Raw genomic sequence first — 288,358 nt, forward strand, 5'->3', positions numbered from 1 at the left:
ATAAATCATAAAAACTGTGCCAAAAACTTCCTCATAGAAAGTTAGGCTGTATCGCTATGTGAGCGTTGCTCTACATGTGACCATTTTATCTGGCACTTCTTTCATTGCAAGTTCATGACTTTTTCCTGCTGTTGACTCACCTAAATTTGGCATCAACAGCTGTAGGTGAGTTGACAGCATGCTAGTATTTCTCAGGATATCAAGCAGACCTTAGAAAGAGAGCTGAGTTGCCCTGTGTGGTGATTGTTTGGAAAGACCTCCATCAATCTTGTTCGTCTTGTTTTTTAGACACATAGTTTGTGGAGGTCTGACATGCATGTATCATCGCGGAGGTGAGCACAGCCTTCTCCTTTGACAAGAGAATGCAAAACTTGTGCCTGCAGTGGATCTATCACAAAGGGTTTAATCTGACTGATGATATGAGGAAAACCTCTACAAGTTCTCTTTTAGATGAGGTTCCACTCTCAACAAACACAAATATCTGTCTAACCTCACATCATTAGTAGCTTAGCTCTCCATCCAAAGCTTTAATCTTGCTACTCCCTTCCAGATGCTTCTTTTCTCTCCTAACCCATCCTTTTCTTTTCCTTGCTATCAGCTACAGTCTCAGTGCTCACCAACTCTCCTGACAGAAAAAACTGGATTTGTGGTTCTGACAGGCGCCTATCATCACCTTTGTTTATTTAATCTCCATCCTGCTCTCAGAACCCCTCGCTGTCCCTCTCACCTCTCACCTTCTCTCCAAGGATTCGATCTTTGACTCCTTTAGGGAGGTCTGATTTTTTAGAAGGGCCTTTCCAGGCCAAGTAACTCAGAAAAAAGAGACCCCAGAAAAACAAAAAGCAGGACCGCACATGTACACACACTCAGAAAATGAACACACATGTGCTGAAGCATGCAAGCCCTCCCACAGGATTTACAAGGTTGGGGCAGAACAAACAAGCTTGTTTAGGTCCTGAGGTACTGGCCAGCAGTTCTGTAAGGCTCAAAGAAACCTGTCCTTGCAGTGAAAATGATTATTGCAGATCAAACATGAGTGTTTGAAACAGACTGAATCGGAAGTGTCTTCTTTGTCAACAATGCTTAAGTAAATCAAAACATATTCTTCAGGTCACTACCACGTAATTACCTCACAGTTTCATGAATGCATCTTTTTATGTAGAATCTAAAGTGGTAATGTCTAGCTGTTGTAAGGCTGGTAGGGTATGTCAATAATTTTTGCACTTGTCCAAAAAGCTGAAGCATAGATCACTGACTTTCTGCACAGTCAGCTGCTAAAGAGCTCCAAAGGTCATGTTATCTTCAGATCAGCCCAAGTACAGCACTCAGAGAGCTTCATAGAATGGGTTTCCATGTCAGAGCAGCTCCATCCAAGTAACACATCACCAAGTGTAATGCAAAGCATCGATGCAGTGGTGTAAAGCACGCCATCACTGGACTCTAAAGCACTGGAGACACCTTCTGTGGAGTGATGAATCACACTTTTCCATCTGGCAATCTGATGGACCAGTCTGGGTTTGGAGGTTGCCAGGACAACGGTACATCTGGGACTGCATTGTGCTGAGTGTGAAATTTGGTGGAGGAGGAATTATGGTGTGGGCTTGTTCTTCAGGACTTGGACTTGGTCCCTTTGTTCCAATGAAAGGAACTCTGAATGCTTCAGGATACCAGAACATTTTGGACAATTCCATGCTCCCAACCTTGTGGGAACACTTTGGAGCGGCCCCTTCCTCTTCCAACATGACTGTACACCAGAGCACAAAGCAAGGTCCATGAAGACATGGAGGACAGAGTCTGGTGTGGATGAACTGGACTGGTCTGCACAGAGTCCTGACCTGAAGCCCATAGAACACCTTTGGGATGAATTAGAGCAGAGACTGAGATCCAGGCCTTCTCCACCAACATCAGTGTGTGACCTCATCAATGCTGTTTGGAAGAATGGTCACAAATTCCTTGAAACACTCCTCAACCTTGTGGACAGACTTCCTAGAAGAGTTGAAGCTGTAATAGCTGCAAAAGGTGGACCAGGATCATATTGAACTCTATGGGTTAGGAATGGATGGGACTTCAGTTCATATGTGAGTCAAGGCAGGGGAGCCGACACTTTTGGTTATATAGTGTATTTGCTCTGGTAATACATCACAAAGAATGAATGACAAATTGGGGTAAAGTAAATGTTAATAAAACAGAACACATAAAAACTCAATTTCAAAACACAAAAAGTTATTTTATCCTGTGTGCCTCAGAAGTCATTCTCAGCTTTCGCTCTTTCTCTGCAGACTTGTAGTTTGATAAAGTTCTTCATTTTGAAAAATCCACTTTTGGGCAAATTAAGCTTCATAATATGTTTTGTACATGACCCTCACTTTCAATATATCATTAGTAAACAAACAAGCAACCAAAAATGTCCTGATTCTTTCCAGAAAAGACCAACTGCATCAACTGATACCTTTTATCCTCTAAATATGGTAGACTTCACTGCCAAAAATACATTTCTTGAGCCTCTCAGTAACAACAGAAAGTTGCAGTGTTACTGCGTCTGAGCTATATGGCCGACATTCTAACGAGTTTGACTGAGACAACTAGCTGTTGTTCTAGCTTGTCCTTGCTTGGTGTAGAACAGTGATCTCCAACCCGTGCTAACAGGGCTCAAGAGAAAAGGGACTTGGCTTGTATCATTTATGCTTTACTGTCAGACTCCAAAGTAAATTTGAGCTTGTGACATAAATAATAAAAATAATTGTTAAATACAATTGCCATCCATAGAAAGAATACATCTTTGCAACTAGATCCTTATTTCTGAAGTCATAGTCTGCCCAGTCTCTTCTAATTATTTAAATACACTTAATTACACTTTTAACCAAACAAATAAGAACAACTTTGTAAAAGCATAAACGTTAAATTGCTGCCGAATGTTTAGTGAAGTTTAGAGTTGTTATTCTAGATAGAAAATCCTTTCAATCATCAAAATAGTAACCATCAAATCAGCACTAACATGTAACAGCAGCAATGCCTCCGACTTCTTTGTTTTTGACATGAAAGTCAGCTCTTGGACTGCACTCTTGAAGGCAGAGCTTTTCCCAATCAGACCGAAAGCAACCCCGATCCACAGTTCATGCAAGGCCAGATGAGAATTCCAAACAACCAATGCCGAATTCCAAACAACCGGCATCTGCAGTGGAAACGTGAGGGGCGGATGGTCGCAGACATCTGCAAACATTCCAACAAAGCTTGGGACAAACAAGTGTGAGGAGAGTAATGCAAGTGGCTTGTGGCTGCAGAGCAGTCCTGGGGAACAATACATAAAAATAAAGTTAAGTGCATGATGCTCCTTGGTAGTAAACACAAAGACATTTGCGTAACTATTGACTACAGACTCTGACACACTGATATTAAGCAGCAGTAAATCAGCTGGTATGTGGTTTAAATCGTCTAAGTCACTGTGGTTGGAGTCCCGTAGGTTCTGTGGGTTATTCTCACAGGAATCCGATTCCTAGTACTGAATGTGGGGACATAACACACACCCACAAAATGACCACCCACGACCACAGAGTACTCTGTCATGACACTGAATATTTAGGCACGACCATGAGCCTTGGCGAGCTGCATGCATGCTTGGAGAGCTACTTTCTGATTTTCCTGCCACTTGTCTTGCATGCTAACCTGCTGCGGAAATCTGAGTAAAAGGTAGCTGGTGTCACCGATCTGAAACTCAACTCACTAACCAGCGTCAGTCTGTCTGTGAGACATGGAAAAGTTTGGCTGCGTTTCTGGTTCCTGAAGTAACTGGACTTATGGTGAATCTTTGTTCCCCTGTGTTCTGGTTGACATATTTGCATATCTTTAGTCACATGATATATTTCATATGGATGTAAAACATTTTAAGATACACTTTTTTTAATGGATTTGGTGCAGTCTCACTCTAGTTCACACAAATGTTTTGTTTTTCTTTCTTTTTGGCTTGGTGCCACTGTCTTAAGAACAAGACGGTTTTTCGCAGAAAGAGTGGAAATGGGATTGAAGATTAAATTAATACCTCTTCCCTCTGTATCTCACACAACAAATGTGCAGGTATTAAAATTTCAAGCCCACAACCATTTGATTTTCTAGTTTTTTTAAGGGGTAAACTTGAAGAAATGTCTTTGTTTTTTTCTGTCAGGATGGTTCACTCAGTCTGCATTATTGAGAAATAAAAGGAACTCTCCAAATGTTGGCAAATAGCAGAAATGATACAAGGAGTGGAAACTAAAAGGGTCTGAATACTTTCCATACCCACTGCACATCAGATCTTTATCAAAGTACTTTTATTTCTTTGAATAATTCTTAAGACTTTGTGTACTTTAAAATAAATAAAAATATTTGTTTTATTATGACATCCAGTTTTAAATAATGACACCTCTTTGGGTTCTCATAGAATGTGAAGTGGTGTTTCTGCCACAGACTGGAGCAAACCACACTACAGAAGTGACTCCGAACAGAGAGGAGAAGGAAGCAGTCAACCATCAAGGAAGGGAAACAGAGAGAGGATGTGCCCCCGCCAGTCACCTGGCTCAGCCATTAAATCTGCTCACAGTGCCAGAAACTATGCGACTGCCTTCAATGGTCTTCTCTATAAATAACCTCCTCTATGTGCCTTTTGTTCCTGGAAGGACTTTCCCATGCTTCACAAAGGGAAGACTACCCTTTCGGCTCTCTTCCTCACTGGCTGTGGGTCTGTCTATCTTCAGGTGAAGTCCAGGAATTGGGGAGATTCATGAGATGCTGTGGAGGCAGGCAGGAGTTCTGCTTGGATGGTGATGGCTGCTCATCAGATCTGTGCCATGGTGGCTTTGGTTGAAAACTCCTCTTCCAGACTTTCGCACATCAAGTGCTCATTTGCATTCAGGCTTCCACATGTAGCGGTGTAAGCGGCATTAAATAGCTGTTCTTAACAGCTTGCTGAGTTTGCAACCACTGTTGTAGTCCTAAAGGCAGCCGTGGAAGAACATGTTCATGAGGTTCATGCTCTTACTGCTGTTTGCTCAGTCGCACTGAACTAACTAACTAACTAACTAACTAACTAACTAACTAACTAACTAACTAACTAACTAACTAACTAACTAACTAACTAACTAACTAACTAACTAACTAACTAACTGTTGGCTTGAACTACTTGGTTCAGAGCACATGGCTCCTGAACTGACTGTAATGATGATATTATCCACTAGATGGGGTGTAGTGGCCTTGCAGAATGCTGTTCAGTGATTAATACTGTTGTGAGAAGATGCTATTGTGACTCATAACATTTATGTCAACGTTTGTGTACAGTAACAAGAAACCAGTGTGCTGTTCCTGACTCTGTTGAAGCAGGCACTATGGAAGCTTCGTAAGGAGTAATCTGTCAACCTAAAACTGTTTTGTGGTGATTCAGACATTTTTAAAGAACGGCAATTATTCCCACATTTATTATAAATTTCTCTTTCACCACCTCCTCTGCCCGTCTGTCCCTGACTACAGCTCAGAGAACAGCCCTCAAACTCTTTCTCCTGGGCCAACTCTGTTTTTTCTAAGGATCTTGTGTTGTTGTCTGTGTTGTGTAAGTAGATGTAGACTTTGTCTAACCAGATCCTGAGTTCTCAGAGGTTTGTAAATACTCTTTAGATTTCCAGTCTGTCTCTTTTAGACTCTGCAGTGGTGTGTGTGTGTGTGGGGGGGTCTGGTTGTGAGAATCCGTCAACAACTGTTAAAAGCTCCAATGTCAAAGAATGTAGTTGTTGTATTTGTTTAATCATGGTGTCCGTGTGTATGTGTGGCTATGCGTTCTTCAGATGCATTTTTTTGGTCACACTGTGGCTGTAAATTCCGGCCTTGATGTACACTCAGATGATAGACAGTCCTTGGATTCTGTGAACTCCCTGTATTTCCCCTTTTCCTAATCAGCGGTTTTCCCAATTAGTGGTTTTTAAGCTGTCAGACTGAAGACAGGATCCCATTAGCCACCACAATCGATCTGAAGAGCCGTATTCATCTCAGCTCAAAGCTCTGTGAGAACTTTCATTTGGTCCATCCCACAAAAACCCTGGGCTGCATTGAGGCCTTAGTTTATGGACTCATAAATGCTGCTGTTCTCAAAATGAGGAACACTCAAATGAGTCACACGAGAAATGGACCAGACTGTCAAAGATATAGATCTCCTAACCACAACAATAAATCACCAAAAATGTAGTTTCTAAAAGTGTTGCTCATTTTTCATGTCAATAAATAAAAGCAGCACTAGCATTGTTCTTTTTCCACAAAATGTGCCTCAGACACGACAACATTTGGATCGTTTGCTAAAGAAATGCTAAAGAACTATGCTGATGTAGATCGGTATATTTTAGTGCTAATTATTATACAGTATATTGTTTTTTCAATATTCCCATGGTGGGATCAATTAAAGTTTAGTGAGAAAATGTTTGTTTGGATCTATATTTCTCTGCTTTACCACAGGCAATCAGGCATCACACATAACATGGATTAAATCTCCTTTTAAGAAACATCCTTTAAAAACAAAATGCGAGAAACGGTTCTTTCATTATCTGATTTAAAGCAAACATTGTGCAGTTTGTCATAAAGTCTGGGTTACTTTTGGGAATCAGTAAGTATCTTTGATGACATCCAGCACAAAAACATATTTTTTGTACTAGCTATTGTTGTTTGCATGGTTTCCAGGAAATCAAAGAAATCAGTGTCTTATGCAAAGCCTCTCTTTTATTGTGTTGCAACCAGTGCTAATAAATCATGAAGTGAAGTTAGCTGCGACAGGCTGAACGACCTGTCCAGGATGTCCCCTGACTTCGCCCACGAGTGGCCGGGATAGGCTCCAGCAGCCCCGTGACCCAGAAAGGGAATAAACGGTTTAGAAGATGAATGAATGAATGATGAATCAGCACATTTTTCAAAAAAATCTTGAGACATCCTCATGAAACGTCAATTTCTTACTGATCCTTGTACATCAAACCCAACACCAATGTCCTTGTTGCCGCTGAAAAGTTGCTAAAATCCTAACAACTTGGGTTAAGTTTCATCCTGCTGATGGTGGTCATACATCTCATGCTTTGCCGTTTCCAGTCTGGATATTTGCATAATCTTAAAGGTTACAGACCAGTGTGTTTACATAACTCTACCTTGTGTTTCCTTCATAATCCAGACTTTTTCGGTAAACTCTATTTCTTGCAGAAACATGGCTCACACCAAACCCTAAATGTGGGTGCATTCAGCAGCTAGTCATTCTTAAACCATGGATTGTTTAAGTCTGTCAATCATTCTGTACCATTTCTGTTATTATATTGTTCAATACATTTCTTTTTGGGAACAACTCTCTTCAGAGTACGCATTTCTGTATTTTGGGAGTTACGGTCTGAGTTTATCCCAAGTGCACGAGATGTCCATGATCCAGAGCGTAACTGCCAAACATTTTAAACTGTGTCATAAATAAAAATTGACTTGCATTCCTAATGGGCTGCACATTGGTGTAGTGGTTAGCACTCTCGCTTCAAAGCAAAAAGGCCCCGCATGGATTCCAGCAGGTACCTCTCTGTGTGGAGTTGGCATGTTCTCTTCATGTATGTGTGGCTTTTCTCCGGGCACTCCAGCTTCCTCCCACTGTCCAAAAGTATGCCTCACAGGTCATCTGCTATCTCTGGATTGCCCCTAGTTGTGAGTGTGTGTGATTGTGTGGCCCAGCAACAGACTGGTGACCTGTGCAGGGTGTGCCCCACCTTTAACCAACAGTAGCTGGGTCATGGGGTCGCTGGACTGTGAACTCCTGACCCTTCTCTGAGTGTTTGCATGATTGGAGAATCTATAACCTACCTGCCTCACTTTATACTTGACAGAATTTCAATCTTTTCTTTGTTTTCAATTTTCGATCTCTCTATAGATTGTGTTTTTAAGTGTGACTTGACAAACCTAAAAGGTTTGGAGTTTTGTGAGTTCAGGAGACGCCACACCCCGGATCTATCTCATTCTCTGTCTCCCTGTTTTCCTGGGGAAATGGGATTGTTTAAATGGGGGGGGGGAGATAAGCTGAGTGGACGAGGTGAGTGAAGGCTTTTTGTTCAACATGTGACGCACCCAGCTCCTTTCCTGACTGCACCCATCAAAGATGGGGGGAGGGGGGGCACAGGTCAAGTTGTCTCCTAATTTTTGCCCCTGACTGGTTGCCCTTCCTCAGTCTGGACAGACGATATGAGCGCCGACTGTTGTGACTGACTGAAGGCTGGCAGACACACCACAGGCTTACAGTCACTTACACTGATACACTTATCTTCAGGGAGGTTGATGGTTCCACGGCATTTATCTGACCTCCTAACTCTTGCTTTATCTCTGTGATACTTTCTCCTCATCATTCATGTCACCTTCTCTCACCTCCTCTCCTGTTCATTATTGTTCTTTAAAGTCCAGGAAGTCCACAGGAAAGTCGAATTTCCTCTCAGACCAAAGGGAGTTCCTTCATAAATAATAATGACCGGATGAGAATTTTCCATCTAGCTCCAGAAAGAAAGACTAAAAGCAGAATTAGACCTGATACATTTACAGTGGGAGGACGATGCTTCATAACAGGGTGTTTACAGATGGAACACAGCAAACACAGTTAATGTTCCTGTGTCTTTGGTCCTTTAAGGTTGTCCATTGTTGATGTGTTTAGGGTACATTCCTAATCCTAATGGCTTGGTTGGACGTGCAAGAACTGTCCTAAAAGATTTTCTTTATTTAGTAAGGATCAAACATACACCAACATGAAGGTTTGGCTTTTACTGTGTTGTAAAACTCTTTTTCATCAAACTGTAATTCTCTAATATTTATCTACTAAATGACTAAAGAATGGAACAGAAGCTTTTATTTCTCTAAGTAAGTAAGTAAGATTTTTAAAGCACAGTGGCTCAAATTTACATTTGAATCTTAAAAGAAGAAGAACAGCAGCCTTTGAGGATGCAGAAGAGTTGTCGTGGGACAGGAGATACTCAATTATTAACCCAATCAAAATGTAAAAAAAAGATTGATGAGTGAAAATCCAAAGTAGAGGGGAGTGTTTAGGATAAGTTATCAGAGAGGAAGAAATGCTCAAGATACAATAATGAACACAATAAACAACACATTCATGTGGTGACACTAAAGTAACAAGTCGTGGCATCTATGTCTACTTGACCAAGAACAGATTTTCTGTCATTCACACCAGGAGAGTCCAGGAGCTGGGCAGGGATGCCAAAACTGTTCCGACTCCATTTGCTTCTGCTTTCTTTTGCAGTTTAGTGGATCAAAGATCATGCAATTGCAACAGCTGCTCAGTTTTGTGTGAAACAAGTTCAGACCAGAAAGAAAAGAGGCAAAACAAGAAAGGAAGCTTGTACTACTGGTTATTAGAGAACATGTGATGAAATTGTGAGTTTACCCACAATGCATTTGTGATTCCTGCTTTAGGTTTGTGCAGTGTGTTGCTGTTTCTTTTTTGTTTTTTGTCCCTTAAAGCAATGACTCTTTTTGGTTCATTTATGCTCTTTTCTTTCGCTTGTATAGTTCATATGCATTCACATTCAGGGAGAATAAGACTGAGGGTCTTCTGAAAGTGACCTTCAAGTCTGGTTTGGGCTCTGTGAGCTTTCACACAGCGAAGCAACGCAGACGATCAGAGGAAACATTCTGGTGTGCACCCTAATTCATTCAGACATCATGAGCTGGCACTACTAAAGTCACAACATACAGAGCAGAGCAGATACTGACACTGTACATTTTGTTGTTCTAATTACACTAAACAAAAATATAAACGCAACACTTTTGTTATTGCTCCCATTTTTTATGGTATGAACTCAAAGATATGAAACATTTTCCACATACACAAAATAACCAGTTCTCTGAAATATTGTTCACAAATCTGTCTAAATCTGTGATAGTGAGCACATCTCCTTTGCCAAGACAATCCATCTCGCAGGTGTGCCATATCAAGATGCTGATTAGACAGCATGATTATTGCACAGGTGTGCCTTAGACTGGCCACAAGAAAAGGCCACTCTGAAATCTTCAGTTGTATCACACAGCACAATGCCACAGATGTCCAAGTTTTGAAGGAGCGTGCAATTGGCATGCTGATAGCAGGAATGTCCACCAGAGCTGTTGCTAGGGAATTGAATGTCCATTTCTCTACCATAAGCCGTCTCCAAAGGCGTTTCCGAGAATTTGGCAGCACATCCAACCGGCCTCACAACCGCAGACCACGTGTAACCACACCAGGCCAAGACCTCCACATCCAGCATTTCCACCTCCAAGATCGTCTGAGACCAGCCACTCGGACAGCTGCTGAAACAATCGGTTTGCATAACCACAGAATTTCTGCACAAACTGTCAGAAACCGTCTCAGGGAAGCTCATCTGCATGCTCGTCGTCCTCATCGAGGTTTCAACTTCACTCCAGTTCGTCGTCGTAACCGACTTGAGTGGGCAAATGCTCACATGCGATGGCGTCTGGCACGTTGGAGAGGTGTTCTCTTCACGGATAAATTCCGATTTACACTGTTCAGGGCAGATGGCAGACAGCGTGTGTGGCGTCGTGTGGGTGAGCGGTTTTCTGATGTCAATGTTGTGGATCGAGTAGCCCATGGTGGTGGGGTTATGGTATGGGCAGGCATATGTTATGGGCAAAGAACACAGGTGCATTTCATTGATGGCATTTTGAATGCACAGAGATACCGTGACGAGATCCTGGGGCCCATTGTTGTGCAGTACATCCAACAACATCACCTCATGTTGCAGCATGATAATGCACGGCCCCATGTTGCAAGGATCTGTACACAATTCTTGGAAGCTGAAAAACATCCCAGTTCTTGCATGGCCAGCATACTCACCGGACATGTCACCCATTGAGCATGTGTGGGATGCTCTGGATCGGCGTATACGACAGCGTGTTCCAGTTCCTGCCAATGTCCAGCAACTTCGCACAGCCATTGAAGAAGAGTGGACCAACATTCCACAGGCCACAATAGACAACCTGATCAACTCTATGCGAAGGAGATGTGTCGCACTTCATGAGGCAAATGATTGGAGAGAAAAAATGGGAGCAATAACAAAAGTGTTGCGTTTATATTTTTGGTCAGTGTAGTTTGATGGCGTAATTCAATAAAACTATTGTTCTTCTGTTTGATTCTGACCATTTTATTTCCTTGCATATATTCTGCGCACTTCATCTGATTTCTGCCATTCAAGTATCAAAATGTTTTTTAAGTTACAGACATTATTGCTGTCTTTGCAACTTTTGATTCTTCTGCAATTCAACAAAGTTGCTGCAACTTTTGCCATAGAAACACATGGAAAAGGCTCTTCTGCGAATTCAAACTTTTCCGCAATCTAAACGTCTGCCTATTTTATACTATTTAAAAAAGATAATTGACGTTTACAATTTGCTGAAAAACCACAACACATTAACTTCATTACACATCTGTGGAATAAATTCAGTTTGCATGAGTATTTTTAACTAGATTAGCATTTAACCTCCATATTACCATCATGCTAACTTTTGGTGCTAATTTCGACAATCCTTTACATTTTAAGGCTAATTTTTTATGTAACTGTTATATTTTAATTATAGTATCTCATTTAGCTAATGTGGCATCTACTCAGGTTTTTTAAGCTAATTTAGCAAATATGCTAGCTCAGTTGGCTAATTTAGCATCTACTAAGGTTTTATCTTTATAGGGAGGTCAGTCCTACTCTAGTTTAATCCACAAACAAAATACTGCTTCTCCTGACAGCTACCACAAACAGACACCTTTTTCTTTTAAATGACACCAGATTTTCTTGACTTTTACTTCAGAAATAGAAGAATTCTCCAGAGTTTGCTCACCTTCAGTATGCCTGAGCACATATGATGTCATTTTCTAGAGAAAAAGTCCTGTTACCAAAATTTTCCCGAAAGCTGTGGGCCTCCAGAGATCAGAGCCAATTTAAATATATGCAAACAAACAATTTTTAAGAGACCAGCAGAACATACACAATGTTTTAACATGGTACAAAGCAGGGGTTCTGCAGGGACACAAAAGCCTGGTCCTAGATCCGATCACATGCTAACCAGCAAGTACGTGTCATTCGTGGGATTGATTTGTGGTTGTTTAGGTTATATTGTGTATATCTTCCCTCTGCCTCCAGCTGATGGCCACCCATCTGTATTAAATGTCTCCCACCTTGTCTTCATCTCTGCTTCCCTTTTCCATCACACTGCCTGTCTTTATCCACTCAGGAATGTGTGATATGTGGATCAGCAGACGGGGTGTGTAATATTACCGCTGAGCTCAGGGGGCAGAGGTGGTGGTGAAAAACAACCCCTCTGCCAACTCCACTCATGCAACCTTCGTCACCTTCTTTTCAGGCCATCTCACACCAAACTCACTTCTATGACCTTTAACCCCTGCGCTAGAAGTGGCACTTGAATCGAAAACTCCCAATAGGAAATGGTGTCTTTCCCTGTGTTTGCTTTGCAATGGGAGCTCCGGAGTGACCTGAGGTTTACCTGGTGGGTAGTAGAAGTAATATTTAGCTCTAAAGTCATAGAAACTTGATGGTAAACTCTGGACTTCATGCTTTCCCTTTTATTGTACCTTTTTCTTCTGTTAAGTCACCAGTCTCAAAGTCAGATGCACTGCTGGAAAGCTGCATGATTTGCCTGAGTAAACAAACATATTCATTTCCACTTATGAAGAACTTATAGGATTATAGAGGTAATAGAATTTGCCAACAGGTTCATACCAAGAGATTTTCAAAATTGAAAGTGGATATATTATTATTCCCAGGAAGGTTGTGAGGAGCAGAGCTGAGGAAAGATAAAAATAAGGTCAGATGGAGGTAGAGAAGCCTAATGCGGAGCATGTAAGCATTATGCAACTCCCTGTTTGTTGGTTTGCTGGTCAGCAAAAAACAAAAACAGACTTTCTTTGAAAGTTTCAGACATAGACACTGCAGATGTTACCATGTAGGCCTTGCTGTCCCAAACTAAGAGGCGAAAGCAGAACACTTTCTGAGTTTGCAGCATTGGAAATGAAGAAGTGAAAGGAGCAGAGGGCAGCTGGAGCAGCTCAGCATGTGTTTTCAATCTATTATCACTCACCTCAAAAACTCACATCACATATTTTACCCGTACATAGACAGAGGGAGATGATGTTTCGTGAGAGTGTCTGTGCACAGGGGGGAGAAAACTACTTCAGACCCATCTTAGGTTCTCTCCTTTGTTTTGGGAACGGTAACTGCACTTCTGTGCTGATTGTCTCACAAAAATAGAGGTTTGAAAAATATGCACAACCTAAAAACACAAATGTTGTAGGTGAAGAAAGTGAGCACTTCAGCTGTTGGCTTAGAGTGAAGACCAACTGATGAGTGACGTGAAGAATCAGCACTCAGCGTACCTGACGATGACGTAGATCTTCTTTAGTTATATAAAAAGAAGTGAAGCTTTGGCACAATGTCGATGTTATTACTACAAAGATGGTGTCATGGTGCCTCTGTCAGACTCCTCCCCCTCCAGCTCTGCTCTGCTCCTGATCACCGCCAGCTGTCGTCACTCAGCTCATCACCCTCTGCTGCTCAAAAGGAGACCCAGCTCCAGTATTCAACGCCAGTTCGTTGCCCCTTATGGAAAACCACTTCACGAGTGAGTCAGTTGGATCCTCTGCCAAGCCTCTTGGAAAACCTGAAGACCTCTCGGCCTACTCTAACCGCGCTAACACCTCGAGCCCCGCCACAAGCCACTGTCCAGTCCGGACCTCTTCTAATCAAAGCCTAAACCGTCCTGGAAGTAATAAATTATTTCTTACCTGCCACTTACCTGTCTTTATTCTGGGTTCCAGCATCTTGGTTCGCCACGCTCTGAGAATCATGACAGATGGCTTTGATGGAAAAATACTAAAGGTGGTCTGATAACTTCCATCGAGGTATAAATCTGTATGAAACTAAAAAGTCCAGGTATGTACAAACACTTTTTCATCATCAGATATACTTTTGAAACAACCAAGACAAAATGATTTACCACCTCATATACAAACACAAATTACACATTTGTTCATAAAGATATTGAGAATTATCTTTACACGTACAATGATTCAGTGATTCATGTACAATGATATAAAATAATAAAGCTAAGTTAAAGTCCCATTAGTTGTTACAAACCAAGATGTGGGAAATTCTCGCTGATTTGAACATCCGTGCTTTGGCTCGCCATATGCTCCAGGACTGATTTTTTGATAGTTTTTAAATGTCTTAATTGTCTTGCGCCTTCTTATTTTCTTCTTATGTTTCCTATTTTGTAAAATATTTGCCTTTGCAGATCTTTGCAGACCGGTGCTGGTCAGCTAACCATTCCCACTGTAAAGACCAAAATCGATGCAGAGTCATTGATTCTTTAGCTTTGCCCTCATTAATGGACCGGCCCAGCAGAAGACCGGAGGATTGCAAAGAGCCTGGATAATTTAAAAAAAAGCCTTAAAACTCATCTCTTTAACTTGGCTTTTAATTCATTTGAGCTTTTAATCATGTCTGTGGTGTTTCATCTCTGCCAAATATTGAACGAGCGCAAAGACAACAGAGCGGGCGTATTCAGGAACTGAGTGAGGAACCTTACAACCGCGCAGGCGCTATTCTAACCGAGCGACCACACATTTTACAACTGCACGCCTGCAATCCTAACTGAGCGGTGATCCTTCGTGCTCACTTCGCTCCTGCGTACTGGCTGGGTTTGTGCAGAGTGTTAAGGGGGCGTTTTTTGTAACTTTGGGGGCAGTAACCTTTCTGGTTGATCTGATTGGCCAAAATTTGCATTTCAAATGCAGCAAGTCAGCGGGGCCGGACTTTGATTTTCAGAGCAGGGGGGGTTAACAGGCGGCTCTTGAGCTGCATGCGGCTCTCTGACTTTTATCATATTTTCTATATACAGTACTTTCACAACTATGAGGTGAACATAAAAGTCCTACATTTTCTCCAAAATGTACGGAGCGGCCCTAATGTGTTGTTGTGTGACTTTGGTAAAGAGGACCTAGAAGACAACAGAATGAGAATGGTAGGAGAGAGGTGAGGACGTGAAAGAAGACACCCCCCCCCCCCATAGTACAAAGGTGCAGATGTGTGCATAATGCAGAACAGCTTTGGAAACACTGAAAATGCAAAGAGACACGAATATGAAGCACAGTTTAAACTGAAAGCTGTCAGCTACACGGAGGAACATAGGAATCCATCAGTTGCCAGAGAATTCAAGATGAATGAATCCATGGTTCGCAAGTGAGGAAGCTGGAAAACAAACTCAGACAAGACAAGAAGACGCAGCAGCAGCTGAGTTTCTTCGGGAAAAAGGCGAGGTTGCCTTTGTTGGAAGATCGACTCGAGGCCGAGTGCAGCAACTTCCAGCAGATGACAATGAAAAGTTGCCCATCCTCCGCTCCTTTTACTGAGAGGCAGCGCCGGCGTGTTACGCCACACTTTTGGACTGTAGGACTTAAGTTTGGACTGACGCGTCTGCTTGCACTGTTCTTTGGAGCCGCATGACAAAGAGACGGACTCTGACGATGAAGAAAGGGAAGCTGGCGTGTTTGATAGAAATTTAGCCCAGCTGTTCATTTCAGATACAGAAGATGAGGACTTTGATGGATTTTTGGTGCTGATTGATGACTGAAAAAAATAAATCACAACCAACTCAGTTTTGCGCTCGCTGGCTTTTTAAAATACACACCAGCATGCATGTTTTATTGGTATGTTTTAACGTTAAATACAGAAAAAAACACCCATAACTGAAACTGCACCCCTTAATCCAGTTGTATTGTAAGGAGAGGAGTGTTATGGTAAATAATATAGCTTTAATTGTGTCTGTGTGTGTGTCTGGCAGGTCAGTGTGTGGTGTGGCTCATTGACTATCAGTTAAAAACTTTGGCTCTTTGTGTTAATCTTGTTCGCCAGCCCTGTTTGTGTTGGAGGCTTTAATAGAAATAAAAAAAAGGCGGAGGTAACGTGAATTAAAAAGTTAACCAACGACCCAAGACCAAGGTGAGAAAGTGCAGCGGGTTTTTTTGTGCTGTAAGTTCTTCTCATGTGAAAATCACTGCATTTGTTATCTTTTTAATCCACGTTACAGCCGCCGTTTCTTTTCTAAAAGAAAGTCCTGCCCGGCTGCCTCGCCGGATTTGAAATGCAAATTTTGGCCAATCAGATCAATCAGAAAGGTTACTGCCCCCCAAGTGACAAAAACGCCCCCTTAACACTGCGGTTAACCCAGCGAGCGTGCAAAGGGGAAGTGAGTGCGCAGGATCACGGCTCAGTTAGGATTGCAGGCGTGCAGTTATAAAATGCTGGGTCACTTGGTTAGAATTGCGCGGTTGTAAGGTTCCTCACTCAGTTCCTGAATACACCGCTCTGTTGTCTTTACGCCCTTTCACTTTATGGCAGCTATGAAACACCATACATATCTGTGTGTGGAGGGGGGAGGTCTATCTATGAAATTAGTTTGTGTGTTTTCTTTTTGAAATTTTTTGTGTATACAGTGATCCCTTGCTATAACGCGGTTTACTTTTCACGGTTTCGCTACTTCACAAAGGATTTGCATCGTGCATTGTGTTCTGCATTCTGATTGGCTAAAAAGTCACTCTGCTTCTTCTCTACTTGTGCGACAACAACTGCCTATCACTATGTTCTTCTCCCGAACAAACACAGCTGCACCGCGGGCTTCAAAAGAAGAAAACACTGCAGAGCGGAGTCAGGATGCAGCGGCTCAGTCTGAAGAGCAGTGAAATACACCTGAGTCACTATTTGTCCCACTGTACTTGGTACTTTTTTCATTATCATTTTAAATTTTCTCCAGTTTAATCCAATTACTCTTGGGTCGCGGTGGGCAGGGCTAATCTCCGCGATTTGAAGCTTTCCGTTCACATTAGCCGCGGTTACATGGGCAGAATATCTTGATCGGATCAATGGTCGGGTTAAAATTCACCCGTGCACATGGGATCAGAAAACCTTTTTCCGATTAGAAGAAACGTTCCCATGGGTGACATTTTCGGTCGGAATAAATCATTTGGGCATGCGCAGTAGTGTCGAAATACAGGAAGCAAAATGTGTCCCGTTGTAAACAAACTTTTTTTTTTTTTTTTTTTAACTTGTCCTGTCCAACAGCTAGGCAAACAGATGAGAGCTGAGGGCCTCTTGTGTTGGACATATTTTATTTTAACAAGAGGGGTTATTCATCTTCAGACAAACCAAAGGTATGTCTGAATAAACCCCTTTTGTAATTGAGGCCAAAATTTATTAATTTCAATCGTGTTTGAAAATCTTTGGTGTTGGACCGGACGGAAAAGGAAAGAGGGGAAGAAGAGAGAGGGACGTTAGAGAGAGGGGGGGGTAGGAGGGTGATAATAGGAGGGGAAGGGGGGTAAGACCATGAAGCAGCATAGAGCAGACAGGTTTACTGGTTGTTTATCGTTACGGTACGGTTCAAATGTAGTACAAAAAGGGCGGGGCCTGTTCACACACACTCAAATATTATCAACACACCTGCTAGCCGCAAAAATGTCCACATGTCAACATGCACACAAAACAGATAGTGTTCACGAACGCATACCTATGCCTTTAAACCAACTAGTGTGAAATCTTTCATTCATTCAATCATGCAAACTATTAGTGCAAAGGTGAGCTAACACCTGTGCTCAGGTGAGTGTTTATGTTCTTCTAAAATGGATGGTGGAATGTGAAAAGAAGGAGGAGGAGCGCCCAGCCACCCCCACACCCAGACCCCCGCCGCAGCAGCAGCGGCAGCCGGAATTCCCCCAACGCCACACGGGAACAGGCAGGGAACAACCGCCCCCCGGGCGACCAAGACCGCCACCCAGGCCAGGGCCAGCCGGACCGCCGCGAGGCCCCCAGAGCCAGAGAGCAGGGAGGCGCAGAGGGAAAGAGAGCGCCGCCCCAGCCCAGCCAGGAAAGCAGCCCCCCGCCGTGCCGGAAGAGCCCAACGCAGGGCCCCACCGGAGAGGGACGCCCACAGCCCCAGACGAGCACCCCACCACCACCCAGGAGTTCCGGGCATCCCCCCGCCCCGACCCCAGGTATGAGCCAGGACCCCCCAAGGGAGACCCGCTCCGCACTCCAGGCAGCCACCCACCCGGCCCACGGTTGGTCCAGGTAGGAGCAAGGCAGGGGCCCGCCGCCCCCGCCCAGGAGGGGGGAACCCCGGGGAAAAAAGGGCGGCCCACAAGGGATGTTATAAATATGGCCCGACCAGGCTCGGCCATGTTGGAAGTTTGGCGGGGCCCAGCGCCCAGGGGCAAGGACCAGGACCCACCCCCCAGGGACACGAACACCCCCGGCTCAGGTGTAATATGAACCCCCCCACCGTGCGGAGAGAGCACCGCCGGGCCCAGGGAGCCGGCACCCAAGGGACACGGCCGCCATCGCCAAGGGGCCCGCACCCCCCACCAGGGAAGGGGTAGGGGACAGATGGACCCAGGTCCCACCTTCCTTGTAAAATGTGTGTGCGTGTATGGGTGTTTGAGAGGGTGTTTGTGTGCATGTGTGTGTGTTTATGTTTGAATGTATATATTGAAGGGGGAGGGGTGTGTGTACTAAGGGGGGTGCAGTTAAAATTGGCGAGTAGGGCACTAAGGGGACATCTCCTGATTACTCACAGTGATGTCCCCTCACCCTCCACACCAAGGGGCCCTAAATGTCTAAGGTGCGGTTAAAATTGGCGGGTAGGGTGCCAGGAGGACATCTGCTGCTTGCTTGCAGTGATGTCCAAGCACCCCCCCTACCAAGGACCCTACATGTCTAAGGTGCAAATAAAACCGAAAGAGGGGGGGCCCACTCCATACGGCAACCATAGGAGGGGGGCCACTCCCAAGTAGCCCCCCCCCAAGGCGCATCGCAGGCTAGACCCCCCACCCCCTCACCCTAATATGAGGTTATATAAGGAAGGGGGTAAGTTGGGGACAGCTGGTAGACTGTCCCCCGGTGGTCAAACAGCCGTCCCCCAGCCCACCCCCAGCAAAGGGGCCAGGGCCACCCAGCCCAGGGGCCCACCCCCGGAGGCGCCGACACCCCAGGCCCGGCACCACCCACCCCACACAGAGAGAGAGGAGCCAGAAAGCGTCGCCCCCCCCCGGAGCAAGCCCAGGCCCCCACCCCCAGACGCTGGCCCTAGAAGAGCTCTGGTCAGGCCTCGACGGGACCGAGGAGGCCAACCGGCCGAGGCAACCACCGATTGCCTCAGCGGAGACCCCGACCCGCTAGCCCCCCCGACCCGTACTAATAATGGGCCCCCCCTCCCCCCCAGAACGCCCCCCCACAGGACAGGGCCGACAAGCCCCCCACCCAACCCCACCCCAGACCCCGCAGCCGAAGCGGGTGACACCCAGAGCGACCGGGGGCCCCGAGAGGGTTGTCCCGTCCCGTCCCAGAGCCAGGGAAGGGCCGATCCCAGCCCCAGGTGCAGATGGGCAGCCCATCCGGCGCCGCTGGGCCCCCCCCACCCGAGCAGGGCCCCCCGCCAACCCCCCCCAGCACAGGCAAAGGGACCACCCCCCCAAGCCAAGCCAGACCACCACCCCACCCCCCCACCACGCACCCCCACACCCAAGCCCAGAGGACCACGCAGCGCCCCAGCCCGCCCCACCCAGGCACCGGACCCGACCAACGGAGACCTCCACCGCCCCCGCCAGGCACCGGAAGCCCCGACCCCCACCCCAAACCACGGCAGAAGGGCAAGGAGCAGCGACGACCAAGCCCCCCACCCCCTAAGTCATGGAGTCAACCACAGGAGACCAGAGAGACTGAATTCTTTCAAAGTTACTTGAGCTTTGGGCTGACATTTTTTCCAAGCTGATATGATCAAACAGCAGATTTCTGTGTTGACTTATGTTTATATTTTTCTTGTTTTTCCAATTTATTAAAATAGTTTTTTTGGCAATACAAAGAGTTATGAAAATGATAGATGCTAATCCTTCTTCTATATCGATGGCACTCATGTCACCAAGCACACAAAGTGACGGTGAGGCAGTGATTGAAACCTTAAGCCAGACTGATAAATCGGCACATACCTGCTGCCAGAGAGCCTGGACAGGAGTGCAGAACCACAGTGCGTGCATGTAGCTGTCGGGTAGATTATTATCACAGTGCTCGCAAATGTCTGAGTTACTGAGACCCATCTTGAACATCCTCTGTCCAGTGTAGTAAATTCTGTGAAGAGTTTTGAGATGGATTAGCTGCAGATTTGGACTTTTTGTCAGTTTAAAGGTGTTTAGACAAAGTTCTGACCAGAAGCTTTCATCTGTGCTGATGCTCAAATCTGCATCCCATTTTTTTGTTGGAAGGGCAATATTGTTATCTAAATTACATAAAAGTTTGTATATTTTGGAGAGAGTTCTATTCATTAAAAAATTAATCAGAGTGGTAACTACATCTGGTAGCCTTAAATCGTCGTCTTTAATTTTATACTTTTTAGTAATACTTGATTTAAGTTGCTGATATTCCAAGAAGTTATTTATTCCATGTTTGTCTTGAAGTTCTTGGGGGGTTATGAATCTTCTATCAATAATTACGTGCTGTAGTTGTTTTATGCCCCCTGCTTGCCAAGCTGGGAAGTGAATCATTTTTTTGTTAATAAGGATGTCCGGGTTGTTCCAGATGGGTGTCATTTTGCACGGTTGAATTGATGATTTTGATATTTTGAGAAATTCCCACCAGGCTGTTAAGGTGGCATTTATATTAATGCTTTTGAAACAATCCTGTTTTTTAACTGTTTGGCTAATAAATGGTAACTGTGACAGGTTGATCTTTCCACATAACGCCTGTTCCAAGTCTAACCATGAGTTGGTTTCTGGATTATTTTTTAACCATTTTAAGATGTATTGTAATCTATTTGCAAGAAAGTATTTGTGGAAGTTAGGTAATTCTAATCCTCCACAGTTTTTTGCAGATTTTAAAGTTTTTAGACTAATTCTTGCAGGTTTGTTGTTCCATAGAAAGCTTGATATGGATGAGTCTAATGTTTTGAACCATTTTAATGGCGGTTGTGTGGGAATCATTGAGAAGAGATAATTAACCTTGGGTAAGATTTTCATTTTAACCATGGCTACCTTGCCCATAAGGGACAAAGGCAGGTTGGTCCAGCGTGTTAGATCGTCCTGTATGCTTTTCAGTAATGGGGTGTGGTTTAGCTGCACCAGTTCTGATAGTTTGGGGGAAAAGTAGATACCCAGATATTTGATATTTCCTGTTTTAACTGGAATTGTGAGTCTTTGTTCCATATTCCTGTTGAGTGGTAATAAAACAGACTTATTCCAATTAATGGAATAGTCTGATATGGAGGAGAATTCATTTATGATCATTGCTGTTTCATTTACAGAATGTAAATTCCTTAAAAACAGTAATATGTCATCCGCATAAAGACTAATTTTATGATGGCTGTGTTTGGTTTTTATTCCTATAATGCTCTCATTCTGTCTTATTGCTGCAGCTAAAGGCTCAATGAATATAGCAAAAAGAGAAGGAGAGAGTGGGCAGCCCTGTCTGGTTCCTCTTCCAAGAAAAAACCTGTTTGAGGTCTGTTTATTAGTTCTAACTGATGCATTGGGGTTGTGATATAATATTTTGATCCAATTGATGAATGCTTCTCCAAAAACAAACTTCTGGAGGGCAGCAATAAGGAACTTCCAATTAACTCTGTCAAAGGCTTTTTCAGCATCCAGCGATAGTACCGTCATTTCCTGTTTTTTAATGGTGGCAAAGTCTATTATATTAACTAGTCTACGGACATTATCATCCGAGTGTCTGCCTTTGATGAATCCAGTCTGGTCGAAGTGAATTATGTGAGGAGTAATTTTTTCTATTCTCTGTGCTAGTGCTTTGCAGATAATTTTTACATCTGCATTGATTAGAGAAATAGGGCGATAGCTTGAAGGACTAGTGGGATCTTTGTCTGGTTTTAGAAGAAGAATTATGTTGGCTGAGTTCATGTTAGGTGGCATTGATTGGCTCTCATTAATAGATGTGACAGTTTTATAAAATGTTGGTGCCAGTTGTTCCCAGAATTCTTTATAAAACTCAGCAGTAAAGCCGTCAGGCCCTGGTGCTTTACCATTGGGCATAAGTAACAGAGCTTCATGAAGTTCAGACGGCGAGAGCGGAGAATCTAAGTTTGTGATTTGATCCTCATTTAGCCTGGGTAGGTTTACATTATTAAGAAATGAGTCAATACTTTGCTCTGACGGATTGATCTGCGGTGTGTACAGGTTTTTATAAAAGTTTTCAAATGCGTTATTAATTTTGACCGGGTCATGGGTGACATTTCCTGTTTGGTCCATAATAGAGGTGATTGATGATTTTTCTCTGTTAATTTTAAGCTGATTAGCCAGAAATTTGCCAGATTTATTAGAGTTTTCAAATCTTTCAAGTCGTAGCCTTTGTATTTGAAATTGTGTTTGTTTATTAATGATGTCATTTAACTGCAGCTTTAAATTTTTCAGATCTCTCAGAATGTGTTCCTGTGCAGAAGCAGCATAAGCAGTCTCCAGGGTTTTGATTTTATTTTCTAATTCTAATAAATCTGCTTTCTCTTTGCGTTTTTTGTGCGTTGAATAAGAAATGATTTTCCCTCTCATGACTGCCTTTGCTGTTTCCCAAAGAACGCACGGTGGGATGTCTGGAGTATTGTTGAAGTCTAAGAAGGTTGTCCACTCTTTTTAAAGAATTCAAGAAATTCCTGGTCCTTTAACAGAGACGTATTAAACCTCCAGGTTGTACCAGAGGGTGTGGATTTTTCCCTAGAAATGTTTACAGAGACTGGTGCATGATCACTGATAATAATTGGATGGATATTGGAGCTTTGAATATTTTTTAAAAGAGAGTTACTGATTAATAAATAGTCTAAACGGGAGTGTGAATAGTGAACTGGAGAAAAAAAGGTGAACCCTTTAGTGTTTGGGTGACATGAGCGCCACGCGTCGCAGAGACCCAGATCATTCATGTACTGCTTTAGAATACTTGCAGATCGCCATGTACGCTGATTTGCTGCTGTGCTGAGTCTGTCAAGTTCAGGGTCCAAAACAAGGTTGAAGTCTCCTCCTATAATGATTGTGGAGTCAGAGTGAACTGAGAGTGAGGTGAAGAATCTGTGAAAGAAGGAAGAGTCGTCAACATTAGGACCATAAATACTCACTATACAAAAGTCCTTATTCTGAATGGATATATTAATGATTACAAATCTGCCTTCTGGGTCAGTAACTGTATCCTTATGAGTAAAATTAAGATTTTTATTAATTAAAACAGCAACTCCTCGTTGTTTGGAGTTGTAACTGGCAGAGTATATAACTGGAAATTGTAAGCAGCACATAAGGTGATTCAAAGAATTTGATAAATGGGTCTCCTGCAGTAGAGCTATATCTGCTTTTAGACCATCCAGGTGATTTAACACTTTCAGTCTCTTTGGCTCAGAGCCAAGTCCACGCACATTCCAGCTAACGATGTTAAGACTGTTCATAACTGCTCTGACTGAAAAGGTGTAAAGCTAAGTAGTGCTTGTGTACCAGTCCGTGTGCGCGTGCCCGCATTGAGAAGCGCTGTGCGCGTGAACGTTTTCTGGCTATGTGAGCTGCGTGTCGCGTGCGTCCTATGAGAGCCTGTGTGAGGTGATTGCAGTATGTCGGCGTGTGTGTGCGGGATCGCATGTACACGCCCCTGTGTGCGCTTGTGTGTGCGCGCGCCCGTTCCGTGCATAAATAAATACTTACCGAGGATGAGTTGCTTCCAGGTGATTTACATATAATGAGGGGGGAGAGGGGGGGGGGAGAGTAAAGGAAAGAAAAAAAGAGATAGAAGGGAAAACGAAAACAACAACAAAACAACAATAGAAACATCAGTGGGACTGAAGTGACGAAGAAAAAAAAAAGACTGTTTTCCTGCGATCGAGGTGTGGATTATTGATGATCCGGTTTTCCATTCATTGAAGTAAGTTTAGCGGGTTTCTTCTGGGCAGCGCAGATGTTCTCAGCGCGGATCTGAAAGCCTTCAGCACAGCCAGGGGGTGATCTCCGGGTCCCGGAACAGCCGGCCGTCCACGTAAAGTTTGTCGACGGCCACAATCGCTCTCGAACCAGCAGCAAGATGCTTCCTCCTCAGCGGGAACAGGATCTTCCTTCTACGGAGGATTTCTGCCGGGAACTGATCATTCACGCTGTAATGCGTGCCTCTCAGTTCCCGTCCGCGGCCCTTCACCAACTCCTTCTGTTTGAAATGTTCGAATTTAGCCACAATAGGACGCGGGCGCTGGTGGTCGGACCTTCTTCCTCCGAGGCGGTGAACCCTGTGGAAGGAGATCTTCTGCACCTCCTCCTTGGGGAGCTTCAGGTGGACCTGTAAAAAGGATCTGACGGTGGCCTCGGGGTCTTCTCCTACCTCCTCTGGAACCCCCGCGACCACTAGATTGTCCCTCATGCTCCTCGACTGCAGATCCAGGAGGGTTTCCTTTATGGATCGGTTCTCCTCGGAGAGACGGGCGGTGTCATTGCTCAGGGTCTTCACGGTCTCTCTGAGGGCCTGGTTCTCCGCTGCGAGCTCCCGCACCTGCTGCTGGCTGAATTCCAGAGACTCCCGCAGACCTTGAAATTCTCTATGGAGGATCTCCAGCAAATTGAGGCGGCCATCAAAGCTGGAGAGCTTTTTGTCAATCGAATCCAGGATATCGCTCATTCCGCTGCCCGGAGAGGACACAGCCCCGGGAGAGTCCTCAGGCCGTTCACGCTTGGCGGAGGGGGTGGTGGTGGCGGTTCTGGGCTTCACCATGTTGCAGGTATTAAAACACTCGTCAATGAAATTCTCCAGGTCCTCCAGGCTGACAGAAGCTTAATACTCTTAACAGGTTGTGTTAGTTAGCAGGAAATATTTTAATATGGCGGAAAAATGAAACAAGATCGAAAATGTTTGTTCAAATGCTTACGCGCCGCCAAGTCGACTCACCACACTCGTCTCGCTGGGTCTCGCGATACTACAGCATCACCCGGCTATCTTCCGTAAACAAACCTTTGCTGTCACATATATTTATGCAGCAGCTCGGTAAAAGAGGCGATCTTCCAAACGGGCTTTTATTAATGTTATGAATATTATGAAGTGCCTGTTCGCTCATCATTTTATATTGAATCCATTTGGTCAGTGCTTTTTTTGTGGAAGAACGGAGCTGAAAAAGAATCCAGTGTGAATCCAGGACAGGCTAAGACGCGCTAACAACATTAGCCTTTTGATGGAAGCAAAATCCATGACCATGCGGGAAACGCTGCAATCTGCAGCTTGGCTGCACGTAAATGTCTGGGAATAAAATCAGCCTTTATTTTGTCGGGGCACAACTTTCAACGTAACAAAGCACCCTCCCCTCAAACACATTAATAAATGCGGCTGCTCTGCTCAGAGAGGTTCACTCGGTCCACTGGCACCGGAGCCCGAACGCAGAGCTCGGGTGCCGGGTCCAGACCTCAGTGGACACGCATCCCCCCCGCATCTCCCTCGTGAGGGGTGAAAGAGAGGGGAGAGCCAGCGGGGCGAGAGCGGAGCGGTGCTTTTCACAGGGCGTCCGCAGAGCAGCTGGTCGGTCCCGTATGAGCTCCAAAGCTTTCTCTCAGCGAAACACCGTCTATGCATGACGTAAACCAGAGCAGTAGTGACACACGATCGGAATGACCGTTTACATGCTCCACGATCGGATAAACGATCGGTATAACCCACCTATCTCCATCGGAAAGAAATTCTTATCCGAACGAGTCTGACCGGAGCAGAGTATTCTGAACGGCGCGTTTACATGACGTATTTTCTTTCCGATCAGGCGTTCATTCCGATTACTTTTGCCCATGTAAACCCGGCTAGTGATGATTGAAATTATTATTTGACAGTACAGTACAGAAGTTATTTGTTGAAAATAAATTTTCTAAAGTACCTTTATTTGTGAAACAAATGCTTGAGCCTGTAAAATGGTTTGTTCTTTCTTTTCAATGTATAACAGAGTTTTTAATTGTATAATAATTGAAAAAATAGAGAGGTTTCTACTTCACGGATTTTGCCTATCACGGGTTCTTTTGGAACGTAACCCCCGCGAAAAACAAGGGTTAACTGTACACCACTTTGTGTTCATATGTAGAAAAAGTGCTACATTAATAGAAACTGGTTGAGACGAGCTGTTGGACTTTGTACACATGTTGTACCAGAACCAGGATCTTGTCTGCTTGACAACACTCTATCTCCATCTTCTCTCAGAGAAACCCATCATCCCTTCATACTTACCCTCAACAGGGGCTTCTCAGAAACCGGAGAGCTGTGTTTCTCTTTCCTGCTCTATCTGCAATTCCTCCAATCCTTCTCCTCCCATCAACCATTCTCTCACTCAGTCAGAGTTCAATAAAGTAGGAGGGGCCCTTTAACTCAGAATAGGTGAAGAAATCTGTGAATTTTGTTGATAATAAAACAAAATGCAGATTTTGTGAATTTGCTGAACTCGAAAGTCTTTTTCTGGTGCCTGGATAAGTGGAGTGTTGTGTTCCTCATCAGTTGCACTTAAGCAGCAGCAAACTCGAGAGTGCAATGAAAGGAGATGGGAAGTTGTATCGATCTCAACCATTAAAAAATTACATTGCCTGCATCATGCTCTGCAGGGATGCGTCATTTTAAGGAGTGGCTCTGGTTGCTGGGTGGAGAGCTGCCGACGACTGAACACAGACACTGTTTTCCATTCCGTTATGAGTGACATGCCTGCTGAGTGAAAGATAAGAAAAAAACCCTCAACGGTCTCACTATATTGTGGATGCTACAGGCAGACTACATCATGTATGTTTGTTAAATAACAGACTCTCACACTTTCAGAGGAATGTGCCTTTGACAGCCCCTCCCACTATAATGAGGCCGTAAACAGAGGCATTAGCAGACCCAATTAAGAGGAAACCTCAGTCCCCGTCCCCCGTCCCCACATTCTCCAGCTGCTCTGTGGCAGCACGCAATGCTGACCGGAGACAATTAATGTAGGAATAGTTTAAGCCCAGTGGTTTTGCATGTCATCAATGGGATGTGTCCTTTGCACAAAGGAGTTCATTTTTAGAGCACAATCCTTGTATGGGAATCATCAAAGACCCTAAATGCATTGGAACATGCCACTCTGGGATTTTTGTTTTGGTTTAGCTTTAAACTTTGGTTGCAAATATGAGTGGAATTATTTATGGCATTGAAAACATCGTTTTTAGAGATCAACTTGAGCAGTCAAGCTACATTGTGTACATAAGCCTTTGCTTTTGTGGATGAGTTGACCTGTTTGGAACTGAGATTTCTGAGAACCTGACACAAATTTTTGTTTTAAGTGTTAGCTCAGAGATTTCAGGCAAAGTTTTCTTTATGTTAATGTGATCTGAAGCCCTGCGTGGCGATTTGGGGGACAGGCGCGGCGTAAAGGTCTGGTAGCAGCGGGATCTGAGCGACGCGATTTAGCTGATTTAGCGGGCCAGAGTTAAAAAATCTGAACTCTGCGGATATTGAAGCATCGCATTAACCAATCAGGGGCTCAACTTTGGGACGTGACATTTTTTAGTATCAGCGGGGAGAAAACACATCCAATACGGTATAGTGAATGGATCCGTAGTTCTCCTGAATTTCTATTCAGTTTCTTAACCCACTGTATCCGTTTTGGGGGAACAGGGTTTCCAGCTTCATGTCGCTGGACCCATGTGGCTGGAGCGATTATGCCGGCTCCCGGGAGGCAAACAGGCGGTCAGACAGAGAACCACTGCAGGATGGGGAGCCAGCCTAATCAAGCCTCTTGAACCTTATGATATCTTTCTTATTTCCATCGAGGAATTAATAAAAAGGGTCCCCTAATTTTATTCTTGCTTTTATTTTTGTCCTCTCAGTTTAAAGCGGGAGAGCCGTCATGGTACCCCTGGGAGTCCTCTCCCCCCTCCCTTCTCTGCCTCGTCTTCCTCTGATTGGATCCAGCTGCCGGCACTTCCCTCATCAACCCTGCTGTATTTAAGATGGCCTGCTTCCAGTAATCATCGCCAGTTCGTTGCCTACTATGGTGAAGTACCTGGTCTCATGCAAACCAGGTTCTCTTGTGAATCTCTCGTTTTTTATGAACTACTCACTCAAAGTTATCATTACTGTCTGCAGAACAAACCTCATCCATCAAGTGCCGACCTGGGTTCTTCTCATACTACTGCTCTCTCAAGACATGTCAACGCCAAGACCTCCAGCCACGCCAAATTGCTCCGCCACGCTCCGCACCAGCCCGCCTCATCCTCATTCACTTCGCCACAGAGACTGCACAACAGGTAAGAGAATAACTTACCAGCTGGGCCACTCCTTGTCTTAAACTCCTCCGGAGTTTGCCTCCACAGATCTCCTCGACCATTTCCAAGAACAATAAAATCCCTTTCTCTGCCAAACACTCGAGCGTGATCTTTCCGGGTTTCAGCGATTTGGTCTGTCCTCGTCATTGTCAGTCATGACAACAGCAAGCTTCAACCTTGGTCAGAGAGAGATGGAAACACCGCGGGGGCCACACAGCTCTTGCTGCGGGAGGGAAGTATAAACTCAAACATGGAAATGTGATTACTGATGTTTTTGTGGACTTCTTCAAAATAAATACTATAATAATACTATAAGTCGCCCTTTTTTTCATAGTTTGTCAAGGGGTGCGACTTATACTCCGCAGCGACTTATATTAGAAATAAATTGAAATAAATACATTGTTAACCCTCCTGTTATGTTCATTTGTGAGGAACAGAGATGATGTTCCTGGGTCAATTTGATGTATGAGGTATGTTAAGTGTTTAGAGTATGTTAAGTGACTCAGAGAATCAGCAAACCTTTTTTTACAGTAAGATCTTGACGGCTAAAAACATAATATTCTATTTTCCAATGATTTCATAGATTCAGAAATGCAATAAAAATGACAACTGTTTCTACAAATACAGGATGAAAACAGAGTATTAGTTGGACAATGATGCTTCATGAAAGGAATAAATAAATAAGTATGAGAAAGAATTACTGTGAAATTATGAGATAAACAGTCTGCTATGATTGTGTCATATGAGGTTGTGAAAGTTATTAGTTCTTGGTCTCAGATTTTGTCAAATAAATTTCCCATCAAAATGCAACTTATAGTCCAGTGCGACTTATCTGTGTTTTTTTCTACTTTATAATGCATTTTTGGGCTGGTGCGACTTATACTCCGGAGCGACTTATAGTCCGGAAAATACGGTAAACCTGATCTCCATAAATCATCTGTGTTTTCCATGCATTGTAAATGAGATAAGCACACACACCGCTTCGTGTAGTGATCAGGAGAGAAACATCCGCTGGTAGCTCCTCCCACATGCAGCTGGGGCGTCAACCTCAGGGAACACCTTTTGGACAGACAGCGAGCAGAAAATTCGATGCGTGGTGAAAGAGGGGCAGCCGATTCTAATTTGCCAGGCAAATCACTTTTGGTGTGAACGCAGCTTGACATTGTCTGGTGCAGTTGGCCAAGCTTGGAGTCTCCAGTGTACCTGAGGGGCAGTTTAATGCAAATCCTGGCATTTATTGTAAAAGTGCAATTTCTGTGTACTTGATTGTATTTATGGAAACTATTGGATTCACAGTTGAACAGGAAAATTCTTTTACATTGGTACATACAGTACAGAGCAAACGTTTGGACACACCTTCCCATTCATTTGAATGAGAAGGTGTGCCCAAACCTTTGGTCTGTACTTTATTTTAAGGTATTGCATCTCAAAACACGGTTACTTCCATTTCTGAAGTATACAATCTAATTCAAAAGTTCAGTTTTTTGTTTTGTGTTTCAAGTGTATCAGTTAAGATGTAGTGCTTGTTTCTCCCAGTTGATTCCTTTTTATAAGACTTGTTGCTGTATATTACAGTGAAACGATCCATTTCACTGTGATATTCAGACCAAAATCAACATGAGCAGAACAACTGCAAAGAGCCTTGTCTGGTTCTTCCAACAATAAGGCCAAAAAGAGGGTTTACCACATGTCACACACACGCATGAGCTCATAGACATTCAGCTCAGGTGAGCTGCTACTATCTTGTTTTATGGTAGCTGTAACTGAAGGGATGTGGCACTAAGTCATGGAAACAGTCTTAATGGAAATCACAGTCGTTTTTCACATCTGCAGACATGTTTTCTAAATGGTGCCTCTGTGCACACTGAGAGTCTAACATTCAAACACAAACTCTCTCTTTGCATCTTGGCTGACACTAGTTGACTTTCAGGTGACTGACTATGAGCGGTACATTTCCCAGCGCAGGGACCCACATCTGTCGCTGTGTCTCTGCCTGCAGGTAAAAGCCGGGGGAGCTCATACCGCCATAGATATCTGTCTGAGTGTGAATGAAGGATTGTAGGCTTGTAGCCACAGCTGCACCAAACAGGCAGGAGAAACAGGACGCTACCCAGCTGGACCTGAGCCCCGTCCTGGACACAGACCCTGAACTGTCAGCGTCAGCTGTCGGAGCTGTGGAAGCAGATACACGCCACTCTGTCTGCCCGTGCTCCCTGAGAGCAAGCGGATGCTTCAGAATAGATGCCCTTTCAGTCATGATGTGAAAATAAAGATGTGACTCACAGTAGCAGGAAGTCAGTGGCTAAATGCTCAACAGTATTAAGTCAAACACAGAGATACAGAAGATTGGGACCATAGCTAGAACATGTATCAACAGCAAAGACTGCTAAAGAGATGGAGGTGAGACGTAGTTGAGCCAATTCAAATCATGAGGTCTAATCAGAAGTTGGGTTTGGCAGGATCAGCCTTTTTATTTTACTTATATTTTAGCAACATCTATTGTTAAGTGAAACACATGAGAAATACATTTCACTTCTTCTTTATGTGACGTGGATATACATTTATGACCAGAAATGTACATATATGAGTGAATGGTGTATACTTGTATAGCGTTTTTCTACTATCCTCGAAGGCCCAAAGCGCTTTACAGTCACAGTCCCATTCACACACTGGCAGTGGCTCCGCTGCTGAACACTGGCGCCAAGTTGGCGTTCAGTGCCCAAGGACACTTCAAGACACAGGAGGGCAACGCGGGAATCAAACATCAATATTCCGTTCAGAGGTTGACTGCCTTACCTACAGATTAGTAAAACATCTAAAAACAACATCTTCCTAAAGAGTCTTAAACTGCCTAACACCTTTATTTTTCCACATAGAAAATGTAGGATCTCAGAGCGATGGGGGAAATAAGTGGTTGTTGCTCAAAGGTCCTAAGGAAGAAGCAGCTACAAATTTAAAACGTTAACATTGAAACCAAATCTTGTCACCATGCACGGTGTCCTCAAGTTCGGCCAAATGCTTGGAATAAATCAAAATATAAAATTAGCTGGCACTGAAAAACAGTAGATGCCCTTTTATAAAACCATTCTGATCTTCGGGTATTTTACACGGCAACACGTTCTCCAGACGGGATGCTATAACTTTGGTCAACACCTTTACAGCAGCATTAGGCAGAAATAAGAGTGGGTATATCCACACAATAACGGGTCCTTATCCTTCTAAGAAGACTTATCAAGGCTCCAGTCAGAGAAGGTGGGAGAAAACCCTGTACTAAGGAATCAATAAACATTTATAAAAGGGTGACAATTTATCTGCAAATGTTTAATAAAACTCTATTGTGAGTCTATCAGTACCAGATGATTTATTGGACTACATCCCTTTAGTTGACTTGCATACTTCTTTGGGGAAGAGCGGAGATTATGCCTGAACAATATATCGCAAATTCATCGTTATTGCAATATCAAATGATGCAATATTCATATCTCAAAAAATGGCAATAAATGGTGCCCTTAATTAAATGTGCTAAAACAATCTTATGGCAGCTTAAAGTTTTTAACGGATCAAATAAATGCATTTGACCAATCAGCTCCACAACTTCATGTTGTTGACCAATCAGATGGAGCCTTTTTCTGTTAGATGTTCGCCTCCACGTAGATGAGGGTCATTGGAGTATAGTTTTTAAACCGTTCCAGTGAAATGGAATTGATTTTTTTGGTTGTTTTGCTTTTTGTTCAAATACCGCAAATGATCTCGTCATCGCAATATTGATCTCTAATATTGCATATCGTGAGTTTTCCTCACATCGTTCAGCCCTAGCGGAGAGTCAAAATTGTTGACAGTATCAGAATCAGTACATGGATTTGGAAGAGTTTTGAGAAATTGTGTCGATACAGTGTTGTCACTAGGCTGTTCAGATTTTTCAAATTTAGAACAGAATAATTTGAAAGTGGAATTAACTTCTCAATGACATCATAAGTATTTTTAATGCTAGTTATGAAACGGGAGGTTCCCTGACGTTGCAACTGATGTGCTAGTAAACGACCAGCTTTGTCGCCATGTTCACAATACGTACTGCGAGTGCGCATTAACAAGCACTCAGCTCATTTTGCGGATGAGGGAATGCTTTGGGAATGGAGTGGGGTTTAAGGCATATCTTTGATCAATATCAGTAATTGCAGCTGTTAGTTCAGAGAGACGAGAGTGAAGTTTCTTATGAGCAAACGCTGTGTAACAAATGATTTCTCTCTTGGGGTAAGCCTTGAGTGTTTCCCATTATATGAAATAGAAACTCATCTGTTGAGTTTGAAATAAATCAACAAAAATCTTTATCTGCCTGCATTAGAGAGTTAGAAATCTCACAGTCAAAATTTGCAATACCCAAATCGTCGGCCAAAACTACACAATTATTGAGGGCTGTGTTAACAAGAAAGTAATCAATCCTAGAATGTGGCTTGTGCACAAGGGGAATAAAGAAAACGTTTTGACAGAAGGGTTATGAAATCTGCAGGGATCAACAAGACTCCTCCTTAAATCTGAACATACTGCAGATTGAGTCAGGTTTCAGGGATTGGAACAAAAATAAGGGTTGGGTCAAGAACACAATTTAAACGTTTCTTCACATTTCAGCATTTCCCTTTAGGGGTCGGTGCAGCAAATCAGCTTTCACTGATTCGCACAGGTGGTTTGGCAGAATTTTTTTGCACTGGTTGCCCTTCCAGTCACAACGCTGTAATTTTATCCAGGCTGGGGACCGGCACAGGGAGACCCAGACTTCGGCCCCCTTGTGGCAACATAGTTAGGCAGTAGTGCGAAAGGTGTTGCCGAAGGCCCCACACTGGATGAAGCTCATCTGTGCCCGGGAATCGAACCCTGATTACCAGTCCTACACTTAACTAACTGAGCCATCTAGTCACCAAGAAAGTGAATGTGAATCATTTGATTGATAAAGTGGACAGCTAATCTCTTACATGACCCATTGGATTAAAAACTGCTGCACATTTCTTGATTTAATTAAAAAACAAAAACTGCAATTGGACAGGAAAGGAGGAGTCGGAAGTTTGAGGCTCTGATGGGTTCAGCTATAAGTCAACAAACATACCAAAAAGGTTTTCCCCTAAAATACACAATTTTGATCTCCGTTAAGATGAAACAGCTGATTAAAAAAAAGTAAAGATGAAATAAACCAGTAGACATTTTAAAAAAGCTTCAGAAACCAGGATTGTGTGCAGTTTAATTTAGACCATAAAACATGAAATCCACTGTACATGCATTAAAAAAACCCTGAAGATTAACCAAGAGTCTTTAGCATAGAAAGTTGGACCAAAACGGTCAGACAGTGAATGATTGACAGATGGGACACAACATGGAGTCATGACAGATGCATCAGGAGGAGGAGTTGCCTTCGCTGGGCCCTCTGTTGCAGTCATCATAAACTACTGTTTTTCCTTTCTGCCCATGGTTCTGTTACCTGTTCAGCTGTGACCTCCCACACCAAATCTTCTTCTGCCTTCAACCTCCACTTTTCCCCATAGAGGTCAGCTTCAGGGTTCTGTTGTTTATCTTTTGAGCTCTGCCATCTTTCAGAAGTCATTCTGACAGTATCGGTAAAAAAACTTGCCATCTCTCATTACCGGCTGCTGAGTCAAATAAATCAAAAGGCATGCTGGGAAATGAGCAACACAAAATAACAAGTCGGCTGTGTAGTGAGGGGATTGCCGATGCACTGCTGACGTTTGTAATCTCAGCTGAGAAGGAAACCAGATGTTGAGATGGGGGGAGATGGGAGGCAGCGAGAGGAGTTAAAGGAGCAGATAGCAGATGATAGACGGTAGAGAGGAGAAACAACCCACAACCCCTGCACGCTGCCGTGTTTTGAATCTTGAATTTCTGCAGAAAGACAAGGACACTGAGGGAAACCAAACAACCCCACATGGTAAATCTGCACATTCTGCTATACTTTAAAAAAGCTGAAACCTAACAACCCCAAACGTCAGTCTTTGAAGAGTTGTTGGTACATTTCACTCCTTTTTTAGCCGAAGTTTGACTTTTTTCTTCCGTCTAAACGTTTGTTTACAACACCATAAGCGCCAGTGACACGCACTTTACAGTGTTGTTCCCGTACGGGTGTCCGGGCCGATGGAGGGTCATACAAAGGAGTGTCTGCACCTCAAGGAGAGCGCAGGTGTGTCTTTCAGTGAGGCCACTCGTATGGCCACTTTAACGGCGAAAATAGACCATACCGTTGTCATGTGTGTAGTAAGTGTATCGTGAAGTAGTTGTAAGGTTAATCCGAGTTGCACCCACCTCTGCCATACAGTTGATGCTGTCACGTTTTTGTCATAACACGGATGTACTGCCTCATTATGTAAAGTGCCCATAAAGATGTCCACACAAGCTACACTCTGATTGGCTGATTTCTAACAGTCCAGCTGCCTTCAAGGAACGTGCACTTATTAATTGAACAGAACAGGCTCCTCGTGCAGCAAGAAAAATCCAATCAACACACCTGCGTCTCACCTACTTTTCCGTACTTACACTCACATGTTGCATAAGCATTCACGACGACCTCTCACCCGCTGGTTGAAGAATAATTCATGAGCATTTTTGCTCTGCAGGCTCACCGAGTTTTCTAGACTTTGATATTTTTTGCGGGCCACGTGCCTGCCCCATAAAGGTTTGACCATTTTTTCACCCGCATACAGCCCGTATCCACCCGCAAGCACAGTTAGGACTATCTTCTTCCTGCTGCTTTTCTCCCCACCTCGCTATACGTGTAACAGACTTGATAGCTGACACCTAAAGACTACTGTGAGAACTGTTTTCTGTAATGTGGATTTGTTTGTAACACTTCACTTGTTCTTGTCATTTTCTGTTTTAAAGTTTTCCCTTTCAGTCCCACCAGGTTTAGGTTGCCAATGTAAGGTCACCTGCTTTGTTCACTTTTTGGTTTCTTCCTTGGTTTTGACTTGATTAAGTTTATTTCAAATAAATCTTTACGTTTTTGCCACCAAGCCTGGCCTCCTGCATATTGGATCCAACACCACCACTTCCTGTTTATTACAGCTAAAGATGTCTTTGTTCATAATATGAAAAAATTGACATTTCTATTAAAAATGATATCAAAAACAAATTCTGTTCAACACCTTGTTCAACAAAAACTTTAATTTTTGTTCCATCTCTCTTCCACCTCATCACAGCGCCAACTCAGCCTGACCCCTGCAACCAGCAGGGGTCAGGCTGAAAGGGTGGAACCTCTATGAACATTAAATGCCTGGGCCAATGATCTCCCCCATCCACTGAAGGACTTGGAAACAAAAACAAGCCCACAATTTTAATCCAGATTTTGAAGTCACTTCAAGAAGGGAATATAATTAAATCATTCTTTTACTTGTCTTCTGATGCTGTTTCATTGTTTGAGGTTGTCCGTCAAACTTTAAATAAGAATCTTGTCTAAAACCCAGGGGATAATGCAGAACGTCTAGAACAGCTGAAAACCCAAACATGTAGAAAACTCTTGTCAGAGCCTTAGACTGCCTGTAAAACAGATTGGAACGAAAGGAGGAAGAAAAGAAACAACAGCAACAGTTCTCTCAGGACGTTCATGTGCTGCTTGATGAGTCAAAATTATAACTAGCACTTTCAGAAAAAGTGGCAGTGGTGCAGAGGTAGAGCAGTCAGCCGCTGATCGGAAGATTGCAGATTTGGTTCGCGCCTTGCCCACCCATGTGTCGAGGTGTCATTTGGTGGTTATAGGTTGGCGCCAGTATTCTGCAGCGGAGTGTGTGAATGTGTGAGTGCATGGATGAATGGTACTATTTCATTTCATTTATTTATTTGTTCCTTTCATGAACATTCTTGATGTCCAATAAGTTTACATGTTTGTCTCACATATTGAACATTTTCATGATTAGAAAGGAGCAGAATTGAAGAACACAATTCTTATAATTGTCTGCTCCCTTTTAAACATTGCATCATATTTATATTTCTCACACCGTCACCTGTGCTCAGATTTCACCACATACAGTTCAAATAAACAGTAAATACATTCCATTCATTTAATCCATACATTCCAAACATTCCATTCAACAGTCAAGTTTGTACAAACTAATATGTTTAGCTTTATACATCCGTTTAAATTGAATAATATATTGACAACTTCTTAAGTGATTTGGGAATTCCACATTTTACCACTGCTATAGACAGACACTTTTGCTTTAGTGTTGTTTGAGTAATCTGTTGTTTGAAATCAAATTTTCTCCTATGATTTTCGTCTACTGTGGTAAAAATAAAAAGCTTTTGTAAGTCTTCAGGTAAATTTCTGTTTCTGGCTTTAAACATAACTAATACGGTCTGCAATTCAATTACATTTTTAAGTTTTAATAAACCTGACTTAATGAAAAGTTCATTTGTGTGATCTCTAAATTTAGCTTTGTGAATAATTTGAAAAGCCCTCTTCTGTAATAGAATTAAAGGCCTTACCGGTATATTAATTTCATATGTATTCCCCCACACTTCAATACAATATGTAAAATAAGCTAAAACCAAAGAGCATTATAACATGTGCATAAAATGACATGGTAAAATATATTTGGATTTGTTCAGAACAAAAATGCTCTTGGCTACTTTATTTTTTGCATAAAATATATGAGATTTCCATGTTAATTTGTCATCCAACATAATCCCTAAAAATTTAAATTCAGACACCTGTTCTAGGTTTATGTTGTAAATGGACAAAATCACTTCTTTTTTTTCTTTATTACCAAACACCATAAACTTTGTTTTTGTTAGATTCAAAGATAGTTTATTGTAGTCAAACCACATTTTGAGTTTTATCATTTCCTTTTCAATACCTTTAGCTAACGTCTTCTAACTTTAAAACCAAGTCCAGATGACATCCCCTAAACCTACTACAATGGAACCAACCTGGATGAATGAGAGTCTTCATAGACACTTTTAGCTAAGGTTTTCAGATTATGCCTGGTAAGTACTGTGGGCCTTCTAAGAAGGTAGTGAAGTGCTATATACAGTAAGTATGCGCCATTTACCATTTAATCATTCACTGAAGGCTTTCGTCTTGTCCTTGTTTACAAAAACAGAAAATCTGTTGTCAGGTATGAGGCTTGATGAGCATGAAGGACCCAAAATGCAGAGACGGATCCAAGGCCAGGGGTTTATTAACATAACAGAAAACGCTGCCGAGCAGGGAACCCAGAACAAAACTCACTGTGGGCTAACCAGGTAAACAGGGCAGAAGACGGTCAGGTAGATGACGGTATGGACCAGCACAAGAGGAAGGCAGAGACAAGACTTATCTACAAACAGAACTGACAGGACAGTAGTGAAAACGACAAGGAGAGATTGGGACCAGGGAAGTGAAACTCAAAACCATGACAAGCAGGACAACTTTCAAAATAAAACAGGAAACAGAACTCAAACATGACAGAAACAAAATGGAAGCCAAAAACTAAGGCAAAGAAACCCAAACCATGACATTTGTAGAGCTTTGACTTGAGATGAAGAGCAAAAAAGATGCAGTCAGCATCGAGCAGGTGTCCGACTGAAGAAGCCTGCTAACATTTACCAACAGGAATTTGCAATGTCTGTGCAGTTTTCAGGAATAACCTGCATGTCACTGTGTCAGTCTGTCTGTGACAGAGGTGTGTTTGCTTAAATGTAAAGGTCTTAGGTGCTGCGCACAACAGATGACAGAATAGCATGTCACGACATAACGGAGGAAAATGTCAGTTTGTTCGCAGACATTCCATCTGTTCAGCACAGCAGACATCACTGCCATTGTCTCCCAAGCAAGCCATAAAACATCCTCTGACACTTATTGTGCAGACTGTCAAAGAAGACATTATGCTTCTGCTGCCCAAGACAACCAACAAGCATATGGGGAAGGACACTCAACACCACTGAGACACGCCTATCTGTGTTTCTTTGGCAGTGACCCCCTTCTGTTGAAGGTGGGTTAATGTGTGGCAAAAGGAGTCTGACTGTTTCTTAATAGTGTAATGATTCTGCTCAGCCCAACAGCAGACATGTAGACTGTGCACTGGGATCAGGGTTAATTAAAGATTTGTGGTTTGGTTCCTGTTTCCTCTCCATTTCCTGTTATTCAGAAGTGTGAGTTGTGGCTGGTAAACCTGTTTATGAGTCATGGTTCAGACTAAGGTACCACACAAACTAAGTTAGAGCGTAACTGAAGTACAGACAAATGCAGATGAGAACAGTTTATTACACATCTTCTCATAAGTAGCATCTTTTAATGAGACCTATGGTACGGTAGACTTCACAGTTTCAGATATCCCTTATATTATATTATTATATATACAAATACTTCATGAAGGGGGACAATGAAGTCGGCATTTGCCCAACACAGTCAACTATATGTGAAGAAGAACGGCTTCTTCCTACCCCTACATTTAGCCCTACAAGTAGAGAGTTGTGGAAATTTAGTGTCTTCAAAAACGACTCGATGACATCATAAATAGCCACCGGTCATCTACATTAGAGCGTAGCTGCCAGGTCTTGGAAATTACACATCAGTTGTAAAAAGTCATTATTTACATTTAAATGTGAACTTCTGTGCTTCAGAGCACATCCACGTTATGAAATGCATTTCTCTTCTGAGGCATGGCGTGACACGGGTCACCCTACAGGCGTGAGGGATAGCCAGCCTTAACCCTAGTGCTATCCTGGGCACTTTACCATTGGGAGTTGGGTCATCTAGACCCACTAGACAGTGCTCTGAACCTTTTTTCTTCAATAATTTGTGATCTTCACTGGTGTCCATGGATTACATGAAATCTTTCCACCTTTATCCACCTTTGTCATGGTAGGGAGAACACGTCAATGTAAGGGTGGGGTCATCTAAGATAGCACAAGGGTTTAGGCTACCCCCTTAAACAAACAAAAAATAAACAAGTTCAGACACCACTACAGCTTTAAATGCCCCAATAATTGGAGCAACAGGGAGGAGCCAAAAGGTTGGGGAATCAATTTTGATTCGACCAAAGTTTAAGTTGCCAGAAGGGATCTCCTTGAAGTTCATTCTTTTTTTTGTTGTTTTTTTTTTTTTTTTTTTTTTTTTAACTTGTCCTGTCCAACGGCTGGGCAAACAGATGAGCGCTGAGGGCCTCTTGGGTTGGACATATTTTGATTTTAACAACAGGGGTTATGAATCTTCTGACAAACCAGAGGTATGTCTGAATAAACCCCTTTTGTAATCAAAGCCATTCTTTATTCATTTTAATCAAAATCTCTTGTGTTGGACCGGACGGAAAAGGAAAGGAGGGAAGAAGAGAGAGGGGGATAGGAGGGTGATTGTAGAGGGGGGGGTGAACCATGAAGCAGCATAAATCAACAAATTTCTGGATGTTTATCATTACGGTCAGGTTCAGATGGAATACAAATCTAGAAGGGGCGGGGCCTGTCCACACACACACTCAAATTTTCTAAATATACCTGTTGGCTCCAAAAATGTTCACATGCCAACATGTACAAAATACAAATACTGTTCCCACACGCATACTTATGCATTCAAACCAACTATTGTGAAACATTTCCTTCCGTCATGCAAACTATTTATGTAAAGGTGAGCTAACACCTATGCTCAAGTGAGTGTTCATGTTCTTCTAAAATGGATGATAGACTGTAAAATGAAGGAGGGAGAGTGCCATGTCATCCCCACACCAAGATGCAGCAGCAGCAGCAGCCAGAACCCCCCAACGCCCGCACGGCAGCAGGTGGAGAACAACCGCTCCCCAGGCGATCACATCTGCCACCTAGGCCAGGGCCAGCAGGACCGCCACGAGGGCCCCCAGAGCCAGAGAGCAGGGAGGCATGGGGGGATAGAGAGTGCAGCTCCGGCCCAACCAGGAGAGCAGCCCCCCGGCCGCGCCGGGAGGGCCCAATGCAGGGCCCCGCCCAAAAAGACTGCCCACAGCCCAAGACGAGCACTTCATCACCACCCAGGAGTTCTGGGCATCCCCCCGCCCCAACCCCAGTTACTAGCCAGGACCCTCCAAGGGAGACCCGCCCCACGCTCCAGGCAGCCACCCACCCGGCCCACGGCTGGTACAGGAAGGAGTAAGACGGGGACCAGCCATCCCCGCCCAGGAGGAGGACACCAAGGAGAAAAGGGGGCCCACAAGGGGTGTTTTAAACATGACCCAACCAGGCTCATCCACAGTTGGAAATTTGGCGAGGCCCAGCGATCAGGGGCAGGGACCAAAACCCACACCACAGGGACACGGCACCCCCAGGCTCAGATGTGATGTGATCCCCGGCTCTTGGACTCGCCAGAAAGCTCAGGGATCCCTCTCCCTGCGTGAAGAGAGGGCCACCGGGCCCAGGAAACCAGCACCCAGGGGACACGGCCGCCGTTGCCAAGGGCCCAGTACCCCCTACCAGGGATAGGGTAGGGGACAGATGGTCCTAGGTGTGAAATGCGTGTGTGTGTGTTTGTGAGGGTGTGTGTGTGCATATGTGTGTGTTTATGTTGGAATGTATATTTTGAGGAGTGAAGGGTGTGTGTACTAAGGGGGTGCAGTTAAAATTGGCGGGTAGGGCACTGAGGGGACATCTCCTGATTACTAACAGTGATGTCCCATCACCCTCCCCACCAAGGGGCCCTGAATGTCTACGGTGCAGTTAAAATTGGCGGGTAGGGCGCTAAAAGGACATCTGATGCTTCCTGACAGTGATGTCCAAGCACCCCCCCCTCCCCCCACCAAGGGCCCTACATGTCCAAGGTGCAAATAAAACCGAGAGGGGGGGGCCCATTCCATACAGCAACTGGAAGTTCATTCTTTAGTGCATTTCAGTTTTTCTTCTTAAAGTTGCTGGTTATTTCTTTTCCTGTGAAATTTCTGTTGCATTTGACTTGAAGTTTTACAGTAATCTTGTTTTTTATTCAACCAGTTTGGAACTTCAAAAAATCCTGCACAAAACAAATCAAATAAGCATTTCAATGAAAGCACGTTTCTCCGCTGGCGACCTTTGTTAACGAAAAGTCAAATGGAACTCAAACAAATGCAGAAACATTTGTACAAACAATAAATGTCCATACCTTAGACAAACTTGAATTAAGTAAAAAGAGTCAACTTTTTGTCTCATTGTCTAAAAGGAGGAAAAAATGTTTTGCTTTTTTTCATAAGAAGAAAAATGCAAGAAACGGGCAAATCACAAGTATCATAACAATTCAATTGTATTTTAAAGCCAAATCACTGTCCATGACCTGTTTACTCCTTAAATTCCTGCACACAAACATAATACTTTGTGAGTATGATAAACAGGCCAAACGTCTGGAGCTTGCACGCAGCCCGTTGTCGACCAGAGAATGCACCATCTGTGAGTGTTGACCTCATCTCTGGCTCCCTGCAGAATGACACATCAGATAGTAAACTGCTGGACTCCTGCTCAGAGGTTGACCTGTAAATCAAACTTCAGCTTTCGCTTTGTGGGAACAAAAAGCACAAGTTTCATGGAGGGATGAGTGAGAAATGGCTGTCTAATCTCCTTTACTTTTCTGCCTTTGCCCACTTTCCCTTTTCTTTTCTGGTTATACCAAAAGCTGACACTTGAAGCAAACCGTCACCTTGCATCTCATTTGATGGTTTGTGTGAGCATCTGGAAACAAGGATGTTAGTGTAGATTAACCCTTTTTATTGCCACAATAATCTAAACTAGATTCAAAAAGTGAAGCACCCACCACCTAAAACTCTTGTGTTGAAATTGGGTCTTGTAAAAAAGTTCTGAGCTACTAAATTCATGTGCTCTATTTCTGACCTGACCAATCCTCCGTTCGGGGCCAACATGACTGATGTCTTTTCCAGGCAGGGAGTTGCAGAGGTAAGTAAGATCAGGAGATTTAGGTTTACAATAAAGTCAAAGCCCTCTGCAAAATCCTGTGGTGGGAAACTGAGCTTAACAGGGTTAGTTTGGAAGAAAAAAGTTCTTTTTGGGCATGAAATGCATAGAGTGTAGGTACTCTAGATGATTGTCTGTAATGGATTAATCCCCTGCAGTTCTTTAGCCAAACATCTGTAAAGTTAATTGATGTGTACTACTCTGTTCTTTTGCCATTTTTTCTGCCTGCCTGCCTGAATCGATAAACAGAGAGATATACCCCCCCCCCCCCCTCGACACACACACACACACACACACACACATCCAGCTCAATATGCTGACATACTGTGACCTGTTCACCAGATAGTCTAATCCATCGTGGTCCACACAGTAGGTCATCAGGTGGGGGTTCACCATCAGTGAGAGGAGCTTCTGCCTGAGTAGAAGGAGCTTGATGGTGTTAAAAGCACAGATAACTAAAAAAAACAGCATCTTTGCAGTGTAGCACCCCACATCCAGGTAGGAGAGGGTCCGGTGGAGTAGGTAAGGCATGTCATCCTCCACTCCCACCTTGGCCTGGTAGGTGAACCGAAGACAGTCCTGCACCTGGGATCCCAGAAGCCCCAGGCTCAGGTTGTAAATCTGCTGAAGAGGGTTCCTCAGTTTATCAGCACAGGACTTTAGAACCTAAGGGCACACCTAAACAAACGAAATATTCTTTCTTAATGCTTTATTCTTTACATAGTTGCATGTTCTGACAACATAACCACACAAAAATAATAAATGGAAATTAAATTAATTAGCCTATGGAGTCTGGATGTGGAATCAATTAGGGTGGAAAAACACACTAGAGGCTGATCCAACTTGAATCTAATGTCTTTGAAACTAATCAAAATGAGGCTCGGCAGTGGGTGTGGCCTCCACGTGCCCATATGACTTCCCTGCAATAACTGGGTATGCTTCTGAGGAGATGGCAAGTGGTCTCCTGGGGGATCTCCTATAGTCCAAAGCATCCGCCAACTCCTGGATAGTCCATAGTGCAACCTGGCGTTGGTGGATGGATAAAGACATGATGTCCCAGATGTGCTCAGTTGGATTCAGGCCTGGGGAACGGGTGGGCTAGTCCATTACCTTAATACCTCCGTCAAGCATTAACTGCTGACACACTTCAGCCACATGAGGCCCAGCATTGTCTTGTATTAGGAGGAACCCAGGGCCACTCGCACCAGCAGAGAATCTGATCTGATCTCTGACCTAATGGCAATCAGACATCTGTGAAGAGTACAGGGCACCAGTCAGTGGCAAATGTACCACTTTTAGTGTTCTCTATCAAATGCCAAATGTCTTGCACAGTTTTGGGCTGTAAGCACAACTCCCACCTGTGAACATCTGACCCTCATACTACCCTCATGGAGTCAGTGTTTTTCTAACAGTTTGAGCAGACACCTGCACATTTGCTGCCTGCTGCAGGTCTTTTTGCAGGGCTCTGGCTGTGCTCCTCCTGTGTCTCCTTGCACAAAGGAGGAGGTAGTGGTCCTGATGCAGGGTATTTGCCCCACTACGGCCTCCTTCACATCTCCCAATGTACTGGCCTGTGTCCTAGTATCACCTCCATCCTCTGGAAACTACGCTGACCGACACAGTAACCCTTCTTGCCACAGCTCGCATTGATATGCTGTACTGGATGAGTTGCTCTGCCTGGGCCACTTGTGTGGATTGTACACACCGTCTCATGGTACTGCTGGAGTGACAACACTGTCAGCATTTAAAAGTCACCAAAACATCAGCCAGAAAACATGAGGAAGGAGAAGTTGTCTGTGGTTGCCACTTACAGAACCACTCCTTTATTGGAGGTGTCTTGCTGATCACCTATTGTTTTCACCTGTTGTCTATTCCACTTGCACAAAAACGCGTGAAGTTGATTGTCATTCAGTGTGCTTCCTCATTGGACAATTTAATTACACAGAAGTGTGATTGACTTGGAGTAACATTGAGTTGTTTAGGTGTTACCTTTATTTTTTCAACAGTGTATTTGGGGTCTTGTGGTTTTCCTTGGTGCTCGTTCCAGGTTGTCATTTTTTGTGGTATTCCAAGGCACTTGTAACTGTCCTGAATGTCTGCTATTGTTGTGGAAGTGAGACCCCCTCTGTGGGACTACTGTCTGACCTATTCGAGTGTTGTTCGTCAAACAAGTAAAGGAGGTGAAGGAATAGGGCATGTTTGAGTAAGTCAGGAAGTGTAAGGGTCATAATTACCCTTCTTTATGGCCATTTTTTCTATTAACAGTCTTGTTTCTGAATCTTAGTTCTGTGAAAAGTGAAAAAAGTCACAGTAAGGTATTGGCTGCTGGTAGAGTCATTGGTATAAAACCTAAAAAGAGATTTCTGGTTTTATACCGATTTATGAAATGAAAGTGGCATATTGGAACAGGAAAGAGGTCAATCCTTTCTTCCTGTCTGGATCAACTGACACAGCTTTGCTTCCACATTTTCTGTCTCTGGATTGAGGTTTTGTTTCAGAACCGGAGACAAAGGCGTGTGATGATCCGAGGCTTTAATCCTAATGTAGGCGGCATTAATCCTAATGCCGCCTACATTAGGATTAAAGCAACGTCTCTCAACTCTCTGCCGTCCCGCTTTTAATCACTGATATTGTAGATGTGGGTGAAATTGGGTTAATGCTTTTCAAAATCAAACCTTTTTTTGATTCTTTGAAGGGCTGCCTCATTTCCTGTTGGGCATCAGGATTTCCTGTTGCTGACTTTTGTCTTTTAACGGTTGTTGATCTAAAGTGAAAGTATTTATCCGTCTTTCTGCATTTTAGACTTCTGAGGCTGCCATGTGGAGCCCTTTTGGTGTGTTAGAGAAATATATAGCAGTGCATCCTTTGCACATAGTGTCCTCAACCCTGCTGTGTGCTGGGAAGCCTACAGAACAAACTGTGACTCGCTGCAAACACTTGATCGCTCAGTTTCTGCTCCGGTTTACCTCAGAGAAATGTCATGACCAGACACCTCCCTCCGGTCTGGCAGTGCTTCTCTGGTACTGTGGTCCCAACTTTCCTGGAGGAACTGCCCTCACAGTGCTTCAGCTCCATCGTTCTCATAAGTCCTCACTCGCAGAATTCAAAGTGAACAGGAGCAGCCTACAGTAAGATTCTTGTTACACTGTGTTGCTTTTTAGTTCATGTTTGCTAGTGGGTCATTTCTGACTGCAGCCACTTTAGGGTGGGAAAATCAAAAAAATGTGTCAGCCCTGCTGTGGATCACCAGCTGAGGGCCACTCTTATACCTATCCTACCAACCTGCTGCTATGCATAGTTTTTCACTGCAGTCACTTCTCAGTCCTCCGTGTGACACATCCTTTGCTTTCAGAGTACATTATTTTGGTTTGGTCATTCAGTATGTGGTGTGTACACACACATCTGTGTTCAGTTAGGATCTCCACTCTGAGCGGAATGGCAATTACACTGGAATCTCACATGAAGTCCAGCCAGCAGAGCAAAGGAGCGCATGGCTGCTGCTGACACACACCAGCTGTCAAACTGCTCAAGGCCACTGGAACATCCGAGCTGTTCTTTAGCTCCCTTATAGAACATGTTGGCTTCAAGTCTTATCTGTTGGATGTTTAAAAGTCCAAAACATTTGACCGTAGAAGGGAGTAAACAATTTGGCTTTTCTGAGACTTCTCACAGTTTTAAAAACCTTTTCTGAGACCCAGGGTGGAGAAACGTGTCGCTCTGCCAAGGAGTTTCTAATCCCTCCTCAGTTTGTCACAATTACAACATCAGCATCGCTCACTAAAAGCTTTTCTCCTGCCAGCAGGAAGTTGAAACTGAAGTTTTACAAAAGGCAGAGCATCAAGATGTAAACGGTGAGTAATGCCATCAGAGTGGATGAGTGGCCGTGCTGCACTGTGTGACTGAGAGCGGTAACTCTGTAAGGACCTTGGTCTTTTTCCTTTCGCCAGCTTTGCTCTGCAGCTGCCAAACAAGACCACAACACGGACCTCCTACGAACAGCACGGCCGACCCGGGACTGCCAGCTGTTCACCCAAACAGGGGCAGATTTAGACCCTGCACCAACACAATCAAGGTCAAATCCAAAAAACTCATCCATTATGTCTGTTCTTTGGGAACTGAATTTATTTGCGTTTTATCCACATTGAAATAAAAATTTTCTTCTTTAGAAAGTTTTGTGTAATTTTAGGATTAATTTTAAATTTTCTGGGGTTTTCCTCCGGCGTCTAGCCTCTGCAAAGTCCCCCTTAATTTAATTTTTTTCCGTTATTCATCAAGCTTCAAATCAGGTTTATGTCTGTTCAGTTCAGCTCCATACGAACAACACAGTCATAAAAATGTTGACATTAGTTAAAACATGTAAATGTTTTTTGCACCTGTAAAAAGGTGTTTTTTTAATTTATTTTGCTTTTGGGTCTAAAGAGAGAAGTGTGGCCACTGCAGCTCTGATATCATTAGCTTTCACTTTATTCATAGTTGGTCACAGAAGCTTATGTGTCCGTTCCCAGCTCTGTCTCTGTTCCATCTCAGTAATTATGGCCACATTCACACAACTCACACATTTACATTGTGTTTGTAAATGTGAAGTTCACCTTTATTTCAATGGATTTGTGTCTTGTGGCTTCTGTTCTCCTCATAGTCTGTCTTTACTATTTAGAAATGGTTTTAAATTAATGTATTCCTAAAATTTGACCATAAAAATGGACCAGATTGGCATTTCAAACAGGCTATTAGATGCATGATTGCTGGTCATTGCATCCTTCACTCCTAACCCTTTCTAGAGGTGAGATGCAGGGTCACTGAAGTGATCTCCATATTTCAACAAAAATCCATCCATTAAGCCAGTAAATATGCCAAACCACAAACATGTTTATGATGAGCTTTTTATTTATAAGCTTATTAAATGCAGCCAAGTACATTTAGCAGAAAAAAGTATAACTACTATTTCTTCTTTACAAAAAATGACAATGTAAAAATACTAATATTGCATTTCAGTACAATTGAAGGTTTATTCCTTCTAATGTAAATAACAGTTGTAGCTATTACAATCTACAATAGTTTTGTTATATTGATACAAAAATCTGTCAATCGATGCTTTTTTAAGCAGCACTTTTGCATTGAGCACAGATCTGGAGTCATAGTGGATTTATCTAAACATGATAAGAAAACAATCTTAAAAAAGTTAATTTTACTGATCTATACATTATTTATAAAAAAAAAAAAAAGAGTGGAAACAGTTTGTGAAATGATGGGACGGACGGCACGATGAAAGAGCTGTGCAACATGGCGGCACAGGTTCTTGGAGGAGGATTTCTGAGTAGGCTATAAATAAAAAGGACACGTGTGTGTGTGTGTGTGTGTGTGTGTGTGTGTGCTGCTTCACAGCTGATAGTGATTACACACTAAACATGCAAGATTAAAGATGCTCCATAGCATAAACATTTAAGATCCACAGTTTTTCTAACATTTACCTGTTAGTTTGCTTCCTCACAGACAATGACACACACACACACAAGCGCGCACCCACACCGTTTATCAGGAGGGGGCTCCTGGGGTGAGACATGCACACATGCAGCCCCACTCAGGAGGTGTACAGGGACAGATGTACCCACACAAATGTAACACACTCACACACACAGACTAACATCCATCGCCAATGAGTGATGGGCGTGGGCACCTCCTGCCAGCAGAAAGAGCCCAAATAATCCCAAAAAATGTGCCAGCTTAGCTGTAAAGTGTCCCCTTCTCAGTGGTGACAGGCCACACCCCTTCACTTCGTCCACCTACAGCCTTCCTGTTTAGGAATCCTGACAGATGCTCTGACACCTGGAGGTCAGTGGCACAGCCCCACCTCTAAGGTGTGTGTGGGGAGGCGTAGAGCTCAGCCTTCCTTTTTCCACAGAGTCTTCTCCCCCTTCACCAAGTTTAACCTCAAAAACTGCAACTTCCCGGGTTTGGGCTGCTCTGAGGGTCCACTGACCAAAGGCTGACGTGCTGACCCCCACACAGGCATCTCAGCTGAGAGGACGCCGTTCTGTTTTAGAACTAGTGGAAATGAGAAGTGTGTGATCCTTTAGAAACCCAAACTGAAGGGAGATGATTGGAGAGTTGAAGCTTCTGTCTCTTGTCAGCACCATCAACCTCCCGTCAGTCAAACACCTCAGGCAGCAAGTGGTGATGAAGTGAAGTGAAAACAGTGCTAAAAGTTCTATCTTTCTGCTCTGTTAATATTTGTTTCTGCTCCTCCATGCAGTAACCCCCCCCCCCCCCCCTCCTTAGTTCAGGACATTGTTTGAGGTGATTCAAGGCCACAGAGTTTAGAGGAGGAGCATCCCTCTCCGGTCAGGCACAGAGTTGGTTTTGATTCTTTTAATCAGACTATTTTTTTCTTTTTATTGGCCTTTCTTTCGTTAGTGTTTTCCCTCTGTGTGGTTTATCCTTCCATCAGGCCCCCCCAGCTATGCCCGTCGATTCGTCACTTTTTGATTCTTTTTGTGCTTAGAAGGGCAGATGATGAAAGGCTCACAGGTTTAGAATAGTACAAATCAATCCTGGATAGTCAGGTTGGAATTTTGCTGTTCATCTCTTAAATCTGACACCCCCGTCTGCCTCCTTGGGCAGTGCAGAGGGAGGGGGGGGTGACGTTTAAAAAGCAGCTAGTCTCTTGTTGCTACATTCTACTGTCCGATGGGAGGTGAGCAGCTCCGTGATTGGCTCCTCAGACACAGGAAGGGCGTGGCCTTCCCTTACACCATGTTGTGGTGGTTGTTCCTCTCGATGATGTCGGATGAAGGGAGCAGCTCCTTCTTGATGGGGGAGGGCGGGGGCGTCACCACCTTCTCCCTGGGCTTGAAGAGGTCTGACACGTAATAAACCTGGGGAGGGGGGAGGGGGGGTACATAGTTAAAACAGAGCAGGAGTAAGCACTGATGGAAGACGAAGGGAAAACGACTTTCACGTGACCACAAAGAGCAGATCTGACCACCTTCAGTGACGATGAAAAGTTTAATTGTAGACGTTGAGATCAAATGAAAATGGTGGCATTACAACAAACATCATTTCCTCTTAAAGCGGTCTTGTTTTTCCCTTTTTGATTAATTGTCTCCCATGTAACCCTTGTGCTATCCTAGGCACTTTAACATTGGGAGTTGGGTCATCTAGACCCACTAGACAGTGCTCTGAACCTTTTTTCTTCAATGATTTGTGATCTTCACTGGTGTCCATGGATTACATGAAATCTTTCCACCTTTATCCACCTTTGTCATGGTAGGGAGAACACGTCAATGTAAGGGGGGGGGTCATCTAAGATAACACTTCTTCTTCTTCTTCCTCTTTCGGCTTCTCCCATCAGGGGTCGCCACAGCGAACAAGTCGCATGTTAAACTTGGCAATGTTTTACGCCGGATGCCCTTCCTGACGCAACCTTCTCAAACCGGGCTTGGGACCGGCACAGAGCTAGAGAAGGGAACAGGGAGCAGCCCGGAGTCGAACCCTGGTTTCATGGACGGAAGGCGCCGCAAACCAGCACGAGCTAAACCGGCTTACAAAAACCTTGTGAGAAAACAATTTGACCAGAACAATGTAGTCAACTGGGTAAAAAATGCTTGATTTGTAGAGGTAATAGTTGGGTTTGGTTGAAGATCACATATTTCAGAACAAACTAGCAGAAAAAATAAAGATGAACTGTTGGCATAATTCATTCCAAGTAACATATTAAGAATATTTCGCAGTCTATTCAAGATTATCTTAATGAGGCAACTTATCTGAACACTTTTTTTAAAGTTTTTACGTATCAGGAGAAGAGAACAAGCCTTTGACCTGCATGAACTCACTGATGCTTTCCAACAGACAAACTGTATGACGGGAACCCCTGAGGTACAGTGTTCTGAGTGATTAAGAAGGAATGCGTGAGTAAAAGGAGCCCGTTCAGCGTCATCACGGGCGGCAGGTCTAAACAGGCGTCTAATAAATGTGCTGCCTGTTCTGCTGTCTGTATGAAGAGATATGAGCTGACAACAGAACAAGTTTACATAAATGATGACGTCACCAGGAGAAAATACACCAATGATTTCCTACAGCCATTCCAAACCAGAAGGGATGAGTAATCTGGCGGAAGGAAGTGATGTAAGTTTGGCTCATAATCATTTATCAGACCTTGAAATCGTCTAAAATGGAATGATGTCAGGCTGGCACTGACGTGAAAACAGGGAAAGGAGAAGGCAGAAAAGCCAACGTGAAATGTCTTCTCGAGGTTTCTGGTAAACTCACACTTCAAACAGGAACACTGGGCATGAACGGAAACGTTTTCTCTCCGAATTGGACGACCAATTCTAAGAGAAATTGCTGAACAAAGAACAAAACCCAAACATTTCAGCCAAGAGCAGCTTGGTCAGAAGCAGGGGGGTGACAGAGGAAGAGCTGCTACTCAACACAAAACTCTGTCGCACAACCCACTGTGCATCCGGTCCTCTGAGAAGCTCATAACTACTATTCTTAGTGCTCAGGAAGAAGAAAAATTAATCTAAGGAAACATCAGCAAAGTTTGCCTAAATATTGGGGATGAAGTCAGAAACCTGACTACATGCTGCCAGGGACGGTAACTTGTTCTGACCTGCTCGTCAAAAACAGACCACAAAGTAGTCTAGTGGGTGGTGTGTAGGTGAATGAGTCCCCTTCAAATGGAGTCCCCCTTTTTTGTCAATCTGCAATTATCTTGTGTATCATGCACCCATGGGGAAAGCAGAAAGGATGTGAGGTCATATCTCTGGGTGTCACGCAAGCTCTTGTTGGGAAACACTCTGAGCTGGTTTCCCATCTGTGTCCAATCGTAGCTGACCTGGCTGCTGCATCGTCCAGCCCCCAACCTATCACCCCTGCACTGCCATGGCAGAGCGCTTATCGTGACCTTTCCGCTTCCTGCCCCTGACACACGCAATACAAAGCCTCCAGCCCCCATTGTTTCGGGTTGCAATCAGCACTTTCTCACTTTTAAATGACTAAAACTGAAACAAACCGCAAAAGCTTTGGTTTGTGTCTATTAAAATAACTGACATTTAACTAAATAGGTCAAAACTTTTTACGAAGGTGGTTAAAATTTTTTTTTTTTTTTTAACCACAAATATATGGTCTGTTTTCACATGAAATCTGGTGCTTATCAAATGTCCTAACACTACGGTGGACAAAAGTGTGACAATTTATATCTAAAATAAAATCTGACTGAAAAAAGTTCCACAAATCTATGCTTTACTGTGAACATGCAGAAATTCAGAGAAACCACCTTTCTGAAACAAACAGAGCAAAAGTAGAAATAGCACGTCAATTGTTCTGAAATAAATTTCAGTCAGACAACTCATGAAGTACAGAAGATTCATTTCCATATTTCTTTTAGTTTGGCATAAGGCTCCGTTCAGATACATAAAACAAAGATCTCCATAGAAACCCCCTAACTGAGATCACAGGTGGAAGCCAGGGAGGAGGGTGATGAACGCAGAGCTCACGGAAATGGAAGAAGAGGATTGGACCGCACACCTAAATCTTAAGTAGGATGCTGAACAGGTGACGTAATTAGACTGAACTGCCCACAGGGAGGAGTAACCAGGTAAACGCACTGCTTGAGTTGTCTGCCTGAAATACTCCCAGGGTCATTCCTTTTAGTCATCTGTGTAAATCAGTGAAAGCTGATTCGCTGTGGCAACCACTAACAACATATTGATGGAAAGCCATCCATCCATCCATCTTCCTCCGCTTATCCAGGACCGGGTCGTGGGGGCAGCAGTCTAAGTAAAAATGATCAGACTTCCCTCGCCCTGGCCACTTCCTCCAGCTCCTCTGGGGGGACCCCGAGGAGTTCCCAGGCCAGTTGAGAGACATAGTCTCTCCAGCGTGTCCTGGGTCTTCCCCCGGGGCCTCCGTCCAGTGGGACATGCCCAGAAAACCTCCCCAGGGAGGCGTCCAGGAGGAATCCAGACTAGACACCCGAGCCACTTCAACTGGCTCCTCTGGAGATGGAGGAAAAGCGGTTCTACTCTGAACTCTCTCCAGGTGACCGAGCTCCTCACCCTAAGGGAGCACCCAGCCACCCTACAGAGGAAGCTCTTTCCGCCGCTTGTATTCAGGACCTCGTTCTTTTGGTCATGACCCAGAACTCATGACCATAGGTGAGTATTGGAACAAAGATTTAACGGTAAATTGAGAGCTTTGCTTTCTGGCTTAGATCTCTCTTCACCCCGACGGACTGGTACAGTAACCGCATAACTACGGATGTTGCTCCGATCCGCCTGTCAATAGATCACTCCAGTCTTCCCTTACTCGTGAACAAGACCCCAATATATTCTAACCCCTTCACCTGGGGCAGGAATACTCCACCCACAGAGATGGCAAACTACCTTTCTCTGGTAAAGAACCATGGCCTAAGATTTAGCAGTGCTGACCCTCAACACTCAGCCGCAAATCGCCCAAATGCAGGCTGGAGGTCCTGGCTCAAGGAAGCCAACAGGACAACATCATCTGCAAAGAGCAGAGAAGAAATCCCATGGTCCCCAAGCCAGAGCCCCCAGAATTTCTAGCGCCTAGAAATTTCTTTCCAAAAGACTATGAAAAGAACCGGTGATAAAGGGCAGCCCTGCCGGAGTCCAACATGCACCGGGAACAGGTCTGACTTAATTCGACTAAGATAATTAAGCTCTTGCTCCTGTCATACAGAGACCGGACAGCCTTCAGTAAGGCTCCCCGGACCCCAGACTCCCAGAACACCCTCCACAGGATACTATGGTGGACGCGGTCAAAAGGCTTCTCCAAATCCACCAAACACATATGGACTGGATGAGCAAACTCCCACAATCCCTCCAGCCCCCTTAAAAAGGGTTTAGAGCTGGTCCACTGTTCCACGACCAGGACGGAAACCGCACTGTTGTTCCTGGATCTGAGGTTCAACTACCGGACGGACTCTTCCATCCAATACCCTGGCAACACATGAGCGGGCAGAGCGCGAACGGAACATGTGATCCTCTAATCAGAGGTTGGCCACTCTACCTCTGCACCACAACTGCTCTTATAATACAATTTCATTTCAGTTTTCGAAAACAGGTTACTGTTCACCAACAGCTCCTATAGGAAAGTGTAGATGTTAAAAAATAAAAAACATTTGGTCCTGATCATCTCAAAGTCAGAACTTGTGCTTGTGTAGGGCGGTTGACCTCTCATCGGAAGATTGCAGGTTTGATTCCCCCCTTGCCTACCCCTGCGTCGAAGTGCCTTTGGGCAAGACACTGAACCCCACCTTGCCTCTGGTGGAAGGTTGGCGCCAGTGTTCGACAGTGTGTGAATGGGTGAATGGGACTGTAAAGCGCTTTGGGCTTCGAGGAAGGTAGAAAAGCGCTACTCAAGCACATGCCATTTATCGTTGAGGAAAATCCAACCAGCAGCTGCTGCCTGAAGATCTAAAGATGTTTACACCGTGATTTAATCCTTCAGCCCAACACTTGTACCTCCTCTCTCCTGCCTCCACTCATCTGCTGTCAGGTCCTTTCTGCTCCGCGGCCTGCTGAGAGGCTGAAGCAGCCAAGCTAAGTGTTTACAGATGTGTTTCTCCAAAGACGGGGCAAATCAGAGGGGGTGTGAAGGATTGTAAAACTAACCGCATTGCCTGAGTTGGCATGGTTTGGTTGTGTGTTCCCATGTGTTTGTGAATAAAGTGATAGTGCTGTCTTCCTGTGAGCAGGAGACTGGAGGAAGAGCTGGTTTGATTCAGCTAACGCTTGTTTGAGGAAAGATTCCGACACCTTCCTGCCACTTTCATTCCGTCTGAACTGCAGGTTTTGCCATCAAGTTCACAACCTGAGCACATTTCTTGCTTAAATTTAGTGAGTTTACAAGACTAAGCTAGAAAATAGACTGAGCTACACCCAGCTGGTAGACTTTCAGTATGAAAGTCATTTGTTTTCCCTCCAGGAATCCCTAACAAACCCAGAGATTGGAGCGCATGGCCATGCTGTGTGTGATTCATGGTGTGCCTGTGTGAGCCAAGGCGCCACTTCCAAGCTCTTGCTTAATTCTGTGAAGCTAATTCTTTCCACATTCATGTTCCATATTTCTGCCAGAGGCAGCAGGGTTTTGCAGGAGCCCACTAAGCTGATGGAACCAGAGCGAGCGTGAAAGCAAACGAACTAATAAAGGGCCTCATTCCAGCATCAAAGCCTAAACTTTTTGGTCTGATTCACTGCTTTTCTCTTTATACGTCCCCACTTTTGCTCTTGACCCAGACTCCATTTTCCTTGGCTCCTTTCGTGCTTAGTGTAATGATGAAGTTACAAAATGATTTGGCTCTTGCTGTGATGACATGTCCCAAAAAAGTGAAGAAACTTTCAGAACATGCAGAGAAACACACTTCAAAATGAGCTCAGCTCCAAGCAATGTGTTGCTCATTAAGGAGTCAGATTCTCTTCATCTCCCCTTTGTTTTCTTAAAAACAAAAGAGAATGGAACAAGACTGGATTGGCCTCACTAACAAAACCCCCAGCATACGGTCACATTAGGGAATGCTTTAGATGTATCTTTAACTCACTATGCCGTAGGCCACCAGAGCTCCCTGCACGAAGCCAGCCAGCACATCCGTGGGGTGGTGCTTGTGGTCGGACACGCGCGACAAGCCAGTGTAGAAGGCCATCATCAACACAGTGAACTGCAGCAGCGGGCGCAGAAGTCGAGCCCCTCTCCATGTAAACCTGGACTGGATATAGAACTGCCGACACAGAGAGGAGGAATATTAATTAACAGCAATAGTGATGACTAGGATTCTGAAAAAAAAAGCATAATCCATACAGTCCTACTGAGGCCTTTTCAGCCTCATTGCTTCATTTATTAGTCAGAAACAGACAGCTGCTGATATTTGAGCTGCTCCTTGATGCCTGCACCTGCAGGAACTGTGTTTTGTGTTTCTGAGGATGTCTGGGCTGGACCACAGTTGGCAGGACCGGCAGAGCGCTGAAGAAACAGATGCAAACAGCTGACTGTCTGACTCAAGCACGACGGATTTATGTTTTTACATCTAGGCTGCAAAAACAGCACAGGCACATAGGCACACCAAGCACACACACACACTTACATCCACACACACACTCTCCAACATGCATGATCCAACCCTTAGTCGTAGTCAACTCTGTTGTGTTTTGGAGCAAACAGAAGATAAAACGGATGCAACCCCTCCACCGTACCATTTTCTGAGCCATGATAACGGCTTCAGGGGAACCAAAACAGGAATAATTCAATCCAAGGTCACTATCACTCACTAAGGCTGCAGCTTCTTACCCAGACTTGCTGTTTTTCCCCCTCAGCTTGGCATGCAGAGCGGAGAATGCCACCTGGGTTCTGCAGACAACCTGTGTTTCTGCCCCAGTAACACTCCTACTGTCTGAGACTCAAAATGTTGCTCCCATATAATCAAAAAACCATAGATAGCCAGACCCTGTAGATGTGGATCTCCTTCACGCTTCCTCTGCAGCAATCTATCACTGCTATTCTCCCAGCGGAAGCAGAGGAAATCATCCCATCCATTCTTTTTCGTTTTGATGTTTGCATGTGAGGTTTCAGGTAATGGGCAAGGGCCACCGTTGAGAACTGTTGTCAGACAGCCTGCAGTCAAGCATAACCTCCGGACCTCTTAGCTTTAAGAAAGCTTTGATGAAAAAAACAAAACAAGTTAACTTAGCCAAAACAAGGAGTCTCAGTGACATGCCTGTCAGTGTGACCTTATCTAGCTGGAGGGTAACACGTATGCTCTGATAACCCCGTTCAACCCTAATTCAGCAAAAGCTGCACAAGCAAACACGTGATAAGTGATTAGGACGGCTGTCAAAACTTCCCTCTGAGTCCGATTTTTGCTTTTGTGCTCCTTAAATGTGTTTCTAACAATTACATGTTGCAATAAAACGGAACAAAAGAAGCCTGGAATGTTCCCATGACAGGAGAAACAAGAGCAACACCAAGTCCCGTGGTTTTTTGGGGAATTCACAAGCATTCCAATGAGACTTTTGGGCTCTGTTTCTCCAGCTCTGAGTCAAAGTCCGTGTTAAACCAGAGAAATCGCAAACAAACACAACAATGTGACAAAGAAACAGAGAATAAGTTGCAGTTCCATGCCGTTCCTTCTTCTTTTCTTACACTTCAAAGCATAGCTGTGGTCCAGACCTTTTATATCACAAACACAAACTGTTATTGGCTTTATTTGCACAGAACACATTAGGTGAAATGCACAGCAGCTGCTTCCTGCTTGTGGGCTCTGCAAATGCTATCTGGTTTGTACTATTCATTGTGTGCCACTTTTTACCACATAATGTGCAGATTCAACCCTAAGACATGCATGGAAATACAATGCATCACCATCACAGACAGCTTTTAGCAGATGACACGAGGCTGTGGTCAGAGCGTGAGGCAGAAGCCTTTGTGTTCAGTATGCGTGTGGTAAAGGAAAAAGAAGCAGAGCAGTCAAGGCTGAGGGGGAAACCCAAGCATGAAAAGATCTACTGACATCTATGTTGTGGGGACAGTTTTTAATGAAGACAAAACAAAGACCTGATAGTGTTTTTACCGAGCCTTCATGGAGAATGACAAGTGGACAGCAGTTTGTGCACTGAAGTGGTTCATGGTACATTTAAAACCCTTTATTTTATTAAATTAATTACTGTTTGCTCTGAGGTTCACTGAGGATCTGTGGAAACAACCAACAAAAAGAAAGATCAGATATGTGTCCAGCCTTTCACTAAATACTTTATGTGAAAATAACTTTAAGATCCAGGTAGTGTTTCCTTGATATATTGTGGTTCGCCTTTCACAGCAGATTTTGCATGTTTTTGTGCTTGTTTTCTCAGTGCATTGTGTTCTGCCTCCTGATTGGCTGCTAACCGTTGTCAATCAATCTCCTCCGTGCTGTACAGATATTGTCAGCTCTCCAAACCCACAACAATCTTTAATCTAAACAGATCTTTGTTTTCATTTTATAATCCTGGAATTGTTTCTCTATTTTTTAACTTTAAGAGTTCAAACCAGGGAGACAAGTGTTAAAATGTTCATGTCTGTCTGAGAAAAGTGTAGAAAGTGTGTAGTGAGGAGTTTTACAGCCTTAAAACATCAGTAATCCTACTAATTATTTTTCCCCTGAAAAATAAGGCCCACAACCAACGAGGAAATACTGTAAATCTGATGGAACTGTACAAATCCGTAACTTTTTCCCATTTTTACACCCTTTTTCTCTTTTCCAGAGCTCGTCCCTGCATTAGCTTTTCTTCTACTGAGAAAAACAAAATGCATTTGACTCCTGTTTCTCCGAAGGAAACCCCTGATGTGGGTTTCATCCTTTTGTAATCCACTCCTTCATCTGCTATTGCTCCGTGTATCGAGAGCTGGCATCAGTTCTGAGTTTGCCACAAGTGGAACACTGCTCTCTGACTAGTGTGTCACCATGTGGTTTGGATGCAGAACATCTCCATTCATTCCCTGCATTTTCCCTTGCTCTTTTCCATCTTTTCCTCTGACCAGACTGGGGCTGCAGGTTCACCCAAAGGCTGGGAAATACCCACATGGCACTCTCACTGCTTGGCAGAGAACACAATACACCAGAATCCACTGTGAGAACCGAGTCCACCTTGCAGAAGGGCTAACCCAAAGCACCCACTCTTCTATGTAGCACAAAAGCGAGTGTGCTGTGCAGAGCAACAGAGGGCAGGAAATAAATGAGACACTACTCTTGAAATGATCTGTGAGACTATATTTAGAGGTGTTAAAGCTCACTGGGAGCTGGCTAGAACCCAGCCATGAAGCCGGCAGAGCGGTCTTGACCTTTCTCTTTTTGAGGTTTCCTCCACCAGTGAATCCCATAATCAGAGGCCGGCCCTTTTTCCTTAAGTCCCTCTACAATCTGTCAGCAATTGTCCAATGATTGTGTGTTTGCATGTTGGCAGGCGTGTAAAGACTACTTACAGCAAGGTAGAGCATGGTATACAGGGAAAAAGACGCATGTCCTGAGAAAAAGGATTTCCTGCAGGGAAAAAGAATTCCATAAGTAAAAATTCCAGCAGAACCTTTTACAGTTTAGTACTTGTGGTCACGAACCTGGCCTCTTGTACTTCGCTGTCTCTACCAGTGCAGGTGTAGTTGGTGATGTATCCAACCGAACAGTTGATGGTGGAGAAATCTGGCCTACACACATCCAAGAAGTGCGGTCTCATCCGACCCACTGACACTTTGGCGATGTCTGTGAATGACTGGCTCACGGCACAGCCAAAGAGAAACACACCTAACTGGAAGACGGGAGGAAAACACAAAGTTAGTAAGGCATAACCACCATTTCATTCATTTTTAGTGAAAGTGCAATAGTGTTTGTGCAATAATTATGCATATGTTAACACAGATTACAACAAATATTCAAAGCCTTTTTGTAGGTTTGCATTGTTGTTCCAAAGTCTACAGCGGATTTTTGAAGTTTTAAACTGTAACACTACAAAGACACAAATCCTTTGTGTTTTCAAGCTCTAGTTTTGTTTGGTTTCCTGTCTTTCTCCGTCTTTCTGGGTTGGAGTGAGGGTTGGATGTCCGTGGTTGGGTCATGCCTCCTGCACACCTGCAGCAGTGGAAAAGGTCGGCTCACTCACTGACCTACTGCCAGATCGTTGGCTTTCTATGGAACCTACTTTTGCCCTCTGCCCAGCTCAGCACTTCTAAAATCCTGAAAATCCCCTTTTTTCTGATGCTCTTTTGATCCACCAGACAGTCCACTACAATAAGTCTGAAGGCAGAACTAGCACACTGAAGTAAAAAGCAATGCATTGTATTTCTATTGTTTGCATTATCATCTTTTTCTGGGTTAAACAGAAAAAGCTCTGGTGAAGTTTGTAACAAACTCTTGTGAGAAGCAGAACTGACCTGTTTGTAGAGAGCTGCAACATAAGGATTGCCAACAAATGATTTGGTTCCCTCGTGAAGTTGATGAATCCTGAAGCATTCTCCGATAATAATCTATTAAAAAAAGGATTTCTCAGGTGAACAGGTCAAATCTGGAGCAACTTCCAGCTAACTGATGGTGCAGACAGGCAAATGTTTGAACATGCAGACAGCCAAAAAGAAGCAATTAGAAAAAAGCTTGATATGAGGACATTTTCAATCCAGGTCTGGCTTTAAGGTGGATGTGTGAAGCAGGGGAATGAGTGAGTTGTGCAAAGACAAACATTTACAATGAGCATGGCCTGCCTTTCCCTCAGGCACTGTGGATGGGAAGTGAGGTTGAAAAACCACAGTGCTGTGATGCAGACTGATGCAGCAACAGTGACGGCAACTGGTAAAGAAAAGCAAAAAAGCTATCGCCAATTGTCTAGACTGAGTATGTGAGTCAGGCTGACACAGATTGATGCACAGGACGTTTATGTGCATCATCATTTCCTTTCCATCCTAATTAAGATTGACATTAACTCAGGTGCCAGGTATTCTAGGTTGTGTTGGGCTCCTTGGAAAGACGGCTGCTCTAACCAGGTCCATGCCAAGCCCTCGTATTAGAGGACACAGCTTCTGCTTTTGTAAATAACATCAGAGGATGCCTTAAACCCAATATGCTGTACTTTAGGCAGCCTTTGTTGTTCAGCCAGATCAAAAAGAACGTTTGGACAGAGCTGTTATAAATGTTTCCTGCAAAATCTGCACGGAAAGAAGGGGGCTAATTGAGCCAATCAGCTGCTCCAAACAACTAGCATGGTGGGTGGTCGCCTGGCAGACCAGCAGCAAGAAGAAACAAATACTGCAGAGTTTAGGTCTGATTGAGTCAGCTATTGTCAGAACTGTTGTGATCAGAAAATTCCAGCTGCAGGAGGCTGGATCAACCTGCGGTCTTTGTCTTCTCTAGATGTTTCTTCTTCAAAGTGAGCTTATATGAGATCAGATTCTCTGGGATCAGGTGGATGTTTAATACGTTTAATGGAGTTGTCACTAAGTAGGCCGGAAAAATCTCGGTTTCTTTGCTGTGCAGACACCTCCCAAATAAGACCAGAGGGATTCTCCTGGCAATTAGAGGTCCAAAATGTTACCAAGTATGTATGCATGTGTGTAAATGCGTGCATGAGAGAGTGCACAACGCTGTAGCAGACACTACTGATGTAACACAGCTGTATTGGACACGCCATCAGTGCCGACACACGAGCATGTATAGGACCTAACAAACACAAGCACAGCTTCCTGGTTCTAACAGGCAGAGGAGCTTCCCTAGTGGGTTTATGTGGGTGTGCCCACCGAGCTGAGGGCACGGAGACGCCACTGAGGTGACGCTTCAGTCTGGGAGCTTAAGAGGGGGCTTAGCAATAGAGAGTCTGGGGGCTATAAAGATCACATGGCATTCATTGAAATGTGTTTCACTGTCATGTCTTTCTGCTAAACCTGACCTACTTTAATCTGCTGACACAAAGCCGGAGCCAGTCCTCTTTTGAGAACGTGTGCCCAGTTATTAGTCTGAAAGGTTTGTGCTGTTTCTAGTGTGACACCTCAGGCTATCGGCAGCAGCAAAGGAGATCAAAGTGGGAAGGAGGACCAGGACCTTGTAAACTCTCTTTGGTCCTAAGTGTTGATGTCTTTGCACACATACATTTTCTAATCTTAGGACAAACAAAATCTGTTAGGAGTGTGAATGAGAGAAGTGATCAGAACTGTCATGAAGTCGGGAGGGGACGACACAGAGCACATTAGGCAGGGAATGGGGGATGTTGTGAGACACAGTGTATGACAGGAGTTGACCGAAACTTTAAATGAGGTGCCGGTTAGGTGTCCAGGAGTCTGAGGAGAAGGAAGCAGCAAAGGCGTTACACTGATGGCAGAGACAGGTGTGGATTTAGACTTACAGAGAAGCTGACAATAAGAATGCCAGCCCCACAAAGCACGGCATCACTAATGGTGTCTCCCTCTTTTTGGGGGTAGCGGATGGACTCGTCCGAACAGTAAAACCCACGCTGGTACGGCTTAATGGTGCTAGTCTCAATGATCAGGAAAGGCAGGCTAGCTACAAAAGACACAAAGAGAGAGAGGACAGGGTGTGTGAGAAGAGAATGTGAAGACAAAAGCACCTGGTCAGTGACACAGACATTAACAGGAGAAAATAGCAGCCGCACAAAGAGCATGCTGGCATCCTGGGACATCGGAAACAAGTAGGGTTTGAGGACGTCATGTGTTGACGGCTTGGAGCGAAGGAGTGACATTTGTAGAGATACAAAAAAAACCCAGACGGGAACTTTTTGGTGTTTTCTCTAACATGGTCACTCCTCCGTTGCCACATCACAAACGTCAAACCCGAGCGGCCTTTCTGGCGAGGAGACTTACGGACACCACGGGCAGTGTCAACCCCACTATAAGGAGCACTGAGGAGGGTATGGTGCTGCTCTTGTAGGGGTACTTCAGACTGGAGTCACTGCAGTAAAGACCCCTCTGGTATGGATGAATAAAGCTGTGATGCAAAACCAGGGTCGGCAGCATGGCTACACACACACAAACACACACACACGCACACACATATGGATATTTGTATTAAGCAGTGCATACACTCTGTCCCATCTGTAGAAAGACCTCAAATAAAAAGGTGCTCCACCATATTAAATCCCCTTACCTGTTACCTGCAAGAAAGACACAGAATGACAAAAACGACAAATGACTGCTGTGCAAAGCTCTTTTCTCAGTAGAGCTTCTCCTGTTCTCAACAAAAAGCTGTAAAGCAGTAAGAACAAACTCGCTAAATGGAAGAAGTACAAAAGAAATACAGGAATGTCTGTTTTATGAATTACTGTTCAAATATGTCAAATATAAACAGACGGTTAAGAGCATGGCTGCAGCGTACAGATCTCCAAATCTATTCTTTCAATGTATGACCATGTACATTAAAGGAAATCCATCGTATCCCAATAACAATAAAACAAAGTCTTGGCCTGTGAGTCTCTAAGTATTAATGAGTGCTTTCAAAGAGCACTCATACCAAGAAAAACCAAATCAATTCCACCCAAGTCCAAAACATTTTTTACACAAGTATGTGCTCATAAACAGAGTGAGCTCAAGACATGAAGGCGTCGTGAATTGCTGCCTCAGACAAACCAACGTATACATTATGGGTCAGATGGCACAGAAACTCTTCCCACACTAAGTTCTTGTGGTTAGCTCACATCACACAGGCTTTGGCTAAAATTCAGCGATGTGCCGCTCATGAATGTTTCTAATGTGCTCAGAGGAGCACAGCTGTCGTCTCACCAGAGATGTGAGCTGAAGCTGATGTAACTCGTCTGTCCTGTAAAACACAGCGATTGACAGTAATGACTTGCATTCATTTTTAGAAAAGCACAAACCACATTTCCCATACAGGCTTGTGACACTTACACTCGCTGTTGTGAGGTTCACACAATTTTCACCAAAGTGTTGTCGAGAGCAATTGCATTCTTAATGTGGCTAAGGCTAAAAAAAAAGACAATAAATTCTGATTAAAAGAGGCATGTCTTCTGTTCTGTCTTTTGGATTCAGATAAACATGTTTCCACTTTGCATTAGAAACCCTTCTCCAGTACAGATGGACGTCATTTGCTTCCTCTTAGCGATGACTGACTGCATTCACATAAAGCCAGGCATTAGCCTCATAAGCAGCTATTGACTATAACGTACAATGCCCATCCAAAACCAGCAGAACTTGTGTGGAACTTTCAAAAAGAGCATTTCTTTTTAGGTTTTTGAATAATATTGCCAGTGAGCTGAACAGCTGCTATAGCAGTGTGTTGCACCAGCCGTAGACGTGCTGCTGCTGCCCTGGAACGGGCTTTCACATGCCTGACATACAGCCTGCAGTGCAGTTTTCCAATGCAGGTGTAATACCGATGACACACAAATTATGAAGAAAAGCTCAAAACTATTCACTTGTTCATATCTGCTATTGTTTCCTTCAAAGTTTTGCATGTCATCGTTTCCTTTCTGGCTTCCGTAGCAGGAATTTCAAATGCTAATTTGACCAGTGAAAAAGGTCAAATCCAACCAGAAGAAGAAGAAAAGCGCCATCCAATTGGTGCTCCGGGGCAAAACTGATTGGATAACAGCATGGGAAACTCTGGATCTGGCCGGCTTATTGACTGAAAAAGCAAAGGCAGATGAAGCGGCGGACCACCTATTGATGAATCATGAAAGCCTCTCAGTGTGCTCACAGCTTGGCCTTCAGATGCCAGGCGGTTTTGTTCTCCCCTCTGAAAATGGGCTGGTATGCGGGCATTCTCCTCATACCACAGCTAGCTCACAAAGTCCGTGACACAAAATCAAAATACGCTCTCGAAGGAACTATATGGCACATTGGAGGATTGGTTGCAAACAACAGCGAGGGGAATAGAGGCCCTTTTGAACCACCAGAATAAAGACAGAGTGACCCTAAGAAGGTTCCAGTGACCCAGAGAGCAGAGGGTAAAGACATGGGGGAGTGTCAGAAGAGGAAAAAGTAAAGAAGTGGGCTGGGTTGTTGGAAAAAGCCAGTGATGCATCACTGAATCAAAAAATAATCAAAAACTGTCATGAGGTCAGAAACACTTTGAAAGAGGGGGGACAAAAAAAAGTGGCTAGAGCTCTCCAAGTTTCAGTTCTGACTGAGGAAACGTCTCAACCTGTCAGTTTTGTTGTCGTGTTCCGCTTTGCCTCAGATCTTGTGTGTGTAATGAGCTTTGAGAGTGTATGAGGTACCGCTTTTGATTTTAAACTGCAAAAAATGAGTTTAAAGCCAAAAGTCCCTTTAATGGATAGAAAACAGGCTAGAAAGTAAAAAGGGTGAAAAAAATAAAAAACACAGCCAAAGTGGGAGGCTTGGTGAGTTTGGGAACCTTTCTATTTGTCTTATCAGATCTTATTATGCATTTCTCTCTTTCACGGGCTGTGAGGAGAAACAGTGTAAACCACTAAAGAGTACTTACTGTAGGTCAGAGAGAGGCTTTTCTCTGCCTGGCTGAATCAGTGTTTGTATTACAGAGGTCAGGGCAGGGACTCTGTGCACGCCTCAGTGCCATGCTCTTATTTTCCGTATGTAATCCCACAAACATGCCCACACTCTACTGCCTTCTGGAAACCAGTGTTCCTGTGTGTAATGTGTATGCAGGGATTCCTCTTGCAGGCTTGCATGTCACTCTGTAGTGAGTGTGACCAATCACATGTTTCTGTTGGGTCTTAGATTAGCTAACCAGCATCCATTTGATTGGCTTTGGGGTTAAATTTGGAATGGTGAGTTAGAGGTTCTATTAGCAGAACAGCTACAGCTAAGTCGTGTCTATTTCCCCCCACACAAGTGGAAAAAGCAGTTCCCCGCCCGATTACACCTGTTCCGCTGAGCAGAGATTGGCGACTACATTGCTAATGAAGACTTACTTAAAATCTCCTGATCTTTGCTTGAAATGATCCTTCCTGTTGTGAAAGAGATCCTTCTTAAGAGTCTCTCCACTCTCTTGTGCTTTTGATTCACTGTTGTCATTTTAAAAGGCCTTCAGGGTCAGAATGACAATGATTTTGGGATTAGAATGAATGAGTCTGCGTGTCAGCAGGAAGTGCGAGACGAAAGGGAGGCGTGACAGAGGAAGATGTTTTATGATGCGCTCTCACAGAGGACTTCTTCCCTGTCTCTGCAGAGATTGATGTGATCAACCCAGGGGAAAAAGGACTTGGAGAGTGCAGAGGCTAATCCGGACTTGGTCATTGGATCGTAAAGACTTCTGCTTTTCTAACATTCTCATCATAAAGCGGGATGTCCAACATGCTACCTGTCATGTAATAAAAAACATTTTATGCATCTGAGAACAAATTATTACCGTTTGGTGGAATTGTTGCTGATTTGACATGAAATGTTTTAGTCTGAGAAAAATATTGGACTTGGAAGAATGGCAGGTTTGAGCACAACTTTCCCTGACTGTAATGTGCCAACTGAGACGTTTGCAGAAGAAAATGTGAAGGAAAGTTTCTTTGGGTTTGAATTAGGACTTAAACTCTTTTAGTACATCGAATTATTTTGTAAAAAAAAAAAGTCTATTTTTATTGTAATTCTTTTATGAAAATTCTAGACCCTTTAAGCCAGAAAAATTCCAACAAACAGAGTCACTGAATGTGTAAGAAACAAAATCTAAAAGTGTTAAAAAAAAAAACTGAAAAAAGGAAACAAAGAAAGATGTTGGATTTCACAAATACCACAAAGTTTTAAAGCTGTTATTTACATGTAGTTTCATGAAAACTTGAGTTGTGAATAAATGGTGATGTGTTCCTTGATATGACTCCTACTTTGTCTGGGAATATGATCCAGAAATGAAAAAATGGATTTCTATTGATCCCAGCGCTCAAATGTGATTCTGCTATCAGTGTATATATCCTGAGGATCAATAAAGATGAACATCCATCCAAACCAGCTTTAATACTTCCTTCCACTCCCTTTCAAGCAATATTTATTAATATGTCTAATTATCCTAAGTTTGATTAGTTACTGTATGAATGTATAACTGATGATTATATTGCTTTTGTGTATTATTTCTACTTAATTGCTTGAAATAAACCATTTCAAATCAAAAATCAAATTGATACTTTTATGACAGGTGACTGCATATTTGAGGCTCTTGACAGACACTGGACGTAGTTTCAGGGCTAAGAGTTAGGGGTGATGGATGTGACTGTAATGTAGAGTTTGTAGAGGTAGGAATGGGCCTCTGTGGTGTTTCAGGGGAATGGCAGTGGTTCATGTCAGTCCTTGCAATCAAAAAAGGAACACCCACCCCCCTCCAAATACCTAATCCTATAATGATAATTTGGAGATCCTACATTCAGAAGCAATGAGGATGGACGCTGCTGCACATGTGTCAACTACAGAGGTGGCCTCGCGGTTTCCACGGGCCGCTGATGTGTCTCACACATGTAGAATGCTCAGATACACAAACAGACACACTAGAGTGGCTGAGGTCAGCAGGGTGGTGTGCAGAGAGGATCCCTGTCCTTTCTCCTCCCTCTGTGTGAATGGTGGGGGGTGCAGGGGTGGGGTGGGGGCACTCACAGAAGCATCTGCTTACTCAGATGGATTTTATTCACAGAAATAAATGCCTTTTACACACAAGCATCTGCTGCGATGCTCTCTAGGGGCACTTTTACTTGCAGGCACTTGTGTGGGCAGCCTCAGCACAGCACAGGCCTTTGAGTGAGGCCATCTCTGGTCCACACCACCGACTGAATCTGAGAACTGGAGCGAGTGAGTCTGACGTCGCCCATAGAAATCACTTTATTTCTGGCTCCAATCAAATGATGTCAATTTTTAGGATGCGGATGCTGCCATGTTGGAGCCGGACAACGTCAGTAAGCAGCGATTGGTCCGAGTCAGTCTGAGCCATCATTACTATGGCAACCACTTTTGCTAATCAGAGCTGAGCTTGTTGGAAGGCCACACCCCTACCACTTGCCTGGGGAGAATCTGTCAAACGTGTTGATCATTGGACGTGGGGACCAGCAGACTCCGCCTACTTTTCATGAGGCGTCTGATTGGTCAGTTGATAACTTGAGGAACTTGGACTCATGGACTGTAAAAATAACGGACAAATCGAATTGTGGGATCACCCATAGAAAAGGCCTTACCTCTGGCTCTCGTGAACTGAGGGGAAATCCCTCAACATTGCTTCCTGATGCGGGCGCCACCGTGTTAAAAACCACTCAACAGTGATTGGTCCGAGTCGCTCTGGGTCATCGTATCTATGGCAATAGCGACAATAGTTGCCAAAGATTCGATGACTCAGAGAGACTCGGACCAATCACTGTTGATTGGTTTCAACATGGCGGCGCCCGCATCAGGAAGCAATAGTACCTCCTATTTGGGAACACAAGAAGAGAGGGGTTAAGCTGTCTGTTGTTTTTACCGTCTATGCTTGGACTACAGAAAAAGATGTGGGAAAAAAATTAGAATTATTAAGAAAATGTTTAAAAAAATCTATCAGGGCAAGAATGGTTATTCTGACCAATAGAATGACAAACATCTGTTTGTTTCTCTATTGACGTCTATGGGATTTTGGCTTCTAGGAGCCAGCAGGTACTTCCTGTTTGGAACGCCTAGGGGAGGAGTCACTCAGTCCAGTTCTTAGTTACAGTCAATGGTCCACATTGAGGGAGCAGAAAAACAACAGGCAATTAAAAAGAAAGATGGATTACAGCTCAGAAAGAGAGAATCAGATTATGAGGGAAACTGAAGGGATAAGTGGAAACCTGATCAAACTGTTGTGTTATCTGGTGGTGTCTGCTTTGCCACAATACAGTTTTGGCTCCTTAAGACAAAAGAAGGCTGGGAACTCTTTGAAATGAGACTCCTCTATCTGGATAACTTCCCAACATCTCGCTCACTTCTGCATGCACTGGTGATTGTGCAAATCTGAAGACAATGCCCGTCAAAGTGGCCCTGCAGTGTGAATGCCGCCTGTGGTTTTGGCTCCTATTACGGCCGTCTCATTCAGCCCGGCCTCTGTGTGTAAACACGACAGGCCTCAGTCGCTACAGCCCAGATAAGGCCAGCAACAGAGAAGATGCTGAGCTGATTGAGTGAGCAGATAAGTGCTGCTTCATACACTGAAGAATGAGGCAACAACGTCCCAAACCACAGTAGGGTAATGAAGCAGCCGCGGGCACCCAGGGAGATGCCCGCCCACCTCTACCCCCTTTATTTCATCCTCCTCCTGTCTGCCACTGGTCTGTTGGTTCTCGTTAACGGAACAAAGAATGCTGAGACGCTTCAAAAGGGTCATTGTTCTCTACGTAACAGTGAAATCTAAATGACCCCCCCCAACCCCCCCTTTCCCTAGATGCACAGCGTATGTGCACTCACAAATACTGAGGATTATAGCGGGCGATGCGGTGCGAAAAAGCGACAGACAGGCAGGCCTGTGTGACAGCAGGGAGGCCCAAGGAAGGGACATAGAGATGTAATGAGGCCCCCCGTTCCACAGCATTGTTGTTGAAGGCTCGCCTGTCTAATCTGTGCACCCAAAACACACAGATGGAACGGTGGGACAAAAAGCTGGAAGCAACAGAAAACTTCCAATTTGTGTAACTGTGATGCACAGCCTGACATGCAGAACGTCATGAAAGACACTCCTACCCCACTGACTCAAACCTAAGCACAAAGACACATGCAGAAATGAATACTAACAAAAGGTGATTGCAGGGTCCTGCCCAGTAATCCAAAATGATTTATATAAGCAGTCTGAAGGTGTTTAGAAAGGAGATGTGTAATCATACACGAGCTAGGACAGAGACAGCAGAAACAGAGGCTTTACCGCTGCACAGCCGTCAGAGCGAGAAAGCTGTCCTTTTTCTTTACCGTGCAATTTGATGGATTCTCATGGGGAAGACGGGGGCAAAAAAAAAGAGCAGAACGTGTCTGGCCTGCATGGATTAGTTAGTCTGAGTCTTCAGCCTGCTCCCATAACTACATGGGACATCTGCACATGCACTCACACCCAAACATGAACCCACAGACGCCTGGCACATGTTAATGACAGCGCCCCGTCTGCATCACGGACTTCATGAAGCCCACCCCCAGCAGCAAGCCCCCACTTTCAGCTGCAGCAGCAGACAGCCACACTTAACAGTGACTGTTGAAAGTGGAACACACTAACACACATCTATACAAAGACACAGACGTTGCACGTTTTTCATTCTTGGTCAGAAGTTACAGCTGATAGTTTGCTGCTCTGACAGAGCATCCAATTACCTACAGAGACCTTGCCCCACCTTAGCCTGCAGCTACAGGATGCAACTCAACTCCCCAGTCAGGACAGCCACTAAAGCAGCATAACTGTATGTAATCCAGCTGGAAAACACAGCGGACAGGTCGGGTGCACCTTTAGATGTTTTGTCTTTAATGCACCACTCTATAGAGCTCATCAACGTCCTGCCGACTCATGACCCCCTCTTCAAATGTCACACAATGTCCCAATCCTGCACCCCTCCCTGCATGGAGCACCTTGTGTCAGGTGATCAACCTCCTGCTTCCTTTAAGCGAGCTTCACGGAGCAGATCTCTGCTGGAGAACCTTTTCTGTTGCTAAGGCTCTGCTCTCCATGAGGTTTCTGGGTTCTGACCACAGATCTACGTCTGTCCTCAACTATACTGGTGCTGGATCCATTAGTGAGATGGATTTGTGTTTCCCCTAATTTAGTGAAATGTTCTTGAGTGGAGGATTATAATTGCTTGTCTATTTCTCTCTTAGACATTAACCCCCTTTTTTTCTCCTTTCAGATACTTTTGTGTGGAGAAATGCCCTAAATTGTTACGCCTCTCTTTGGACAGCTCATGGACACAATAACTAGGAAGATATCTTCTCTTTGTGCGTTTCCAGAAGCGTTTTATTAAATTCTGTTGCACCGCACCTGAGCAGTGTGTTCTTCTGGTGTCCACTCATTCCACACCCTCACACAGGGCTCAAGAGGACCCACACCGGGACACCGAAGAACACGCTATAACAATTACAACTGCGATTGCTTTAAAAAGACTTTTACTCCCATCACTCATGATCACTGCCTGTCAGGAGGATCCTTGTTGGGTCGCCAGTGAGAATATTTGCTTTTCAATTAAAGGGTTTGTGCTAGAATCCCTCACACTTGTTGTTTGACTAGGATTCCCTTGTAGACGCTTGGCAAACATGAAAACTGCCTGGGACAGCGTGTCAAACATCTTCCATTCAGGGCTACATGGTGGTTAGCACTCTCTCGCCTCACAGCATGAAGCCTCTGGTTCAAATCTCAGCTGAGATCTTCGTGTGTGGAGTTTGTGTGTTTTCCTTGTGCTTGTGTGGGTTTTTCTCTGAGCTTTCCTGATCACCCCACCGTCTGAAAACACGTCATTAGGTTAATTGGTGACCTTAAATTGTGTGTTGTTATCTGTTACTGTGTAGCCCTGCAATGGACCATCCCTGCTGTACCCCAACAGAGACTGGGATGGCCCCCAGAATACACATGACCGCCAGAAGGGATAAAGTTGGATTAGATTTGTCTACATCTGCTTAACAAATTCATTGAACAATAAAGAGAGACTCATTTAGTTATTTTATTATAACTTATCTCTAACGCTCGTCTCCCTTAACAGCTGGAGCAGCTAGAACCATCTCAACGACAGCGGGAGTAAGATGGAAATGCATCACGGGGCAAAAAAAAAACAGGATTTCATTTCACAGTTACACCTACGTCTGACCGAACCCTACCTTTCCATTTCCCACCCTTTCCTGCGCTCCAGCGTGCGCACCCACACACACACACACACACACACACACACGCACACACCCACACACACGCACACACACACACACACACACACACACACGCACACACACACACACACACACAGTGTCCCCTGGTTCACTCCGACTCAGACCAGATGTCTCATAATTCTTTGACCAGATGAAGAATTTGGGACATTCTAGAAAATATTTGTTGAGCGGCTGAAGTGACCGAGGCTTGTGGAGGTTCTAGTCCTCCACTTGAATGAGCAGGCAGACTGCAAAGGCACAGGCAGAAGTAGGCAACAGTTTAATACACAAGCCTTACTCTGATGATGAAAAGCCAGCCGTGTGGCTTTTGCTCCAGGTGTCAATAATATAGATAACCTGACAAAGCGGTTAAATAGAAAACAGCTAGTCTACAGATTGTGTCTCACATGAATTGATGAGGCTTGGGGGGCCTTTAGGATGAACTACTGCAACTGAGTAGTCAAATAAAAAGAGACTCCATGCATCATAAACACAATCTCCTTTTGCACGGTGCAAACCTTTGTTCGAGTTTAGGGGAAACTGCTTTTAGAGGTTTGGTTTGCGGAGGGCCTGAGTGTCTGTGGCTTCACAAAGACCTTTCAGAGGAACTGGACAGTGTTTCAGGAACAGAGGAGTGCAATTCTGCAGCGTGCTGTCAAGTTTGTGTGTGGAGAGCTTGGTGTTTGTGTGAGCGTGTGTCTTATGGCTGCTAAAGCATCTCAGTGAGAGCAGAAGCTGAACTGAGGTGAAAGGAGCACATAATGTTTGTGGTCTGTGTGTGTTTGAGCATTACTGAGCTCCACATTCTGTTCATGTCTCTGTGCTATTAGTGCCTAAAGACGTGAAGCCTCAGGACATCAGACCTTTAGGGAGATGGTCGTGGATTGGGCCGTCCCCCTCTGAACCCCCCCATACGCCCACATTCATCCCCTCAGAATGCTCCAATACCACCCCCCCCTTCACTTCTCATTTGACCCCATTTGCCCACAATCCCGCTAAAGTGGGCCAACCAATAATCATCCAGCAGCCCAGCCAGGCTGTGTTTAGCATAACAAAGTGGAATCTGTGCCCGTTTGGACCTGTGTATTTACATGTATGGCGTGTGTTTACATCCAAATGTCTGCAGCATCAGAAGCGCAGACAGACGTGCAAACGGAAATTGGTTTATTCGCTCCACATGTGCTCAAAGCGCATCTGCATTTATAGGAGCCCAGCTGAGATGCAGCATCGCCGTCTGAGGTTCTTTAACGAGTAGACGTTGCCGCTGTCAGACAGATCCGCTTCCTCCTCACACCATTAAACTGAGTGTGGAGGCAATCTGCAACATTTGCCACAGCAGGGTCACAAAACCCAGTTCCCTCAGACAATTTTCCGTTTTTAAGGCCTCAGCTTCTCAACTTAGAGCTGCTGGTGTCACTCCCACCTGCTCCTCTAAAGCCCGGTCGGCCACAAATCCCACTTTTCAGCCCCTCTCTTCTAAATTGGAGAGGTATTTCCCCCCCCTGCCATGACACATGGGTAAGCTGTTATTCCACACATTCTCCTGGCCAGCCGGAGCTGGGAAGAGAGACAGCAGCCTGACGTGGAGCGCTCGGGGCAGCTGGTCAGGGGTTTGCTGCGTTCCGGGGCAGAGTGGGGAAAAAGTTCTGAACAAAGCAGATGGAGGAGAAAAGGAGAAAAAAAAGCGAGAAACACTTCAGCTCTAAACTGAAAGAGCCGAGCTAGAGTCACAAAACGGCCATCAAAGCCTCGCACACAAACACGCCGGATCGGACCGGGACGCCTGCAGAATAACAAGTCGGCCCAAACACAACTTCAGCTTTGACCGCCCCCTCTGCCCCCCCCCATCTCTATGTATGGGCAGCTCAGCCTGCAAGGCATTGGAGGTTAAAGGTCAGATGAGTGAGGTTATTGGGGCACATGAAGGGGCGTCTTGCTATTTTAGGGGCAGTAAAGGGGCAGGTTCCAACACTTGAAAACATTAGTGCTGAAGGCGTGCTGGCAGGCTGCAGGCAGCGCCGCACTGCTGTGACACTCCATCCGTGAGTGGAACATCTTATTTCAGGATGCCGTCTCAGCTGAGAAAACAGTCCAGTCCCGTCTCCTCTTCACACGGCGAACATGCAGCAGTTGAAATGCTTTTCAGAACAATCAGAAGAATGAATAAACGGATGAACATGGCAGCTGGAACCTGGGTGGGGACTGGACTCGTCTGCATGGGTCGGATGATAACAGGATGCTGCAGCTCCAGTTCTTGAGCTGTCAGAGATGCTGGCCAAACGCTCAGCGTGATAAGGCTTTTATTTGTCAGCCATTATAAACGGTCTCTTATCTGCTGTTTCCAGAGGAAAGTGGGCCAGAAGTTAGACTTTCAGACTGCAGCAGCCAGGAGGAAAGAGGACGCTAGGGACAACTTACCCAGCAGGAGGCAGAAGATGTCAAGCGCCACCAGAAACTTCTTCTTACTGTTCCCAACACCGCTGCTGTTTAACGTCGAGGTTCCACCGTTCCTTGTCTCTTGGGCCATTGCTTTCTCATACATGTACTGTTGCATCGGAAAACTCTCAGTCCGTTCTCAGCTCAGAGTCCCACAGCGCGCAGGAGGAGAAACAGTCCTTCAGTCGATCTGGACGGACCCACAACAACAAGTCACATGCGGCCGAACGGCACGGAAACTTTGGACTGAGAAAGAATTGGCGCTGCGCATCAAGTGTCCTTCTCGTTATATCAACCCGTCTTCTCCTCCTCCCCCTTCCTCCCTGTAGGTTCTCGCTGCAGCCTCGGCCCTCCTCCTCCCTCCGCTAGCGGTGGGTAATCGCCCCCATCCCATAGTTCCGACACTGTCTGCGAAGAAAGGGGGGGCAACATACCCCCCTGTGGCCATGCGCGGTACTACAGGCGCACTGCTGAGAGCTGCGCGCTCCGGAGCGCTCCTATAGCAGTTCACAGTCACCCCAGTTCACCGGGACGCACGCACAACAGGGTCAGAGTGCGTGTGAGCGTGCGTGTGGGTTAAAAAGCAAAATAAATCTTCATTCAGTCGAAGCTATTTGCTTTGCTGCAGTTTCTTTTCTCCCGTTGTATCTTTTAAATACACTATGGTGTGGATAAAAACTCCAAATTTGATAACTAATTATGACATTTAATTAGGTACCATACATTCTTATACTGGTGTTTTAGTGGATACGACTCGCGCAAGTCATCTTATTTATTTATATAAATGTAACTTTCATGGCTAAAACAGTCCAGCAAATATCGAGTATATACTGCCATCTTCTGGCCAAATAGGAGAACTTCACTCTCTTTGGGCAGGAGTGAAAAGGGAGTTTTTAATTAGTTTAAGTGCGAAATTTCACAGTTTCACTCAGTTAGTTAAAAACATAATTAGGCCAACAAATAACAAAATTAGTTTTCGGAATCTTCTTTCACCATTTCATCCAAAGTAACATATTTGAAAGCATATATAAAGTTTTTTCATCTAAATGTAAATAAATACATAGTTATACAAGCCATGCGATGGGACAGACGGTGTAATTGGATTTTAGAAGAGCATAACAGCAGGGGGAATGTCTGGAACAGACGTTTGACCTTGAACGCAGCACTGGTTGAGCCTTTCACTCCACTATAAATGAGCCACATGTAGTTCAAATCTGTGGTTTGTTCCTAAACAAATGTAGAATTACTTCAACAGATATCAATGAGAAAGAAAGGACTTCAGGATGTGTCATTTGACTTGAAGCAGTAAAAGAAAGCGCAAAGCGCCTTAAGGCTGCATTTAGGTTCCTATTTTTAAAAAGATCAGCACGCGCTAGTCCAAACACTTCCACAGTGACGTAAATGAAGGTCTTTTGCGCTGGTTTTCCTCGTATCTTGGAGTGCCTGAGCTGAGCTCGTGCAGCTTTGTGCCTTCACCACAAGCAAAGCCGTTTTTCACGGAGGGTTAGGGGTTCGCTTCCTGAGAGGAACAACCCGTGGAAGCTCCGCGTGATGCTCGTTTCTTTTTTTCGGACAGCTGGCACCTGACCTCCACCAGACAAGCCGCCTCTCGCGGTCCTCCCGCCCCTCCGCGCGCGCACCGAGCAGCGCGGCCGTCGGTAACGGGAAGATGGCAGAGCGGCAACAGCAGAAGCACGAAGGCAGGGTCAAGATCGGACACTACATCCTCGGCGACACGCTGGGAGTGGGGACGTTTGGCAAAGTGAAGAGTTAAGTGGTGTGTTTGTGTCTGTCTGTGCGTGCGTGCGTGCGTGGCGGGGCTCGGTTCGGAGCGGTTCGCCCTCTGAGTGGACCGCGTGAACTTGACTCGGAGAAGTTAGCGTAGCCGCTCGGTGCTGCGCAGCTAACGGTCGACGTCAGGGGCGTAACTTTGATCTGGGAATGGGGCCGCTTCAAAGTCAAACATGCGCCGCGTGCGCAGCCCCGCGCGCCGCCGGAGCAGGTACCGAGCAGCTGGATGGGGTCATTTCTGAAGCCGTTCCGGCCCAATAATAGGGGGGTTGCCCGTCTGTGATAAAACACCCCCCCCTTCCCCCGCCCAGATCGGCGGCTAGGGTTCTCCTGGTTCGGTGTCCGGAGCGCCCAGGTCAACCCAACAGAACCGCTACCGTACAGAGCTTTCACGGCCAACCCGCGTTTGCTTTGGTTCTGGTGGTCTCACCGTCAAAAGAAAGGTGGACTTGAAGCATTTTTCCCATGAGTCCCATCCCCTCCTTCTCTCTGGGGGGTCATGTGAAAGGAGAGCCCACCTCAGATCTGGATTCACGTGGCTGTCTGGGCTTTGAAACAGGCAGAGAGAAAGTTACAGGTCGTTGGACCATCAGGACAAGCAGAACTGATCCTAACAAGGTTTTTATCCTTCCAGCTCCCTTTGCTCTGTGGTCTAAAAGGCCTGTCTGTCCCCTCATGTCTGCTGCAGTTGGAGAGCATCAGCTGACTGGACATAAAGTGGCCGTGAAGATCCTGAACAGACAGAGGATCCGAAGCCTCGATGTTGTGGGAAAGATCAAACGGGAGATCCAGAACCTCAAACTCTTCAGACACCCGCACATCATCAAGCTGTAAGTGGTCCCTCTAAGACTTCAAGCGGCTGCTGGAATGAAGGCCTGCTCGGCTTCAGCTCTTGGCGTTTTTGTCTCTGTTGGACACCGCGGCGGCTGCTCTTTGAAGAGCTCGCTCACACACTTCACAAGCTGGACCACACACTCAGTGCCCTCCTGTTTACACGCTGCCTTCAATCCTCCTCCATGCCTCTTGTATTTTTCTGGAAGAATGTTGTCCTACTTTTCATTGTGAAGCGTTGTGAGCGGGGATCTTTAGGCCACACCCGATCGTCTGAAGGCTCAGGTGACCCGTGCAGCACCTGCAGAAACATTCCCCACATTTTTAGTGTTGTAGTGCTCTGTGTGGGGCTCAGATTGAGTTGTGTTGTACACATTCTCCGACCCTTGTGTGTGATTCAGGAAGACTAAATAACATTGAGCGACAACAACAATGAGGCCTCTGCTTTTGTTCCAGATACCAGGTAATCAGTACTCCAACAGATTTCTTCATGGTGATGGAGTACGTGTCTGGAGGGGAGCTGTTTGACTACATCTGCAAAAATGGGCGGGTGAGGCTTTTCCATCCTCCGTCTGTGTTCATCTGCTGTTCAAGTGATGTCCTAGCTGCCATTTGACCCTGGACTTCAGAGATCCGTCATCCTAATTCATAACTAGAAGGATCTGCATTTCCAGAAGAAAATGGGGTTGAATGCTATATTGCTGAATGAAAATGAAACTTAAAGGGTAATAATTGGCAAAAAAAAATAAAAGAAAGAAATGATCAAAGTAGACCATAATTAAAGGGAAAACAGCACAATAGCAAAAAAGATGACTTGTGAAAAACGCCAGCGAGATTCTGCACCAAGGATTCCCCATGTATTTCAATGGAGGCAAAAATCCTGGAATATCTTGAAAAGTTCAAGGATTTAAAGGACTAAAAGTCATAGCTGGAAAAAGCTGAAAGGCCTGAATAGTTCAATGAATAAAACAGCGGAAAAATTGTAGGAATTAAGCGACAAAATATGGCGGAAGATACTATAATAAAGAAAAAAGAGAAACAGGAAAACAATGGGTTGAATAATTTATAGCACTCAACCTACTAGGAGACTTTGTGGTTTCGTGATCCCAGTCATATCAGACACATCAATTTAACTTTGATGCTGTTTTGGTTTAATCATAGTTTGTCTTTAAATATCAGCCTCCATGGCTTTTATTTTCAGAGCTGCACACATAAAACCATGATCCGACAGTTTTCTCTATCTGTTTATTTAGAATTTTAGTCCTTTTTTTTTCTCAAGCTCTTGCTTTTCTGTTTCCCTGTCAACACTGTGTAACCCTTGTGCTATAGGCACTTAAACGTTGGGAGTTGGGTCATCTAGACCCACTAGACAGTGCTCTGAACCTTTTTTCTTCAATGATTTGTGATCTTCACTGGTGTCCATGGATTACATGAAATCTTTCCACCTTTATCCACCTTTGTCATGGTAGGGAGAACACGTCAATGGAAGGGGGGGGGGGGTCATCTAAGATAACAGAAGGGTTAATCACGTCTCGGTTCTCAGAAGTTCTCAGTTAAAACCCAACTATAGCCCATCCTATTGCAGCCTTTCAGAGCAATTCCCGGGCTTCAACAGTACCAGACAAAACACCGGAATTTCCACAACATTTATACCTAAGAAAGTCCTAAAAATTTCAAATGAAAGCTTGGTGGTTGAGGCCAAATGACAGACATTCACACATGTTGGAAATTAACTTGAGAATATAAAACAAAAAAACAAAGGCATGAATAAAATCTGGGCTCAAACAGGACAGCTTCAAAAAAACTCAAGAAAACAAAAACATGACGAAAAGGATTTGTATCTGAAATCAAAGACTACACTGAGGTTGTAACACCGGATGGGAAAACAAGAGTGAAGATCCAGAACAGCAGGGTGGAACAAGACGTAAGCAAACAGATGAAATGCACGAAAGCTTAAAGTAAGAAATACCTGAGAACAAAATTTGAAGACGTCTTCACAACAGCTTCTATTTCTAATTTATGTACCGAGGTGACCCTTTACCCAAACAGATGGAGAAGGTGACGGTCATTTCCTGTTGATAGTTCTCTGCACTTTCCCGAAGTGACTCCTAATACAGCGTTTCCTCGTTTATTGTGGGGCTTACGTTCTTAAAACAACCCGCAAGAGGGGAAATCCGTGAAGTAGAACTGCAGTCAGTAAAACTCCTCACAACACTTTCCACAATTTAGTCCAGAGGTGTCAAACTCATTTTCACTGAGGGCCACATCAGCATAGCGGCTGTCCTCAAACGGCCAGATATGACTTATACATGTCACTAAATGTAATGAAAAAAAAACATGTTTGCTTGTTACTCTTTCATAAATTCTTTTACATTTGATTCTGTCAGGTTAGGTTATATGGACAGTGTTTAAGTCCTAATGTATAGTTGCCCAATCCGTTATTTCAAGTCCAATTCCTCATAGATGTGAATAAACACAAACAAATTTTTATTTTTATTTTAAGAATTTGAAAACTTTTATGCTCTCGCGGGCCACAGAAAATGACATGGAGGGCCACATTTGGCCCCGGGCCTTGAGTTTGACACATGTGCTTTAGTCAGACAGACATGAACATTTTCACACTTTTCTCTCTTATTCAAACTCTCAAAGTTCAAATCTTCATAGAAGATAAAGTCTAGTATTATAGATCTGATTGCAATCAAAGATTTATGTCGATTTGGAAGGTTGAACACATTCTGTACAGGAGACACGGCCATGAGGAGATTGATTGACAAGGTCTACAGCCAATCAGGACACAGAACACTGTGTACTAGCGTTTGCATGCCAGCCCTAGTACACAGTGTTCTGTGTCCTGATTGGCTCTAAACCTTGTCAGAACACAGCGCACTAGGGTTGGCATGCAAAATTGTAATGAAAACTATCAGCGAGACGGTGAAAGGTGAATATAGATTATATATAGCGAGGGAACACTGTATCACCACGGTAACAGTAGGGTTGCACATTCTCTCCAAACCACACAGTAACCATCTTCCTTGACATTGTGTCTTTAAGGTGGAGGACCCAGAAGCTCGGCGTCTTTTCCAGCAGATCATTTCAGCCGTGGACTACTGCCACCGGCACATGGTGGTGCACAGAGACCTCAAACCTGAGAACGTCTTGCTTGATGCCAATAAAAATGCCAAAATTGCAGACTTTGGTAGGTTTTCCAGAGATGAACCTCAGCTGTGTGCTACTTGCCTCGGGTGGAAAGCAACATGGTGTACTTATAAGGGTAAAAAAATAAATCAATATAAAGTTTCACTCATCGGTTTGGGTTTTATTTATGTTTCCTTCTTAAAACAAAATTCCTGCTGCAATCCGACCAAGAAAGAGAAAAATAATTTCATAGGCACACAAGAGCTCAGTTGGCGGGTGTTATGGGTGAAGCGGCGTCCCTTGGTAATGTGTAGGTCTCATATCAAGTCTGGCAGGAAGCCTGAGGCCCAGTGTCATCTGATAGGAAATGAATAGGGGGAGTGCTGCAGGAGAAGTGTTTGGCTGAGAGCAAAAAGGCAGCAGATAGAAAGAGAAGGAAGAGATGAGGAAGAAAAGATAACGTGAAGGTCAGAGAGGCTCAGATTGGCTGCTGTTTAATGTTTGGCAGCAACCGGAACAGAAAGACAGCCTCATCCAATTAGAAGGGCTTTATGTCTAGAGCTTAGAGTCTTGGCAGGTTGAAGAGGATAAAGATCTCAGCAGGGCTTGAAATCACGTTGAAAAGTATCCACCACAGTTTTTATCACACAAAAGCAAGTTGTGATGTGTCATTGACCAACAGGACTGTCCAACATGATGTCAGACGGGGAATTCCTGCGAACAAGCTGCGGCTCACCAAACTATGCAGCTCCAGAGGTCATCTCCGGAAGGTGAGTCCGTGCAGAAAAGGAGAACAGTGGTTGGTGTTGTTCTTTTCACGCTAAAAGTTGTCATTGTTAGTGAGAAATCAGGGGAACTCTTTACTTGCAGCACTCATGCTGTTCTACTGCCCCTTCTGTTACCTCTTCCAGGCTGTACGCAGGCCCGGAGGTGGACATCTGGAGCTGCGGGGTGATCCTGTACGCCCTGCTGTGTGGCACCCTGCCCTTTGACGATGAGCATGTTCCCACACTGTTTAAGAAGATCAGAGGAGGCGTTTTTTACATGCCAGAGTACCTGACCCGCTCTGTGGCCTCACTGCTAATGCTCATGCTACAGGTGGATCCGCTGAAAAGAGCCACCATCAAAGACATCAGGTACTAACCCCAGTCCAGAGCTCTGCAGAAACACACATTGCTGTGGATTGAAGCACTCTGTGGTTGGCCTACATTGATGTTGCTGCTGCATTACCAACAGTTTAGCTATTATTCAAATGAATTTCCGTTCAAGCCTAGATGACCTAAATTATTACCTTTAGATGATCTCAGTAAGCAGACAGATTGGTGGTCAATCCATACTCTGTAGCTGATCAGGCACCTCCAGTCACTTTGTTTTCAAAGTTAGGATATCAGGCGTCTTGGAGCTTTGAAAATGTTCAATGAAGATATTTGATCCTTTAGTCTTGGAAATAGTTTTTCAAGCTCTGGAATCAAAAAAGGTTTCTTTACGACTGCAGTCATTATAGTCATGCAAACTCTTCATCCCAACGGTGGGACATTTGCTGATAATAAGTAATGAGTCCAAGGATTTCTGGGCTTACAGCAATGCTGCTTTTAAAAAAATAATGTCTTCCTGTTTTCATAGAGCTGTGGACGACAGAGGGTCGTGAAGACCAACGTTCAAGCTCCCACGTTTGTCTTATTGTGTTTGCTTTTGTTCCAGCCACTACAGAAGATCAGTTCTTTGGGGTTTTGGAAGTAAAGCAAGAAATAATAATTTAATAAACTCACAGAAACATCAGACTGAGGCTCGGGGCTGTCCGCTCTTTCCCCTGTAGGGTAACACAGGGTATTGCGGTTGAGCTGACTGTTCCTCTTGTGCTTTGTTAGGGAACATGATTGGTTTAAGCAGGACCTGCCAGGTTACCTGTTCCCGGAGGACTCGTCGTACGATTGCACTGTGTTGGATGAGGAAGCTGTTCGAGAAGTGTGTGAGAAGTTTGAATGCACAGACTCTGAAGTGGTGTCCAGCCTCTACAGTGGAGATCCACAGGTACTGACAAACATCAGGACTGTTTTTCAGAATTCACAGTAGTCTTTAGCTAAAGCTCCGACATCATTTCTAGTATTTTATGCTTGCAGTTGCACGCTGTAGGATGTCACATCTGAAGAAATGTCTTATCTTGTCTTCATTGTTCCTCCTCCTCCTGTTCACACAGGATCAGTTAGCGGTGGCGTATCACCTCATCATAGATAATCGACGCATCATGACGCAGGCCAGCGAGTTCTACTTGGCATCCAGTCCTCCACAGGGCTCTTTTATAGAGGAGGGTATGCCATTGCCCCCTGGGGTCAAACCCCACCCAGAGAGGATGCCTCCACTTATGGCTGACAGCCCCAAGTCTCGATGTCCTCTGGATGCTCTCAACACCACCCGGCCTAAACCGCTAGCAGTGAAGAAAGCCAAGTGGCACCTGGGGATCAGGAGTCAGAGCAGACCCCATGACATCATGACGGAGGTGTACCGGGCTATGAGGCAACTCGCTTTTGACTGGAAGGTAACGACATAAGCTCTACACACAGAGGTTTGTGCAGTAAACATGTGGCTCTGCAAATATGCCTGTTCTTGTGTGTCAGGTGGTGAACCCATACCATCTGCGTGTGCGGAGGAAGAACCCAGTGACGGGAAACCTGGTGAAAATGAGCCTGCAGCTCTACCAAGTGGATAACAGATCCTACCTCCTTGACTTCAAAAGCATTGATGGTTGGTGACAGATCAAACGTAGTTCAGTTCCCTTTAAATGTGCAAAGCTGCAACACTTACAGTCTTTCTGTGACTCAGTCCTGTAACCAGCATGTTTGTGAGTATGTAGTTTACAGTTTACCACAAGATGGCAGAATTTGGTGCTTTTGAGAGACCAGTCTGGGTAAATGCAGAGTTTTTTTCAGGAAGAGCATCCAAATCAAATCATACCAACAGAACTTTCGGTGTTGGATTGTTGAGGGCCGGGTTAACAACGACTGCCAGCAATGCTGTGTGCTGGTGAAAACTGGACTACTGTTAGTGGAAGAAGGACAGGAGGAAGGCGGGTTTGTAGGCAGAGAGAAAAGGAAAGAAAGGAGTGAAGATCTCAGAACCTTCACAGGAAAACGAGAGTCGAGGGAGGAGCGCACAAGTTGATCACATTTTGGACAGATGTAATCTGAACAAGACCAGAGTCTGCAAAGTGGTGGCAGTGGGGGGTGTAGCCAGACTGTTGAGGATGGTGGTGGGAGGATGAGTCTGGCGGTGAGGAAGACGAAGAGGACATGAGCAGAGCAGATGACCAAGTGGTGGAAGATGAAATAGGAAGAATGCATGTGAGATGAGACGAGAGATGGAAGGGTTTGCAGCAGGTGAGGAGGATGACGGACAGAGAAGGAAATGTGGTGACAGGTTCTACTAGTGTGATGGAAAGATGGGAGGAGAACGTCGATGAGCTGATGAATGAAGAAAATGTTAGAGAGCAGAGGAAAAGAGGAGGAAGTACCAAGGATCAGTAAGGAGGATGTGAAGAAGACATTGAAGAGGATGAAGAGTGGAAATACAGTTGGTCCTCACAACACACCTGTGGAGGTATGGACGTGCTCAGGAGAGGTTGTCTGAGGAATGAAGCAGAAATCTTCTGATGGATGGAAGGACCAGAAGAAAGAAGGGAGATGCGCAGAGTTGTGAAAACTACAGAGGAGTAAAGATGATGAGTCACAATAAAGTTATAGGAAGAGAAGGGGAAGCTAGACTGAGGTCAGAAGTGAACATTTGTGAGCAGCAGTTTGGTTTCATCGCAAGGAGAACAACCCAAATGCAATATTTGCTTTGAGGATTTGAGGAACAACAGAGAAGGTCAGAAGGAACTGCATCTTGTCTTTTTTGAGCGGGGCTTAAAAGTATTTAGTCAGCTACCAATTGTGCAAGTTCTCCCACTTAAAAAGATTACAGAGGCCTGTCATTTTTTAAGGACAAAATGAGAAGAAAATAATCCAGAAAATCACATTGTCTGATTTTATAAAGAATGTATTTTTAAATTATGGTGGAAAATAAGTATTGGGTCAATTAGAAAAGTACATCTCAATACTTTGTTACATACCTTTGTTGGGAATGACAGCATTCAAACGTTTACTGTAAGTCTTCACAAGGTTTTCACAAACCTTTGCTGGTATTCTGGTCCATTCCTCCATGCAGATCTCCTCTAGAGCAGTGATGTTCTGGGGCTGTCACTGGGCAACACAGACTTTCAACTCCCTCCAAAGATTTTCTATGGGGTTGAGATCTAGAGACTGACTAGAACTCTCCAGGACCTTGAAATGCTTCTTACAAACCCTGTCCTTCATTATCTGGTCAGCGTATTTGGGATCGTTGTCACACTGAAAGACCCAGCCACGTTTCCTTTTTAATGCTCTTGTTGATGGAAGGAGGTTTTTTTACTCAGAATCTGATGATACATGGCCCCATTCATTCTTTCCTTTACAGTGATCAGTCGTCCTGGTCCCTTTGCTGAGAAACAGCCCCAAAGCATGATGTTTCCACCCCCATGCTTTACAGTGGGTATGGGGTTCTTTGGATGCAACTCAGCATCCTTTCTCCAGTAAAATCAGTCTGCGGTTCCCAATGGTTACATTTTAAAGTTAAAAGCAACTTAAAAAATATTAAGGGTTTTTCAAAACAAAATGCAATCTATTTAAGCTGATGTTGCTTCATTTACAGAACATTCTCAACTCTCAACATCTAATGTTCTGATGCACTAACAGCAAGTCCTTCTTTTTTAAATATTAAGCTCCTAGAGTTCTTACTAACAGTTCTATTTGGGTTTCATCTGACCATAGGACATTCTCTCAATCCTCTCCTGGATCCTCCAAATGCTCTCTAACAAACGTTAGACGGTTCTGCACATGTACTGGCTTTAGCAGGGGGACACGTCTGGCCCTGCAGGGTTTGAGTCCCTGGTGGTGTAGTGTGTTACTGATGATAGTCTTTGTAACATTGGTCCCAGCTCTCTGCAGGTCATTCACTAGGTCCCCCCTGTGGTTCTGGGATTTTTACTCACTGTTCTTGTGATCACTTTGACCCCACGGGGTGAGATCTTGGGGGGAGCCCCAGATGGAGGGAGACCATCAGTGGTCTTGTCTGTCTTCCATTTCCTAATAATTGCTCTCACAGGTGATTTCTTCACACCTGTTGCAGATTCAGTCTCCCAGCCTGGTGCAGCTCAACAGTTTGGTTTCTGGTGTCCTTAGACAGCTCTTTGGTTTGGAGTGGAGTTTGGAGTGTGACTGTTTGAGGTTGTGGACAGGTGTCTTTATATAGATAACCAGTTCAAACAGGTGTCATTAATACAGGTAATGAGTGGAGGACAGAGGATCCTCCCACAGAAGAAGTTACAGATCTGTCAGAACCAGAGGTCTTGCTTTGTTGGTGACCAAATACTTATTTTTCAAGCATAATTTACAAATAAGTTCTTTAAAAATCAGACAATGTGATTTTCCGGATTTCTTTTTTCTCATTTTGTCTCTCATAGTTGAGGTTTACCTATGATGAAAATTACTCTCTCATCTATTTACGTGGGAGACCTTTCACAATTGGGGGCTGACTGAATACTTTTTTGGTCCACTGTTGATCTGGCGAAAGTCTTGAACAGGATAAGATGCAAAGAGGACACAGATTCATTACATCCTGAGCAGCTGATTTCTTTTAAAGGTCTTTGCAAAAGTGGCTTTGAAAAGTTGGAAAGAGTTCCTGCGATGTTTGTATTTAGTCACTTACAGGCCAGATTCATAGTTTGATTTAAAAATGCTTGGATTATTACTACAGAAGGCTTGGAAGTCCCTAATAAAATGCTCCTCTATGTTGTGACCTTCAGATGACATCCTGGAAGCAGTGGGCTTTAAATCGGGGTCGTCCACTCCTCAGAGGTCCGGCTCCACTGCAGGTCTCCACAGACCCAGGCTGAGCATTGACTTTGCAAGCCCAGCCAACGATGTGCCTCAGCTTAGCTCCTCCCTCCCGGGATCGCTGTCCGGCATTTCCCCCCTCCTCTCCCCGCGGCAGGGATCGCACACCATGGACTTCTTTGAAATGTGTGCCAGTCTGATCACCACGCTTGCGCGCTGAGGTGTGTTGACCTTTGCTGTCAGCAGAATGTTGGGTTGAAAGTATCTGCCGATCTGGGAGGTGGAGAACTAAATGTAGTGTTTGTATAGCGTGCAGAAAGGAAAGAGGGAGACAAACGGTCATTTTTTTGTGTCAATACTATTGTTCGGTCTGAGAAAACAGAGCCTGAGATCCCACTCTGCTCATGATGTCACTGAAGCAGAGAAGCGTGAAGGAACAGGTCAGTGTCGTGTCAAAAACAACATCTGATGGTAAAACCTGCAGCGGTGTCCACGGCAACACCACTCCATCGGGGGTTTTACTAAAGAAGCTTTGGTTATGTTTCTTATTAGAAAGCTTTAAAAGTGTTGACACACAAGCATCATTTATTCATCACGCAAATAATGCAATTATTTAGGTATCAAATGGTTATTTATTTTTGAAAAAAATTACAAAGTTTGTCCTTTAAACATTTCATTAAACCAAAGGTCAATCTGATTTAAAGGTAGAATGTAGATAAAAACAACAAAACAAGGTGCATTATCGCCGTGACTGCGTTAGCTGGAGCAGCAGAGCTTGTCGACGTTTTTTCCTTTCGTTTGTTCAGGAGCTGCAGTGAGTCCCTGGTGTCGGGACACAGGCGTGATTGTTCACACAACAGCAGCAGTTACTAACTAACACGCAGCACGTCATCTGTTTGTAAGTGCTGCTCGATTAGCACAGTAAAGCCTTTAGCCACCGCTCCTACGGGGGGATGTGGGCTCTCTGCAGGTGGAAAATGGGTAAATCTGTACAGGGCACGGAGGAAATATCAAGGTCATACCCCGCCCAGTGACCCCGAAGAGCAAAAATGTTCAAGCACATTTATTCTACGAGCATTCTGCAAGGAAACCATTATACGAAACGTAAGGGTAAGGTGAAGGGGAGGTAGGTGAGACGCAGGCGTGTCTCACAGATTTTTTACCCCAGGACAAAGTGACATTACTTCTACATCTAAGCGTATCACACCTCAACAAACAGTAGAGTGTAGCGTAAGGTCATCGTACAACAGCATCACCCGCATGTCATGAGTACGTGGAACTTACATCATCACTACGACTACTGTTCAATAGACTTATCACACCCGTGGCAATGGTACGTTCCATTTTCATGACATCCCTGAAGGTGGCGTCGCGAGCCTGAAGGGAACTGCAAGACACACCTGCGCTCCCCTTAAGATGCAGCCCCTCCTCTCTACGACCCTCCATGGGCCCGGACAGCCCAAAAACCCGCAGCACCTGTAGCCTTTAGATTATGAAAAATAGTTCAGAAACACACTGAACCCTATTGTCTCCCTTATCCAGTGTGTAGATAGTGGACACAGAAGGACAACGGTTGGGTGAAATGGTGTGTATGTCCTGCAGGAGGAGATAAGCCACAACCCCCTTTTTCCAGCTGCCTGAGAAAGTGCAACTCATTGATTTGTGCAGGTGGAAATGTGTGACCTGATTGTGTGTGCGTGTGTTTCCTGGATTTCTTCACTGATGTTTGGTGAGCTGAAGTTGAAGTGTAGACGCGTGGAGCTTAAAGAGAGGCTGCAGGGGTCGGCCATGAAGCAGAGCGGGGTCAGAGGACTGCTCCGCCTCCGCTCGGGCTGCACTTCGAAACCTGTCTCCAGGTCAGATTGGCTCTTCACTGCATCACACTCCATCTGTTGTCTGTGTTCACGCTGATGTCCCGTTTCCGCTCAAACGCTCATCTCAGAGGCAGAGGATGTGCTGCAGTGCCTGTTAGTTTAGGTTGTGTGGCTGACTGAAGGGCTTTGTTGTGATCATTTATACAAATGACAGTGTCACTTTAGTTTTGCAAAATGTTTCTTCTAATCTCAGACTTAGTGTGTAGCGGCTCAGAGCCTCTCTGTTTGAGTCAGTCCGGCCTCAAAGGTCGCGCTGCTGATTCCGGCTGCAGCATCTCAACATTCTCTTTGGGTTATTCTGGCAAATGAAAGTGGAGCCCTGAGCAAGTGAGAGGCAATAAGTCCTGGGGCCTGCTTTTGATGGGGTGAACATGCAGGGTTTGTTGCAGCACTGCTGTCCTGTTCTCTGCTGCTGAACACAAGTGGAGCGAGGGCTTTTTCACAGCCGGTCAGGCCTCCGCTGAAGCTGCGACCTTCCTGGGTTTCCGTCTCTGACTCTGCTGCCTTTCTGCTCATGCACACATGCAACGTCCGTGCACACCTGCCTGTGTGTGCACGGAGCAGCCATCCCTCTGCCAACATGGAAGCACGCCTGCTTCATGATTACTGTCAGACACAGCAGCTACGCAGCCACAAGCGGCACGCTGGTTCTGGAAGCTGGTCTGGAGCAGAACCACATCCGACACCAAAGTGAGTGGGGAACTGAATAGCCGTGACCTTTAACCCCTCCCTGTCTGCCCCCTGTACACGGCGGCTCCTGGGGGACGTGCACAGACGTGAACTCTGGATTGGTTTTGCCGTGCGCTGCATGATCCTGCTGTTATGATTTGCACTTTAATGAGTATTTATTGACAATAAAGACAAAGATACAAAAACAACACTTTTGCTTCTCAGGCTTTTGTCAACACAAACGCACACTGGTGAAGGCGAACACACCCCAGATGCCCTCACCAGGCTATGATGGAGAAACCTGGCAAAGCAAAGGAATCCGGGACAGAAAAAGGATTCCTAAAAGGGTGGTCCTGGTATGAAGACATCCAGATGTGCAAAATAACAGTCTGTGTAGCTTATTTCCATGCAGTTACAAATAATGACATGAACCTGACGCATTAAAAGGAGTGTGTACTTAAATAGCATAACGCTGAATGTTTCACGGAGGACGAAGAAAGGAAGAAGAGAATGAACGCGCAGAAATAAAGCTGACTGTGATCAGGCTTGACAAGATACTCTGTCCGTTTTCAGGCAGGAGCTCAAGGACGGGTCTTCAGGATTCTAACCCTTGACAGTGGGACAGTGTTTGGAACAGAAGTTTAGTCTTTTTATTGTTGAGCAGATCCTGTAAAGTTCTGCTTCTCCGGTTTACATGGTTGTATAAAGACGAGCCTGAATGTTCACCCGCTCGTTGGACGTGATGGTGTTTTGAAATTCCTCTGATCCAAAGTTCAAAGTCAGAGGGTCATTTTCACATGTGCAGAGAGATTTCCAGCATCCTTAGTCCACACGGACGACGGGCTGCAGCAAACAAGTGAGTCCAGGTGCCTCCCACTTTCAGGGACGGTTTTCAGGGAGGTCGGCGAAAACTTCGGGAGGAGGTAAAATGATGGCAGTGGCATCGAACTCCTGGGCTGCACCGTGCTCAGGCCTGGAAACGATCAACGACAGCATGAAAATGACTCACATTCTCCTCCGATACCAGCGTGGTGATGCAGCGATGACACAGTTCATCAAACCCACAGCTCATTATGGAAAAAAATGACTCATTGTCCTACGAGAAACATGAGCCAGCCTAACTTCCTGTTGGGTCAGTGTTGGTATTTTACTCCGTCTAACTTTTTCACAAGCGCACAGAATGCATTCATTCTTGTTATGATGAGCAAACGGCCCCAAACCAAAAAGAAAAAAGAAACCTGTTGGGCTGCAGGTTGGGCAACATGTCTGACATATTTCTTTATGCATGGTAGTTATCCTCCACTTACACAAGAACTTCTTCCGGTGTTGGCAATCGTCCCGCTGTGAAACCAGAATGGACATTATTATAGATTATTCTAGATGTAGTATCATTGTAGGCTTATGCCGGGATTATCTGGGGATCACTTACTTGTCTCTGGCTCACTGGTGCTAAAAATAACAAGCAAAAGAAATGTTAGAGATCTGTGTGTGTGAGTGTTTCCTGCTCGATCAAACAAGCATAATACTAACCTGGCAGGAGTCTCCACTGGTTTGGGTGGATGGAAAAATGTGGCCAACTTCTGAAGTGCTTCGCTTCTTCTAAAACACCAGTGAAAGGCATTAATCGCTGTTTATTGGATGAAAGGCTTCAGTGTCTGCAGGAGAAACCAACACAAACTCACTGTGTCTGAGGGTCTTCAGCGCTCATGTCGCTGTGGCTGTGCCGGTGGATTATGGGAATTTCGTTTTGACCTGTAAAAAAAGAAAAACCCAGTTGGTTCTGAACAAAAGTCTCTAACAAAACCTGCAGACCAGCAAACGCCGCAGACATTTGGAGCTTCCGCTCCGCTCAGGTGAGCGCTCCTGATCACTGCACCAAACCTGCAGATCTCATTCAAGAGGCCACAGAACGGTCGAAACAACAAAGCTAAACTGAATGTGTTCAGATGTCGGCTTATCATCTGGAGGGACGGCTGTTGTGCAGCCGCAGGGCGGTCGATTGCAGGTTCGATTCCCGCCTAGCCTGCCCATGTGCCCACAAGACACTGAACCCCAGCTTGCCTCTGGTGGAAGGTTGGTGCCAGTGTTCGGCAGCGGAGCCGCCATCAGTGTGCGGATGTGTGTGAATGTGTGTGTGACTGGAAAGCACTTTGGGCCTTCAAAGAAGGTACAAAAACGCTATACAAGTAGTTCTGTTTAGTTTAGTTTAGTTTAGTTTTCCAAATGTGTCACAAGTCACAAATCCCCTCACAATACTGAACGTAGAAAAAATGGACACCCCTGAAGCTTATTAAGTATAAAAGTATAGTAAAGTATACACCATTTCCCATCATTGGGTCAGGTTTTCATTTTGACGAGTTCTGTTTATATTCTAAATATCCTCCTCAAATGGAATCAAACAACACAAGTCAAAAACACTGCATCTACCCACATCCCCCAGAATTCATTTGGCTCCATTGACAGCTAACATGAGTGAATAGTACTTTAGCTAACAAGAAGCTAGTCTTTAAGCAGAGGGGACTTTACTGTGTGGTCTGAAGTTTTAAAGCCTTGACAGAGTCATGTGACTCTGTGACTAAATCATGTGACCAAAAATAGCCTCAGGAATCTGCAGAACTCTGAAAATTCACACCTGAGTTTCAATGAACAAACAGATTCCATCCACTGGAAAGAAAATGCGTCAACATCCTTAGTTTGAACATATACAGTTTTTTTTTTTTTACTAAATATTTAAAAATGGCAATACAAGGAAACCCAGAGGTATATGTAACTACATTAGTGTTTTCATTATTATACTTTTCCCCCAAGTTTCTGTTTGTCTTTATCGAGATAAACTTTTTTTTCCATCAAATCAAAAAGGTGAAGCCAGTTTATGTTCCCTCCTTTACTCAGACATGATCTGGAAAATTGCTGTTGTGTGATTAAAAATGTCTCTAGAAACATGAATCTGTGAGAAGAACGTGAGAGGAACTGTCCAGGGTAAGCCCCGCCCTCACCCTTCAGCGGGTGGTTAGGCTCCAGCAACCCTGCCACCCCGAACAGGAAAATGAACAAACATTTGAACGAAATAGAGCAAAATGATGAAGTTGACTGTTCCATTATGGAAAACTTCCTTCAATTTATAATATGATTGAAAGAAACACATTGTGAAATTCATGACATGTATGCTTTTATGGTGGAGATCATAATTAACCCCATTCATGCTGGAATTTATTTCTGATTCTGTCAAAACTATTCTTGTGTTTTTGTTGTACAAGGTGGAGCTACATTAAGAGGAGTCCTGGATTTTAGCAACATGAAGGATTATATCCTATCGAAATGGAACTCAAACAAAACGACGTGTTTTTTTTTTTTAATCATAATGATTGAGTCTTACCTGCATCTGGCATGGAGATACTTCTGGTATGACTCCTGCAGAGGCGGAAAAATCCAAAAAAGAATTCTTAAGAGTTTTTATAGAATCTCCAATCACGGATTTGTCAACTGGCAAAGATGTCTGCTTACACTGGGGTGAATGGATCTGCATTTTCCATGGGTTCTTCATCATCATAGGTCCACTCCTCACTGTCATCTGAAACTGCAACCATCCACCAAGTAAACAGCTGCTCAACAACAGAATGAAGGCTGGATCTTGAGGGACAAAACAAATACTTACAGCTTTCTGCAGACTGAGGAAAGTGATTAGTGCCTCTAGAAAAGAAAACAGACAAAAAGCTCAAAGTCATCCTCTAAACAGCACTCATGGAACAGCTCTTGCCCCCTGCTGGGATGACGTACATGCCACCTGCACCAAATCCGTCTATCTCCATGACATTGCTGCTGCTCCTGCGCGTCGTTTTCTTTCCCAGCTCCATCATCTCCTTAATGTCCAGCTCCACGTGACCCACAGCAACATACCCGTCTGAAGCACAAAACACAGCAGCGCCGCTCAGGAAGCAGGCCTCCTGGACTCAGCCTTTCCTGCTGCCCATGAGGGCTTTGGACTCACAGTTGTTGCTGCTGTCCCTAGCCAGCCACTTCCCTTTGGGGCACTTGGTGGTTCGGATGATGCTGATAATGTCTCCGTTCTTGACAGGGAGGTCGTTCTTCCGTCCTTTTACTGTTTCTGTTACTCTGGCCTGATACATGGCTTCCTCCTGTCCTGTTATCTGAAACACACAACGCAGCCTGTCTCTGTCAGCTCTTCTGAAACAAACAGAGCTGTGGCATCATGATGACACACAGAAAAATAAAAATGTTTTGAAAAAATCTAGGAGGGAAAATCAACTCAAAGACCAGCAGGGCTGCGCTGATGAAGCAGAGGATTTTAAAGTCACCCCACTCTCCACAGACCAGGTTGTCTTTTAGATTAGAATTAGTGTCACAATGGGTCAAAATCTGTGGGGTCACAGTCCTGGTTAATAATCGTACACTGATCTCCCTCAACTTTACCAGATCAGAAGGAAAATGGACCCAGGAGGCCAGAAATATCATTTCAAACTTAAAACGAATCTGTTTTTGTTGAGCGTCCTCATAAAACCTGAAAGGAAAACAGGAAGTAACTTTTTACACAAGGATAGAGACTTCACAAACAAGTGTGGAGTGTGGAGGATTTGTTTTTTTTCATGATCCTGAAAGGAAAACCTGTATTGATGGTCTTAAATGCAAAGTGATAGATTTAAAAAAAAATGCTGGATTGGATGAGACCTTTCTGACCTGAGTCATGTGACATGAGTGTTTGTGGGAAAGATTTCAGTTTATGTTTTTATAGGTTTTGTTTGAGCGTGTCATGCAGCCACGCTCTGAGGAAGGAATGAATCCAGACAGGTCTCACCCCCCTCCCTCCCTCCCTCCCCCCGCCCCGTCCTGCCTAAATCCCAGCACTCACCTTGAATTTCTTCTTCATCTCATTCTCCCTCTTTTCCCTCTCCTTCTGCTCCTTCTTCTCCCTCTCTTGTTTCTCCTTCAGCTCCTTCTTTTCCTTCTCCAGCCGCTGCTTTTCTCTCTTCTTCAGCTCTTTCTCGTCCGGCCCGTCCGTGACCGATTTCTTGTCGTTCCTGAGGATAAGAGGACAAAACGCTCAAGCAGCAGAGAGAAGAGGCAGGACTGGAAGCCTCTGCGGTCACAGAAGCCGGCCTTACCTCACAAACAGGCCCGTCCTGGTTTTCTCTTGCACCTGCGGCTGCACCTGAACCAAGAGCCCCGAGGTTGATTAGATTCCAAATGAAAAGAGGTGAGGATCAAAGTGAAACAATCAAAATCTTACAGGGCTGCTTGCTGGTTCTTGTGAAGCCTCAACATATGGATCTGTGGTTACAAACCACGAAAAAGGAGTAAATTAGTTCAATCAAACACGCATTTTTCCGTAAAAATCAAATGTTTAACATTGAGGATGAAAAATGTTCAAGCTTCAACGCAGATGTTATAAAAATGTGCAAATTGAAATCTTTGTCTTTGTGAAGCAAAGTCTACTTTCTTATGACAGCAGGAGATTCTTAATCTGGAAGCAAACCCTGAGTCAGAATGAAATCCCATCCCTGCAGCTCACGTTTGCTCTGCTCTGTGTCTGGATGACACTTTTACCGGGCGGACGACGCCGTGAACTTCTGTGACCTTCGCTGTAAATCAGGTTGGGATGCACACGACAGGGGCTGTTTCCAAACTTAGCCGGGATTCGTCCGTAAACCCAGCACATTGTAAAGCTTGTGGATCTATTATGTTTAAGATTTGTTTGGATGATGTAAAATTAAAGTGAACCACTTCTGTCTTTCTAATGACTCAAACAAAGTGTTTTAAAGATAAAGGAAGTTCTGTCAGCTTGCTGGGAAATGGAGCTTTTATTGGGAAAAGTATTTCTACGTTCCTAAAACGTCCACATTGATTTGTTGGATATTAGAACAGATACGTGTAAAAGTAGCAGAACAGCGTGCAGAAAAACCATGAAAGATGGGGTCCACATTCATTGTCATGCTTTCTCACGACTCTGCGCTTACTCTTTGGTGTTCCTTTCTTTGTGGTTTTCTTGCCATTGTTGCTGCTCTTTCCTTTCTTCTTCGATTGAACCTGGAGATCCTCAGGCGCAGTTTCTCCGTTGTCATGGTAACTGGTGCGATTGTTTGCCTGAAGTCTTGGTAGGGCAGAAATTTAGAGACATTTTTGTGAAAAGAGATATGATGTTGCAGAGAAACTACAGCTGAACTTGAAAGTCTTACTCCTCCTTGGGCGATGGTTCTTTGATAACTGGAAGGGAAAATCCTGGCAATGAATGATGAAGGTGCTCCTCTTTATAAACCACCTGTGGATGGACCTCGGGTTCTGGATGGACCTTGGGTTCTGGATGGACATTCAGTTCTGGATGGACCTTGGGTTCTGGACGGAAGTCTTGTTCTAGATGGGCCTCGGGTTCTGGATGGAAGCCTGCTTCTGGATCGGTTCCTTCACGGCTGTAGAACGCTGTGTGGTTCTGTGTGTCTGGACCATCAAAGATTGCCTGCTCTTCATTCTCCCAATCGGAAGAATCCACTTCAGGAGTTTCCTCCGAAAACTCGGGGGGCACAGGGATCACTGCAGAATTCACGTTAAAACAAAATTAGTGAAATAAAAATAATGTCAATTATTAGTAAGTGGAAAAAATCTTCATTGCTTTTCTTTTTACACCAAAACATTTGGAAATAATAGTCATGCTACAACCCGCGCAGTCAACACAAAAAAAGAGTTTTCAGGTTTTTGGAGATTCAAAAGAAAGACATCACAGACTCTCTACCTTCAAGGAGAAGAGGAGGAATGCAGTCATCAGACAGAAGCCCATCGGGTTCGTCTGGAGCAGAACGCACAGCTTTCAGGTCTTGGTGGGCCCGCATGGGTGGAGGGGTGGGAACTACCAGCATGTCAGCGATGGGGTCAGCCACCTCAGTCGTGACTCGCTGCAGGACTGGGGAGGCTTGTCCTGCAAACAGTCATCAATGTAAATGTCTGCCCACTGATGCAATTTGAAAGTCAGACATAAAACAGATAGGAAAAAGAAAAAGAGCTGGTCTGGAAACTGAAGCAGAAGAAAACACAAGAGATTTTTCCTTTTCCTCTAGTAAACTGTGACTTTTTCAAACATTTCCTCTGTGTTGTTCACACAAAAATAAACAGGTTTAAGAAAAGAATCGATATTTCACCAATCAAGTCACTATTTAAAATGTAGAATTGAGAAGTTTGAAAGTCTTCCCTGTGTGTTCGTCAAAACAGCACAAGCAGGAGGTGACACTCTCTTCAGGTGGAACAGTTTGTTGACAGACTTGGAATCCTAAAAGCACATCGATGATTCATGCAGGTTTCATGCAGCTCATAGTTTTTTTTTTTTTAATTCCAAGTCTCTGTCAACAAACGGTTCCACCTGAAGAGTGTGTCACCGCCGCTCTGTCATAGCTGCCATTCCTCTACACCTCTCCCTGCCTGCTGCTCAGTCGCCTCTGGCATAAAAGTACAATCTCAGCGTTGTTTTACGTCTCCATTTGTGACTGAACCGTTCGCCCAGCACACAGGGAGAGCTGCAAACTAAGTCAGTGGCTTTTGTGTTGTGGGCTGGAACTCTGCGTGATGCCCTGCAGCCCTGCAGCACGTACCTGATGCCTCGCCGCTCACATCTGCCGTTTTCCCCTTCATGGTAAAGTTAAACTCCACAAGAAAAAATAGAGGGAAGAACTCCACAGAGACTTACGGTAGTCAGTGCCATGAACCTGTTCTGGTTTCGGTGGAAGAGCCGCTCCAGTTTTACCCTCATAGTCAATGGGTGGGAGCTCCAGTAAGGCCGGGGTGGGGCTCCGAGGAGGGGCAAGCTCCTCAGGTGATGGAGAGGTTTGTGTTGGGTTGGACAGAGGGCTGAAGGAACAGCAGAAGAATTCAAACCAGAAATTGTTAGTTTCCTGTAACCTCCTGTAACCTTTTTCAACTAAGTGACTTCCTCATGTTTACCTGGTGGACTTCTTGCGAGCATTCTCCAGAGCGCTCAGAATCCTCAGGTCACCTGGGGGGGTTCTTTTTCCAGAGCTCATGTCCTCCGCTCTCTCCAGAGCGGACAGCACAGAGATCGGCCGTTCAGCTTTAGGGGGCGTCTGGGACGAGGGGGAGTCCAGGGTGGGAGGAAGAGGACTCTCCACCGGGTCCATGTTCAGAGCTTGGAGAGCAGCATCCGCCTCGGCCTCAAACTCTGGAGGGAGCGGGGATGGAGCAGAGATCCCCACAGGACCCTCTGTGATGGCAGCGCTGGCTGGGGGGCTCGGGGAAGCAGAGGAGGAATTAGGAGTACTTTCATTTTGGCTGGCTGCTGTAGGACCTGGCAAAGCAGGAGTTTCTGTCTCAGCAGGAGTTTCAGTCTCAGGAGGGATTGAAGGAGGTGGTATAAAGACGGGAGGAGGGACATTTAGAGGTGCAGGAATGGGTGACATTGGGGGGATTTCCTGAAGGCCAACGTGGTTTTTGCTTAGAGGGGATTGTGGGTTTGATACTTCAGCCTCTGCTTTTGCATTAACGGTGAGAAAAGGCGTAGAGATGGCTGAGGTCGGTCCTGAGTCCTCTAGGCTCAGCGAGTTGGGGACTGGAACAGTCACTCCTGGGTCTTGTTTTGAGGACTTTTTGAAACCCAGAATCCCTTTCTTCTTCTGTGTTGGGACTTTAGCTGGGGGCGGGGCCACCTCTGTGTCTTTCTGTGCTGGAATTCCTGGCGATTTCTTTCCTTTGCCATTTTCTTTCTTTTGTTTCTCCTCCAGTGAATAACTGTTGAGTTTCCCTTTCTCTTCTTTCGCCGTCTTGCTGTTCACCTCTTTCTTTTTCACATCACTCTTCTCTTTTGTCTTTGAATTAGCATGGATGAGAGGGCTTTTGCTGTCCTTCTTGTCATCCTTGAAGACCACTCTGGGGACAAACAAGGACTTTGACTCTACGGATTGGTTAATGGAGGTTAGCAGGGAGGCCCGTGCACCTGCGGGGAGGAAGTGAGTGGGGCTCAGTGGCTGGGGGGGAGGGACGACCTTTGGCTTCTCTGGGAGAACAGGCCTGGTTTTGGGTTGCTTCAGGAAAATGTCTGACTCCTGGAACTTGGCCCTGATGCTCTTGAAGTCCAGTGGTTCCTCCTGCAGGGGATTTTACACAACCCAGTAGATATATTTGAGGATTTGCAATCACATTACACATGTGCCAGATGACCACACAACAACTACACAAACGACAGTGACGTGGTTTTTGGATGATGGACGCGCTGCCCCCTACAGGCTGAGCTTTTCTCCCAAGCAGAATCCCGAATAGCAGGATCTCATTTTAAATGGAGTGAGATCCTGTGGCAGAGGAAAACACCAAACTCTGGTTTTCAAATACGACGATTTGATGGCTCATGACCACACATGAGCCCAAAGCCATTCATCATTTTCGATACTTTCCAAGGTTGTCAGGGGGGTGGAGCCTCAGCCAGCAGTGAGGCGAGAAGGCTTAGCCACAAACAGTCACTTCTAGACTGTGGAGGGACACAGTGGCATCTCCAAGAAAAGTATGAATATAAACACTTCTTTTTTATAAACCTGTGAGGAATTTAAGACAAGGCGGTAAACTGCACAGATGCATCTCTGTTTCTGCTTTGATAGTTTCTCTTCCACAAAACAGAAGATTTTCACCTTTGATGACATAACACTGATTTTAAATAAATAGCTGTTGAATTTAAGAAACAATTGACTGAAATTCTCATTAGTCTACAGTATTTGGGTTAGAATTACAAAACAGATAGAGGCAACAGCAGCATCACCTGCTCGTTTCTCACTGACAGGCTTAACTTAGTAGTGCTTGACACGCTGAAGAGGAGGACATCACACATACCTGATCCATTGTGTCAATATCCAGCAGAACGACAGAAAGCCCTCAGTGATCTGGAGGATTTTCCCCCATCAGCTTCTCTTTCTGTGTCTTTTAAAAATGGCACAGTTCAAAATAAAAAAGAAGAGGCTACAGCATCAAAAAAACAACAAAACACAATCTGTGTGTGTTCCACCGCGTGGCGAGCGTGTCCTGTGCTCGGCTGAGAGTGTGCGTCCTTTGGGTGCGGAGGGCGGCGTCAGCGCAGCACTGAGTAGGGGAAACTTGCCCTCATCCGGCTTGTCTGACGGGTCTGGCCCCAGCTGAACAGTCAACGCAATCATTCTCGCTCCCCAAACATCTCCCAGGAATGCGGCCCGGCCGGCTCCTGGCAAGCACCTCTGAGTCACTGACCCCACATCCATTTACACAGAATTCTTCTTAAACTTTGAGCTTTTCACTTAAAGATTTGAATGAAAAGAGGAACATTTACAATATTTAAAATCCCAGGAAGCTGTTTTTTCAAAGGTGCACTCAGACAGATCCACTCAAAAAAATCAACGAAGGATTATGGAGTTAAAGAGGTTGGTCTACATTCCAGGTCACTTGTGACAAATACAGAAGTACTTAAGGAAGAATGTATAATATGGCACCAAAGCAGCCATTTCCACAGACTTTCAGACTGCTCTGAAACATGGCCTGTTTTGGGTCAAGGTAGGTTTCCTCTGTCACCCAATCTAATGGGGGAAACCACGTTTCCACTTAAGATTATTATATGTCCACAAACTTACATGAGTTGATGCATCTGCCCCCACAACACAAACACAACTTGAGAACATTTGATAAAAAAAACAAAAAAACACTTTCAATGCTTGATTTTCTGAGACAAACTCACGGGGAAACGGCATCAGACGCTGCCATCAGACAGAGCTGCTGCAAAACATGCACACTTTCCCTTTGTTCACACTTTAGGTGACAGGCAGAGCATTCTTCTGTGATGCAATCAAACTCTAACACCTGCACAGTTACCACAAAGGTCAACCGGAGCAATAAAAAAACAAACAGGTTTTCTCTGGTGTTGCTCTTGACTGCAACAAGAATCCGAGATAAAACACTGAAGAGGAACCTCTGACAGCTCACGTAAACTCTGACAGATCCAGCTGCAATACTTGAGATTTTCTCACACATAAACACATAGGTGCAAACACACACACATTGGAAAACAAACACACACACAAGCTTTATTAGTCTCTTGGGATGTGTTTATTTGCAACAGGTTATACATGGTAAAGAACCTAAATCAAGATTGAATCAAAAAAGAACAAAAAAAAACCCAAATCATCTAAAAACCCACTGCAGAATGTCTTCTTCATAGAGATAAAAAAGAATGTGTCCATTAAGAAACTGTTAGCTGAGGTAAAGTTAAAACAGGTCTAGAAATGTTACGTCCTCACACAGCAGCCATTCCCTTTTCAATCTTTGCTCTTTTTCTCTAGATGTCAAAGTTTGGATGTCAATCAGCATCAGAGCCCAGAAGGGCGGGTCTGAGTGACACAGAGGACTCTGGCCATAAAACAGGGAGTCACTGGCATCACAGTTGATGAGGCTGTAGCAGGGAAAACTAGCGTTTGGCACAACCGACTGACCGACAGGCAGAGCGTCCCTGTAGGAGGAGGGCAGCTAAAATAGTGCTTTGTTTGCTGCCCGCAACTTAACAATGGTTTGGCGATACAAAAGCTGCGGCACATTATGTGTAGGAAGAAGCTGATTTAGTTTTGGACGAGAAAGTCGTTTGAGGCAAAGCAGCTCAGATACATTAAAGGGGTACTATGAGTGGTTAGTGTGTCCATACAAAAGAAAAAAAACAACAAAAAGAGGCATAAACATGTTGGTATTGCTTAAGTTAACATCAAGAATTTGCATAACTGAAGCCTTCCCATTTTATGGCACAGACGTCCAGAGGACAAAATGCTTGCAGTTATCAATATTTACAAAATGAGTTAGACAAACCAACTATCAGATGCCTTAAAGCCATGTTCACTCTAAAATTCCTATAGAGCTGACCCCAGCCGCTTGATTGAGTTAGAAAATAAAAAGTCAGTTCTTCAGTTTGATCATTTTTTTAATTATTGTACAAAAGTTATAGACAATGAGCGGTTGGATCACAGAATCTGTCGCTTGTCTGTCGTCTCAGAGTCACGGCTGTCCTCCAGTCTGCATACGCAGTGAGACATTTGGCAAATCACTGAGAGTGTGCGTGATCCATGGGCGGGGCACGGCAGCGTGCGTGTCTGCACATGTGCTGATGCGTGTTGTCAGAGGGTGAGTGGCTCCTGGGGAGTCTGTCTCACAAGCAATCCCAGCCACGAGCCCGGGAAGAACGGCTCACAACAGATGCAGATTGTCTCTGTCAGAATGAAAAGCAGGCTTCTGTGTGGCAGACGTGGAGGCACTGCTCGACCCCCCCCCCCCCCCCCCCCCCCCCATCTGCAGCAAAGTCTCTGACCAGACGGGCAGGAAAGACAGGAAGAGAGCGGAGGACGCACCGGGAAGGAGGGAGGGGGCCAGGCTGTGTCTGTAAGGCCGGCGTGAGAGGAGACGGAGCGGTGGAGGGAGAGCAGGACCGGTCACAGTGACTGATGTCCCTCCTGCCCGGAGCCAATGACCGAGAGAGCCCCCCCTCCTCCTCATTTGAGGAGGAAATTCTGCACAGAGGAGGACTGTGGGAGTGTTGAGGCTCCTCTTGGGAGGTTGTTAGCAGGAGAAGAAGGGCTTGTCCAGGATGAGCCAGACACGCACACACACACACACACACACTCAGAGGTAAAGGGTCGTCTTGCTCTCTCAATGCTGGTCAGGTCTGTCTTCCCAACGATCTTGTCATTTCCTCCCTTTGTTGATGCGGGCATAGAGAGGGTCCTTCCCCATCTGTCCGTAAGAGAAAAAAAAACGTTACATGCTCACTTTTCACCACTACGTTTATTTGCTGAGTTGTTGCAGTGCCTCTAAACACTGCAGCCATAAAAAAGTAGAACCTCATTTCATGAGATTTTATAACAGTTGACTGAATTCCATGAATGAGGAGATTCCAGAGCTGCAGAGTTTTTCCCTGACGCTACCACAAGGTGGCAGTAGCACACTGGCCTAGGACTACAGTCCAGCCAATAGGTTCTGCTCTTGTCTCCATGTCCTCATGCACACGCATGCACATTGGGACTCCCTCCGTGGCCAGAATGAATCAGAGATATAAAGTAAAGCCTTGGAGGACCAGTTATGAGTCATCATGTCTGGATTTCTCTCCAACTGAGCCAGAGCACAGCGGCGGATGATGGAGCACCAAGCCCACTGCACCCTTTCAAAGCGGGTCGTTATTGCTGAACACCTAATTATCATCAGCCACTCCATCTGCCATGCAGACACTGGGGCTGGAGGACAGTCAGTCGCGTTAGAGAGGACTTCTGCTAAATGTGAGTGTGAAAAAGACAGGCTACAGGAACACACTTCTGAACATTTACCTTTATTTCTAATAACTATTTTACAGCTAAAATATTTTTCTCTTTCATGATTTACAAAATCTAAAAAGCAGAATTGGGCTGAGTCTCACGCTTCCTCTGAGATGTTGGCTTCTGCTTTAGAAAACTGCAAATGAAGTCCCAGTCTGGGCTGTCGGCAGCCAACAGAAAGTGGCTGCCGACAGCCCAGAATGACACCACACAGAACCTGAAACAAGCAGAGACTCAGCACGTTTCTGCAGTCGATACTTGAGAGCGGCTTCCCACAGTGTTACCGTGCATCAAAACCAGAGCCGTTAACCCCAGCCAAGAGGCACCAGAGGACCTGTAAGGGCAAAGTGCTGGCAGGGCGACCAACCCGAAGCCCCAACATGTGGCCTGATTGTTATTTTGATGCGTTACACTCTTCTCAATTCACGGCTGAGACTGAAGAGCTCTCACTGGACATGAAATGACTACATCAGAAAAACATGACAAAGAATTCCCGTCCCGCCAGGCTGAACACCTGTCCGGGAGGGAGGGAGGGAGGGAGGGAAGGGCTCACATAACAGAGATTTTTGGCTTCAGTATAACTGACAATACCAATTCCAGGTGTGCCTGTCGGGGGATAAGCAGGCTAATGTGTGTGCGTGTCGTTTGGAAGACGCCTAAAGTCGATGTGACCCGGCAAGCAAACACCATATGGGAGCAGGGATATCCAGTCACCCACCAACAATGGAGGGACTCAAACGCTCGGCAGGTCCATCCTCCCTGTTCGGTGCTCCACATCCACCTGCAGCTTCCAGACCGGCTAAACGTGTGGGCCAGCGGGGCTGTGGTGGTGGGAGGGGAGGCGCTTCGCCACCCCTCCTCTTCTGCTGGAGTGTGGAGGCACTCGAGGCCTTCTTGGGTTTTAATTAGCTCCAATTATATTGGGGTAGTCATTAATCTTGGCACCTAAGTATTAGCTGATGAAAACAAACCCATTAGAGGTTTCAGTGTGAGAGCCAGCAGCTATCATTAAGAAGCCACAGCTGAGAGGATGGTGTGGGTGAGGTTGGGAGGTATAGATCAAAATGACTCTCTTCTTTTGGAGTGTGTGTGTGTGTGTGTGTTTCTGTGCGTGTGTTGCATGACCATACTTTCGTGCCTCACACTAACATTTCCGGCCCCGGAAAGTTGATTGCATCTTGTCTGTATCAGTTTCGTCACTTTACATCCCTCCACATATTAACATATTAACATTCCATGTATAATGCATGAAATGTCAGCAGACATCATGGTTACTCTGAGCTAAAAATCTAAGATCAGCATATTGTACGCAGATCCCAAGACATGCTGCTCATCGGAGGGCACAGCTTCTGATTAGCTGTCACTTTGACTTTCTCAGCGAGATCTGTGCTATTTATGGAGGCGGGTGTGGAGACAGGACAGAGGGAGAGAGCCCCGCTTCACCGAAGCCTCCTCAGAGTTTATGTCAAACAGAACCGTCTTTTACCGTCGACAGAGGCTTACAAAACCCATCTGATGGAAAGAGAAGGTGATGCAAAGCATCCGTGTTGGTGCTGCTGAACAGACACACACACAGACACACACAGACACACACGAGCTGTCGCCTCAACATGCATTTGAAAGTGGAAAGTAGTGAAAATGCAGCAGAAGAAAGAACAGATCCCAGCTGCGGGCAGAGGAGAAGAGGGTCCTGACACCTACCCTGCCCTGCTGCTATCTAGCTTCCAGGCTCTGGACCGGCCTGTTCTTGGCTGGGCTCTGCTGTCTCGCAGGGGCAGGGGGACCCAGAGCCACATGCCTACAGAGGAGAGGGAGGGGCAGGATAGGAATAGAAAAGGATTGATGTGAAGAAGGGAGATAAAAGAGAAGAATACATGTGAGGAGAGAAAAACTATTAGAGAAGTCAGGCAGGAAAAAGTTAGTGTCAGTCCTCAGAAATGCACAAACACATTCCTGCACTCACTCATTTTTTGATTAAAGTCTCAGAGGAGTTTCAAGCATTGATCTTCATTTTTTTACACTAACACTTCTGCTTTTTGCACCTTACTCTTGGGGGAGTGCCCCCCCCCCCACCATTTGCACCTTCTTTCCCGTCCTCCTTCCTCTGTAACCTTCATGCAGCGCTGGCCTCGGCACAGACACGTGCACACGCCTCGGCGTGTGGTTCAGCCTCTGTGGCATTTCCAGCAGTGTGAACGTCCTCACAGGTTTCTCTTAAGAATGGCTGAACTGAAGGCACAAAACTAATGTTTCACGCCCGCCCGGGGAGTGCAAAGCAGAGGAGGGAGGAGGACTGGAAGCAGAATAATAATAGAGGATGGAGAGAGGAGGAAAAACAGCAAACGGCAGGAAAAGAAGTTATTTATTAGAAGGTCAAAGTTTTGACGGGTATTTTCACTAAAGACAAAGGTGACATTCTTCACCTTCTGTATGAGTCTGCCTTGATTTACTAATCTTTTCTTTTGTTTTTGTCTACAAATGAATTGGTGAAGTAAAGAAGAATAGAAGAGGAGCACGGAGTGACGACTCCTTCACAGGGTTCAGGTTCTAGCTGCCTGTAAACCAGCAGTGATGAATGGATAGAATCCAGCTGATATTAATAACCGCTTAATGATGTCCCTGACAGCTCCATCAGCTCATTTAATGCCACGTGAAACACACACACTCCTGTTTATAATCACACAGTAACCCACACACCTTATGTAGGCACAGTACCAGAGACACATCCCACAGGAAACAACAACACTGATCCCTCAATCAGACCGAATGATTAGCTGACCCCGCCGCTCTGCAACAAAAGGCTGTTTATCAGCACATCTTACTATTCCTGTCCTGTCAGAACACACACACGCACACACACACTTACAGCATCTTCCTCCCCGCTCCGACTCGGACTGCCCTCCGCTTCCCCGAACGAGTCGTCTGTCGGTGGGTCTGTAGCGTCAGTGGGGGGGTCACTGATGTGGGAGGCCGAGGACTTGGATGGAGAGCTCTGCCGAGGAGCTGGCGTCGGTGCTGCAGGGAGACGCGGGAGACAGTTCTCACATGGCGGCACAAACAATGGGTGGCACACGGAGAGGCGGGGCTTCTCACGGGAGTTGGTGGATGGTGTGGTAGAAGTGACTGGCGTAAGATTCATCTGGGAAATGTCAAAGTCGTCACAGTCGTCCGTGTCTTGGGCGGTGCCCACGCGGCTGAAGTAGGAGGTGAAAGCATCTGAGGTCCCGGCTAAGCTCGGCTGCTCGGCCTTCTTGGACGGCATCGGCGGAGGCTTCGCCAGCTGGAAGTCCTGAGGGGAAGACAAAGTTTGATAAGAAAATTCCTCCTTTCTGGTCTCAGCAAAGACGCCTCCTTACCTTGAACATCTCCTTGCCCATCTTCTTTGTTCTGACCCCATGCTGTGGGCTGGATGAGGCAGAGGGAATGGAGGTGCTGGCTCCAGCACTGGAATGGCTTTCGCCAGCATGAGGGAGTGTCGCGATGGACGTCAAGGTCTGGAACATAGCAGCAGGCAAGGTGCCAACTGGCTGGGCAGGGAGGTAGGCTGTAGGGGGGAAAGCCCCGGCTGTCATGGCTGCCCATTGCTGCTGGGTGGCAGGGAAGAGGTTAGCCTGTCCCCAGATAAGTGGCTGACCCCCCGGCAGCACTTGGGCTACGGGGCCGAGTGGAGACTGGACACCAAAAGCCAGCGGCGTCTGGGCGGCAAACGCCTGCTGGGTCCAATGGCCCGAAGGTACTGTCCCCATGGTCACATAACCTTGAGGTAGAGATTAGAAAATTCAACCCCAATCACAAAAGGAAAGTTAAAGGACAGACTACAGCAGCCTACAAATGCATTTTCTCAATGCAAAACCCCACAAAGACGCAAACACATGCATCACTGGAGAACGCTGCTCCACTTCTGCCTGCAGCTAATGGGATGTCTTCTAATGGTCACAGCGAACTATCCTAATTACCTCCAGAATGAGGCAGAGTCATTAAGAAAAGGCAGAGCTCAACACACTCATTAAAAGCACTCAAACTCATCAGTAGAAGGTTTTTTTTTATTACACACTCGCCAGTCCCGTGTTTCTGGTCCCAGATGGTTTACAGCAGAAGAAAAGGTTGACATTTAACCTCAGCCTCTCTCAGGTGTGCTCAGTGCAAAGAGAGGTGAGGAGAGGAGTTAATGAAGACTTTCAGAGGAGAGAACGTCCACTCTGGTGTGTAATGTTCAGAAGTGTGCTACACACCATAATAACATTCACTACAAGCTTCTCTGAACGTTTCCCCCAAACCTCTTCTTCTGCCTTTACCACAGGTCCATCAGCAGCATCTGAGGCTGAGGGTTTTGAAACATTTCATATTCAACATACCACCATGGCTGCCTTTCCCCCCATCCCCTCTCCTTCCCTCCCTCCTCCCTCTGTCCTCTCCATCTTAATCATTTGCTGCAGTATTGAAGCAGAGGGGCTCACCTGAGGGCACAGACGCCGGGTTGAAAGGAGCAAACAGCTCCGCGGGAGCCTGGAGGCCTTGTGAGGGGTCGAGAGTATTGGCGGGGGAGGCGGGGCTCTGTGTGGAGTTGAAGGCCAGGTGATAAAGTCATCAGATTAGTCACAGTGAAAGTTCTACAAGAAACATTGTGTGTACGCACGACAGCAACTCACTGATGGAGAGGTGATGTCGGGCGGCGTTGACATGTCTCCAAAGATTTCTAACTGGCTGATGTTCTGGGAATCAGATCGTGTAAAGAGCAGTCAGGCGCCGTCTGTTCACTGTTCGAGCGGTTTACTTTTGAGGCGTTTGATCTCCTCGTGCAACATGCATCACACAGTGCATGCAACACAAAAGCAGTACATTAGCAGGACCTACCTGAGCACTGCAGGAGCAACTCAGAGGAGGTAAAAGCGAAAGGTGAGGAGAGATGGGATAATGAGATGAGATGATGACAATGACATACCCACCATCAGTTAGAACAGTTTTTGCCATCTGCTTCTGATAGAGACAGTTTCCATCAGCTGATCCCACAGCGGATTACCACTCCCCCAACATCATTACAGTTTCAGTGTCTTCTGGGCAAGTCATTAATGTTTTCCTCTTGAAGAAGATACGTGTTGTGTCTCAGAGGGAATAGCTATCAAAGACAGCAGGCTTTCCTTTGATGTGGGTTTGTTCTGGATAATTCCGTTTCCTCTCCCAGCTTTTCCCCCATCCCTCTCTTTAGCATCTCCATCTACTTCCCACATTATTTATATCTTTAGGCCATCACTATTTTTAGTGAATAAAAGAGTTTAAGCCTTAAATTCATGGTCATAGATTTGCATAAATCACACATACAGATCCGGTCTTTACAGATAATTAATGTTCTTAGAGTGTCTCTCTTCTGTGGGCATGCAGACCATAAAGTTCCAACTGCATCTATCAGAAAATGGATCTGTGATTAAAGTTTTTGCACTTATTCGTCTGTAAGGGTGTTTTAAGAGGGGAGGGGCAATGCAATGAGGTATTGCTGCAGAGGGGAGCCTTGCTGTCTGCTGATGGTTGACTCCCTCAATACTGGCCATGTGTGCGGTGGGGGCCGGTGGGGTCAGCTGCCGGTGGTGATCAGTCTAATAAAGGCTTCATTTCTATGCTGTGAGAGGCTGTGGAGCTGACTCTCGGTTCACTTCTCCTTTGGTCACTCGTCTCTTTCAGAATCTCAGCTTGATGCTAAAGGGGAGTTTTGGCTAATATAATATGAGTTTCATTATCACACACACTAGAAAGGGTTCAGCTCTCGTAAAGGATTTCCCAGGTACTCCTGTCTGTTCCTGGTTACCATGGACACTGGAAAGTTGTATGTTTTTTTTCCACAAATGAAGAGTTGCAGTCGTTTGAGACTTAAAAGGTGGAGTGGCACATGTTTAAGTAAAAAAAAAAAAAAAAGAGAAACTTTGGAAAATGTCTCTTTGGTAAACATGGGGGAGTTGGTGCTAACAAACACATAAAGGAACAGGATCCCCTTTTTTCTCTTTCTGTAGCACATTTAAGCAACACTGGAAGGAGCAGCTGTTGTGATTTCATGACATATACAGCTGCTTTGGACTGCTCCATTGTTAACGCTTTCTCAGCCCATCCAATCTCAGTATACCAAACGATCCTAGTGAAAGTGCATGAAAGCTCGTCCCGTGTTTTGTGTGTGTCACCTTACCTGAGTCACTAAATCCAGGTCTAAGTCTATCAGTTCTGCAACTGCTTCCTGCCTCTGCTGAGTCTGACTCTGCTCTGGTTGGAAGCTTTTGTCATGATAATGATGCTGACGGTGATGATGGAGATGATGTGAGGGTTTCTTGTGTCCATTCTGCAAACACAACCCCAGTGTTAGATGGTAGGTGGGACGAAAGAGTGAAGGTGAGACAGCAGAAAGAGTGGATTCATCTTGAAAGTTAATCTTGAAGAAGCATGATTTTTTTTATTTTTAACAGATAGCGAACAGCTCTTCTACCTAAGTAAAGCGTGTTTCACATTTGCATGTTGGCCCCAGTTACAGGTTTCTGGGTTGTCCGGGCCCATGGAGGGTTGTAGAAAGGAGGGGCTGCATCCTGAGAAGAGCACAGGTGTGTACTGCAGTCCCCTTAAGACCAGTACAGCCCTCTCCAGGGACATCATGAAAATGGAACATACCATTGTTGTGTGAGTGATCGTGAAGTATTTGAAAGGATAATGTAAGTTATTATAAGGTACAGGAGATGCTGTCATATAGTGCCTTTTATGCAGGACTCTAGTCGTTAGCGAGGTGCTGCGCAAACAGTGTGCAGGTGATACACAAATGCCTGTTAGATACCCGCAGGATGTCCACACAAACTGCACTGTAACTGTATAATTTTACTCATTTCCGACACATGCCCCATGATTGACATGGATGGAGCACGTGCGTGCTCATCACTTGAAGAGCACTAACGAGCTTTCTGAGCAGTCCGCAGTGTTCGAGGAGTGTGTAATAAAGGAAAAATCTCGTTGTGACTATAGCTTCAAGTAAATACGTCTGATTCATCTTAACAAAAATATAGACTATGAGTTACAGGACAACAGGAAGTCAGCCCCACACAGCAGGACTGACAGTGAGCTGAGCTGCTCCTTACTTCACATTCTGAGACCATGGGGTCAGTAGACACAGATTTGGTGAAGACCCATGCAGGTCAAAGCACAGACACATTTTCAGCTTGTTGTCATTAATAGTCTTTCTTATTGCTAACAAAACTCTTGAGAATCCTAACTGGAGTTCTGAAGCCTGGACTTCAGCCTGCCTCGTGTTTCCTAAAGCCAGCTGTCTTGTGTTGAGAAAGATTGTGAGAGATTGAGGCGGCACAGAAAAGGACATTTGTAATGACATCATTTCAGAATCTATGTTTGAACAACATGTGTGAAGATCTAAAAGTCCAAACTGCACTTTAATATTTCTGCTGCTTCACAATAACCCCAGTTCTGGCTTCCCTCCCTGAACTGAATCCCAGTGTGAAGATTAGTAAGGTAAAGCCAGTATAATATTTGAAATAAAATTATATTTGCCAGTGTGCTGCTTTCAGCCAATTAAATATTAGCTGATCCTGAAATACAATAACAGACTGCCCACTACAGATCAGATCTAAAGGCACTGGGCACATTATTTAAAAAACTTTCAGTGAATGTGTGTGCATTTGTGTTGTTTTTTGTGACTTTATAAAGTCCAGCAGAATCAGCCCTCCTCACTTTAGGCAGCAGTACGCTGCTGACCGTTCAGGTTTCTGTGGTCATGGGATGCTCTTAGTCAGCCATCTGTGAGGACATAGTAATTACCTGGGCACATGTGTTCTGCATATAACTACCACATCCCACTGTCATTAACACCGCCTTGCTGATCACCCATCGTGTGACTGATCGCACTGGCACACTGTGATTGACCGGCACACACAAGCTCAAATCGCATGATGGAGAAATTGCAGCAGCTCGTTCTTTTTATTTAACCTTTATTGAACCGGTGGGGATTTAAAAAATCCTTTTAACACTTGTGCTATCTTAGATGACCCCACCCTTACATTGACGTGTTCTCCCTACCAGGACAAAGGTGGATAAAGGTGGAAAGATTTCATGTAATCCATGGACACCAGTGAAGATCACAAATCATTGAAGAAAAAAGGTTCAGAGCACTGTCTTGTGGGTCTAGATGACCCAACTCCCAATGGTAAAGTGACTAAGATAGCACAAGGGTTAAGGGAGCCCTGGACAAGAATCAACCCAGACATTGAACAGGGGTCACAGTGTTCTGCTTTTGTGTTCCCAAACAGTCTGGTCATCCTCTCTTTCTCAAGGCGCACCTATTCCTGTGAGTGCTTGGCCTTTATAGATCTATATTTACAGACAGAAACCCAGAACTACACAAGTACAGTTTGCTCCAAAAGCCTGCATTCTGCCCTGCATCCAGCCCACAGTGGAGGCAGCACAGGCAGAACACAAGGAAGCGAAAGAGGGGCAAACACAGACTCCCAGAGTCCTGAGAGACCGTGCAGGGAGATCACAGATGTCTTTACTGAGCAAGGCAGTTCTTCTCACATGCCTCAAAGCAACCACTATTATCCCCGTCCCAAATATGTCAAGAGGACTTGGTTGCAGACAACAACGTGGCATCATTAGTCGGAACCGAAGGTCTGCAACTAGAAGTTCATGTCTCATCCCCAACCCCCCCGTTTTGGTCGGAAAATACTCTTTTTTTTTTGGTCCAAAAATGCTAATTTAGCTGGCAACCCAAACAGTTAATGTTTTTTTTCTAGCTTTAACCCTTGTGCTATCCTAGGCACTTTAACGTTGGGAGTGGGGTCATCTAGACCCACTAGACAGTGCTCTGAACCTTTTTTCTTCAAAGATTTGTGATCTTCACTGGTGTCCATGGATTATATGAAATCTTTCCACCTTTATCATGGCAGGGAGAAAACATCAATGTAAGGGTGGGGTCATTTAAGATAGCACAAGGCTTAAGCTTTTCAACTTAAATAGTGGAGATGTCTCTGTCAAAGCCTGCTTTGCTCTGACCGTAACTCCTTACCCGATCAACGCCAATCTGCTGATTTGCAGAGAAAAGCTGCTTTGCGCCGGTAAGCAACAATTCAATGCGGCTTTTCCCCAATATGCATATAAAGTGTTACATACCAGCCCAAAGAAGCTTTTTCTCGCATCAGATTAATGATTATTGCTAATTGCATTAAGGGTAGAAAAGTTACGGTTGAAAGGAATGTAAACACTGGAGCTAAAGCTGAATACTTTTGTTCATATCCTTTATAAAAGGAAAAAATGATTACCCTTTTTGCCCCATTTCAAGCTCATGTTACACACTGAACCATTTATTTGCAGTAAAAAGTTTTAATAAAAGGTGATACAAGTCTGAAATCTTGTAGAATTACCATTTCTGGCTAATGATGTCTATAGGTGCCAAATGGTAATTTTGAAGTTTTTTTTTTTACGCCACGCCATTGCGTCCTGTTTTGTTCTATCGCTCCAGTATTTTTGGTTCTTTTGCCTTCTTTAAGAAAACATGACAAATGAGAGAAAAGCCGTTTGTTTCTAATAAAAAGGGAGTGGGTAACAAACTAGTGCATTTAATAAATTCAGTTTTTTGCTAAGTAAAAATAATGTATACTGACTGGCCACTTTATTAGGCACATCAGCCCAGCTGCTCCTGAACTGAAATTTCTAATTAGCCAATCACATGGCAGCAACTTAATGCATGTATGCATGTAGACATCTGCGGTCTAGACGATCTGCTGCAGTTCAAAACAAGCATCAGAATCGGGAAGAAAAGTGATTGAAGTGACTTTGAATGTGGCATGGTTGTTGGTGCCAGACTGGCTTGACAATACTGGACCATAGAAGATTGGAAAAACGTTGTCTGGTCAGATGAGTCTCTCTGCTGCTACATTCAGATGGTAGTGTCAAAATGTGGCACAATACAAACATGGATCCATACTGCCTTGTGCCTTGTATCAACGGTTCAGGCTGGTGGTGGTGGTGTCATGGTATGGGGGAAATTTTTTTGGCACACTTTGGGCCCCTAAGAACCAACTGAGCATGGTTATAACATTACAGCCTACCTCAGTATTGTTGCTGACCACGTCCATCCCTTTCTGACCACAGTGGACCATCTTCTGATGGCTACTCCCAGCAGCATAAGGCGCCATGTCATAAAGCTGGAATCATCTCAGCCAGTTTTCCTGAACATGACAATGAGATCACTGGACTCAAATGGCCTCACCAGATCACCAGATCTCAACCCAATGGAGAACCTTTGGGATGTGGTGGAACAGGAGATCGACATCATGGATGTGCAGCTGACAAATCTGCAGCAACCGTGTGATGCTGTCATGTCAATATGGACCAAACTCTCCGAGGAATGTTTCTTGTTGAATCTATGTCACCAAGGATTAAGGCAGTTCTGAAGGAAAAAGGGGGTCCAACCTGGTACTGGCTAGGCAGACCTAAGAAAGTGTATGTAAAATATAGTTAACATAGGGATCTGCTGTGGCCACTCCTCCAGCTTGGGGGTTACTGCCCCGAGTGTTCCAATTACCACAGGCACCACTGTCACCTTCACTTTCCAGGCTTTCTCCAGTTCGTCTCTGAGTCCCTGGTATTTCTCCAGTTTCTCATGTTCCTTCATCCTGATGTTCCCATCGCTTGGCACTGCCACATCCACCACAACGGCTTTCCTCTGTTCTTTATCCACCACTACAATGTCTGGTTGGTTCTCCATTACCATCCTATCAGTCTGGATCTGGAAGTCCCACAGGATCTTTGCCCTCTCATTCTCTACCACCTTCGGAGGTGTTTCCCATTTTGACCTTGGGGTTTCCAGTCCATATTCTGCACACATGTTCCTGTATATTATTCCAGCCACTTGATTGTGGCGCTCCATGTATGCTTTCCCTGCCAGCGTCTTACACCCTGCAGTTATGTGCTGGATTATAATCACTTCTATTTCTATGCTCAGATCTTTTTTATTGCTTTTTTATTTTCTGCACGTTTACACCGGGGGACTGTGGGGATAGTCATTTAATTTGTGCCATGAGTAGAAATTTACTGCACATTTGTCAACAGATAAATCTTGAATCTGTAATCTTGAACCTCACTGAGGTCGTGGACAAATACACACAGCAGACTATGATGCTGTAAAAACCCACATGTGAGTAATCCAGTGCTTGATGGGGGTTGATGTGTTTGAGGGGAGCGCATGCTGACCTGCACATGCCAAGTCACTCTGGTCTTACAGGATCAACAGCTCAGTGGATTGAGAAGGCCTTTCGGTGTACGCCTGTGTGTTTTATTGATTTGCCATCGGCTGGAAAGGTGACAGAGTAAACAACAGAGGAGAGCTCTGCAGCCAGGAGGTCACATCTGTGCTGATGGGATCACTTCAGCTGAGATGTAGTGTGCACACATGCACCAAGTTATCAAAGGCTACCGTCAGCTGAGATGGCGGCCAGGTTGTTTCCTGGGAAAACTAAAGTGACTTCCTTCAGATGGTCACTCTTCAGTCTGTGATCCTGCAGCTCACGGCTGAATTAAGGCCGTGCCTCTGCAGCATGACGACTCACTTTTTGTTCAAATTCAGGTCCCAGGTGCCTGATGGCGACTCTAACGCACATGTGGCTTGTGCTACATCTTTTCTGATCCATTGAATTAACTGAAAGCAAACATGGAGATAATAGCTGATTAAAGATAAACATTTAAATACGATTATCACCTGATTGTATTTACAGTTGGTTTGTTTTACAGTTTGTTTCAGCAATAAGGAATAAGTGTTGCAGAGCACACCTCAGAACTCGCCTTTTTTCATCAATATTTCTCAGTTAGGACAATTTTCATCCTGTAGTTCACACTGCTCCACAGTTTGCTCTCAAAATTCCCTAAAAATGATAAATGGAGTGAAGTTAAGTGGAGTTTAATTTTATTTGGCAGCCTACCTTGTTTGCAGTCAAACAAGACCCTGTACAGCACAATCTCAACACAACAAAAACAACAATTAAAAAGTTAAACTATATAAAAATAGACTAGTAATAATTGTAAAACAAGAACAGTGATAAAAGCAAGAGCAAGTTAAAAAAGACACCAGCAGAGCAGAGTCTCGTGCTGGCTCAAAGACGCTGAGGATCCCTGTCAAACGTCCAACGGCAAAGAATAAAAAAACTGCTACTTTCTGAGGTTTCTCTCGGAAAGACACACCTGTGCTCCCTTTAAGATGCAGCCACTCCTCTCCTTGACCCTCTACAGACCGGGACATCCCAAAAACCCACACCCCCATACAGGTCAGCCCCCGTATGGGTGAATCTGACTAAAGCATTAAATTAGCAAACTGTGTCAGTTAATGGAAAGAATCAGGATATCAACATTTTAACATTGCACGCTCTATCCTGAACACCTTTGAATGACTTGGGCTTGAGTTGTTTACAGGATAAATATTTTAAATAAATAAATGAACCAAATAATTGTTTATATGGCAACCTTTTATACAACATACATGCTGCTTGGATTTTGAGCCGATTTACTGGCATGTCTGTAAAAATATTAGTTTTTCCAGAACAAGTTCTCTTAACACAGACATTTAGAATATGCAGAGTTTTACTGGGAGGTCACCGTTATTGTTCTGGCCTCCCAGAGTTTCATATTTAGGTGGTTGTCTCTACAAGAGCGATTTGTGTTCTTACATTTCCATCAACGGACATTTTTCTGAATCAATCAGACGGTTTGACAGTGATCTCATCTCTCTGGGGCAGAAATGAAACCCTAACAATCCTCAAGATCCCACCTGTTCTTTTGAGTGGATGTTGTGGCGAGACTGTGACACGGGTCAAATGAAAACAGCCGTCATTTCTCCAGATGGAAAGAAAGTTGTGGCCAAAAAAGTTTGTTGGTACATCTTATAAAATATGCTCATTGACATTGTTTTCTTGAACACATTATTACAGATTATAGCTTGTTTTATTTGCATACACACAATCAATATCTTTTTCTGTCAATCAAGAGTCTTTTTGAGGTTTTTGAGATTTCTGCATTGTTTCTTTTTTGAAAATTCAGTAAGCTAAGATAGCAGTGTAACATCTGATCTCTGGTGTTTGAGATTGATATTTATCTTCAAATCAAACTATCCAGTATTTAAACATCACTGCGCAATTTCTGAGCTCCAAATGGGATTCTTAGATATCCCATGATCTAATTCCATTTCTGTTATCCGCATCTGCAGAGACTCCCTCTGGCTGACTGGAGGGCCTGAATCTATCCAACAGACAACCACTCTGACTGGCTGCACAACAAGAAAGTAATATTTGATTTGGCCACCTTCAGGCACCTTCTAACAAAGGCAATCCAAATAACAGCAGGAGCTGTGGGCTGAATGAAAGAAGAACAAAAAGAAAGACGGTGGTTCCCTTAAGCTAGAAAATCAGCGGATAACTGCGAGTCTGATTCTGCTAAAACTCCAAAGAGTGTCACTTCCAAAGAGAGAGGTTTTACTCGTTTGAGGATAAAAAGGTTTGCTGTATATGAAGAGACAAAGACTGCAGGCTTCGGGCAGTCGAGAACGAGGGCAAAGATCCATGAGAGGAGGCGTCTCGTACATCCACACATCCCCTCCCACAGCCAACGAAGAGCAGAGGGGGCGACGAGAAGCAGATTCAATCAGGCAGAGGTTTCACCGGCATGTTTATGGTCAGACCAACACTCGGTGAGTTACAGCGCAGCCTGACTCTGATAAAGGTCAACTTTTATTACAAGCACACAGAAAAATCGAGATAGATGGCAGAGATTTCCTGCTCAAACTCCTGTGCATGAAGAGATGAAAAGCTGCTCGCCAATGTCACGTGGACACTTCAGAGATAATGCCATGCTCAGGTGTTGTCAGCTGGATGACAGGAAATGAATGATAACACAGGACTTGAATGCATGTTAGGATGCGATCGTGCAGGTTTTTGCTGGATCCATCACAGTCAGGCATGCACACAGAGACAGCCAACGTGCCACACACATCCAGACGAGCGCTATCCCAGGTGGGAGTAGGCACTGCCAAGCACAAGGACACTAGCCACCAGCAGCACAGCACACCGCACAAGGCACTGAGTCCCAGCAAACCTCTCGGGTGGGTGGGGGTGGTAGTTACTCTGTCGTAAGGGGTGGGGGTGGGGGGGGCTGTTTAAAGCTTCACAAGATGGAAAAATACCAGGACGAATCTTCCTGTGTGAGAAGGCAGCTGAGAGGTTTGTCTGAGAGGGGGAGGCAGGCTGACGGGGGCGGGGGGCATTGGAAACAGACAAACACGCGGTCACTCACTGGGTGTCGCTTTGGGACGTCATAGACCCCTTCCTTCTGCTGACTGGTGGGAACCTACACAAGCAACCGACACATTCAGACAGCAGCCAAGAAAGCCTGCCACCTCTGGATGGGTCAGCAACGAACCGGACCCTGACCCACCGCCAACCTCAGAAACCTGACCCTGCAGAAGTCACATCAGTCATCACAAATACATGTGTGCGTGTGTGTGTGTGTTTACTTGCATGTTTTTGTTTGTGTGTCAGTGCGCACACTACCGCTCTCCCTATTTTCAATCCACTTTATTTAAAGATCAAACGAGAAGCTGGTGATTAATCTTCCTCTTCGCTTTCTTTCATCTTCTTGGGGAAAGGGAAGGGGAGGGGTCAGAACTATGTGAGGTCCAACCCCCACATCCCCCCATCTTTACCCCCTGGAGGTCTACTAATGTCTCTGAAGACCCCCCCCCCCTCCAAAAAAAGCTCATCTAGCTCGACTTGCCAGCTTCTGCTGAATTGTTTCTCTGGAAAGTGTTGACTGGATTCTTCGCTCTACCCAAACTCCTCTACTGAGTTCAAAACCAAAGCAAGGCATTTTATATGCAGAAAGAATACATGAAATCCCAATAAAGGTTCAGGCGATTGGTGCTTTAGTTAGTGTGAGGCGACAGCCATTTTAAAGCAGAAACAACACAGGAAGAGCTTGTGAGTACCTGATATATGCTTTCCTCTGATTGGTCATGGATGGGCTCGTGTCCCGCCTCAAACACAATGTACTACAACATCAGCAGCAGAGGGGGGAGGGAGGGCAAAAACAAAAAAAGAATCGCAGAAGAAGAGTTGCAAGATGAGAAATTGAGAGAAAAGTGGTGAAACTGCAAAGGTGGTTAGTCAAACAGTTTTCTGACATTTGAAATAGTTGAAGAAAAGTCCTCTGTGAGACAAGGACGGCTTACATGGAAATCACAGGAAACCTTCTATACTCATGCACACACAGCCACGCACAGTACTAAGTGTTGTACTACCGAACACAAACAGGATCTGTCTCCCCACAGTGCACACAGAGGAACAAGCTGAAGTGCAGCAGGTGAGAGCAGCAACGTGATTGGACAGGAAGTTACCTGGTAGACAGGGTCCTCCAGATCCTCCTCCAGGATTGTCTGCATAAGAGCGGCGGCAGGAAAGAGCAGGAGAGATCAAATGGGAGGAGAGAAGACAGAAGAAAGGGAAGAGGCAGAGAGTTAAGCCGGTGGAACAGGAAAAGGAGGAAGGAAAGCGCAGGAAGCCTTCCCTGCACTCAGGTAATCATTTGGCGATCATCAGCAGAGGAAAGAGACGTTCACAGGGAGGAGGGCAGAACAGAGGAAAAGAAAATAAGCTATGTGTACGGAGGATTTGTGAAAGCAGCGGCTCCTCGTGTCCTTCTTTTATCTTGTTTTGCTCTTCACTCAAGAGTCTATTGGAAGGAACCCATTGTGTTCATGAGGCCTGGTTCATAAAGTGGTTTGAATACAACAAGAGAGGGCTTGATGGAGTACCTGGTAGACCGCCTGCTCACACTGCTTATCTTTCTGAGCCTTCTTCTCCATCTCCTCCCTCTGCTTTATGTCATAGATGAGCTGAAATAAGTCCCGCAGGTCCAGAATCACAGGCTCCGCCTACAAAAAGACAAGAACGCAGTAAAGCAGGACTTTATCCACTCAACTGAACTGAACCTTGCACTCCCCCACCTTGGAACTTAGTGTAATAAAGGCCAACTGTTGGCAGACACACCCACACACACAAGAAAGGTTAACACTCCCCCACAGCAATGTAAAAATCACAGAAACACAATGTTCAATCATCTTATTTTTCCATCAACACGCTGGATTGATGAGTGATGAGGAAGAATCGCGTCCCGTCTGATGCTCGAGTGGATGTTTTGTGCTTTGCTTTAAAGCCATTTACTGATTGAATTTGCTTATTTCAAGATGATTGGTGACCTTCAAACGCTTGGCTGTGTGCAATTTTGATGTACACGCTGGTTTGCTCTGTTGCTTTTTCTCCTTATTCTCTACATAAATATGCTTTTTCAGATGTAAAAGGAGTTCTGTGGTTGTGACTGCATGATAAAATAATCTACCACCTTTTTTCCTTTTAAGCTAGAAATAATATGAATAATAGTGAAACTGGCAGAGTAAAGTAAAGAAGCATTGATATCTTTGTGTAGTGATTCTCTCGACCCTTTAGAAAAGACTTCGATGAACCGTCAGCTTTATACTGTCAGGACAAAGTTTCTGACTGAAAAGTCGAAGATGAATCCAGATAAGAAACACTTGACACATTAGATAAAGTTCACCTTAAGAATAAACCTCACAAACATCTGCTGATAAATGACTGAACTGAGCTAAATCAGGCCTGAACGTTTCTCCAGGGAACTTTGGAGGATTTGCTCAAATACATTAGACGCAGACATGCAATGTGCTTGTTCCAAATCCTTCATAACAGGCAGCAAAGCCCCTCAGCAGATAGCTGTCTGAGCTGCAGTGAATCATTTCAGAAAATGAAAGTTTCAGACTGTGTCAAATGAGTGTTGCCGTCAAACGGTAGCGACCTGAGGTTAAAGAAGGCCACACCATGACAGCAAAGAGGCTCTGCGGCATGTCTGCACAAACTGCCTTCTATGGATACGATTTTCACATTAACATAAGAAGATATTAGTCTCTCTTCTTACCTTGCTAGAGAAGCAAATGCTATTGGAAGCAACCACTTGTTCACAAAACCGCTGCCACAGCACAAAGACAAGGAGACTACTGGTGCAGCAATGATCGACCTAATCAATTATTGACTTGAGCTGTGCGGGGACCTGACTGAGTTCATGGATAGATTGCTGCATTGCATGAAGTAGTTTTGTTTCAGAATCTCTGAGATTCTCAGCTGTGAGTCAGTCATGACACATGCTGTGGATCTGTCTCCCTGAACCAACAACTTTGTACACATTTGTCTGATTCAAGGCTGGAGGGACATGAGAGCACCGTCAAACACCACAAGCACATGCACAATCAACCGTGTCACAGTTACAGCAAGGTGTGAGGAACACCAACAGCTACACAACGTAGTGTTGCATCTGCCTTTCTGTTTTTAGACTAGATTTGACCACGCTGGAAAACGTCACAGTAGCTATGAGAGATTCAGAAGAGATAAGAAAAGGAATAAGACTTTCCAGGAGGTTGGTATGAGGTTTTTATGAAAACCTTTTCTTGCTGGTGTAATTGATGTAATGCACATGTGTCAAACTCAAGGCCCGGGGGCCACATGTGGGCCGCCATGTTATTCTATGTGGCCCGCAAGAGCATAAAAATGTTTAATTTATTAAAATAAAATTTTCTTTAGTTGATTACATATTATTTATTTGTTGCTTCTGATGTAATTATTCAATGTTTGCATGTCTTATGTGTGTATGCAGACAAATTGTTGTCATCAAACCATCAGTTGGATGCAAGGCTGTGTGCAGCCTTTTTTTTTGTAAAATGTTACACGTGTAACACATGCTTTTTCTAGCTCAGTTTTATCTTATTATTATTTATTCACTTGGATAGTTTGATCCTTTTCTATGCAACTGTAATTCTCACTTTAAAACGTTATGATAAATAAATAGTTATTTAACATTAAGGAGTAGTTACATTTGTTTTTCATTACATTTAGTTTCATGTATAAGTTATATCTGGCCCTTTGAGGACAGACACTATGCTGATGAGGCCCTCTGTGAAAATGAGTTGGACACCCCTGATGTAATGTAATGGATGTGCCTTACTACCATTTAAACATTCACATGTCTTATTTTATGTACACTTCTGTTTGATTCTACTCAATCTATGGTGTTCCAAAGGTAGCATGCATCAATTCTTCAACAGTTGCATCAACTGGAATTTTATTTTTTAGTCTTTTGTTTTTTTTTAAGTTGTTTTTTTGGGGGAAAAAGAGAAACATCTGAAGTGCATCAATCAAACACCACTAGACACATCGTTTTCTGCATCTAAAGGAATTCTTTTTGAGTTTCTTTCTGTTTCTGAGCTGAACTTTTGTTTCTTATTTCTGCATTTGATCCCCATAAGCTGTGCCTAGCAGACAGCTACTCTTCTCGGGGTCCTTCAAAAGAAATACGCCATACGTACAGCAAAAAAATTCATCTAAAACATCAATTCCACTTTATGGTAATCTTGAAGATACATAATGTAAACACATAAAATTCCCATTTTAAATATCATAGAAAAGGAGGGCCTTTACGCTTTAAATCACACAATCAAAAACGTATCTCGTTCAACATACACCTCATTTAAATTGTGCAGCAGCAAAATGTGACCTAAAAACATCATTTGAATGTTTATCCATTAAATTTAGTGGTCAAGATTTCCAAGTTGTTATTGCTCTAAAACTAGATGATTTTTTTTTATTTTGAAGAAAGTTTGTTTTAGCTCTTGAAATCTAAAAACACCTTGTTTGATGCATTACTGGTTGCATGACCATGAGTTTAGACACTGGATTCTGTAACTGTAATGCCTTTTGAGTGGAATGAACTAATGTTGTCGATGCTCTGTCCTGAACTGGAAGCCGCCTGAGATCAGATGTTGTAGTACATTGGAGTTTGTATTTTGACTAAATTCAGCTTTGCCACTGTTATTCTAATGGACACTGTAGTTACTTTAGCAGATAATGTTTGGCTGATGCTTGTTTAAAGCCATGCTCATCAGTCAATCCCCAGAAAAACACAAAAAAGCTTTTCATAAAAACGTCAGTACAAACAATCCAAATGACAGGAGACCAGATGCAGTCAACCTTTCATGCTGCTGCTTGATGGGATATTCTGTTATTCACCACTTTGCAACACAAAGGAGAAAATTCAGGTAGTGTTAATTAAATTTGCAACAAACTCATAAACAAGCCTGAGAATAACAGCTTTTGTAAAGTTACGAGACTCAGCTCAGAAACTTTGACTTCTTTGTGGAACAATTAGGACTTTTGCATGGGCAGAACAAGTGTCAAAATGAGATGCGTCTTTCTTGTGCTGGGACTGTAAATGAGGCAATTACTTCTGAACATAACCCTAAACAAGCTTTTTCTGATTAGCTCCAAGTCTTAGTCCTTGTGAGGACAGACACACTCTGTTAATTCAGATCAAAGCTGCTGCCTTCCAATTACAGCAACAGCAGTAGGCTCTGTGTTTCAATGCCTCTCGTTGTGTTTTCCACCTCTAACAGCATGGGTGTAAGTGGTGGTGGTTGGTTTGAGTCCTGAAAATAGAGTGAAACATAATTGTGACCTTTCCTCAGGCACGTCAGGTGACAGGCAGCTCTGCTGAATGAGGAGAACACAGCTGTGCCACATTTGCTCTGCTGAATAGTTGTCATGTATTTTTACACAGAAACCAAAGTAACTTCTCTTAGTCATATAGAGCTAATGGTTCATGGCTCCAGGTGGATGGATATGCTATTAGAGCTGGTGACCCACACTCAAACCATCATCGACCCATTATGGGAAATCAATATAGCTGAGGCCAGAAACACAGAAACAAGAACATCATATCAGAGCCCAGACAGGTATTATACATCATGTAGAGTGTTGCTGTAGCACAGACCTGTGCATGCACAAACCAGAGCGATGAAGCTGCATCGGTAAAGAGTTTGTTTGATGTTCAACAAAGCAGTGAGAGCTCCTCAAGGGTCCTTATCTAAATGTCAAGAGGCTTGAGCTTGTGCGCGAAGACCTTGATAAATCATACACTAACCCACCCACCAAAGATGCATAGTGGAAAATCTTTCAAGAATTGCTAAGCAGTTAATTGCACAGAAACACTGACCGACTGTGCGGTTTTGATGGCCACAAAGCGGTGATTTCCCTCTTTCCCGCAGATGTAGCCAAAGGCTCTGTGGTCTGTAATGTCCTTGGCGATGTAGGAGATCTCATGGACTGCATGGTGGTGTTGGAGAACCTACGGAGGGACATAAAGCATGATGAGTGGAGCTTCATCTTGTCAGGAAAGGAGAAGTTGCAACATAGACCAACAGTTGGAGACGTTTTCATGAAGACTGACTGAGGCACAGCATCTGTTCAAGGAGAGACGGGTGACTGTGGGAAAACTCACAGCCTCATTCCTCTTTAGAGTCAAGTCAATCTTCTTTATCAATATCTTCATCAATGGATTATTTGTGATCTGATCTTACAGAAAATAATGGTAATCTGAATGTCTGTAACTCACTGTTTCACTAAATGTTGGCGATTGTCAAAACAAAGAAAAAGTGTTTTAGATGTTAGTTTGATGTTTAAAATGTGTGGTTTTTAAATCTACACTGCTCAAAAACCTAAACAACTGTTGCTCCAATTACACTTCTGTGTAATCAAAGGCTACGTTCACACTGCAGGGCTTAATGCTCAATTCCGATTTTTGTGCAAGGCCGTTCACATCCAATTAAATGCGACTTTTGTGATCTCCTGTGTGACCGTGAAATGACCCAGAAGTCACCCGCATACGCAGAAGAGTACTGAACGGTGAACGACGTCACTCGTTGTTTGTGGAAGTCGCTAACGTTAACAATGAATGTCAACAGCAGTGTCGTCAACAGCGGAGCTCTTTTTGCATTAATACATTTATTTCCACAAAGGAGCCAGCACAATTACAATCTTCTCATTTTAAGAAGGCATTGGAGCCAGGATTGTCTGTACCCACTGTTGTGGAATGGGGATGTTTATGTGCGTGAGAGCGCACGTGCATCTCATCCAGTGGGGCACATCAATGCGAGCTGTGGCAAGAAGGGTTACTATATCGGTCAGCGTAGTTTCCAGAGGATGGAGGTGATATTAGGACACAGGTCAGTACATCAGGAGATGTGAAGGAGGGCATTATAGGGCAAATACCCTGCATCAGGACCACTACCTCCTCCTATGTGCAAGGAGACACAGGAGGACCACAGCCAGAGCCCTGCAAAAAGACCTGCAGCAGGCAGCAAATGTGCAGGTGTCTGCTCAAACTGTTGAAAAAAAACTGACTCCATGAGGGTGGTATGAGGGTCAGATGTTCACAGGTGGGAGTTGTGCTTACAGCCCAAAACTGTGCAAGACATTTGGCATTTGATAGAGAACACTAAAAGTGGTACATTTGCCACTGACATTTGCCACTGAAGCAGGTTCACACTGAGTCCGTATGACAGACGTAACAGTCTGGAGATGCTGTGGAGAACGTTCTGCCACCTGCAACATGGTCCAACATGACCGGTTTGTCAGTGGGTCAGTAATGGTTTGGAGTTGCATTTCTTTGAAGGGCTGCAGAGCTCTCCATGTGCTCACTAGAGGTAGCCTGACTGTCATTTGTTACCCAGTTGAGATTCTCAGACCTCTTGTGAGACCATATGCTTGTGTATTTGGCCTTGGGTTCCTCCTAATGCAAGACATGCTTGATTTCTGGAGTGTGTCAGCAGATTCTGCTAGACGAAGGTATTGATGTAATGGACTGACCCGTCCGTTTCCCAGACCTGAATCTAATTGGACACATCTGGGACATTATATCTCAGTCCATCTACCAACGTTAAGTTGCACCACAGATTGTCCAGGAGTTGGCGGATGCTTTGGTCCAGGTGTGAGAGGAGATCCCTCAGGAGACTGTCCGCCAATTCATCAGAAGCAAACGTAGGCTTGCAGGGAAGTCATACGGGCACATGGAGGCCACGCCCACCACTGAGCCTCATTTTGACCTGTTTCAAAGACATTATATCCAAGTTGGATCAGCCTGTAGTGTGTTTTTCCCCTTTGATTTTGAGTTTGATTACACATGCTAACACATTTAATTTCCATAACTCATTTTTGTTTGGTTGTGTTGTCAGCAACTATGTAAAGAATAAAGCATTTCAAAAGAACATTTCATTTGTTCATGCATAGGATGAGTTTTGGTAGTTTTTTTTTACAGTGTAGCATCATGTTTGATGAAGTATATAATGTACAGTGATCCCTTGATTATCGCGGGGGTTACGTTCCAAATAGAACCCGTGATAAGCAAAATCCGTGAAGTAGAAACCTTTATTTTTTTTACAATTATTATACAATGAAATACACTATTATACATTGAAAAGAAAGAACAAACCATTTAACAGGCTAAATCAATTGTTTTTTTAACAAATAAAAGTACTTTAGAAACGTTTTTTCAACAAATAACTTCTGTAGTGTGCTGTCAAATAATAATTTCAATCATCGATAAGAACAGAAGGCTTTAAATTGCGGAGATTAGCCCCGCCCACCGCGACCCGAGTGGATTAAACGGAAGAAAATTTAAAATGATTATGAAAAAAATAAAAAAGTACAGTGGGACAGATAGTGACTCCGGTCTTCTTTTTCACTGCTCTTCATACTGAGCCGCTGCATCCTCTGCAGCGTTTTTTCCTTTTGAAGCCCGCGGTGCAGCTGCAGGTGTGTTTGTTCGGGAGAGGAACATAGTGATAGGCAGTTGTTGTCGCTCTTTTTTCTTCTTTGCTATAAGATCCTTATACACCGACATGCCCCCATCGATTATGTTGGCGAACTGTAATGAACGGCTCATCAAAGGGTCCCATTCTTGAGCTACTCGCTGAGTGACTTTTTAGCCAATCAGAATGCAGAACACAATGCACAATCCAAATCCGTGAAGTAGCGAAACCGTGAAAAGTAAACCGTGATATAGCAAGGGATCACTGTACTCATAAAAATGTATGTATTAAACAGATTTGAACTGCTGTTGGGCTGTAAAGTTGGTTAGAGTGCATTACAATTTTTGTATCTTAGAACAAGACGAAAGCTCCTCTGTGGATTTGTACAAGCTGGGGATGCCAAACTGGCATTGCCCATGGCAGATGGCAATGTTTGTCCCGAGGACGGGGGGGGGGGGGGGGGGGGATATCAGTGACAATCACAGCTCTGCAAGCTGTCGAACTTGATCACTTCATCAGTGCTCTCACTCCCAACACACATGAAGGACTCGTTGCTTAATACGAGACAGCCCTCTGTTAAATCACACTAAATGTCTGCTTTGTTGTTCCTGTCAGTGCCAGCTGCATGCTGGGTGCAGACACACAGGCAACAGAATGATCCCGTGGTCTTCAAGTTCACGTGAGGAACTGCAGCTCTGCAGCAGAGACTGAAGAGACGTCTGCTCTTTCTGAAGCTCCTCCACAGACGAGACATGGCAAAGTGGACAATGTTAAATGAAAACACACACACAAGAGCACACAATCAGGAAAAAGACATGCACACATCAGAACAGACACAAGCACACACACATGCCCCCCCCCCCCCCCCCCCCATTAACACACCTATGCACACAAGCACGCACACTGTGTGAGTCATGTCTTCTAAATCAATCGGGAGTTAAAGATTCATTTTCTTACCACCTTAAAATGACCTGGAAATGACAGCTGCAGGGGGGGGTGTGTGTGTGTGTAACGCTGAGGTTATTGGATTATGTCTGGGTGGGCGATGAGGTGACAAAGAGGGACTCGGATTCAAAGAGAGCAGAGCGTAAAAACGCTATATGAACTCCACGGTTCCTCTTCATCACAAGGTGGTAACAGCTTATTACAAACACAGCAATCAGCAAACTACCTTGGTTTCAGAAAGACATGAAAATGGACTTTCATCTAACTTGTGGCATTTAGTTTTTTAGAAGACCTTTGAAAAACTATTAAACTCTACAACTCTTATTGTGAAGCTAAAGAGAAAAAGCAAAACTTAAATGAGAAAAAACACGTGAAAAATGAATTTCATTGTTCTTGGACTGCAAAGGAGGCATCGTCAGACCATGGATCTGTTTAATGACAAAGCACATCCGTCCATAAACCCAGCCTTTCTCTGCAGAACAACACAAGATCACACCTACAGGCCAATTCCATCACTAAAGAAACCACAGTAACTTGGATTTGTCTGGATGTTTGGGGGATTTGGGTGGAGTTCAAAGATGCAAAGGAAACCTTTAGGCTTTTATCGTGACACAGCAAACCTGACCAGTAAATGAATATAACTTTAGGAAGTGGTTTGGATCAGTTTGGTTCTGTTTTATGAAAACCAATTACTTACAGATGCAAGAAAATGCGTGAATCCTTTACATTTACTTGGATTTCTGTATAATTTGAACAGAACATGGGCTATTTTGTTTATCTAAGTCACATGAATAGACATCATAGTCTGTGTAAACTAATACCCCACGAACAGGGTAGAAGGGCAGGGTAGATAATAGTCTCTAGGCTAATAACTAGTTGACCCTCCTTCTTCATGTGTTTTATTCTAAACAACTCAGTAATAGTGTCATTTGTCCAGAGAATATGTTACCTATTGCTGGAAGTCTGGCTGGAAGAATGTCAGCTAATGACATTCTTCTTCACTTGATAGAGCAATCTCTGCTCTTACATATTTACAGGGTGGCCACACCCAGGGTGAGCAGGAATGGGGCTAAACTTTCTCAGTGTGTAGATAGTATGTCTCCCCATGAACTCATGGACATTAAAGCTTTCAGAAATACTTTTCTAAGTTTCTTCCAGATTCATGCAAGTCTATCATTTTTGAACATAGGTCTGCTGAGAGCTCTTTTGAGCAAGCCATGGTTCACAGCAGCCGATTCTTCTTTAAAACAGCAAAATCCACTCTGGTGTGGTGTTTTTTACAGGGCATTGCAGCTAAAACCAACACATTCTATCTCATCACACTGGACTAATTCTTGGGTGGGCGTTAACTCACTTTCTCTACCCTGCACATGGATTTTTACATGCTGTGTTCAATAAACACATGAAATATGTTACATCTGTGTGGTAATATTTTAACCCCTCCATGCCTGAATTTATTTCTAATTGTATAAAAAAAAAGATAATCTCCAGTGTATTTTTCTTTCAAGATGATACTAAATCTAGCGGAGTCCTGAATTACCGTAGATGGTACGTTGAAAATTAGTAACATATATGGTGTGATGGACTTAATCTGTCTATGTTTTTCTATCATCAGGACTTAGATAAATATCAGATGTTTTCTGTTTAATTCATGTAGAAATCAAAGTAAGTAAAAGAGGTTCAAAAATGTTTCTTGAGGGAATTTAGTGTCTAGAGAGTGGTGGGATTTAAAAGACCGAAATTCCAGGTTTTTGCCAAAACAGTGGTGTGTCTCTCTGAATGTCAACTGTCTCAGTTCTCTAGATCTTTGAGCAACAACATTGACTCAATGTTGTTGCTGAGACCCCCACTCAGCTTCTCTGTGTCATTCAGGAGCTGCTGCCACTAACCTAAGGTATGCTCTGATTCTGAGCATGAGGAGGAGAAGCAGCAGGAGACATCTTCATCACAACCTCCATCACCTTCACATCCCTCTTCTGGAATAGAGTCTGCAAAGCGCTTGGAACAAGAGGACTCGACTGAGACCAGCTGTTTGATTTTAGGAGTCAACAAAGGCTTAAATCCAGGATGTTTGAACTAATTCACATTTAAAACAAAGAAATAAAGTCATTGAAATGTTGTTGTAGTTTCTGTCCTTCTTTGTTCCCCATTGGAGTTTTTTAGTTTAATCTGTTTTCAGACTGAATTTTTGTCATTCAGTGTTTTTCAGTTTCCACTGCAGTCTGTCAGGATTCTCCTGCATGCATGGAAAAAGCCGTATGGACGGATAGACTTGATCAATCCGTGTTTATTAATTGTAAGGTAATTACTAGTTTCTCTCAAACACTCATAGAAAAACTGTGCAGCCTTTTGTAAATGTTTACTTACTTACTTGAGTGCCTCCTAATACCTCCTCTCAAGTTTTTCAAAAATACATCTAAATGACCTGAACTGAATTAAGAAAGTTTGTTAGTACGGGTAAAGCCTGGGTGCTGATTCATCTAACGTCTCTCATTTTGCTCTCTAAGGAGGTAGCACGAAGGCCAACAAGCTCAGCCCTCGGCCCCTGTAAGTTCTTGACCGGAGGAGCCCCTCCTGAGAGGAACAACAGCACGTTAAAGGGGCCTGCGTCCCTCTGTGTATTTGTGTGTTGAGTTGCTGGCCTGCCCTCCATTAGATTAATGTTTCCTCTTCTCTGTCTCTTCACCTCGAGCACCCACCCCCCTCCCTCTGCATGACCTTCCCCCCTCTGGCATAGAGGCCATCCATCCATTTGTTTCTCATAGATCCATCCTCCCATCTGACTGACTGATGCACAGGAGGGGAATGAGATTGTCAAGATCCCTGAACCATAGCAGAGTCACTCTCCCTTCCTCCCCACCTCCTCCCAGCCTGAGCCACAGGGAGCAGTAGAAGAAATGCAAGTGGAGGCAGCATATCTATATACTTCACATTAATGTGAAGACAGAGGACAAGGTCTTCCTCTTGAGATCTTTACTTTGACACATGCTCACTAATTCTCCACCCGTCCCTCTGTTTTGGCCCTTGTCTGGTATTTTGTTGGAGTTGATGTACTGGTATACACCGGTATACCAGTACCGTTACTGATATACATAGTTCAGAAGTGTTTCTTGCATTATCATTTATCGATGTGTGCAGATGTCTACATAAATTCAGTTTTGAGCTGTTCAAATCTTTTGGTTCGGTTGAGAATTAAGCAGTTTATACATATTTCACATTGTTTTTGTGCAATTATTATGTAAATCTTGCGCAATCGTGCATGATTTTTGCTAAATGCATAAACAAATTTGTGTCTTTTCATGAGCGTTCCTCGTACGTCTAACTGACTTTTCACGCGTGCCACTAATGAACAACTTTTATATCCCTGTGGCTCACGCCGTATCCACGAGCACACATCACGTTCAAATTACATAACTGACACATGAATCACTAATAAATTTCATATAAACAGCACAATAATCAGCCACACGTCTTGTTCTACGTTTGTTTATGTGTCATTTACGTGGTTTATTCGTATTCGTATATTATTTCATCCTTTTTAATGGTGTTCATTTGTGATCTGTCTGTGAACATTTTATGTATAGACCACAACTTTTCTTATTTTTTCCACGTAGATTACATATGTCTAATTTTCATCTGTGCAACATGCACAGAATGCATGCAGTGGAGGTGTGACACAGCCTTGAAAGAGGCAGGAAGATGACATATAGGAGAGGCTTTGTGCAGCAGAAGAGCTGGCGTGCACCATCCTAGCTGTCCAACCAGAGTAACTCCTGAATTATGGGAGATTAAAACTCAGACAGTTTAAGTGACATACAAGCTCTTCTTAAAGTTGTAAATCCTGTACCTACATCCCAGATGAGGAACAGCAAACCTGGCATTGAGTCTTAACGGAAGTGCATTGATAATGAGAGCAAAGGGAGTGCACAAACAGCTCTCACTTCACATGTACACCACAGGAGACGCTGCATTCTGCTGAACGAAATACGACTCTTTCCTTAAAGCGGCCAAAGCCAACATTAAGATGAGTGTGTAGGAAATTTACCAACGCTGCATCCGAAAACTGAAGAACCGTTCCAGGGCAGATTTTCTGCTTCATCATAAGTTGGAAAACGAACCTGCTTGGTGGCCCGGTCTTGATCTTTGGGATTGTGGAGATTCTTTTTCTTGCTAAATGATTCTGTGACAGGCCTGGCTGGGTGAGGAACTAACCCAACGCTAAATATCTCCGTGAGGTAAAGCATTTCAGAAGAAATCCTGAGGGACTCTTTTTGTTGCTCTGCTGAGCGGCAAACAGCTAACTTTCAGCGTGTGCTTATGACTGTATGGGTTGACCTGTTAATCCTTCTTAATGAAGCCGAGAAACCTCCTGTCAGTGATCTAGAATGCCATTAAACTAAAGTGTGAACAAACTAAAGGACGGAGGAAGACTAATGCAGACAGAAGACCTGTTCTGCACAGACTACAACCAGAAAAGCTGCTGTGTAAAATGGAAAATTCCTGATCTGGTAGCACAATATGGAACCAGTGTTGTTGCTGTTTGGAAAGAGGCAGACAATAGGACATGACATGTTCTCTATCTAAAGAGGTCTTGTTCTCAGGGTTTCAATTAGGGCCTCCTGATTTCCCCAGGGACCCATTCCTTTCATAGAGAAGCCTCATTACCAGAGAAAACACAAAGCAAGCACTCACAGAAGCGCTCCACGCAGCCTCCAACAAACAGAACCACACATTCTTCTGAACTTACTCCTGTCTTCTCATCAAAGATCTTGATCCCTCCAAAGGAAACGGTCAAAAACACCTTCTGCTTGTGTTCTCCTTTGGAGCGGGCAGCAGCAGCTACTCCCTGAGGACAGGAACACACATGGTGGGCATTAGAAACCATCCAGATACTCCACACTTTCTAAGGAATATCAACGAGGAGAATGTTCTTTAATCTGGAAAACACAGTGATCTGTAAGAAGATTTTAGATTCAAAATGTACTAAAAAGGATTTGTTACCAGTGGTTAGTCTAGTTTCATGATTGCAATGTTTCAACACATTATTAACATGTACTATTTACTGTCAACTTGTCCAGAAAGCATAAATATTCAATTAACCAGTTTGTTTTAATCCTCATCACATTCTGTATATAAAACGGTGATTCTGTTTTATAAACCTGCCCTGTCAGGTTTAATAAGTGGGATTTCTTGCCTTATAACTGGGGTTGGGACCATCAGTTGTTTTGTGCAGAATTCAGGTGGACACACAGCTGATAGTCCAACTGAATAGACTCTTTGAATTTGTATTATGGCAAGAAAAAAGCAACAGAAAAACTAGTGGCCATCATTACTGTAAGAAATAAAGGTCAGTCAGTCCAGGGATCTGCTGTAGTAGAATCTGCTGTATAGTAGAATCTGCTGTATAGTAGAATCTGCTGTAGTAGAATTTGCTGTATAGTAGAATCTGCTGTAGTAGAATCTGCTGTATAGTAGAATCTGCTGTAGTAGAATCTGCTGTATAGTAGAATCTGCTGTAGTAGAATCTGCTGTATAGTAGAATCTGCTGTATAGTAGAATCTGCTGTAGTAGAATTTGCTGTATAGTAGAATCTGCTGTATAGTAGAATCTGCTGTAGTAGAATTTGCTGTATAGTAGAATCTGCTGTAGTAGAATCTGCTGTATAGTAGAATCTGCTGTAGTAGAATCTGCTGTATAGTAGAATCTGCTGTATAGTAGAATCTGCTGTAGTAGAATTTGCTGTATAGTAGAATCTGCTGTAGTAGAATTTGCTGTATAGTAGAATCTGCTGTAGTAGAATCTGCTGTATAGTAGAATCTGCTGTAGTAGAATTTGCTGTATAGTAGAATTTGCTGTATAGTAGAATCTGCTGTGTAGTAGAATTTGCTGTATAGTAGAATCTGCTGTATAGTAGAATCTGCTGTGTAGTAGAATCTGCTGTGTAGTAGAATTTGCTGTATAGTAGAATCTGCTGTATAGTAGAATCTGCTGTGTAGTAGAATTTGCTGTATAGTAGAATCTGCTGTATAGTAGAATTTGCTGTATAGTAGAATCTGCTGTGTAGTAGAATCTGCTGTGTAGTAGAATCTGTTGTAGCCACTCCTCCAGCTTGGGGGTTACTGCCCCCAGTGCTCCAATTACCACAGGCACCACTGTCACCTTCACTTTCCAGGCTTTCTCCAGTTCTTCTCTGAGTCCCTGGTATTTCTCCAGTTTCTCATGTTCCTTCATCCTGATGTTCCCATCGCTTGGCACTGCCACATCCACCACAACGGCTTTCCTCTGTTCTTTATCCACCACTACAATGTCTGGTTGGTTCTCCATTACCATTCTGTCAGTCTGGATCTGGAAGTCCCACAGGAGGGGGACTTCCAGAAGGGGGCATTTTTGTTTGTATATACAATTAACTATTTTGGTCTCAACTTATGATGTACAAATCTTTCCAAACCTTTCCTAAAATGCACACAATTCTGAATTTGACAATAAACCTTGGCTATATTGTATATTACAGTAAATAAAAACATCTCAGGCTGGGAGACAGCTGCAAAAGGAGAAATTATTAGTATAAATTTAACCTTTGAACTCATTTTGTTGTGTATATTAATCAAGAGACTCAGCTAACAAACGCACAAGTTATCCTTGTTTGTAATTCTATTAGTTCTGTTCAAATATATTCACATGATTTAGTGTATGGTGTTCATTGTTGCATACTAACTGTAGTCTTTTTTATTAAAATAAATAAAATGAAATGAAGTAGTAGGATAAGTAGAATAAAGTCTTCCTGCTCTGCTCCATTCTGATGCATCTACTTGCGGACAAATAGATCCATGAACGTCTTTGTTTTCATCGTCTAAACTGGAACCTACACTGTATGGCTGCATAGCTCCAATATTGATCAGCATTTTTCTTGTCCAACTAATGTTATGTTGGGGTTATGAGGGGGTGTAAGCTAGTGGAAGAGAGTGTAAACAAAGAGATGATGGGAAATGAGTAAAGGCTTTCTCTGTACCAATAGTCCTGCCCACAACTTAGAGCTGAATTTCTAATGAACTCCTGCTGCTCTGCAGAAACTATGTCCTAAAAAGGACACAGGTTTTTTGATTTTGGCTAAAAATAGCATCATCATCATTAAAAGACCAATGGGAACACTTTGAAAATAGATCAAAAGATTAAATTGTCGCATCATCATTTCTTTTTCCTTTAATCTTGAACTTTTCTCCTGCTGGAAATTTGCATTAAAACTGCAACAAACTGCAAGTGTGTGAACACAGCAGAGGCTCACATTTGTTGTAATTCATAAAATATGCATTTTTAAACGCTCTATTTAAATGTGGATGAGATCTGAACTCTTCACAACCTTTGACTGTCAACTTCACGATGCTGTGAGCTTTCATGCGATATTTTTTCACGGGTGCTGAAGTTCTAAAGATTTCTTCACTGCAAACTTTGCATCATCAGGGAGGTTCAGACGCACAAACATCAACAGAAAAACAACAATGGGAGTGAGACAAGATTACCTTGAGCTTCATCATGGAGTCCTGGCAGAGCTTGTCTCCACGGGCGGCAGTGACCTCGTCCAGGCCGATAAGTTTGGCCTTGTAGCGGACTCCATCACCCTTAAACCTCCTGATGAGAGCTGCCTCACTGCGATCTTGCCCTGCAAACACACACGAACACACACACACGTTTGTGCTGGTGTCATCAGTTCACTACACCTTCTAGTCAAGGATCTCAATCTAACTCAGACCAAAGCCATTACCTTAGGATCATCAATCAAGTTGACCACAAAAGACAAAATAGTAATCTTTAAAAAAAGCAAGAAAGAAAGGTTTAAGCCATAGTCACAACTGCCCTCATGGCTGTCTGCGGGTGACAAATGGGCAAATCTGCATGGAGCACACAGGTGAAACCCCACGAAATATCACGACCACCCGGTGAGCCCGCAAGGCAAAAATGTTCATGCACAGTGATTTTTTTTTTGCAGGCTTGCTGCAGGCGAAAGCTCACAGCAAACACTTAAACAACACGTCCAGGTAAGTAAGGGTGAAGGAGGTGAGGCGGAGGTCTTGTGAAGGTTTCCTTTTATTCAACTCCCTCACCCGTGAATCCTGTGCAGGGAGGCAGTCAGTGTTGCTTCAAGTAAAAAGGTGAGTTCTTCATTGTGGACAACCTGGCTATTAGAAATCAGAGCGTAGTTTGTGTGGACATACAAGCATCCTACAGGCGACAGCATCACCTGCATGGCTGCACGTTACGAAGACTTTAAATGTTTACTTTTTGTCATGCTGCTCACTCACAAGGTTAGAGTGATGATGATGTCATTCCAACAGTTTAGAAGGCTTTAAAACGTTTGTTAAGAAAGTTTAGGAGGTGTAGTACTGAAGCTGTCTGTGCTTTACAATGTGACATTTTGCTCTTATCTCTCCTGCAGTCCTTTCTCTCTCCTTTGTGCTCCAGATTGTCGACACTGAGAATGCATTAGTGCATGTCTGATGTGTGTTGACCTTGCTCTTGCCCAGGAAGTCTTGCGGTTATCGTCCATGTTCCCCTTCACACACACATTATATACCAAAATATCCTCCAATTTAAACTTTTTATCATTCAGACTAAAATTGAAAAAAAAAGTCAATCTCAGGCCCTAAAATGAGGTTCAGTTTAAACAACAGCTCATGGCATTCTTTGTGGAGGGCTGATCACTGATACACATCTACTACATCAGAACAGCAGCTCCTCACATGCTCTAGAGTGATTGCTTCCTTAACCCTTGTGCTATCTTAGATGACCCCACCCTTACATTGACGTGTTCTCCCTACCATGACAAAGGAGGATAAAGGTGGAAAGATTTCATGTAATCCATGGACACCAGTGAAGATCACAAATCATTGAAGAAAAAAGGTTCAGAGCACTGTCTAGTGGGTCTAGATGACCCACCTCCCAATGTTAAAGTGCCTAGGATAGCACAAGGGTTAAGAGCAAAACTTTGGCAAAAGCATTCCAAACCTACATTCAAGTCCCAAAGGTGTACACACCCGTACTTGGAAAAAAAATCAATTCTAAGTAGTTCATAGAGATGCAACAATAGATATAAATAAATTATCCTGTGAAAATGCACATTTCAATGGGGAAATAGAAATCCCAAGAAGGAACAAGACAACTGCCTTCATTTCCATATATAGAGAAACTAGAAACCAGCTATGGCCATGTAACGCTCAGGAAGAGAAGAAACAATTTCTGACATTTAGATTTAAGATAAAGCTATCAAATCACAGCCCCACAGTACTAATTTTGAAGAACCACACCTAAATGATTGACACCAGTGCAGAGCGTAACACTGACAGCACACATATGAACATTCCCCAAACAAAATACCTCACTTGTCATCAGTTTCTCCAAAAAGACAAATCAGCTATGGAAGTTACACAAATTCAAACCTTTTCAAGAAGCACAATAACATGTACACAGTGGCAGCATATGTCAAAGCTCTCTGTTTCTGAATGTGGTCACCCCTCTTCTACCAATCTTTGACTCTGCATCTGAGCCACGGCGCGCCGACATTTCATCCGCACATGTATGAAAGAGTCAAGCACATCTCTGCTTGATTTCACATTCCGCTTGTGTGAGAGAGTAAAAGACTGAGAGGCATAATGGTATGCAGCATATTCCAATAATATATTGCAGCATTAGTTCTGTGCTTTAGAGCGGCAGGACTCTTGGAAGGTCATAGTGGGAGTGATGGAGTCGTCCTACCTCCACTCGTTCTTTCACAGCCCCCACAGCACTGCACTGTGGAGAAAAATGAGCCCGTAAACTGGAGGCGAGAGAATCACGCTTTGTGGCACCTTTGGATCAGCTTTGTCCAACACTCATCTGGCACCTGCCTCCTTAACTTGCATGACAGCTTGCACAGTTTTAAACTCACATAAGCATCATAACAGGGAGCACATATCCACTCTGATCAGTTGATTATAGAAATTGATCAAGCTTCAAAATCCTAAAATATAAAATATGCTTACTTCATGAATACCTAAAGTGAAGTAAAAAAGTTATAGTTGTCCATTTTAGTCACTTCATGACTGGAAAGTCAATATACTGTAGATGGCAGTAGGTGCAGAAAGGAATGACCTTGAGCGATAGCGTGCTGGAGTGGCCCCAAGAAGCCTTTGACTAAAGACACCGGGTAGTGTAAGGCATGTCTTCTGCAAAGAGTTGTACATTCTATACAATATTCCTCTTTGAAGACTTCAGCCCCAAAGGATTCATTTTATCAACTGTTTCAGGTTCTTTAGATCCTTGGTGCTGACACTGCTGTTACAACTGATAAGCTATAGGTCTGCTCCTTCACAAGAACATGTCCTTGATGGCATCTGCTGTTAGCATCATAGCACTGCATGCTGCTTCTTTTCTTTGTGTTAACATCTGTCACCCATTTGGTGATCCTGGACTCTAGTAAGCATATTTTTGTGAAATAGTCGATATTCCCACACACTCCCTCAGAGCATCCACCTTGTTAGGCAGATATCCGACCTTATTATAATCTCCAGGGAAAGCACGTCTGAAGTGTCCTGGAGGCCATTCCCCCCTTTTAAGCTCAAGAGTTTTTTTTTTAATAACTTGACTGCCCCCCAGCTACCGGCAACCTCAGCTAACCCCGCGCACCCCACACCCCAGCCCCAGCCCCAGCTTAATACTAAGTGCAATACATTCAGACAAGTACAGTTTCATGAGCAGTCTGCATATTTATACACCTGTGGCTATGAAACTGATTGAATGACTGAATTAAATGTATTTAGATTAGAGAGCAAATAGCTGCAATAAAGGCATGCTACAAATAGAGCAATAGCTACTGGCTGTTAATAATGAAAGACAGGAACACAGAAACATTCACAACCAGTGCATGCATGATCCAAACCTCTTTATTGACTTGACCTGTCCAGCAGCTGATCTAGCAGATCAGAGCCTTCAGCTCTGGGGGGTATGGGAGGAGGGGTCGGATAATATGGCGGGTGAGGAGAGTTGTAGAGGTTAGAGTAGTGGGGGGGGGCGAGCTGTGGTTGCGCGGTGATCTCTGGGTTGCTCAGGTCAGGTGCTGTGGCTGGCTTGCGGAGACGGGGCGCCGGCTGGGTGGTGGGCGGCTCATGGGTTCCCGGGGCCCTGGCCTCGTCCTTGGCCCGTGTCTCAGTGTCCAGCGCCCGGTGGCCCCCATGGCTGCCGCCTGGTACGGCTAAGCACGCCTGTCCTGTGGCCTGGGGGTCCAGAAGCCAGAATGTGCTTGCATCCCCCACATTCTCCACCTCTTTTCCTTTTATCCTCTTCCACCCCCCCTCACATTCTTCCCCTCTCCCTCCCCACACAAACTAAATGTAACAAATAAATAAAAAATAATCAAAAAACAAAAAGGGTTTTATACAAATTTGCACTCTGGTTTTTAGAAGATATATTACACAAAAGTCCTTCAGCTGTAATCTGTTTGCTCAGTTGTTGGACAGAACAAGTCAGGAAAATAAATAAATAAATTAAAAAAGAAAAAAGAAAAGTTAAAAACTGAAAAGTATTCCAAAATTGTAAGGCATTTGTGACATTTTAGCCATAAAGTTGTGAATCTATTCCTAAGTGAGTCGAAATCCTATTGAAGTCCTATGTTGGAAACCCAAAGCAGAGTTGGGAATGTTTCATGTTCCATGCGTTAATGTCACATGACGCATACAGAGAACAGGATGCTACACTTCCTGTCTTTAGCCGGGCGCCGTCCACTGATACCTGTCTAATGTAAGCACATATATTGACAATAATAAGTATTGTACATACGTGTTTTTACTATAATTACTAGCATGTTCTAATCAGAATACCGTTTAATGTTATTGTACAAATGGAACAGCCACACTAGTTTAACAGCTAAACTAAACTGTATTTAATAGTTTAAACAGCGGAAGCCCATTTGGAAGACATAACTCCATTCAGGGTTTGATGTTTAAACAGTCTGAGTGCACTTTGAAATGGTTCATTTGTTTGTGTCAGTATGAGTCTGAGCGCGTGTTAAATAACTCTGGATACATCCAGCTGCTTTTATGTCGCTGTGACAGCGGTTTTCATTTGAGTTTGACATTTAAGACCAGCTTGCTCCATCTGCATCCGTCACCATTACCGCTGCTATACTTAGCACACAGAGGGAGAAAATCACAGAGATGGAGAAAAATGCCAAGAGGGGAGGACAGAGCCGGGGGTGGCAAAGGTTGGAGTTATTTCTCCTGCTGAGTGGTTTATTTTATTACCTTTAGGGAGCATGGCCTATAAAAGACCCCCCTGTAGGTGTGTGTGCGTGGATTTGTACATGTGTGTCAGTTTCCAGCCTGCTGTAATTAAGCGTGTGCCGTCGCTGTGACCCTGCTGAGCTTCAAACACGACTAATCAAAGTATCCTCCTCATCTGCTGCTCCTCTAACATACATGTGGAGAAAAAAAAAAACAAGCTGCATCTCTCCCTTTCCACGCCTCAATCCAGGCATGTATAGGGACTGTTGCTCACATAGAGTATATTAAAACAAGCTCACCATGACTCTAATGAGAGTATTTCCCACTCCTTTATGCATCTTCAGCAGCTGAATCATCTTTATAAATTGGTGCACTAACATGAGCACTGATGTATAAACTGTATAATTGATATTGCTTTATTTTGTGTCCATGTCGCGCCTGTTGTGTGTGTGTTACAGTACTTGGTATGCAGAGTGGGTTGATAACTGTCTGATGCAACAAGCAGAGTGGGAGGGAAGGGCAGCAAGCCTGGAGCAAAGGAGGGAAAGAAGGGATGGAGCATGATGGATGAATGAAGGAGCCAAGCCTCCATTGGATAAATGTCACTCAGGATTATAGTGTTATGACGGGCGGAGGCACCCTGACTCTTTCATACACACACTCAGTCTTTCACAGAGAAGGCATCGAACCAGCTTCCTTTAGGAAAGCCCCGAGCATCGCCCCCGGCAATTCCAACCTCCTGCTCCCGTTTGTCCTTCTGTCACTCCATCCCAGCTGCATCCATGTTTTCCCTCCACTAAAGGTGGGTGACAGTTGAATCTGGTTCTCTGACCATCAAAGCCATACATTTTTCAATCACTTTGACATCATTTCCTTTGACAAATAAATACACAGTTTCTGAATTTTATTGTTTTGATTGCTATTTGTCTAAGAGGCCACAGTTCCCCCTGGGGCAGGCGGCACAAATCCCAGGTGTGCCGATAACTTCTGCTGTACAGAGACTGTCAAAAATACACTAACCGGCAGTTTTATTAGGACCATGTCTACATGCCTAAATGCACTGAGTTGCTGCCATGTGATAGGCTGATTTTGAAATGTGCGCTAACGAACAGTTGGAAAGGTCTGCCTAATAAAGTGGCAAGTGAGTATAGCTCTGTCCAACATCCTACATGCTGATTTCCACTGGTCCGTCTGTGGTGTGTCTCTGTTGCGTTGACTCAAACAACAACAACATTCATTAATAAATCGGAACGTCTACATCGACTCTGTCTTGTCTCACATCCGTCCCTCTGCAAAGTATCACATGCTGCATGGGAGTTCAAGTAGGAGTTCTGTTTCCAGTCTGTTGAAGCCTTAACTTTGCAACAAAAGGCCGGAGACAGGGGAAACAGATCAGGGTTTTAAAATAAAAACCTGGGCTGTACTTTCAAAATAAAACGTGATTTTTCATTTAAGCTGACATGCAGTGGTCGGGTAGCTCAGTTGGCTGCGTGTCGAACTGGCGCATGGGAAACCAGGGTTTGATTCCGGGAGGGGGGGGGGGGAGCTTTATCCAGTGTGGGACCTTGGACAAGACCCTTCACACTACCGCCTATGACCTATATAACTATGGAGCCACAAGGGGATGAGCCACAAGTCTGGTTCCCCCCGTGCCGGTCCCCAGCCTGGAAAAATACATGATTGTGTCAGGAAGGGTCTCTGGTCTAATAATCTCTGCCAAACCGCCTCTGTGAATCAGTAAAAGCAGATTCACAGCGACGCCTAAAGGGATATGCCCAAAGGTGAACATGTTTAAGGTGATAACGCAGGTTAACACTGCAGATAATGTCCATTTTCACCATGGACGACAAAAACACAGTATAACATTATTTATGACCCAAAACATGCATTTTACAAGGACTCAGTGAGGAAGGAGCAGGCGTGAGGCTTCACTGCCAAAGTTTTGGATAAAATACTCGACACGGGGGTGGCAGCAGAAGTCACTCCTCTGGGAGCCAGGGGGCAGGGGGGACACAACGGCGGCAATGTAAATTAACTGACGGCCACGAGACAAACTCTTAACTCAACGCAAGGACCGGTGGAAATCCAGCGTAACACATGAAGTGGTTCCAAAAACATGTGTGAAGAAATGTATAACAGCTCCACAGAGAGCTGGGATTTGAACCGAGCCTCCTGGCTGTGAGGACACCAGTGATTGAAGATTATTGAAACATGTATGTCTAAATACTTCCGCAGCAGCTGTTTCTCTTGAAATGGTTGTGGAAATGTCGGGCTGGGGTCTAATGCATCTGTTAGCAGCTTGTCTGATGTCCCTTAAACATCAATCAGTGTTTTCTCTACTTCCTTTAAACTTTAGATGCTCTCAGAGGCATTTGTACAGCTTCATTTCAGTGAATTTACTGTATGACTGAGTCCTTTTAATGTCAGGTCATATGTTTTGTCACACCTCTTGTTGCTCCCTTTGTTCATGGTTTAGTCCTGCTTAGGTTTATTTAATGTTCACGTTCTCCTGCTTTTTGTGTCCTTCACTAGCTGTTCCTTGCAGGGATCCCAAAGAAGCGTCTTTTCAATTGTCCTTGCTCATTCTTATATGATATTCTGTTTGTGTGCTCAGCTGTGACAAATCTGTACATGCAGCCACTTTCAAAAAGCTTTAGGAACTTGATTCAGAAGGCTTGATCTCGGATTAAAATAACCTTTTCAACATTTTGAGAAGGTTATAATAACCAACTGCCAAGTAGTGCATTAGCTTTAAAAAAATCTCACATGGAATTTTTTGTAATTTTCTGATTAAATTAACTGGAAACTTTCCCCCCAACCTTTTAGTTCAAGGAAGCGTTCATGAAAACCAGAGTGAAAGCGGAGACTGCCGGCGTTAGATGTGCAGCCTGGGTATGAAGACGACTATCTTTCAAGCTGATCTTTTCAGCTTTCGTTGTCTTTAGTTATGTTCCCGTATTTATCTGGTATTTCCTTCAGATGTCTGCAGTAAATGTTTCTTTTGGATCCCCATGTACAGCTCAGCTTTTCTGTAACCATGTCCTGACCTTTGACCCTAAAAAGTCTGCTTTCTTTAGTCATATGCCTCTTTAAAGTTGACACAAAATAGCAAATAGTTGAGGAGATGGAAGCCATATGAATAGAAAACAACAACTCAACTGTAAAGTTAAGTGCTCTCTGCAAGTGTTTCCTCTAAAACCCCGCCCAGTTTTCTTTATTGTTCTTGTCTAATCTGTAAATGATATCACGGTACAGTTATTTTGGTATGTCACTGTTCAAGTACCGACCCTCTGTGATACAACGGGCTATTCATAAAACCCAACTGATCAGAAATGCAATCCATTTTTTAGCCTTTGGTGACAATCTGACACAGGGAACTATTGCTGAGATGAATTTGCACAACCACTGATTAGGGCGGCAGTGGCTCAGACTCAGTTGAGCAGGTCGTCTAATGATCAAAGGGTTGGCGGTCCAATCCCCGCTCCCCCCAGTCAACTGTCGTTGACACTTCACCCTCCTTGCCTCCAGTGTGGCTCCACTGGTGTGTGAATGTGCATGAATGTCCCGGTGACGGTCAGAGGGGCCGTAGGCGCCACGCCTCTGTCAGTCTGCCACAGGCCGCTGAGGCTACATCAGTGGTTACCTTCACCAAGTATGAATGAATAATGGACACACTGTAAGAACTTTGAGTGTCTGGAAAACTCCAGATAAATCTAATCCATTTTATTATTAACAGCCACTGATTGTGTTTTTACATCTCATTTTGAAAACTAAAGGCCTTTCTTCCATAAAATAAAGCTTAAGCTGAAATCTTTTTAATTTTAATGCTTAATAATACTATAAATAAACCAAGCTAATCCTGTTTCACAAGTGTGAGCAGCCCCGTTTGAGTGTGTTCAGATAAAGGGGTGAAAATGTCCTGTTAGGACTGTCTGAGCCACAAACCTGAGCTGCATATTCATGGAGGTGTATGAATGTGTGTGCAGTACATGCATCTCTACTAAAGGCCAAAAATATATGCCAGAGCCAGACTAAGTGCTCTGAGCCCACCTACACACTGCCAGTCTCACTGTGAAAAATCACTTGATTGTACAAAGAACAGACAGAAATCCCTTCAGGGTTTTTGTCTGTCAAGTTATTTTCTGGTCTTTTCATTTAGAAAACAATAAACACAAACGGTTTACCAGACCCGCATTTTCTGTCAATAACACATTTTTATTAGGAGACTCTTTCTCATGTAGTTTTAGAATACCTGGATGCTGTACTGTCCCAATATAAAATTTAGCTAAAGGGAAGTCAGTTCTGTAATTTTATTGGATACTGACAAAAAGTATCAGCAGAATTTATTAAAAATCTTTTTTAGACTTTTGGAAACAAAATGAGCAGGAAACATCGAAAACGAGCTTAGAGGTTTGGTCCTAAAGGAAAGACAGATGAGACAACTGTTCAAGAAAACAAAAATGGTTTTTGGACAACTGCACCTCTTTCCAAGACATTTTATATTTTTATAATGCCTCTAAATAGTGAAAGGACAAATGTAACAGCACAATTGGGTTTAGGAAAATTGGGATTTTTTCTGCCTCATCCCCAGGTTTCCCACAAGCTTCCCAAAAATTTGGGTTTGTCCCTAATGGACCAAAAGCCTGTTTCAGATTTTGTGTTTCTTGATAAATTAAAAGAGATAAAACAAGATCCTTTTTTTTCAGACACAAAATGTATTTTCTCTTCCTTATAACCCTTGTGCTATCTTAGATGACCCCACCCTTCCATTGACGTGTTCTCCCTACCATGACAAAGGTGGATAAAGGTGGAAAGATTTCATGTAATCCATGGACACCAGTGAAGATCACAAATCATTGAAGAAAAAAGGTTCAGAGCACTGTCTAGTGGGTCCAGATGACCCAACTCCCAATGTTAAAGTGCCTAGGATAGCACAAGGGTTAAAAAGCACTTAAACAAGTAACCATGACCCAAAATAAAGAAATGAATAAATACATTTTTGTTTTTCATTTACAGCCGTTTATGTGTCAAAATGTTAAATAGGTTCATGCAAAAAATTCATTGTAAGAGTGCCTGTTCCAGCTTTATTCTGATTCTTGAAAAGCGCTAAAACAAAAATACAACATTGATTTAAAATACATATGAGCCTCCAGGCTTTAGTAAAAAGCAGGGATTATTTAACAAAAAGAGAACTCAAGAACAATTCATGAGTCGATAGATATGCAGTAATATAAATACATGTAAACAACAAACAAATCACAGCTGAGGAAGCAAGTCAGGTTGACAAAAAGAAGTTGATGGGGCATTTTTACGTGACTTCATCATTCTGGAAGTCGGCAATGTTGTCAATGTCAACAAATAAACAAACTTGATGACGATTCCAGAACTAAACTTTAAAGCAATAAGGTCAATTACTGCTGTATAATTGACTTTACTGCAAGACAGAAAAACTTTGTGTCAGTTTTACAATCTACATAAACCTGTGAATAAGGGTAAAGTGACAGAGAATGTCAACAGAAAGAAGGATTGTCAGCCTCCTACTGTCTGGATGGGAAGAATTTGGAAAACATTCACATCTGATCAGATCATTCTGTTGGAATTTAGTTTAATCTAAGTGCATTGGAATCTATGTAATAGTGGATGAGTACAAGTATGAATTGAATGCAAAAAATTAAAGTTTGTACAGTAGAACTTTGAATTTTGACATCAAAAAAAATAATAATAATAATAATTGATACTTTCAATTATCCCACAATGGGGAAATTCTTCTCCGCATTTTGACCCATCCTCTGGGGGGAGTGGTTAGCTGCAGGCTAGCCGCGCTCGGGGGGCCACAGCTGGCTGGGGAGAGCGGATCGATCCGCCAACCCTTCGGTTGTTGGACGACCTGCTCTACCGCCTGAGCTAAACTGTTAACTGTAAACTGTAAAATAGATATTGTGAATCTTTTCAAGGACTCAACGCTGGTGTTGGCGTGCTTTACACCATTGCATCAACACTTTGCATTGCACTTGGTGATGTATGGCTTGGATGGAGCTGCTCTGACATGGAAACCCATTCCATGAAGCTGTCTGAGTGCTGTACTTGAGCTAATCTGAAGGTCACATCAAGTTTGGAGCTCTGTAGCAACTGACTGTGCAGAAAGTCAGTGACCTCTATGCACTATGTGCTTCAGCATCCGCTGACCCCTCTCCGTCTGTTTACGTGAACTACCATTTCATGGCTGAGTGAATTTGCCCACTGGATTTGTTGCAGAGGTGACATCCCATGACAGTTCTGCACTGGAATTCACTGAGCTCCTGAGTGCGGAAACTTTTTTTCTTTTCTTTCATCAAATATTTGTAAAAACACTCTACATTCCTGCCTGCTTGGTTTGATACACCTGTGGTCAGGCCAAGAGAATAGGACGCCTGGTTCTGATCGTTTGGATGGGAGAGTGAACACTTTTGGTAATATAGTGTAGTAGGTTGCAGTCTGCTCCAATCCTCTGTGAGCATAAAACTAAGCATCACTTAAATCCTCCTATGAGTTTATGTTCACGTACTTGTTCACAATGAAGAAAAAGTTGAGCTCCTTAACCCTTGTGCTATCCTAGGCACTTTATCATTGGGAGTTGGGTCATCTAGACCCACTAGACAGAGCTCTGAACCTTTTTTCTTCAATGATTTGTGATCTTCACTGGTGTCCATGGATTACATGAAATCTTTCCACCTTTATCCACCTTTGTCATGGTAGGGAGAACACGTCAATGTAAGGGGGGGGGGGGGGGGGTCATCTGGACCCCACAAGAACCCACAAGGGTTAAAGCTCCACAACCTCGACCTTTCATCAAAAATCTCTTAGAAGAAAGAGTCATGTTGTCCCAGTCATACTTCCTGCAGTCCCAGTTCTGAACACAAATCTACACATTTCAGTCAAAAATACATCTGAGCTATTCGTTTACTCGTGTATGTGAATGTGTGTGCTTTCTCAGCTGTGTGATTGTCCAACACCTGTTGTGCGTTCAGAGATGCTCTTCTGCAGACCTCGGTTGGAACCAGTGGTTCTTTGACTTCCTGTTGTCTTTCTATCAGCTGGAACCAGTCTGTACATTCTCCTCTGACCTCTGACATCAACAAGGCATTTCCACCCACAGAACTGCCGCTCACTGGATATTTTCTCTTTTTCTGACCATTCTCTGTAAACCCTAGAGATAGTTGTGGGTGAAAATCGCAAAAGGTCAGCAGTAATAGTCCAGCAATTCTTCATCAACTCCCATGTTGAAAATTTCAACTTTACACCAAAGCTCAACACATGTACATTCTGCTGTTCCATGTTTATGTATTTTGGTTAATTTATTAAATAGGTTTTAGACATACAAAAGCTTCTATAGGTCTTTTCCTCAGGTGACAGACGACTCATGGAATAAACTTTGATGCCGGAATTTTCTTTCAGTCCCCATTTATGATCCACGAGCTTCTATGTGAACTTTCATTCAAACTCTCTTGTGATCTGAACATTATTTGTGACACAGTAACAAGCCTCATAGCTCCACTTGTCACTTTGACTGAATGTTAATAACAAACAATGCAGATGCCAAATTTCTGATGTGACCCAGCAGGAATAAGGCAGTTGTTACTTTTCCACTAATGTATTGTTGCACAATGCTATCTTCCACTGCAGCTGAATTATTCAGAATAAACTTTAAATAAATCATTTAAACTATGATATATCTTGTGATTCAGAACTCGTTTTAAATGCAAGCCTCTTTTCTCTGAGTTTACTCACTTCTCTTTAAAATCTAATGCTACATTTATGTCAATGTGAATAATATTTGATTCAAACATTTTAACTTGCAGGTTCTTCTGGTTCTCAGACAACTTTGGTAAAAAATATCTCATCAATGGGAAACTGGTACGTACACACTGATAAGGCGTTGTGAGACAGAGGCGTGTCCTCTGGACTTCTCATTTTTAACGCCTCCAAATCCTGCAGACTGTTAGTGCTGTTCATGGGATATATGTGTGCTCCTTGCTGCATTCTGACTGCTAGAAATGAGACAATCAGCATAGTTTGTCTAGACATCCGGCCCATAGGAGCACTTGTGTATCAGCTGGATGTCTATGAGCAAGAAAACAGAAGCCTGTCAATGTCCGACAAATATGGAAGTCCTTTCTGAGCACAGTCCTTCATCCAGCAGAGCAGGCTGAAAGACTCGACCTCTACCAAGCCCATCCTATGACATTGGGATGTTTTTCCTTTGTGCAAATTATGAGCACAGAGCAAAATGTTGCTATGGAGACTGCGGTTAGTGATGCGGTTGGCAAAGCCACAGCAGCTACACTGGTAGAGAGAAGTGAGCTGAACATACCATGAGGATCACAGAGCACACAAGCTTCTGCAGCCACATGAGCAAAGCAAAACGTCCTTTCACGGGGAGACACTTTCTCTTTGGCTTTTTGAATCCTAATTCAGCTTGGTCGTATTTGACAGCATGGATGAAACTCAGGAAAAGAGGAAGACGAGTATGTCATTGGAGTTACAGGAAGAGAAGTCTTCATGGGAAGTGGACCAATCACAACTAACTTACTGTACCGTTCCTCTGAGGTTATCAATCTCTGAAAAATGTGGATACAGAGAGAGAAAAATTGAGGGGAGAGAGATGGAGATCATAAACCTTTCAGAGCTGCAAAGGCTGCATTTTTCTCTAGACATAGTTTATTGCTGTGATGGTACATCTGGAAAACTGTGTGTGCTGCTGTTGTCTTTTGTCACTGGGCTTCCAATACTGGCCTCCACTGCGACAGCAGAAGCCAATTCAACTCAATCTCTGTCTGATTGGAGGGAACAGATCAGACTACCACTTGCAGAGGGCACACACAAACTCACACACAAACTCATACACAAGGCAGTTGTTATCGCAGCAAGATTCCCCGGGGAATAATATATGTGTAAATGGTCGCGGTGATTGTGCCTGATAGACTGGATGTGTGCATAATATCCACAGGAAACACATAATGTGTTAGCTGATCACACACCAGAGACTAGCAAGCACACACAAAGCCTAACAGCTGTACAACCAGAACCCTTAACCACTCATTTTACACTGTTGGCTCCCAACTCCACTCCAAACACCTCACCCCCCCACCCACCCCACCCCCACTAAAGGGGCTCACCCTGTCTCAGAGGGGAATGACTGCTGACTCAATGCAATGACAGTTGTGAAAGTTATTAGAATGTGTGAATCAGATTATGACACAGACAGGCATCTCTCCGTGTTAAATGGTGTTGTTAAAAGAGAACTGTATGAAGAAACGGCACATTTGGTGTTTTTGGGAGGTGGATGTAAAATCCCCAAAACAGAAACACGTTAAGCAAAAACGACATGATTTAAAGAATGTAAATCAGTCATGTCTATAAGCAGATTCAAACGAGCAGTAAGACACACCTGTCCCTTTCTGACCTCACAATACAGTTGTCTTGATTTAAGTTATTGCCTTTTCACAGTTTCATTTAAAATCATTTCCACTATTTGTGACAGTGATTTTTTTAATGGATTTTTCTTGATGCTGCCAAGGCCTTCTTTTCCAACTCCGGTCATCTTCTGATCTCTTGTAAAATCGGTCCCAGTGGTCCTTTATTTGTAAATGGCATACACTTTTCTACCTTCTTCCTCCAAGGCCCAAAGTGCTTCACAGTCCCAGTCCCATTCACACGAGCATTCACACACTGATGGAGGCTCGGCTGCCAAACACTGGCGCCAACGTATAACCACCTGGAGCAATGTGGGGTTCAGTGTATTGCTCAAGGACACTATGACACATGGGCATGTAAGGTGGAAATTGAACCTGCATTCCTCCGATCCAGGGTCAATCAAGGGTTGCTTCTGTACCACGGCTGAACTGTGGTACAGAAGCAGTTAATTATGATTATTCCATTTTTAGGCAAAATCCAAAAACCTGTGCTGTTTTCTAAAACATAGTTTCTGCAGAGCAGCAGGAGTTCATGAGAAACTCCCCATTGAGTAGTGGGAAGGACTTTTTGTGCAGAATTAAGCCTTCACTGATATCCCATCATCCCTTTGTTTACCTGGTCTCCCGATGGCGTACAGCCCCTAAGAACCCCAAGCTAACATTTGTCGAGCAACAAAAATGGTGACATCAGGTTTTTTTGCCCCAATCTGATTCCAAATCCTATGATTTGGAATATCTGATAACCCCGAGTCCAAGACTCCAAGACAACCAAGCTCTGAGATTTTTCATTTTAGAAAGTAAACTTCAAATATTCAAGTGAAGACCTTTTGCCCATGGATTCAATAGGTAAGAAATGCCATAAGTAATGACAAGAGAGAGGTGAATATGAGAACTCCAAACACTTAATCACACACATCCTGACTTGAAGCTCCTTACAGTGGGGCCAGTGCTAAACTGCAGCAACTATAAAGCCAGCCACACAAAAGCCAGTTATGAGCAGATCAGTCAGGACATGGCTGTTGACAGCTACACCTGGACTGTAGGCCAACCAACAATCAGCAGCAATAGCTGCATTTACATCGACTACGAAATTGCTCAAATTGGATTTGCATAAATAAATTTGCCTAATGGAAACAAAACCATTTTGAAAAAAACTTGCATTTATTGAAAAAATGTTTTTGTGCTTGGAAGAGGGGGTTTTCATTTTGAAACTGACAGATCTCTCAAAACTGCAATGGAAACACTTTAAATTAAATGAGTCACGTGACCATCAAACGGACGGCAATGCGCTTCTTGGTAGGAACTGGCTTCCTTGGTTGCTGCACAGGCTGTCACACAGATCATCAAAAGCTGAGCGTGTCATGCAGAATTGTTGGAAAACCACCATTTCCCAAAATGGCTTCATCCTTAGCTCCTCCCACGTGTAAGGACCTCGCCGCTCCATGGCCTGATGAAGACGCAGATGACTTCTTTGATAGATGATGATAAGCACTAGTGGCAGAAATGTGAATGTATCTGCTGTAAACCAAAGCATTCTTCACATCCATCGCCGTGTTTTTGAATGACTTAGTTTGTGTTTATTCACATAAGTATGAATGGAAACACAGCTATTGATAAAGGATTTCCAAGACCAGACCAGAGGGTCTTGGGCTGTAGTGGAAACAACAGACTGCATACTATAATGCACACTTCATGATTCTAAATACAATTCATGAAGCTCCTCCAGCCACTAGTTCAACTGCACTTTGGTGCATTGATACCAAAGTTTCTTTAGAAGCTCTGAAGCTGAACCAGCTGAGCACTGACAGAAGCTCCAAGACCTAACCACCAGAAGTTCTCTGTGCAGCCTGTCTGTTAGTGTGTTAGCAAACCAGAGCAAGTGCATCTACAGGAGCTTTGAAGCATGGGAGCGGGAGCAGAGCGCGCATTCATCTACACATTTTTCGGTTTGCTTTGTGTCATTACACCCATTAAAGTGTTTCTGACAGGATCCTGAGCAGCTAAAAGGCTGCAGAGCCATGTCAGACCAAATTTCTAACAAGGCGAAAAATTGAATCCAGAGATTAGGAAAACAACCAAAAAAAGTCTCCATGGCCGATCATTCTTCATTATTAAACTGGGTGCTGACATGTAAAATGTTATAAGTGGAAGAGAAACTCTGTAGGCTCTTCATAAATCTCAAATCAGCTTTCAGTTCTAATTTGACACATGAAAGAGTCTAACTGGCAGCTCGTCGGCTCCATGCTATATTTTAACGGAGAGCGTAAAATATCTTTTTTTAAACTAACGATTTCATTAACTAACAAACATTCGCTGTGAACATTTTGTTGGAGTTTGCTACTCTTTTCTTGTGAAGGACTCAGGGAGGGAAATGAACAGCTCTGGGTTAAAAGCAGAGGAGATGGAAAGATAAAAGATTTGTTTTATGGGATAAGTTAAGACTGTTCTGCATCAGACATCAAGTCTGACCTGCAATACAAACAAATGTTACAAGAAGCTGAAGTTAGATGAGAACATGTAAGTGCTACAGCTAAGGGGGTTCTCTCAAGCTAGTGCTTAAGTAATTCAATTTTGTCTGCTAGAAAAAAAACAACACAGAGAAAAAGGGAATTCTGATAGTAAATGAAAGGTAATTGCATGTATAGAGAAGACACATGTGAGCAGAAATCAGAACCCGTGGAAAAAGCAATCTGTAACTCCAGGATTAATGTCTGACACGTAGCAGTCTGGCTGCTCCATCACATTCTTCTTGGCAGGACTTGGAACAAAGAGCTGAGATTAAATAGCTCTCATTCACATTGACTCATTAGTCTTTCTCACTGGCTCTCTTCCTTCATGATCAGCCTGTGCTGTGCGTCTTACTTATCCAGGACAAGGTCATGGAAGATTCTGAGCGGTGGGGAAAAGGAGGATGGAGAGCATGAGAGGAGAAGCATCCTGCAGGGAGTTCCGCAACAGAGAAGTAACTATTCATACCGACAGCTACTTACACCATATCCTTTTTTTAAATTCAGCTACTCCTGAGACATGGAGGAGAGGGTTGACTAGACAGACACGGTGCACAAAAACAGATCGGATGTTTAACAGATGAAGCTAATATACAAATTTTCCCTGGTTCCCAGCACACATTCACTGGTTGTGTGTGGTTTTTGATTGCCTTTGGCTTTCATCACCCAACTCACTGGGATTATGAGTGTGTGTGTGTGTGTGGGTGTGTGTGTGTGTGTGTGTGTGTGTGTACGTGTGTGTGTTTGTGTGGAGTTGCAAGACTGAGGGAAGAATGACCCAAATCACAGGAAAGAAGACATCATGCATGAGTGAAACTCGACGAACAAAATGGGTTCTGCTTGTACAAAAGGAAATACATTAATGTGCTGTTAAAACATGCTTGTACATGTGTGTGTGTGTGTGTGTGCCTGTGTGTGTGTCAGAAAATGAACTCTTAAGTCTTAACGCTTAAGTTTGACCATTCATCTTCTGTCTCACACCCTCTTGTGGGCTTCAACCTCACTATAGTGTGCGTGACTGTCTGTTTGTGTATCCATATGTGTGTGTGCATCTGGATACGTGCATGTGCATCCTCCAAACATAGAGAGCAGTCTAAATTATGAACATGATCTCCACTGCAGCAGAACAATGGTGTTTCTATGTGGGACATTAGAGGGATTCCGGTTTCCCTCACTCTCCAGAGCTCTTTCTTGTTTGCAGTGTCGGCAATAACCGTGTGTAACGAGGTGTATGTGCAGCTGAATGAGTTTCATTCTGCTTCCATCCATTAGATGTCATCCCTGATGGTGTCCAGAGTTTGTACAACATCAATCAGATGCTTATTCAGGGAATGTTGCGCATCGCTCTCAGGCCCTGGCAGGTGGCACCGAGCAGCAGGGTGATGGCTGTCAGCCAGGTGCATAACCCCAACACCTGCCAGCTACCTGCCTCTGATGGTTTTCACACCTGGATCTGCTTGGTCTTTCCCAAGTTAAACAGTCTTAGCACCTGTCTGATAGCTGCTTCTGCAGCTGTACAATAGCAGACCTGCTTTATGGTGTCTAACCCAAAACCGTGAGACTTAAAACAGGTCAACCCAACAAGATACAAGATACGATAGCAGGGCTGCTCATCCCTGGTCCTGGAGATCTACCCCCCTGACTGTTTTCCAGATCTCCAAGTCCTGTTAGCTGTTGATTAGCTCAATCAGATGTCTCCACATTCTGATTAAATGAACACACCTGATCCAGGTAATCATTAGCTAGCTGGAGCTGGACAACAGGCGGGGTGGTAGATCTCCAGGACCAGGAATGAGCAGCCCTGCGATACAAGATACGAGACTTAAAAGCAAAGGGAAAGAATTGTTTCTGTTCTACGGGAACTAGAGGAGACATTTCTACAAGCTAAACTGTGTTGGATCTTCATTACAGGATATAGGAACGTTGATGGTGTCAGGCCATTCTCTAACAACGTCTGAACCCTTTAGGTAAAGTCATTTTAAAAGATAAACTTATCTTAAAGGAAGTGTTCAACACTATTTCTGTCCTAATTCAATAATAATAAAGCAGATTCCATTTGTGTTGTTCACAGTAACTTTTTAGTCTCAGACTTTCCGGCTGTGCCTACCTTTCCTCTTGGAGTCCCGTCGGATGCTGCTGGGCCTGACCGCTGGCTGTAGCTCTGTCTCTGTTGACATCCTCAGACTCCAAGTGGGCTAGACTCCGCTCCGCTTGGCTCGGCTGGGATCTGCCGGGCTTCCAAGAGGCCAGTTCGCTTCGTCTTTGCAGGCTGCAGGCGCGTGGGCACCGTGTGTGTGCGTCGAGGCGCCGGGTGTGTGTGCGTGGGCACACAGGCTCATGGGAGAGTGACGGGCTTTAGCCCCGAGACAACATCCCACACACACCAGCAGAGATCTGCAGGAGACACACAGGGAGACACAGGTTTGCTTTAGTTTGGCCGTGCTTACTTTTCAGAGGAGGTACCTTGGAAGGGTTCTAAGCAGGCAGGAGAATGACAATGAGCTTGTTTCTGATCCGCCTTAAGTGGATGTTGCCCATGGTAACCAGCTGGAGAGAGACCCACACTACACTCCCTTTCAATAATGTGGCTTAGCAGAAACGGTCACTAAAGAGCGACCCACGTCTCCAGTCAGCCCCACTGACCAGTGTGTGAATGTGTGTGTGAATGGGACTGTGACTGTAAAGCGCTTTGGCCTTGTAGGTAGAAAAGCGCCATATAAGTATACGCCATTTACCATTAACCAATCGGACAGCAGCTCTCAAAAAGGAGTATAAAAACACAAAAAAAACAGAACCCAAAAATTTTGATGTACATAAGCTTCCACTTTCTTTAGAAACCAGTAAAGTATTCTTCATTGCATATATTGCAGCTGATAGGACAGTTCTGCAGTGTAAATTTACAACTTTAATGCGCAGTAAAGTTGGTGAAAACTCACAACTTATCCGAGCTGCATCCAGTCCTCAGTGAGCACAGAAGCACAATTCGCTAAGTCTGATCTAGTGCGTGAAGGATCACTGTGATTCTTTGCTGGTGCTGAAGTGATGACTGAATAGAAGTAGCATAACCCAGTAGCTAAAACACTTCGCTTCAATGATCCTATGTAAACCTTTCAGTGAATAAAGACAGTGGGGATGAGACGTCGCTAAGGTGACACGCTACGTATTAACCCTTGTGTTATCTTAGATGACCCCACCCTTCCATTGACGTGTTCTCCCTACCATGACAAAGGTGGATAAAGGTGGAAAAATTTCATGTAATCCATGGACACCAGTGAAGATCACAAATCATTGAAGAAAAAAGGTTCAGAGCACTGTCTAGTGGGTCTAGATGACCCAACTCCCAATGTTAAAGTGCCTAGGATAGCACAAGGGTTACATCTGAATACCCTCTGATCTAATCTGACTTGACCTCTCCTTGTGCCAAACCAAAGACCGGTGTTTCTTGGGGAAAAGGGAATTCTTTGGCATTATCTGCCCCCACCCCCCCCCCCTTCCATGGTGCATCAGCTTGAATAGGAGGCCCCTGTAAGCCTCGGGCGAGAACAGATGAATTGAGAGGTTTTTAATTTGCTGCAGACAGAACAGAACAGAACAGAGTCCATTTAATGGTGCCAGCAGAGGCCATGTCGGCAAAATGCTGACAATATTCTTTATCTGGTCCAAACACACTGGAAAAGTGTGAGTCACTCCAATTACAGGCATTATCAGCTGCACTGTTCCACCAAATGGATGGAGAGAGAGGGAGCATGAAGAAAGAGGGGTTACAGGGAAAAGAAATGAACAGAGTGCAAAGAAAGTGAGGGGTGAGAGAACATAGCGTGGGGGAGTAAGATAATGAGCAAAAGGGTAAAAGGGAGAAAGGAAAAAAAAACAGGAGAAGTAAAAGAAGAATTGACAGGATGGAGTTGAGCGGCTTTAGCTGCAACAATGAGAAGGTCCGTGTCTGCCACTCTCTGCTCCTGCTCTGTACTCCGAATCGGCTTCTCTGCTGCAGGAAAAGCTTTCATGCTGAATCTCGAGCCGTTTATTAAAAAGGAAATATGGCGGAGCTAAACTACCGAAGACTCACGTGTATGTAAAATAGAGAGAGCAAACGAAATTCCCTCAACACTTCCAGCTAAAATGAGAAAAACGACACAGACGGAGTTCCAGAATTTCATACCTTTAATAATTCACTTTCATTCAAAATTCCAATTGCATAAAGACACAAAGAAAAACAAAATGAAGAAAGAGAAGTGAAGAAAAACAGACTGCTAAATCACGAGTACAAGCATTACAGTCCATTGTTTGAATTTTCTAGAGTTGTATCTTTGATTCACAGAGAAAAAGGGGCTGTAAAGGGTAAAAATGGCTTCCCATGGGTAAAAATATAAGGGTGGAAAATTATTTAAAAAGACTTGGTTCACTTTTTTAAAGCATGACCTGTTTTCATGATCCTGTCACTTGGCTCAACTTTGTCTGTTGAATAACTGTATCGTATCTTGTGGGTTAACCTATTTCTGGGATGAGATTCTGAGTGTGTCTGCATGCCTGTTTGTGGTAAATGGTGTATACTTATTTATTCCATGGTCCGGGAGAATACTTGATTCTGATTGGCTGCTGGGTGTGCATTAAAAAGTGATAACACACAGTAATAACTGTACGCCTAAAAAAGAAGTTCCGGTCAGCTAGCTTAAATGTTCTGTATCACTGTGCCAGCTTCTTTAAAACAAACTTTAGCTTTATCATCTTGACAAAAACAAGAGGAAAGAGGTGAACTTTCTCTCTGAACTGATGCTTTATTTAACCCATCGGGATGATCAGCATATATATATCGCTCTACATCGCAGAATCTGGTGCGGCGCCTCCTCACGTTACCATGACAAGGCGCCACACCAGTAACAAATAGTACGCTTTTTGTGAAAAAAGCGATCCAAATCCGAAAAAAACAAGAATTAAGGACTAAAAACTGGTTATTATTTATTTATTTTGTAAGTGACCATGGTATAAGCGGGTTAATGGCCTTCAAAGTATGCATTATCCCTTTTTAACGCACTTCCTGTCGGACGGTTCAGGCTTACACGAAAGTGACAAAAAGTGACAATGCAAACTTCGCCGGCCATTAACCCTCACATAGCGTTCTTCTACCTTCTTAGAAGGCCCAAAGCGCTTTATAGTCTCAGTCCCGTTCACCCATTCACACACTCATTCACACACTCATTCACACACTCCACTGCCAAACTCTGTCACCAACCTATAACCATCAGGAGGAGGTTCAGTGTCTTGCCCAAAGACACTTCGATATATATGAGGGCAAGGCGGGAAATGAACCTGCAATCTTTTGATCAGATGTCGACCGCTGCACCACTCTTTTCTGTCAAACCCCCCATTGATTTTTGCTGCAGTGAGACGTTGTGTAGCGGATCTTTCCATGATTCCCCTCAAGTGTGTGTGTTTTCTTATCTCCAGCCCTACGGTGAAAACGTAGCTAACAACTGTAAACAGGATCTTAGAATTCTGGGTATCCGTTTGAGCCTTTCTGCTTTTCTCTCCTCAACTCCACATCCACTTGCATTTTTTCAAATTGTGCTCTAACATTTATCTGAGCAGGCAAGTAAAGGGTAAACAGAGCTATAAAGTCCATGTTTGGGGGCTGTTTTTGTCATTAAATGTTTGATTAATCTGACAAGCTGTGATTTCTCCTCCCCTTCCCTGAGGTCTCCTGTGAGAGTTACAGCTGATTTCTATTCTCATTAGGCTCCTCTATAAGGTGTGGCTTCTCTGTTTTCTGTGTCAGAGCGTCTTTGACCCTTTTCTAGGTTTTGGTCTGTTTAGTCATGGCATTAAAACCTCTGCTGAATTGAGGAGCGGTGTTGTTCCCCGTCCTTCCACACATGCGGCTGTTTCTCTGGAGACAACATCGAAAGCCTTCCTCTCTGGAGGAGGGAACAGGCTAATTTGTCAGAAAAGGCGTCTATGCTGAGCCTCTGCAGAACAAATCACTATATATGCATGAGTAAAATGAAGGAAAGAGTCCCAGCAAAAAAAAAAACATGGTGAGCACAGTAGTGGTGGTTTGACCTGAAATGGGCTCGTGAGCTAAAAGCAGCAGCCTAGCAGGATGTGAACACAGCTTAGAGTCTGGATTTAGACCGCTGCACTACTTGAGGAGAGAGGAACGAGCCATAAATTGGACGTTCTCAACTAGTGTGCTGCCAGCAAGTACAAGTGGGTGATGTGACAATTTGCATGTGTGTGTGTGCACCTTTGATACAGTATGCTATATGTGTGAGTCTATAAGGAAAGAGCTGCCAACAGAAGCTTAGTGCCCACAAATCATCTGCAGCTACGGAAAAGCCTGTCAGACAAAAGAAGGATTTAAAGGCAGAGAATAAGAAGAGATGGGACTGGCTCTCTGTCTGGATTGCAGTTCTCCAAACCATCAACACTTCTTGGCAAATTGCAGACTGTCCATCATGCAGGCTCCAAGTTTGATTAGAGCCTCCAATTATTCAGCTCTCCTGCCATCTCAATGATGAAACATAGGAGACTAAACAATGTTCTCTCGCTCTTTCCCAGCATGTAAGCCACACCCTGCCTCTATCACCTTTGTGTCCTGGCGTCTTATCAGCAGCATTTTCTTTCCTTGAGTCATACTCGTAGATGAATAACCCTGATGCCTTGTCCAAAAGGTTAAAACACATTACTTTCTGACATGGATCAGATGTTTAAACGTTTTTTTGTTTAACTGCACAACAGACGGACTCACGGATGATCAAACCTCAATTTAAAAACTCTGAAGGGTTAAATGTACCTTTAAATGTCAACTGATCCAGCACAAGTTGAAAAATGTCAATAGTTGTCTGTTCCTCCCAGAAAAGGAACAGAAAGCAATTAAACAAAAATCTAAAACCTACCACAATGTAAGCTCTGGTAGATAAATGTATCCACTGACCTCCAGCAGTCAAAAGACAAAGCAGAGTGAAGAGAGAAACAGGACAGGGGAAGGGAGAGTAAAAGATCAACTAAGATTAGAGGACGTGACGTGATTGTTGGTGAAAGAGATAACAGACACCGTCTTCCTCTTTAGTAAGTGTGTAAAACTGGAAGGAGGGAGATTTTACAACCAGCCGCTAGAAGAAGTTGGAGGTCAGAGTCAAACAAAAATCTCTGCTGCTTACTGCTGTTCCGAAATTGAGGTGACCAATAGTATATTCATTACAGTCATTTGGCTTTTATTCGTTTTTTCACTGTCCCAACGTAAGTTTCAGGAGTTTTGCTTTCTTTCTATGCTTTTAACAAATTAATGTATGAAAATCATTGTTGAAAAAAAGCAGAGAAAAAAATTACAAAAGAGATGGGGCGGCCGTGGTGCAGCGGTAGGGCAGTCGACCCATGATCGTAATATTGCAGGTTCGATTCCCACCCATGAGTCAATGCATCCTTGGGGAAGACACTGAACCCCACCTTGCCTCTGGTGGTAGGTGGGCGCCTGTGTTCCACTTTGTCCTGTCATGGGCCAAGTTTACGCTTCTTTTATTTTGTTTTGACAAAGTAAATTCTAGGTTGTTTCAAAAAGAGCAAAGGACGACTTCAGTAATTTGCAGAAAATAAATCTTCCTAAAACATTTCTTGAAGTCATGAAGACTTTTAATGTCTCTGTTAAAGCTAAAGCTGATATCAGTCAAATTTAAGGAAACTCAGCTGAATGTTTGGTTTCTTAATGGCAGCCTGGCAAACCACAACAGAGGACGGTTGCATCAGACAATAAATCCAATTTTTCCATCTTGAGATAACTGCATTCCTATAATTTGTTACTTGAGGCTCGTATAGGGATATAACTGGGGTCAGATCAATTTAAATAATCAAAATTTATCTTGCTCTGCAACCAAGTCAATCTCTATTCATTTCAATGTAAAGTAGACCAAATTTACAATGGATACAAAGATGCTCACACAAAGGCTGCAACACCTACGGGATCAGATCAAACATCTGTGACAACTGCAGTGGAGGTGAATTTTTATGACCAGTATGAACGTCATCTTCTATTTTTACATATAAGATCAAAATTGTCACTCAAATGACAGTGGGTGGGTTTTTATTGCAGTAGATGATCGTGGAATCCTCAGCTCACAGCAGCATTAGTACATGGTCAGTAAGGGGCCAATACTCGCACCTTACTAATGACTAGACCAGTGTTTTTCAACCTTTTTTGAACCACGGCACACTTTAACCTTGACAAAAATCCCGCGGCACACCAGCATCCCAAAAAAAAAAAAAAAAGCAGAAACTCATAGTCTGTTTTGATCTACAGCCCCCCCCGGCAATCTGACGTGCATTTTTGTGATAATTGTGGCAGAAAAAGCAGGAAGTTGCAGATGTTTTTCTAAAAGATGTAATAAAAGTTAAGTTACATACAAACTGTATGTTCGTTGTGTTTTCAAGACGCTGTCCCTTTAAGCCAATGCATCATGGGAGATGTAGTGTGAAAACTGCGAGAAAACGGCAGAAAGACTCGCGTCTCTGAGCTTCATGGTTTTGTTCACTTGTTCCACGGTCTGATACCGGATTCTGTGGAAATTTACACCGCTAAAGACGAGCTTTAGCTGGTGTTTTTGTCGGAACTGACTGAGTTATGAGCTAAATTGGAACAAGGAAGTGGAGACTTTAACCACTTCTGATTGGTCAGACTGATGACATGTGATTAAGCCTTCAAGAATGATTGGTGGAGTCGTGGAGACAGTAAAAGCTGCGGGACTTTTCCTTACACAGTTATAGCTGCAGCTATTTCGCGTTACCGTCATTCTTATCAAAATGTCTTTAATAGAATCAAATAAACACAACGAAAAAAGTATTTTATGATCGTTTATATTCCTAACTACTCAGTGTTTTATCAGGACCTGTTTGGATGAACAAAGAGCTGATTTCCTGGAGATGGGAAATGTTTTTAGATCAGTTAATGAGGGCAATTTTCCACGGCACACTTGACCATCTCCCACGGCACACTAGTGTGCCGCGGCACACTGGTTGAAAAACACTGGACTAGACAGTGGTGTTAGGGGGCACGACAGCATCACTCGTACGTCATACATGCATGCAACTTACATTAACCTCACATATCCTTTGCAAAGTATTTATGTAATGTATCGTATGCTATATTTTCAACAAGCCTCAGTTGAACTGCATGTGACGTCCGCACTCCTCTTAAGATGCACCTTGAACCAGCTGTTCCTCTCCACGACCATCCACAAACCAGTAAACCCAAAGCAGTTTCAACCCCTTCAATTCAATACAGCTTTATGTTATCCGATAGGTTCAAATGAAAACCACCAACAATTGACTAAACGGTATATTATACAACATTTCTACATTTTCTACTGAAATGAAAGCCATAAAAACTATTTTAACTTCAAGTTCCAGTATAATTTAATTACTATAATAACTAATTTGCATAGTTGGAGCCTTCCCAGCTTCTGTCCAATGAAGGCCAGGACATGTTAAAAGCATTTATGTCTGAAAAGAAAATAACCTCAAATTTGTGAACTATTTCAAGCTGTCCATGTTTATCATTAAATATGAGAGAATAGTCTTCAAGATATGTTCTATAAAATTAGCTTCATCGTGTAATCCATCCAGTAATCTATAGAAAATTCTCCATGTAATCCATACCATGGTTTTTCAGAATCTCTGATTATTTTATTTTATTTTAATTATTTTTTTATCTTTCCTTATTTTTTGCTTCTTTCGTGTAGCTAAATCACTCTAAAGTAGACACAAAAATCAAACACTTAGTATACATAGTTAAGTAAGTAAGGCCACCAGTTTGAACGTAAGGAGGACCATGGAAAGAGGCGCTACACAACGTCTCTGGGCAGTGCACAAGCTCACTGCCAGACTGAAGCAGAAATCTGTGAAAACACACGCACACATGCAGACACAACCACAACCTCATCCCAGAAGTAGGTTAACCCACAAGTTGACAGACACGTGTGCACAGCAAAATGTATCATGCACACACATCCTCCTCACCTAACCTATTTACAGACCGTGGATATCAAAGCTTCAGTGTATCATTGGGGAGTTCCCCTCTTTCCCATGTTTTATGAAGAAAGAGATGAAAACAAATCTCGCTTTCCATTTCCTTGTCTTGTGTATGTGTGCGCACAAGTGTTTTTCCTGCCATGGTAATGTGCAAACATGTAAATTGGACCTATTCAAGAATGCATGTATTTCTGTCTTTTTCATTCAGAGAGGAAACCCAGTGCTGGCTGAGAGATTATGTTTATGCTTTTTTCTTTTCTTTTTAAATAAACTCCACTCTGATTTCACCTCAATGTCTCTCAGTCAGTCTTGTCTCCAACTGTTTCCTTTAATCCCACAACATGTACCTCCTTCATTAACAAGGGCCTATATCCTGCATTTTAAAACCTGTCAGAGTAAACTATATCCGTATATATGATCATATATTACCTTTGGAACACTAAAAAATATAATTTTTTTAAATACTAACTATTTTTGCAGCAAATTTTCCTACCCTAGAGTTAGAGGACTGTATCTCTGAGGCAGCGCCTTTATCTGCCGCCCATTTCATGACATTAACCTAGAGCCGTCCGCAGTATATCTGTGTTTTTCTCACGAAAACAAACAACATGAGAACTTTTGTAAATATTGATGTGCATATAGTGCATAACAAAGAAAAGTCTTTAGTCGATCACCGCTAGGTCTGTGGAGAAAGTGTGTGTGTGTTAGCGGGGGGGGGGGGGGGGGCAGCCCAGACTCTTTCTGGGATTAGTTGTTCTTCCCTTTGTGATGTCACAATGTGAGGACACGCTCGTTTTCGTGGATTGGAAGGGGCTGGTGCTCATTGAGCAGGGTGTAAGGGAATAATCAAAAAATACCACTTTGGGTTTGTTTTTTGTGAGAAAGTAACTATAAGACACTTAAAAGCTAAAAAAAAAGAGTTGACTTTGCATTATACGTTTTACAAGTGACTGATACACAGGTATTCTTAGCTCCTCTGTGTTGTTCTCTTTGTCTCTGACATCTCGGATGGCTTCTACAGAGCCATTTTGCTGTAGCATTTTGTCCTTCATTCCAACACTGATTGAATGGAGGAACCCACCCCCCCAAGCCCCACCCCCCGGGGAATTATTCAGTGATTTGTGGTTGCTTCCACTGAAGTGAAATGGCAACGTAAGCAAAATGCTGATGGATTTTCATGTCTAACAGTACAAACTAGAAGACCTGCCAAAGCCTGTGACACTGTTTCTTCAATCCCCCTGGAAACCAATAAAAACCCGTTGTAGTTATTTTCATGGGGGCTTCCAGTTGAACAATTTTACGCTCCAGCACTAGATGAATGATAAATACAATGTGTATTTGTGAGGCAAATACGCATATAGGATATATGTCAGTTGAGTCCAAGCAAAAAATACATTTCTGATGCATTTTTGTGTTTGGGCTTTTACAGATTATGTCAGCCGATCCCCCCTGGACTTCCGCTATAGGTATATTCTAACATATTTTAAGGTAGCCTAGTACATTAGTTCAGAATACCAATTTCTGCTTCAGACCGATGATGGCAGGCGCCATCGCTTTGTCTGTAGCCTGGTCCCTCTTAACCCTTGTGCTATCTTAGATGACTCCACCCTTACAGTGACGTGTTCTCCCTACCATGACAAAGGTGGATAAAGGTAGAAAGATTTCATGTAATCCATGGACACCAGTGAAGATCACAAATCATTGAAGAAAAAAGGTTCAGAGCACTGTCTAGTGGGTCTAGATGACCCAACTCCCAATGTTAAAGTGCCTAGGATAGCAGAAGGGTTACAGAACCTGCTGTTTTTGTAACATTCTACGGTGGATTGGAGACATCATTCCAATGACTGCAATTAGCAAAGTCCTTGTGCCATTTCCTTTTCTCATGATATATTGCTTTTGGCTCCTTGGTAAACGTGCATTGTGGGTAAATGTTACCTGTCTTTTGCACCTTCAATGTGTGTTTGAAGATGTTGTTTTGCTAAGTCCAAGCTAACTTTTATGATTGTAGAAGCAGTTGTGTGGGCAGCCAACCTTACTGATTGCCTTAGAATAAAAAAAAGAAAGAGGGTGTTGTCATGTTATCCCCCCAGTATCCCCCCTGCTTCATCAGTGTTATGGTTTGCCTCTTGTGCTTTGGTTTCTGGGTTTTTCTTTTTTCTTTTCTTCTGTCTCTTAGCTGGGACTTCTTCTGCCCCCCCCCCCCCCCCCCCCCCCCCCCCCCCCCCCCCCCAGGTTCTCCTGGAGAGGGTTGCAGCTGCTTTGAGTTATCCCCTTTGTTGTCATTATTTAAATCGCTGTCCTTTGGTGTTTCTAATGTATTTGAACCACGTGTCTTGGATTTGTTATTAAATCTACTGGAAAATTGGTCAGAGTCATCCTGTTCCTGGGTTTGTCTTAGCTAGCCGTCCCAAGACAGTAGGTGAAGAAAAAACAACCCAAGCTAGAAAAGCACTAAACAGAACAAGGTGATGATGTGGAACGGGGGTCCACACTGTCAAAAATGCAGTAGCTGCTTCAAGCAGGTCATCAAACAAAAACACGTGACCACATTCCAAGTGCAAAACTTTTTGTGTGTGTTTAGAGCTCGACGATTCTGCAAGGTCTTGAAATAAACCCTTTTAGCACCCAATGGTCTATCGGGCTGCCGGTCTGTCCGAAATGAGAGTAGAAAGGCTATTGACATTCACTTCCCTGTGGAGCACTGAGTCAATACAAACCTCTTAAAAGCCTGAAAACACTGCGTGTGTCTGAGCACAAATGTTGGCGTGTCTGTGAGGAAGAAGAAACAAGTAAAGGAAGGAGAACGAAAATTCCAAAAGCAAATGTTTTGCCTAAACGGTCATCTAAATTGCATCACTTGTTTAGCCTCAGCTGTAAATGAACACTGGTGTGAACGTGTGTGCAGGTGTATGAGGACATGTGTGTAGACATCCATGCTTGTGGCTGTGTTAGTGATGGATGTAATCATGGTGTGCTCAGGCAGAGTCCCACCCCGTCAGGGTCCAGCCTCCAGGCGCCATCCATCATAGTAAGGGTGTTAATGATACCAATACATACAGCAGAGCGAAGGGCCGGAAAAACAGGTAGAGGTGTGTGAGAAGTGAAAAGGAGGAAGGGGGAAAAGAAAAAGATGCAGTAAATGCAGATGAGGCAGCCCTAGTAGAAACAAGAAACACCAAAGGTTTTAGTCATATTTAAAAGTTTTTTGGACTTCATCAGGAGCTTCTGAGTTCAGAAGAGAAAGGATGGGAGGAGGGAGAGAGGGCTGGAAAATAAAAAGAAGAGGCAGACAGCATGAAGGGGGAAGGAAATGTACTGTCACAGGCTGAGGAGAAGAATGCTGTGTGCGTGACTGGAATAGCCAATCAGTTTCTTCCTTTTGTCTCTGTATCCATCAAACCACAAACAGATGCAGTGCTCACAACAATACCCACACCTCAAGAGCACACAGAGAATCCGATGCTGAGTTAGGCTGCCCCGTGTCAACCCCGCAGTGACTTTGAAGAGTAATACTGCAGTGTATGGATGCTACTTGTCCAAAACAACCCCCACAGTAGTAAACAACACAAGCTATTTCTTCTGTACTTCGAATGAATTTTTTGTCTGTGAAAAAAGGATCTACACAGAAAAAGTGCAAATCATTTACTTTTTGATCATTTTGTACTTCATCAGTTCTTAAAGTCCCAGTCCAATCATCGTCTGATCGGTTTTCAAAGTGTTCCCAGTGGCCTTTATTTAATATTAATAATAATAATAATAAGAATGGATTGGATTTATCTGCGCTTTTCAAGTCACTCAAAGCGCTTGCAGTGTGTCCATTATTCATTCACTCCTCATTCATTCTTGGTGATGGTAACTACGGTTGTAGCCACAGCTGCCCTGGGGCAGACTGACAGAGGCGTGGCTGCCATTTCGCGCCTACGGCCCCTCTGACCATCACCGGGATCATTCATACACATCCACACACCAGTGGAGCCACACTGGTGGCAAGGAGGGTGAAGTGTCTTGCCCAAGGACACAACGACAATTGTCTGGGAGGAGTGGGGATCGAGCCGCCGACCCTTCGATTATTGGACGACCCGCTCAACCGCCTGAGCCACTGCCGCCCCGCATTTATCATTTTGTCGTTTGTAGCCAAAATTTTAAAAAAAAGGGTCATTTTTTAGAACATATATAGTTTCTGCAGAGCAGCAGGAGTTCATTCGAAAATTCACCTCTGAGTTGAGGGCAGAACTATTGGCGCAGAGTGAGCCTTTCCTCCTTTCCCATCATCCATTTGTATACACTCTCTTCAGCTAGCTTACAGCCCATCACACCCACAAGCTAACATTAGTGGTACAACAAAATATCGAGCAATTTGAGAGCTATCCAGAAGTACAGTTCTGATCCAGATTCCAGCTCAGACGAGGAAAACAAAGACGTTCATGTATCTGTTTGTCTGCAAGTAAATACATCAGAATGGAGCAGAGCAGGGAGACTTTGGCCCACCCATTGTACCACGTTCATCACAGCTACAAGTTTTATCATCTGCTTCTGATTCACAACGATTTGAATAAAGAAATACTCTGAAATTCAATTTTAAGCTTAATTGTCTTTATATACGTCCTCCATCATATTAAAGACTCCAAAAACACAATTTTCATTTTTAAATGAAACTACAGACATATTTTTGGCTTAATTCTGCAATGTGGTAAAATGTAAAGAAACATGTAATATGCCCTCAAATCTTGCAACAGCAGTTACTGAACAAAATGAGACCATGTTTTAGTGTGGGAGTAATGCTTTTAAATGAAAACCCATTCAGAGCCAAAGGATTTATCTGGTTTCCTGAAATACAAATACTGTACATGCCGATAACATTGAGTATTTTTCTGAAACTGTGTGGGTGTTAGGCGCACAGAAGCCTGTTTATGATTTCACACACAGAAATGTGTGAATTTAGAGTCTGAGATACACAAATACTCACAGTCTCAGTACATTGGTAAAACGTGAATGAAAGACATGGTGTGGCACTGTATCTTGCCCCATGTTGATCTGACTGAAGCCATAATACGCACTAAGAACACTGTCAAAATGAAACATGCATATTGACAAAGTTTTCCATCCATAAATGTTCTTCCACTCATCCAGGACTGGGTCAAGGGGGCTGTACAGTCCAAGCAATGCCCCAGCCTTCCCTCGCCACTTCCTCCACCTCTTCTGGAGGAACCCTGAGGCATTCCCAGCATTCACAGCTGCATAGACAGCCAAATGCAGCATCACAGACGGGGACCGCTCCACCACAGCTAAGAGGTGATGCAGGTTTCCATCCAGAGCCGCAGTGGCTGAACAGAAGCCGACCCAGAGGGAGAGGTTCCAACTGAGGAAGCACTGGAAAAATTAAAAAATTAAAAAATGATAAAGAGAATGAAAAATAAAAGAGAATGAAAAATAAAAGAGAATGAAAAAGTAAAAATATTGATAAAAGCAATAAACAATAAAACATTGAAATAAGGTAAATTAAAAATAAAATAACACATTAAAATCTAGTGTAAGTTCATAAAACGAGACAAAATTGATAAATAAAAATAAATAAATAAATGCAATAAATAAATAAATAAATAAATAGTGGTAGTAAAAATTAGCTGAAAGCCAGGTTAAAAAGATAGGTCTTTAGCCTTTTCTTAAAAGCATTAATGCTCTCTGCGGCTCTCAGGTTCTCTGGCAGACTGTTCCATAAACGGGGGCCATAGTGCTGAAACGCAGCCTGTCCGTAGGTTTTGGTTTTTACAGTCGGAATGGTTAACAGACCAGTGCCAGAGGATCTCAGGGTTCGAGAGGGTTCATATCTTACTAAAAGATTGGATAAATAAGAAGGCACAAGACTGTTAAAACATTTAAAAACTGTTAAAAGTAGCTTGAAATCAATCCTGAAGCGTATGGGGAGCCAATGCAGGGATTATAAAATTGGGGTGATGTGAGCCCGCCTCCTGGTCTTTGTGAAAAATCGTGCAGCAGACTTTTGGAAAAGCTGAAGGTTCCTAACGTTGCTTTTTGGAAGACCAGCGAGCAGGGTGTTACAGTAATCAATTTTACTCATGATAAAAGCATGCATTAGCATCTCCATATTAGCCAGAGAGAAGAGTGGGCGGACCCCTTGCCAGATTTCTAAGGTGATAAAACCAGTTTTAACCACCTGTTTTACATGTGGGATAAAAGTCAGCTTAGAGTCAAAAATAAGGCCCAGGTTTCCCACTGTTTCTGAATGACTTAATGAAAGTTCTTTTAACTTCAGAAACTGTTTCTCTCTATTGGCTTCAGGACCGATTACTAAAATGTCGGTTATTTCCTGGTTGAGCTGCAGAAAATTATTTGCCATCCATAATTTCTCATCTAAAATACAATTAAAGAGTGCTTCTATTGGTCTTGTGTCATCAGGAGACATAGCTATGCACAGCTGGGTATCATCAGCATAGCTATGAAAGCAGATGTTGTGGTTTCTAATGACATTACCCAGAGGAAGCATGTAAATGTTAAAAAGCAAGGGGCCAAGGATGGAACCTTGAGGCACACCACAATTAATTTCATGGACCTCAGAATAGTTTGTGTCCATGTTTACCATAATGTTCCTCTCCATGAGAACAGTCCCTGAAAGGCCAAGACTTTTGAGTCTGTTTACAATGATCAGGTGATCAACAGTATCAAAAGCTGCATTAGATCTAAAGAACTAGTACTGAGATCTGACCTGAATCCAAGGCACACCTGACATCATTAATGATTTTTAACAAGGCTGTCTCAGTACTGTGGTTTAACTGGTTTAACTCAAAAATGTTGTTTTGTAAGAGAAACTCATTCAGCTGAATAAAAACGTTTTTCTAAAACCTTGCTTAAAAATGGAAAGTTGGACACAGGTCTGTAGTTATTAAAAACTACAGACCTGTCATTTACGAAGCACATGGAGACAACTTTTGTTGTGAATTTGGGCTATACAAATAAAATTGAATTGAATTGAATAGAATTGAGTAACGGTTTCACCACTGCTGTTTTAAAGGCAGCAGGAAAAATACCCGTCTGTAGAGAGGAGTTCATGATATTTAAAATCTCACTCTCAAAAGACCCGTAAAATGATGTGTCTGGTTGATGACTCAAAAATTAAATGTGGGCTTCTGTGTGGAGGTGTTCCAGGCATTTAAAATCCGACAAAAACAGAGTAACGTGCACTTCAAACTGAGCAGAAGGCATGTTCCTTCTACAACGGGAAATACCACCAACCATTTTTATCACCTGAAGCATAGTTACCAAGCATGTTCAATCTCAAACTGAAAAAAAAAACAATGATTCTCCAGCAGAAACAACAAAGGTCAGACCTGCACAGCAGCAACAGTCTAAACTACCAGAAGAAACTCAGACTATTTGCTTTTGGTTCCTAGATTATTCTCAGGATGTTGACAAAAATGGTTGTCAGTTTTATGTTTGTCCTGTAAAACTCGAAAACATTAGAGTTTATTTGTAGATTTAATGTATTTTAATGGAACTCATCAAAATGTTTAGCATTCTGTTTTATTCATGTTCTCTTTAGAAACTTGAACGCTTTTGCTTTACTTTTCAGTGCAGTCTGTAATATATCTGCCTTTTCTTAGTTATCTGAAAGAAATACTGTCATGTTCCTTCAGTGCATCTGTTACGTATAAAACAGGAAATAAATATTTCAATCTAACCTAACCTGCTGATAGTTACATATTCCTGTTATGAACAGAGGGTACATATTTGACAAATACAGTTATTTGGTCTATATCGTTATTGCCTCCTATGAGAAAAACTACAAAAACTACTACTGTGATATAAAAATTCTATATCGCACACAGCCCTAGAGATTGTTGTGCATCGCGGGGGCGTCTTTAACATTCTCTCCTGTGGTAGTCAGTATGCTAAACTTTATTGAACCCATGTTTTGTGACTTGATTTATTTGACCCAATTAATATGAATAAAGTTTAGTATTAATTACAAAAGGGGTTTATACTAACATACACCTTGTGTGTCAGAATATTCAGAACCATTGTTGTAACAGTAAACTATGTCACACAAGAGGCCTTCAGCTCTCATCTGTTTGTAAGACAAAATGTTTTTTTTTTTTTTTTTTTTAAAGTGTGTCTTACCCCATGAGGTTGGTCAGTTAACTAAACCATTCATTCATTCATCATTCATTCATCTTCTTAACCATTTATTCCCTTTCGGGGTCACGGGGTTGCTGGAGCCTATCCCGGCCACTTGGGCGTAGGCAAGGGATACCCTGGACTGGTCGCCAGTCTGTCGCAGGGTAGAATATCCTCAATCACACATCCATTCACTCTCACACTCACACCTATGGACAATTTACAGTTACCAATTAACCTATGTAGCATGTTTTTGGACGGTGGGAGGAAGCCTGAGATCACGGAGAAAACCCACGCATGCACAGGGAGAACATGCAAACTCCACACAGAAAGGTCCCCCATTGATGCTGTGTTTTTCATGTCCCCCAGCCGGGACTTGAACCGGGGGCCTTCTTGCTGTTATGCAAGAGCGCTAACCACTGCGCCACCGTGCAGCCCTAACTAAACCAGTCAGTCAAATTTTGAGCAAGTTTTAAATCTTATTTTTAGGCAGGATTATTACTGAGCTCCTTCTAAACCAGTGCTTTTCAAACTTTTTTGAGCCACGGCACACTTTAACCTTGTCAAAAATCCTGCGGCACACCGGCATCCAAAAATTTAATTAAAGGAGAAACTCATAGTCTGTATTGATCTACAGTCCCCCCTACAATCTCACATGCATTTCTGTGATAATTGTGGCAGAAAAACCTGGAAGTTGCAGCTGTTTTTTCTGAAAGATGTAAAAAAAAAGTTAGAAGATTGAAAAACTGTTTGATGTGTGTTCGTTGTGGTTTCAAGACGTCAAAGGAAGACTCATTGTGCGCTGAGACGGTGTCACTTTAACCCAATGCATTATGGGAGATGAAATGCAAAAATCTGCAGAACGCAGACAGACATAGCTTCTCTGAGCTCCATTGTTTCGTTCACTTGTTCCACGGTCTGACACCAGATTCTGTGGAAACCTACATTTTCCTAACTACTCAGTGTTTTATCAGGGCCTGCTTGGATGAACACAGAACTGATATCCTGGAGATGGAAAATGTTTTTGATCAGTTAATGAGGGCAATTTCCCACGGCACACCTGACCATCTCCCACGGCACACTAGTGTGCCGCGGCGCACTGGTTGAAAAACACTGATCTAAACTATGCAGAGACTGTAAACTTCAGTTAAGTTCTGTGGACATTGAACATCAGACCAATAGAATTACGAATGATAATGGATAATCATTCAAAACTATGTGGCAGTTCAAGACCTACACAAGCAGGCATTGCTGATAGATACAAAACACCAAGTGACAATAATGCTGAGATAATATCACATCACATCCATCCATCCATTTCCTAAACCAGTTTCAGGGTCACGTGGCTGCCGGAGCCTGACCCGCACACTCGTGGGCCATAATTACACACCCCTACACACTTGCATTCACACTTAGGGACATTTTAGGGCAGGGCTCAGCTCCGTTTATATATTTCTAACAACTTAACAACCACTAACCTGAAAGTAAATAAGTATATCTTGGTTTATTCATCTTTTGTTGACAGGGCCTGTTTAACTTTATATACCATCATTCTGATGGTACTTTCATTGCATGTAAAATGAAGTACTTTTACTTTTTGCTTAGTTTGCTAATTATAGTCAAATACATTTTTCACGTTTGGACAGTGTTATTACTCATTATTTGAACCCCTGGTAAACAGAGTGGTGATCTGCTCTATTACTGTTACATTTTAAAAGTTGTTCACATTTGATATTAATATTTGGCAGAACAGAAAGAAAGTCTGAGTCTAATCTGACCTCGATTGGTTATTATTCAATAAACTGAACCTTTAACTTCATACACATCAGCCGATGCAATGGCAAAAACATAGCCAAAAACCCCAGCTGTGCAATCATAAACGTATGCGGCTCGTGGATCCGCTGTCCGCCTTACTCCCTCACGAACGCGCTCCTGTTCCATTCATTTCCCCCCACTTGTCATTTTAACAGCAACAGTTTAAAAAAATCAGAATCATTATTACAGGTGTTTTCATGTCACCATTAAAGCAAACTTGGTTTCTTTTCCTATGACACCCATTCATTTAAGACAACAGCATGTGAACCAAGTCCAGATGTCTGCTGTTTTACCTACTATAGGATGGAATCAATTTGAATAAAAGAGAATCTACACAGACATCGATAGAAGACCAGGGCTCGAAGGGTGACAGCTTTCAGGAGACAGTGGCCAAACCGGGCTAGAACCATTCAGATTTTGGGACATCCAGTAATGAGGGACATCCAGTTTTATGCAGAGCTGAATGAGAAAAGGTAGATGTCTCTCAGCAGATTTATTGACAGAGCTGAAACACACTGCTGTCTCCTTCCTCCTCCTCTGTCTTTAGGCCTTTTCACCTCCTCTTCAATCTGCCTTAACAATCTTAACAAGAAAAATATCATTTCATCCCTTTCCTTGTCTGGTTCCCCCGTGTCTCTTTGTCGGATTGCTCATCTTTCTTCATTGCTCTTCCTGCCTCTCTCCCAGTGCTACCCATCTGCACAGTAACAGGTGTGCGGTGGATATGACTGATATGTTTGTTACCTGTAGCATTGCCTGAAGCAGCTTCCTGCATGGAGAATTGCTGCCTGTGCCTATCAGCTGCCTGACCCGCTAGCTACTGCGCTGCAATTTTAATCTTCATGCCATCTCAACTCCTTTAAATTGTAACAAGATGAGGAGGGGTGAAGGCGTAGTGAATTAGGGAAGCAGTAGCAGGCTCTCGTGAATTTCTAAATCAATTTGATTGAGCCTTGTTGGCTGTGCTGTGGTGTTGTTTTCATTTTGGCCAATTGGTCCCACAAGTTTAATAGTGTGTGTATACACGTATGAGCTCACAGGAATGTCTACACCATCTTAACTCTGTAATCTCACAGGTGATGTGTTATATGCGCTGCAGCGCTACGAAGTGTTTCTTCTGCCCACCATTCCTCCTCCACTTTGGTCTTTGCAAAGCCTTAGCCCCTTTCACATCCATTGGGGGGGGGGGGGGGGGGGGCTGCACAGGTTTTTGGGTCATTCTGGGCCGTGGAGGGATGTTTAGAGGAGTGGTTGCATCTTTAGAGGTGCAGAGTTCCCTTGAGCCTTGAGAGACGTCAAGAAAATGGATTGTACCATTGATGTGTCTAGGGCAGGGGTCGGCAACCTTTTTTACCCAAAGAGCCATTTGGGACCGCCCCTAATGAAAAGAAAGCACCCAGAGCCACAACCCGTTTTGACATCACTATATATATTATACATGTATATATTATTCAAAGGTGCTCATTACGTCGATCTTCAATGACATGAGTGTAGATCGCGGGCCACAAAAGATAAAAAAAAAGTAGTTCTTAAAAATCCACCAGCCGATCAAAATCCTCACTGAGAAGTACGGGACTTGATTGACATGTAGATTGGCCAATCGGACATCGTCTGAAGCATACATCACTGCAAATGCACATTGTGTTCTTAAAAGGATGATACCGCGGTCGCGTTGGGAGGAGCCACCAGCTGAAGTTCTGGTCTGATCGCTGCATGGAGCGATGTGTTTATCAATGCATGGTAGAAACTGAGAATGTGGAGAGATCAGGTTTATTATTTTGAAGAGTTCTACTTGGTAATCATGTTTCCATGTTTGAGTTCATAAAATCATCCCAGGGAAAGTCTCTGCTTCAACTCCCGCAGGGAAAGCTGCGTCTCAATCTGACTCCCGTGTTTCCATCTGACAGAGTTTGAAGCCAAAGCCCCTCCTCCGCCTCTCTATCTGCTTTTCCTCTCTACCTGTTCACCTGTTCACATCCTCTGCAGCTGAGAGTTGGTTTCCCCCGCGCTCCTCAGTGTGTCCTACACAGAGAGCGCAAAATACGATAGTCGGGGCGCTCCAGCGCAGCACAAGGATGAAAGAGCCAGACGCAGGTTATAGCGGGGATACAGCGGGTTAAGCAAATGAATGGAAGAAGGCGGCCCGCTGAAGAAATATTCAATAGTGTACACATTTAGTATTAGTCTGAACTATCTTTTATTTAGAAAATTATTTTATTTTGCTAAATCAGTCCAGTGCGAAAAAAAACATCAACAAAAGTTGTGTTGGGCGGTTTTTGGCTGGGTCTGGGGGTTTTCAGATGACTTTTGGGCTGGAAAACTGTGACTCTACCTGGCAACACTGGTGCGAACTCTCTGTCATCAGCGAGTTGCTCTCTGCCCCGTGGTACGTCAAGTTCCCGGCAGAAGATCACTCCGGACCGCGTGTCTCCTCCTGCTATCAGCTCTGCAGTTCTCGCCCGATAAATACGAGCTCATTTAGGAAGCTGGTTTTGACGTGGTACGCGCTTCGTTCGGAGCCAGCAGATGAACAAGCTAAAATAAAATTTAATTATTATAAATACTCCTTATTTTCCAAAGTCACAGGGAGCCACAACAAAAGGATGAAAGAGCCACATGTGGCTCCGGAGCCATGGGTTGCCGACCCCTGGTCTGGGGTAAGCCTGTTGCAAGGGATTTGTAAGGCCAATCTATGTTGCACCTTTGTAGTTAGTAAGGTAGCGAGCACTAACTGACAACGCACGAATGCTGCTTATATGAGATGTGTATGGAATACGTAAGTGTCTGTAGGATGTCCACACACAGCACACTGGCATTATTTAACAGGTTAAACTCAAAAATTCAAAAATCCTAAATAAAAAAGGCAAACTCTGAGATAAAAATTCATGTACATAATTGACAACACCCCTGTCCTTTAACTTTATAAACTTGTCAAAGACTTCTTCGATTTTAGACCATGAACGGCTTGGAAATATGAGTTTGTCACATATTTAGATTCTAATGTTAGCAAAATCTTAGTAGGGATTTTCTTTACACGCACAAATGTTTCAGTAACTAAATAAGGTTTCTGACTAGGGTTGGGCGATGTCCCTTAAATTGGCAGTTGACGATGTTTGCAGTAAACCATCGGGATGGACAATGATATCGTTGGGGGGGGGGGGTTTTCGTTATTATAATTATTATATAATTATTATTCATTATTTTACTTTATTACTTTATTTATTTTATTTCCCAACTAATGACTCATCAATGATGATCCAGTATAAACTGAGGGAAGTGACTTTAACAAAAAACAAACAAACAAACGAAATAGAACAGAAGTAGTCCGCTCCCGCACTTAACTGGTCAAGTGGACCGGTGGAGCGCGGACTTACAGCTTTGTGTTTGAGGGGAAGGGGAGATGCTTTGTTACATGTGCGCTATGTGTGGGAAACTTAGGACTGCGATCCGTCCCGCAGCTCTTGGTGAACGAGCTACCGAACTCAGGAGAACCGGGTCGAGCAGAGCTCGGACCGTCAGCTCACACAGCGGCTTTGTTTCGGGCAGTGAGTGTGTTAGCTTTTCAAAGCAGACATGTAGCTCAGTCCTTAGAAACCGTTCAAACAATCACGTGGATTTGTGTTTCCAGTCGTGTCCCGACTAAATAAAGGCTGATGTTATTCCCACATATTTACGTTCAGCCAAGATGCAGATTGCAGAATTTCCCGCATGGATTTTATGTCCATCCAAAGCTAATGTTGTTAGCCCGTGTTAGCATACTGCTAACCCTGGCGTCTTTCCGGCTCTGATCTTCAACAGAAAAAGCACTGACCACACGGATTATAAATAAAATGATGAGCGAACAGGTGCTTCATAATAACCGTAACATTAATAAAAGCACGTTTAGAAGATCGTTTCGTATATTCGTATATTACGGAGATGCCAGATATCTATGTATGTAGCCGCTCGGCGGAACTCATATCTTCCGGTATTTCAAACAAACTCATGACCTTCCAGACACAGGGCAGACACTCTACAAAGAACGCAGCTTTATTGTGAAAATTAAAAAGCATTTCTGGTATTGACTTTTATTTTGAATTATGAGACAGATATGCTTCCATATTTTGATTTTTTTATCATGGAAAAAGGCACAACATTTGTGTCCTTAATGGATTATACTATAGTAAAGGTTGTTTGAATATACACTTTGGTTTTTTAACATGTTGTAGAACAAGCCTGAACTTCAAATTTGTTAAATTTGATATGGTCAGCTTACAGCTTGTTCCTTGGGATGGTGTAAGCAGCATGTTGTGAAGGGCTTTATGAATTCAGCAGTAACTTAAATCCTTTATAATTGCTACAGACAGATCTATGAGGCTTATAGAATTTCATATTGAGTAAGAAAGAAGTGGTAGCACCTGTGCACTCATTAGAGAAGCTAAAATTAGACAAGCTGCTTCATTAATATAATTCAGACTTACTTTGCAGGGGAAGCTCTAATTAATGTCCACAGCACTCAACTAGTGAAGCTCACCCCAGTTCCCACAAGAGGCTTCCCTGAGAAATGTTTTCATCAGTTTCATAATTTATTAGCTGCCTATTTTATCTCGTGCAGCGGTGCCCAACAAGCTCTGATCTAATTTGCTTGAAACAGTTTAGCTACCAGTGCAATAAGCAGATGGCTCAGATTTAAGGTGTTCGAATGAACAGTTTAAGGCGGGCAGACTGTCAGGAGATGGTAGTGATTTTCAGATAAATGTTTTTTTTGTTGTCACAGCGAAGACAAAATAAATCCATGAGTACAGAGATTTTGGCTCAATAACTGTGGCACTGTTGCCTACGGTGACCCAACCAGAGAGGGGTATTGGAAAAGTTTATCTGTTGTGTATTTCCAACAATACGCCACTAGACTTGAGATGACAACCCCTTTCACACAACCATGTCATTCAAAAGTACACAAGGTTTAAGTCTTAAGAAGTAAACTTTCAATATTCTAGTACCTCAGTCATGTTGTTCCAGCTCACCATTACCTTCTCCTCTGAGGAAATTCTGACCGGAGCATTGTCTTTCAGAACTGAACTGTTTGGACCATCACAGAACCTTGCTAGAACCTGTTTGTCCTTGTTTCCGCGGAAACTCCGCTGCGTCTTCACGACTTGTCGGAGTTCACTTTCCAGCTTCCTTCACTTGGGAACCATAGATTCATTGATCTTGAATTCTCTCGCAGCTGTTCGACTCCCATGTCCCTCCGAATAGCTAATAGCTTGCAGTTTAAACTGTGCTTCATAAGCGTGTCTCTTTGCAGGTGGCATTTTTTTAAGGTTGCCAACACGATGTTGTTCTGCATAATGCACATGCATGTTCGGGGGTGTGTGTCTTCTTTCACGCCCACACTTCCCTCCTTACCGTTCTCAAGCTGTCCTCTCCTACGTACTGTTTACCGAAGTCACACAACAACACATTAGGCGCACCGCACCATAGGGCGCACCGTATATTTTGGAGAAAATTTACGAATTTTAAGTGCGCCTTATGGTCGTGACAATACGGTATGTTGGCATGATGTTGGTATCAGCTTATAAACTCGAGGGGTGTGAGAATTGTGTAAAGTGATTTGGTTTTAGTCGGGCAAGAATTTAGAAGATTTTTCTTATGAAAATTCAACCAATTTGGCAAAGGTTGTTGAACCTAAAGTTAGCTTCACTGTTGCTAAAGTTGAAGCACCTTTTTTGGTGCCAAGCGCAGCTGTGAATGAACTACTTGAAGAGTTTCAATACTTAATTGGATCTACATGTCTGCCGATTGCTAAAAACTTCTTAAAAGATCTCTGTTGCAGGGTTGATGAATCAGCTACATAGTTAGGCAATAGCATGAAGGGTCTTGCCCAAGGACCAACACTGGATGAAGCTCATTATGCCCTCTGGGAAAAGAACCCTGTTTTCCTAGTTCAACACGCAGCCAACTAAGCCATCCAGCCTCAAGTTTGCCACACGTTTTCCAAATACCACATTTCTCTAATGACAAACTACCAAATGCAGATATCAAATCTGAAAACCCGAACCAAACTGACACCTAGCTCAAACGTTTTGTCGGACATATGTCCTAGCCGCTGCGCTAGCCCTTGGCCAGGGTTTGATCTGTAATCCAGTGATAATTACATTATTCATCCTTTTTTACATCTATTTAGAATTTCTGGTGTAAAAGCAATTTGGCTGATATTTGTATATAACTTAATACCCAACCCTACTTTACATGAAGTAACTTCATTACATGAAATCCTCTTCACCTTTATCCACCTTTGTCATGGTAGGGATAACATGTCAATTTAAGGGTGGGGGGGGTGTAAAAAATTTTGAGTTAACCCTTTGCTATCCTATGGGGTCCAGATGACCCAATCCTTACATTGACGTGTTCTCCCTACCATGACAAAGGTGGATAAAGGTGGAAAGATTTCATGTAATCCATGGACACCAGTGAAGATCACAAATCATTGAAGAAAAAAGGTTCATAGCACTGTCTAGTGGGTCTAGATGACCCAACTCCCAATGGTAAAGTGCCTTGGATGGCACAAGGGTTAAACCAAAGTGGAATCAATTCTAGTGTGTTTTGGAGATTATGGAGACAGACAAAAGCCAAAAAACTGGTTTGCTTACTGCAGAATTTCTTTCTGTTACAAGGGAATTGTGCAACTTTGTCAACTCCATCAACTTTTGTCTGACAAAGATGATGGATCCAAAAACAACTGCTTAATGCCATAATAATATGATTTTCTTCTAATGGTAAAAGAAGAGAATAGCTGTTTCTTTTGGTGAACATTCATGTTTATCTCCACATTTATGTAGATATCTAGCATGCAATCAAAAATATTTAACATTTTTTATTAAAAGAAACTATGGATAAAGAGAAACTGTCAATGTAAGGGCGAAGGAGAACTAGAATATCAAAAAAAGAAAGTACGGTATAAAGATTAAATCGTGATCCAGATAAAAAGTTTGCTTTGCAAGCTGAGAAAAGACAGAAGTGGAAAAAGGATTATAACAGATAGTAGAAAGTTTATAATATTCTTTGTATTGTTTACTTTCTAAAAATGCGACTGTATGACACTTTCTGGAATTTTGTAGTGCATGTAACATTTCACAATAGCAACAAAGTCTAATCTGTTCGGTTTGGCTCTCTTCTGTTCTATTTTATTCTACATTCAATTATAGTTATTTGGTTCATATCATGATTATATAACGTTATCGCCTGATGTGAAAAAAAAACTGTATTGGGATATAACATTTCTATATTGCCCAACCCTACACACCTTCTCTTTTATTAATTACTATTACGGCATTTGAGCCTGTGAAGGCAGGGATGTGATGAATATCTCTCTTTCAGGTTAGAAAATAAACTGTAGGGGTCAAACCACTCTTGTAAGGGAGTTTACTCCAGAGTAAGCTACCTGACAGACAGCCCTCCCTTCAGCTAACATGTTCATTCATCCCTCTGACCTCTGCTATGAGACAGGAGGTCATTAAATTGTTCTCTAAAGAGATTTCCAGTTCAAGGCAGCATCAGAGAATTGCAGGAAGAACTCACTCAAGAATTTTTGTCAAAGGCCAATGTGTGAGTCTGTTTTCAGTGGCAAACCAAGGAGTCTCCATAGATGAGCCAGTGGACTCATCACAAACTCTAAATCCCATCCAACACCATCAGCAACATGGGAGTGAACACACACATGCATGCCTTCACACACTAGATTGTAGAGTGCAAGTCAGGGCTGGGTTAGGTAAGGTCAAGAGATATCAGTACAGAGGAACTCACTGAGGCAATTGGAGCTATTTCTCACCTCACTTAGCTTTATTTTTCCCTTCCAGTTGCTCAGTATTTTGGTCTCACTTACCCAATTCCTCCCCTGCTTCTTTCAGCAAAATCATCTTCAAATTAGAGTACTTTATCTTCTGAACTGACACGCCTATATTTGACAAATCTTCTTACAGCTCACCTGACATGACATATCACTCAGATACCTGCACCACGTTCTTCTGCAGCAGTGGCTTTGCAACAGTGGCTGAAAAAGGTTTTACAGTCTTCGGCTGAGTAAAAACATTTAGAAGAAAAGTACATACTCTAATAAGCACCTGAAGTGAGCTGGGAACTTTGATTAAAATTAAAAAGTCAGCATTGCCAAGTGACCTGTGGCAATCCCCAAATCTGACATCAAACATTATAATAATGATACTAAATTTTAATTAAATGGCGCCTTTCTGGACGCTCAAGGTCGCCTACCAGTAAAAAAGATAGGTCAAATCATAAAAACACAACAATAACTCCACTATAGCACAAATAAGGTTAACAGTTAAAACAGCAGTTTAAATAGTATGTGCTGATGCTGACTGAAGGATGAAAAAGGTAAGTTTTCAGTTGCTTAAACCAGTGTTTTTCAAACTTTTTTTAGCCACGGCACACTTTAACCTTGACAAAAATCGCGTGGCACACCAGCATCCAAAAAAAAAAAAAAAAGGATAAACTCATAGTCTGTATTGATCTTCAGTCCCTCTGCAATCTCACATTTTTGTGATAATTATGGCAGAAAAAGCTGGAAGTTGCAGCTGTTTTCTCGAAAAGATGTAATAAAAGTTAAGTTAGAAGATTTAAAAACTGTTTGATGTGTGTTTTTTGTGGTTTCAAGACGTCAAAGGAAGACTCATTGTGCGCTGAGACGCTGTCACTTTAACCCAATGCATCATGGGAGATGTAGTGCCAACAGCCGCAGAATGCAGATAGACTAGCGTCCCTGAGCTTCATTGTTTTGTTCTCTTCTTCCACGGTCTGATACCGGATTCTGTGGAAAGCTACACCGCTAAAGACGAGCTTAGCTGGTATTTTTGTAGGAATGAGAGACTTTATGAGCAGAATCAGAACAAGGAAGTGAAGACTTTAACCACTTCTGATTGGTCAGACTGATGACGTGTGATTAAGCCTCCAAGAATGATTTGTGGAGACAGTTGAAGGGGCGGGACTTTTCCTAAAACAGCTGTAGGTGCAGCTAAATCGCTGTACCGTCATTCTTATCAAAATTTCTTTAATAGAATCAAATAAACACAAAGAAAAAAGTATTTTATGATCTTCCTAACTACTCAGTGTTTTATCAGGGCCTGCTTGGATGAACACAGAGCTGATATCCTGGAGATGGTAAATGTTTTTAGATCAGTTAATGAGGGCAATTTCCCACAGCACACCTGACCATCTCACATGGCACACTGGTTGAAAAACACCGGTTTGGAGAACTGGGAAAGTGAGTCTATATTTTGTAGATCAGATCGTTAGACTTTCTTTCATTTTAAAGTAGTAAATGCGTTGTTTTTCTTTTGGCGTCTCGCCACAGCGACCCCTGAACACATCACTTGTTTAGTGTTTTTCTACCTTCATTGAAGACCCAAGGTCCCTTACAGTCACAGTCCCATTCACCCACGCATTCACACTCCGATAGTGGCTCTGCTTCTTTGAGCTGCGTTCATGTCCTGTGGCGGATTTTGAGCATTGGGCGCGGCGCAGCTCTGGCCTCAGCACATTTCAGGTGTTACAGTGGTGCAAGTTCAAATATGGAAAGTTTTTGGCAAAGAAGACACGTCGCGTCAACCAATCAGGATCACAGCTTTGGCCCGTGATGTGTTGATGTTATGATCAGTGGGTGGAGTCTTAAATCAGCATGGAGGACAACCTGACAGTTCATCTCCTGAACTTCGTAATATTATTCTTATTTGTTAGGAAAAAATAATAAAAAGTTCCTCTAAAGTGATTCTTATTTTTAGTTTTTCCTCCTTGCTGGACAGCTAGTCATCAAACAGATGTTTTAACTAAAACTCTCTAAGAAAATGTGTGGTTTTTTTCTTTTCTTTTGTGTATTTCTTATCACTAAAACTGCTGCAGACAGACTGTAAGGGTCTATTTTAATGCAAGGAATCCCTAAGAGGCCGCACAGCTAATACAGAGAGGGGGTCATGGATCAGGGAGCTATGAAATGCACTATTATAATTAAGGTAAAGTATTGTTTACCAGTGAAGGTGGGTGTTTGTGGATGGGAACCCAAATTACCTTATCAATGAAATGAATCCTCCATTCCAAAACATTTGACGTTGGCCTTTTAGTTGTTCCTAAGGTGAGGATGAAAACACATGGTGGGGCTCCAGACCCACCTCCTTTACCTATCATTTAGATAATCTTATCTGGTTATTTATGTAAAAATATGGGCCACGCGGCCAGAGTACAAATATTTAAACTTTGGTCGCTGCAGCGTCAACCAATCAGGGACTCAACTTTGGGTGTGTGATATTTTCCGTGTTTTGCTCAGCGGGTAAAATACACATCCAATATGGTGGATCCATCTAATAGTTCTCCCCCAAAACGTTCATTCATTTTCTTAAACCGCTGAATCCTTTTCAGGCAGCTGGGTTTCTGGAGCCCGTCCCGCCTACTGTTGGGCAAAGGCAGGTGAACCTTAGACAGTCTGTCGCAGGGCCCATAGGGCTGGAGCGATTACGCTCGCTATGCCGGCTACTGGGAGGCGAGCTAATAAAAAAGGTCCCCTGATTTTATTTTTGCTTTTATTTTTGCACTCTCGGGTAAATGCGGGTCAGCAAGTTTTAAACTCAGTCAGAGAGAGACAGAGTGACCGTGCAAGTGGCCGTCTTTCAGGCACAGCACTGGGAGTGAAGCTCACCGAACTGGGAGAGTCTCTGAATGATCTCATGAACCCAGACATGGAGTCGTGATTACTGATGTTTCTGTAGAGCTCCTCATATGAAATAAACCTGATCTCTCAGCATCATCATTCTCTTCCATGCATTGTAAATGAGATAAACACAGACACCGCTCCGTATCGATCAGGCTAATAACATTAGCTGTTAGCTCCTCCCACACGCTGCTGGGGCGTCAAGCTTCACAACACATTTTTGGACAGGCAGTAAGCAGAAAGAGGGGAGGTCGATGCAAATTTGTCGCACGGATCGCGTTCGGTGTGAACACAGCTTAACATTGCAGCCTCACGGCTGTGGAGGGGACCCTGTTGCTATCTGGTGTGGGGGGAGAGGGGGGCACAGTGGGAAGTTCTGCAGCTCAGCTGCTCCTGGTATAAGACATTCCTGATATATTGTTTCCTTACGGTAGAGTCCAGCCATACGTCCCTTTTATACTACAACCCTGTTTTCGTGCCTGTATGGATTGTGTGTGGGGTCATGGGGGGCATGTTGGAATGGAGGGGTTGGGAGTGGGTGGGGCAATTTTGTTGTCTGCTTTTGATTGTTAGGTTCTTGGAGCTGCACGCATGTAAAGCGCTTTTTTTTAAAAAAAAAGTTTGATTTGATTTGATTTGAAAATATTGAAAGGAAATCTGAAACTGAAACATGAGGAAATACTAAAAACCTAAACACTCATTGAGATGACTAAATATTGGGCTTTATAAATAAAATGGAATTGAATTGAATTACATTAAACATGACAATGACAAACAAAAATGCAACCTACGACTATGAAACTGAAAGCACTCAACTTTTTCCTGAATAACGAGCAGAGAAACACATAAAAGTCGACCTGTTCATGACCAAATGGAAGTAGGTATTAAAAAATAAAGAATGTATAAATTAAAACAATAAAAGCTGAGTAAGAGATCAAGCTCTTTCCCACCAAACAATCCCCCCTGCTTGCTAAAATATTCCTAAAAAAATCACTGGAAGGCATAAAGAAAGGACACTGGTTGTAACAAATTATTGAAGCAACATTCTTTATTTCTTAAAATTTGCAACTTTGGCTCATGCGTGTAATTATTTAGACTTGGGAACAAGTTTCTTGTTGTGACAAGACAAAACCCAGAACTAAGAGAACTTTTCCTTTGAAATGATGCTTTATTTACCTTATGATGTTTAACTTAAACCACTTTGCTTTGCCGCTGCACCACAAATTCAGTGCAGGTTCTGTAGCCGTTTTGGAAATGACCATATAAGTGGGATATGCCCGGCGAGGTGTGCATTATCAGAAATGAATGGACTCCGCTTTGCGTCAGATGGTTCAGGCTTCCGGGTCATCTTATTCAGTAAATTGACGGTGCATTTGTTCCATGGTAAAGAAAAGGAGGATGCCATTTTCCTGCAGTACAAAACCACCGCCTGGAATTATTCTTTTTGTTTTTAAAGATTGGTGAAAAAACAAATCAGAAACTAATTCAAGACAAGAGATGTTAAATTGGAAATGTCCAAAAGCGCAGAGGTGTAATGAGACTGGGAACCAGCTGGGTGAACAGACAGAAGGAAAGTCAAGAATCTCCTGAAGCGTCACATTCTGAACTAATATCCTAACAAGGCACAGGAAGGGAAGGAAAAGAAAGGAACTTCCAGATGACACACATGATTGATACACTGATTACTGCAACAAGCATTGTGACTTTAGAGACTGACAGTTTCAACAGAAAACTTGACAGACATCAAAATGTATTCAAACGTTCTGATTTCACATCAGGACAAATCCTGAAGCAAAGCTGTCAGCCTGGATTCTAAAACCAGCATTTTAGTTCTTGTTTTATCGACCAGGACTTTTCCGTTTCTTGGAATTTTTGAAGTATAGCTGTAATAACAAAGTTTCAACCCCTTCAGCTTAATGCCTGAACCACTCCATCCATCTGGATCCTTGCTTAGCTGTTTGGAGGAAGCCTAAATGAATGCTATCATATTCAAAAAACAAACTATAAAAATGTTCATGCTGCTTTGTGACATGCCAACTGAACTCCAGCTCCAGAGGACTTTAGCCGGGGGGCTTTATCACTCATTTACTTTTGATATTTTGAAATTCCTTTTACTGAAACTCTCACAACAGAAACTCAACACCTCGCTCAAACCTTAAATGTAAATTACAAACCTAAAAAAATCCAACAGAATCAAATCATAATGAACTGCCTGCATGGGAAACAGTTTCAGAATCACTTTGGGTACCATGAACTAGTAAAACTGCGATTCTTTCCAGAGACATACTGCGATGGATCATGTTTGAGTGGCACTTAAAGTCCCCCTCCGATGAAAATCATGTTTTTCTAGTTTGTTACATGTACTTGTGGCATTTTTTTGTGCATTACACCAGCTCCCTGATTTGCCCCGTCTAGAGCAACTACCCCTGGGTGCAGTGTGCATAAGCTCAGGTGGGGGAGAAGAGAAGATGGGGCATTTCTGCATTCCTGCACCTATTTTAAGTGCATCCCAGGCTGGATTTTGCTGTTGGCCGCAGGTATTTCAAATAAAAACTTAAAGTCTCAAATGGGTTCTCAGCATTTGTGTTCTCTCTCTGGCAGAGTTTGGAGGCTTGCTGTCGCACATTAACCAGGGAGGGTAAAAATAAAAAAATAGAAAAAGAATAAGAAAATAAGAAAAATATAAAGTTCTGGAGGTCCGAGAGGGCTGGTTGCCTATCCCGTAGCAGGTCTCACTCTGGCCACCAGCTCTCCTCCCGGGGGTCTGCATAGTGATCGAGATCTCTCCAGCTCCATCAACCCTGTGACAGACTGTCCAGGCTGTACCCTGCTTTGCCCAACAGCAGCCGGGTCGGGTACTGTTGGTGATTGGGTTCAGACGGGTACTATATTGCGCCATGGAAATCGTGCTGCTGCCAGACCTGTGCACCGCTGGACCTCAGATCCCATCTGTACCATTGACAGCTTAACCGTAACCCGTAATCCTAAACTCAACCCTTCCTATGGGTCCGTGGACAAAACAATTTGCTGTGCATTTTAATTCAACAATCTGCATGTGCCAGCATCAAATCAGTCCTGAGCCACAGCCAGTGCCGTTTGCTGCAATGTAGCCTAAATTCTAATGTAATTCAAAGCATTTTTCATGTTCTTATCAAAGTTCCTTCTGGTGTGTCATTTCATTAAACAGCAGGTTCTGGTTCACACATTTGTTTATCATTCTACACATTGTCCAAAAAGTGTCGATTTGGAACCAGAAACGTCACTTTTCACCATTTTTTCATCGCCAAAGAGAAACTTTGGAGAAAAGAGACTGTCAGTCGGTGTCGTTTGTGCCCCCCCCCCTCTGTCAAGCTCTTCACTGGTGCCAGATGGAGCTTGCAGAAAGGGGGGGAACGAGGGCGGAGCTACTCAGATCAGCACCAATGGCCACGCCCATGTAGAGGAGATTTTGGAACCAGAGGCTTCAGGAAAACATTGGCTTCAAGACATTTAGGTTGTGGGATTTTGGTTAAAAACTGTTTTAATAATCCTAGTTAAAACACCATTGGGGATGTTTTAAGTGGGACTTTAAGTCACAGTCACAACTACCCTTATGGGTGGCTGTAAGTGAAAATAGGCAAAGGATTGCCTGCAGGAACGATTGTAAACAACCCAGTGAGCCTGTAAAGGCTGATTTACACTGTTCCGTTTTTAAAATGAATGATTTTTAAATGACTCATTAATCATTTAAAATGTGTTCATCCCTTCCCTCATGACTGTGTTCCATGTCCGTCTCACCGCAACGCAAGCTTTACCCAGGAGTTCTGTCTCCACTTTGTTGATGTAAAAAGCCGGGGAAACGGAAACAGGTGTGGGTTTCAAAATACAATCTTACGTTGTACTTTCAAAATAAAAGGTTACAAGACGTAATTTCCTATTTATAGTGACAGGCTAAAGCAATAACACAAGCTAACACTGCAGATAACACCACCAGGGACGACAAAAGCTACAATGGAGGTTCAAAAACACAACATCATATATGACAGAGAACATGTGTTTTTTAAGGACTCAGTTAGAAAGGAGAGGGCACAGCGTTTGATCATTTAAGTCTTGGATGAGCGAAGAGAGCGGGACAAACACAAGTGGCTGACAGGACAAACCACTACTCCAGGGGGGATGGACCAGAGATGCAATGGAGTCAATGTAACTTCTGCATTCTGTGCTCACTTTTTTAGCCATAAAGTCCATTTTTTGCAGTATTACAAACTGAAAAGATCCAGTAGCAACCTGTGTGGATGGGCAGGCAGGACCACGAATTACTCTGTCTTCCTTTCATTTATGATTGCTGAGACAAACGATGATAAATATGCTTAGAATGGGTTTAGATTTTACTCAAAGGTTTAAAGAAAGTTGTCTGTCAAGGTGATGCATAAAATTATAAAGAGTATAGATGTCAATCAGAGTAGTCCAAGACATTTTCTTCTCCTAAGGTTAGAAAACACTGGACTTGTGTTGTCCAAGAGGAAAGAAAGTCCCCGTGCTGCTCTCTTTTTGCTGAAGCAGGTCTTTTGTGACTGCCACAGGCTTACCGCTAAGCACTCCATGTGCTGATACCGTATCAATCCTCGTCATTGTTAGGAATCTTCTCCCTCCTCCCAGTAGTCAAAATGACTTAATACAGCATTAAGCTCCTTTTGGCTCTCATGAATAAATATTACTGTTGCATTTTCATTTCCTGTAAAAGCTTGTCTGTTAAATACATGCTTACTTACAGTAAATCTCTGCAGCAGAAAACCATACTAACTGGCTCTGGGCTGATCTGAGCTGTAAATTCCCAGCAATTAGGTCAGGACTGCTTCATTTGATGTGCATTTTGTAATGTGTATTCATGAATCTGTGGGTCAAATCCTCTTCCACGGCTGCTTGTAAACAACATTTAAAAAGAGAAAGAGGGCCACTTCATTAGGGAGGCAAAGTGTTGATGCTGGTTTCGGAGTCGCTGTGGTGCTCTCAACACCACGATGAGTTTTTGTGTGGCATCAATGCCGTCTCCCCATTTGGACCCGCGGCCGTGGCAGCAGGACAGCAGCACGGGTGCAGGGGGGTGGCAGTCTGAAAACGGTCGGGCATCAAACAATTTTGGAGACCTTGGAGATCCTCCTATCAGTCAATTATCCAGCAGCTGCCCCCTTCTTGTCACTAGACTACCACAGTGCAACCTTATATTGTGCCCCGGGCGACCACTCCCCGATGTCAAAAAATGCACGGCCTTCTGCTGAATTTGCTGGAAAACTTGCATTTAGGTCACCAGAGGGTTATGTGACCATAGTTTTACAGAGGAAAAACAATGGTTTATTCCTCATTTGAAACCTCAATTTAGTGGTTCAATGCAATACAATCACAAAGCACAAAGAGGATCTTCTCCGTTGTTCTGTTCTCGAAAGCAACCAAAAACCTGAATCTTACAAGCCTTTCAATGTAACAGCCTGCAGAGACATGTGGTCCTTCTAGTGTGAAGGTAAGGCATCATCCAGCTGTAAAAGGGAATAGTAATGTCATTTTAAACATCATTCAGTTGGAAATTAGGAAATATACATTTACAGTACACACTGTAAATTATTAGAACAGATTACAGATTAAAACATAAGCCAGTCATCAGACAGATGTTGCTCAAAGTGCAGCTACTTCACTCAAGAGAGATTGAGAGCAGTTGGGCGCATGATGGAGGCATGCCTCTGAGGATAACCTGGTCTGATGTGGATTTATAAAAGTTTAGTCACCTCTGAACAAGGCTCAAATCCTGACTCGGTGCTTTCTGTGTGGGTTTTGCATGTTCTCCTCGTTCATGGATGGGTTTTCTCCAGAATCTCCTCCCACAGTCCAAAAACATGCATCATAAGTTGATAGTCTCTGAGCAGCCTTGTGGTGAACTGCCCCTGGTGTGTCCTGCCTTCCCCCCCAGTAGCTGGGATAAGGGCCTCAACAACCCCGGGACCGCAAGGTACTGCCCTGCCCAGAAATACCTGTCTGCTCTTTTTTAAAAATAAAAATGTAATTGTCTCTTAAAACAATTCCTTCTTGTTTCCAATAGTTCACCCAGGACTCACTCTGCTACTCCTGCAACATGTCAGAGCAGGGGAACACAGCAAACGTGGAGGGCAGAGGGTGCAGGCAGCAACACCATTTTAAATAACTGTGCACAAGCACATGCATGATCACATGAACCGTGTTGCTCAAGCTTCAAAACCTGATGAAACTTTCCTAACGTTCACAGCCGTTCTTCTCGTTACACGGATCATTTTTACTGAAGCTCAGGCAGTCAAGTGCAGGACTGGTACATGGGAAACCAGAGTTCAATTCCCAGGGGCGTGATGAGCTTCATCCAGTGTGGGTCCTTCACGTTAATGCCTAACTATGTAGCCACAGGGCCCCAAGTCTGGGTCTGCCTGTGCCGGTCCCCAGCCCAAATAAAAAAAACTAGGGTTGTGTCTGGAAGGGCATCCGGGGGAAATCTCTGGCTAACCACCTGTGCGGATCAGTGGAAGTTGATTGGCTGTGGCGACCCCTGAAGGGATGTGCTGAAAGGTGAACAACATCTGTGTACCGAAACGAACTCTACTTCTCAATTAGTAACCCCCGCCCCCTCAAACACACCTCTGCTCTGGTTGTTGCAGCTAAACTACATAAAATGTGTCACATGTTGGTGTGACTGTGTACATGTGTGTGCGTGTGTGTGTGTGTTATGAGTGAGGATGTGACAGAGGATAAAGTGAGGATGAGCTCCACAGCTCTGAGCGGCTCTGCTTATTACTCACTTCTCCTCTTTGCATGAAGAAGTAAATCCCACTTTGATCATTTTTATGTTTCCATCTTAATTGAATCTCAGCTTGGTTTATGGGCTGAACAAATTTCATGACTCATGAAGCCACATAAACTCTGTGATCATCAAAGAGTTGAGTTGAGTTGGAGCCCCCCCCATGTGGAAATGTGTGAAAAGCAGGGGCAGATGCAATGTGCATGTGTCCGTGTGTGATGGACACTAAACCCGCACCTTCCTGACCATCCCGCTTCCCACAAACCAAGCTGTTTGTCCAGAATTCCAAAGGAATCCCACTAAATGTCTCTGAACTGGGTAGGCTTGTCCAGATTCCATCACTATACCTAAACTGCTCCTCATATGCTTTTACCACACACACTGAAAAGCATCACTGACGAAGACACACACTGAGCCGTGGCTGAACTCAGGATGAGTGAGACGAAGAGGAGAATCATTGCAAGGTCAAAACTGAGACAAACAGCTGCAGAAAAACCCCGAGGGAGGAAATACAAAGCGGTGTTTCTTAGATGCAAACATATTTCCATTTCCATGTCTTCTCCAACCTGTGGTTGTGTTTCACAGCTAGCTTAGAAGACCTAGCTGTTCCTCCAGGGAGAGCTGCTGTCAACCTATACCACATCTCAGAAATGACTTCCTTTCACATGCATTCATCTGATTTTGTGTTCTTTAGTTATTTTGTGCTAAAGAATCTCTGCATCTTTTCTGGACGGAGGCAAAGAACACAAATTAAAATGTCATTGGTGATGCTTTGTTTGTGGCTCTCTCTCCAACATGGAAAATGTCACAAGGAGCATGTAATACTGCTGGGGCTTGCTGAGGCATGACATGGGCCACAGAACATCCCTGCTGTATGTGTGAGCGGCTAAGGGAGGGGGGTGGTCAGGGATCTTGACTTCTGAGGAAATTAGAATTTGAGGCGTTGAATTAGTTAAAGTGTTAATGTGCTGTGACTCAGAGGTGGCACATGCCTCCGTGCTGGTGTGCACGCTCCCCTTCACTCCCTGAAATGCCTCCTCTCAAGCATTGTTGTTTGCTGAGAAAACTCCTTAACCAGGTGGAAACCCCAAAGCGGCCCTCTCAGGAAGAAGACAGGGTCCCTGAATGCAGCATTGGAAGGGGGGGGGGGGGGGCATGATCAAGACAATGTGGCTTACTTCTATAATATAATTGATAGCCAAGAGGGAGAAGAGGAGCTCAGAAGCCTGCATTCTATAACCAACCGGCGTCTTTTTTTGATGCAGGAGCATCCCTGCAGCCAAGCTACAGGCAGACGGAGGTGGAGGGAGAGGCGGAGAGAGAACCAGCCGGAAAAGGGGGAGACTGAGGAAAAACACAGAGGACAGTAATGACAGGGATGTTGAGAATAGATAAAGGGCTTGACGCAAAAAGCAAACTGAAAGATGAAAACAGAATATTTGCATTCACTGCAATCCATCTTTAACTCGCAAAATATCTGCGGCAGTCTTAAAATCTTAACACATTTAGGATTATGCTCAGACTGACTGAGCATTTACCAGCCCACACTTGGGGTTGCTCCACTTATCTACTTTCACTGTTTCAGTCTCCATCTATTTCTGGGAAATTGTCTTTGGAAACAGAGCTGAACAGGACTCACACACACATCTATCCCTGTCAAACACAGAAGTGCAGTTAAAGTGTTTTCCTGTGTTGACAGATGCTAATCCCAGTGCGAGCAGATTGAGTCTTTTAAAAAGATTATAGATTACAAACTGCAGAGGCAGATTAGCTGGCAGCTTGATCTGCACCTCTGGATGGAGCAGGCGCCGCTCAGTCCAGTTCTGGGCTCCAGTTGGCCTGTTCAGTCATGACTGCTGTGATGATGGCAGAGAACGGGATGCAACTGAAAGGCTAGAAATGTGGTCATGAGAAGACACTTTCCAAACTTTTTATTGAGTAAATAAATAAACAAAGAGCACTTGGCCCCGTAAACTCTGAAGACTCCACGTCAAAGATATCAGAGAAAATGTCCCACAAATACAAAGAAAAACAAAAAACAATTGATGACAGAGCAGCCAACTCACATTGAGTTGCTCCTGCTTACCTGTAAAACAAAGGGATCTTTAAAAAAAATACAATACTTGCATCTTGGAGTCTGCTTAGAGAACAGTTCAAGTCCTCATTTGTCCAAGAAAACCTCCTTTTCCTTGTAAAAAGTTCTAAATTTCTGCTTTTGACAGCAAAGCAGCATGAAACGCTTAAATGGAGAAGTTCTGGGGGAATCGTGAGGTGAGCCTGCAAAACATTCAGCTCAACAGATGATCACCTTCCTCTAAAATGAGATGATTTGAGTCCTGTGTAAAAAAAATCAAATGTCTTTAAGTGGAAAATATTGTCACACTCAAGTATAAACTACTCAAAATCCCTGAGGCAAATGTTTTACAGGATTTCATTTTTTTTCTTTTTCAATTCAAGTAAGTTGGCTTGAACAGGAGGTCTGGAGTCAAACAGAGGCAGAAATTAATGAGTGTGTTTCCTTTCAGCGCGAGTTTAACCTCACGTCTGACGCCTGCTTGATGTTTCAGGTCATTTAAAGACACAGCAACACTGCACTGAGCTGGTAACTTGTTGTCAGTTGATGGAAGTGTTGGCTAGTATCCATAGCAACAAATGTCACAGCTACATAAGCCACTACTACAGTTTAAATATGTGCAATTTAATGAAAACAAAAGATTTGGAAATGCAGTGCTAATTTGTTTTTTGGGGTACGGTGAAAGTTTCTGAATTGAGAATAGCTGAAGTTTTGTCTGATTTAAACCAACAAAAAGCAGAGTTACAGGATGATCTGATGTTCAGAGCGGGAGTTAATCATCAAAGTCTGAAAAGGTCCACTTCAAACCGCCTCTCATCATTATGTCTTTAAGCTTTAAATGGCAGATATGGTGAAGTTCTTTCATGCGTTTGCTTCTACATTTACAGAACCAACCAAACGTTTATAAATCACAACAATGTCCCACTTCCAAAGATCTTAGATATCAACACAAAAAGGTTCTAATGCATTAAAAGATTAAGTTGAGTTTGGACAGACAGTGGGGCAAAAAAGTATTAAGCCAGCCACAGGGGTCAAAGTAGATTTTTGTTTTTTCCAATACTATAACGAATTACGTCAACATAAATCTTTTTAATAGGAATAAATGTATAATAGGGGTGTAACAATTAATCGATAAACTGATTGATACAACAAGATTGATATGTCTGATGCAAGTTGTTAATTAAGTCAAATCAAATATAGCATTTAAAAAAAATCAAAATGAAATAAATAGATTATAATAGATATTGGAAAACACCAGGGATTCTTTGGATGTGGAAAAACAACAGTGGTGAACTTTAGGAAACTAACATGTGAATGGATTTGACATTCATTCTAGTTTACTTGTTTGTTTGGACACAGATTTCATTTACATTTGATGATCTGGAAGAAATCCAAGAATCTGGAAAACTTCACTGTTCAGTAGCAGGAATTTCTGTCTGAAGTTTGGACAAACACGTTCTGGATCCATTTAGGTCAGACAATCGATCAAAATGAACAAATATTGATTCTGAATCAGATCAGTGACCACAAATTAATCGTTGTTAAAATGAATCGCTGCAGCACTGCAGATAAATGTAGTTAAGAATAAATCTTGCCAGAATACCAACGACAGTTTGTGAAAACATTTAGAAGACTTAGAGAAAAGGTTTGAATGCTGTCATTGCCAACAAAGGTATGTAACAAAGTATTGAGATAACCTTTTGTTATTGACCAAATACTTATTTTCTACCATAATTTACAAATATTGGAGGATAAGGATTGAGCCCTTCAGTTTGGTCCTTGGTTGTTTTCTTTGTTCTTTATTCTCTGTCAGAGTTTGTGTCACAGTCACACTACATTCAAGTTGTTGATCGTCCACAGCTGCCCAGTTATGGCCCACAGCACTTCTTTTTGTGGCTCGAAGTATAATAAAATGCGGCCCACGAGGGCAGTGGACCTCTCTCCCCCAATCAGAGGTCCACTCAACCAGATTGCTGTCAGCCATCCCTCAAAAGGACTGATAGTTTTCGGCTAGTAGAATCCCCAATTCCCACCAATGCAGCAGCGTTGGGTTGTGGGCTTTCTGTGTTCTCCAACCACATTTAATGCTTTGTTCATAGCACCAAAAGCCAATGAGCTGAATCGGCTGGACCAATCTAAGCGGGACCGGACTGTCCTCAGGGAAAACTGAGAGTTTTATTTTTAAGTGTAAACACACTCATCTAACAAGTACACAAAACAAGCTCTCAATGCCAGAATAAACTTCAATTACCCTTTCGGAATTAAAGATTTCTGCAGTTTCATGTATTCCTTGCTTACCACAACAGCCCAGAGTGTAATGAACCGCGAGACAGCTGTCAACCTTTTTAGCATTCGCCATCCCAGAACCCCTCACCTTTAACGTGCAAGATGCCCCTCCTGTGCTTCAAATGGAGCTCATAGAGCTGCAATACAGCTTGGACCTCCAAGCCAATCTCAGGAGGGAGAGTACAGAAGTAGACAAGCCTGGACAATTTTTGGGAGGATTTTCTCCCAGCTATTTTGAGTTTCCCAAAGGATGAAGCCGACCGTGTTCCTTTTTGGGAGAACATATTTATGCAAAAACTTCTTCTTCACCTTGAGCTTCAGTAATCCAAGTGTAGATCTAGACCTGCCATGATCATATTGAGGAGCTCAGCTGTTTCCTCTGTCAAACCAAATGTGGCTCAGATATGTGAGAAGTGCTGCCAAGTCTGGAGGCAAGAGAAGCCACGTTCAGAGGCAATAATCCAAATCAGTGCTCTCAGGACACTTCATGTTCAGAAGAAATAATTCAAACTGTTAATACAGATGTTTTTTTTTTATCTCCCATGTGGCCCAGCTTCACACAGACCCCTGCCTGCAGTGCCCCCTGGGTAAACTACGTTTCAGGCCTCTACCATAGAGGCACCAGACAGACATGAGAAATGAAGGTGAGAGAGTCAGAAAGAGAGCCTCCAACAGTGTTTCCTTTGAATTCCTGAGCAATAGTCTGTAGGTTTCTAGTACAACTTAAAGTGAGCTGGTCCATGAAGGCACCAGTCTGTTCAGCAAAACTGTAGAAAAGTTGCAAAAAGGATTCAATCTGAAATTGGATTAACTTGAAATGACACCATAGCTAAAAGAACAAACAAGTTCTCTTCTGAAAACAGCAGCCATCAGAGAAACAACAGGAGTTCAGAAACTGCAAGGAGGAAGGTGCCGGTCCTTCCTTGGTTGGGGCCCTCAGAGCTCCAGGGCTGCCCTCTCCATCTAGTAACGGAGAGGCTGCTGCATCCCACTGACTGCAGATCCACGCTCCATCAACCTCCGTGGTTCCACGGTCCACTCCACTTCACTCCCACTGACTGAGGAGCTGCAGAGAGCCCGCAGATCACGCATGCAGGACGCGGCAATGCGTTCAGCTTTTTAGGAACTTTATTGGGTCATAGAACAACACAAACCAGAAGGAAAGTGTCAAATGTGTTTAGTCACAGACGGGGGGCCTCTGTGGCCCCTGGTGATGGATGCCTCTTCCGCTGGGGTCCGAGGCCCCTAACAATAAGTCAGGAGGGTTCCGCTCTGCCAGAAAAGGGTTAAACAGTCCTCTCAGGGAGGGGCGCCGCGTCCCTCCACACTCAAATGCGGCAAACCCCTCCTGTCCTCCCGCCGAACAAAACAAACACCCCCCCACATAACTGCCCCCGACCACTGCTCCTAGTGAGGTGGAGGGGGGGGGGGGTCACATCCTGACGCAGCACCAGCAGCAGATCATTCATGCAGAGGACAGAATCCACAGGCTGAAACTGTGGCGCCAAAGTCCGCCGCATGCTCCCACCGTCTGCGCAGACGCTGCCGGCTGTTGCGCACATTTCCACTCACCTTTGCGCTGCAGAGAAACTGGTCAGACTTAGTTCCCATTTCGAGAAAAAGGTTTAAGAATCCCGTCTTGTAGCGCAGCTCCTCTGCTTTCCTCAGACATCCACACAGAGTAATCCCGTCTCCCATCCCGGGGAGAGCGTCTCCAGGCGACCCTCCATCTTCACACACTCCTTCCCAAACTAGAACCCCGCTCCTTTCAGCACCTCCTTTTCACTTTTACTCCCCAGTCCTCCGGCCCCTCTTCTTTCCTCTCCCTCACTGAGGTTGCCTGGTTACTTCTCTCTGTAGGATGGATCAGACCGCCGGCCGCCAGCCAATCACAAGGCTGCCTCCATCTTAACCCCTCCACTGCTGAACTGTCCTGATTTTCCAGTTTTCAGAGTAACAGTGGAGTGGAGGGGGGGGGAGGAGGAAAGCCTCGTTTTGGGATGAAAAAAAAGATTAAAGATATAATGAAGAAACTGAGATGAAAGAAGCGATTAATGTACAGAGGTGAGGTTGGATGCAGATTTGTGAAAAGTTGCGAAGGGCATCCGTCCTGGGACAGAAAAGGGGGGATTTTTTTTTTTTTGGACAATCAGTACATCCAATGATCCCTATATTCTCACAATGGTCAAACTTTCCCATCATCACACAGCCACTTCTTCACTCTGCGTACTCACCAGAGCCCACCCCATCATGAATGCATAGAGGTGCAGCCAGCTCCAATCACTCACTGAGCCTCTTGACTCGATAACCACCCACAACTAAGTCTGCAGACCACAACACAAGTCACCCACTCGGCAAATCAAGATGAGGTTTTGTATTTTCTCTGTTAGTGGAGGCATAAGAAAAATTTAAATCTGAACGATTAGCCAGCTTGTCTTTATCTCAGCCTGTTCTGATCCTCCTCTCCAAATCTGTTGCTTTGGAGAGTTTGTGACCCTTAAGGCCTGTTCACACCGGGACGAATTTCACCCGCGATCTTCGCCGACGTTTAACGCCTCGTGACTAAACAAAAGGCACAAATGTGAGTGTGCATACCGACGCGAAAAAACGCCACGCGTCAAAGCGTCACCCGAGGCGAAAAAACGCCTCGGGTTCGTTTTTCTTTTTGGTTTGACACGTCGCGTCGAAATCTATTCGACCAATGAGAATGGCGCTTTTGCACACGTGTCTGGAGCTTCTGAAGTTACAGTAAAACACAACTTGGGTGCGCTCAAACACAAAACTGCCTTGCTGAGCACACATACCAGTGAAGAAGATAGACGCTGAGTAGCGTCTACACTGCCGCAAAGAAATAATGAGGGACATTCTAAAATATCCCTGAACCAAGCAGCAGTTGGAGCAACTGGTGCTTGAAATATGTCATGATCGGATCACGTGACAAACCCAGATGCTGTAACCCGGAAGGAGGAGGAGGCAGGTAAGTGAAAGGGAAAGTAACTGGTTTTATTTTGTAGGAGCCAGCGGATCTTGAGGCGTGGAGCGTCGTGGGACTAGATGGAGCAGATCGTCAGCAGGATGGAGGATATGTAAGATGAAGGCAGCTCTGGATCTTAGCTTTGACGTGGCAGGAGTTCTTTGGAGGCGTAGAGGAGTTCAGCTTCAGCTCGGGTGGTAGAAAGACTCGGGTGTCACTCGTGGAAGGCAAGACCTGAAGCACAGCAAAACAAGATGAGCGAGGAACAAGGCAAGGGGGCCAGACGTAGCTCAAAGCGGAGTTAAGCACCATCAGTGTTAACGAACTGGCGAAGAATGCTTGAGGTAAGTCTCCTTATGAAGCAGGTGAGGGGATGAGATGAGTGGACACAGCTGTGAGTCTGGAGCAGAGCTGGGAGGGGGAGGAGTCTGCCAGGCCACCATGACAAAATATTCATGTTTTCTTTGTATTATTCTGACAAGCGCGTAAATACTTGCTCTCTTCTTCTGAGGGAAAAGCGACATTAAGAAGCGTAAAGTTGCGCAGCGCCACCTTGTGTACAGGAGTATTTCTGTTTTACATTAAGCGCCATCTAATGTCAGGGAATGAAATTGCATGTTCGCTCGGCTCATCGTCAGCGAAAATTGCCTGGGTGTGAACACAAAAAACGTGGCGAAAAACGCTGGCGAATATTCGTCCCGGTGTGTACGGGCCTTTAGTGTGGACACTGTTTCTCTAAAAAGGCCTTTAGAGATTTTCAGAATAAGCTCTTCTGCATTCACAAACCTAAAAGTTGCTGAGGTAAGGACAAGGTCAGATATTAACGGACATCTCATTATTACACGTGTTGTGAGTTGCTGAAATCATTTCTCATGAGTATAATAAGCTTGACTACGCATCATTTTAGATCTTTGTTGTAATCATGACATCAGGAGTTGATACTTCATAAAACCCTGGTCACAAGTTAACTTCTAACCCCTGTTCAATACTGAAAACTGTCCGATTAGTTTCTTTCCTGGTCAGTCATTCTTGTCTGCATAAAAAAACCCCAGTTGGGGTTGAGCTCAGCTCTTCATCCTACAGATTCAATTCAATTCAATTCAATTCAATTTTATACAGAAGCCCAATATTACAACAGATCCACATGCACATGCACATGCAACATCTATCCATCCTTCTTCCAAACGGCGAGGATGCCCACTTTAGCTTTATCTGTTTAGTTTAACAACCATCTACACATACCGAACTCCCTCCCCATCTCACAGGTGCCTGTTTAGCTCCCAGTATGGATCTGTGTGGTACTGATATGCTGCATCAGCTGCTACTGGATTTCACCAATACTGTTTGGTAAGTGGAAGGGACAGTTACACTTTGACATCTTTTGACCCTGACACTGTTTCTCTCAAGTGGGACCCTGAAGAGCTGCTTAATGGTGATTGTGTGTTTTCTCAAGAAGCATCTGATGGTGGGGATGCTAACACGGTTTATGTTAATGAACACTGTCTTGCCTGTCTGCAAGTATATTCTGCTGCAGATGGTAGAGACTGATGGCATTGTTCCTGCTGTTGTTTGAACAGGCGTTTGCATCCTTGCACCCTGAACAGATGCAGTAATGTGCCAATGTGATGTGGTAAACGCTGTAAATATAATCTGAGTAGAGTAGAAGGTGGGGGGGGGGGGGGGGACAGACACGCTTTTTTCCAGACGAAATGACCTTATTATGGTTGCATTGAAAAGCGGCCTAAATGTGGGAAGTTTTTCCCAGCTTCCCTCATAGTTGATGGCACTGCAACCAACTGTCATTGCTCAGACCGGAAAAGTCTGTTCCGATCAAATCCGCTTAACTTGGTCCAGATTGAGTCTGGAATCTTGCACTTCAGACTACCGTCAAGCGGACATTTCTGTTTTGGGTACAGCAGAAGCATGCTGTAAGGCAGTAACTGAAGAGGGGACAGCTATGAAGATACGCTGATTGTCGAGAAAACAGTGTGAGAGGCAATGTGTATCACGTTAAAAGTTGCTTTAATGATCTTGCATTCATCTGACGACATTCAATGAGTTGCTGCATCTCATCGGTGCTCCACAGTCATGGAGGTCATGGTTGCTACCTTCCTACTCTCTTTACACTCCGCAATGCCCAGCTAGGGTGTGCGTTTTGGTCCAGGTGTTCTGCTCCGGACACAGAACATATTCAGACTGAAGAATCTCAGTGAACCGAAGTTGAGCAATTGGAAATAAACCTAGATCACCTTAAAAATTGGGTCAGAGAGGGGTCCCTGGTCCCTGACCAGGGTGTGCTTGCATGTTCTCAGACTGAGAATTTGTTCCAGATAATCAGGGGAAACAAACTCCGGTTCAAATTAACCAAATCAAATGTGTCCAGTCTGAATACATACGGGTACAAGTGTTTGCGATATGGTAACTTAAGCTTCAAGTTGTGTTACTTTAGTCTGGGCATGGGTCTATACAGTTCAAGCAATGGGGAAAAACTGTAAATCAACCACTTTTGTTAGCAAACAATAAACTAACAATTGCCAGTGTCAACATTTTCAGACACAAATGGAACTGATCTGCATGACATTGGTGAAATTGGTGCACAGGCTATTTCTGTAAATTATTCTGTGAAAAGGTGGTGACCATCGGTCAAAAAATGACAAGTCTCTGGAGATAAATGGCCATCCTTTGCTGCAACATATCAAGGGGGTGTGGGATCTTCTTGAAACACTACACTGTCACTCCTGCAAAACATGGATAGACTGTTTTAACCACTGATATAATTGGGATGTTAAAATACATGTACCCTTTAATAAAAAAAGAAACATTTCCTTCTAACATAGACATACTTTAACCTTGGTGTTTAATTTCATGCCCACCTTTCAAAATTTCTCCATAAACCCCTAAACCCATGACCTCCAACCAGAGCTCAGCTGTTTAATTTTTCCATCTGTTTAGAGCTCCTCCCCACCCCCAATAACACACACATTTCAGTGAGTTAATGCTCTTTTTTTATGGCATCACCCTTCCTCTATATAAGCTTTTCCCTGCTTTCCTCTATCAGTCAGTCCGTCTGACTGAGCAGATAAATCTAAGATACTCGTAAAGACAAACCAACAAGCTGCTTCTCCTACCTCCCTGCATTCACTCCCGTTAACACACACGCACACACACCCACACACACACACGCACACCCACACACACCCACACCCACACACACGCACACGCACACACACACACACACACACACACTAGCAGAATCAATGCAATTTCACAAGCTGGCACACACATACGGAGCTTATTAGGTAAAATCCATGAGAATGTTCGGATGGATAAGATCTCAGTAGAATCTGCTCCTTCTTGAGAGGAATGCAACACAGGATCAGAGGTACTGAATTCACATGTGTGCACCAACAGGAACAGAGGATGGATGAAAAACAGAGACGTAGAAGGGTTCTCAGAGTAAATCAGAGAGAAAATGGAAATTATGCAAATAATCAACAAATCAGGTCAAACTAGTTAAAGGCAACAAAGGCTGTTCTGTGCCCGAGTGTCGGTCTGCACTTCTCAACCTAACAGCTCTGCCGAACTGTGAGATCTTGGGTTTAGGACTGTGAGTTCATCAGCGCCCTGACCTCGGATAAAACCATAAGCCAGGCAGGACATTGGCAGAGGATCTAAAAAATGGAAAGGGGTTGGATTTGGCGTTAAACATCTATAACATCTTCCAATCTAGATGAGAAAACCTCTGCAGGGAAATCAGGAATTAAACAAGATTTTCACCAGATACACAATGAAGGGATCCAGAGTGATGAGGCTGATAAATAGCTCTTCCCACAAACTCTAAAAAGCTGAACTGAACTGATAGTCATCTCCACAGGAGAGTCTTTTACATGCTCCATTTTTTCCTATTTGGTCTATATGGTTAAGTCCTATTCACAATGTAAATCCAGTAGCATTTCATGCAAACTCATTTGATCACAATGTCACATTCTCTTAAGGAGGGCTTCATAGCAAATGGCCATGCATGCTCAGCATTCATAATGCATCAGGATGATGTGCCACCACATGTGATCTGTTTGTGGAGCTGAAATCCATTCTTTTAGAGGTTTGATCTGTCAGCATGACAGCTCCTGCAATTGATTTAATCCATTCATTTAAATACAAAACACATCTACACCACAGGGAGCAAATGGAGAGATCCATTTGGTCTGATTTTGATCAAATGTCTTTCTGTAGTCTTTTCAGGAAAACATCAAAATGGAGATATTCTAATTAGTATTTTAAGCCTTTTTCATAAAAGATTAGCAGCACTGGTGTTCCAGCATGGCTTGGATTTTTAACCTCGTCTCACCCTGAGGTGAAATCACAATCAGGAATCCTTGAATCCTATTTTGGATTTTAAGGAGTTACTTCAGAGACAAATGCGCAAGCAGGATCAGTTACACATTCCACAAAAATGCTGTTCATCACCACCAGAGGATTTCTCCCCCAGGTGAAAGGAAGTAGAAGCAATAGAACTAAAATATTTTTTTTCCTTTTCTCCTCTTAATGTTTTCATTTTTAGAAGTTTTCTTTCATTTGTTAAATTACACTGAAGCTTCAGCACAGTTTCAGCAAGGAAGATCTACCTCCCTTACATGTACACTGGGTTGTTACATCACTCTACACACCATTATAAAGAAGGTCTTCACTTACAACCAACAGCTTCTCAGCTTCTCAGCCAATCGTGTTCATATTTTTTGCCTTCAAATTCATGAATGGTTGTCGCTCTCTCTGCATTCTAGATGGTCTCCCGGCCCTCCTCAACCTGGAGTAATGCTTTGGAACGGTCTGGCCTCTAACCACCATCACCACCAACGATTATTGATCTTCTTCTTTTCCTTTGGGCTTTTCCCTTCAGGGGTCGCCGCAGTGAATCAGCTTCCTCCATCTATCTCTGTCTTCTGCATTCCTATCCTCTAATGCACATTTTCCTTTAATTCTTTACTTGCATTCGTAATATCTCTCCTTATTGAGAAGAGTAAACAGGAAATGGTTTAACCCAATCACTATGAAGGGACAGAAAGTGTGTGTTTCATACTCTCTGAAAAATGACCAATAAATCTTAATTTCTTCCAGGGTGCTAACTTATGAGCACAACTGGATGTCCTGAATTTAAATATTGTCTGATAGCAGCCGCTCTGTTTGGGTCAGCTGTAGCATTTCAGTTTTTTGGTTTAGGACGCTTCATGCCAAATGAGTTTCTGTTGAAATGATGGACAAACATCATCTTCCAATCAGTGTTATCCCATAGTACCTACCTTTTTCAGTTCCTTCTTTGCTTTGTTTTTGTATCATTTCATTCTATTTCTGAAAATCGCTTTTGAATTCCAAAACATAATAATTTTATTTTGTTTATTTTTTTTTGGAATTGTGCTTTTGGTTTCTGTAATTTTGAGCAATGTTGTTTTTTAGTACTTGTTTTGCTTTTTTAATTGTCGTGATTTTAAAAATGTTTTTGCATTGAGTGGTTTGTTGATGTGATTTGCCCTGCAGGCCACCGTAGTTAATGGCTTTGTTTGGGGTACATGAATGGGGGGTTTCTGTCGAAATACAAACTTGAATTTTAACTCTGATCATATATAGGAACCATTGACAGTAAATGAGAACTGGACTGAACAAGCCCTCCCCCTCGCGTTCCAAACAGGAAGTACCCGCTTGCTCCAAGAAACAAAAATCCCATAAACTTCTATTAAGAAATAAACAGATTTTACTCTGTCATTCTGTTTGTTAGAATAATCGTTCTTTTTCTACAACCTTTTATTAAAAATTTCTTGCTAATCTTAATTTTTTTCATGATAGTTTTTCTGTAGCGCAAGTTATTCAAGTTATAAACTGACCAATCAGATGCCTCAATAAAAGTAGGTGGCCTCACTTCGAACGTTCGATTGACAGATTCTCCCGAGCATGCTTTCAGGGGAAGGGGTGTGGCTTTCCAACGTGCTCACTCCTGATTGGACAGAGTGGTTGGCAAAGAATAGACAGACCTACCACGGCGTACTGAGCACGTCTGCTTCCACCATGGTGACGAACAAATCACGGGAAAATGGCGACTGAATGGACTTCGATTGGTTGGAACCGGAAGCGAGGCATTTTCTATGGATGATGTCACAAGCAATCCGTCCGGTTATACATTTTACAGTTAATGATGGGAACATATACGCAGAAACAATTACAATCAACCATCATTAAACAGACCAGACTTACTGCTTATGTGCTCATCTAGCAGCAGATTATGAATTTATTTGGAAGTAAAAAACTGAACAAAGATAAAATAAACTCACTTAAATCATTAATGCACGCACTGCAAAGACTGAAATCTTAAATTAAAAAACGGAGTCCCTCCTAACTGGTGCAGCTGCAAACTCAGGCAAGACTGCCATACATGGATCAGATGATGTCATCACTCACTTAACGAGCATGAGTCCGACTGACTTTTTACCGTCTAATAACTGGAACTTTAAGTCAAAGGAGACCTATTCATAACATTATTTACTGAGTCTTTAGCTCAGTCTTTCTTTTCTTATTCACAGAAGGGCTGTGCGCACCACAGCCATGATGGATTTTTTATTAGGCACACCTTTGAAAAATCCAGTGGCACGTGTGACCAAAACACACTGTCCAGGGCCCTGAAGTGTTTTTAAGAAATGACTCCATTTTCTGTGTGTAACATCAGATATCATTTTCTTTAGACCCCATCAAATTGACATTTTGTCAAATGACATCTCAAAACAAATTGCAAAGATCACAATCTAGAAGAGTGAAATCAAACCTACAGTGTCACACAAGCCAACTTTCCGCTAGATGAGTCCGATTTATCCTCCAAAGAATGGAACGCACACGATCTACAATGAGAAACAGAAAAGAAGGAACAACAAACGAACTGACTGCACAGAACAGTAACTGCATTTTATGGGATCATGTGTGCCGTCCCCTGGAACAACAATGACACTTAAAGTTCAGAGAAAAACATAACTGCTTCAAAAATGTATTTCTAAATCCCAACCTTTATTGTGAATTAAAGTCTTTTCATTTACTTCTTTTGCACACTTTGATTTTTTTTTTTTGTTGTCCTTGCAGTGTTGTGTGTTGTTTAGCTTGAAATTTGTTTAAAAGGAAAATAATGTCTAAAAGGTGAATTGTAAATAGCTGGTTCTGTTTTAATCCTTTATTTTGTACATTATATCTATAAGGAATAAATAACAAACAAAACCACCTAAAGAGCCGTTTGGTGTCAAAAGAGCTGGTTCTGTTTAGTGAACCGATCCAAAAGAGCCTGATCTCTGCGAAGAGTCAGAATTCCCATCATTATAACCAAAGAGATCGACGACAAAACAAGGAAAGGCGGAACCATTTTGTAGTCTTCTGATAATATGCCTACAATGAAACTCAGTTGAAACAATAACTACATTACCCAGAAGCCATTAGTGTCAGTCACGATCTCCCACTCAAAACTAAAGTGCAGCGATCATGTATAGATGGTTGTGATGGAGAGAGTTACAACAACAGAAAAAACTACATCCAGCGAAGAATCAAGATGAAAGATTCTTCTGTTAAGTTCAGAGAACTGGTAAGGAAGTCAGATGGAATACAAAAAAGAGAGAATTAAGTACGATGGGGATGCAGTGTCATATACAGCTTGTAATCAAAAATTACACTGTAACTTGCCTTACAAATGAAAACCCAAAAACGTATAATTCAAATGACAATTAGATTTAATGTTTTACGTAAAGGGAAAAATATAAGGGAGGAGCCGGATCATTTTGAGCATTGGGAGTCAGCTTACCAGGATGGGACAGGACAGGATTATCTTTTAAACTTTGGTCTGGGAGCGGGACGGGACAGGAGTGAAAATCCACTTCTGTTTGTCCTGAGCCACATACCAGCACACTGACACCCCTCTCTTCCCAAATGTGCTCTTTGTGTAGATCTGCAAGGCCTTTGTGAGACTCCATAAGGTTCAAGAAGCTCACTGAGAAAAAACAGTGGATCAGTTGAGGTAAAAGACTGAGCTCCTAATGAAAAAATGCCAGACCACACATGAAAACAGGCCATTCTTTAAAAAGTCACAACATGGCAACACCTGAGAGGAACAAGAAACCAAGATGCATGGTTGGAAGATATGTGTGTGTGTGTTCGTTCTTGTGTGTGTGAGTGTAGGTACATCCTTAAACCTGCAGGGGGTTTCTAACAAAGATCCGCTCTGCTGAAATTTCAGGCTTGTTCATTCTTTTATCAGATTGTGTAACTTTGAGGGCTTTTGCCTTTGCAGGATCCATCAAACTCAACCATCTTTCATTAATATGTTCACAGACATGCAGGCGAGAAGACGCATTTCCAGAGAATCCAGAGATCTCAGATCAGCTGTTTATAAAAAGCTTTTGTGTTTGTGTCCAAACGTTTTGCCATGAGTTTGTCTTTATTTGTTCTGAATGCGTTAAAAACATTTATGGGGCGATGGATGGGCCTTTTTCGCTTAAGATAAAACAGAATCAATACAGAAATACAACAATCTTTTAATGAAGCAGCGTGGATACGCATGTTTACCATAATAGAGGCAATGTTTCAATCTACAAAGTAATTAAAGTTGGTTATTAGCAGAAAAAGATAAACAGGGCTGTTTTTTTTTAAGTCAGAAGGCGTCGGTGATAAAATTATCATTTGCACAAAATCCATTAGCAAGTGTGGAACGATTTTCGGTGTTTTTGTTTGCCTAGGACTCATTTATTGTGTGAGGGTGGCCCTTATTTAAGTCATGCTGTCATTGTGGTTTAATATACATTTGTGTACCATAGTTTGAAAGGCCAAATCAATAAACATCAACGAAGAAAAAACGTTTCTTTTTTAACAGAGAAATTTCACAAAAGTGGCATTTATTTGAAAACATTTCCATGCATTAAAGCAGCTCTGCTCCGCCAGAGGATCCCACTTGATGATGTAAGGTGAGTTAAAACACACACAGACGCATTTGTGTCCATGCTTTCTGCAGCATTCATGTGGAAATGCAGTGTTGTTCTGCTGAACCTTCATCTTTTACCAATCTGGACCTACAACTTAGAGAAAGCTACATCCTGGATTTTGACCTTGAATCTTACTTTTCTTTATGCTGAAGAGTGTTTCGAATGTGGAATCTGAGCCATGCTCTGCAGAACCCGAGGAGGTGGAATGAGTCCAGCTGACATCATTTCAGTGATTTATCTGTATTGTAAATATTTCAGAGTGAGCTGCTCCTCCAGGGTGTTGTCTTCATTCATTTTTAAGCGCTTCAGTTGTACTCCAGCTGCCTGTCTCTCACCTTGTGTGTGGCGTCCCACACATCTGGGCTGTGAGGGGGCAGGCGGGCCTTCCTACACAAAGCCGTGTTCTAGTTTTGGTCGTAACGAGCTGACACATTAATAGCTTGCTGTGCCAATTTTTGAAAGTGGCAGGCCAACGCCCTGATGAGAGTCTGACAGTTTGCATTTCAATTTGAATTTTGACACAAATAAAGCACTACGTTATGCAAATGAAAATGCTTTGTACCAGGGGGCGCTGTTTTGCAATTTGATTTGAATTTTGGCTCAAAAACAGCATGACATTTTACTATGTAATAGATTTGAAGTTACTTTAAAATGAGTTTAAAGAAAACATATATTGAAATGTAATTTTTTAATGTTGAATTGTAAATTGCAAAATGCATTGTCATTTGAATTACAACCCATGATAATTTTAAATGCCGTATATTTTTATTTAATCTTTTATTTCTAAAATTGTCATATTGAATTGTAAATTTTAATATTGAATTTGATATTGCAAAGTGTATCTTCATATTTCAAGCCTGACTTGCATATCCTCCCCTGACCTCAATCCTGTTGAGAACCTTTGGAGCATCCTCAATCAGAATATCTGTGAGGGTGGGAGGCAGTTCACATCCAGACAGGAACTCTGGGAGGCCATTCTGACATCCTGTAAAGAAATTCAAGCAGAAACTCTCCCAAAAATTCCCAAGTTCAGCAAATGCAAGAATTGTGAAGCTGCTTCAAAAATAAGGGTCGTTCAAATGTTCAAATGAAAGTTGACCTTTTAAGATGTTTTTGATTGGAATAGGTTTAGATTTCAGTAAATATGATCTTCTACTACAGCAAATTCAACAAATGACCATTTTCAGTTCTTTAGAATCTAGAAAATCCTATCCTGTTATCTTAAGGAGGTTTGTTCAATAACATTTAATAAATGCTTTAATGGTTAGTGACCTGAAAATTATGCTGACTGTCAGTTGCATTGAGGATTTAGAAAAATCATAGTAAAATCATTTGGAAGGCGCTGCGTGCTGTATAGTGATCTCATTTTGGAACAAAGCAATAAAGGAAGACTTGTCCTGTGTTTTTTACATCACTGCTTCTGGATAACAGTAGAAGTAAAAAACTGTAAAATTCTGTTGTTTTTTAAAAATACATATCCTACCTGAACATCACCACACCTGATGACCTTATGTGCTTGAAGAAGGGAAAGTGACCTGAAGGAGAGAGCGAGCAGACAGGAGGAGGGAGGGGGGCCATAACATTAAGAAAAAGCACTTGTCAGGTCGTCCATTAGAGTACCATTACAATACCAATCTCTGTTGGTATGCCTCCAGTCAGCAGAGGGTAGATGAGATCATTACCTGTGACTGCAAGGCTAATGTCAGGAATGGCCTGAGAACACACACACACATATGCACACACACACACAGACTAAAAGAATAATGTGTCTCTGCCTGACTAACAAAACTAGGATGACCGTAGGGCTCTTGGATAAGGAAGCCTGTTTTACAAGCAGCCATCAACACCAGCAGATGAGAAGAACAAGAGGATCAAGATGAGACACCAAAAAGGCAAAAGGATGAACAGAAGAGCGTCTTATTGGAAATATGGTGGGAACATATAGCTGCCTCTCTTAGGTGAAGGTTCACTGCAACAGGAAGCAGGTACAGCTCCAGACATGATGAGACTCAGAATATGCTCATTATAGGTGGTAAATGACAGAAACACAGTTTGTAGGGGTGGATGTAGGTCACTGTGTGAGGATGGCTGACCTGGTCTCTAATTACCTTCACCATCACCTTTATATCTCATGTTTTGCAACAGATACCAATGCAAAAATAAGCAGGAGGAGGAGATGGGGGGAAGGGGGGGGGGGGTTGCAAATCATCAATCATCTGATCTAGATTATTTCCAGATATAATGATGGACTGCCCTTCATCCATTTTTAAAAGCTATGGGGGTGGGGGGATTCTATGACTATAACCCCCAGCTCTGCAGATATATTTGCATGTAAATTCTCAAAACCTTAATAATAAATTCTCACCTAATCATAAAATGTTTCAGATGGGGCAGTGATGCGCAGGGGAGGTTCGTTTCTTATAGCAGAACACACATGCATGACCACAAACTGGGTTGTTGTTGTCGCACCTCTACACACACACACACACACACACTGAACTGCATATGTTAATTCCGAGCCTGTCTTTCGTTTCCAAATTCAGAAAAATCCCTTTCAAAGAGTTTTTTTTATTTTGACTTCTACTGAATGTCTTCAACGTTACCATGCAGTTCAGAAATGCACAACTGAAAGCCCCCTTTATGAACACCCACAATGTGTCGGTGTTGTAACTATGTCAATCATGTCAAAAAGCAGCAGAATATGAAACATTTTATGGCACATTCATTATAGACAAGAAAAATAGAAAAGGAATTAATCATGGTGTATACGGCTGTCTAGATTTGTATCTTTTGTCCGTTTCTGGCTTCATAAGCTGTGAGGATGTTTTGCAGGAAATTATACAGTGGGCATTGACAGAGACTAGTGAGTGCTCTGGTGTACAAGTGTTATGATCTTTCTCTTTTCTTTTCTGGTTTTCCTTCAGGGGTCACCACAGCGAGTCAGTTTTCACATCGTCTATTTCTGCATCGTCTTCTGTAACACCAGCTACCTTCATGTCTTTGTTCATTGCATCCAGAAACCTCTTCTTTGGTCTTCCTCCAGACCTCTTGCCTGGCAGCTGTAGAATCAGCATCCTTGTACCTTCACCTGTTCAACAACCCCGTCAAAACCTCTTCTGCAATCTCTTACACCTTCATGCCAGTGTTATGATTTGTTGGATTTATGCAATTATAAACTCTAAAGTTCCACATGTGTAGCAAATGTAGTCAAATGTAGTTTCTACACATTAAATGATATAGGTCATGAGAAACTGTAAGGGTTAGTATGAAACTTTTTAAGAATTTCTTCTTTTTCCAGTTCTGCATCATAGCGTTTTTCTTTGCAAAGTGATCTTTTAAATGCTATTTTACAGAACGACCATTGTGTACAATATCTCTCTTATCAAATGACAAGCTGTCTTTTAAAATTCACTCCAATCAGTTGTAGCAGCATTTTAAGTTCACTTTGTTCCAAGTCATAGTTAATCGTACAACAGAAACTTTAACCACATTGAAAAAACCAAAACCTCCACATTTCACACGTTTCACATGGTACGTTTTTCATTGTGCATCATCCAGCCTCTCCTGGTGGTGCAGAAACAGTGTTCTCCATAGAATAGTCCTGAATTATTGACTCTTGATCTTTTAAAACAGGATAATGAGAGCAGATGTGATTCTAGAGTTCTTTGTCAAAGCGTTGTTTCAAATCTGTTAAAAATGGTAGAAAAACATGTATCTGCAGGAAGGAAACAAGAAGGAAGGAGTGTCACTAAAACAATGTTTAGTAATTGCTTTCTTTCTGAACTGTTTTAATTCTTATCCCCAACTCTGTCTTTCATTTGCCTCTTCTATTTCTTATGCCCCATACTCCCCTGCATTTCCTAATAACCCATGATGAGTTCTCCACACATGAGCACCCTCCCATCAGACACCTGCTGGAATGCTCACACAACAACACACTCGCACACTTTGTGTTGGACATACAGGGGTCTGATGATGACAGTCCTCAGCAAGGCAATTAACAGCCTTGTTCCTCAGTGACACAACAAGTCAAGGAGAGGAAGAAAAAGAACATTATCCAGCAAAGACGCATCTTTAGGGTTTAATTATTCTAGCATGTTGCTCCCCAGTTAGACTTGAAAACTCTAAATCCCAGCAGTGAAGCAAGATAATTTGTTAAGAGCAGGAGTAGAGGAAATATGTGGAGAAGAAATAGAGTAAATGCAAGCAGACAAGTCCCAACATGGCACAAAGGTAAGATCATCAGCTTTTCATTGACAGTGAAGGTCTACCCGAATGGCAGCCAAAGCCTAAAGCAATAGTAGAGTACAGTAAAATGGCTCTTCAACTCCTTTTGTTGAGGTGTTTCCTACATGTTCTTTTGCAGGAAGTCTTACAAACAAAATCAAACTTCAGAAGAAAGCTTCTACAGTATCTTACAGCCACCGAGAACGTCTCAGTGACCTCCATGAAGAGGTGGCGAAAGGGACTTTGAAGTGAACAAGTAGGGAAGGATAAATGGAGGACTAAACTCATGCCAAAATCAGAAAGTATAGAAATGCACTAAGCTCTTGAGTTCTATGTAATTCTAAGCTAGCATAACAAGAAGAGGGAAGTAGAGAAAATGGTGAGAAAATCAGCACAGAAAGCGTGGAAGCATGGAAAAATGCTGAAAGGAGTGGGGGGCATAAAGGAGACAATAGAAGGGAGGGGTGGAGGCTGAAGAGCAGCACAGACACCAGGCCATGCCTGCAGCATACTGATGCAGCTGTAAAGCATGCGGTCAGAAGGGGCTTGAATGGGGAGCATGTGCTGTGAGAGGCTGGTTTACAGCTCAAACAATTAAGCCTACATGTATGTTTGCATGCGTTATTTATAATAAACTTAAACTTAAAGGGGCCATGGGATGAATGAGAAATCCCACGTTTTTGATTGTTAGTGCATATGTGATTGTGTTCAGATGAGTGTTTGTTCTGCAGTACACTGAAGATGGTGGTTGTTCGTTCTGTTCTGTGTGTCACCTCATCCAAAGACTTTGGCTGGCATTCTCCTGATCTCTAGTGTTCTATGCACATGGGCAGGTTGACAAGAGTGAAAACATTTAGCTGGATTATGATGGAAAAGCAGAGGAAGACTGCATACATCAGGACGTACACAACGAGCTTGAAATCCACCAGCCACTTGTTAACTTGGATCTCAAACACCACAAGTGCCATGGAGCCCAGAAGAAGCACCAGTGAACACACCAGCCCCTGACTGTTCATCCAAAGCTGACACAAATAGTTTGAATTGCCCAGGGATCCCCCAGACCCTCCAGAATATCAAACACATTACTTCCAATAGTGTTGGAAAAAGCCAAGTCTCCCAAACCTTGTCGATAAAACTAGTTATACTGTCTGGAATGCTTGTCCCTGCAACCAGGAAGGTGATGCCCATGAAGACATCTGCGTGTGTAGCCAACTATTGTGTCAATCCAGATCACCACACAGACGGCAATTTAAAGAGTAGGCAAAAGGAAAGAGAGCATAAAGAACTTCTCCCAGAGAAGCTTAGTACAATTTGGGATGGTGGAGTACAACTTGAGAAACGGAGGCCACCACAACAATTATATATCTCTGCTGCCAATGCCACTTGGAACATAAAATGGCGAGATGGTGTCATTTTGCTCTGCTTCAGTAGGTTTGTCCTCCAGGCACGTTTCCATTCTTAAACTCCGTCTTCCCATCAATCACTTTTTTTTTACTTGTCCTGGCCTGCAGCTGAGAAAACAGGTCAGACCTGCAACACTCCTATGCTGGACAGATGTTAGTGTTGCAATTGAAGGTTATGGATCTTCTTATGTTATTGTTATTCTCAATAACAATAACAAAAAAAGACGACTTTTCCTTTGTGTGTATCGCTACCGTGTTAGGCTTGTTCTTCTCGACAGTGTGACTCACCGGGATGTCAAAATTGAGCTTGTAATCCGCTGGAAGTTGCGGCAGGAATTACGATCAGCAAGCAACTCCAGTCCAACAGGAGGAATCCAAATCCAGAAATACAAAAACAGTACGGGTACAAAGCAAAACTCATGGGTCAGGGCAGAAAACAGATCACAACGTTCAAAAGGCACACAAGACTTAGCAGGCTGGGGGAACAGTTTATGGGCACTTTACACTCTAGCCCCAGGTAAAGTAAGAGAGCTGCTTAAGGAACTATCATGCCTGAGTAGCTGCTCTCTCTCCCTCTGCTGTCTGTACTCCGTTTCTGCTAATGGCTTCACTCATTTCACTGGTGACTTCCTCTACTTACTTGTTCTGCTTCGTCACCCTTTTCGTTGCTCCAATAGTCTTTGTCGTGTACCCGTCTGTTTGTCAAATGTTTTACTTTCTGCCACCAGGTCCAGTCTCCAGCATTTTGGTGTCCTACACCTCCAGTTCCTGACACCATCACCACAGAGCCACGACTGTACACTTTGGATGTTCTCCATCTCACTGCTGGCTGCAGCATTACCGTTGGCCTGCATGAGGCCCAAGTAGATTCTGCGCTATCCTTGATTGTGCCCCACAGTCTCATGGGAACTGCCACGGCACAGTCTGCTATCGTAAGGCAGCATGATTCAAGTCGATATAAGAACTATTTAGTCACAGTTCCATAAATGTCCTGCTAAAGAACATGTTACATTTTCTATTGTAACACATTTGAACTGTTTCTCTTTTGGCTTTTCCCATCAGTGGTCGCCACAGCGAACGAGTCGCATGGTAAACTTGGCAATGTTTTACGCCGGATGCCCTTCCTGACATTGTAACACATTTGAACTAGTTAGCTTAAATCATTTTGCTAAGAAGTGCATAAAAATAAAGTGTAATAATAAAACAAAGGGGTTTGTGTGAGCTGAAGGAACTTATTTAAAAGGATCTAAGACTGGACAAATTTGATGGCTTCCCAAATGGATGGTATGGCCTGAAGGCTGTCTTTCTCTGTGCAGTAAACAATGGCAGAGCCATCATCTCTTTGTGTCAGTCAACCTGAAATGGAAATTAAAAGATGGATTGTTTGCAATCCATTAGATCAGTATGTAGCAAGGCGATAAAGTGCATTCCTGCATTTTCAAAAGAAACTGAGACTGAGATGGTTTGGACATGTCCAGAGGAGAGACAGTGAAACTGAGCTCAAAACTGTATTGCTGGAAAGTTTTGAATATTGCTCACAATTTTTTTTTCTTCAACCTTCACCAAAACAGATCTGTCATGCAGCTTTTCTCCAAAACAATTCATGCTTAGTTTTACACTGGAATTGCTGATTTTGTAAAGATTCTTCTTAGCTGCACAACAACCACTAGTTTAGTCAGTAATAGCAAAGTGGACACCTTATTCATCTTCTCCCTCACGTGGTCATGGGGCTGTCGGAGCCTATCCCAGCCACTTACGGGCGTAGGCAGGGGACACACTGGACAGGTTGCCAATCTGTCACAGGACCACATATCACACACTCATTCACTCTCACACCTAGGGACAATTAAGAGCTGCCAATTGACCTATGGAGCATGTTTTTGGACGGTGGGAGGAAGCCGGAGACCCAAGCACAGAGAAAACATGCAAACTCCAATCAGAAAGGTCCCCCATAGTTGTTCTTTTTCAGGTCCTCCAGCCAGGTCTTGAACCAGGGGCCTTCTTGCTGTGAGGCAAGAGCACTAAACCACTGGACACCTTATGTGCTCTGAATATTTGACGGCAGTTGACCTCTTCTGGAACTCTTTTATATTTTTTTGTCCTATGAAGCACTGGACTACTCTATGAATTGCCAAAGACCCTAGACACAAAGAGACTCTCGGCCTAGGATAGCCTGTCCACAGCCATTTCCCCACTCTTTAATCTCAGCCAGCAGCTGAAGAGAGCAGCGCTGCACATTCCATTAATGTAAAGTGGGGCTTGAAGGCCTGTAATTTATTTGCTCTGCAGACTCGCCTCCCCTCATCTCAGTCATACTGGCTACCAGCCACCAAATACTCCCCCTGATACCTGCCGACACGCATCCCCCTGTGCACAGCATTTTATTCCATTTCATTCTCTTTCTGCTTTTGCCTCACCGTCTCTTTGTCACTGTCCTACCCTTTTTACCTCTTTGTGCCCACTGCTGTCTCCTTCCAGCCAAAACATTGTTTTTTCTAAGTTTTCTGGTGTATTTACCACATACAGCACAGGAGGCTACCTTGTGCCTGATTCATTATGTCAATCTTACAGTTGTTCTAAGGTTACTCTCTTCTTCTGTGTTGGAAAGCAAAAAGAATAAAGAGAGGAACCAGGATGTTCCAATAATAAGAAGTCCTTTTATTTCTCCCTCAGCGAGGGAGCAAAGCACGGCAAAATTTTAAAAAGTTATGTACAGTTAAACAGATTAGGATTTTGATCCAGATTTAGCAAATTATTAGATGAAAAAGTCTGGTCAAAAATGCTTATTGTAGAGTCTGACAGCAGCAGGAAGGAAAGACCTGGAGAATCTCCCCTTCACACAGGGAGGGAGGATCAGTCTGTCACTGAAGCTGCAGACATGGCACCCTGGAGTGGGTGAGACATGTGGTCCATCATGGATGTTGGGTTTTTGTATCCCACCTCGCTGAATGATTCCAGGGTTAAGGGTACAGCTGCAGCTACGGCTACTGCTCTGGGAAATAAACTGTTTCTCAGCCTGTTCAAAATGAGATTAGAAAAATTACTCATCATTTTTTTCTTTGCGTTAATATTAGTCGAATGACGACTGGTGACATGGCTGAAGAAAAAAATGCAGAAGAGGTTGTTTACTGATACAATTGCTTGTGAGGTTTGTCTCAGATATTGTTGGCCACAAGTCCTCTTGCTGTCTCAGACCCTTTTGGATAGTAATCCACTCTTTCTCTGACTGTGACATGTCTTTCCAAACAACATGACAACTTGGAATTAATTGCCAATGCCTTGCAGAGCCAATGGTTTCTTTCCTTAAGTAACATTGAAGAAATGTCTGTAGCAACTATGTGTGACCCGAAAGCCAAATTCTGTGCTTACATTGGGGGCACTGAAAGCTTTCTAAGTTGCTACTCAATGCTTAAAACTCCTGGGAATGAGAACATCTGTTTATCTCAGTGGAAAACACAGAAAATCACGAAGGATGAGAGAGTATCAACAATCACAGTAAAGAGGGAGAAAACAACAGACTATAACCTCAACACAGATTTCCAGAAGAGGCTTTTCCATTTTAGGTGCGATGTTTTCAATATTAAATGGCAGGTTGATGCCTACATGGAGCTCAGAAGCAGCTTCAAGCACCGCAAGTTCCTCTTGCATGTAATTTTAGCAAATATTTCTTGTGAAGGTACAGGAAAAGAAATACAATCTGTATATTCTGGAGGTTCACACAGCAGGCCAGTCTGCACATTAGAGTCCTCTACCACTAGTGAATGAGAGCCATACACCTTCTGTGATATCACCCTCCAGAAGAGCCTTTCGCCATTTGGGCCCAGCTCGATCCAGCTCTGAAGATGGTGAGAGAACAACACCAACAAGTTAGCATACTTATTTTTTCTCAGCGAAAGGTTTGCAACGTAGTATTTACAAAAGTGACATTTATTCTATCTCTCTACAGTATCCTGCAAATATAGGTTCGCACAATTAACATAGCATTTCTTTGAGGCTTGTCATGGCAAGGGGGGCACCAGAAGGTGTGGGTGGATCCCTCCAGAGGTCAGGCTACCGGATTGTAGCCCATGGAGCAGACATTCCTGATGCCCAGAGCTTGTGTTAACCCTTCTGCTATCCTAGGCACTTTAACATTGGGAGTTGGGTCATGTAGACCCACTAGACAGTGCTCTGAACCTTTTTTCTTCAATGATTTGTGATCTTCACTGGTGTCCATGGATTACATGAAATCTTTCCACCTTTATCCACCTTTGTCATGGTAGGGAGAACACGTCAATGTAAGGGTGGGGTCATCTAAGATAGCACAAGGGTTAAAAGCTGGACACATATGTCAAGCTATACGATGTTCCCAGAGACTGATTTTGAACCCAAGACTGAGGAATCTGCAGTAGCTGCCAAAAAAGGTACATTGACAAACCACCAAATTTTCAGTCTAAAACTGGGCAAAAAAATTACAGAGGCATGTCTGTGTAAAAGGGAAGAAGGTATTTTAGACTGTTCCTGCTTTTGTCATGTTGTGTTTGCTTGAAAGGTTATTCTTGGTTGTCGTTTTGTTTTTGTACTTCCTACATGTCATGTTTTGTCATGCTTTTGAGTTTTACTTCCTTAGTCCCAATCTCTCCTGATCTTGTTCACCTGTGTCTTGTCAGTGCTGGTTGTATTTAAGTCTCTGCCCTCCTCTTGTGCTGGTCCATTAACGTCCATTAATGTCTCTTCCCTGACTCCCTTCTGTCATGTGCTCATGCTATGCCCACAGTAAGTTTAGTTTTGGTTTTGTTACCCTGCTCTGCAGCACTTTTTGTTAAATTAATAAACCCCTTGCCCTGGAACCGTGTTCCTCTGTCTCTGCATTTTGGGTCCTTAATGTTCACCAGCCCCTCCCAACCTGACAGTCAGACAGACATGTTTAGAATCACAATTTTGTTTACAACACAACATTCATGTCATCCACAAGCAATAATGTTTTCCATCAAACTTAGTTAATAATAATGATTTAATTTCCAGTAATGATTTGATTAAAGTTTTCAAAAAGGTTATCAAAAGATTTTCCAATACAGCTGTCAAGGTTTTTTTAAATAACACTTTTCAAACAAAGTTTTTTCAATTACGGTTATATTCAAATAAAGTTTTCATAAAACATCTTTTCCCAAATAAATTGGACTTTCTAAGCTTTCCAAAGTTAATTTGAGTTAGTCAGTAATATGATCAAATGCAAGCAAAAAAAAAAAACAGCTGTGAAACTTCAGTCAAAATTAAAAAAGTATCTGAAATCGATGGTCAAAAACAAACACAAAGACACACTCTTATTTTGGCCAAAACACACTAATATATACAAAAAGCAGGTTATGCTAGCTCCCACGGTAAGTTTGAGGCTAGGGAAGTTGATAACCTCAGCTTTCGGTTCCAGAAATTGAGGTATGTTTTAGGGTAAGTCAAGTTGCCATGGCAACTCATGCTCTGAACATAACCTGGTCTGGAGCAGGTTTAGTTGAAGGTTAGTTTGTTTTCAGAGAGGTGAAGCAGCATGGCGTGTCCATTTGAGGATGATTTAGTGGATGAAGAAGCTCAGATAATACTTTTTCCACCATGAGAGGGTGATGAGACCACGTATGGATGTTGGAAAAATAAACTTTTTTACTTTGATCTAACGTAATTATTTGCTTCAGTTAAGATAATCAAAGATCTTTTTTTTTTGTTAGGTCACCTTAAAAATAACACGTAGTTTTCAGACAGTTATTTTGCTTTCATTCAAATTAATTCAATTAAGTAGGTGTAACTTTGGTGATGCTGTTAGATCGGCACCGCAAGGGATTGTGGGATATCATTCCCTCTGCCTGTCTGGACGGATTTGAGTTCAAGTGTGGCTTTTTGACCAAATGTGTTTAGTTGTTTAGCTGTTTTATTGTGTTTTACCGTGTTTTGCAGAGTTATTTTGTCCTACTTTGCTCAAGTCTCTGCACCATGAGGGAGAGGGAGGGAGAGGATGATGAGTTTATATAGCACCCCTACAGTCAACTGTTGACAATGTTGGAAAATTCCTAAATGGAAGGATGCACAAAGCACAAGCTGTTTTGTTCTTTTTATTGTTAGAAAAATGAAGATCTGCCGGCTCAAACTTAGACATATGAGAGTTCAAGAATTATAATTCATTACGATGGAAAAAAGATTACTTGAATTGGAGAAATATGACATTTAGTTAATAAATATGTAAGTTTGAGTTGTATTAACAACTATTGAGTTTTATAGACGTAAGAAATTAGGTTGAATAAATTTAACTCAATTACTTGTTACCAATAGAAGTAATTCATTTAAGTTGGCAAAATTGTATAAGTTATATATATATATATATATATGCGTCACATGAAAATGGAAATAAGATCAGAAACTCGTGCGTTTACTTTGTCTGTTCTTCTACTACAAGCAGAAACTCTTTCTTTTGATGATGCAGCCGTGTTACTTTTTTGATGGGTTTATACTCTTCATACGCCGTCATTAATCTCAGACTCCGTCTCACTGAAGTATAGCGCTCTCTTTTTTTTCTCCACGCATTTCCATGGTGACTCCAGAAATCGGCGATCCATTGAGAATGTTTTTTTATATACTTGCTGTGCACGTGCATTAACCCAGGGTTACCAAGTCAAGCGTAATTACGCTAACTCATATCCGGTCTTTTGGAACCGACATACCCAGAGTAAGCAAGTTCAGGCGGATTTCAGCCAGAGTTCAGGGTTAAAGTCTGGCTAGTTTAAACATGCTTCCTGGAATACCCCCCTGGAATTGGTCAATTTGGTCTGACTGGGTTACACACCAAAGAAAGAAAGGTAGTTTACCCTCTCTGGGGGGGTGGAGTGCTGCTGCCCCAGGTGGAGGAATTTAAATATCTTGGGGTCTTGTTCACGAATAAGATTGGAGTGTGAGATCAACAGGCAAATTGGTGCAGATTGCTGTACCGGTCAGCTGTGGTGAAGAAAAACCTGATTCAAAAAGCAAAGCTCTTCATTTCCCGTTAGATCCTCATTCCCATTCTCACCCTGAGCTCATAACTGAAAGAACAAGGTCCTGAATACAAGCGGTTGAAATGAGCTTTCTCTGTAGGGTGGCTGGCCACTCCCTTAAAGATAGGGGGAGAAGCTTGGTAACCCAGAAACACAGAGAGCTTGGAGTAGAGCTGCTGCTCCTCCACATCCAGAGGAGCCAGTTGAGATGGCTCAGGCATCTGCTCCGGATGCCTCCTGGACACCTCCCTGGAAAAGTGGCCTGGGGAAGACCCAGGACAGACTGGAGAGACTACATCTCTCAAATTAACTTTGTGCAGCGGCAGGGTAATGATGTAAGACCCTGGAACCAAATGCTTTCACGTTTTCATGTTTCTGAGTATCAAAAGAAAGGATGACAAGTGTGAGGTTTCACACTTTGGTTTGATCATTTATTGCAAAAAAATTGGATTTGACTGCGAAAAGTATTTAATAGTATCAAATTGATTTAAACTGCTCCTAATCCCACAATTATGGTGTCCATTCAGAGCCTAAACTATTGCGCATCAAAAGCATAAAACCGCGAATCAAAACCCAAATCCGCGAATCAAAATGCATAAAATTGAGAACCGAAACCCACAATTTGCAACCAAAATATGTAACCCAAAGCCCAATCCTATTTCTCAGCTGCCGATTTGTTTTCTCATCATTCTGAAATCGTCGTTTTGAGTTGCGCTTTTATTTTGAAATTGTCCTTTTGAGTCGTGCTTTTATTTTTTGAGTTGGTCTTTTTTTTTTTTGGTGTCAATTGTATAACCTGTCGACATATAAAATCAGTGTCACGTCAGTCAACGGGAGGCGGGACATCTCCAACATCCAGAAGCTCTTTGGCTACCAAGAGTCTTAGGTCTCAGAGTCTTAGGTCAACAGACCAGTTTTGAAGGTACCAGTAAGTTTTTCATGTTTTTCAAATATTTTACTATATTAAATGATCAAACGTGTACTTTATGTAACCGGAGGACGCCAGCACAGTCAGATGAGCTCCACCAGTAGCTGCTATTGAAAAAATATGTTAGAAAGTAAGATGTTGTATGAAAAACTATCGCCATTCATTGGAAACAATGTTCTCCTGTGCTAGCCATGCTAGCCAGCTCAATGCTAGCTAGCTTCCTGGCTCATAAAATGACTTGTACGGATTAAACAAAGTCAATTTTTTACGACAGAATCGGTCATGTCAAACCTGGGAATAATTGCCCGTGAATTGTCACTAGATTCAATCAAATATTATTTTCAAGAAGTACATTCATGTATAACCTATAAGGTTTCTCAACATTTCCCTTAGGAATTACAGATGGAACTGAACATAGCAACATATTGCTGTGCCAAAAATGAGTATTTGTAAATCAACAGTCAATGCCCTTGAACATGATACATACAGTAAAAATAGTGAGTCATATTCATGAGATGCATCTTCCTGGTAATTTTCATTTTTGTATGTTATGTTCTTGGAGCTAAGAAAGTGACATATTTCCTAGTTGGGAATCAAGTTCATTCCTAAAAAGAAAAAAGAAAGTACAATTCTTCATGATATAGAAACACTTATTTTTTATTTGAGGTACCAGAACTGTATTCTAAAACCATTTTATTCTCAACCTTAAATATTGCAGGTTCACAAAAAGTTAACTGTCACAATATGCAGCTACTGAGTATCATTTAAGGTATATTTTTATTCTTATTTTAAATTTCTTAAATACATTTTTCTTTGTGTGCAGGATGATGTGGACATTGGACAACAGTCTAACTTAAACCAGGCAGAGCAGGAAACTGTTGGAGTTGTTGTTTCCTCTGTGGTTGCCCTCTCTCTGACTCAGACCTGTCCCTACTATTCAACCCTTGTGGGACATCGGAAAATCATGGCCAAGACATTTACATTTCTGTACTGATCTATGCATGTCATCACAGCAGGATGTAATACAAACTAACAATGTGAACAGATCTCATCTGCCTTACAAAATACTGCCCTCCCCTTAAGAAAAAAAATGGCTAATAATCACCAGTAGTATTATGTAAAACTTCACTTTTTCATGTTTGACCCATTAAATCTATTTTCTTCAGAATACTGTTTGAGGCTTTTGCAAAGATCTTTGAAACACAGAGTCAAGTGCATCAGATTCTGTGAAATTCTGCACCACACTTCAGAAAAATTAAAATAACTGTTTTTAAAACTCGTCAAAAGACTTAAGGTGAGCTGATGGAAAAGTCACTGTTTTTGTGCATGCACTGACAACTGGGAAGCAGACAGTGTGCCTGGGCATGTTGTCAATGCAATCGTGGTCAAAATGGACAACTATGTTAAATGCCTCTCTTTCAGATGTCTGTGAACCTGCCCAGACAGCCATTGCATCAAACCGGGGACATAGTGGTCTTTGAGGCCTGCATCTTGAAAGAAACAAAAAACAGCAAAGTTAATTAATCAAAAAAAGGGAGAGGAAAATTAATATTAAAATTAATTAATATTAAAATTGTTTCGATGACCTTCAAGCAGTTGTAGACATCCACGCCTTGTCGTGGCTGGCTCAGTATTTCTGCCTTTTATGATAGGCATACTAAACAACGGCCCTTTTGATGCACAATACTTTAGGCGCTGAATTGAGACCATAATTTTTAGGAGCAGTTTAAATCAATTTGATACTTTTAAATACTTTTCACAGTCAAATCCAATTTTTTGCAATAAATGATCAAACTAAAGTGTGAAAACACAATCTCTTACTTTTTAGAATCTCATCCATTTAAAAAATTGTCCACTGTCCAGCCAGGTTCAGGGCAGTGGTTGATGCTGGAGCAGACATGATGAGAACAGATAGAAAAACTGCTGAACAGCTGGTCTTCGTGCCTCTCCTTAGAGAATCTGCAGAACACATTCACTTCCTCTTGTTGATGGATGGTGGTTACACCCTTTACTCCTGCAACATTAATGCACTGGTGTTTCTAGTCTTCTTTAGGATCACAAAAGTCACTGCTGAGAATATCTCATTTCAAAGAGAATGATGTTCCTCCACCCCCTTTTTATTTCGTTTCCACTATTTCCACCTGCTGATCCTGATCAGAGTCCTGGTTCTTGCTGTCCCTGATTGTTAATTATGTCTTTGTCTCCATTGTTGTGGACGGAGAAATTTAGTAGATATTGCACACAATTTCCAACACATGAGGAAAATCTGTCTGTAGTGATGATGTTTTTATGTTAATGAATCAGAGTGTAAGTCTAAATATTTAAAAGGTGGGAGTATTTGTCTCTAACTACTTTAGGAAGAGCAGCAAAGCAAACATTTCTGTAAGTAAAGCTACTGCCAAGGGGCTATTAGTGAAAGCTGTGTCACTGCACTCCAACAAAATAAACAGGCAAATGTTAATGGGATAAGGGCAGAGGGACTTCTTTTGACCACCGTTTAGCCTAGCATTTAGCCTAGCATAGAAGTAAATGCGACTGTCATGGGAATGCTAATGAAGGTGAGGAAAACAAAGCCTAGTTAATGAGAGCTCTGAGATAAGAGAGCAGAGGCTAGGGCAGACATGTACACACAGCTCACACTCTTTCCACACTAATTAGACAGGAAGGACTTTGTGTGGAGGAAGAGCTAACTAACCGTTCACATCAATACTGCAGAGTGCTACCCTGTCTTGGCCACTGGCCTTGTAGAAGAGATGGAGCCTGAGCTCCAGAGGAGGAGCAAATTAGAGGGAGAGGGAGACAAGGAGGGCAGAGAGATATAAATCTGCAGGATGGAAATGAATCCACACATGCACAAGGTCAGAGTTCTTTAATATCCACACAAACCATGTGAGCAACCCTATGGAGCTCATGGGTCACCTCCAGCATCTCATGACAGCATTGGCCTCTATGTGAGCCACACTCACATATAAATGTAGTGAGGATTTAGTCCATATCATTTCCATCTACCATCTGCACTCACCTCACACACAGCTAGAAAATGAAAATGGAAAAACACTAGCAAACAAGGTAAATTTGTTTTGCAGGAAATACCTAACATTAACACATTTTTACCAGATTTACCCATGCTCTTATTTCATACCAGTTATTATGCAACAAGAACAATTTTGGGCATGTTGTTATGATTAGAGACAAGGAGATGCCATGATGGTGAGGAGAACAAAACAATTATTGTAATAAGGAATGTTGTGAATCCAAAATAGTAGTGATGTGAAATTCTGTTCCGAGGCGAGTGTCAAGTAGTGGAGGAGGAGTTTCTGCGTGAGGCTTGCTCCATTTAGCCGACAATGATGACATTCAAAGCCGTACTGCCCGGCTGTACCATATGACTGAGTCATGAGGTGGTTCAGATTATGCCCCGAGTTTTGACAAAACATAGTGAATTCTGAAAAAATGAAGCAAATTCTGAAAAAAAAAAAAAACTATGTAGCTAATTCTAAAAAAAATTATAGCAAAGTTGACCACACCCACAACGTGAGCGTCCAGCAGGACTCTGGGCTTCGTTGCTTTGTGGATTGGCTTACAAACAACATAAATTAACAGTTCTTTAGTCAATGTTTAATATGTTTCCCAAAATTTTGCTTTGTAATGTTTTGGATAAAGTAAGAGGAGGGACAAAACTGACTGGTGAGATCGTGACGAGCAGATAAACTTAACTGATCATGTCTGTAACATTGTGGCTTTTTTTAGTTTTTAGCTGCAGCTCATTTTATAGTTTTCATGAGCAGATGAGCCCAGCCTGTTTGGAGTTCTTTGATTTATAGTTCTTAAAAAATATCAGAATGAAAAAAAAAGAAAAGATTTGAACAAAGATCGCCTGTGTTTTTTTTGTTTTTTTCAAAACAGGGGTCCCCAACCTTTTTGGCGCCACGGACTCGTATGACGTCATACAGAGTTTTCATGGACTTGACTTTTAAATGTAGGTAGACGTTTTTTTTGCTACGCTACGATAAAGGAGGAACAGAGTCGTAACAAGACAAGAGTTTTTATTTTGACACGCATAACATTGTACATCACACAGGTGTCATATTCCTCTTCCCTTCCTACACTCATGGTGCAAAAAGGAAGTGCTGCCTATTAAATGTAGCTTTCTTTTTTTGATGAGTCGAAGGCTCATCTTCTGTCTCCTGGCTGGGTGTTTTCCCCTTGGCAAAGAAACTTTCCAAAGACGTTTGTTTTTTACTCCTTTTGCTAGCTCCTGGGTTTTATTTTAGCAGTATCCTATCACGTGACCAAGAAGAAGGCCTTGGTTGGGTCAAGAGTGACATAGACGGATGTAACAGAGAATCGGGCAGTTTTTCAAAATAAAACATCTTTCAGATTCTGAAATAAATCAAACTGAAGTAATGTAAGTTATTTATTCTTGCTGTGCGGCCCGGTACCAAATGACCCACGGACCGGTACCAGTCCGCGGCCTGGGGGTTGGGGACCACTGCTTTAATACACAAAATAAACTTTGTTTTAATTGAATGCAATATACTTACATAGTTTTAAAGCTGTAAATCCAAAGTTTTGTTTAGTGATGTGACGTCCCGTATCCAGACTTCGCACTGTGCGCCGAGCATGAGTGGCGGAACTTCTGCGGTGTGCATAGAGGCTTGCTTCATTTAGTAGAGGAGCCAAAAATCATGATTATTTTGCAGTGGAAACAGAGAAATGCACTTGAAATGAAAAAAAATACATGCAAACAAAATAATTTTACTCTTGAAACGTAATATGTGCAATCAAAACAATTTTTACAAATGAGACACAAAAGCAAGCCAATGACAGACATGACTCCATACCTAATCCCTCGACTCACTATAAATTATTTTCATTATTTCCCATTTTTCCGTTGTGATTGAAAAAAATACATTAATTTGTATCAATATATAAATAAATACTCACAAAGAAAGGATACTGCAATGCACATGTTTTTTGTTGTTGTTTGTTTTCTTTTTATTTTGCTGACATGTTTGTGCACAGGGTTTCCGCAAAATGCCACACTTCGAATTCAACTGACATTTCTGTATCCAGTGAGGAAATGAAGCTTCAGAAAGGCTTGCACTGGAGTGAACCAATTGGATGAAAGGCTTCAATGCTTCATGAAGCTTCATCTGCCCATCACTCCAAAATAGTTTATGGGTTTTCCAGGGCATGAGGTCAGAGGAGGTGGATGAATTCCAGAGTCTGGGGCAACCTAAAGAACAGAAAAGAAAAACAGAGGATTAAACACTGGGTGACAGGCCAGAGATCAGCACAACGCAGAGGTTGACTCAATACCTCTCAAGGTAAGTAGACAGACTGTCTGGTGAAGGTGTAGGAATCGGTCTTAAATACTGGAGCAGTGATGAGTTGCAGGTGTGTTAGGATGCCCCGTCCTTGTTCTGAACACCTGTGGAAACAAAAAACAGGAAAACAGTAGAGGGGAACAGGATAGCAGTAGCAGCAAGAATCAGGAGAGGGAGAAAGAGCGATAGGGAGCTGTCAAACCAAGACACATGTCCAATGTAAGCATTTTTAATTTTTTTTTTTTGTGAAAAAAGATGTAATAGAAAGGAGTGCTCCAGTCACGGCCCAGGTGGGTAATCACTGACCGGCATGGACATCTATTGGACGGTCTTTAGAGATGTTTTACTGTGGACTACTGTGCTTCTTTTTGAACAGCATTGTGACACACTCAAACTTTCCACAGATTTGCAAAAGTCATGGGGTAACCTTTATTTAAAATCATGAGCCTGAATTGTACTTAAAAATGCTATAATTATGTTCGTGTAGGCATCATCTGTTTGGAAAGTCAAAGGCTGAACCATGTGATATTTACTGCTCTTCATTCAGTGTTGGCTTCAACGCAATTCACTTCCTCTGACACTGGTGAGAGAAGGAACAATCTGCACCATTACAAGTTCAGTTTTAGAAACATAACAATTTAAGCCTTTTTGCTCAGTGTTTTTTGTACTTGACCAGAAGATATTTTCTTTACCATTTACTCTTTAATTAATGTATTAGTGTCTTATATAAAATGAAAGAAATCAACCCCACAGCACAAATTTTTATCTTTCTGATGGGTGTCATAAATGCTAACCCTCATCTGATCTAGGTTTTGTGAATGGTCTCAACTCTGATTTATCATTTTGTGATTTAGCATAAAAGCAGAAGCTGAAGTAACATGTAAAATATTTTTCTTTTCTTTTTTCTAACTTGTCCTGTCTAACAGCAGAGCAAACAGATCAAAGCGGATGACCTCTTGTGTTGGACAGATTTTACTGTTACAATAAGGGGTCATAAATCTTCTGACACATGAGGTGTATATTTAAATAAACCCCTTTTTGTATTTTAGGCTAAACTTGAGTAGGGGGTTTAGAAACACAAAGCAACAAGTTGCTGGAGGTTTATCATCATTACTTTTAGGTATTGATTTTACCCTCTACAAATACCTTTCCCTTTGTTAGTTATTCTGCGTTCAAGTGGCGTTGGAAAATTAGTTGTTTTTCTGACATTTATGTGTGGTTTCCAAGTCATTTTTCAATCATTCCAACACCACATGAACGCTGCATTTCTCTATCAGAGCTGCTCATTCCTGATCCTGGAGATCTACCACCCTGACTCTTTTCCAGATCTCCAAGTCTTGCTAGCTGCTGATTAGCTCACGCAGATGTTCAATTCAATTCAATTTTATTTGTATAGCTCAAATTCACAACAACAGTCGTCTCGATGGGCTTCGTATCGGTAATTGAATAAGTAAAACATAAAATCAAAAGGATAAGATGTCTCCACATTCTGATTGGATGAACACACCTGGTTCAGGTAATCAGCAGAAAGCAGTGCAGGGAGAGCTGGAAACAGGCAGGCTGGTAGATCTCCAGGAATAAGCAGTCCTGCATTTTTTTTTTCTGAGGGACATCAGCAAATGGCACTAAAATGAGAACAAAAGCTACAATATTGAAATAAAAACTCCAAAAGGTTCTGTTTTAAAATGTATGTTTTTCATCCAAAATTAAGCCATATATTTTTTTTTTTTTTACTTGTCCTGTCCAAGAGCTGGACAGGCAGATGAGAGCTGACGGCCTCATGTGTTGGACATATTTTACTTTAACAAGAGGGGTTATTAATCTTCAGACAAACCAAAGGCCGCGAAGCCCCCAGAGCCAGAGAGCAGGGAGGCACGGGGGGAAAGGGAGCGCCGCCCCAGCCCAACCAGGAGAGCAGCCCCCCCGCCGCGCCGGGAGAGCCCAACGCAGGGCCCCACCCGAGAAGGGCGCCCACAGCCCCAGACGAGCAGCCCATCACCCCCCAGGAGTTCCGGGCATCCCCCCACCGAGCCAGGACCCCCCAAGGGAGACCCGCTCCGCACTCCAGGCAGCCACCCACCTAACCAAGGGTTGGTCCAGGGAGGAGCAAGGCAGGGGCCAGCCGCCCCCGCCCAGGAGGGGAGCGCCCCGGGGAGAAAGGGGGCCCACCAGGGGTGTTGTAAACTTGGCCCGACCAGGCTCGGCCACAGTTGGAGATTTGGCGGGGCCCAGCACCCAGGGGCGAGGACCAGAACCCACCCCCCAGGGACACGGACACCCCCGGCTCAGGTGTAATGTGAACCCCCCCCCCCCCGTGCAGAGAGAGCACCGCCGTGCCCAGAAAACCGGCACCCAGGGGACACGGCCGCCGTTGCCAAGGGCCCCGTACCCCCCACCAGGGAAGGGGTAGGGGACAGATGGTCCTAGGTCCCACCTTCCTTGCAAAACGTGTGTATGTGTGTTTGAGAGGGTCTGTGTGTGCATGTGTGTGTGTTTATGTTGGAATGTATATTTTGAGGGGGGAGGGGTGTGTGTACTAAGGGGGTGCAGTTGAAATTGGCCGGTAGGGCACTGAGGGGACATCTCCTGATTACTCACCGGAGGCGCCGACACCCCTGGCCCAGCACCACCCACCCCACACAGAGAGAGAGGAGCCAGAAAACGCCGGCCCCTTGGAGCACGCCCAGGCCCCCAAGCGCCGGCCCTAGAAGAGCTCCGGTCAGGCATCGACGGGACCGAGGCAGCCAACCGGCCGGGGCAACCGCCGATTGCCTCAGCAGTGACCCCAACCCGTCACCCCCCCAAGGTCCCGTACCAATAGTGGGCTCCCCTCCCCCCCAGAACGCCCCCCCACAGGACAGGGCCGACAAGCCCCCCCACCCCATACGCCGAAGCGGATGACCCCCAGAGCGACCGGGGGTCCCAAGAGGGTTGTCCCGTCCCATCCCAGAGCCAAGGAAGGGCTGATCCCAGCCCCAGGTGTAGACGGGCAGCCCATCCAGGGCCGCTGGGCCCCCCCCCAAGCAGGGCCCCCGCCAACCCACCCCAGGCACCGGACCCCGCCCCCCGACCAACGGAGCCCCCACCACCCCCCGCCGGCCACCGGAGGCCCCGACCCCCACCCCGAACCACGGCAGAAGGACATGTTTTTTTTCTGATTCCATGTTATTTCTTTCGCTCATGAGGTGGGTTACCAAAACACTCCACACAGCTGCTTCTGGTCTGGCCATTCTGTCAAATTTTAGATACCTTTGTGACCCACAAGTTGAAAATATTGCTTTGCCCACCCTTGTGTTAGACAGACTTCTAGACATCACTCTCTTTTTTACTTCCATACTCTCTAGTTAGTTTCTTTATCTTTGATACTCAGAATACTTGTCTCCTGGGTTTAACCTGGCATTACGCCACTCCTCTACAACAAGACTGTGGAAGCAGTCGAAGCTTAACTAGATTAAATGTAGAAATAGAAAAATAGATTTTATAGAGCTGTGTAGACTTGAAGAAGATCCTGCATTAACTGTCTGAGCTCTATCTCAGATTTTTTGATCTATCCATGTAGTTTGTCTTTCATAATTCTCCTGAGTAGGGCCCCCACTGCTCTTGCTGCCTATAACCCAGTTTAAAAAAATCTCCCCCCCTCATTTTTCCTTGTTTTGTGCTCCCACTCTTAGTCCATTTTTCTATTCTCTTGTACAATCAGTGAGTTCTAAATTACCCATTTAGTCTGTCTCTCAGTGCTGTATTTTCTCTCTGCCACAGAGGACTCCATTCATTTTCTCATCTCCCTCGCTCAGGCTCTCTGTATGCTGCTTGATAGAATCTGATGCTATTTGTTCATTAGGAGCCACAAGGATATTTAATAAAGGCCATGTAATAGCTTTGTGCGGTTCCCTGTGTGTGCATGAAGGCACATTTTTTGGACAACGCAGGTGAACATCCCTTACTTTTCCACTTTGATGAGGAAATTAACATGTCCGATGTGGGGACTGATGAAAAGTCATCTGGGCCCCGATAGTGAATGTCCCAGTTCATTTTTTATTTTGCTACAGTAATGCTAACCAATTCTAATTGATTAGGTGATCAAATGTAATTGGTATTAGGTCACAGTTATGGATTCATTTGTCTTTTATGAATAGTAATTGACCCCAGATTGACCCTGTGCTCACACTTCCCCCACCCTGCGATGCTTCTCGTTTCCCCTGTAACTCTTACTGGACATTTGAATTGCACCACACTTCTCAGGTGCCTTTGATATTCTGTATGCATGTGGCCAGTCATGCATTTTGTCTCCATATTTCCTTTCGTTAGACTACGTGTGATTAAGTATTCATGGCCCCACTGCATTATTCCCCCAGTACTGTTATAGGAAACCGAGCAATTCTTTCTGACATCCATTACAGGCATCTTGGTTTTTTCAAGATTGGGGAGTGTATTAGAACATATTGAGAAGGAAAAATATAGAGCAAATCAGAAGAAAAAAACAGTTCTTTTGGAAAGCATTGGGGATCATTCTCATAATAACCAAAACAATGAACCCCTAAATCTGTGGGTAACAATTATGTCTGACGAAAACAAAAAAAACCTGCTGCCCAAATCTACTTCTTGTGACTGACTGACTGTCTAGAGATAGTCAGGCTTGCCTCTCTGAACAGGTCTCTTACTTTGGTTTTAGTTTATGGGCCAACAGCAGTCCAGAGGACGGAGCCTTCTTGGAGATGTCCCAGAGTGTGCTTCATCTGAAGACAACATTGTTATTTTGGAAGACACTGACAGTTACTGGCAATGACAGAGATCCCAGACTCCCGGACCTAAACTCAAGTGGTGTATTGTTCTGTATTGTGTTCATTACAAATTCATAACACATCTCCAAACAAAAGAGTGTCAATCAGTAGACATGCTATGTTGACTCTGTTGACCTCATAAAATTGACTTTGTTGTTGTGTCTTGAAGTAGACTAGCAACTGGACTTTTTACCGGAAACGTTTTGCCACTAAACCAAATGGATTCATCGGTCTGAGTCCTGCAGGATTAATGTAGCCAAGAGAGGGTCTAATGTGCCGGTCCCACAATGAGGGCATCCGACGTAAAAAATCTTTGCCAAACCAAGTGTGCAAATCAGACCTATGATACTCATACCAGATAGGTCAAGGCCCGGGTTAACAACGACTGCCCTTGATGCTGTTCACTGAGAAGGTGCCAGTGGAAATAGGAGTTCTGTTGATCGAAGAAGGAGAGGAAGAGGAAAGTGCGTTTGTAGAAAGAGAGAGAAGAGAAAAGTTGAGAGTGTTGGAAGGATGCTGAGTCTAGAGCTGTCAGGCAAGTGGTCTAGAGCAGTGGTCCCCAACCTTTTTGTCACCGTGGACCGGTACAACGCTTTTTACAACCAATTATTTTTATTCTTTATGAGTGTGATGTTTCCTTTGATCTTTTGTCCATTTTCCACAACCTTGAACAGACTTTTCTGTCTGTCAAACACCAGCGTTATTATGAGTGAGATGGACACAAATTCACTTTGATACAGACTCCTGTTTATTTATTTATTTATTCTTTGATTCCAGTATACCCAATAAATTACATTAATTTTATTGCTTCTATTATATGACAGAGCTCCAAACTAGTCAGCGGCAAAAAGTCAGTCCCCATGTCGCTGGACCAAGCTCAGCCACAGCTAGCAGCCCGAGATTAGATCTGCCAACACAAGTTGCATCTTCTCGTCGACGGCATCCAGTAGCACCTGAGGACGCCAGCTGGTCAGACCGAGTTGGCATGTCATCTCGTCCCACTACTGTCCAGGAAGGCGCTGGAGGCCTACACGGCAATGGCCGAGCGGCAAGCCCACTGCTACAAAAACCTGAAAGGAGCACTCCTGGAGAAATTTGACATTTCGCAAGATATTTATCGTCAGCAGTTCTGGTCTGTTGTTGTGCCATCCAGGGAAAATCCAACCGAGACATACCACTGACTGAAGGGCCTCATCCGCCACCCAGGCCAGGGCCAGCAGGAGCGCCACTGGGCCCCCAGAGCCAGAGAGCAGGGAGGCATGGGGGGACAGAGAGCGCAGCCCCGGCCAAACCAGGAGAGGAGCCCCCCTGCCGCGCCGGGAGGGCCCAACGCCCTCACATACACATCCTCATTCTACAAAAGAAGTTTCCGTCTGGGGAAGAAATACGACAAATTTACTGCGTTCTTATTATTAATTTCCATTGCATTCATTTCCATTACAAGTTGCATGCGTTCTTGAGTGCGCGACATGGATCAAAATCCCACACTGTCACAGCTGTACGCCAGAGTGGTTTAATAAAGAATCAATCACCGTTCTTCTGGGGGAAACCTTTTATTACTGTTCTCCTTAATTCCGTAACACCAAACATGAACGTGCAGCCCCAACACACATGTGCGCACTCCTTCCTCCTACACACAGCAACGCGCTGGCACACATATACATAGTCATTCTACAAAACCTATGTAGTTAGTTGATAGTTCACTAGTTAGATAGTTAGTTGTTACTGTTATTTGTTAATAAAGAATACTATATAACACTAAAGATCTTGTATTCATTTGTGACGTGGGGGGGGGGGGGGGGGGGTTAACCGCGACACCGCAACTCCTTCTGGTTCATCACCGCGGTGATCAGAAATCCCACACCATCACAGCTCTATCCAAGATAGAGCTCATAAAGTCTCTCAGTTCCAAAAAAACACCAGCTAAAGCTCGTCTTTAGTGGTGTGGCTTTCCATAGAATCCGGTGTCAGACCGTGGAACAAGTGAACAAAACAATGAGAAGTCAGTCTATCTCGCATCGGCGGCTTTCGCACTACATCTCCCATTGGGTTAAAGTGACAGTGTCTCAGCGTAAAATGAGTTTTCCCTGTTAAAAGTCTTAAACCACAACGAACACACATCAAACAGTTTTGAAATCTTCTTGATGAAATCAGAGGTCAACAGTTTAGTTCTTCTTCAAGGTTTGTGTTTATTAACAGCCAAACATCCCAGAGTTTGGTCCAAGTCATCTTTCTAACTGAAACACTTTTCTACTTACGTCTGGATTATTTTATATGTTAAACTTAAGAAGAAGTAATAACAACATTTAAGAAACAGGATTAAGGTGAAGTGGCCAGCAGACACAATTTAATCATCTAAGAAGAAATAAAACATTTTTGTTAAAGTTTTCAAAGACTTCATCTTTGATTAAGACAAAAGAAAAACTAATAAAACTTTAACATGTTCACTTTTTGTATAGCTACAGAAAACATAAATATAATGTTAGTCTTTTTGTGCAACATTCATCAAACATATTGTGATCATATAATTGTTCAGAAATTACAGCTGCCTTTGCACTAACATTGAAATAAATATAAAAATAAATAAATTACTATTTAGAAAGTGTCATGGTGCCTCTGTCAGACTCCTCCCCCTCTCCTCTCTGCTTGGCCTAATTCACCTCAGCTGCCGCCACTCAACTCATCAGCCTGCCAAACCTTCATAAGGAGCTCCACGACCAGGGTTCAACGCAAGTTTGTTGCCTCTAATGGAAAACCTTCTACCACGAGTGGACGGCTACGCGGTTACGCCGAGCAGAAAACCCTCCTACCTCATCTTCTTCAGTGGAGTGCTGTCAAGATCTTCGCCACATCTCGAGCCTTAGCCGGATCCTCAAGCTACGGTTTTTGCCCACGTCTTCCTCTGGTCTCGCCTAGTCTCCACGGACCCTCTCCAGCCATGTCGCCTCCCTGCCACATCAAGACAACCTCACCAGCAGAACAATAATAAATAAATAAATCTTTACTTACCACTACTCACCTCCTGTCATCCTTCCGGGTTCCAGCATCTGGGTCTGCCTAGCCTAGTTAGCTATGACAGAACGAACTCGCCAAAACCTCGACCCAGCTGACCCGGAGGGACTCCGCCTCGCTGTTACCCAGCAGGGTATCATGCTCAGACGCCAAGCCGATGCTCTCTCACAAGTGGCTTCTGCACAACAGGACTTATTCCGCCGACTAGACGATATGTCTCAAACTCTCGTTGAATTAACCGGACAATATGCTAACTCTGCTACAGGATCATCCATGTCTGTTTCCGACAACATCCCCACTTCCGCTCTCGGAGTCATCCAGAATACAGAAAACTTCCGTCTCCAACCGGAACCATTTTTTGGTGACGTTGAAGCCTGCGGCGGCTTCCTTCTACAGTGCCAGCTCATTTTTCATCAGGCCCCCAGGTACTATCATTCTGACCACAGTAAAATTACCCTCGTCATCAATTCACTACGTAACAAACCTCTCCAATGGGCCCAAGCCTTCATCGCTACCAATCCTATTACCCATCTTCAATACGAACATTTCATTAACGAATTTCGTCTCGTTTTCGATCAGCCACGTAGACAGGAGGGAGCCACTAGGCGCCTCTTAAATTTAAAGCAGCGTGGTCGGGCAGTTAGTGATCACGTAATCGATTTCCGCATTTTGGCTGTTGAAGCTGGCTGGCCGGCCATAGCTTTAAAGGGCGTGTTTTATCAGTCACTGAATGAATCTATCAAGGATCATTTATGCACTCAGCCTGAGGCTAGTACGTTTGAAGAGTTGGTTTCTGCTGCACTCAGGTCAGACATCCGGCTCCGTGAAAGACAGAATGACCACCAAGTCAACCATCGCAAAACCTTAAATAATAACTCCTTTCCGACTGTTCTGACTCAGACACAACCCAAAATAGACCAGCTTCCAGGTCCTAAGGCTACGGAGGAACCCATGCAGGTGGGGCACTCCAAATTGTCGGCAGAAGAGCGACAGCGACGTAGCGAGGAAGGCTCATGTTTTTATTGCGGCGCTCAGGGTCATTTAGTGTCTCAATGTAAACTACGTTTAAACTCCCAGGCCCCCCGCTAAGTGACAGGTCGCGGGGGGAAAACTCCTCAGCTCATGCTACAGCTAACTTTCTCTACTTACCTGTCAAACTCTGGACCAAGTCCGAAGTTCATAGCACCAAGGCACTCATCGATTCCTGGGCAGAACAAAGTGATCAAACCGTGATCTCTTCACCAGATTACATCTCCCCACTGAACCCCTCGACACCCCCGTAGAAGCTTCCGGTTTAGGGGGTCAACCCCTTTCACGAATTACCCATCGCACCAAACTCGTTCAAATACTCACGTCCGGCAATCATAGAGAGACTATTCAGTTCTTCATCACTCAATCCACGCACACCCCCATAATCCTGGGTTACTCCTGGTTAAAACTCCACAATCCACAATTCAATTGGAGTTTGGGTCAAATTACCAATTGGAGTTCTTATTGTCTGGCCAACTGTCTTGCCTCTGCCATTCCCTCCATTTCCTAGCTGTCCCCTGCACACTCTACTGATGTTAATCTGGACAAAATCCCTGCCTGTTATCATGACCTTCATGAAGTTTTCAGTAAAACCAAGGCCTGCGCCATGCCGTCTCACCGTCCTTATGATTGTGAAATCACCTTACAGCCTGGTTCCATCCTCCCCAAGGGTAGGCTATCCAATCTCTCCGGACCTGAAATACTCGCGATGGAGAGTTACATTCAGGAGGCTCTATCCCTAGGTCACAAACGACCTTCATCATCACCTATCGGAGCAGGATTCTTCTTCGTGGAGAAAAAGGACAAGACCTTACGCCCCTGCATCGATTACAGAGAACTCAATCAGATCATGGTTAAAGATAAGTACGCTTTATCTCTCATATCCACTGTTTTTGACTCTGTGCAGGAGGCCCGAATCTTCACTAAGCTGGACCTACGCAACGCTTATCACCTGGTCAGGATGAAGGAGGGGGACGAGTGGAAGACGGAGTTTAACACCCCACTCGGACATTATGAATATCTGGTCATGCCCTTTGGGCGGACCAACGCCCCCAACGTCTTCCAGAGACTTGTAAATGACGTCCTACGGGACTTTCTAAATCGTTTTGTTTTCGTGTATCTGGACGATATACTCATCTACTCCGAGAACCAGACCCACATAAACAGCACGTCCGCCAAGTACTCACCCGTCTACTCGAGAATCAACTGTTTGTCAAGTCAGAAAAATGTGAATTTCACGTTGACCATGTTCAGTTCTTGGGATATATCATTGAGCCAGGCCACATTCGACCCGATCCCGCGAAAATTGACGCCGTTGCCAGTTGGGAACCCCCCAATAGCCGTAAAAAACTCCAGCAGTTTCTCGGCTTCGCGAACTCCTATAGGCAGATCATCAGGAACTACGGTAGTATCGCTGCACCCCTTACTCGTCTCACATCCACCTCTCAGAATTTCTCTTGGACCCAGGAAGCTCAAGAAGCCTTTGACCGGCTCAAAAGTCTGTTCATCTCTGCTCCCATCCTGATTCAACCAGACCCCTCCCGTCAATTCGTGGTTGAAGTGGATGCATCGGATTCTGGGGTCGGAGCAGTACTATCTCAAAAAGAGCCCCAAACCCTACGCATTCTTTTCTAAAAAACTTTCATCTGCAGAGCAAAACTATGACGTGGGGAACCGAGAGCTGTTAGCCATCAAGCCGGCCCTGGAAGAGTGGAGGCACTTGCTGGAGGGGGCGGAACATCCCTTTTTGGTTTGGACGGACCATAAGAACTTGGCTTACTTGAGGACGGCCAAAAGACTTAACTCCAGACAGGCAAGGTGGTGCTTGTTTATTGACCGTTTCCGTTTCACCATTACCCATAGGCCCGGAAGCCGTAACGTCAAACCCGATGCCCTATCCCGCAAGTACAGCTCCTCGGAACCTACCACTGCCACCATCATTCCTCCTACCTGCATTGTGGGTGCCCTTACCTGGGATATTGAGAACCGTGTCATCCAAGCTCAAGGTGAGGAACCCGGTCACGCCCCTTGCCCTAATGGAACTCTGTTCGTCCCCACTTCCCTCAGATCCGAAGTGTTATCCTGGGGACACGCCTCCAAAGTCTCATGGCATGGGGGGGTCTAACGTACACTTAACCTGCTCAGGCGTCGTTTCTTCCGGCCGTCTATGGAGAAGGACGTACGGGAATTTGTGGCTGCCTGCTCCACCTGAACCCGTTCCAAATCTGCCAATACCCCCCCTGCTGGACTTCTTCACACATTACTTACTCCCAGTCGTCCCTGGTCACACATTGCCTTGGAATTCATCACCGGACTGCCCCCATCCCAGGGTAACTCCATCATACTCACTGTCATAGATCGGTTCTCTAAGATGACTCACTTTGTCCCTTTAGCCCAGTTACCTTCGGCCACTGAAACGGCCCAAGTCCTGGTCAAACAGGTTTTCAGGCATCATGGCATCCCTATCGACATTGTGTCTGACCGTGGCCCCCAATTTATCTCCCAAGTCTGGAAGGCGTTCTGCTCCGCCTTAGGGGCCACGATCAGCCTTACCTTACCTCCGGTTATCACCCCTAGTCCAATGGTCAAGCAGAGAGGGCCAACCAGGAACTGGAGGCAGCTCTACGCTGCCTGGCGGCGCAGAACGACAAGGACTGGTCCCAGTCTCTCGTTTGGATAGAGTATGCCCACAATACTCACGTGTCCTCTGCCACTGGGGTGTCACCTTTCGAAGCCGCCCTCGGGTACTCACCACCTCTGTTTCCATCCCAGGAACTAGATTTGGCGGTCCCTTCGGTCCAGGAACATCTCCAGCATTGCCAACGCATCTGGCGCCAGACCACAGAAGCTCTCTTCCGCACCAAGGAGAGCAACTGCTGCATCGCCAATCCTCACAGGGTGGTAGGGCCCACGTACCATCCTGGTCAGAGGGTTTGGCTCTCCGCTCGCAATAGTCCCATCCATGCTCACTCCCGCAAGTTGGCTCCTCGGTTCATCGGACCTTACACCATTGAGAAAATCATCAATCCCACCTGTGTCAGTCTAAGCCTCCCTCGAGCTCTCAAGGTACACCCCTCCTTTCATATCACACAGATCAAACCCTTTCAGGACAGTCCTCTGTGCCCGCCGTCCGCTTCCCCACCACTTGCCCGGTTCATCGACGGCGCCCCCGCCTTCACGGTTAGCCGGGTGCTGGACATTCGGGGTCGCGGGCACCAGTTCCTGGTTGATTGGGAGGGTTACGGTCCTGAGGAGCGATCGTGGATCTCCCGCTCTCTCATCCTGGACCCGTCTCTCATCGAGGATTTCTTTCGGGCCCATCCTGATCGCCGTCCTGGACCGCCTGGAGGCGGTCGTTGGGGGGGGGGGGGGGGGGGGGGTACTGTCAGGGTGCCTCTGTCAGACTCCTCCCCCTTTCCTCTCTGCTTGGCCTAATTCACCTCAGCTGCCGCCACTCAACTCATCAGCCTGCCAAACCTTCATAAGGAGCTCCACGACCAGGATTCAACGTGAGTTTGTTGCCTCTAATGGAAAACCTTCTACCACGAGTGGACGGCTACGTGGTTACGCCGAGCAGAAAACCCTCCTACCTCATCTTCTTCAGTGGAGTGCTGTCAAGATCCTCGACACGTCTCGAGCCTCAGCCGGATCCTCAAGCTACGGTTCTTGGCCACGTCTTCCTCTGGTCTCGCCTCATCTCTACAGACCCTCTCCAGCCACGTCGCCTCCCTGCCGCATCAAGACAACCTCACCAGCGGAACAAATAAATCTTTACTTACCACTACTCACCTCCTGTCATCCTTCCGGGCTCCAGCATCTGGGTCTGCCTAGCCTAGTTAGCTATGACAAAAAGAATATATTTGTTTTTTGGTGAGGTTACATATAATTGCATGTTAATAAACTGAAGGGAAAAACAACTACCAGGGTAAAATCTCAAATAATTTAGTTGAAAATTATTACTGAAAACTGACTTAACTTTTATTACAACTTTCAAAAAAACTTGCAGAGGGACTGCATAGCAATATGCATAGCAATACAGACTATAGAGTTTCTCCTGTCGAAGATGATGTGTACCTTGGCTCAAAAAAGGTTGAAAAACACTGGGTTTAGGTGTGTCCATTTTGACATTAATCTAAAAAATCCTCCTCTGTTAAGTGATAAGAATGTACTTGTTTGTAAGATGTTATCTTGCTGGTAAATTCTCAAAAGATATTTTTGCAACAACACAGCAACAGCACTGAAAAAGAGTCACAATTCAAGAAAAAACCTCATCACTTTTCTTTCTCTGGCAATAAGCTCCTGACTGAAGCACAAAAAATAAAATTATGTTCATACACAAACACTGCTAGTGGTGCCAAAGCAGCAAGGCCAATAAGGCTGTCATGGCAACTGCTCTGCAAAGGTGGGATCAGTCAAGGGAAGGACAGGCATGATAATGTTTGTAGAGACATTTAAATTTACAGCACATAATAGTAACTTGCTGGTCACAACTGCACGGTGGGGTCTGAGCACTTAAAGGTGCAAGATGTGAGATTTAATCATCAAACTGAGTAAAGAAGTAAAAAACCTCAATACCTAAATAATGTAAGTGTTTCCAAACTGAATTTATCAGAAAAAAGATCATGTCTGACAACATTCTAAACAGTTGTTGTGGTTCATGCAATCTGTGTAATTACCAGTGATGAAAAGCTCCAGCTTAGCCGAGATATCCAAAAATAAGGGCAAGGGAAAATCTTTACAGAGATTAATATTTCTGAACAATTACTATTTTTTTTGCAGCCGAGTACCCAAAATAATCCACTCTTGATGTGTGTTTCCATAGAGCTCTGACATTCTTTTTGTACGCAGCTGGTAGGACAATGGGATCATATGGCAGGCGTTACTGACCCTGAGCCTCCCCTGTGCCCAATTAGAGAGGAGAGTAAATCAAAGTGGTCAGGGTTTAAAAAATGATCGATCACCATAACCCTTTTGTTTGTAACAGTTATTCATGTTACATGTCAGGTTATGAGCTGGGCCAATACACAGCCCCCACATTAGTTGACCCTACACTTCCCTGGAGAATCGAACATTTGGCAGTGGATATTGTGGATAGTGTGGATAAATTCTCATAAAATGATCATGCCTTTTTTTAGATTGAAAAAGAGATCAGCATTTATTAAAAGTGGACACCAAACTACTTTTTTAGATTACACAAGTGTGTTGAGGTTATGATCTATGCAAATCAACGTACTTGATATACGCAAGTAGGTTTAGTGCATTCCCCTAATTAATCATTCATACTTTACATCTACATATTCAAATGACCTGAGGACCACAGCAAGACGGGGAGGTGTCAAAAATTGTGATGGGAGGATAAGAAGCAAGAAAGAGCAGATCCCAGTGTTAGAGTCGTGAAAGAAGGAAATCCGACTCCTGATGAGTGATTCCCGAAAAGACATGTCATATTCTGCCTGCTTTTCCTTTTGTTTAGTCTCTCCAAATGGTGGTGCTGCTTGTACTTAAGCCTTTAACATGACAGATGTGGCCAGTCACACCTAAATAACACATGCTCTTTGACCTATCATCTTTGTCCATTTACATAGTCAACGTGGCATGGAAAAAAAACTTAGAGCCACCTTTCTCCATGACAGAATCAGCTAATTTAGGTTTATTGTATAACACTTTACTAATGTGAAGAATTGTGTATCAGCGCAAGGCAGCTTTACTCCTCTTCAAAATCCGCTGGAATCACACTAATTGCATAAACGGTTGAAGAGTTACGGAAGTCGAAAGAATGGTAAATGGCGTATACTACTTTAGCGCTTTACTACCATCCAAGAAGGCTCAAAGCGTTTCATAGTAGTCCCATTTTCCCATTTACACACACATCACCCACTGACGCTGCCAAACACTGGCACCAACCAATAACCACCAGTGGCAACGTAGGGTTCAGTGTCTTGTTCAAGGACACTTTGACATATGGGCACGCGGGGTGGGAAACGAGGTAGACCGCTCTACCTCTGCACCATGTCAACACTGGAGCTAAAGCTGCAGAATTAAAGAGTTAACCAGCAAGTGTTTGGTGTGATCTACATCAAATCAAACGTTATTTATAAAATAGCCCTTCTCATGGATTGCACAGCTCGAAGTGCTTTAACATTAAAAATAAAAAACAAACAATATTACAGTAAAAAACCCCCACAACCCAGTCCCCTCTGTTAAAACATATGACCCATGACCCCCACGTACAATGAATAATGACTCTGTAACTTCTTAATAAATAAACAAACTAACAAACAAATTAAAAAAAAAAGTATGGCTTGGCTCTGCTGTGAGGAAACAGTATTTGGGAATCTCTTCATACCAGGAGCCAGCTTAGGCATGGAAGCATCGCCACAGCGCCCACACGGACTGGGACAGCAACGGGGTCCACTTCACGGCTGTGAAGTTAGACTCCAGCTGCCCCGGCAAGGGCGACAACTGCAGCAACAACCACCGACCAAGCCGGCAAGCCCTGGAGGAAAAGATCACCACAAGAAACACTGGGGCTAAAATCCCGATAAGATACTAAAAATAAAAACACAAGATGTATATAAAAACATAAAACTGAGAATAAGATGCATAAAATGAAATTAAATACATAAAATAGCCTATACTAAAACTAATAGAATAAATTAGCACTTCAAATCAACTAAAAGCTAAATTAAAAAGGTAGGTCTTGAGCCTCTTCTTAAAAACCTCTACAGTCTCTGCGGCCCTGAGGTTCTCCGGCAGGCCGTTCCACAGGCGAGGACCATAATGGCAGAACAAAGCCTCTCCATAAGTTTTGGTCCTCACCTTAGGAACAACTAAGAGGCCAGCACCGGAAGACCTCAAGGTCCGCGAGGGCTCATTGTTTAAAATAATATAATTTAAAAAAGAAGGTTCAAGACCATTAAAACATTTATAAACCATTAAAAGAAATTTAAAATCAATCCTGAAAGTCACAGCGAGCCAATGCAGCGATTTTAAAAACGGTGTAATGTGTTCCCGCCCTCTGGACCCCGCCAGAACTCGTGCCACTGAGTTCTGCCATGGCTGTAGATTTGAGATTGACTTTTTGAGTAAACCAGAGAGCAGGGCATTACAATAATCTAAACGACTAAAAATAAAAGCATGCATCAGCACATCTGTGCTGGCAAGAGAGAGGAACAGGCGGACTCTGGCAATGTTTTTGAGATGATAAAATCCTGCGTTAACGACATTTTTAATATGTGGGATAAAATTTAACTCAGAGTCAAAAAGTATGCCCAGGTTTCTCACACATTGAAAAGGTTTACAATTCTGAAGATGTGGTAAAATCATCTCTCTCTTGTCTTCAGGACCGATGATTAAAACTTCAGTTTTGTCCTGGTTGAGCTGTAAGAAGTTTTCTGCCATCCACAACTTTATATCTAAAATGTATTTTAAAAGAGTGTTTATAGTTTCAAGGTCATCAGGAGACACGGCGATGTAAAGCTGTGTATCATCAGCATAGCTGTGAAAGTCAACGCCATGTCTCCCGATGACATCCCCAAGAGGCAACATATTTAAATTAAACAGTATTGGACCTAAAATCGATCCTTGGGGAACCCCACAACTTATTTCATGGATTCTTTAAGACCACGTATCCATACTTACATAAAAGTGTTGCCCTGTAAGGTAAGAGTAAAACCACTTAAGAACATTTCCAGAGAGGCCCACCAGACTCCCAATTCTGTTTGATAAAATCTGGTGATCTACCGTATCAAAAGCGGCACTAAGATCCAGTAGCACCAGAACAAAAAGTTTCTGTGAGTTGTAGTTTATTCTAAGATCATTAACGATCTTTAAAAGAGCCGTCTCTGTACTGTGGCTTTTCCTAAAACCAGACTGTTAGTTTTTGTTTTTTTTTTAAAAACTCATGGAGCTTAGTAGCGACACTGTTTTCTATAATTTTACTTAAAATTGGTAAGTTGGATACGGGTCTGTAGTTATCCAGAGTTTTCAGGTCTGAATGACTCTTCTTCAGAAGGGGCTTCACCACCGCCGTCTTACAGGCAGAGGGGAAGACCCCCGTCTGAAGAGAGCAGTTAACTATTTTTAAAAGCTCTGACTCTCTGAATCCATGAAATGTTTTAAAAAGTGAAGTGGGAATGGGATCTAAAAGGCAGGTTGTAGTGTTTACTTGGGATACAACTCGACCAAGCATCTCTGCATCAACCAGGACAAAACTCCCCAGTGTTTCTTCTGGTAAAAACAATGCTGGAGGTCTGTTAAGATCAATGTACTGCATGGATGAAATGTTTGATCTTATAGCATTGATTTTACCCATGAAGTGCTCTGCAAAGTACGGAGCCCATGTCCTGGCATGGAAAAAAATAAAAAATATCTCGTTCCCACAAATTAACATATTGTAAGAAAAATATCATAATATTTAGGAATAACCAAGCTTGCTGCTTCGCCAGCCCAAAATGTAAAAATAAATTTTGGGCTGTTGTTATTTTCTGGAATGATTTTTGAAAAATAGGAGGTTCTGGCCCGTTTAACTGAGTTATTGTAGATTTTGAGTTCTTTTAAAATATCTTTATGAATTATTAATTTCGTCTTCTCCTCTCTGCTCTCCTGCAGTTCTGCTTCAGACCCCTAATGTAATCAGTCTTCCATGGCATTTTAGGAGTGGTTCTTAATGTTTTTGTCTTGAATGGAGCCACTGCATCTATGGAAGACTGAAGTCTGTTTTTAAAATGATCAACAATAAAATCACAGGGTGCAGGTAAAATCTGAGCAGGAGTTTGCTTAAAAATATCAATAAAACTTGCCGCCACTTCAGGAGTTAAATATCGTTTCCTCACAGTTCTCACTGAGGCTTCCTGCTGGATTTCACTGGTGACATAAAAAAACACACAATCATAATATGATACGGCCAAGTCAACCACAGAAGACACCCCAGTGGACAGACCATAGGTAATGACAAGGTCCAGGATGAGTCCTCTGTTGTGAGTTGGTTGTGTGATCCACTGCTGAACATCCATGCTACATCAGTGCCAAACCAGGTTTCAGTTAAAAACAAACTGGTTAAATCATGGTCTAAAATCAGATCATTAATGATAAAAGACTTATTTAAAAGTGATCTGCCTCTTTCAGCAGACGGCGGCGTTTCCCTCTTTTGGCGGGCGCCAGCGGAACAGCGGGGGATCCGGGCTGCGGTTCCAGGAAGAAGGGCGAGCCGGTCAGGCTCCAGCAAAGCGGGCCCCGCAGCAGCAGACGCGGTTGGACCCGTAGAGGTGGTAGCGGGAGTCATCGCCTGGCTGAGACCAGCAGCAGAGCCAGATGCCACGGTAGGAGTTCCGCCCGATGTCGGTCCCAGTGAGCCCGCTAGGGTCGCTGACACCGCGTAGAGGTCTTCAGCCAGCACGGCAAGTTCTCCAGACCACGGATACCGATAGAATTTTCTCAATCGAAACAGATTTTTCTCGGAGCTCCAGTCTAAGCCTTTGAACAGTTTCCTTAAGTTGGCAGTGTCCTGGGTTACAGTCGTCGGGAGTGCATTGTAGCGACCTTGGGGTTAGCCCCGCATTCAGCCCCTAAGACTCATGGGAAGTGGGGAATCTTGATGTGAAAACCATGAGTGAGAGGGCTGGCAACACAAGTGACGTCCGTGCTGTTTGGCTCTATGTGGTGTGTTCAAATAAATAGGTGTTGATGCTGAAATGGAGAGTTAGTTTCTCTGCCTATATTTCTCTCTCTAAGACTGTCCGGGATCATGCGTTGTATGGATCACGGACAGTACCAGCTCGGTTGTTACAGTATGAAATTCCGATTGGTGGAGCGGCGGCCATCTTGTCAAATAATCAAAAGATTTACAGCTTTACAAATCTCATGAAGCTCATAGTTTCATAGAAAAAGCCTGAGGTTAACAAAGCTCAAGTCTTTATAGCCATAGCGAACAGACTCTAATTTCTGCTCCATTAGTGAGCGAGGAGTTTGAGCTTTATTAAATTTGTCTGAGAGAACCATGTGTGAGAGCCCATGGGGAATTGGAAGACCAAGAACAAAGGGACAGAGAATCAAATGTTTGAAGAGGAAATAGGAATGCAATAAACTTCAGAGGGAAGAAAACATCAAAAAGTTTAAACTAAAAAAGGGTTCATGACTACAAATGTGTTTGTATCTTTCTTCTCTGGTTAAAAGATAATTGTAAATACCAGCAAGACAGTGAAAGATGGAATCGAAAGAACAAATGTGGGAAAACAGAGACGGGAATTGCAGAGAAGCTGAATGACAGAAGGTGCTGTGGTGCACAGTGAGGGCTAACCTCTGTGATAAAGCTGCTGTCTAACTGCCTTTTTTCCAACCGCTCCTCAGTATGCCTGGGCTCAGCGCAGCTCAATTTGTCTATGCTGTTGTAGATTTAATGTGCTTTGGTGTTTTTCATTACCTTGATTAGATTCCCAGAATGTGTCAAACTACTTTAAACTAGAAGAAAATTTAAGAAATGCAAAATAAGCCCTTTATGCATTTTGTCTTGCAGCATTGTGGTTCTGGAATGATAGAAATGCTGAGATGTTTAGAAAGCAGCAAAGTGAAATTGAAGGGAAAAAGTGTCTCTTTCACTCACTGACATCTTTTTTTCCTCCCTCACTGTTTGACCTGATTTGCACTTTAAATACACTTAAAACTGTACGGAGAAGATTTGTCTGTTGTTGATCATTTTAAGGGATTTGTTCATCCGATATCTGTGAATGTTGTGGAAATTGAAAAGTTTACTTTTTGAGACAAAAGCATGGTGGATTTTTCATTAAATTTTGAAAGCAGCAGTGTGGAACACAGACAGACCTTTTCAGTCCACAGCGGTTCAGACATCATAGCAATTTCACACTGCAAGAACACGCATGTGTACACAAAAATCAAACCAGAACCAATCAAACTTTATTTATAGAGCACTTTCTCTAAAACAAAATAACACAAAGGGCTTTACATTAAGATAAAACAAGACAAATAATACAAAAACAAGCACAAAAATTAAAATAGAGCCCCCTTCCCAGACCTCCCACCCCCTAAGTCAGGGGTGTCAAACTCATTTTCACTGAGGGCCACATCAGCATAGTGGTTGTCCTCGAAGGGCCAGATATAACTTATACATGTAAGTAAAAGTAATGAAAAATAAATGTAACTACTCCTTAATGATAAATAAGTCATTATTTATTTATTCTAACTTTTTAAAGTGACAATTACAGTTACATAGAAAGCATATGTTTGCTTGTTACTCCAGCATAAATCTTTTTGCATTTGATTCTGTCAGGTTAGGTTATATGGACAGAGTTTAAGTCCTAATACATAGACGCCCAATCCCATAATTCAAGTCCAATTCCCCCTAGAGATGAATAAATACACATCAATTTTTTATTTTATTTTAAGAAATTAAAAACTTTTATGCTCTCGCGGGCCACATAAAATGACATGGAGGGCCACATTTGGCCCCCGGGCCTTGAGTTTGACACATGTGCCCTAAGTGATGGGGATAGACAATGGGAAACAGGCTGAGCATGAAAAAAAATGTTGTTATTGGAAACGCTAATATTTGGGACCCCCTCTCTGAGAATAGCTGCATATCCAGCCAAATGCAGCATCACAGGCGGGCAACGGCTCCACCACAGCGAAGTAGAGTTGCAGGTCCCAATATAGAGCTGCAGCAGCTGACCCAGAGGGAGAGGATCCAACCAAGGAAGCACCAGAAATAAAAATTAAAAAGAGAATTAAAAAGTAAACATAAAAGCAATGAACAAATAAACAATAAAACATTGAAATAAGAAATGTTCGAATACATAATTAATAATCTAGTGTAAATTCATAGAGCGGGTTGAAAAAAAAGAAAAATCTGTACAATACATCTGCATCTCCCCCACTTTCCCCTTACTTACCCTTGTGTGTTTTGTACCTTTTTACTACAACTGGAAACCTGCAGCACTCCCGTAGAAAACATTTGCATGAACATTTTCGCCTTACAGGCTCATCGGGCGGTTTACCATTTAAAAAGTTTGTACGGACCACCTCCGTGGCTGCACAGGTTTTCCCATTTTTCATCCGCAGACAACCTGTATCCACCCTTAACCCTTTATAGGGCACTCATTGAAATACTCTAAAATTCAAAAATTCAACCTTAGAGTGTTATTGGAGAACATGACAAGACTTCATATCATTGGGGACATTTTTCAATTTTTTTTATTTTCATGTAGAAAATCAATGCCAATGAAGTTACCATATTTGGTCACTTGCCCGTGAGTGGGAAAACAAATTCCAATAAGTATACATATATATATACATATAAGAAAAACACATATTATGTATTTGAACATTTGAACATCACTTTTAGAACATAAACGTGATAATAACAAAAAGTGCTAATAACAAAAGTGTTGAATAGACCCTCACACAACTGTGTGTGAGGGTCTGGGAATGTCCTGGTTGTTGGTGGGTGGGGCGAAGTCGGGGTCTGACACATCATCATCTTGATCCTCATCAACATCACTAATGTCAGGGTGGACTGGCACAACAGCAGTCTCCCTCCTCTTGCCATAAAAAATTGATGGAAACTTAAAATTAAACACATGCAATAAAACAACTTTCATAACATCATAAACTGACAACAATCACTCTTTATAACTATTCATAAACTAAAAACAGTGTTTAAATTCTCCCTGAATCACTGTATAGTGATATAAAACATTTGGCAACATTAAAACATAATATTCTAAGTTGTATTTCTTTATTTGTAAAGAAAATGCACTAATATGGTTTGTTAGATGCATAGGGCATATGTCCAAAAACAGACATACCAAGTAAAATTTTGTTTTTAGTGAATAGGGCGTATGATCAAATATGGTGCCTGCATTTTTCATGCCGTATTTTCACTCATTTCAATAAATTCTCCGCAAACAACTTATATGTCAACACTTAAGACAAGTATTCAACAATAAAATGTATGAGTTTCATCAACTTACCATGGTTAGTTTTGACGATTCCTTTGAAAATGTCCAGTGAACTGAGCTGCAAAAGCAACTTTTTCTGATTTTGCAGAGAAAGGGAAATTTGATGTGACCCTGCTCTGTGCTGATTGGTCAAGTTGCACAATTGAGTAACCTATAATGTAGAATGATCTTTGCTGAGTCATGGGTAAAGATCCCATGACTCTTGAACTCACTGAGACGGGGGAAGGGCGTGATAAGTAACAGGTGTGGAAATTACCAAAAACAGTCACTTGCCCTATAAAGGGTTAAGGGCAGTTGTGACTACAGCTGTACTGATCGTGGGTAAAATATTGTTCTAACTCCTGTTGCTAAAACTCTGTCTTTAAAAGGATTTTAAGTCCTATAAAGATCAAAAACCTTTTCCAGGTTTTAGATCACAAGACACAATTAATCTAGCCACAGGGGTTGCAAGCCAGTTACCTCTGTGCCGGTCCCAAGCCCGGATAAATAGAGAGGGTTGCGTCAGGAAGGGCATCCGGCGTAAAAATTGCCAAAATAACCATGCGAATCATCCACAACACTTTAGACATACCGGATCGGTCGAGGCCCGGGTCAACAACGACCGCCACCGATGCTGTTAACCTACAGGGTGTCGGTGGAAATTTGACTACTGTTGGTGGAAGAAAGAGGGGAGGCAGAAGGGTCCGTGGCCAGAGAGAGAAGGGAAAAGGCAGGAACATAGGTTTGAGAATAGGGACTCTTAACGTTGGCACAATGACAGGGAAAGGCAGAGAGCTGGCAGACATGATGGAGAGAAGGAAGGTAGATGTACTGTGTGTGCAGGAGACAAGGTGGAAGGGCAGCAAGGCACGTAGTATTGGAGGAGGATACAAACTGTTCTATCATGGTGTTGATAGGAAGAGAAACGGGGTAGGAGTGATTCTGAAGGGGGAGTTTGTAAACGGGGTTCTAGAGGTGAAAAGAGTCTCAGACAGGATGATGAGCCTAAAGTTAGAAATTGAAGGGGTGATGGTGAATGTAGTCAGTGGGTATGCGCCACAGGTTGGCTGTGAGTTAGAAGTGAAGGAGAGATTCTGGAGTGAGTTGGATGAGGTCATAGAGAGTTTTCCCAGAGGAGAGAGAGTTGTTATTGGAGCAGACTTTAATGGGCATGTTGGTGAGGGCAACAGAGGTGATGAGGAGGTGATGGGCAGGTTTGGTGTGAAGGAAAGGAATCTGGAGGGACAGATGGTGGTGGACTTTGTGAAGAGGATGGAAATGGCTGTAGTCAACACTTACTTCCAGAAGAGAGAGGAACATAGAGTGACATACAGAAGTGGAGGTAGGAGTACTCAGGTGGACTACATCCTATGTAGACGAGGTCATTTGAGAGAGGTTAATGACTGCAAAGTGGTGGTAGGAGAGAGTGTAGCCAGACAGCACCGCATGGTGGTGTGTAAAATGACTCTGGAGGTCAGGAAGAAGAAGAGAGGGAAAACAGAAAAGAAGACCAAGTGGTGGAAGCTACAGAATGAAGAAACTTGTGAGGAATTTAGGCAGAAGTTGAGGCAGGTCCTGGGTGGTCAGGATGAGCTTCCAGAGGACTGGGAAACTACAGCAGAGATTATCAGGGAAACAGGTAGGAAGGTGCTAGGTGTGTCATCTGGAAAGAGGAAAGACGGTAAAGAGACTTGGTGGTGGAATGAGGAAGTACAGGAATGCGTCCAGAGGAAGAGGTTGGCTAAAAGGAAGTGGGATGTAGAAAGGACTGAGGAAGGTAGACAGGAGTACAAGGAAGCGCAGCGTAGAGTGAAGAGAGAGGTGGCAAAGGCCAAACAGAAAGCTTACGATGAGCTATATGACAGGTTAGACACAAAGGAAGGAGAGAAGGACTTGTACAGACTAGCCAGACAGAGAGACAGAGATGGGAAGGACGTGCAACAGATAAGGGTGATTAAGGACAGAGAGGGAAAGGTGCTAACAACCCAAGAGAGTGTACAGAAAAGATGGAAGGAGTATTTTGAGGAGCTGATGAACGAGGAAAATGACAGGGAAAGAAGGGAGGAAGATGTGGTTGTTGTGGAGCAGGAAGTAGCAGAGATTGGAAAGGATGAGGTTAGGAAGGCTCTGAAAAGGATGAAGAGCGGAAAGGCCGTCGGTCCTGATGACGTACCTGTGGAGGTATGGAAGTGCCTAGGAGAGACAGCAGTGGAATTTCTAACAAGGTTGTTCAATAGGATTTTAGAGAGTGAGAAGATGCCTGAGGAATGGAGGAGAAGCGTTCTGGTCCCGATCTTTAAGAACAAGGGTGACATGCAGAACTGCAGCAACTATAGAGGAATAAAGTTGATGAGCCACACAATGAAGCTGTGGGAAAGAGTAGTGGAAGCCAGGCTTAGGAAGAAGGTGGAGATTTGTGAGCAGCAGTATGGTTTCATGCCCCGTAAGAGCACCACTGATGCCATTTTTGCTTTGAGAATGTTGATGGAAAAGTACAGAGAAGGTCAGAAGGAGCTGCATTGTGTGTTCGTAGATTTAGAGAAGGCGTATGACAGGGTGCCGAGGGAGGAGCTGTGGTACTGTATGAGGTCGTCTGGAGTGGCAGAGAAGTATGTCAGAGTAGTTCAGGACATGTATGAGAGAAGTATGACAGTGGTGAGATGTGCTGTAGGTCAGACAGAGGAGTTCAAGGTGGAGGTGGGACTACACCAAGGATCAGCTTTGAGTCCTTTTTTGTTTGCTATGCTGATGGACAGGCTGACAGACGAGGTAAGACAGGAATCTCCCTGGACAATGATGTTTGCGGATGACATTGTAATTTGCAGTGAGAGTAGAGAGCAGGTGGAGGAACAGCTAGAGAGGTGGAGGTTTGCTCTGGAAAGAAGAGGTATGAAGGTCAGTCGTAGTAAGAGAGAATACATGTGTCTGAACGAGAGGGATCAAGGTAGAAGCGTTAGGTTACAGGGGACTGAGGTGAAGAAGGTGCAGGAGTTTAAGTACTTGGGGTCAACAGTTCAGTGTGATGGGGATTGTGGAAAAGAGGTGAAGAGGCGAGTGCAGGCAGGTTGGAGCGGTTGGAGGAAAGTGTCAGGAGTGTTGTGTGACAGAAGAGTGCCAGCAAGACTCAAAGGAAAGGTGTACAAGACAGTGGTGAGACCAGCTCTGCTCTATGGGTTAGAGACGGTAGCAGTGAGACAGAGACAAGAGGCTGAGATGGAGGTAGCAGAGATGAAGATGTTGAGGTTCTCCTTAGGAGTGACCAGGTTAGACAGGATAAGGAACGAGTACATCAGAGGGACGGCCCATGTTGCCTGTGTTAGCGACAAAGTCAGAGAAGCCAGACTGAGATGGTTTGGACATGTTCAGAGGAGGGATAGTGGATATATTGGTAGAAGGATGTTGGAGATGGAGCTGCCTGGCCGGAGGGCAAGAGGACGGCCAAAGAGGAGATATATGGATGTCTTAACAGAGGACATGAAGTTGGCTAACGTTAGGGTAGAAGATGTTCATGATAGAGTGAGGTGGAAAAGGATGATTCGCTGTGGCGACCCCTGATGGGAAAAGCCGAAAGAGAAAGAAGAGATCACAAGACACAATTCTAACCTTTACATTCCATTGTAAACAAAATTACACAACAAAAAGAGACAAATGACCTCCTCACATTAATACACTTTAACAGAAAGGAAATTCTGCTCTTTTCTTGCTGTTTTTTTCTCCCAAAACAGAAGAACCTTCAATCCTGTTCAGCCTTTTGTTCAACCAACTATCATTTAATGGCGAATAAACTGTTTAACTGAGAATGCATACACAGCTATGGCCACAAACACCATGGAAAGAAATCAAAGACCAGCTTGAATTTAGGCAAGAGAACCAAATGCAGATGTTTCCCAGAGCAAGAGAGTCTGCCTGGGTACATGGCTGGGTGTGTTTGCTGGTGGAGGAGCAGAGGCTGGCTGTGAGGCTGGAACGGAGGCTTGAGGAGAGCCCAGTGGTATTCCTGTACTCTCACAGCTTTTCCTCCCCTTTAGGACATCTTGCTTTTTTCAGACTAGACATAATACTTTCACAGAGACAAATACAGAACTACAGTATAATAATAATGAAATCTCTTTATTTAATTTAGGTTTGAGGATGAAACCTGATTTTGACAGAGAACTCGGAAAAAACAAAAGAAAAGAAGTTTCTCTCAGATTCCGTCCTGATCTGAAACCGACTGCTTTGTTGCTAGAGTAGCTCTTCAGGGAGTCTAAACCTGTCATTCAGGAGTGTTGCAGTCAGCCAGAGCATCAAATCAACCACAACCACATCAATAAACCAGAAACAAGTGAAACTGAGTTAAACATCTGCTCAATATGTGCGAACATAAACAAAAATTCAGAGCTGCACTGACTGTCAGAAAGAATGAAATCTTAGGCTCAGTTCTGCGCTCTCCTTCACCCTGTCATACTGCTCTGTCACACTTGAATGTTTTTGGAGAAAATTCTTGTTTTTTTTTTTTTTTTTTCATTTTGTAAACACAGATTCCAGAACTGTTTAATGTCTTTATTGATTTTCATACTTGGTAAAAAAAAGTTCTGTACAGCAAGATAACATAAAACAAGCAAATTATTTTAAAGATGGGGTGACATCCTCCACCCCACTCCCCAGCCCCCCAACCTTAGAAGTACCGGTTCAGCACCAACACCTATAAAATCCAAATCCATCACTGCCCTGACCTCACTGTAAAGGATCATATTCATGATTTCCTAATTTTTCTTTGTGAAAAAAAAAAGTTCAGTTATTCATTTGTATCAATATAAACAAACACACACAAAGGAAGTATACAGCAATGTAGATGTTTTGTAGACTCCTTTATTTTGCTAACATGTTTATTCACATGCTTTCTGTAAAATGCCATACTTCATTTTTTTTCTTTTTCTCTTTTTAAACTTGTTCTGTCCAACAGCTGAGCAAACAGATTAGAGCTGAAGGCCATTTGTGTTGGACAGGTTTTACTAACACAAAAAGAGGTTATATAACTTTGAGAAACCAGATTGTAAATTAGTATAAACCCCTTTTTGTTGTATTATTTTTTATTTATTTGTCACATTTAGTGTGTGTGGGGAGGGAGAGGGGAAGAATTCGAGAGGGGGGGGGTGGAAGAGAGTAAAGGGAAGAGAGATGAGAAAGTGGGGGATACAAGCGCTGATTTGAATGACTTATTTTAAGCTGTAACAATTATACCAGATCTGCTGGAAAGACAAATATTACATCAAAGGTGAAAATCTGACACGAAGATGAGCGGAAAACATCTGTCCATCATACTTCAAATTCAGCTGATACTTTTGCATCCAATAGATGACCTCCTAGAAAAAATTCTGAAGCATTGCACTGGAGTGAACCAATAGGATGAAAGGCTTTAATGCTTCATGAAGCTTCATCTCCCCATCACTACAGAAAATCATCCAAGGGCCTAAGATCCAAAGTCACTTAAATACATTTTCACCAGAGAGGCCATAAATGCAACGCACAAAACCACAGCAGCAAAGTTTTGGAAAGGAAAAACAGGGAACTCCCACTCTGGCTGTAGATGCAAAAGCGACTTTATGGCACCGAGCAGCAGAGCAGCACCTGCTAATTAGGCTACAACAGGTGAGATGAATCAGCTCAACTACCTGGCAAACCTGCCTTCTGCCAGAGGAAGGGGCGTCTCATGACACATGGACCCAGATATCCATTTCTGTAACTAAGTTAATGACAACTGCAAATACTTTTCTGAGGTTGAAATTAATTCTCAAACTGATTCAGCCGTTAATCTACAAGAAACTGTCAAATATTCACTTTAACATTAGAAGCAGTCACACTAATTTCCATTAACTGAAGGATCATCTTAATAGGATGACGAGCAGGTTTGAGGTAATAGCACTCTCTGAAACATGGTTCAATAGATATAAAGCCGAAGACTTCTACTAAATTAATATTTATACCAAACAAATTGTGAAGGATTTTGGAATGTGTATCTGTTAAAAGTGATATGTGGGAAAGCAGAAACATCCTTGCTGGATTTTTGTTGTTAATAAAATTCTTCTCTTGTCTTATTTTGCTATTCTACATTTGTTTTCACTTGTCAAAAATAAATATTTGTCTTTGACTTTTTTAATTCAAATAATTGCAGACATCTTATTTTTAGACACACTTTTTCCAGTTATTACACAGCCAAGCAGAATTACCGTTGTTTGACACAACGGTAATCGCCATACTGATGGATAATATTATCACTGATAACTTGGAAGTAGTTGCCCAAAGTGGCTTACAGCGCATTCCAAATTATTATGCAAATTCTATTTAAAAGCCAAATAGATTAAATTCTTTGCTTTTTAATCAAACTCATGGATGATATTGTGTCTGAAAGTCCTTGATAGCCTTATTACCTCCATGTACAATAAACAGGTCTGCACAGCTGCATTAATAGATCTGGCCAAAGCATTTGGCTCAGTAAAACCACCTAGTCCTCTTGCAGAGGCTTTCCAGCATTGGCCTGGCTAGACGTTGCATAAAATGGTTTACCAGCTATCTCAATAACCATGCATAAGGAGTGACGTCAGAAAACTTTATGTCAGACCCTTTTATCATCTCGCAGAGTGTGGCTCAAGGTTCCATCTTGGCCTGACCTTGTTCTCCATATACAGAAATGATGTGGCTGAAGCTATTGGGGCTTCTCAGATAAATTTTTACGCTGATGATGCCATAATTTACTCATGCGGCCCTTCACTTCACTTCACGGCACGTGTCAAAGTCAACTCCCATGGACCACATGCGGCCCGCCATATAATTTTATCCGACCCGCGAGATCATTTTATATTACTATTATTAATGGCCCAGCGAAATGTTGTGCTGATAATATATCAAGCTGATAATGTATACAGATCCCATAACATAGCTCAACACCTCCGCTAGCCCTGAGGATGCCAAAGAGAAAGTCAATTCTGAATACACAGTATGTAAAAAAAAACTGATTGGAGACAGAGTAAATGTTTATTGAGATTACAGTGTGTCTCATTTATGGAGCGAATGTTGCTGTAATCAAAGAATATAATCTAAGACGGAACTATAAGACAAACATCAAATACGCACTTTGCTTAGAAGTTGAGCACTATGAGTTTGACCGGCGCTTTGGTAACTTTGGTAACAAAAAAAGGAATTTTGAGGTCTTTCGTAACCAATTTACCGTCGATGTGGAAACTGCACCTGTGCAGATTCAAATGGAGCTGATTAAGCTGCAGTGTTTTGGTACACTGAAGGCAAAGTACGACACTAATTCCATTCAATTTTATTTAAATAGCCCAATATTTACAACAATAGTCATCTCAATGAGCTTCATACCGGTAACTGTGTAATAAACATGAATCATAGAGAACATAAAGTCATAGAATTCAATAGGTAATGGACTAAACTAAACAAAACAGACTAAACAAAACTGGGCATCCCTGACCTTAGACCCTCCTTCACGGTAAGGAAAAACTCATAAAAAAAGCTCAGGGGTGTCCACATGAAGGAGGGATCATCCCTCAGGACAAACAGGCAATGTTTCAGAACTCTAAGAGAAGAATTAGCTTATCTAACTCTACAACTACATGTTTGAATAGTCCAGCAGATGGGCCTCATCCAGATAAGTAGGGGGGATGGCTGGGGGCGTGAGACAAGCCAGAAGTAGGGTACACAACCAAGTGCAGGAGCAGGAGCAGAGACGAGGTACATGGTCAGGTACAGGAGCACAGACGAGCCAGACACTAGCCATTGACAACAAAGGATTCTGATTCTGAGTTATACTACAATGAGCCCTGTACAGGCCCTTGATAAATGCATTATGGGCATTAATGACTGGATGGACCACAACTTATTTCAGTTAAACAAAAATAAAACTTAGGTTATTGTCTTTTGGGGCTTAGAAAGGGGTGGAGGTTGCTACAGAGCTACAGAGTTCATCTAAAAACCATCAACCAGGCCAGAAACTTTGATGTAGTCGTGGACACATACCTTCATTTCGATTAACATGTTAAAGCAATCACAAAATCTGCTTACTATCAGCTTATTTCAGTGTTTCATATTTCAATGATTAAGCATCTGATGTCTTGTCAGGACCTGGAGAAACTGGTTCATCTTTAGTCAACTGTAACAGTGTTTTTACAGGACGACCAAAAAATTCACTCAGGAAACTACAGCTCATTCAGAACTCCGCTGCTCAGAGTCTCACAAGGACCAAAACAATAGACCACAGCAGTCCAGGTATGAGGTCTTTCCACTGGCTAGCTGTGTGCCAGTTGATAGACTTTAGAGATCTGTTACTGGTTTACAACTTTTTAAATCGTTTAGCATACTTACCCAGTATGTACCAGCCAGACCTCTCTGCTCATCTGGATCCGGTCTTTTGTCAGTTCCTATTGCCAAAACCACACATGGAGAAGCTGCATTCCGCTTCTATGCTCTATATGTCTAGGAAAGAATTCCACAAAGCCTTAGATCAGCTGAAGCTCTGTTTATTTAAATCCAGATAAAGACCGATTTGTTCTCAGCTACATTTGATTAGTATGTATCCAAAAGTTTACATCTGCACAGGTACTTTAAGGTGACTTTAAATTCAGTTCTTTTTTACTTTCTTTTTATTTTACTGATCACGCCTTTAATGTTTCTTTTAAATGTTTTATACAGTGTTTGCTGTAAAGTACATAGAATCTGCTATACAAATAAATATGCCTTGCCTGGTCTAAAGGACAACTAATGGAGGTTCCCGGGACCTCTCAAAATCCAGGGGACAGTAGCTGACATAAAGGTAGTCTGCCAGTAATACAAAGAGTTATCATCAAGGAGGCTTTTAGAGGAAGCAGCCATTGGGTCAGCTTTGACCAGAGACATGCTCTAGTGGACCACACAGATGAGCTGTGGTTACTTCAATTGGTTCCAGAGAACGAGTGAAAGGCAGATGTTCTGCACTTATGTTAGCTTTAGCTCTAAGGACGATAGGAGCTGGAGGACCACAACTGTAAAGAAAACATGAATTAATCACAATAATTTTAGCTGCCAGAAACCTTAAACTGTTAGTTATTCCTGCAGTTTGTCTTAAAGAAGGTAACGGTTTGCCAAACATCTTCTGGCCTACAATCTTTCCTTTTTTTAGAGACACATGTAACAATGAGTTTTGATTTCAAATACAAACCTCAAGTAAAACCTTCTCTTACTATGGCTTTTTGGCTGTTTGGCAAAAACAATGTTCATTTACACAATCATTTTCTAACTTGTTTAAATTCCTTAAATAAGCCTACAAGAAGTTGCTCTCAAAATAAACATCTTAATGTCTCTTGACATCAGCAACTCTTCAATAAATAGCTGAGCACGAACAGCCAGTTTTCATATATCGCTTTGTACCTTTGTAATCTAACCTCGAAATTTAGGACTAATGTTTTGCTACAGATTTAAAATAAAAGTGGGTGGGGTGTCTTTATGCTTAGGGTGACATTAATTAAAGTAATCCATTTATAAAGAGATGATGTCAATGCCACAAACTCCTCCTTTGTTACCACTCTTAGTGTTTCTCACTCATGGAGTCTGGCAAATCAATTTGCATCTGCAAGATTAAGGAATTTATGTGCGCAATCAGATAATAAGCAGCAGAGCCAGAAAAGCTGAGCTTTGAGTGAAGATGACAGCTAGAACTAAAGAAAATCTCATCACACGCTTTCTACTCTCACCTGCAAGTAAATTAGAAACAGAAACCAGCAGACGAACTGTGGAGGAATCTGTGCCTGCTTGCATGCATATTCTAATGGATTATATGACGTAGATTGAGGTTCCACATCCAGAAGGAGCTTTGTCTGCAGAATGAGAAAAGAAAAACATTATATGTGTGATTCTTTGATCAGTACACAACATCCACATAGACTTGATGAAAACAAGATGGTTGAAAGAGGTGGGATGAAAAACAGTCAGTACAATGATGACCCCTGACCTTTCAGAATGACACATTCTGTAGTTCCAGTGGCTGCGTGACATGTTGGTATCAGAGTAATCGATTTCTCTGTGTGCATTAACTTTGCTAATGCATGAGGCAGTATGGTCCCGTTTTGAAGGACATGAGAATATGACGACAAACACCAAGGTGTCACGGTGCCTGTCAGTTCACCTCCCCCTCCCTCAGCTCCTGCGCCTGCTCTGCTGATTGGAACCAGCTGACCTTCATCTCCTCATCACCCTGCCAGTCTTCTTAAGGGATCTTCTCACCAGAATTCAGCGCCAGTTTGTTATACTCGCTCCGGTGCTCATGTCTGGCCTTTTAGTATTTACCTTCCAAGCTAAGTTACTTGACTCACCACGCTCTGCATTTACCTTCAGGTTCCCTCTCCACTGGTCTCGCTGGTTTCATCATCCTGAGCTCTCCACCGTGCCCCACGCTGATCCCGCCGTCCTCGGCGTCCACACCTCGCCTCAAGCCGCTCCACCGTCCTCGGCGTCCACGTCCTGCCTCAGGCTGGTTCCACCGTCCTCGGTGCCCACGCCTTGCCTCAAGCGGATTCCTTACGTCCGTCCCAAGAACTATAGGTCCCCACCTGAAGAGGATTCAAACACGAAACTCTGTAAAAATAAATCTCTTCTAAAAACCACCTCTCGGATCGTGAGTTGCTTCCGGGTTTCAGCGTCTGGGTTAGTCACGTTTACGACGTCAGTCATGACACAAGGACCCAAATGCAGGAAGGTACGTTTTCACAAGAGGCTTTAATCACAGAAACTTTGTGCAAGACACACAGGAAACCAACACAGTATTACAACACTTGTGACATTGGTAGAGCTCCCCAGATACTTGAGACATAACCAACCAACTGAAAACATCTGCATCCAATTAGGAGCAGCAGCCTGCAATACCAAAGCACCCAAAGACCGTGACAAGAACCGTTTTTGGCACGGGCAATACTGGCAATTGCCCGGGGCAAAAAATTAAAAGGGGGGAGTTTAAAAGTCTTAAAAGATTAGCTTTAATGTGCTCAGTAAATTTTTATCTTGTAAAGAGTGTTTTTGATTTAGGCCCTCTGTGCGACTGAATACGAGTTTATAAAATTCATGCATTTGTGTAAAATGGTGTAACATGGTGTAAAAGGATAGAAGTCTGGTGGCAATTAGCGGCCAACAAAAGCCTCTTCTGGTTGCTGATCAACAGGGCTCAATACTGACTCCAGACTTGATGGCACCGCTGCACCACACCTACAGGACCTGAAGTTGAGTCAGACAACTCTTAATGTCAACAGAGGGGGCTGGCATCCTTTGGCCACCTGGAAGGTGAGAGATCCTTGAAGAATTGACCAGAGTAATATGAATAATCTATCAAAGGGATGTGATTGGACATTGATCATAGGTTTCTAAGTCCTGGTTGAATTTCTCTACTTGACTACTGGTTTGGGGATGAAAATCAGAATACAGGCTAACCTTGAACCCCAGAAGTTTGCAAAACTCCCTCCAGAAGGCTGCCACAAATCGATCTGAGGCTATTTTCTCAGGAAAACTATTTAAGCAAAACACGTGCTACCCCACTACAACAGCAAACTCCTTGGAGGATGTCAATGAGCCATCTTGGAGAACCTGTCTATTATTATTATTATTATTATATGAATGCAATGTATGACATGGGGTGAGAAGGGACAGACAAAAGATGAAGCAAACTCCCAGAAGGCTTACATGGCACACTAAAGCACACAGGACATGCAGCGATGAAAGACAGATTATTAGAAGAAACTGTGGGCCCCCAGAAATACTGTGCCACTAGGAAAGCTGTCCTCACTGATCCGGGATGCCATTCAAGAATTATGTCCTCACTTGAGGACCTGGGGACAAAGACTGGGAGGAATAAACAGGCAATGAGGGGGACATCCAGCAGAAATAGCAGAAACGTCAGGAACAAAGACCTTGACCTTACAATCCAAAGTCCATCGTGTGGTTCTCAGTAAAATGGGTGGGATGATGGTGGACCTAGTTTGTGGTGCAATAGCCTCCTGCTGATGGAGACGTGACCCTTGGGAGGCTGGGTTTTGGGGATTAGGTCAATGGCACAGTCAAATGGATGGTGAGGGGGAAGTGCTTTAGCCAGGAGGAACTCCACTGAGATCCAGGGGGGTTCTTGCAAAGTGGAACTTTGTGCAGCAGGATGACCTGCTGGAGCCTACAAACAGTTCAATAAACAAAAAGAACTCTATGACAAACCCCTGCCAGAAACCCAAAGGAAACCCAAGGATAACAGGGAGGGGACATGGAGTCAACAACAAAAAAGGTTCTTAGTTCTGTGTGATTTTTCAGACACGGTTATCTTAACGTAAAGTTTAAGCGCTCACTCTATGATTAACATACCTGTTCATAGCTTTGATGACCGTAACAGGCTCCAAAACCACCACTTTTTTTTCTTTGTCCTGTCCAGCAAATGAACACAGATTGCAGCTGAGTCACTCATGTGATGGACATGTTTTGCTTTTACCATTGGGGTTGTTTGTTACTGTTTGAGTATGTTAATGTAAACCCCTTTTTGCAATAGAAGCTGAACTTTATTGAGTTTTAGTTGCTCCGACAGGACAAGAGGAGGGGAGACAGAAAGAAAGATGAAAACAAAGGGGGGCGGGGGTGATAATACAAGGTCATGGGATAAGATGTGTGTCATTTGTAAATTATATGAGTTGTTGCTCATACACATGTACAGATACACACACCAACACACGGCATATCCACAACTGTTTACATGTCCTAACTACATCTATACAAATGGACAATATTCATAGAATCATTTTGTCACAAATTACTCTGACTGGTATTTCCTCGTACACGCAGATATAAATACATGAGATTACATTTCAAAAAAATAAATAAACAAAAAATATGCCCTCTATGCCAGTATTCAAAGAGAAGGAATGAGCAGGTAATTTGAATATCTGTGTATTTCCTGATATGTACTTAATCAAATTGAATGCTCCAGTGAGTCCAAGGAGCCTCCCTAAAGTTACTTTTCTAATTCTGAAACTTTTTAAAGACACAGCCAGCTAACCCTCATCCCCCTGACTGCAAATATGCTGATTTTCCTGCAGACAAACTGTGAGATCATTGTGCATTTTTAATTCCACTGTTATTGTTCTTTGAAGTGATGAGGCCATTTGATATACTCTGAAATACTCTTCTCATTCTTTATTGGAGTTTTGTTAAAGTTTTTTCTTTAAAGTGTATGTTAGTAATACTAAGGCATGTTAGTATTTATTGATTATTTTATTTTACTGTTAAAAAGGATACTAAATTAAAATCTTGTGTTTTAATTTGACAGACAGAAGCTGAAGGTGTCTTGTGTTGGACATATTTTACTGTTACAAAAGGGGTTTGTGGATCTTCTGACACACTAGGTGTGTATTTGTATAAACCCCTTTTGTAATTTAGGCTAAACATTATTTATGATAATTACATTTGTATCTTTTTTCTTTTTTGTTGGATCGGTCAAAAAAGAAGAAGAGGAAAGAAGGGAGGGGTGTTGAATACAGGGGTGGGCACAGAAGAAAAAGAGAGTTAAGGAAACTTGGAGGATGATTACAAAGGGGGGGGGGGTAAGAATCATTAAGCAACAAGATGCTGGAAGATTATCATCATTACTGTCTGGTGTAAATGTTAGTCTAAAAGGGGCGGGGCCTGTCCACACACATATTCAAGTGTTACAAAATACCTGTTGGCACCAAAAATCTTCACATACAATCCTGTCAACATGTTCACACACACACACACACATGTGCACTCAAACCAACACATGTAAAGCATTTCATTCAGTCACACATGCTATTGTACAAAGGTGAGCTAACACCTGTGCTCAGGTGTTTATATTCTGCTGAGGTGGATGATGGAATGTAAAAAGAGGGAGAGTGCCCGGTTGTCCCCACACCAAGACCCCTGCCGAAGTGGTAGCAGTAGCCAGGGTCCCCCCACACCAGCATGGTACAGCAGGTAGAGGGAACCCGTCCGCCGTGCAGTCCAGCCAGACACCAGACCAGGGTAGCAGGACCGCCACAGGGGCTCCCAACACCAAAGAGCAGGGAGGCATACGAGCACAGAGAGTGCAAGCCCCAGCCCAGCCAGGAGGATTGCTCTCCGCCTGGGGTTAGTTGCCCCACACAGGCAACCACTTGCCCAACCCACGGGTGGTTGGGGAGAGAGGAATACAGGGGCCGCCCAAGAGAGGTGAGGGTTCCTGAAGCGTGTAGCGAACATAGAGCGACCAGGCTCACCCACTGTTGGAATTTGGGAGGGGGCCGGGACCAAAACCCACACCACAGGGACACGAACACCCCCCGGCTCAGAGGGATTTATCAAAATATACTCCTTGTGTGTCAGAAGATTCATAACCCCCTATTGTATCGGTAAAATCTGTCCAACACAAGATGCTTTCAGTTCTCATCCGTTTGTCCAGCTGCTGGACAGTACACGTAAAATAATAATAATAATAATAATAATTGTTATTATTATTATTATTATTATAAAGCAGAATTAGTGATGGAGAGAATATTTCCTCTGAGTCTGACTGATAATCCTGCTAAATGCTCACAAAATAGCAGGAAAAGGATGGTTTGACATGCAATAAGAGGGGTTCATGACTTCCTATGACTCTTGTGGTGGGCTACAAAATGCTTGCCCAGGTTTTTTTAAAGTCGGTCATGCAATAGGGATTAAAGAATGAGTATATTGCTAGACTTTTAATATGCACTAGGCATACAAGCTTAGATCAAATACATTTTTTTAAAGCTGAGGCAATACCCAAATCTATATTTGTGTAAAGGTTTATCCATCAATGTGCCGAGTCGATTGAACCTTGATAAGGATGTAGCTATAAACCAGTTTTGTTATGTTTAACAAAGACATTGTTGTCACCAGCCTCTTGAGCAGATAAACCACAAAGATGCAACAAATCATAGCACAGAGTCCAATCAACATGACACCCTCATAGAAAACCACCAATCAGGCTATTTGTTGTGCTTAAATAAACATTTAATTATCAATTTAAATTATCATATTTCTACATTTATCTTAGGAACTGACCTGCTGTGTAGTCTCAGCTGTGTTATATCTGTGTTCTCCCCGTTCTCAGTCTCTCTGCCTTCCCTCTCTTCATTTCCAGATATGTTCCGTCTAGCTTTCTCTCTTTCTTTCTCTTCTCCCGTCTCCTCCATCCCCCCAGCTGGGAGAGATGTAACAGCTAGTGACAGAAGTTAAGTGATTCACAAACCTGCCATTCGCAGAAAAACCCAGCAGCAAAATGCTGTTTTGCAAATGACTACTATTATGAACACACACACATGCACACACACATACAGGCGTGGGGATAGAAGAATGTCAATAACTTTGTACTGATAAACCCATGAATACTGCAGGTGAATTTGTTGTTTTTTCACATTTGTTTTGAGAATCCTTCATTTTAAGATTTTTGTGGCTCCTGGCAATCTTTCTTAGACCATCGCTCCATGAATATTGTATTGACTCTATCTCTTTACTTCACAGAATTCTTTCTATCTTTGGTCAACAATGAGGAGTATGACAGAGGCTCCAAACTAACTGGAATGTTTCTTTTTTAAAAGCATAGCTAAATAAACATGTTAGCATTAAATTTGACACTTTGTAGTAATTAAATACAAATTCACACACATGCATTCACACACACCATCTAAACGTGATTGATTGCAAGGGGTGAGAAAGTACAGTATCGTCAAATAGGGAGTATGCTCTTGTGAAGCTTGGCACTGTTTTCCTGATTATAGCCAGATGAAGAGCTAGTTAAAAAGTGTCTGACAATTCAAACAACACAAACTGACATGGCTCAGCATAACAACCCAGTCAATGCTGGTGCATCAAATGGGTTCAGTTCCTTAAAGTCTAACTGCTGTATAGTTTTTCCATTTAGAAAAATTAGGAAATTGTATCATTACATTAGTTCAATTTTTTTTACAACACTAACTTCAGACCAGTTTTAAGTAAAGAATCTCAGAAAACATCCTTTTGACATAATTCCAACCTAGTTAATGTTTATGTGTAACGGCTGATTTACTCTGTTCCATTTACTGTGTATATATTCTAAAGAATAAAATATACTGACAATATGAAGTGATATAAAGTTGTATTATAGCTTAGCAGCAGACATGCAGCCCATCTTGCGCAGGTGCAGAAAGCCTTTTTAAAGATCTGCTCTCTTTTGAGCAAAGGGATGTCTCACCCAAAATCTCCTGACTGAAACAGAGATGTGGCAGCAACCACAGGACTTTGCTCTTCCTCCAAGGTTTGTTCACATCACTGAACCCAATGTGTCTGACCGTGGGGGAGGTCTATCCATGGTTTACAGCGAGAACTGGAGGATGGCGCATGTCCCTGTACCTTCTTATGACTCATTTGAATCATCTGCCAGTCATTTTTCTGGATCTACACCAGCCATTATTGCCACTACACTGTATATTGACCGCCAAAGCCAATTGAAGACTTCAGAACAAAATTCTCTACTTTCCTAATACACCTCTCCATACTTCTTACAAATATACTCTTGGGGGACTTCAGTAACCACATGAACATTCCCAATACACTCTCCCTAAGAACGTCATATCCTGCCTGGCTAGCTTTGGTTTCGATCAACACATTGGTCTTCCCACCCACACCAAAGGGCATGAAATGGGCCTTTTCTGCTGTTCAGGTGCCGACCACATGCTAGTAACTTTTAATATTCTCCAAATCATACCCTCCACGCACCATAACTATAGCAAAATCAGTGACATCAACATGGTCCATCTGTCCTCACAAAATGCCAATCTTCCCAATCCTGTCAATCTCCATAACCCTGATGAACCTATTTCATTCTACAATAATCTTCTGGACCTCCATGCCCCTCTTAAAGCTAGAACTGAAGGGGCTACTTAGGGGGCAATGTCACTGCCCCCTGGTTCACTCCCACCCTCAGGAAACTAAAATCGAGAGGATGCCAACTGGAAAGACTCTACAGGAAAACCAGTCTCTCTATACATAAGGACATGTGCTCCAACCACTTTTTCCTCTACAAAGACTAAATATCCAACGCCAAGTCGACATATTAGTCCAACTCAAGCAAAGGGAATTCTAAGGCCCCCATCTCTATACCTTTTAAGATAACAGACCATTTCTCCACCATCCTGGTCAAGGCTACTCTCCCTTTAAGCAACTGTATCTCATATATAAGTTGATTTTACCCAAGCAAATTCATAGAGCTTTTATTTTGGTAACTTGAAACATACAAAGGGGACACTTATTAAGCTTATTAACACTTAAGCGTGTGTGAGACATCTATAATGCTAATAAATGTCTTACTAAAACCCCAAACAATAATAATACTACTTAATTAGTTAACAAAGGTTGTTAATAAATCTTATTAAGCTTATTAAGACTAACAAAAGTGTTAGGCATGTATAATGCCAATAAATGTATCATTAGCATCTTAAAATGATCCTAATAATAATGCTTGTAAATGTGTTAACTAAGTAATTTAATAAACCTTATTAGACTTATTGTACTAATAAATGTCTTACTAACACCCTAAAAATTCTATTATAATGCTTGTTAATGTGTTAACAAAGCTTGTTAAGGAATCTTAATATTAAGTGTTACCATTAATTCTTCTTTATGAGTTCTGGTACATCGCCTGTCCTTCCTGGGGGAGGATCCCTCCTTCATGTGGACACCCCTGAGTTTTCTTTGTTTTTTCAGGATTCCGGTCTTTTTAGGAGTTTTTCCTTAACGCAAAGGAGGGTCTAAGGGCAGGGATGCCCAGTTTAGTTTAGTCTGTTCAGTTAAAGTTTAGTATTCTACTACTGAATTCTATGCATTTATGGTTCTTTTGATTGTATATTCACTTTACAATTAAAGGTACGAAGCCCATTGAGACGACTGTTGTTGTGAATTTGGGCTATACAAATAGAATCGAATTGAATTTATATAGGAAACCAGTGCGCAGCCTGCGAGGAGAGAGGGCTGTTGGAGCCAGCATGTGGAGTCCCTGAAGCTTGGGCGGGGCCTGCGAGGCGGAGGTTTGTCGGAGCCAGAGGGGCGAAATCAGCGTCACATGGACAGTCATCACCACCGTTCTCCTCAATAATCCTGATGCCTTGGCTACAAATGTGTTGTTTTATGTCATCCTTGTTTTTATTTTGTTTTTATCTTTCTGGTTTAGATCATTTTATTAAAACATTTTAACAACACAGGCTTTTGGTGTCTCTGGCGCGACAGGCAAACCTCCCAGCGGATCCCTAAATTTTAGTAGTTCTGGGGCCACACCCTCACCCCTCTGACAAAGTCACTACAGTCATCTGAATATTATGATATTGTTATTATATATATTTTTAAATTAAATTCATCAAACAAGTTAAAGAAAACTATGAAATCAGGCAATGTAATGATTCTGTGCTTTAGTTTTTAGTGTTTAGTTTTTTCTGTTGTGTTCCTGGGTTTGGTCATGTTCTGAGTTGTTCCCCTGTCAATCACTCCAGGTTCATGAGAATCATCCACGATATTTTCCTTTCTGTCAATTACCCTCAGTCTATTTAAGTGTCTTGTTCTTCCCTGTCAGATCATCTGCTCTGTTCTGTTCTGCTCTGTTTTGTCACTCTGTTGTTGCTCCCAGGATTTGGTCATGTTTCAGTTATTCACTTATTAAATGTCTACGTTTCTGACACTCGTTACTTTTCTACTGTCTTGCTGTTGTGATAAATTGTAAAAGAAATGATATCAATATGGTATTCATAAGAAGTTCATGGTTAATATTTTTTGTATTGCTCTGAAACACGTTTCTAAAGATATGTTCAATTTAAGCAGTCTTGACCTGATGTTTTTTTTTTTTTAATTGTACAAGATTGAAAAAAATCCTTCTTGGTGGTGTAAAAGTAAAGGTTGGAAGTTTGCAATGTTATAAAAAGAATTAATTAAGACCTGTAATTTAAAAAAATAATTGGATGACAGCACTATTTTAGATATAGTTATTCAGATAATATTGGGCATTTTGTTGAACCTGCACAAGAAAGTAAAAAGTGTCGGAATTTCCCCTGAACAACAAAACAATTGAAGAGCTTTTAGAGTTCTTTTTCCTGGGAGTTTTTTGGTTACTATTTATGTGTTCTAACAGCTTCTTATCCACTTCTATTTTTCTGCCTGCAGTGTGTTTCACAACAGACCTTGTTATGGCTGTGAGGTGTCATACTGATGCGTGTCACACTTTAAAGCCCCATCACTCTGTGAGCTTATTGTTTGACTGACAGCTGAGGCATCCTTAAAACCTCCCAAAGACACCCATTTGGAAATACCCACACAAACACACATAATACACACGTGTTGAGAATCAGGCAGCCTAAACATCTCAATCATATATACATGGTTAAAAAAATAGTAGCCTTTTATACAACTCATTATGGTGAAAAATAATTGCACTGGCACACTTATAACTTGTGCAGCTCTAACGGTCTCATGTGTTATGCCCAAGGTTCAGACAGGCCTACGTCTCCATCTCCCTTACTACATGCTTACATTTTGTTAAAGTGTTCCTCGCGACACCACACAGACCTCGTCCAGACACTAAAATCTTTACATAATTTGGATCTCTTGTCAAATGTATCAAACGTTGTGTGTTCTTTAAGGTCAGCAATGTCTTTCCCCTCATTTTCCCTTCACTCTGATATGGATCCATTTTTGTCATTTCTGCTTATTCAAGGGAGCCTGGCTCATTTGTTCCCTCTTTGGAGTCATTTCAGAGTTTCCTTTGTGATGCTAAGTTTTCTTCATCTGCAGGGAATGGCTGCGTCACTTTAGAAATGTCCTTTTATATCTTGTATTCCTAACACTTAGCGATAAATTTGTTTCTCATCTGTATTCTTAACCTTTTTTAGGTATTAGCATGATTTCAGATTTTTTTTCTCAGCTGTATATTTGGTAGAGAGCTTACAGTTGAAACCACAAGTTTATATATACACCGCATAAAAAGACAAACATTCTTTTTTTACTCACCATCAAGACACGAAATAAACCTACAATCTTGGCTCAGTTTCACCAGTTCTGTCAGGAGTAATGGGCCAAAATTCCCACCAAATCTTGTGAGAAGCTTGTGGAAGGATATCGATTGACCCAAGTACTGCAGTTTAGTGGCAGTAGTACCAGATACTAATGAACTGTATGTAAACTTTTGACTTTGATAAAAGTCATAAAAACTTGTCTAAAAAAACCCTAGTCTCATTTTTCTGACATTTAGTAAATGGAAAAAAAACGTGTTAATTGTATTTGACCTAAAACAGGAAAAGTTGACTTTTATTTCATGTCTGATGGTGAGAAAAAAAAAAAGCATATCTGTTTTTGTGTGGTGTATGTAAACTTCTGGTTTCAACTGTATTTTTAAAATATGTCAAAACTACGTGTAAAATATCTGATTTTAAGTGAAAAGAAGATATAAACTTCTGAATTTCCACTTTAAAATGTTTTTAAACAAAGGCTAAAAGTGAAAAAAATGGAAAAGGGAGATACCAAAATAACAAGCAGCAAACGTTTTTGAAAAAGAAGTAGTTCTGTCTGGAATGACTGGCAGAACAGATTTAAAAGGCCATTTAGGTCCTTACAAGTATGGTTGTAATGTTGCAGCAGTTTAGATGCAGCTGCCATGATTGGGTCATTTTTTACAGCCTTTTTGAATCCTCTGTTGTTTCTGAGTGAGGAAACGGAGAGATAACAGCAGCGACTTGTGTGCAAAAGATGCTGTCAACTCCCAGAAGCTGTGAGTCAGTGTTTCTGAGGGCTCGCTCCTGTTTGATGCCCACATCTCCGAATAAATGAGATGGTTTTTCAAATGTCAGATCATAATAGAAGACTGAGGTAGCCCTCTGATGGGAATATGATTGTTTCTCCAGAAAATAAAAATTGAATGAAAGGAGAGAAAGATGCAGGACAAATGGAGATGAAAAGTGCTTTTACTGTTATTAGCCCTGCTCATTCTACTGACAGAGGAAATGGTGTGGCACTCTCCTTATTCTGATCGACCCCCCTCCCTGGGAAAACAGCCAGCACAATACTTTTTCCATCTCCCCATCTATAACCTCTCTCTCTACCCCTCGTCTTTTTATCTGTCTGTTGATCATTTGTTTTCGATTGTTTTCTCAGATAACTGCTTTTCACTGCAAATAATTTGCAAAGTGACAGCCTTTCTCCATTGTGTAAATTGCCATAAAGTAGTAAGTTCCTATTTTTTCATTCTCTGAAATTTAATCCAGATTTAGGTTCACGTCACGTGATAAGAGCAAAGTACGGCACAGAGTTCTGTGAGCTGACACGACTGAGTGTATGTGTGTGTGTTAGGTAATGGTGTCACCCAAATCTCAAAGGCAGACACAGAGGAGGCTGTTTTTGTTAGGTTAATAGCAAAAAAAAAAAAAGGCCAGAATAGAACTGGTGAAACATGAGTCAAGACAAACATTTATTACTGAGTTTTAAGTTACTATTTTGTCACTCGCTGTCAAAGGAAATTGCTAAGTGTCTGTACCTAAACTGCAGTAGGTCTTCCAATGTTTAATGTGCGTCTGCAGTCTAAAAGAAGTTCAAATTAAAACTTGAGCACATATTAAATTTGAAGAAAGCCACAGTAGTCAGTGATAGATGAAAATTCCCACTGCAGAACGAATAATAAATCATCAAACTTTAATGAAAGATAATGGAAGAGAGACCTGTATTACCTGTGTATTTATGTGGTAATATTACCTGTATTATTTTACTCTTCAAATTGCAGTTGAAAAATATTTGCACAGACTCAATTCATCTAAAGAAATATAACAAACAGGTTCTTCAAGAGATTGACAGCAGTAGGATCCAGTAACATCTTTCACAACAGATTGCTGCACTAAATGTTTTGTTTTGCTTTTTTAAATGTGATTACACTTGAGAATTCGCCACAACCTGGCAGAAAGTGGGCAAAAAAACAATTTGATTTTTTAATATCTCTGAAAAACTTTAAGACAAAAAGAATGATATACTGTAATAACCTCTTAACACCATTTGTAATGTCTCCAGTGAAAAAAAGGGGCTACCACACAGTTATGGGATATGTTTACACCGGAGAGCTGGAGAAACTAACCCATTTTCTTTGTTCCTTTTCAGTATAACCTGAACAAACTTTTCTGTAAAGCAGATGTCCTCTAGAGAACTTTTCAAAAAGGGATGGAGAAAGCTTTGGCAGGATCAAACGCGACATTATCATACCCTATTGATCACATGAAAACTCTAAAAAGAATACAATTGATGTTAACACACACATACTTATGCAGTTGGACCGACCCATGTGAAATATTTCCTTTGATCACTCAAACTATTTGTGCAAAGGTGAGATAGCACCTGTGCTCGAGTGGGTCTTTATGATCTTCTAAAGTGGGTGACTCCCACCGCGCCGCAGGACCGCCACGGGGGCCACCAAAGCCAGAGAGCGGAGAGTCACCGGGGGACAGAGAGTGCAAGCTCCAGCCCAACCAGGAGAACAGCAACCCCCCACCTTCACCCAATCCCGCCACGCCGAACGTGGGGCGCCGCCCCAGGATAGCACCCCCAGCCCCAGACAAGCAACCCACCGCCACCCAGGTGTTCTGGGTATACCCCGACCCCAGGCACGGGCCAGGGCCCCCCAAGGGAGACCCACCCCTTGCTGCAGACAACCGCCCACTGAGCCCACGGTTGGTCCAGGTGAGAGCAAGGCAGGGGCCAGCCACCCCTGCCCAGGAGGAAGACACCCCAGAGCGGTGGGGGCCCACAAGAAGTGTTGTTACCATGGCCCGAGTGAAGAATGAATGTTTATGATGTGGACATGGTTAAGGCACTTTTAAGCTCAGTAGGAAGCTGGACAGTCTCCTTGGAGCTTTAATCAGTTTTATCCTGTTTGAGCAGCTGACTTCTCTGTGCACTGTATAGAGAACCCACACTCCTAAGTTCTTTATGAACTAACAGCAGCTCTTCAAAATCAATTATCTATATTTAACAAGTGAAGAGAAGGGATTCTTTAAATTGTCCTGGTTATGGTGAACATTTGCGTTTAGTCATTTTAATGGATAGAAAGAATACTCAGCTTTCAAAGATTTCTAGGAGACACAGCTGATGTGAAAACATGTGCTTATCAACCAATAGTTTTTTGATCAACAGCTTTTGTATGCCTCCATGTATAGTGACTTCTCATACTTCCAGGATTCTCCTGCAGTCTGGTCGGTTGTTCATTTTAGTGTCTTTATCTTTAAGAATACCTGCCATTGTAAGGACAATGTTTTGATGTGGCTTCTGTTGTTTCAGTGATGTGCAGTAGGCCATGGGAGGCAGCACTGTGTCAAATTTGTATGTGTGTTTGTTGTGCTGAGATTGGTAAAAGTTTAAATAAGTATATTTATCTTATTTCTCAACTTACCAAAACCCAAGTTTGATTGTGTTTCCACAAAGCCATGTTTTTTGGGTTTTTTTTGGATGCAGCAAACTGTTTATCAGGAATGAAGCCACAACTGAGTTTGGACGAATGTTAGAAACAAAGGTCAAGACAAAAGTAAGCAGTAATCACTGTTGCACCTTTCTAAACGTAAAGTAAATAAAGCTGTGCATCATGATTGGCTTTTTTCATATTTTCTTTGTGATGCATATGGGGTGGACCTTTTTTATTTGAATGCCTTGCATAAGTCACAAAGCTGGAATACTTTTTCTTCCAGTTCCAAACAAACCCACATGTTTGCACATTAGCATTCACTGTTACTAAATAATATTCAATGAAAAATATTTTTATGAAACAACATTGAGTTTGAATTACATTCATTTTCCTGTATATTGAACCTTTGTTTTACAAAATTGGATTTTACAAAATTAATTGTACTTATTGGATGTTGTTTTCCAAAGATCTGAAACTGGACTCAATCTCATCAACATAAGAACAATGTTTTATGTCCAGAGTCACATATATGCAAATAATATACAGGTGTATATTGTACACATAATGTACAGCAAGGTCCCATGTAAGCTTGAAATAGTTCACAAGTTCACAGCAAGAGCCCATCTCTCAGTTAACACAAACACTCCTCTACAGCTGTGATCTACTCCAGCCAAACCACAGCAGTGCAGCAAGTGGATGAAGTCCAACAAGCCCAGGAGGATGCTCTGCAGACCGCAGCGAACACACCGCGGCCTTCCCATCCCCTCAGCACACAGTAAAGGAGTATTGTCACTGACTGAGCTCCCTCTGATACAGAGACGTTGACAGGTAGCACTCCAGAGGGATTTGTGAAATCACAACAAAGTAGAGCAGGTCTCAGACAGGCATGTTCCCTTTCAGACAAGCAGGACATGACGTGACAGACTGCAAACCTCAGCAACAATGTGGGATCCTCAGCACATCAATAATACAGCACCTCTGACAACTGGAGGAATCAAATTCCCTGCACCACAAAACGCTACTATATTTCTTTTGCATTCTTTCTTTATATTTTGCCACCTCTGCTCACTACACCCCCCCCATCAATTTTCACTTACTTTGTTACCCTCTCATCTGTTACAGCACAAAAATGGAGAAGATTCTGTTCACACAAAATTACAGCTTAAGGTGTTAGCTAGAGGCATCAGTCTGTGTCATTTAGCAAAGTTGTCAGCCATATTAGCCTCAATGCTCAAGCACACAAATAGGAAAATGTCATCGGCAAAGCACAGCGGCATCTGTTGTGTTGACAGATGGGAGCTGCTAGAGACACTGAGTCTACGCATGCCGCCACACACAGAAAGAAAGCCTGTGGCTCACTGGGTTTGGATGTCAGAGCAGCGGCTGTCATCCACTGCCATGCTGTTGTGCTGACACATGAATCAGTTCAGTTTCCATCACTGTCCTTTTTTTCCTTTGGCTCTATTCCAGAGTTGGTTCTGTGATACCTTTTTGTTGATGGTCTCAGTACTTGAATAGTAAAAACTCCTGATGTAGATATCAGGCAATGTGGCTTGTGGAGAATCTCTGTGCTTTAAACCCAAAACATATAAATGAACAATTATTTTTACAACAAAAGTAATTAGACCAGAGAAAGCTGGTGAATGCCAACATGTCTACAGAAACCAAACACAATATTAAACTCTAAGCATGTATAACCCCAATGACCCCACCCTTCCATTGACGTGTTCTCCCTACCATGACAAAGGCGGATAAAGGTGGAAAGATTTCATGTAATCCATGGACACCAGTGAAGATCACAAATCATTGAAGAAAAAAGGTTCAGAGCACTGTCTAGTGGGTCTAGATGACCCAACTCCCAATGTTAAAGTACCTAGGATAGCACAAGGGATAAAAAGATTGAAATGGAACCAGCAAATAGAACAAAACAAGTACAACTGCTAAACACACTTAACCCTTGTGCCATCCTATGGGGTCCAGATGACCCCATCCTTACATTGACGTGTTCTCCCTACCATGACAAAGGTGGATGAAGGGGGAAAGATTTCATGTAAGAACTCATTTGTCCCTACAGCTATCAGGCTGTTTAATGAACCTGCCTGATATGAATTGATATTATTTTATGAACTGTCTCTTTACTGTTGTTTGTTGTGTGTGGTTGTGTGTTTTGCTACCGGACACCTGAATTTCTCCTTTGGGAGATTAATAAAGTTTATATCTATCTATCTATCTATCTATCTATCTATCTATCTATCTATCTATCTATCTATCTATCTATCTATCTATCTATCTATCTATCTATCTATCTATCTATCTATCTATCTATCTATCTATCTATCTATCTATCTATCTATCTATCTATCTATCTATCTATCTATCTATCTATCTATCTATCTATCTATCTGTGTAATCCATGGACACCAGTGAAGACCACATATCATTGAAGAAAAAAGGTTTAGTGCACTGTCTTGTGGCGTCTAGATGACCCCACTCCAAATGTTAAAGTGCCTTTGATGGCACAAGGGTTACGTAAAATTGCTAAGTAAAAAGCAGAATGTAGCCTAAACTGGACGTCATCTGCAGTTTGTAGATAAAGAAATGTCCTCCTTTCCTCTTTTTATATTCTTCTGCAGTTTGTAAAAGCTGAGCTACATTCAACCGTTTGACCCAACCCAAAAGTCAATGAGACATGGCTAACACAAGACTGTCCTTCCTTCTTTGAGCAGTTCATTGGAACCACTGAACATGCAGACAAAATGAATCTCACACCCATGTACACAAGACATCCAGTCATTCGTGTAACACTGACAGCCAGCGTTGCTCTGCAGAAACATTTGACTTTGCTGCATTGCACTGCTTGCATTTGCAGCAGAGAAGAAAAGCATGTTTTTGTAGCCACGATTGCCATTTAGCTGTGAGGCTGTGACTGGCTGCTCCCCATGCGCTGAACAGAAACAGCTTCTCTTTTTGCCTCTCTCTGACCGGCTGCCTCAGTGCACCTCGTTGCTCCCATAAATCCTGACAAAGTGCTCCTTTGGCCCCACAGTCTCAATTAAACAAACCCGTTCTCATGACTGAACTCAGTACTGCAGACTTTTGTTTATTTTTTTTAACAGGAAAACATTTATTTATTTACAATAAAGTAAAGACACACCGAACTGTTTACTGTGGGTGATGCAGCCAAAAAGTTGGCCTGGATCACTCTGCAGAGGGGATGACAAAAATGTGACAGCAGGAGATGCTCCACTTACCGGCACTCTTGTACTGCAACAACGCAATAAATGCTAGTTCAGCACTTTTTTTTCTAAAAAGAAAAAGAAAAAAAACACAAATAAATAAAAGCTCTTGTTCCTTCTAGTACCAATAAGTGTAGGAATATTTAAAAAAAAGCTGTTTCACAAAATAAAAAAACCTGCATTTTAGTAAAACTAAATGTAACATTTTTGGTAAATGTAATTTAATATTACATGTTCCTTAAGAGAGCAAAGCTGGGAAGGTGATGCAAACTACTGCAGTCAGCTGAAAAACCCAACATTCATACTGCTATGTCATCAAAGTAAAGCCAAACAACTATACAATAGGCAAAAATTAAAGAAAATATATATATATATTAAAATAAATTAAGTACGCCAAAATAAGAGAAAGTGGGATTTTCTAAAAAAAATCCCAAATTAAATGGTTAATGCAGTTTACTTAACTTTTCCTCACAAATTTAGTGCTGAAAAGAAGCAGATAACTGAGTATTCAGCCTTGTTTTTAACTGGGTATGATCGTGAAAAAAATGCCTGAAGTCTGCATCTCTGCTTGTCACAGTTTTCAAAACGAAAGAGTAAAGTTGAGATAAAGTGAGACTTTCAGTTTTATAACATCTGCTTCCTGCAAGCTTGTAAATGCTCATGTTTGAGCATTTTCATCAAAAGGACCCATTTTTAACAAAACAACCGTCTTCAAAAGACGTGAATTCCTGAAAAACTGCTCCTCCAGTTGAAATCCTTTTGACAATGATTTCCTTTTTCCAAGCTTCATTAGCATCTCCTCGTATCTCCAAGCATGCAGCCAACAGAAAGAGGAAAAGAGGATTACACAGGAGAGGGGAGGTGGTGGGTTTCAGGGTGGGAGTTGAAGCCAGGAAAGAGTAGCTGGCCCAATGAGGAGAAGGATTAATGAAAAGTGAAGGGGTGCAGCAAGGAAAAGAGAGAACGAGGAGATCTGCAGAGGGGCAGCGCTGGAAGGAAGTGAGAGAGAATTCAGATTGGGAAGAGAGCTGAGGGGGTGTGTGAGCCATAGAGGGTTGGGAAATGTAGGCTTTTCCAATATGACTGTCTAGTAAATACCATTTACATGAAGCCAATGTGAATGGAGTTCTGTGACGGACCTATTTGCATAGAATTATTCCTTTTTCAACCTTGGCAGCAACGGTTTCTGATGCAGAAAATATGTCAACAAAACAAAGCAGTCGGTGCAAACAAAGCAAGCAGACAGAAACCCATGCTGGAAAAGAGCACGGGGCCGTTTTGGACACTGTAAGAGGCTGTAGTCCCATGGCTAATTGTCTTTGCTCGCTCACACCTCCCACCCAATAACAGGTAATCAAGACACAAATAGTTCAGGATAAAAAGCATCTGCCTCAACAAAGCGGTAACCCTTTCTTTTACAGTACAGTACTTACAGTGTACTTAAGTGGTATTTACATGGTGCTTTTTAATGGAATTTACTGGGTACTTACAAGGTGTTTACATGGTACTTTTTAATGGAATTTACGGGGTTCTTACAGGGTATTTACATGGTACGGTACTTTTTATGGGACGTACTGGCTACTTACATGGTACTTTTTTGTGTCTACTCAGTGCTTACACGGCACTTACTGTGTATTTATGTGGTAATATTTGGTTTAAACGTATGTGGTACCTATTGGGTATTTATAATATACTTACTGGGTATTCACATGTTGTGCAAATGTGTTTTTTTTTTGTAGTACTTACCACATGTAAGAATAAGGTAAGTACAAATAAAGTACCTTGATTTTACATCTGCATTCATTGTATGTTTCATGGTATTACCATGTGTAGCAAGATAGTAGGTATAGAGAAACTGCATTGGAAGTACTGTGAAAAAAGGCCCGGAATTTACTTTCTACTTACTTAGCAAGTTTATGTGTGTTTCATGGTACTCATAATATGTAAGATGGGTAATTACATAGTACTTACGTGGTAACTTATTGTGCTTTTCATGGCACTTAATATCAATGAGAACAGAGTATGTACACAGGAAGTACAATTTATTGTATGTGAATTTTACATGTTAAGTTATAGGTTGTTTTGTGGAAATTACCATTTAAAAGGAGATAGCAGTTACACAGAAACTACCCCTTAAGTACAATTCCTGTAACAACACAAAACTCTGGCAGACTTTGACTTTGTCTTTATTTGTACTTACCTTGTTCTGACTTGTGGTACGTACCACAAAAGACACATTTGCACAACATGTAAATACCCAGTAAGTATATTATAAATACCCAGTATGTGCCACATTAGTATGAACCAAATAGTACCACATAAATACACAGTAAGTAGCACTTAAGTACTGAGTAGACACAAAAAAGTACCATGTAAGTACCCAGTAAGTCCCATAAAAAGTACCATGTAAATACCCTGTCAGTACCCAGTAAATTCCATAAAAGTACCATGTAAATACAACTTAAGTACATTGTAAGTACTGTACTGTAAAAGAAAGCATTACCAACAAAGCCAACAATTATGTGTTTCCTCATTTATCCCACGATGTCAGATTTGAGAAGTGGATTACAAATGTTTTTTAATGGTGTAAGACCCCCTCACTACACACTTTACACAGACTTTGACAACAGCCAATCAGGAAGCAGAACACACACAGCCATAATGGACCACTGCAAACAAGAAAACCACATCATGGACTTGGAAAAGGCCAAAGTCCTCCGCACTGAAGACAACAATCACAGCAGATGGATCACGGAGGCGGTGGAGATCCGAAAGCGAGCCCACACTTCCATGACCCGGGATGAGGGGGCTTCCTGCTCTCTCATACCTGGAGCAACATCCTCCAGCAGCAAACTGACATCAAGGGGGCGTGGTCACCTATCAAACTTTGACAGGTGACTCCGCCTCAGTCACAATCTGTTTTTATTTATGTCACATCACTACCATTGGACGACTCTGACAAAGACGGAAGACGTCTGTCAAAACATGTAAGGTCTGTGAAAAAACACATACGTGTCTGATAATAGAAGAACCTAAGAAGTCAGAACACACTGTTTAAAAAAATTAAATATAATTGTTTTCCCACGCAGCAAGGTCCTCTTAACTTCGTCTTGATATGAGCAGTCCAATAAATCCAAAGATCTGAAATACCCAAAAAACAATTCCAACAACAAGAAAAAACAAAAATCTCCAGCAGGTCAGCTCACAGAAAATAAAGAGAGGAAAAAACTTACAGCAATCCAAAATGGTGACAACTTCCAGGAATCCTCTCTAAGGATAAGAACAGAGCAAACGAACTGACACTGGAGTGAACAGAACCAGCAGCACATATGCAGAGGTAAACAGGTGAGACACATGAGAACTACAGGAAGTGCAGAATCAGTCATTTCACAAAAAGTCTCTTGATTTGTCAGGAAGGGAAAATAACAGGAAAGATTCCCTCACAAATATTTTACCTTTGCAATCAATTCAAGCCATTTGGAGCATGAAATAATACAGATCCTGCTTTTGGGGCCGATTGAGCGTTTTATCAGACACATTTTGATATGTTGTGTCTTGTAGTGTGATTTGAAACCACTGTTTTATTTTCAGTCTTTGTGCGCGAGCATGCTAGCTGTCTGAAAGAGAGAGTGAATGCGTGAACCCCCCCTTCCAATGTATGGTTATTGATCGAAGGAGAAACCCTGGTTTGCCATGGAGCGGAGGAGCTAATTGATCAGAAATGGCTGTAATTGAAATCTAGACACGACAAACTGCATTGATCTGATGTCAATTCTGACTTCTGGCAGCTGTAGATGCCTGTTTACCAAGGCCATCAACCCACTTCCTTTAATCCTCCTCCTCTAGAAAATGTCTTTCTGCATTGATAGTTGCTGAAGTTTAACTTTCACATCTTAACAATTAGCTAGTTGGTACCTGCCAAAGCCTAGTGTTTCAGACAGTTTTCTTCCTGTAGTTTCTTTTTTCTCTGAACCACCCACTCAATAATGTAGAGGCATTTTGAAAAACAGCAGGGACAAACTGCAAATGGCAAATGTTTGAAAGTGCAAATAACAGAGCAAATCAAGGTTGCAGCAAAGAAAAAGAATAAGGCTTAATGTGCGAAGCCACTGGTGCTCAGAACCTTAACAAAAGCAGCAAACATGCATTGCTGCACGGCAGACAAACACCCCATAAACAACCCCTAACAACGAGAAAGGAGGGAAATTTTGGGATCTGTGAGTTACCTGGAGGGCAGCATCATGGAGATAGAGTCCAACATGTGGTAAATGGTATTTACAATATTCTTCACACATTTTAACAGCATTGCACAAGTCACACATATGAGGAAATAAAAGCTTACGGGTTACTATTAATTCAGACTGAATTCAGAAAGATATTCTACAGTTGTAATGAAACTCTGCTTTAAATCAATGTATATCAACTCCTGCTTGTGATAAAATGTAAAAAGAAATTTCAATCAGCATTTTTTATGAATTTCTTCTGATTTTAATTGCTCAAAATTGCAGTACCATTAGACACGAGTACACACTTGGTGCAGCACCGCACATGATTGTGCAGACTTTTGAGGGAGTCCTGGCCTAAATCAGTTGGACTTTCCTGAATGCTTAGAAATGCTTTTGAGAGACAGCAGGGCTTTGAGGATTGCCCCTGAAAATATGCTGTCTCGAGTAAAGCACTTTTTATATCTCTGGTTCAACAGTCATACAAACATTAGTAACTTATAGTGTCACTGCAAACAGAAAAAAATGTGCTTTTTTCTGAGGTTGACAGTATGTTTCACAGAGATCGATGTTTCCCGTAGGTAAATGTGTTTCTTTACTTATTTGAAACAAAACCAAAATCTATCAAGCACAGAAAGAGCATTTGGTGAGTTTAAGTGTGTACTGGTATGTGTGTATAAATGGGCAGCAGTGGCTCAGACAGGTGAGCAGGTTGGCTAATGATTGAAGGGTTCGCCCCCCCCAGCAACCGTTGCATTCTTGGGCAATACACGTCACCCTCCCTGCCTCCAGTGTTGCTCCACTGGTGTGTGAACGAGTATGAATGTCCCGGTGATGGTCAAAGAGGGCTCTCCTGGACAGTCTTGATCTGGGATACAAGGAAGGAAGGGTGGAGCTTGAGGGCAGCCGGCACGGACACAGGAGGGATGGATTATTTTCTCTATGACGTAAGGTCCAATAAAGCGGGGAGCGAGTTTACGACAGGTGGACTGGATAGGGATGTTCCGGGATGAGAGCCAAACCATTTGACCAGGCTGGTAAGTGGGCCCCACCACCCTGTGACAATTGGCAATACAGCAGTTACTCTTCTTGCTACGTAGGAGAGCAGCCCTGGTCTGACGCCAAATGGGCTGGCACCGTTGGAGATGGTGTTGGACCGAGGGTACTGCCAAATCGATTTCCTGGGACGGAGAGAGAGGTGGTGAGTACCCAAGGAGGCCTCGAACGGAGAGACCCCTCTGGCAGAAGAAGGGCGAGTATTGTGGGCGAACTCAATCCACATCAGATATTTGGACCAGTCTGTAGTGTTTTGAGCTGCCAGGCAACGGAGCGTCGCCAACTCCTGGTTAGCCCTCTCAGCCTGACCGTTGGACTGGGGATGATATCCAGAAGTCAGACTGACTGTGGCTCCCAAGGCAGAGCAAAAAGCCTTCCAAACCTGGGATATGAATTGTGGACCGCGGTCAGACACAATATCCGCAGGTATTCTATGGTGACGGAAAACATAATGTACAAGGGCGTCAGCAGTTTCTGTGGCTGTGAGCAGCTGAGGAAGGGATATGAAATTAGCAGACTTGGAAAAACGATTGATAACAGTGAAAATGACGGTGTTGTCTTGGGAGGGAGGAAGTCCAGTGACGAAATCCACCGTGATATGGGACCAAGGTCGGCTGGGTGTGGGTAGAGGATGAAGGAAACCAGAAGGAGGAGAGTTGGATGATTTTGACCGGGCACAGGTGGTTCAGAAGTTTAAGACCCACGGGACAGTAGCCAACCTCCCTGGACGTGGCCGGAAGAGGAAAATTGATGACAAATTGAGGAGACGGATAGTTGAAACTGTATCCAAAGAGCCCAGAAGAACCTCCTAAGACATTAAAGTTGAACTCCTAGATCAAGGTACATCAGTGTCAGATCGCACTATTCATCATTGTTTGAGCCAGAGTGGACTTCATGGGAGACGACCAAGGAGGACACCACTGTTGAGACTGTAATTTGCAAAAATGCATGTTGACAAGCCACAAAGCTTCTGGGAAAATGTCCTTTGGACAGATGAGACTAAACTGGAGCTCTTTGGTAAGGCACATTAGCTCTATGTTGGTAGACTCAAAAATGAAGCATACAACCAAAAGAACACTGTCCCTACTGTGAAACATGGGCTACGTTCACACTGCAGACTGAAACGACCCAATTCCGAATTTTTTGCCCCTAAGCGGCCCAATTCCGATCTTTTCATGACAGTCTGAATGACACAGATCCGATCTTTTCAATTGCGACCCAGGCCCCGTGGATTTGCCGTCCTGATTCAGAATTGTAGCCGTTCTTTTCAATTGCGACCGCCGTCTGACCGGCCAGGCGACTTGATTCCGAACTGTACGTCATCGACACGCAACAAACGTCATCATTTTGCGTTGAAGTAGGCGGGAACGAGAACGTAAACATCAACCATGGTGGACGATGCTGCTGAGATCAGTCAGTGGAAGGGAAGCGAGATCCCCGATTGGATTAATATTTGGGGTGATCGCTCTTTTCAGGCCAAACTCCAGGGCTCTTATTGCGACTGGGCGGTTTTTGAAAAAATTTCCAGCTAAATGGCAGAGCGTGGTGTTGAACCTTTCCCGCAATAACTTTTTTTTCTTTCTCCCCTTTCCGACTGTGCTCAGAAGCGCAGGGGACCCAAGGCGATCCTCCTCCTCCTCCCTGTTCTGATCCTTAGATTCTCCGGAATGGGTTAATAAAGAGTCCATAGCATTTATTTTGGGGGAAACCTTCTTTTATTACCGTTCTCCGTAACACACAACATGAATGCGCGCCCACACTGCCCCCCCCTTATTCTCTATCGCGGCACGCGCTTGCACACACGCGGGGGCGCGGCCCCAACACATACACATTCCTCTTCCACTACAGTGGGTACAGACGATCCCGACTCCAATGCCTTCTTAAAATGGGAAGATTGTAATTGTGCTGCTCCTTCGTGAAAATAAATTTAATATTACAAAAAGAGCTCCGCTTTTGACAACACTGTTGTTGACATCCATTGTTAACGTTTGCTCCGCAAACAAGGAGTGACGTCGTTCACCGTTGAGTATTCTTCTGGCTTCTGCGCATGCGGGTCTCGTTTGGGTCGTGTCACGGTCACACTGGAGATCACAAAAGTTCGGATTTACTTGGAAATGTGAACGGTCTAGCAAACAATTCGGATTTTTTCAAAAAATCCGAATTGGGCATTAAGCCCTGCAGTGTGAACGTAGCCATGGAGAAGGCTCAGTTCTGTTTTGGGGCTGCTTTGCTGCATCTGGCACAGGGTGTCTTGAAGTTGTGCAAGGTAAAATGAAATCTTAAGATTATCAAGGCATTCTGGATATAAATGTGCTGCTAGTGTCAGAAAGCTTGGTCTCAGTCGCAGGTCATGGGTCTTCCAACAGGACAACCATCCAAAACACACAGCCAAAAACCCCCAAGAATGGCTCAGAGAAAAGTGTTGGACTATTCTGAAGTGGCCTTCTATGAGGCCAGATCTGAATCCCATTAAACATCTGTGGAAGGAGCTGAAACATGCCATTTGGAGAAGACACCCGTCAAACCTGAGACAGCTGGAGCAGTTTGCTGATGAGGAGTGGGGCAAAATACCTGTGTACAGGTGCAGAGGGCTCATTGACAAATACAGAAACAGTTGAATTGCAGTGATTGTCTGAAAAGGTTGTGCAACAAACTATTAAGTTATGGGTAACATCATTTCTGTCCAGCCGTATTTCATTAGTTTGTTTTTTTAAATAATTCTGTTAATCACCAACTCAAAAGTAATGGCTGATTTTGATTATTTAATTTTCAATAATTTTTTATTTATTGTTACTTTTGAATGTTTCAAGTCATTTCAGTGAGCACTGTGGACTTTCTTTCTTTAACTGAAGGGTACCAACAATTTTGTCCAACCACTGTAAATATGAGAAGAACACTTGGAGGGAGGAAGGTACAAAATGCTTGAAATCTGTCAGAAATCTGTTGGAGGAGGCAGTGTGTAAATAATGAAGTGTCTGCATCTGTTTCCGCTGTGTGTGCTGTAGATAAGTCTTGTGTCTGGCTGTTTTGAGGAAGAGAGAGCAGCGGGAAAGCCGTTCCTGGCGGCATCTCTTGGTGTGATGCGAGCAAACATTCCTGTGCATAAAGAGTCAGGCCAGAAGTGAAGACAGTGTGGAGCCACATGCCCATTTCTACTCTCCACCATCTGCTTGCACCCTCCCTTATCACTCCTGCTGACTGAGTCGGGCTCTTGTCAAGCTGAATTGCATGTGTTGTGTACTGAGAAACATCCTGAGTTGTTTCAAACTGATGTCTGTGGATTTGGAAAATACCCAGCACGGTTGATAATGAGCCTCCCGTTGGTCCTTCAGTCATAAAATAAAAACAGAAATCCCCTCAATTCAAGTCAGGAGGAATGAACCATTTGAGCTGCAGGTATGAGGTTAGTGCCTGACAGACACCATGTTGCAGTGCTGCTACATCCACTCTTTCTTTCTGTAAAACTAAGCTGAGCAGATTTTCACTGCTTTCATCAGATTAACTTGTGTTTGATTTTTCCCAGAGAAACAGCTAATTTCTGCAGCACAGATATTTTTTCCATCTGCAAAAATAGTGACACCTTGTAAAGCCACGAGTTTTTCAGAGCTGTTATCTTCTGAAGATCTTTGCCGCTTCACTGACTGTAATTTGATTTCAGAACAAAATAAACTTCATCTGTGGAGGACGTTTTTTACTGATGTAACTCAAAGTGATTCACAGAAACACATTTCCCAATTTTAAAAACCTAAAGAAAGACGCAAAAAAAGAAACATTTATAAAACATATACACCCCCCCCCCCCCCCACACACACACACACACACCATAATAAGAATAAAATGATTCAGAAACGTGAAATAGAAATCTGGCTTGATTAGTAAGTATAAAAAACGGTATGAGACCTGTCCACATTTGTGACCCCCCTCAATTTCACAGAAAAAGCTTGCACAGGACACCCCACCCCACCTCGCCACCGAGCAAAGCGGCGAGCCAGACCTGGAAAATCCAACTGCAGCGACCCTGTTCACAGATGTGGCCCAATCACTGATGTGGAGGATCCCTCAGAGGAAAATACTGGAGTTAAAACAAAATGGAAAAGGAAGAAAATACATAAAAGTACAAACAGAGATTCATAAATAAACCTTAATTGACAGATATAAAACACTAAAAGTGAATGAAAAAGTTCAAATTAAATGAGTAAAAACAGAAACACTGGCTCCAGCCTATGACCACCAGGAGCAATGTGGGGTTCAGTCTTGCCCAAAAACATATGGGTGACATATGCTGACATATGGCAGGACAAGTAAAAAAAACGTAGATGACGTTTTTTTTACTTGTCCTGTCCAACAGGTGAGCAAACAGATGAGAGCTGGTATGAGTCGCCTGTCCGCCCTGGGGGAGGATCCCTCCTTCATGTGGGCATCCCTGAGGTTTCTTCGATTTTTCCGGAATCCGTTTTTTTTGGGAGTTTTTCCTTACCGCGAAGGGGGGTCTAAGGGCAGGGATGCCAGTATAGCTTAGTCAGTTTGTTAGTTCATTTTAGTATTTTTCTATTGAACTCTTTGTATTCGTGATCCTTTTGAGTTCATGTTTTACTTCGAAGCCCATCGAGACGACTGTTGTTGTGATTTTGGGCTATACAAATAAAATTGAATTGAATTCTGACAAACCAGAGGTTTGTCCCCAGAAGAGCACCCACAGCCCCAGACGGGCACCCCACCACCACCCAGGAGTTCTGGGCATCCCCCCACCACCACCCAGGAGTTCTGGGCATCCCCCCGCCCCAACCCCAGGCACGAGCCAGGATCCCCCCAAGGGAGACCCGCCCCACGCTCCGGGCAGCCACCCACCTGGCCCATGGCTGGTCCAGGAGAGATCAAGGCAGGGGCCAGCCATCCCCAGGAGAAGAGGGGGTCAGGCCATGTTGTTGACTTACCAACAGTTGGAATTTTGGCGAGGCCGAACGCTCCAGGGCAAGGACCAGAACCCACACCCCAGGGACACGGACACCCCTGGCTCAGAATTGATGTGATCCCCGGCTCTAGGTATTGGCAGAGAACTCAGGGATCCCTCTCCCTGTGTGGAAAGAGGGCTGCCGGGCCCAGGATTTCACGGTTTTGGTTTCTTTGCTTTTGTGTTCTAGTTTTTTTTTGTTCTGTGATGCTTTGAGTTGACCTACTGTTTTATTTTGTTGAATTTCCTGTTTTCTGTTGTTTTCGAGTTTGTCCTTTTCCCCATCAGTCCTGATTGTGTTCACCTGTGTCTCGTTTTTGTCTGTGTGTATTTAAGTCTCTCGTCTTTCCCTTCCTCCTGTGCTGCTCCATAGTTTGTTATTTTGCTTCTCCCCTGTTTCGAGTATTACGAGTGTTTCAAGTTTCGAGTTTTGGTTTGCCTGCTTAGGCAGTGGTTTTTGGCACCTTGGTCTGAGCTTCCAGTCTCCATTTTCCATTCACCAGTGCAGTCTCCTGTTCAGAGTCGCCGGTTAAAGTCGCCTGTTCAGAGTCACCGGTTCCAGTCCCCTGGCCCGGGCCGCCGGTTCCAGACTCTGAGCCCGACCCGCCAGCTGTTTGCTGGCCAGTCCCGCCTCGCCAGACGGTGTGGCCTTCCGGGGACTGTGAACTCAGTTGCCCGTTGCAGTTCGTTCTCCAGGTCCCCTCCTCCTTGGCTTTCTTTTGGTACCTCGGTGCAGTTCCTTGAATGGGGGGTTATGTCACGGTTTTGGTTTCTTTACTTTTGTGTCCTAGTTGTTTTTTGTTCTGTGATGCTTTGAGTTAACTTACTGTTTTATTTTGTAGGGTACCCTGTTTTGTTTTGTGTTGTATTCGAGTCTTACTTTTGGTCCCCATCTGTCCTGATTGTGTTCACCTGTGTCTCGTTTTTGTCTGTGTGTATTTAAGTCTTGTCTTTCCCTTCCTCATGCGCTGCTCCATAGTTTGTTATTATGCTCTTCCCCTGTTTCGAGTTTTATGAGTGTTTCAAGTTTCGAGTTTTGGTTTGCCTACATCAGTAGTGGTTTTTGGTTTGTAGTTTTGTTACCCTATTAAACATCTCGTCACCTGGAACCTTTTGCTATATAAACCAAAGTTTAGTTTAGTTTGTGAAACACCACATTGTCTAAAATATTACAAGTCCCGAGCAGCAAATGTATTTTATGCTCGTTCTGAAAAACCAAAAGTGTGACTACATTTTTCTGTGGGTTCAGCACCAAGGACAGCTGCACAGCAGAAAGTGAGGCTCAGCAGCTACAGCACTGTTTTTCTTCTCTTGGATGATTAGCAGAACCAGACATAGCTCATGTCTGAATGAAACATTAGTTGTGAGTTTGAGAACTAAAATGTATTTTCTAGCTGAATTGAATGTAACCATTGCTGGTGCAGCCGTAAAGTCTGTTCTGACACACAAAGTTTAGCACAACAGTAAAAGTCAGGTCAATGCATGGAGAACATACCATTCACAACAAATGAACAATTTTAAAGATGTCAACTTTAAGCCAATCAACAGGTAACAAGGGCTAACACTGTTAACACTGTTAACACTGGTCACTGCGACACTGTGCATAAAAAGTAGCTGGGAAAAAAAAGGTAGAAACAGTTTGAACAGTTTTTGCAGAATCCCATTCAAACCTTTGGGCCACAGTTTGACTTTGGCCACGCCAACATTTCTCGTCGATGAGTTCCTTATGTTTGTGCTCTAGACTCTGAAAACAAAGAAAAAAATGGACGTCCATTGCAAGACTCGCAACTTATAAATTCTGACAAGAATTTTAAATCCACACGAAATTTTTCATGAAGCTTCTCATATTCCAGGGAAATACTGTATCTCACATGTGGTGTTGAAAAACAAAGACAGCTTTTAAAGTCACAGTGGTGAGCTCATTCACAAAGGAGAGCCTGGTAAAAGAGTTATCGTAGAAGGTAGGCTGCCAGAACTGCAGCACATTCACACCCCCCCCCCCCCCCCATGAAGCACAAACACTATTTTTCACACATTCACATTCATTTAAACCGGAACACATGCACTTAGAAGAGCGCTGCCTCGCTCTTCCACTTCAGTGAGACACAAGTGTTACGGTGTGCCCTTTCTCTGTGGCGCACTGCCAGCCACTCTCTGTGCATTTCCAGTGAGTGACCCAGTCTGTTCTGAAAGAGGAAACATTTAACCTTGTGCTGTTTTGCTGATGCTCCCATAAACAGTCTCATTCTCTAGTGAATGTGCACCACACTGCTTTGATTCTAGGGGGAAAGGAAAAGAATTGGAGGGGGATGTTTCTGAAAATCACTGCTTTAGAAATTAGTGTGTGTGTGCATGTGTGTGAGCATTGCAGTGGCACTTTGTGTGTGTCTTTGTATTTCCATCTACAAGCTGCAATGGGATTCATTCCTGCTGTGGCGTTCTATCAGAGAGAACATCAATCTGCAAGACTGACATTTAATCCCAAAACTGGGCATGTAGAGAAAAACACCTATGCACGTACATAGTATGAAAACACACAAACAAAACAAATACACACACTGACAAAATGACAAAAGACGGAAAAGTACAAGTAGAAACTATGTGCAACATGTAATGGCCTTTAATAGAGGAGGAAATGAGGATAAAACACACAATGAAATGATCCTTTTGCTTTTAAGATGAACGGGCATCACTATGACAGTGATACAAAAAGAAAGGCCCTTTTAAGGGAAGCTTTTCTAATACATTTTGCTGCATTAGTTAACAAAGTGTCTCAAAGACACAAACAAATAAAAATTTAAAGGTGAAGATGGATGGACCTATGTGGTCTGTCATTACCGAACCTGGGCTTAAGCTAACCTGGGCCTGTACCTGCTCCTGCCTAGATCATAGCTGTTAGTCACTAAAGTTGGATCTGTTTACCATCTTACTCTTTCTCCTCTCTGTCTTGGGTCCTGGGACTCTCACAACCTCCAGGCATTATTTTACCATGGACTTGTTATTGTAGTACTTCAGCTTACAACCCACCATCTTCAGCCAGACTAGGGTTGTTCCAAACCCCAGAGCTAGACTTGAGCAAGTGGCTCATCTGTAGGTCCCTGTTGGCTAGACTGTCACCTGAATGAGGTACAAATGTAAAACAAGGGCTCAACTCCTGCAGGAAGAGTTGTGTTGTAGACACCAGGACTGGGACAGCAGTCAAAGATAGAAGCTTTGGAATTTCAGTCCTTAGCCAACAAAACTGGCTAATGGGATGGGGTCCCACACCGCTCCTGATTTCTTTGAGAGGTTAGGCGTTAAAAGTCGGTTAAGCTCATCCTGACTTACACCTTGGGCTGAGAACCAATCTTCTGGAAATGGTTGGACTGTTTTTTTTCTTTCTTTTTTACAGACCCCACTCGGGTCCAGACCGAAAAAAAAGTGTGATCACTCTCCCGCGGGCCCATCTCTTGTAGGAGAGCTCAGAAGGGGCAGATGTAATGTGTTTTGGGTGGCAGTCAAAGGCAGGTGTTTTGCCAGCCCGAACCCCAGTCATGGAATTTGGCTTTTGGGACATGGAATGTCTCCTCTCTGGGAGGGAAGGGTGAGTTGGTTTTTCATTGTAATATTGTGTATGCTCTTTGTTTTTAAATGTAGAGCGCTTTCAGTTGGCATGAGAAGCCTTGCACAAATCACAATGTTTGATTTTATTTTATTTCGGGGACTTCAACTCACGTGGGCAACGACAGTGGTGCTTAGAGGGGCGTGATTGGTAGGAATGGCCTCCCTGATCTGAACCCGAGCTGTGTTTTGTTGTTGGACTTCTGTGCTCATCATAGTTTGTCCATAACAAACACCATGTTCGAGCACAAGGGTATCTGCAATACATGTAGCATCAGGACAGCCTCGACATGAGATCCATGATCGACTTTGTAGTCGTTTCAGACGATCTTCTGCCATGTTTCTTTGACATCGGGTAAAGAGAGGGACAGAGCTGTCTACTGATCACTACCTGGTGGTGAGTTGGATTTGCTGGCAGGGAAGGAGGCTGGAAAGACGTGGGAGATTCAAACCTACTGTGAGGGACTTCTGGGCACGTCTAGCTGAGCCCTCCATCAGGGAGCTCTTTAACTCCGGGAGGGCTTCAAACAGGTACCGAGGGAGGCTGGGGACACTGAGTCCAAGTGGATAATGTTTTCCTCCTCCATTCTCTCTGCTGCTGGTCGTAGCTGTGTTCACAGGGTCTCTGGGGCAATCCTCAAACCTGGTGGTAGACAAAAAAGTAAGGGATGCCGTCAATCTAAAGGAGTCCTACCAAACCTGACTGGCTTTGTGAGACTCCAGAGGCAGCTGACAGGTACCGGCAGTCTAAAACCGAGGTCCCATACACCCAATGCTTTAAGTGGGCCGATATTCACTCAGTATCAGCGCTTCTAAAAAGAGCTCTTCAGAGTACCACCACCTCTCTATGGCAGAATGCCAATGCTGTTGCAAGCCCTTGCTGTTGCTCTTGAGCCCCATTTAAATCCCTGTTTTTTTAAAGTAAAGAAATAAATAATACAATTAATAAAATACAAGAAATACAAAAGATTCATAGCCTCCCGTTGTAACAGTAAAAGCTGATCAGAGGCCTTCAGCTCTGATCTGTTTCAACTGCCAGGTCAAAAAAAGAAGGGAGTGGCCCTGGTTATGATGCAAATAGGCAGTAATAGCATTTAGGAAGGGTTTGGGGGAGGAAATCACTGCACACTTTAAAATAAGCGTATGTAGGACTACAGTCACAACTATGGAGGCCTTGATGGTATTCATGAATCATCTCTTTAAAGGTAATGTTTATGCATGAAGATCAGGCAGAAAGACAGACACAGGGGAGGGAATAATTGGGGACCATTAAGTGTCTTTATAGACACCGACACAAAGACGCAATCTTCCACATTATAGTGACAAAACTGTATTTTTTATTGTCTAAAATTCCTTACATACATCTGTAAACCCACTAATCAACATCATCCTTAATCTTCGCTGCGCAATTTGGCTTCAAATAAAACGTAGAAGCATTTTTGTTTTGTAAAAGTCCAGCCATTTTTTTTCTGTCTGTCTGCTTTGGAATTGTGACACTTTTTTTGTTAAGTGAAATCCTCCTTCTGGCTGTTGTTCATGTATAGAGCCAATGTGCAAATTGGAGTAGTGCTTCTCTCATGAAAATCTGGCACATCCTGCGAAAAGGCACAGCAACAACAACAAAAAAACATTATTAAAATCTGCCAGGGTGGAAGACATAACAGTCAGCCAGGTTCTTTTAGATTTACTTTATAAGTGCTGGAGAAAAATAAACTGTGAATAAATACAGAATCTGATCAGAGAAAACAAACATGTAATGAACAAGGGCTTAAGAAATCTAATAATATACAAGTATGTTTCTTCAGAACTTACTTTGTGTCGGGCAAATAGTCATTCTCTGATCTTTTTCATTATATCTCTGGAAAAAATGTGTTAGAAAGGGATCCTTGTGACAAGTTTCAGCTATAAACAACACCACTCACTTCTGCCCCGCTGCTCATTTCCTGTCTATTTTTGGTACACACTTAAATGAATGTCTTTAGTCCAGTTTCTGCGGAAAACGTCTGACCGTTCATTTAGGCAAACAGATCATAGGCCAAAGCTTGAGTGCGAAGAAGAAAAGAAAAGATACTTTGTCTGGTTATCATCAGCAAATTTCAAATTCGGTTTTAGTTTGCACTCTGAGCTCTGCTGGTGGCCAATCATTTACAAAAATGTCCTCACAAATGTTTCAATGTTGTCTTATCCTTGTAATATATAGTGTGTTGCAAATGTTGAAAATGTTTTTATAGTAAAAGGTCTTTGTGAGCTTTTTTGCTTCTCCAGTCTTGAATGACCAGCTTAAACCATTTCTCAAAGATTTAACCCATCAGCCAGCTGGAAAAAAATCAAATCAAGACCCACTTTTCTGCTTGATTCTGAACCAGCTGCCTCTCAAACCAAGCAAATCTCAATTTGTAGCCTCAACGAGAACTCTGACCTCAGTGCATTTAGATGAGAACTGTCAGGATAGGTCCTTAAATCAGGCTGCTCTCAGATAAGCTCCAACGTCTCTGCCCTTTCTTCTTATCTTAATATAGTTGATTATGTTGAGTAGAGTAGACCCATGGTGTATGCTTTGGATCTTCATATCAATTGTCTTAATGTGTTCAAGACTTAGAAATCTCAAAGGTGCAATAAATCAGACGTGGGAGAATTAAAGTGTGTATTATTTATGAGGAATAGAATCTGGATAAGTCACCATCCCTTTATGTTGAAATGCTCTAGTTGTTGGCATTTTGCTTTCATGAACCAGAGTTCATGGCTGAATCAGGGGACAGAATGAGTAATTATAACAGACCGGTTCTTCAGGGGGAGAGGAAACTGAGAACGGAGCTTAGACCTTCGTTGTTGGAAACCGACTTGGCATCCAGTGAGGATAGACTTTCCAAAGAGCAAAAATGATCAATACGGGAGAGAATGTCTCTTTAGGTTGTTGAAGACAATTTTTAATGGGAGAGACTGAATAAGATGTGATTGTTGGTGACATGACGATCATAAGCTCTGCTCTTGGAGATGGGGGGGATGGAAGTAGGATGAGTCATTATTTTTGTTGGCAAAAATCTTTTGTAGATTTTTGCAGTGTGTAGATGACGTCATTTTGGACCACTCTGTAAGTTCCTTTTGACCACAATCAATGCAACTTATGGTGGGTCGAGAGTTTGGGCCTCGCCGGGAAAACGTTATTATTGTCAATAAAAGAAGCCAAAGAAAGATCTCCAAAAAACTTCACATTACAGATGAGACATTCTTGTAATATGTCAAAAAAATTAGGCTTTATTTAATCATTTATCCCTTTAAAACAACAGAAAAGAAAAATATGGCACGTGCAAAAGTTTGGAGTAATTTTGGTTGAATGCATTTTTTCATAAATAGGAATCATGGGGTTAAAACCTTCATATGCCTACACCTCACATCCTTTCAAATGTTTTCTGAGAGAGCACTGGATTGGGACCTAACATAGATTTAAACACACAATGGTCTGCATGTGGTGGATATTTCCGGAGTCCCCACAAACACTAATGGCAAACTGGACATGATTGATGACGGAGAGCCACAAAAATGAGGTCATCACATCAAGTGAAACTCCTGTACCTGTACAAAAACTCTAGATGTTCTAATGACTGAATACATTCAAGGTGATAAAAGGATTCTATGAAGGTATTAATGTTTCAAAATGGACAAGCTTGTATATTTGATTTGAGAACTTGTAATACAGAATGTGAATACTTGTGCAAAAAAAATCTGCATCTGTGTGTAAAAAACTTCTGCTGTGAACTGACAAATTTCCATTTGCATGTGTTCATTTAGAGTTATAACTTCAAATCTGTAATTACAACTGCTCAAATGTGCTTCTGCGTGTGCTCCAATCTGCTGGCGCAAATCACAAGTGAGCTACAACTGCGCTCTGAATTCTGACACATTCCTTGCGAGAAACTTGTGTCAAAACTGATCTGTGTCCGAAAATGGACCTAGGGGGGGAGGGAGGGTAAGAGGAGGCGGAGTCAACCAATCAGAGTGCAGAATTCTGAGAACTTGGTCAAGTTAGAAAGATCTTGACAGAGTCGGACTTCCTGCTTCAATAACTCTTCTGATAAACGTTCAAATGTGACAGCAAGTCTTTCAATCATTTTGTATTAACACGGAGAGTGAACTACAAATGCATTTCTAAAGGAAAAAAAAAATGTTTTCCAGCATTTTAATGAGAAATGATCTCTTCGTGCTTAAATGCAGACATGCAGCTAGACGGCTGCCAACAGGAAAATCATCTTTGTTGTAGCAGGACAATAGGGCCAAGGCTGTTGAGCATCTTTATAATAAATCATACGAATTAACCTTTGAAAACATATATTAGAAACCATACTGGGTTTGTGACACCGCGCTACGCCGGCGCTCAGCGGCCAGCCTCAGACGGCGGAGCACGGCGGTCGCGCAGACCCAGCCTCGCCCGTCGCTCGCTCGGCGTCTGGCCGCTGAGCGAGGGTGTAGCGCGGTGTCACACCGCTGCCAGCCGCCGAGCTCCGCGGAGGAAGGAGAGGCCGAGGATCCCGCTGGACGAGGGCGTAGTAGCGCGGTGTCGTGGACCCAGCCGTCGGTCAGCGGGATCCTCGCTTCTTATTTCCTCCGCGGAGCTCAGCGGTCAGACGCCGAGCTCCGCCGAGGAAAGAAGAAGCGAGGATCCCGCTGACCGACGGCGGAGCACGCCTGTCGCTGGCGCAGAAACAGCCGTTGCTCAGTGGGCTGGGTCCGCCACAGCCGCGCTCCGCCGCGCCTGGAACATCGCGGGGAATGTGTTGATCTAATCTAATACATTTTTTTCAAATGTTTATCCATATGATTTATAATAAAGCTGCTCAATAGCCCTGGCCCTGTTGTCCTGCTACAACAAAGATGACCTTCCTGTTGACGCTGTCTGTTCGCAGCCGTCACGCTGTATGTCTGCATTTAAAGCACAAAGAGATCATTTCTCATTAAAATGTATAGGAAAAAAAATGACTTGTTTCTTTAGAAATGCATTTGTAGTTCACTTGCTGTCACATTTGAACGTTTATCAGAAGAGTTATTGAAGCAGGAAGTCCGACTCTGTCAAGATCTTTCTAACTT

General features: G+C 43.2%; 4 protein-coding genes and 2 long non-coding RNA genes across 20 annotated transcripts; 2 read left to right on the top strand and 4 right to left on the bottom strand.

Annotated features, from left to right (window-relative positions):
- Positions 1-45,754: 45,754 nt before the first annotated feature.
- LOC110014720 lies at positions 45,755-55,307 on the top strand. The gene is made up of 3 exons (XR_002289720.2): positions 45,755-46,062; positions 46,159-47,738; positions 55,294-55,307. It is a non-coding gene; the product is annotated as an uncharacterized LOC110014720 (long non-coding RNA).
- On the bottom strand, positions 48,618-73,946 carry plpp3 (phospholipid phosphatase 3). 2 transcript variants are annotated; one of them, XM_004067617.3, is made up of 7 exons: positions 72,905-73,946; positions 61,078-61,235; positions 59,123-59,215; positions 58,313-58,500; positions 58,181-58,238; positions 54,771-54,947; positions 48,618-49,083 (listed from the first exon to the last, which is right to left on the bottom strand). In XM_004067617.3, exons 1-7 carry the CDS (start codon positions 73,038-73,040, stop codon positions 48,955-48,957), a joined length of 939 nt encoding a protein of 312 aa, XP_004067665.1. In that variant the 5' UTR covers positions 73,041-73,946; the 3' UTR covers positions 48,618-48,954. The 2 variants fall into 2 exon arrangements, with proteins under 2 accessions (XP_004067665.1, XP_004067666.1); XM_004067618.3 differs by lacking the exon at positions 61,078-61,235 and adding an exon at positions 61,553-61,707.
- Positions 73,947-74,281: 335 nt separating this feature from the next.
- prkaa2 (protein kinase AMP-activated catalytic subunit alpha 2) lies at positions 74,282-87,337 on the top strand. Its single transcript, XM_004067619.4, has 10 exons — positions 74,282-74,691; positions 75,402-75,543; positions 76,001-76,094; positions 78,596-78,740; positions 79,362-79,449; positions 79,591-79,815; positions 80,548-80,710; positions 80,877-81,215; positions 81,295-81,421; positions 84,555-87,337. Exons 1-10 carry the CDS (start codon positions 74,592-74,594, stop codon positions 84,803-84,805), a joined length of 1,674 nt encoding a protein of 557 aa, XP_004067667.1. The 5' UTR covers positions 74,282-74,591; the 3' UTR covers positions 84,806-87,337.
- Positions 87,286-97,451, bottom strand: LOC101169029 (FYN-binding protein 1). Of its 2 annotated transcripts, none has more exons than XM_011473735.3 (19): positions 96,960-97,451; positions 95,070-96,226; positions 94,816-94,976; positions 93,871-94,053; positions 93,320-93,671; positions 93,101-93,234; positions 92,374-92,414; positions 92,249-92,295; positions 91,996-92,164; positions 91,117-91,276; positions 90,906-91,029; positions 90,784-90,818; positions 90,633-90,705; positions 90,505-90,539; positions 88,811-88,880; positions 88,659-88,724; positions 88,558-88,577; positions 88,436-88,469; positions 87,286-88,101 (listed from the first exon to the last, which is right to left on the bottom strand). In XM_011473735.3, exons 1-19 carry the CDS (start codon positions 96,966-96,968, stop codon positions 88,008-88,010), a joined length of 2,964 nt encoding a protein of 987 aa, XP_011472037.1. In that variant the 5' UTR covers positions 96,969-97,451; the 3' UTR covers positions 87,286-88,007. The 2 variants fall into 2 exon arrangements, with proteins under 2 accessions (XP_011472037.1, XP_011472036.1); XM_011473734.3 differs by having other exon boundaries at positions 88,659-88,727; positions 96,960-97,448.
- Positions 97,452-98,175: 724 nt separating this feature from the next.
- On the bottom strand, positions 98,176-191,954 carry dab1 (DAB1, reelin adaptor protein). 13 transcript variants are annotated; one of them, XM_023953987.1, is made up of 17 exons: positions 191,694-191,954; positions 150,415-150,701; positions 131,618-131,757; positions 128,848-128,946; positions 120,563-120,694; positions 116,265-116,384; positions 115,848-115,886; positions 115,440-115,502; positions 114,749-114,802; positions 106,611-106,760; positions 105,088-105,150; positions 104,896-104,992; positions 103,795-104,195; positions 103,532-103,727; positions 103,305-103,453; positions 102,140-102,236; positions 98,176-99,863 (listed from the first exon to the last, which is right to left on the bottom strand). In XM_023953987.1, the coding sequence occupies exons 2-16, from the start codon at positions 150,482-150,484 to the stop codon at positions 102,156-102,158; spliced, it is 1,854 nt and encodes a 617-aa protein (XP_023809755.1). In that variant the 5' UTR covers positions 150,485-150,701; positions 191,694-191,954; the 3' UTR covers positions 98,176-99,863; positions 102,140-102,155. The 13 variants fall into 13 exon arrangements, with proteins under 13 accessions (XP_023809755.1, XP_023809756.1, XP_023809759.1 ...); XM_023953988.1 differs by lacking the exon at positions 191,694-191,954 and adding an exon at positions 155,204-155,301; XM_023953991.1 differs by lacking the exon at positions 115,440-115,502.
- A 50,029-nt stretch (positions 191,955-241,983) lies between these two features.
- Positions 241,984-243,166, bottom strand: LOC111947317. The gene is made up of 2 exons (XR_002873121.1): positions 242,780-243,166; positions 241,984-242,371 (listed from the first exon to the last, which is right to left on the bottom strand). It is a non-coding gene; the product is annotated as an uncharacterized LOC111947317 (long non-coding RNA).
- Positions 243,167-288,358: the final 45,192 nt, after the last annotated feature.

This window comes from Oryzias latipes, chromosome 4 (assembly GCF_002234675.1).
Source record: "Oryzias latipes chromosome 4, ASM223467v1".
Classification (NCBI taxonomy): Eukaryota; Metazoa; Chordata; class Actinopteri; order Beloniformes; family Adrianichthyidae; genus Oryzias; species Oryzias latipes.

Bases quoted from the DNA above. Each gene is read 5' to 3' on its own strand.
- LOC101169029 (XM_011473734.3), bottom strand. The intron at 92,415-93,100 runs GTAAGCGCAGAG...TTGTAACCACAG, and splicing joins AAAGAAAGGAACACCAAAGA to ATCCATATGTTGAGGCTTCA. The intron at 88,470-88,557 runs GTAAGTGATCCC...CTGGTTTCACAG, and splicing joins CACCAGTGAGCCAGAGACAA to CGGGACGATTGCCAACACCG.
- plpp3 (XM_004067617.3), bottom strand. From the start codon at position 73,040: ATGCAACAGTACATGTATGAGAAAGCAATGGCCCAAGAGACAAGGAAC. The intron at 61,236-72,904 runs GTAAGTTGTCCC...TGTCTTTTGTAG, and splicing joins CATCTTCTGCCTCCTGCTGG to CTAGCCTGCCTTTCCTGATC. The intron at 58,501-59,122 runs GTCAGTTCTGCT...CCCGTCTTCCAG, and splicing joins TTGCAGCTCTCTACAAACAG to TTAGGTGTGTTTCTCTTTGG.
- prkaa2 (XM_004067619.4), top strand. From the start codon at position 74,592: ATGGCAGAGCGGCAACAGCAGAAGCACGAAGGCAGGGTCAAGATCGGA. The intron at 74,692-75,401 runs GTTAAGTGGTGT...TGTCTGCTGCAG, and splicing joins GACGTTTGGCAAAGTGAAGA to TTGGAGAGCATCAGCTGACT. The intron at 78,741-79,361 runs GTAGGTTTTCCA...ATTGACCAACAG, and splicing joins TGCCAAAATTGCAGACTTTG to GACTGTCCAACATGATGTCA.
- dab1 (XM_023953987.1), bottom strand. From the start codon at position 150,484: ATGTCAACAGAGACAGAGCTACAGCCAGCGGTCAGGCCCAGCAGCATC. The intron at 115,887-116,264 runs GTACTCCATCAA...GCTCTTATGCAG, and splicing joins GTGAGCAGGCGGTCTACCAG to ACAATCCTGGAGGAGGATCT. The intron at 102,237-103,304 runs GTAAGTGTGTGT...TCTCCTCTGTAG, and splicing joins GGAGCGGGGAGGAAGATGCT to GCATGTGGCTCTGGGTCCCC.